General features: G+C 40.4%; 3 protein-coding genes and 1 long non-coding RNA gene across 11 annotated transcripts in view; 2 read left to right on the top strand and 2 right to left on the bottom strand.

Moving 5' to 3' along the window:
* SHROOM2 (shroom family member 2) overlaps positions 1–5,575 on the bottom strand; it is a 130,558-nt gene extending 124,983 nt beyond the window's left edge. The window contains exon 1 of one of the 2 annotated variants that reach the window (XM_054205545.1): positions 4,928–5,575. In XM_054205545.1, the coding sequence (XP_054061520.1) occupies positions 4,928–5,146 (219 nt within the window). In that variant the 5' untranslated portion in view covers positions 5,147–5,575. The remainder of the gene's footprint in view (positions 1–4,927) is intronic. The other variant, XM_054205535.1, reaches the window with a different exon arrangement.
* A 9,400-nt stretch (positions 5,576–14,975) lies between these two features.
* On the top strand, positions 14,976–35,745 carry GPR143 (G protein-coupled receptor 143). 3 transcript variants are annotated; one of them, XM_054189030.1, is made up of 11 exons: positions 14,976–14,999; positions 18,097–18,178; positions 19,610–19,746; positions 21,684–21,913; positions 23,596–23,705; positions 26,693–26,787; positions 27,673–27,765; positions 28,266–28,375; positions 29,741–29,849; positions 32,412–32,529; positions 35,138–35,745. In XM_054189030.1, exons 4-11 carry the CDS (start codon positions 21,733–21,735, stop codon positions 35,435–35,437), a joined length of 1,116 nt encoding a protein of 371 aa, XP_054045005.1. In that variant the 5' UTR covers positions 14,976–14,999; positions 18,097–18,178; positions 19,610–19,746; positions 21,684–21,732; the 3' UTR covers positions 35,438–35,745. The 3 variants fall into 3 exon arrangements, with proteins under 3 accessions (XP_054045005.1, XP_054045004.1, XP_054045002.1); XM_054189029.1 differs by lacking the exon at positions 14,976–14,999 and adding an exon at positions 15,729–16,208; XM_054189027.1 differs by lacking the exons at positions 14,976–14,999; positions 18,097–18,178; positions 19,610–19,746 and having other exon boundaries at positions 21,661–21,913.
* An 18,385-nt stretch (positions 35,746–54,130) lies between these two features.
* On the bottom strand, positions 54,131–255,659 carry TBL1X (transducin beta like 1 X-linked). 5 transcript variants are annotated; one of them, XM_054211006.1, is made up of 17 exons: positions 255,578–255,659; positions 194,452–194,525; positions 143,882–143,989; positions 109,950–110,057; positions 92,600–92,745; positions 89,619–89,868; positions 82,126–82,258; positions 72,764–72,905; positions 69,807–69,870; positions 69,606–69,703; positions 67,983–68,043; positions 63,667–63,788; positions 62,129–62,203; positions 59,276–59,403; positions 57,937–58,102; positions 57,313–57,414; positions 54,131–54,684 (listed from the first exon to the last, which is right to left on the bottom strand). In XM_054211006.1, exons 4-17 carry the CDS (start codon positions 110,005–110,007, stop codon positions 54,658–54,660), a joined length of 1,572 nt encoding a protein of 523 aa, XP_054066981.1. In that variant the 5' UTR covers positions 110,008–110,057; positions 143,882–143,989; positions 194,452–194,525; positions 255,578–255,659; the 3' UTR covers positions 54,131–54,657. The 5 variants fall into 5 exon arrangements, with proteins under 5 accessions (XP_054066981.1, XP_054066999.1, XP_054067009.1 ...); XM_054211024.1 differs by lacking the exon at positions 255,578–255,659 and adding an exon at positions 201,159–201,257; XM_054211034.1 differs by lacking the exon at positions 194,452–194,525 and having other exon boundaries at positions 255,578–255,596.
* On the top strand, positions 255,654–261,093 carry LOC128913450 (uncharacterized). The gene is made up of 2 exons (XR_008467956.1): positions 255,654–255,753; positions 257,818–261,093. It is a non-coding gene; the product is annotated as an uncharacterized LOC128913450 (long non-coding RNA).
* The last annotated feature ends 27,265 nt before the right edge of the window (positions 261,094–288,358 follow it).

Genomic DNA, 288,358 nt, shown 5'->3' with positions numbered 1-288,358 from the left:
ATTTAACGGCACAAAGAAAAGGTCCAACTCAGACCGATCAATCCCAAATAAACCCCTCTTATAAGTTAAGTTGAATAAAGGTTTCAAAAGAAATATAGAATATGATTTGATATATTCTTTTAAAACTGCTGGTTAAGGTACGTGTTCAAATTATGGCCCATACAGCTCAGTAATTTTGCTTGTTGTTTTTGATGACCAAGAGAACATGGACAGAAAACAAAATAGAACGAATACTCCTTCGTGTTATTATCTTTCTAGAACTCAAGGAAGTGAATTACATCTGTCAGAGACCTAGATTAGAACTGTCCTCGTCAGCCACAGTACAATGGCTCCTAATAATTTATAAATCAGCTGTTCACACAAATGATTGCATTTACATTGAAGTGATCAGTAATTTCCCAGGATTATCACGAAACACTGGGTTTCTGGACATTAAGCTTCACAGCCAAGTTTAAGAATTGTTAATGTCTATGAGCAATGCAGCTGACCTCAAACACCTACCTTGAGGGAGGCAACTGGTATTTATGTTTGAAAATGCCTTTGATTCATTCGTATACAGCACCATTAAAGCTTTTTTCCCCCCCCCCCTAAATATTGTTGCAGTATAGCAATGCAAGTAATTGCTTTTAGTTATATGTTTAAGGCCAAAAGATGAAGAATTACTTAAATGAAAACAGTAATCGCTTTGCTTACTACTGAAACAATGAATTGATACAAGTCTCACGGAGAAGTCCTATAGCCAATTAATAGAGAAGCCTTCCTCTATACAATTTGAATAATTGTTAGGTTAAACAAATTACAATTTACACCTAACCACAGACAAGAGCACGTTAGGAAAGCGCAATGGAATAAAGAGAAATAAACAAAGGTTTGGAGTCTGTCTGATACTGCTTCATGTTGAAAGACAGCACCTCCAGCTGGGGCAGGAATTCAGCACTGATTCAGGAGACAAGAACTCTATCTACTAAATCAACAACACAACTTCTTGCAACAGTCCAGGTTTCACTTGGAAATCTTGCCGAAATACCAGCCAAGCCCAGCCTTGATTAGCCTGCAATGAGATCATAGCTTGAGGAGGTATGGCTGTAGGCCCTTGTAAAGCTGATACTAAGGAGGAATTTATTTAAGTGATACATCAATCTTTCCTGAAATGCATGAACTAGAATGTTTTCATATTTATTACTGTACTAAAGATAACACTGACTGCAGAACAACTTCAGAGTTCCTAAGAATATTGTTAGCACAGGAAGTGAAATGATTTTCTATCCATCACTCACAATCAATGCTGTAACTGACACTACAAGTTGGGCATCTCAGATAAGAGTCATTTTAAAGTAAAAGTAATCAAGATAATGCAGCTATGGGAGATTTTCACAAGATTCACACTTGAGCACCTCAACTTTTTATTTTCATTAGTTCCAGTAAGATCTCCCTCTTCAGAGTTTGTTTCTTTAAAAACAGGAAAAAACGAACTGAGGCTTGCAAGACTTCTAATTAAAGTCCTCGAAGTTGTGTATTTCAACAGAAGGTGAAATGACATGTTCCTATAAAAAGCAAGTCCTTTCTTTCAAGATGTCAAATTAGGCAAGAACAAGCTGCCTTTGGGCCATTTTTTGGAATGTTATCATACACACATGCAGAGATCAGAAAAAAATGTGAAGCATTTTTTTAAAGGGACATTATAAAAACAATAGTAAGCAACACAACGACAACACTCAAAGACTTTTCTTAAATACTATCAACACCACTCGCATATGGGTGGGGCAAGGTTTAGAAGACCAGCTATGTTTAAAAGATTGAGCAAGCTGTATCATGCACCGTTTTTCTCCGTGCCTAGTGCAGCAACAAAAAGGGCAAGGCGAGGTGGGGGGTGGGGGAATAAATAAAAAGGCTTGCGCCTGGCAGGTGAACTTGATATTCTACCTACCTGGTTCAGGACTATTCCTCCAATTCTTATTTCAGTTACAGAAAGGAACGCTATGATGAAATGGGGAAGCCTGCTCGCCCCGCAATACCAGGGCCCACTACAAGGCATCAGCAGCTTGACTTCTCCCTGGGGAAAGCGCTTTCCCTCCTGACATTCCAGCCCGAGCACACACTTATCCCCCTGCTGAGGCTGGAAATGCTTTCTCCTCTTTGGCATGCCTTTCCCCTCCCTGATTACTAGTCGTCTGGTGGATCAGAGGGCACTCTTGTTTTAACTGACTAGATTTCCAGCTAATAAATTCCCAAATAGTGGTTGCAGCTCTTCTTGCCCTAGACTCCCCCTATGACATCTGTGATAAAAAAAAATTCCCTTCCTTTTAGCAAGGAAGAAAGGAAATAGCCACACAACTAGAGAAACTAACACCCAAGAGGTGCACTACATAGAGATGCAAAATTAACAACATACACTTGCTCACTATTTTTTCAATTATAGTATTTTCTGGTGCTGTTTTTCGGACAGTTATGGTAGTTGTCCCATATATGCTAAGGAAAGCAGGAAATACTTAGACCACAGACTTCCCAGCATTTACATAAAGGTGCAAGTTTCTTCAAAGGCTGATCTTGCTTTCAAGACAGCAGTAAGCAAGGAGACAGGCAGAACTTTAGAAATGCTCCTTAAGTAGCTGCTATCTGAGACTCCATTCACACCTTGTCACATTCCTCTCCTTAAAAAGCAGCACTTGGCGTCATCCATCCTCACTTCCCCAGAGCTGCCCTGGACTAGAGTGAGACAGAGCTCCATAGCCAGCTCACATTTAAGCATAGTTTGAATCCACAAAACCAGGTGTTTTTCCACAGGTATCCCGAAGGATTCGGTACAGCGGGTTTTCTTAGATCCCCCACTGACCAGCCACCAGCCTACTAGTGAAGGACCGGCTCATGGCACAGGGAGAGAAGAAGCACAGGTGAGGTGGTGTCCCCTTGACCGTGACAGCCTGGTGATCCCCACATGCACTCTGGAAGGGGGTAACTTGAGTTCAGGGCTCACTTCAGCTGAGAAGAGACAAACTTTACATCTCCCACTGCAAGGTGGGACTGTTTTAACTAGCCAGTACTAAATTATCCTTCCCAGAAGCTTTACACCACTAGAAGCAGTACAGAAAAAAAAACAAACCCCAACACCAAGATGGGTATGGTGTTGGGCCAAGAGGAAGATTTTGCAGCAAAAGAATTGGAGTCCTGGGGACATGGGGGACATGAGCTCCACTCCCTGGTTTCAAAACTAGTGCTTTGAACTTGCATCCAACAGCTGAGAAGGAAAATACACTCCAAAACCTAGACCCAAGGATCTAGGTCATCACTGATGGACCCAGATTTCTCTTCCACACAGCAGCACAGTTTCAGGAGGTATCAATGCCGCGGTTACACTTAATTATTCCTTTGCAACAGACCCAGTTTACAAGGTTCCCATTCCCAGACACTTTTCTCCACATACCACAGCCACATCCTCATGCCACAAATACTTAAGCCTGTTACCTAATACCTAGGTAATATTATGAATAAGTACCACCGATCAGTCTTTAGATGTAGCACTTATTAGCCATTACCAGAAAGGTGGAATTATTTGATTTGGCACTTGATAGCTAGGACATACATAGTAAGTAGCTCTTTTCTCCTTTCCTCAAACACTCCCAGGTTTGATATTCTGTAATTCAGGGCACTGGTAAGAGGCCAACAGATGCGCAGTCATTTTTCAGCATGTACATCTTCTGACACTGACTGTTGTTCCTTGAAAAACAGCAGTAGGGAAGAGATCTAGAGAGAGCTGGTTTCAAAAGTCATAACTTGGAAAGTCCATAATGCAGTCGTTTCAAGGGTGCGAGCAAGAAACCAACTGGGCAACTCACAATGAAACCAACTGAAAAATAAGATCAGAAGAATTTCTGCTGTGGATAAAACAGGACTTGTTGACCTCTGACACCCTCTGTGAACTTCTAAAATGGGAACAGGCAGAATCCACAGGACCTGTAGACAAAGCATATATATCTTTTCTACTGATCTTGAGAAAAATGTGCCTTGCTAATGTGGACTTTTTTTCCCTGAAGACATATGGATCTATTTTAATGTGTTTAATGTGCAACAAGAAAGCTGTCTTAACAGCTAAATCCAGCAACTATTGGGGATGGGGGTTCTCAAGTCAAAACACATCCAGATGAAAAACATTTTCTAGAAAGCATGATACATTTAACTCATGTCCAATACGCTGAGGTTAAAGCTGTGAGTATACAAAAACATACAAAAAAAGTAATGAGGGTGAAAATAAAAAAAAGGCAACCAGAAAATGCATATATACCCAGGAGCCTCCCCCTCCCCCCGTCTTGGGAGCAGGGATTTGGTCACTATCCGCCAAGACCTTTTGTTTAAAGGAGGAGAGAGATACAAAAGCTTACCCTAATTATTCTGAATTTGCAAGTGGGACAGCACCGGAGAAAACTCCTCAGCCTCAGAAGCCGGGAGCTTTAGCCTCCTGCCCTCCTGCGCCGGGAGCCCGCAGGGACGGAGGGAGGGAAGGGCCCGTCAGAGGGTCCCGGCCTGCGCTGGCAGCAGGGGGGGTCCCCCCGCCAGACCCCAGCGCCCCCCCGCAACCACCGCGCCGCCTTTTTAATGCGTTTAATACCAGAAGCAGCAGGTCGGAGCCGCCAGCCCGAGGGCGCCCAACAACCTGTTGCCCCACCCCGGACCTTCTGGGACGCGTCCCGGCACCCACAGGCGCCCCCTCCCCGGGCGCTAACGGCCGCCTTGTGGCCTCGTCGGCGACGCCGCCGGTCATGGAGCCGGCACCTGCGCCGGGAGCTGGGGCCGCCCAGCCCCGCGGTGCGCCCCGGGCTGCGGGCAGGCGGCCCGGCCGGGCCGGGCCCGCTGTCACCGCCGCGGGCACGACAACATGGAGCCGGCCGGACCACCCCCGCCCCCACCCCCCCCCTCCCCCGGCGCCTCTCACCTTGGTGATGATGAGGGGCTCCCCGTGCTCTCGTCCGCCCTTCAGGGTGAAGCCCCAGGGGGCCCCGCCGCTCAGCAGCACCTCCACCAGCTTGTAGCCCTCCGCTGCCCGCTGCTCCAACATCACCACCACCGGCCCCGGCTCCACCAGCACGGCGCCCAGCCGCGGGTCGCTGCCGGCCAGCCGCTCCCGCCCGCTCCGCAGCCCCACGTCCTCCATGGAGCCCGTCGCGGGGCTGGGGGAGCCGGGGCTCGCCTGCTTCTCGCCGGCCGCTCCCCGGTGCGCGCCAGCCGGCAGCAGCCCGTAGAGCCACCTACCCTCCCCGCCGCGCCGGCCAGCCCGGCCCCATCGGCGGCGAGCGAGGGCTGCTCCCGCCCGCCCCCTCCTCTTCCCTCCTCCTCCTCCTCCTCAGCCCGCGGTATTGTCTCACGCCGAGGCCAGAACCCGGCGGTGGCAGCGGGGAAGGGGAGGCGGGGGGACGGCACCAACTTGTGGCAACTTGGCGGCGGGGCAAACGCCGCCGAGCAACGCGGGACGCCGGGAGGAGCGCTGCGGGGCGACGCGCCCCCGCCTCCCTCTCGCCCCGAAAAGAAGGCGAAACCCGCTCATCCACCGCGGGCTTCCCCAGCGGGCAGCCGCTCGCCCCTCCCCAAACGCAGGCAGCCCCACAGCGCGATCGCCCCGGGCGAGGAGGAGAAGGAGGAGGAAGAGGAGGAGGGGAGGAGGAGAGCAGCCCCGGGCCGGCCGCCAGACAAAGGCGGCGGCGAGGGGGTCCGTGAGCCCGGAGCCACCCCGGGGCCGCACCCCCGAGTCACCACACGCAGGGACGGCCGCGCCCCTCCTTCACCCCCCCTTCCCTACAAACAAAAGCGGCGAGCAGGTGGAGGGCGGCCGCGCCGCTGCGGCCCCGTAGAAGGAGGGGCGGGGGGGGGAAGGGGGTAGCGGGCAGCCGTGGGCTGCGGCCTGTCCTCGGCCAGGGACGCCCCGCCTTCGCGGTGCCAGGCGGCGGGGGGCCGCGCCGCGCCGGCCGGGGAGCGGAGGAGAGAGGAGGGGCGGCTCTTCCCGCCCTGTCGCCCCCTCCAAACACGGCCGGCGAGGTGGGAGGAAGCCAGGCAACATGGAGGGCAGATCAGGGGGCAGCCGAGGGAGGCGCTTGCTCCCGGCCGTTCCCCCCGCCCCGACCGTCTCCACCACCTGTGGGGCGGGAGGGGCCCCGGCGTGTGCCGCGCCGGGCTCCACCGCCTCTCTCCCTCCCTCGGAGGACCCTCTAGCGGCGGCCGGGGGCGAGGCGGGGACGGGCTGAGGTGAGGCGAGGCCCCGGCCCCGGGAGGGCTCCTGCTGTCGGCCCCGGCGCCGGAGGATCGCGGGGATGGAGGCCTCAGGGGTCGGAAACATGGCGGGGCCGGTTCGGGCTGGGCGGCGGGACACAGCGGTGGTAAAGGCAGGTGAAGGTCACAGCAAAAAAAAAAAAACAACAAACACCTAAAAATGGGAAGCGGTTTCGTGGCACCGACAGTCCCAGACACAGGTTCAGCTGCAAAAAGACCGTCAAAAAAAGTTTGACGGAGGGTGAGGCCGGACTGGAAGTGCTGATCCTAAGGCAAGTCCTATTTTATGGATGGGAAATACTTGCAGGGTTTGGGGTTGCCCGATGTCTTCACTGATTTCAGTGGTGGCAGTGAAATCCTTGTTTCTTGCTGGACTTCAATCTCTCAGCTCAATTGCATCACTTTATAGGAGGTTTCAGTGGCTTAAATCAGGACCAGGTTTGGGCTGAGTACCCGAGTACCAGCACACAGTCCTCCTTTGCTTTTCACTGCTGCGCAGGTGAAATACTGCTTGAGCTAAGACGCAGGGAAATCTGTATTTTAGTTTCTGACAGACTAGTGAAGTTAAAGGTACTTCCACATGTGACGAACTGTCTCTTGGAGGTGCCTGGTATATGCAGTGGGATGTCGAAGTTTTGTATATAGGTGTGACAGTTCACATATTTTGCTTCTGAAAGTGGCCATTATGCCATTCTGATTACTTAGTCTGACCCTCTAACTCCTGCTTCAGCTGGTTTATTCCTCAGAAAACTCTCCTGCCTTGCACTAAAGCAATTTGTTTCTACAGTACTTTCAACATTACCTATGCTACTTTAGTGCCTAAAGAAAACTTTGGTTTCAGGATTGAGAGCATCTGAGGTCATCAGTCCCAGCAGCAGATTGGAGAACATGTAGAGGTAGGAGCAAAGTATTTGATGAGGGTGAGTATTGTTCCCTCATGATTAAGGGATAGATGAACCATGGAGGACGCACCCGAACTTACATATATTTCTATGAGAATCCTGCTAAATCCAAACCTTACACCATGCCTATGTATTGCATCAAGTTATTTAAAACCTCTAATGACTCGCAGATCCTCAGTCAGATTTCTTCTCTTTCTCTAATTATTTTCTATCATATAGACAAGTGCTAATTGTAGGACAAATAATTTAAAAAAAAAAAAAAAAAAGCACAGGTAAAGGGAAATACAAGTAGTTTTCTCCATATCCTGAGTCCAGTTGTTTTTGGAATCAGAGACAAAGTCTTCAATTATGTTTGTGTAACACATACCAGGTTGCCTACACAGCAATAACCTGTAGCTGGAAGTTTTAAAGAGCTGCAATATACAGGTTTGTTGTTTGCAAGCATGATAATAAAAGAAAGATCCAGAATAACAGTTTGAACTCTATTGTATCCCCAAGTATGCACATTGAAATGAAACAAATAAAACAGCTTACATCATTAATGAGTAAATTATGCTTCCAAAAATGTTTTCTTTGTATCCCCTCTTTTTTTCAACTGCCAAACATTCATTCTTCTTCATCTTGAACTTTTTGTTGTCCATAAGAAATTGAAGATTTACGTTACTGTTCTGGCTTTTTGATTTAGTGTTATAAATCCTGTATTGAAGAATGATGCAGAAATCTGAGCACAGATTTTAAAACTGGAATATCTAGAGGCAGGAACTGGCATCTGTGTTAAGGAAGCCAAGTGAAAACCATCAAACTGCTACTGTGATTACATCAGTGGAAGATGTGGCCAGGTAGCTCTCGGGAAAGCAGTTGCCTAAAGAAAGAATATCTGAAAGCTTTCATGCTCCTGATTAAGAGACCTCAGTAGAGAACAATTTCCTAGCTAACGCTTAGAGCCTGATGGTCTGACACAGTCATCAAGCAGATCCTCAACTTGTGTCTGACAGTTCAGAAGTCAGGCTTCTTTATTTTGAATTACACGTTTTTTGCCTTTTCTCCTTTAATGTTACCAAGAGAAACTAAGAGACCACTATGTATAGTTCCTCATACGTGTAAGTTTGACAAGCCAAAAAGAAAGACAGCAATTCTCTTTTGTCGTATCGGTCAAATGTCTCTTTGTATCTTTTATATCATCCCTCTCTGTGGGATTTGAAGCTTGTTCAGAACCCAGCTGGAGACTTGTACTCGTGCTCTTCTTAAAATATTGTGATAATTTTATCACTTGAATTTCTGCAGCTTCTGCCAGCCTTCATAACATTTCAGATAGTCGTAAAGAACAAAGGATTTAGTAAATGTATTCTAAAATACTACTTTTCTTTTGTGTGATAAGAAAACCAATGATTACTGTATTTGTCTAACAAAAGCTTCAGTGACCAAATCCTCAGTTTCCTCCCTTACACCTTATTTCACTTGCCAAATGTTGTCTGAGTATACAGAAGTTAGCAATTGAAGCTAGAAATGCAAGATAGATCAGGGTGCCATAATTTATCAAAGGAAGTAACAGACTTTTTCGCACTAAGGACAGAGAATGATGCAACTATGACCAATGTGGTATAAGAGGTGTTCCCTTCTGTAATAACATGTGCCATTAATATTACCAAAGATACTTTACAGTGATACACAGAAGTTACCCAAACGCTGCCTCCTGCCATGCAAAAGGAACCATCAAAAGTTATCAAGGGATTGTTCCCACAAATTCCGTTTGCGAGTCCCTGCCCTGTAACAAGAAGAGCTTTCTGGAGTAAACCAGGCTTCTTCCGCAGTACTTCATCCGTCTTCCTACCGTGGTACTTGAAGCTTAATTAACAATTTCAAGTGAAAATTTGTTCTACAGAATTTACTCGGCCTTCATTCTTTCTGTTGCACAGATTGCATATCTGTTCCCTACTTAGTCACTGAGACTACCAAAACTGAATAAATTCCTCTGTGGCAGGATTTTGTTCAAACAGTATCAGGCACAGTATGCTGTTAAGGCACAGCCTGTTTCACCTTTGTGGCTGTGCACCACATCTCTTTTCCTTGATACCCTGCATTGAGTTGCACAGGGCACCTGCAGGATTACCTTAGAACGGGGTGTTTTAGTCTCAGTTTTGAGAGCATTCATTGTGCTGGACCTTACAATGCCAGCAGGGCTTTTTTTTTTCAACGGTTGAGAAATTTGAAAGAAGTAAAATCTTCTGACTCATAGTCACAGAGTAAAGAACTGAGGTGAGTTAAACCTTTACAACCTCCCACTGTTTGTTACCACTCCTTTCCTGGAGGTAACCACCAAACATCACAGTTTGGTAAAGAAACAAAGTGCCTCTGCCTCAGCCATTTGAAATAAAAAATAGATGCCCTGGGGTGTGCATAGTTCATCGACAATTTAAGTTAAGATGCTGTGCTATGAAATGGAGCAGCTGATCTATGACACGTATCCTGCTCTGTCAGTTTAGTTACAGGGGTTGCAACCTCCGGCAAAGAGGCAGAGCAGACTCATACATGTTCTCAGGGGCATTTGCCAAAATGACCTAGGTATTTGACAGTTGTACCAACTCAGCTTCTTCTATGTAATCAGCTTCCATATTTGCTGAAGAAATATTATTTTAGTCACCAGTGGTGGAAGAAATGTTGATAGCTATAAATGTATTTAGAGTGTGATCTCTACAGTCAAGATAAAGAATTCAAAAAACCCTTTTCTGAAAGCTAGAGCTTTGTGAGAATACTGTGAATCCAGTGAGAATACTGCCAGAATTCAGGGTGAATATTAATTACAAGACAGGAGTTATGGACTTGCATATCTTATTCCTAGAGAGCTCTCTGTAGACCTCGGTGCCATTGGCACAGCAGCCTGTTGAAAATCTATAGGGCATGTACTGCATGTAGAGCAAAAGTTAATCCTATATAGTGTTTATGGCACGTTTAGTAAAACAAGTGAATCATAGAATCACAGAATGGTTTGGGTTTGAAGGCACCTTTAAAGAATTTAGTCCACACTCCCTGCAATGGGCAGGGACATCTTTCACTAGACCACATTGCTCAAAGCCTCGTCCAGCCTGACCTTGAGCACTTCCAATGATGCGGCATCCAAAACTTCTCTGTTCCAGTGTCCCACCACCATTATTGTAAATAATTTCATTCTTATGTCCAATCTATATCTACTCTCAGTTTAAAACACTTGCCCCTTCTCCTGTCACCACAGGCCTTGGTAAAAAGTCTCTTTCCATCATTCTTATAAGACCCCTTTCTATATTGAAAAGCCATAATAAGGTCCCCCCAGAGCCTTCTCTTCTCCCGGCTGAATAACCCCAACTCTCTCAGCCTTTCAGAGAAGAGATTTTCCAGCCTTCTGATCATTTTCACAACCCTCTTCTGGACCTGCTCTAACAGGTCTATGTCTTTTTCGTGCTGGAGGCCCCAGTGCTCCGGGTGAGGTCTCACAAGAGTGGAGTAGGTGGGGAGAATCACTTCCTTCCACCTGATGGCCACGCTTCTTTTTATGCAGCACAGGATACAATGGGCTTTTTGGGCTGCAGGTGCACATTGCCTGCTCATGTCCAATTTGTCATCCAACAGTACCCCCAAGTCTTTCTCCACAGGGCTGTTCTCAATCCATTCATCCCTCAGTCTGTATTGATAATTGGGCATTGCCCCAACCGAGGTGCAAGTTGTTCCAGTTGGCCTTGTTGAACTTCAGGAGGTTCACATGGGCCCATTCCTGAAGCCTCTCAAGGTCCGTCTGGATGGCATCCCTTCCCTCAAGCAAATCAACCACACCACTCAGCTTGGTGTCATCTGCAAACTTGCTGACCGTGCACTCAATCCCGCTGTGTATATCACTGGTGAAGGTACTAAGTAGCATTGATGCCAGTATGGACCTTTGAGGGACACTACTTATTACTGGTTTCCACTTGGACATTGAGCAATTGACTGTATGGCCACTGGATGTGGCCATACAGCCAATTACTTATCCATCTAACTGTCCACCCATCAAACCTATATCTCTCCAATTTAGAGGTAAGAATGTTGTGGAGTACCATGTCAAAGGCCTTACAGAATTCATAGAAGGCCACCAGGTTAGTCAGGCACAACTTGCCCTTGGTGAAGCTAAGTTGGCTGTCCCTAATCGCCTCCCTATCTTCTATATGTTTTGATATATCTTCCAGGAGTACTAGGCACGGAGGTGAGGCTGATTGGTCAGTAGTTCCCAGGGTCCTCATTTTTACCCTATTTAAAAATGGGCATCGTGTTTCCTTTCTTCCAGGCACTGGGAGCTTTGCCTGGCTGCTGTGACTTTTCAAATATGATTGAGATTGGCTTGGCAACTACATCAGCCAATTCCCTCAAGACCCTGGGATGCATCTCGTTGGGTCCCATGAACTTACATATGTTCAGGTTCCTCAGGTGGTCTCGAACCTGATCTTATTTTACAGTGGGAGGGCCTTCATTCTCCCGGTCCCTGCTCTGAGGTTGAGGGGCCTGAGAGATGTGGGAAGAAAGATTACCACTGAAAACTGAGGCAAAAAAACTTGAGTACCTCAGCCTTCTCCATGTTTGTTGTCACCACTTTTCCTGTCTCATTTATGGGGAAGGTACATTTTCTTTAATCTTCCTTTTCTGGCCAACGTACCTGTAGAAACCCTTTTTATTCATTGTATCCTTTGCCAAATTCAGCTCCAGCTGTGCATTAGCTTTCCTCATTCCATCCCTGCACATCCATGTGGTGTCCCTATGTTCTTTGCAGGATACATGTCCCTGATTCCACTACCTATGCATTTTCTTCTTACACTTTAGTTTGATCAGATGGTCCTTATTGAGCCCTGCCAGTGTCATGCCTTCTTTGCCTGATTTCTTAGACATGGGAATCAAGAGCTCATGCACTCTAAGAAAAATGTCCTTAAAGAGCTGCCAGCTCTGTTCAGCTCCCTTTTCCCCGAGGGCAGTTTCCCAGGGGATGCCATCCACTAATTCCTTAAACAATTGAAAGCTTGTGCTCCTAAAATTCAAGGTCCTGACTCTACTCTTCACCTGGCCCATATCCCTCAAGACTCTGAATTCCACCAGGGCATGATCACTGCGGCCCAGGCTGCCACTAATCTTGGCATCTCTAATTAGTTCATCCGTGTTGGTGAGCAACAGGTCCCATGATGCTTCTCCTCTGGTTGGGCTGTATATCACCTGGATTAAGAAATTATCCTCTATACTCTCCAAGAGACTCCTGGACTGCTTACAGCTTGCTGTGCTGCTTTTCCAGCAGATGTCTGAGTGATTGAAGTCCCCCAGCAGGATCAGAGCCTGGGACCATAATGCTTCCTGTGATTGAAGTAAGAAGGTTTCATCAACAGGCTGCCTTTGGTCGGGCAGCCTGTAGTAAACACCAACCGTGAGGTTTCCTTTGTTGTCTTGGCCCCTCATTTTTGCCCATAAGCTCTTAACGTGTTCATCACTATTTTTCAACTCCATTTTTTTACATAGAGGGCAACCCCCACTCCCCCACACACACTCTTCCTTCCTTGCCTGTCCCTTCTGAACAGTTTATAGCCATCGAGTGTAGTCCTCCTGTTGTGTGATTCGTTCCACCGTGTTTCAGTGAAGGTGATTATATTGTAGCCACTAGCTGCAGGTGGCTTCCAGCTCCTTCCTGTTTGAAACTCTTTTGTCTTTGAAAATAACCATCACAAAGACCAAAACAGTCTGAAATAGTGATAAGAAGTTCCTGTAGCAGAAGTGGATGGACTTTTTGATCCAGTAATTCAAGGGTTGGCAAACTGCTGACAGTTTATTGTGGAGTCTGAAAGTCCTGAGAACCTGGAGAAACAGGTTGGGTAGCAGCCCAAGAGACAGACATCCTGGCATGGCTGGGAACCAGGAGGGTTTACTTTGGAAACCTGCCATGTTTCTTCTGATGGATTCAGCATAATCATGCTCTTCTACAAAACACTTTGATTTCAACAAATTACCCATTTTCCCAGAATGAAAAATAACATGTTAAAAAATCTCCAGCTGGATGTCTGCTGTGTGATTTAGGCACTTTAAACACCTTTCCCAAGTGTGTCTTGTTTCTCCTGTGTTGCAAATAAAGCTTCGTCATCCCATAATTAGTGCTGGAAAAACCCTTAGAAGTTCTCAACCTTTCAGATAAACACTCAAATATATGTTGACTTCTTCAGTTCCTTAGGACCAAAAAAAGCTTCTGTGTTCTTTATCTAGGGCTCTTTATAAAGCTGAAATTTCTGAAAGAATAGCATTTCATGTGATACGCTGGTATTTCTAAGCCCATGAAGTTCTTGATTGAAACTTTGCTCAATTCTTACGTATTCTCACAATATCACATATGCTTTATGAGCAATTTTCTGAGGGTGAGAGCGCTCACTGTGGAACAAATTGTGTCTGCGAGTGACCAAGAGAAAAAAGCCCATGATTTGCTAACAATAATATTCTTGGCTTAGATCTTGAGACCTATTAGACCTGTAAACAGAGAAAAATGAGATGAGCCCAACACAGGGCTGTAATCCATAGCCCACTTCAGGATTTATAGTTTTCATTATTTTGGATGATAACAAGATTGTAAGTCAAAAAAAAGGGCGATAGCAACTGCTCATGCGGTTGCAGAGTCAGAAAACAACATAAAACCTAACAAGCGGAGGTGAACAGGTAACCAGCTTTCCCTGGGGATGGGTTTTTCAGCTGATAGTCAAATTCAAGCACAAGTCATGCCTTGGGTCATTGTCCCTCTGGTATCTGTATACCTGTTCTTTTTCCAGTTCCTGCATTAGGGTCCTTTGTCAAATTGTATTACAACATCTCAGACTACCACTTTACAAAGAAACCAAAAAGCAGAGTGAGTGCCCAGAGGTTGAGGCGCTGGCCCATGACAGTCCATACTGCTTCATTGTCAGCAGGCTAACTAGGCAGTGCTTGGGCACAGTTTGGGGGATAGCATGGGCCAGTGACTGTTACTACAAGGCAGTATGGATGAAGCCACCCTTTTTTGGTTGCGGAAGGGAGTTCAGCAGTATATGCATATATGTATATATATACACTATATAGCTGTATTTTGTCATATGTATGTGCATTGCAACTTCATTAACCTGGGATTTTTTTGGCTTCATGAAGTTCCATCATTTCAGTGAAGCATCATTTGTAATATTTATTCTGGCTGCTGCATTTCTGATTGTGGTACATTAGGGAGTATTTTTCGTTGTCCATCTTCTTTGATAACACACCTTACGTGGTGATAACATTCTCTATACAAACTGTGCTGTGCGACTTGCTCTTACGTGCCCAAACCCAGGTACTGTCCCCTTTTAATTACGTGGGGACTTAGCCTCAGAGTCTAACAACAGTCTTTAATGCATTTAAACTCTGATATCACAGCATCTAAACACATCTAAACACATCTAAATTCTGTACTTGACAAAGATGATCACTGGAGCAGGGGTGACCAGGGAAAATGCCAAAGGGCAGGTTTCAAATGCTCTTTTTGCAGATAATGCTGTGAAGGCTTTTAAAAGGGTAGATAAATAGCAAGAGACCAGAGTATGCATGAGAGTGGACAAAAGCCTAGTAATCTGGTATTTTTCACTTGGACTTTGTCTTCATTTGCTTGCTAACCCCAAACAGACCTTCCTTTTTCTGCCTATCAGCAATGTGTAAATAAATCTCTCAGTGCATTCTATAAATAGACACAATTCCTTCATTATAAATGACCTTTCTACTCTCAGCTTGGTTACACAGAACATGAACTGTGTCCAGGTGGAAGTCATAGGATGTAGCATCTTGTGAGAGTCCACCTAAGCATGCAGGCAGCATGAAGTAAGTGTTCTTTATTTTTATTTTTTTGTAGTGCTATAGCAGTTTGCCATAAAGTGTCAACTATAAACAGGAGACTATGGTCCAGCAGTGCCAGACCTGCGATATCACATGAATTTGGTGATATTAGGGGTGATATAAGGCTGGTTTGAACATGCCCAAGAGTCCAGGGGGCAGAAGTTCTTTCTGTGCATGCCACCTCCCCGAAGACTGCTATGCCCATTTATACTAAAGGTCTAGATGTGGTCTCCTCTCTCAAGAGACCAAGGCAGAACAGTTGGCAGTTGGTGGGACGTTTGAGGGAATCCTACCGAGTCATACAAATGAGAAGTGCCAACATTCAGATTAGCTTTTCCTGGCTTGTGCTGATTTTAGAAAGGGTAAAGCTGTGGGAGGTACTGCTTCGTTAGCCTGACTTTTGCGTTAAGCATACTCATGTCGGTTAGCAAGATCCTGACAAAACTGCTTCGGGGGCTGGGGAGGTTGATTGCCCATCTTCTGTGATAACATAGATGCCATTAACCCCAAAGGTTAATTTCTTTTGAAAGTCTGAATTCTGGAGTATTAAGGGTACACAGAGGATTTCTTTCAAAACACTGCATTTTCTGAAGCACTTTTAGGACCAACCAATTTCTTGGAGTCGTGCTCCCGGAAGTTGACTAAGGGGAGTAGCTGAGGTAGCCAAGCTATGATATAAATGTATAGTGTAACTGTATTGCTTTCCTGAAGGGTATATCCAGTAAACTACTTTGGATACTGAGGAGTTAGTCTCGTTACTTTGTCCACCCTGGACTGCAAAGTCCACTTCTGACAGTGAAGTCATGATCTTCAGTCCTGAAAACAGAAAAGTCAAAAGAGTGGATCTGAAGTGCTTCCTGTACTATAATGTTTCTGCTGTTTTACTGCATTTCCTCTTGATTCCATGAGTCAGCTAAGCCACGCTTTTGAGCTTTCTGCTCACTTCAGAAGCTACCAGGCAACAATTTGTGGAGCAGAAGGTTGCAACTTTCCCTCACCCAGTCCCAAGATTCCGCAGGACTGACTGCTGTCCATGCAGCCACTGGAGAGGAAAGAAACCCAGTGATGCTCATGGGATTTCAAAGGGGAGCATTGGCTGGTCTCTGTGGTCTGGACCTGGAGGACTGCACCCTTTGTCAGAATTCCCTTCGATACTTGGTTACAGAGTTCAACAAGACCATTTAACTGGCCATGGTACGCTGACATTTTTAGCAATTTAATTAGCAGAGCCTTGGAGAGTTTTTGCATTGTAAGAAAGAGTTGTGAAATTAGTGCTGTAATATGTTTTGATTTAGTTACGTAGATTGGCCTGGGAATAGAGGTTTTATGAGATAATTTTCTAGTGCTAATGGGCTTTGAAAATATAACATCTGAGTGGTGGGAGGTATAATCTAACAAGATCCCACAGTCTAACAATTGTAACAAGGATATAAGAGTATCCCACTGAATTTCTCCTGGGGGAACCAATTAACGTAACCTCTAAAAGAGAATGCAGTAGTGGGGCCTGGGATACCTTTGGAAGATACTGAGGACAGGATAGACATTCAACATGTTGTAGACCAAACAAAAAGATCCATTACAAACATTAAGATCCAATTTTCAGTATCACTGTGTGTGGAGAGGATAATATTCTTTCTTTTCACAGTCTTTTTCATCAGTCAGTTCCTATGCAAACTGTGTCTCAGGTAGTCTGTGTAGGTTTGGGACAAGATCTCTTTATTACATGTATGCTGAAAGGGAGGTATCCTTTTGTTCTGCGAACTAATATAACGATGACAATGATTAATGGTGGAATTTGTCCAGAAACGTGGCCACAAAATCAGTTTTGGTGCAGGTTCAAAGACTGCAATATTCTCAGCATTGACATAGAGAATCAGGGATTTTGTTCGTTCAATCCCTAAGCAAAAATTGTTTCCTCCAGTTTATGGATGCATTTTTCTACTCAGTTAATTTGTACTTCATCCATATAAATCTTGTTTACTAATTTAAATGTGTAATAGGCACAGTTTCGATAACCAATTTGTGTACGTTTCTTCACAAAAGTCAGGTAGGGTAACATTTCTCTGGAGAAGTTATATAAGAAGTCAATAAAATATGTGTAACACAGTTGCATCAGTTAAATACACACAATTACTGAGTTGTTCAAATGCACGCTCATTTCATGTATTGGTGTTTTCATTCTTAAAGAAAACAAAAAGAACTCAAACATTATTATTTTTATGCAAATGAGATACATTCATTTTCATCCTTTTGCATTAATGTTCACCATCCTTAAATGTGAATTAATAATTTACGACTCTATAATTATATTCAAATCACTGAGGGAAGGAAAGCAATACTTCTGTTTTCCTTCTGTTTCTTTTTAATGGAGTCTGTAGCTGTTATAAGGATGACAGCTGTTACACTCTTAATATCACTATTGTTCCAATATCCCTGCCTAAAGAAAACTTAAAATAGTGTGAATTTCCCCATTCATTTCAGTTATACATTAAGCAAAATGCCAGTTTAAAGTTAGCTTTAAAAACTAGTACTGATAATTATGGGAAGATCATATCTTACGGTTTCTTCCAAAGTAAATCTAATGCGGGAGGTCTGTGTGGATAAAATGAAGAACCATGCTAAGCATATAGGAGATTTGTATGTTAAGGCCTTGAAGAACATATTGCAGGATCTGTTTGGGAGATCATAACTGGTTTTATTGCATCCATTTAGTTTGAAGACAGACACAGCTTTCATCAGTTTGGGAAATGTTATATCAGGTAATGTGTAAAAGACTATGAGATCATGAATCATTGACAAGATATAGTTTTTACATTTGTAAGGTAGCAAAGATCTTCACTGGGAGCTGTAAATTGAGGTAGTGATGCATTGAACTGTACACAAAAACAAAAATAAGTTCTCCTCTGTCACTATATCCATAAATTTCCTTCTCCTTTGTAAACCAGTACTGTAGTCTCAGATTTAATTAAAACAGTGATTAAAGTATCTGTAACTGCACACTCAAACATAAGCTATAGCACACTCCTTAAGAGCAGAAATTCATGCCCGTCATATTTTTGTAAACCTGTTGCTTTCCCCTTAGAAGCAGGCAAGCTGGTGTTTCGTCTTAATGATGAACATGGACTGGACTGAAACATTATGTCCTGGGTCCAAGGAGAGCGTGAGTAAGTATTTCTAAAAGCTGTGTGTATGGAGTACATACCTGTTCTCCTTGCAAGGAACACAGTATTTTTCTCATTCTTGAGCACGCTGTTGCCAATGTACAAAACCAGGACTGGAATTTTCAGTGTTGTGCAATGTCGTACTTACACTGTGAGTTTGACTGATTGGTATTTGCAATTTGCAGGGGATTTTTTTTAATGTTTTTTGTATGCGTGCTAATGGTTGTCTCCAACCTACACCATTTGCTTAATTGAGATCCTGCCTTGGTGCAGAAATGAGACATGCTGTATTTGTGGGTCTGTTCCACACCACTGATGGCAGTGAGAACTGTGTCAATATTTTCAGAGGGAAGGGAGTTAGGACCTGTAGAACAATGTAAGTTTTATTGAATACTAAATAACATTCCTTAACAAGGAAAAATAACTCTTCCTTTACTTTCTTTCATTACTTTTCTGTTTCCTTTGCCTTTGTCCCTAGCTTTTATCCTCTTATTTTCATAATCATGAGAAGCCAAATTAATCTCAGGTATAACACTGCCAAACCAGCTTTGAATTTCTTTGACTGTTCTGACTCTTTATACTTCGAGTCCCACAACTCTGAGCCAGAGACTAGCTAGATCTTACCAGCTGAGATGTTGGGTGGCTCATTAGTTTGGCAGATCCATCTCCCGTTCAGCCTCAGATGTCCACATGTAAAGACGCATCTACTTGTATCATGGCAGGTATCCATTCACTCATGAGTCACTTTGTTTTCTTTTTGTATTAGGTATGCTACAGGTCACTCCTTCTGCAAGTAACTGTGTAATCAAATCCTGAGAGAATGGGAGGGAAGGAACCCAGAAGAAGAGGTTAAAAAGCAATCCTCCACTCTGAGAAGTAAAGCAGTAGAATAGGGTGCACAGCTGGCAAAACTGTGGAGAGAGAAACAGAGAAAGATAAAAAAATGAATCTTCAGATTTTAAGACTACAATTGAGGAATGAAAGTAGTTTCAAATTGGCTGAACAAAAGGGAGGGAAAAGTTAAAATAATGAAATAGTAAATCCCCATGGGCAAACTAGAAGATCACAGTCAAGATCAATGAAAACAAATGATAAGCAGAAAAAGCAAACCACACAAAACATTCCTATTTGTAAGCCAGAACAAATGATCAGGACAACAACTTGAGATGCTTTTCAAATTTTTGAAGGAAGGAAAATGGCTACAGAAATAGTGAGAGGAACAATTTTAGAAACTGATAGTGGAGATGAAAGGCTTCTCTTCAACAGTTTCTGTCTAGTAATCTAAAAGTTTTGCTGTTCTATGTTTACCTTCAAATGAGAGCAAACATCATTTATTTTGATTTATATGTATTTGCATTGTATACGTGGTATATGACGGCTTTATTTTAAATAATAATTTGTCTCTGTGGAATCGTAATTTTTGTTCATTGGTAGCCAGGTAGATTGCAATGCAGTATCTTGACAGAGAAGTGGCAACTCCATGCACCACTGCTCTAGCGGAGGTGGAATGAAGCCTAAGGAGTACCAACCTTGTACTGACAACAGAGCCATGTATTGACGACAGAGCACAGGTATTCTCCTTTACCTAACAAGAGTTTGTATTTCTGCAGCAGGGCAATCTGGTTCGCAACCTTACTGTCCCCAGTATATTTTTTGTATACACGGTAGTAACAAACATAGGACTGTGACATCCAGGTCACTCACCTGTCCTCATCCATGGAGCAGGAAAATCTCTTTATGCTGGAAAGCAGCAAAAACATCCAGCAAAGACATTCAGCTTCAAACTCAGCTGCCTGGATTTCCGAGTCTTTGACGATGTGTATGCCTAAGTTCCCATTATAGTCACTGGAGCCTACTCAGCTCACCATGTACATTTATTTTAGGAAGAGCTGAACAGCTCTCTAGACTGAGTCTAGACTCAAAGCTTAGCTGCTGAAGATCTCAATTAACTATAATGGGAGTTCAGACACCTTGCTGGTGTATGGACATCTGAGTGTAGGAGTCTGAATCTGCAAGCTAATGTCCCACTCTTGGGGTGGTGTAGCCTGGGCAGAGCACGGGGGAGTCCCTTGGGAGCGGGGTGGGTGGACACACGATGTTCTTGGCAGCTCGGGCTGCAGCTGCCACCCAAGCCCTGCTACCATCATCCTGCACCAGGAGGCTGCACGGCCCCCACCAACAGTCAGCAGGCTGGTGAGGTTTGTTCTTGCGCTGGGGTCAAGTGTCTTGCGTAATGAAGAACTCAGCAGGTACCATTTTACTTAGGATTGGCAGCGTTTTTTCTACTGAGGGTAGACATACTGATTGAAGCCTCTGTGTTTTATAGCCCCTGCATGCAAAAACATCTCGCTGTCATTCATCAGGCCTTCATAATTTCTGCTAAAAGAATAAACTGGGCCATTGGAAAAATTAGAAATAAAAGGTTAGGTCATTTTAAGGACTAATTATAAAACCCATGACCGTATTATTTAACATCCAGTTCACTTTAAGTCTTTTAGCAACGCTCCCTCCTGTACTTCCTGAACATGTTCCTACAAACAAGTTTTCTGGAGGAGTGAAGGCTGACTCAGGGAGTTTGAAGCTCAGCTGAGAGGGGAGAGTTACTTTTTGTGTTTATGATTGTGTTTGCTGCTGTGTCTAATAGGACCCCTGACTTAAAAGATACTGTCTAGCTTATAAAGTGAAAACAAATATTACAGGTCAAATTCCTGTCTTCATATTAAACCCTTACCAAATAAAAAAAAAAAAAAGAAGAAAAATATTATTGAGAAATCAAAAGTCCTGGAATTTTCCACATCAAGCTGATCCAACACAGACAGTACAGACTAAGGAGAAGATTTTGTGTTTGCGGTTTAAATAGGATGAGGTTAATATTGTCTTCCTAAACATAATCTCTTTCTATAGCGATAGGATATCATGTTTCTAATTTTAATTACAGGGATGGGTGGGTTGGATCACTACAGTTGAAATTTGGGTTAGGGTGTGGATTTATAGCCCTGCTCCTCCCTGTAAAGGCTGGGACTGCTTGTGTCTGAACCCATCTTTTCAATTAATTTGCAGTAATTAAAGGGTGCTGTGTGGGATGGGGCTAAAGAGAAACACAATTAAAATGTAAAGCTTCTCCTTTGGTATCTGCATCCTTATTTATTTTAAACCATCTTCAGTGCTCTGATGAGTTTAAGTCTTCCTGTATCACATACTGTGCAAGCAGAAATATGTGAGTGAACTGTTGCCAATGGCTCTGAGCAAGCATGGGGCATGTTTCAGATTACACTGTGTTTTCTTGTTCGGATCTGATCTCCTCGCTAGGCGAGGCTGAGAAAGGCAGCTCTAGGGGATTTACTTCCAGCAGCAGCAGCAGCACATGATCCATCAATCGCGTGATTCTCACCACCGAGGACTAATGGGGAGGGTGAAGAAAAAGCAAACGCTGGCTTGGGGAAACAGCAGCAGTTTCTTCTGCTCGCGGGGCCTCTCCGTCAGCTGGACGCTTCATGGCTTCTCCCAGGTTAGAAACCTACTGCTGCCCGAACCGGGATGCAGCTACACAGCTAGTGATGAGCTTCCAGCCTGACGTCTTCTGCGGAGTTTGCATTGGCAGCGCCTCCGTCAGTCTGCTACTGACCATCCTGCAGCTCCTGCCGAAGAAGGGACAGAGCCCACGGAAGATGCCAAAAGCCTCCTCCTCTTCCACCATCCTTCTCCTTATCTCTGTTTGTGACATCCTTGGTGGCTTAGGTAAGCACCAGCTTGATGTCCCTCACCCTTGCTCTTGTTGCTCTGAGGTACCATAGCCAAATGGAGCTGGTGAGTGGACAGCAGAGATTTCTGAGGGAATCATGCTGTATGTATTCATGGGAAAATTTGGGCTAAGTGGGACCAGAAAATGATGGTCCTTTGGTCTTTTTTAATAGTTATATTTTAGAAGTAAAAGCTCTTGACAAATCTACACCAAAATCTCTGCTTTAAAACAAATTAAAATCCGGAACAGTGGCTGGTTCTCAGAGGAAGGCATAAAAGTGGAGGTCAGGCAGCATATTTAAAACTAAAGCTGCCATCAAACACTTAGCTGATCCTTAAGACTACATTTGAAAAACACTTCCTGCATATCTTTAAATCCCCTCAGACCAAGTTTGCCATCATGTTCGTGTGCCAGACACTTCTCTCAGCACATCATGTCCACTGCAAATGAATTTGAATTGCAGCTGTACACACATCATGCTGGACGCAGGCTTTTGAAATGTGAGCAAAGCTTCCTTATCACGGACAACCTGCTGCCCAGCCCCTGGCTGATGGGCTGGAGGAATAAAACAACAGAGAATAAAAACAAAGCTCATGAGTCAAAATGAAACTAATGTATCTAAATCTGTCCCATGAGTCTATGGCATTTACTGCCAAATTAGGTATAAATTACCATGACACATGCCATGAAAATGCAGGATGAGGGTTTTTTCTACAATACCATTTTTTCCCTCACATTAGATAACAGAAGTAGTGCCAGTTTGTAAGTCTCTCTCGCTGCCTGGAGAGCGAGTGGGATTTCAGGTCTTTTCCCCTTTCATACCTAGCCAGGTTTTCTCTCACGGTGTGTAATAAGCACCAAGATTAAAACAAATTATAGAGGAGGAAATAAAAAAGGAGAGAGATGGAAAAAAACTGTGTGCATTCACCCTGGAAAAGGTCCTTTCAGACAAATGAGGCCAGCAGTAGATAAAGTTATTTTTCTCCCTTTCTCTTTCACTGGCAAACTCAAACTATTTATCCATCATTGTCTTGGAATTAGACTCACTTTGGTGTGTGGGAAACTATTCTTTCTTGGTGGGAAACCTGGTGGTTTTTTTCTGCTATATGTTGGTGCTTTAATGCCTATTTCAAGCAAACCCGGCAAATCTCACTAACAAACTTTAAGTTCATTTAAGAAAATGGGTATTTTTCTCACCTAATTCCAAAGCCGTGCTTTGTTCAGTCCTGTGACAGAGAGGAAAAGAGCTACTTGTAAAAATGAAGACCGCAAAAAGTGGGAAATAATTTTTTTCTGCAATGAGGGATTATAGAGAAATGAACATTAGTATATGAATATATGTGCATAAAATTGTAAATAGTTACTGTTTTATGTCAATCTGTTAAACACTACCCAATTTATTTTAGGGAAGTGCGTGACAATTCTGTAAGTGAGATTTTAATCTACATAACATTTTAAGTCCCAGCAGCTTCAGACTCTTGGGGCTTCTTTCCCTGGGCGATTATATTGATGTTTAAATAGCGCAGTTGTTCCTCCTCTGCTCCTCTGCAGCCGTAGCCTTCCCGCGGACGCAGAAAATCTGGGCTGCGATGTGAACTATGTGGCCGGGGAGAAGCATGTGACTCGAATCACGCCAGCAGGTTCAAAGCATTAATGCATTATTATTTTTTTTCTTTAGGTATGATCTTCAGGTCAAGCGTATGGTTAGGCTTCCCAGGCTTCATAGCTAACATCTCTGTGGTGAATGGGACTGACATGTGGCCATCTGCTTTCTGCGTGGGGAGCGCGGTAGGTACAGAGATGGTCTCCCCTTCCTCCCGCTCCTGGTTGACAGTCCCTCAACGTGGGGAGTATGAAAGGCAAACCGCTGTGTCCGGAAGGAAATTCGGCTGTGAGTCAGAGCCTGGATATTATGGTTTCAGCCTCTGCCGCACCCCTGCAAGTGCGTTCATGCCTCCTGCTGAGACCCCGTCTCAGAGCAGGCAGGGTGCTCGATGCCACTCGGCGTGTGGGAGGGCGCAGGGCAGCATGGGTCAGACTGGTCCCACACTTTTTTGTAGCACTTGCTCCTTGCAGGAGTGCTGGGGTAGTGGAGGGCAAGACATTTGCCGAAGTCAGGGGTACAGAGGTATAAGGGTACTACAGACATTCCCGAACCAGCATTGAAACCAGCAGCTTGGTTTGCATTGGCATCGCTGATCCCGCGCACCCACAGCACAGGGGGATCTGCCCACCTTCTCCAGTGGAAATTACAGCCTGGGTAGTGACATATTGTGGGGACTGACCGAAACCAGCAACTCAGGTAGCTTAAATTAGTTTTTGTGGTGTGAGAGTGTTTGTTTTAGACACACAGGAACTGCAGGATAAATATACCCAAAGACGCAAAGCTGCTGCAGAAGTTCTATCCCCGCCATGCAGGATTACAGCTCAGATCGCTGTTTATATGGGCATTCAGAAATGACCGCATCTGGCCTTGTCTAATTAAGTATCTTCTGGATTAAAACACATAGAATAAAAAAATGTAAATGCCTTACAAAAGTCCAGAATGAAACTTGGTTTCAAATATTCCAATCACAGTACTGGGTTTACTGTACAAGAAAAAGACATGTTTTTACCAAAACATGGAGAATGGCAAATAGGACAAATTACCACTTTACTCAAATTCAGTTGGAATGTAGGGTGTCCAATGAATTAATGTGTGAGCATTATTAGCTTTGCATTCAAAGTTTACAACATAGAAGAGGATATGCTGCACATAAACAGAATTATTCAACTCCGGCAGTTTTTAAATAAAACAATTTGTGCCAAAATGCAATTCACTGTACCTTATATGCCTACATAATGACAATTTCAGTCATGGTAGTTGTGTCCTAGAAGCAAATATCAGTTGTTTGCATCTATCGATTCTCAATCCCATCATACATGTTTAAGCTTTGCTTATTAGATGCAAATGTTGATTTTTTTTCTTTGAGGAAGGGGAAACCGGCAACATCAATATCTTGTAGCAAGAACGTCCTATTCAAAAAACCATGTTTCCCTTTGTCTTAAATTTCGCTTATTGGCCCTTGACACAAAAAATAATATTTTTAAACAGTGACAAAGATACTGTATGCAGATTGTTTGTTTTTCATCTGGATCTCAGGTTAGATGGGGAGCAGCATAGCGGTCTACCACTATTTTTATTTTCTCTCTCCTGGGCTCCAGCAAAGTGCTGTAGTTTGAGTCACTTGCCAAATTTAGATTTAATTATATTGGAATGAAAAATAATCCTCCTTCCACTCACTTCCCCCAATATATTCTCATGTGAGTTAATAAAATGTTTCTGGTTCTATTTTATTTTTCTTTTAGTAGTATTGTTTGATTTCACTTATCCACAAGCCAATACAAACTCCAAATAGTGAGGCCTTTAGGCAAGTCCTTTGAATAACACCCTGTGGTTTGCAGAGGGGTACCCTCTCAGGCTCTGTAGCAAAATGTGTCATTTTGCAAAAAAGTGAGGTAGCATATGAAGATTTTGGGTTTAGGTGCATCTGATTTATATCATTTTTGGAGACAGTCTTGTCTATGTTGGATTTTCTGGTGGAAAGACCCCACAGTTTATTTTTGTATGTATGTGTGTGTATAGTAAATAGTGCATTTTTTAACTGTAAATATATAAAAGTATAGATGAAGTTACATGCTAAGCGCTGTGGATAAAGTGCAATACAAGGAAGCCTGGAATTTTATTTTCTGACTCCTGTGCACTAGCAAAACGTTAGTGCACTCCTGTTCACTAGCAGAAAACGTGCACTAGCAATGTGTTTGAATTAAATACTGAATAAGTCATGTCGCATGACTAGAAGCAGGCTCTACACCCACTGTGGAAGGAAATATTTCCCAGCTTGATTTACCTTTTGGAAGAAGGAATAGTAGATCTCTATTCACTGACGTTTGGCTCAGTAACAAGTATGTTGGTTTCCAGCTGTAAAAGGATGCTACTATGGAGCTGTGACAAAAGATATTCAAATAAGAACTGAAAGAAGGCTCAGAGGGAAGGTAATATGAATATTAAAATAGTTCCAGACTATTACAAAGAGCCAGCTCCTGTGTGGGAGAAATTTGGAGTTTATAAACAGCGGCAAAGAAAAGTCACTTATCTTATATAGGCTCATGGGAAAAATGCATAGGGCCAGCTCACAAATGCTGTGGAATTTAACTTGACTTGAACCTGTTTCCTTTGGATTTTTATTGAAGAAATCAGACAGGGAGTTCAGTACAGATAATGTTTCCAGAGGGTGAGTGATACTTTTGTTAATGAACTTTTTTTTCTTAATAACCGTTCCCTGAATCGGGTTCTTGTGCATGGAGAAAAGGCCCGTCACATGCCGAACCCACGATGCATAGGCACACTGTGGTGATGACTGACTTCAGTTATATTTTCATGCCTCATCTACTGAGAAACTACTAAAATTTTAACCTAAAATTAAAACATCCTTGCTATAAATTTCTTCGGGTTTCACTCATGACATTGAGGGTTAGGACTGGAGAGGTAAATAACAGGTTTTCCAAACAACAGAATAAACTGTGAAAGCAAATGCTGCTCAGTTTACCTATGACTTGACCCATTGGCTACAGCAATGCTGTTCCTGTGATTTTGAGTAAGATTTCATACTTCATGATCTCAGCTGGAAAATACACGCATTTAAAGAACAAATCGCCTAAAGGTTTGAGTCCCTCCCCAGTCCCCAGTGGTACTTGAGAAGCAGCTGTGACATTTGGCATTTTTTTCCCCACAGATGTGGATCCAGCTATTGTATAGTGCTGGCTTCTGGTGGTTGTTTTGCTACGCCGTTGATTCTTACTTGGTGGTAAGAAGATCAGCCGGACTGAGGTACCGGAGTTAAAGCTCTGAATTTGTTATTTTTCCTTCCAACACTGTGTGTCCATGCTTGTCTGCAGCTATCTAAGTGTGTAAGTGAAGCTTGTACAAACATCTGATGTTTATGCAGTTACCAGGTAATGATATGGATGAGTGGTGTGCTAGGTGCTTAAATTGCCAGGGCACTATAAGATATTGGTTTGTTTACATCCAAATGGAATTTAAATGTAAGTGAATTCATTTAACCTTTGGAAAAATAGGGAGCAGATTGGGGTCTGTAAACTTTATTGCAGTGAAATACTATTTTTGTGCCTACTCTGTACCTGAAATTGATTCTTGCAGCAAAAAAAGTGTTATCCTGAAAATAATACCCTTCATCCCTGTTAACCAAAAAAAAAAAAAAAAAATCTTGTATTTTGGCCTGATTCTAAGATCAGAGTAAAGAATGAAAGACTTTTGACAGACAGATCTGAACCTCCCTAAGATGGGAGCAGTATGCGACGCTAAAGATAACCATAATTCTCTGCAAATTACAGAAGGTGGTTTATTTGACTGTTCAGCTCCATTCATATTCCCTAATTTGTTCTCTGCAGGAGAAATGAAGGATGCAGGGCTTTCTTCTGGAGATTTGGGCATAAGGGAAAAGCTTTCCACCCTACAGGTTGCAGGACACAGGACTTCTGTGTGCAAGCCTGAACGAATACTTTGGCTCATCGTTTTTCTGAAGGGCTCCCCTGCCCCACCTGCTTTCCTTAGTTTAATGTACTGCCATTGTTGTTCTGCACCATTTCATATCTGTAAAGCTCTTTTTCAGTGGAGATCCTATTTTTAAGTTGCACTGTGGAAAGTGTAAGGTTTAGTATTTTTAATTACACCTGTCCTCTTTGGTGCCTGCAGTACGATTGTGCTGTACCACATGATGACGTGGGGCCTCGCGGTGATGCTCTGCGTGGAGGGAATTGCACTGCTTTACTACCCTTCTCTCTCCAGGTAAGCAGGGCTCTGGGAACAGCCTGCAAAATCATGGAGCCATCTGGTCATTTGAATGTCCTTTGGTCAGCTTTAGAGACAGATGTCCAAATGTTGGGCTTTTTGATCCTTGACAAGTCTGTCCCACTGAGTCAGTGAATATTCCAGAAATACCTGCCTGGGTTTCATGGGGCCCTGAAGAAATATGCCCAGCAATACAGGCACTTGGGCATGCTGTAGCACTGATACAGCTTCTGCTGTGAACCACTGTTCTCCCACTCCTGGTTTTAGCATTGTAATTGTTCCTTTGAATTTGAGAAAAATGCACAGACACAGTGCATGTTGATAATCAACTTTGTGTCCCATGTGAACTGGTAGTGAAGGTCTGTGAATTAAAAGTTTATCATCAGTTTGCATCATTTGTTTTATTTTTTTATGTTAAAGGTGATATACATAGAATAGCCAGAACTGTCCGATATGGAAAAAAAAAATTGCATAAGCTATTAATGATTTCTTCTCAGCTGTGAAAATGGCTTGGAGCATGCAATCCCACATTACATCACAACCTATGCCCCGCTCCTGCTAGTGCTGGTGGTCAACCCCATCCTGTTTAGGAGGACCGTATCAGCAGGTACGTTCCTAAAGGCCAGTGTGAATCAGTATGTGTTATTTAGCAATGTAACAATACTGTAAATAGTCATGCCTGGTTATTCAGTGATGTGGGATAGCTCCTCATTAAATCATAAAGATACAGCAAAGGGTGGGAGGGAGTTCCCTATTGAAATGAAGATACCATCTTGATGGGAAATTTGCCCTAGAGACACACTCTGATGATGTGCTCAAGCTATGCTGTTATAAAACTCTGATGCAGATTGGCAAAGGTGTTTCTATGTTACTAAATTACCCTCGATTTAAAGTATTTGAGGCAGTGTATAATGGATGCTTAAATCCACTGTAGTATTGGTACCAACCTGGACTTTGGAATGTAATTTATTCTGGTTTAAAGATAATGTTGGTGAGATCTGATAGTTTATCTAACTTCTTGGCAGCCCTGGAGCTAAAGAAATAATAAAATATGATCAGAATTTTGTCACTCATGATTCTGAGATTATGAAACAAATGGGAATCATACACAACTCAGATGGGATCTTGAAGTTCCCATTTAATTTATTATCCAGTGCTTTGAAGAAATGAAACTGAAAAAAGCCACAGTTTCAATGCATACTTTGCATGTAATGTGATCAGTCCTAGATGTTTGCAGCACCTGAATTCATACTTATATTCTACACATTGAATATATAAAAACAGCAACAGAGGACCTTGTATTCTCAGTTCAGGCTTCATCTCATCTATCCTGTGTCCCTCAGTAATACTCATTTTCAAAGGAACAGTTGTTCCTTTAAAAAATTGTTCCTATAAAAAGTCACTCTTTTTATTGGAAAATACACACTGAGTATATTTGTGTTTGTGCACATGTATATTCCATGTGATGTCTGAACAGCATGTGGCATAACTCTCTATTCTTGCTGACATTACACCTTCAAGTTTTAGAGGTGTAGCCAATGCTGTATCAATTGCACAATGAAATATAATGTGCATAATGGGATAGAACGTATTCTATTTTAGTCTAGACATCACATAATAAATATATCATTATATCACACATTAGATTGAAGTTTTAAGCACTACCTTTTTGTTATAAAAGAGAAGTGTGTTGACCACACTATTTTCTATTTTCAGTGGGATCGAGAGAAGCAAAAATAGCTAGTGTGATATCACCCATGTTAGGAATCCATAATGGATGTACTTCTTTTCCTTTAGTATTAGGCTATATGTGAGATTCCTTGATGATGGTCCTCCCAGCTTCTGAATTGCTGCTGGAGACAAATCCATCTGTTCCTTTGTTCTCTCTTTAGAGACATCCATCTTCTGCATCCTTGTGCCTATCGCTAACAAGATACACGTATGTTAATGAACATAATTGTATACTTTCCAGTTGCCTCCTTACTGAAAGGGAGACAAGGGATTTACACAGAGAATGAGAGACGTCTAGGGACAGAGATCCAGATCCGCTTCTTCAAAATTATGCTGGTATTCGTTATTTGGTAAGAGGTGCATTATTTTGTTTTAAATTGCCTTTTTTCCCAGCTGGAGATGGTGTGGGACAAGAATAGAGTGTGATGGGTTGCTTTATTTGTTTGTCTTTATGCTTGGAAGGGGAGGTTTCTAAGGAAGAATTAGTTCTGAAGTAGTTCATAAAGTGGCTGAATCACTCATGTAGTATCACAAGGCTGCAAGGAAATGATAAAAATGTTTAACCAACAGGAAAACAGTAACCCCAAGAAACAATAGCAGAAAAAGCCCTGAACAACGTTGGGCATAAACTAAAGCAGTCTGGAGCAGCAGCTCCCCAGCACTGTGGGGTGATAGATGGCATTCTGTACCCAAGATTTCTCAGAGCCTCTTGTCACCAAACACATCACTGAAAAACTACAATAAATATGTTTCTAAGATGGGCTTCGTGGCTCTGACTATGATTTTATATGATTATTGCCACCTCTGTGGTTTGCAGATCCCAAGCGTGTGAAAAAAGCATGGATATCAACCGAAATACAGGGTTATATGCCAGAAAAAAACATCTCCATGTGACTGTGTGTGAAATTTCTAACAATTTAATCTTTTTCTTAATATTCCATCTTCCTCCATGCAAATAGTACTTTAGGAAGGGACAGGAAAGAGATAGGGAGGAGAGGAGGACGGGAACAAGGGAAATGGGGAAGGAGGGAGGGTACACATCACATCTCATCCCCAAATCCCTGCACCTCTGCTCCAGGAGCACCATCCAGTGTGAAAGATTCTGGAGTGGTACTGGATGCACACAGCAAAACTGAGCTGAAATAGGGCCTACTTTTGAAGGAAACGGTTTTTACTGTAATCTCTCAATTATCCCACAGCAATAAGGCACCAGAAAGAGTGGTGATCCACTCTACAAGAGTCTGTGCAATGACCTAGTAAGGAGAAGTCACTGCTATGAAGTGTTTACTACCTTCGTGGGTAACACAAACAACAGGGGAGGAAGGAAACGACCCTGGAGTAGTGAAATGACTTGGCCAAACTTGACAGTCTCTACTTAACTTTTTTATACACAGGTACATTAATGCACGTTACATTGCGTTAAAAGGCTGAACAGGGAGAAAGACTGCCTTTTTATCTTCTCCTGCCTGCTGTATGCTGGAGTGCTCTGAAGGGAAATGGTTATCTTTTCTTGGGGAACGACAGAGTCCGCTTGGCTCAGGAGACAGGTTTCTAGTGTGAAGGGTGAGGTAGCCAGCAGGAGAGGGAGTGTGAGACAGCAGCGAAGGATCGTGCAGCATGGCTTCCTGGAAACTGTTGAAAATAACAAGGAGCAGAGATTTAGCCAGGCTTCCAGGGCTGTGGAAAGAGCGAGCCCAGAGGCATTGCAGCGGTGTGTTGAAACCTAAGGAATGGTGGCCAGCTTGCTGGTCTGGGAGCAAGCATGAAAGAAAGGACCAGTTCCCCAAGGACACAGTGGGGACATTTGTTTATTTCCATTCTGTCTCATTCTGGGTTTTCCTACTAAAAAATATAATCTCAGCTCTAGTTTTGGATTTTGTTCTCCTAATAAAACAGAAGATTTAGAGTGTAAAAACTCTCTCAAAGGTTACTGTAGGGAAAGACTGAGGCAGGCCCATCTCAGAAGCTTAGGGCTTCCATCCCAGAAGTCAAATATGAGGTGAGTTAGTCAAAGACAGCAGGCGGGGGCAACATGGGGTAGAAGAGATGCCTGCAGATTTGGGAGGGGAGAGCAAGAGGATTTACACTGTGATAAAAATATAATTGCAGGAAGGACATGTATAAACTCCTTTAGGAAGTATGACATGGATGCTGATGGTTTCCTTTCTGAAGCTGCAGTAGGACTATAAAGAAATGCTGGTCTGACTGTTTAGAAGTCATAAGAAGTTACAGCCATTTACTATAAGCTTTATTTAGTGTAGAATATTCTCAGTTTCTTTCACAGAAAGAGATTTGATTATGCTTATCCTTTTGAAGACAGAAATTACCTTTATTCCAAAAAATTGATGGCATTTTCAAGGATTTTAAAGTACAAATTTGGTTTTGTTTTGTAGTTTTTTAAAGTACATTTTGAAAGCCTGCTGTAATCTAAGCCTGAAATTCTAACACCAGCTAGAGTTTCTGCAGCCTTTTACAACACCCAAGCATATATTAGGTTTCCTTATCTGTGAGCACTACCATGTTAAGACACAAGCAAAAGAATTCAGCATGCATGATGTTCCCATTATGGATCACAGTTGTTTATTGATTTTTGTCCTGCAATTTACTGTTCTATAGCAAGCTCAAATGATCAGATTTTTGCGCTTTTTTTGTTGTTTGTGGTTTTTTTTTGTTGTTGTTATTTTGTTGTTATATTGATTTCTTTGTCTAGGCCTGGGCTAGCAGGTTAAGTGTCTGGTGTTTGATCTCAGAGACCTACTGGTCCCTTCAGATTGAGACAACATTAAAAAAAAATCTCACTCTCCACATTAGTGATCCTAATCTCTATAATTTGAAAGTAAAGCATATCTTATGTATACATGCACATATACATAACTGTCTTGTTGTCTCCCTCTTCTTTATTCCTGCAATAGCTGGTCATCCAATATCATCAATGAGAGCCTTTTGTTCTACCTCGAAATGCAGCCAGATATCAATGAAATGCCCCTGAAGAACATTAGAAGTGCTGCACTGATTACATGGATTATAATGGTAGGTCAGCTGTGACATTTCTTAGTCTTAGAAATCACTTTTATAAGACTGGTAGAGCAGCACCAGCGTAGTGAGTCATTTTTGGTTTTGGGGGATATAAACACTCAGAAAATCAAGGAAGAAAAGCAGAAAGTAAGAGAGAGGAAGGAGCGGACACTGGGAGTGCTTTTCACATATAAACTTTGCCAAAAATGTATCAAAGGCCAACTTTTTTTTCCCATTTACAGGAGTAAGTGAGTGATTGCTACCCATTTTAAGGTCCAGAACAGACCACTACAGTGATTTCTAGTCTAGCCTGGCTAATCTCTGCCATAATGCAAGCTACAAAGTTTTAGCTCATTATTCCTGAAGGGTTAGACGATAAAATGGGCATTTTCTGGTAATTTCTGGTAATTCTTTATTATAAAGAATAATTGCATCTTATATCATGACATTTGGATAATTATTTGAGGACAAATACATAAAAAATCTTGAAAACAACACACCAAAAAGTAGCTGTAAGGTGCTAGCCTCTTACTGTACCCTACCCTCTTTTCTCCTATAGGAATATTTGACAAGGGATTTTTCACAGAATCACAGAATGGTTTAGGTTGGAAGGGACCTTAAAGATCACCTAGTTCCAACCCCCCTGCCATGGGCAGGGACACCTCCCACTAGACCAGGCTGCTCAAAGCCCCATCCAGCCTGGCCTTGAACTCTTCCAGGGATGGGGCATTGACAACTTCCCTGGGCAACCTGTTCCAGTGCCTCACCACCCTCACAGTAAAGAATTTCTTCCTGATATCCAATCTAAATCCACCCTCTTTCAGTTTGAGGCCGTTACCCCTTGTCCTATCATAACATTCCCTGATAAAGAGCCCCTCCCCATCCTTCCTGTAGGCCCCCTTTAGGTACTGGAAGGCTGCTATAACGTCTCCTCGGAGCCTTCTCTTCTCCAGGCTGAACAACCCCAACTCTCTCAGCCTGTCCTCATAGCATAGGTGCTCCAGCCCTCTGATCATCTTCGTGGCCCTCTGCTGGACCTGTTCCAACAGGTCTGTGTTCTTCTTGTGCTGAGGACTCCAGAGCTGGCCACAGTACTCCAGGTGGGGTCTCACCAGAACAGAGTAGAGGGGCAGAATCACCTCCCTCGACCTGCTGGCCACGGTTCTTTTGATGCAGCCCAGGATGCGGTTGGCTTTCTGGGCTGCAAGTGCACATTGCCTGCTCATGTTGAGCTTCTTGTCCACCAGCACCCCCAAGTCCTTCTCCTCAGGGCTGCTCTCAAGCCATTCTCCACCCAACCTGTATTTGTGCCTGGGATTGCCATGACCCAGGTGCAGGACCTTGCACTTGGCCTGGCTGAACTTCATGAGGTTCTCATGGGCCCACCTCTCAAGCCTGTCAAGGTCCCTCTGGATGGCATCCCTTCCCTCCAGCGTGTTGACTGTGCCACACAGCTTGGTGTTGTCGGCAAACTTGCTGAGGGTGCAGTCAATCCCACTGTCCATGTCACTGACAAAGACAGCACTGGTCCCAGTACTCACCCCTGAGGAACGCCACTTGTCACCGGTTTCCATGTGGACATTGAGCCATTGACTGCAACCCTTTGAGTGTGGCCGTCTAGCCAGTTCCTTATCCACCAAGTGGTCCATCCATCAAATCCATGCTTTTCCAGTTTAGATACCAGGATGTCGTGCAGGACAGTGTCAAACGCTTTGCATAAGTCCAGGTAGACGACGTCGGTTCAGAGGTGATATTGCAGGTTCCTTTTCCAAGAGAGTTTATTCTGGAGCTGTTAAATACCTGCAAGGCCTAAGCATGCTTTTTGTAGTTAAGCCCTTGAACGGTTTCGTATTGAAGGGTTAAGCAACGCAACTGATTTGATACAGCCTCCTTCTCTGACAAGGAGTGAACACATTCATGTGACAGGGACCTTGCTCTTGCTCACCTGGAGAGCAAGAGATCAGGTCTAGGAACTGAGCTACTTTTTAATTTGACCTTAAAAATAATTGCTCTTTTGTCATGAGGAAAATGGAAACCGCTAAAGCCATTTACTTGCCAAGCATCCCGCAGCACTGGGAACAGAGACAATATTTTTTTAAAAATCACTCGGGATTTCCTTTTTCAGTGTCCCTCCCCATTTTTCCATCCCACTTTGATGGACATTTTCACTGGCTCAGGAATATGCAGCAACTCCAGACAGATCAATTCCTGCTATTTTTAAAAACTTAACTGTGTGTGCTAGTGTCTACTCTCATATATTTGACTTGGCGTCTAGCGAAAAATATAATATTTGCTTTTGTGAATAAAACAGTCCAGAGCTTGTGGGAAAAGTTAAAAACACACCAAGGGAATGACCAGCTAAAATCCATGCTGGAAAACCATTTGGGGCTTACTGTTCACTGGGATGGCCTCAGCATATTGGAACAACAGGTCATGGTATTTCACTCCAATCTGTTTGTGTCTGCAATGAGAACAACGTACACTTCAATTTGCATGCATATCACATCTTTTAAAGACAGCAGTTTTTCAGTGAAAAGGAAGTTGTTAATGCATGCAAAACCTTTAACTGGAGTTCAACGTGAAGCCTTGCTGGTGTAACTCCTGTTGCACTTCTCTTTCCTAGGGTGTCCTTAATCCAATGCAAGGCTTCCTTTTCACATTAGCTTTCTATGGCTGGACAGGATGGAGAGTGGACTTCAAATGGAGAAAAAGAGAAATACCCTGGGAATCAATGTCCTCATCAACTGTGGGTGAAAATGCCTATCCCTCACCAGTGAACTACCAAAGTAACATCCATGATTCAAAGAAGATATCAGCAACTGACAGCCAGCAGACCGATGAAGCTATAAGCATGTTGTCTGAAGGTAACACTAGCGGTGATGACAGATTAACCAGGAGCTCTCCCATCTACCAGGGCTGGTAGTTTATAGGCACAGAGCTGGATCCCACTTCTCACATTCTCAGGACTCATAAAACCACATCACCATGTGAACTGTTGCGTACTCTGCAATTAGGTTTATGCCCAATGGCTTAATGGCATTTCCTATAACATGTGTGTGTGTGAGAGAGTGGGCATGTGAGACAGAGAAAAATTATGGTTTATGTCTTCATTCACCTTATAGGAGATGTGTTAAAAGGTATAAAAGCCTGATCCTTTTTCAGCAGGATTATATCTCTGCAAAGATCTATGTTACTTATGATTAATTTTCATCCATTTTGTTTTAATTTGTCTTGTAACCTCCATATGGTAGAAGAGTCTTTTCTTTAAATAAATGGACTATTACTATGTTGGGTTTTTAAATGTGTTGCCTGGCTCAACATAAAATTCCTTACCCAGAATTACAGCTCTAGGATTTCTGAGACACGATATCCAGCCTTGACACTCTGGTAAAACATTAGTGACAGCAACGTTTGACATAAGCACAAATATTTCCTGTTTGTGTAGAGTCTCACTGACATAGTCTTCTTTTAGTGTGTTTATGTGAATTTTCAGTTGGGTTTTATCTAGGGAGCTGAAAGGCTTTTTTGGAAAAAAAAAAAAAAGAAATCAAGCCCAGCCTAGGCTCCATAAACGCTTCAGAATAATGATTCCAGTTCACTCCTGGTTCAAGCAAAAATAACTTTTCAAACTATTCTTTAGTATGGATTCAGTTTGATCCTTATATGTACTTGTCTAACAGGATTATGACTATTAGGGGCAGGTGCATTAAGAGATAACCTTTGCAAAAAACACCTAGATGATCCGAGTACTGATCAAAAGGCAGAATAAGTAGAATCAGTAGTCTTTTCTCTGAGGTGTGCCCTATTTTATGTCTTCGTCTGCTGAACGAAGAGTTATTAAATCCATTCTCCTTATCTTCTCAGATACATACCCCTTTTGGTGCAGTGCCCTAAGTACCTAGATCCAAACAATTCCCTGGATTGGTTGAAAGTTAAGAAAAAATTGTGGTCCTGTCTGCCCCAGGCTTTTAACTTCATATCAGAAGTAGAAGTACTACGATTTAAGCCTGGTTGTGCTGGAAGCTGTTTACAACGCAGTTTGACTGATGGCACAGTGGGAGCCCCTTGAGCCCAGGGAACCTCCCTCCCTTCCTTCAGCCTGTGGCCAGGGCCGGGCATAAAACAAAACCTATTTTTCAAACCATGTTCACATCCGCTTTGGCTGAACTTCACTGGTTGTCCACACCTTTCTTTTCTAACCCAGTTCAGTCCCAGCTACTGTAAAAAAAATAGATATAGTATTAAGGACAGGTGAAAGGTTAGTGCAATAATAACATGAAGCTTAAGCTGCTGTATTACTCGGGGGAGTCCCAGGACGGTTAGAGATGGAGGATCAGCAATACAGAAAAATATTGATTTGCTATTTTAAATGAATCGCCTTCTTGAACTAATTGTTTGATGCAAAAACGTTAAGCAATGATCGGATAATTATTTAGGCAGACCATTACAGAGCTGTGGTTGGTTTGTAGCAAAACTTTTACATTGTGCCCTGTAGAAACCTTTGCAGTTTTACGGCTTTGTATTGCTGTTCTAGTTGTCAGAAATACTGGCAGATCACCAGATCCTTTCTTGTCATCACAGTCATTTGTTTCCTAACTAAGTATGAAGAGAAAGCACAGGGACCTGGGAGAAGATTATATTTATCCTTTTGAAACAGAGACCACATTTTCGGTGCAATACTCATCACAATTGGGTTCAAAAGAGCAGGAGAAATGTGGAGGTGGAATTGTTGGTAAACCTTTTCAGATGCTAGGGTGTGGGCCAAGCTGCAAAACCCTAAAATCAAATAAACAGCCTCTGGCTTCACAGGAATCATCATGAGGCATGAAAGCACTTGAGAGGTGACAGGCTGCAGCAAGAGGCCCTGCGAGAGGACTGAACAGCTAATCCTTCCTTCTTTTCCCTGCCCCAGGGCACAGGTGGGACAGGGACAGACATGGTGCCCCAGCCCCAGCTCCCCGAGGCTGTGAGCAGCCCCTGAGCAGTGCCAGGGGGCAGCTGGAGCACGCCTGCCCTGGGGCAGACTCCCGTGAGGGCCGTGCTGTGCTCCCCTCCTTTTCTTGTTCTTTCAATGTGGTCCTTGAGATGTGTGTGGTGTCTCCGCCTCAGGAGGTCATCATGAAAGATTAGGACCCATCTGAGAACTTAAAAGATAGCTAAGCTAATGCTGATGCACTGAGAACATGAAATGGGGCACAGTGGAGCAAACCAGCATCAATTTTTAACTTGCAATGCAGTAGGTGTGAAGAGAGTTTCCTTACCTGCTGTTCCCAGCCTCTGGTGAATGTACCTGAGACATCCCTCCATGGCTTAAAATGGGGTGGTGATTGGTTCTGCTCATGTGTAACCATGACCACATTTGATTTCACCCGACACAGACCTTTTTCTTGCCTCACCATTCAACAATCCAGGCACAGCGTTACCTTCTCCAAGCGTTGCTGGCTGTGCCCGTCTCTTCCCAGCAGGATCGTGCTCTTGAGGCGCATCTCCTGATTGCCCCCGCTGCCTGTGCTGGCTGCATGCAGGTCACGGGGCTTCATTTTGGGGCAAACTAAGTGTGTGCTCCAAGGGTCAGTGAGGGCACGCTATAGACACTGCGTCCTGGACAGTATAGCTGTAACACCAACATAAATGCTGCCTTTTTAAGTGTGCCATATGCTCTCCACTGAGAGGAACCTCATGCTTATCATCCTAGTTTTCATTTCGATGTCTGTTTGTACCTGCATAGCCATCACAGCGTGTTAATTCCTGCATCCAGATTTCCAGCCTATGATCTCTTCAAATACACTTTATCTTTAGGAGCGTGCTGGCAGGCTGTTCTGGTGAGTGTGGGAAGAGCTTATCTCGGGCCTAAATATTTGTTTTCTAAAGGTGGTGTGTTTCAAACATGGCTTGGGCTAACAGGGGAGAGATCTTGTCAACACTAGTCCATAGATGCAGTCAGAGTCTATGGTCTTCATCTTAGACTATCTGTGGGATAGTCGCACAGCTTCCCTTCCACAGTCGCACAGCTCTTCGGCTCTTCAGCAGGAAGGCAGCTGTTTCTCTGGAACAGCAAGGTGTGACTCAGAGCACAAGTAAATAGGGAACGAGATTGGATACTGTCTGATAAAATATATGTAGCTAATGTCCTGCTTTGAGAGTACAGCAGTTGTCAATTTTAGCTTATTTTGGGCATATTAGAGCACAACAAAGCCTTTCTGAAGTTATTGAAGGGGGAAAAAACGTAAATTTAAAAAAAAGGATTTGAAACCATGCACTGAAATAAAAATTCTATAGTGGAATCTCATAAAAAGGGTATCTATGCATACAGGGCAGTGCAGCTTAATTGCCTCTATTTAACACCCTCCTCGCCTCCCAGCCAGCTTATCAAATCCAACCATACGCAGTAAGTGTTCTCTGTATTCACCAAAACTTATTTTTAAGCCCCCAAAGATAAAATGAAATCTTCCAGGAAGAGTGTCCTCTCATGTCCTGTAATACTTTCTTAAAGACTCCTAGCTGTTCTCTGTTGGTGGAAGAGAACTGTATTTGACCTGCCAGCCTCATACATTGAATTACTATTTTATTTGGCCAGATGTTCAGGCTAATTGCAAAGCTGAAATATGAGCACTGGTAAAATCATAAACTACTTGAATAGGCAGACTTCTTGCATACCAAAGCCCTGCATTTGTGAAGTCCACCATATGTCTGAATACCGAAATCCTAACTACCCCTCTCATTAAGCCCTTCCTCTGGTTTTGTAGACCAAATACATCGAGAAAGCAAGAAAGTGAAAAAGTGAAATGCTAAATGTGATCCCTCTCCCCCTCCATATAACAGGACTTGACCTGTAATTCAGAAGCTGTCCTTGTGTATTCACGATGAAAAGTTATCTGATCTCCTAAAATTTTCTTAATTTTCATGGATTCTTCAAGTTTACAGAGATCCCACATGGAAATCACTAAACCACATGGTAACTAACATAATTTTAAGACAGGTCAGATGATGAGTGGGTCGTTCATCCTTTAAGGAGCAGGCATGCATCTGTGTGGACATTGAAGTTGGCAGCTGAAGAAGATACAGTCTTACTGAGAGAAAAATAGGGAGCACAGTTAAATCCAGGGATGCATTTGATACTGTTTCCCTGGGCACTTTATATTCCCTAGGGTATGCTGTGAGCTATATGGAAAGTTGGTTCTCCCACCGCACCTCTCTAAGCAAATTCTTGAACATTCAGAGCTAAACTCATTAGGTTTCTAGGTGAAGTTTTCAAAAGGCTGAGGAGATCCACTGAGTGATGGCAGCATTTGAGTTTACACCCAAAACAAAAGCCCAAAGCAAACTAAAGCACTTTCTTCCACACAGCTAACAAGAACAAGTGTCTTTCTAGCTCTCTCCAGCTTCTCTGTGCTCACACCATACAAGATTGAAAGAGTCCTAGGAAAGAAATCAGACCATCGTACCTGGAAAAAGAGCCACTGTAGCCACCCCTGGACCTTTGATAGCCCCATGGTTTAGAGTGTGTTTCCAGCTAGCCTGCCATTGCTCCTCCTGCTCGGTGTGTTTAAATGTGTGGTACAGCGAGGACCTGCTGGGCCATGAACTTGCATGGCTCGATCTACAGAAAGGATCAGCATAGGCAGGGATGGTTTTTTGAGTACAGTGTAACTGAAAGCCTTGAGAAGACATTTTGCTCTTCATGGCATCACTAGAGTGAGGGTTGTAAGGCCAAAGGGATGGTTGACTTTGCCGGAGCCAACAGGAGTGACACGGCTGTGTGAATAGGGTGAAACACAACATAATGGAAACATTGGTGAGACTCAAAGGTGGCATCCACATGTAGAAAACCCCATGTTTCTAATTACTATAGTAATGCGTATGTCTCAGATGTAGAAAGCTCAGCTCTAAATTTCAATTTGAATGTCTTCAGGATTAGGGAGTTTTTGGAGCCCTGGATATTAGTTCAGGCTTCTCTATGTTTTACAGGACTGATTATTTTGTGAAGCGGTTAGCTGATAACAAAAAATTAATTTGATAGGCTCCTTCAATGCGTCGTATGTCATATGTGTTTTAAAAAGTTATGGGATAAGGCAGGTTCAGGCCAATTGTATTTATTGCAGCATGAGTTAACATGATCGCTTGTAATGGTGCAGACTTGACTTTGGTATGTTGTTAGCTGTACTTGCTTTTACAGGACTGTGTGTCTGAGCCTACATTTACCTCATTTTTTTTCTTGCCAGTACCTTTTACAAGCAGAATGAGAGGTGGAAATGCAATACTGTGTTAAAGAACTGCTAGAAAAAGGTATCTGTCAGTTATCTGTATTACAGTAGGTCCCTTTTATGCCAAAGTGACTATCATGCCCTTAGCTTTAGAAAAAGTTATCATGTGTCTGGAACGTTGGACTAATATGAAGTCAATCCATGGAGTCAGAACTGGAATTTGGCTGTGTACAAGCCAGAAGGTGCATGGCACAGTGCAAGTAATATAAATGTGTAGGACGTGGGAATGCCAGCTCGTGTGGGTGCTCACACTGAGCATGCTTATTGATGTTAGGGATAACGAGGGAAAATTCCCGGCAGGGATTCATCTGTGTAGGGTGAGGAAACAAATACTTCAGAGTGGAAGTGTCCTAACTTTCCCTTTCCTCACTCCAAAAAGAATTACCTTCTGATGAAGGTGAAATGATCATTCCCGCTGAAATAAAAATATCCTATGATGCTGAGTGAGGGGTGTATTCTGGGCAACCTCCAGATAAGATAAGGATTTTGCAGACAGAAATTCTCAGCCTCAAGAAGCTACGAGAGTCCTTTTTGTCAGAATGATCGCCAAAATTTATTTCAGTCCATGTGAAGATCCCATTATGTGATCTGTTGCTGCTTGAGCATTTGGCGGGCAGTAGGAAGTATTTTGCAGTTAGTTAAGCGGAGATGTAGAGAAATAGTCTAAGTGATTGCTTTTCTCCCAGCAGACACTAGCTCTCCACCCAGCCTGGAGTTTCTCCTACTACTTTTTTATGGAAAACCTTCTGTGAGAAAAGTGCAGCTTTTACAGCGGAAGCTGTACGGGGCTGGTTTAAATTCACATTTTCATTTTGTTTGGTTGAACAGGTTAAAAACCTGGCGTCTAGACCAGGGGAAGGCTCTGTTGCAAAGGGCACTGGAGGGTTAAGAGCTTCAGTTCTCACAGTGCTGGTACGAATCCAGTTTTACCTTAGCGGGGAGTTGAAACCTGCTGTCATCCAGTGACACTGTGTTGGCTTCTCTGAAAACAGTTTGTAGGCCTAATTCAGCTCCCAAAATGCAGATGTCCATTTGTGGGAGCTGCCCCAGGGGGCAAGACCTGGAAGTGCCTGGGCCTGATGTGCAGTTCCTGTATCCCCATCCTGGGAAACCTGCTCCATGTGGCCCAGCTGGAGCAGGGGGTTGGACCAGGTGACCTCCGGAGGTCCCTTCCCACCTTAACCAGTCTGCAGTTCAAAGCCTCCTGTGATCTGAGCTCTCACCCTCACCCCGATAGGTCTTTTGGTCAGGTGTTGGGTACAGGCTAAGGGATGTTAAAGGAGTTTGCATTATTGTTTCTGAGCTGGGAGCACACATGGAGTGTTTTCTAGTCTGAGCCTTTCGAGGGATCTGGAGACTGAATTCACTCAGGAAAAGGAGGGAGCAGGTGGTTTTGCTGTGCGCCACACGATGGCTGTCATCTCCAAAAAGGAAGTGAATTCCAGCTGGAGACGTTAGTCTGCTGTGGTTAGAAACTATCATTTCTAACAGCCACGCATGTTAGTGTGTCTCTCTGTAAGGACTCTGAATGAAAATCATCCTGTCATTTATATTTACAAATATCACCTTAATCTGAGTAAAAGCTTGGAACAGATAAATTTGCCCTGTGAAGCTTGAATAGAAGAAATTGGGTACTCTTTGCTTGCCCAAAGGTAAAACCAGTATTTGTATAAAAACAACACAGTCAATTTAAGCAATAACACCAGTTAATTGGGGAAAAAAAACCCACCAATATGCCAAAAAAGCCCCCCAAGTAATTTATGTCACCTGAATGCAATAGGAAGACAGCCATGAAATTCACCTAAGCATCCATTTGGAAAAGACGTATGATGTCTAAAAGGACTCCTCATCGTCTGTTTATAAGCGAGAAGATCTACATTTAAAACAAGCCCAAGACAGCTTTCAAGACTCCACTTATCTTTGTGACATCATAAGGGGTGGGGGATGGATCTTACAGCACGTTTTTCACCAGGCTTCATTACTTTGCCACGGTTTATTGGCACCAGTATCGCTTTCCCATCCCCAGCAGTGGGGAGAAGTGTGGAGCGAGAACTCTGGCGTGGTGGAAACCATCCAGTGATGAAAGTGATGAGAAGACTTCATGCTGCTCCTTCATCTCTTGGATGCTGGGGCTTATTGTGTTTTGGGGTGGTAGGAAGCCTTTTAAGCTTTCAGGGGTCTCCGTAGGGGACATTTGTCTCTTTGCAAAGCCAGCGCCTTGAGCTGGGGAGGTTGGCAGCTCACTATCGCCTGTGGCTCCATCCTGTCGTGAGTGGCAGTACCGGAGGGGACCATGGGTTTCTCTTTATGCCCTGGTGTCATTTTGGGGTGAGATTCAGGCAGCCTCTGCCCTCACTTCTGTGGGAAGGAACCCGCGTCTTAAGGGGTGGAGAAGAGCCATGATGGATGGAGATGGGTTCCCTCCCTCTGGAGACCGGGACGGCGGCATGTCTGTTAATGAAGACAACCTTTGTTGGCGAAGCCTTGTCCTGACCCGATTTTTCACCAGCTTTCCTCTGCCTCCTGTGACCTACTGAATGCTTCCACACGGCATAGCCGAGAGGGATGCAGAGGGTAAATGGAGGCCTTGGATCCTTGCTCTTCAGCTGCCTTTGAGAGGTACCCACCTGCTTATGCATCTGTGAGCCTCCTGAAGAGTCTTGAAAACATGTAAATACAAACATGGCCTCTTTCATCATGCTTATTAAAAAGGTACATTTTAGACATGGGTTTAAAACAGTGCGGTGGGGTTCTTTGTGCAACGTCAGGAACCAGCTGTGTTGGCTGGTTTGTCCCTGCAGCATCCTCCCCGTTCCGAGGGCACCGAGGCTCAGGGCAGCGTGAGAACGCTGGCAGCCATTCGTCGCGGCTGATACCATCTGCTCCGGTTTTGCCTGCTACAGTAGATCTTCAGTGAATTTCCTTGAGGAAAAGAGGGAAAAAAGGAAAAAAAAAAAAAAAAGAAACAACGCAAGTGTTTCCTCTTAGGCTAAAGCTCTGGACCAAGCACCACATTTTATGTGGCGATGAAATGGCCTCCTCCCACCCTGCCCCTCATCATGTGCCTCCATGTGACAGGGAGCACGGCATTCTTCTCACCAGCCCTTGCCTCCAGGCACTGGCCAGGGCTTGCCAGGGAAGAGAGGCATTCCCCCAGCCCCGCTGAGTGCTCTGCGGAACATCCCGGCTCTGCTAAGGCGGTCAGCCGTCCCCTGGGAATGCAGTTACACCCAGAGCAATACTGGGGAGACTAGATAAGGAGGCTTTTCCCTTATTTCCCAGGGATTTTATAGCCTGAAAGCTGGTATACCCAGATTCCTTCAATATGAGGTTTGAACTGATGTTTGAATTTAAAATAATAACGCAAAAAATCGCATCTACATTAACAAAACACTTTTTGCTAAAGACAAAAGGCTTTTTAATGGATGTCTTTAAACATCATAGAGGCCTTTCCTCTTTGTTTGCTGGGGGCTCTATGGCTTAAATGGTTCCGAGGCCGATGTTGAATACCTGGAAACCTGTGAAAGGCACAAGCGGGTGAGCTGAAGACACAAAGGCAGCCACAAGGGTCTGAGGATGGTTCCTCCCTTCTAGATACATTTATCCTCCCACAGGGAGCGGGGTGATGGCACACGCAAATGCCTGTGTCCCGGCTGTCACACCATTCCCGCTCCCGCCTCTTGGAGCCCCTCCACTGCCTGGAGGAAATTAAATCTCTGGGCCAAAAGGAGCAGAGAAACACAAGTGATGCTGACCTTACAGCCCAGCAGTAGAAGACCTGTGTTCCACCTCCATGATCTGGTCTGGCAGCATTTATTTTTACCAGGAGAGCTCAGGGATCTGCAGCCCCGTGCTCAGGACTCCCAGCGGGGCTGCGAGGGACAGTCCCCGTGCTGCCTCCCCTGGCATCAGCGCCTGTCAGCAGAGCTGCCTCGCCACCCGCATGGGGGCTACGGGGCTGTAAAACCCTAAAAAGAGATATATATATATATATATGTGTATATTTTTTTTTTATGGCACCTCTTTTGAGTATTAGTTTTATTAGTACGTGACGGAGAGACAAAAATGCTATGTATTGTTTTAGTTTATTAGTAGATACCCAGTTAATGGATTCCTTCTGTTCCAGGTGAGATGTGGATCACACCTAGGAAACTGTGGGGTTGCCTCTTCTCCTGCTCCTGTAGGCCCTTGTGAAAGACACTGATACATGTACAGGCACAATTACACAAACAACCCCTGTGTCAGGGCACACATACATAGGAACACACACACACATATCATGGAATCATGGAATCACGGAATTTCGGAGTTGGAAGGGACCTCTGGAGATCATCTAGTCCAACTCCCCTACTAAAACAGGATTGCCTAGAGCACATCACTCAGGACGGCATCCAGGCGAGTCTTGAAAATCTCCAGAGAAGGGGACTCCACAACCTCCCTGGGCAGCCTGGTCCAGTGCTCTGTCACCCTCACCGTAAAGAAGTTTTTTCTCATGTTTGATCGGAACTTCCTGTGTTCCAGCTTGTGCCCATTGCCCCTCGTCCTGTCACTGGGAACCATTGAAAAGAGTCTGGCTCCATCCTCCTTCAACCCACCCTTTAGATACTTGTATGCCATAATAAGGTCTCCCCTCAGCCTTCTTTTCTCCAGGCTAGAGGGTCCCAGCTCTCTCAGCCTTTCCTCATAAGGGAAATGCTCCAATCCCTCAATCATCTTTGTTGCCCTACGCTGGACTCGCTCCAGTAGTTCCCTGTCCCTCTTGAACTGGGGAGCCCAAAACTGGACGCAGTATTCCAGTTGTGGCCTCACCAGTGCAAAGCAGAGGGGGAGAATGACCTCCTTTGACCTACTGGCCACACTCTTCCCTATGCAGCTCAGAATTCCATTGGCCTCCTTGGCGACAAGGGCACATTTCTTGCTCATGGATAGTTTACTGCTTACCAGGACCCCCAGATCCTTTTCTTCAGAGCTGCGTTCCAGCAGATCCACCCCTAACCTATACTTGTGCCTGACATTCTTCCTCCCCAGGTGCAGGACCCTACACTTGTCCTTGTTGAACCTCATTAGGTTCTTCTCTTCCCAGCTCTCCAGCCTGTCTAGGTCACGCTGGATGGCAGCACAGCCCTCTGGGGTGCCAGCCACCCCATATAAGTACTCCTTAGGTTTTAACATTATAACTTCATAGTTGCTGCTGATGAGTAAACTATAAAGCATTTTGGGGTTTGTTTTTTTTTTACAACTTTTTTGGTGTTTCTCCCCAAAATGTTAATGACTTTTATTAAAAAACAACAACAACAAGCTCCACAGAAGATACTACTGAAATGATAAACAAGTATTCCGTTTCAACCAGAGAATCACAGAATCCCAGAATCCCAGAACAGTAGGGGTTGGAAGGGACCTCTGGAGATCATCTAGTCCAACCTCCCTGCCAGAGCAGCGTCACCTAGAGCAGCTTGCACAGGAACACGTCCAGGCGGGTTTTGAATGTCTCCAGAGTTGGAGACTCCACCACCTCTCTGGGCCACCTGTTCCAGTGCTCTGCCACCCTCAAAGTAAAGAAGTTACCTCTTGTCCTGTCCCCAGGCACCACTGAAAAGAGCCTGGCCCCATCCTCCTGAAACCCACCCTTTAAGTATTTATAAGTGTTGATAAGGTCCCCCCTCAGTCGTCTTTTTTCCAGACTGAAGAGACCCAAATCCTTCAGTCTTTCTTCGTAAGAGAGGTGTTCCAGTCCCCTCATCATCTTGGTAGCCCTTCTGGAACCGGGGAGCCCAGAACTGGACACAGCACTCCAGGTGCAGCCTCACCAAGGCAGAGTAGAGGGGGAGGATGACCTCCCTTGAGCTGCTGGCCACACTCTTCTTGATGCACCCCAGGATGCCATTGGCCTTCTTGGCCACGAGGGCACATTGCCGGCTCATGGTCATCCCATTGTCCACCAGGACTCCCAGGTCTCTTTCCACCGAGCTGCTCTCCAGCAGGTCAGCCCCCAGCCTGTCCTGGTGCATGGGGTTATTCCTCCCCAGCTGCAGCACCCTACAGTTGCCCTTGTTGAATTTCATAAGGTTCCTCTCTGCCCAACTCTCCAGGCTGTCCAGGTCTCCCTGTGTGGCGGCACAGCCTTCCGGTGTGTCACCCACCCCCCCAGCTTTGTGTCATCAGCAAACTTGCTGAGGGTGCTCTCTGTCCCCTCATCCAGGTCACTGATGAATATATTGAAGAGGACTGGACCCAGTACTGACCCCTGGGGAACACCACTCGTCACTGACCTCCAACTAGACTCTGTGCCCCTAATCACGACCCTCTGAGCTCTGTCTTTCAACCAACTCAAGCGATAATCTATTACATGGGCCTCCAAGAGGCTACTGTGGGATATTTGCTTGGGAGAAGCAAGTCCAAAGAGGAGGTCCATCTTGGAAAAGAATCCAGATACACAGCTCTTGCTGGGCAATAATATCTCCCCCAGCCCAAGACATACAGGGAGAAAGAGAGTATTAATGAATTAGGTCAAAATAGTAGAGCCGAAAGCAAAATGTTCCTCATTCTCTTAAATTAATTTCATTTTAGGAACTGATCGGCTCATCTTCCCACCGAAGGAAGAATGAGCACCAAACCTTTTGCGGTTCAGAACTGGGAAAGGAGTGACCAAGTGGCAATATGTAATAAAATGAATCTTTTTTTGTTTCTGCTAGAGGTGCTGCTGTGACTTCAGGTCCTACCGGAATAGATTTGGCTCAAGAAATGGATCAGGGTTTGGATGGGTTTTTTTCAAGTAAATTTTATGTGAGGTTTGGCGGGGAAAACTGTGGGACAGGTTCTCACTTTAGAGCTGTGCGAAGGCTAATCCCTCTCTCCCCACCTGAGGGGTGATAATTTCTGCTTGTTTCTCTGATGCTGTAAAAACAAAAACCAGGCAGAAATGTGCTGTATTGATGGGAATGGGGTTTTTTTTGTTGGTAAGGGGTCTTCAGTGACGTATGCAGTTAATGTTCCGTTAGCTTCCCCAGTCTCAGGAGGGCTGGTGGAACTTCCGCAGTGATGAGAAATGCTGGGTTTTTTCCCATACCAACACCTTCATTTTCCAAATTTGCATTTGGAGAAATACACCTGAATCTGTCAATCTTTTACAGACTCTGGCACAGAATGCAGAGCATTTTTTTTTGTACTGACACTTTTTTTAACCACTTTTATCTAGGAACTAGGATTTTCTGTTAAAAGCTGCTGTTTCTTGTCTGTTAAATGATTTTTATAGAACTTCAGCAATGGCTCTGTACTGATGGCTCCTACCCAAGTGGGAATGCCATCCTCAAAGCTGGTAGATTAGAGAGGGTTTTTTTTGTTGTTTTTGTTTTTTCTAATGGCTTTGATCTGTATTCCTTGATCAAGTCATGAGACCTGGACCTTTAATGTGGATAAGAAGAAAATGGGTTTTTGTGCAGGCTGACCAAACCGCAGGCTCTCTGCCTGTGTCATCCTCCATCAAGGAAGGCAAGTGGGTGGATGATGAGACAAGGTTGTCGTATTACACAGAAATTTCTCACAAGTCTCTCCAAACTAAGCTCTGGGAAAGAAGTGGACAAGCACCCGTTGGCCAGGGCAACATCACACTGTGGATTCTTCCCATTAGATTTCTGCTCTTTTCAGGAGTCTGCAATGCCGTCCACCCCAAATGTCCTCACTGATGGTATTTTCTGCAGGGACTCAACACCTCTTCCAGTCCAGGCAGGACACGGTGGCTCTAAGGACTGCAGAAAGTCTCAAAAACCCTTCTAAGGGTATGACCTTTCTGTCTTGCTCTTGAAAATATTCAGAGTTTTTCAGGGACTGCAGCACAGCGTGTAGGGACACGACGCTCACTTGACACCACAGACTTTTCAGAAGCCTAGTGAGATAATTCTGAGTTTCGGAGCTGCAGAATGGCAGCGCTCTGCAACTAAATCCTGTCTCAACGTTATGCATTTCTTACTGTGCTGAATTAGTCTAGCGTAGGATGAGGATGCCAACTTTGTCCCAGTATTTAATGGGAAGGATTTGGAAAAAGATGAGCAGAATCTTTTCCTCATCTTCATATTGACATAGAGAGTAATGATTTACACGGTGGAGTCAAGGCTGTTTCTGTGAAGGTAGAAGATGTTAGACCTTGCAGCAGGAAAAGAGGATATAGCTGCTTTCCTGTGGTTATTAGGTTTTGTGTTGTTTTGGTTTTGTGAATATATTCAAAAGGAAATAGAAAATATCTCTAAGGAAGCAAAGATCTTCCTTCCTGTTGGGAAAGGAGTCAGCAAGGATGATAAATTCCTCGCCAAGTAAGTCATTTCTTCACTTAAGAGACTTCAAAGCTTTAAAAATTACTTTTTGGACCATGGAGCTTAGACATGAAATCGCACGTGCTCTTAATGGGTGAAGCTGATCTTTCCCTTGATGGGAAATGATAATAGAAGGATGGCAGGGAAATAAGGGGTTTTGAATGAGATGCTGCAATATTGCATCTTCCCAGGATAGCTCTAACGAATACCCTTCTATTGAATCGCACACTGACAGAAGCGAGAAAGCAAGAGTTTAGGGCTGCTCAGTGCTTGCAGTGATAGTTGTCAAATAGTTTACAGGCTAAGTAAATATTTATAGGATAAATAAAGGAAAACTAAACTGCAGTGTGAGTTTGGCAGTCATGCATTTTCCTGAAACATGTCTGGAAAGGATGTGATTTAAAATAGGACCATGGCATATAGCATTTACTGAAGCAGCGGGTAAAGTGAGAGTTTTTATCTAGCGCTACCTGTGATAGCCCTGGCCCCACCGCAGCAGCCTCCTCAGCTCTCACCTTCTTTATTTTGGGAACCTGTTACCAAGACTGCTGGTGGCTCCTGCTCTTGCGAGAGCTGAACAAACGTTATTTGTCCCGCTGCTTTCAACTCGTACAGCTCCAGGGAATTGATTGTACATTAATACTGTGCAAATTTCAGACCACGAACTGAGAGAAGTGGCATGAAAGGGCACTACTTTCTGTTTTTTGAGTATTTGATGAGTTAGTCAATCCCATCACCTCTGGGATGGCTGGGTCCCTTCCGTGATGTCTCTGATGTGCTTGGTGCCACGTATATACATGTAAGTAACCCACCGTAACTGTATCTGCTGTTACATCACTGATAAGTTTGCTTCACTAGTAATAACTTTATTGCAACCTGTAGTATTTTATATATGTCTACTTCATTGCTACTATTATTGGGTGCTGCCATAACTGATAGTTGCTATAATTAATTGCTGCTATATTATTGATTGTTGCTATATTATTGCGTGCGGATAATACTTTGTAATAGCTTGATACACATATATATCTTTGCTCTCTTAACCATAGGTATACTTGCTAGTGGTGATTTGTGTGTGGCGATCTGTAATAAAGTAAAGAAAATTCAAGGATAAAGCCTCAGTGCCCTCGTGTGTAACAAAATCCTACGAAGCCACGGTCACGACCCTTTAGGTCATGACACCATGTTACAACTGAAGTCACCAACGCCAGCTCTCAAGGGCAGGATGCAAAACGGGTAGAAAAGAATAAGGAACAACACGCACAGAATTCTCTAATATCAAAATATAGCAATTTATTCAAGACACTGAATATGATCTGTTGATTCTCTCCTTAAAACAAATGAGCTACAATACACAAGGTGAATTTGAAGAAAGTGTGGGTGGGGGAGAAACAAAATAAGGGTAGATGTTGTTTCAACAGAACCTGGGAAATGCTGAAATGAGAACCAAGTCTGGCTGCAAGTCTGACACAGACAATAAAAACTGCAGAAGCCAGAATTCAGAATTTCAGTGAGTGGCTGAAAGAACATTTCTGCAATTGACAAAGAACCACATCTTTTAAAAAGGCAAAAGGAGGAAAAAAAGGAGGAAAAATTAAAAAGGGAAAAAGAAAAAAGAAACCCAAAAACAAAGCAGACCCTTACATTTGACAAAGTGCACTTCACTTGGCTCTAAAATTAGCTATTTTTTTCTTTTTTTTTTTAAACAAATTAAAAGGAAATTTCTAAGATGTAGCATGGGGTTAATGTGTGTATAACCCTGTAAGTCAGGCCCTTTAGTGCCCCATAAGGGACCCAGTGTTTTCTACATAAAAGATTCAGTATCCTTCTAACCCACAGAGTCCAGTGGTATTTCAGAACTGTCTTTTTTTCACTTCAAGGCCAGTTCCAGGCAGCCAGCAATGATAAAAATCCAGTAAACCTCTCCGTGGTTTCACAACCCTGTTTGCTCGCTTGGGTTTTTCAATTTCTCTTCTGTTGCAAAGAACTGTGACCAAAATTATCAAAAAGCATTGTATGAGAAAACTGCTGAAGTCCACAGGCCTCTCGCTCCACGCCGTTCTGTCGCAGGGGAGCCGCAGAAAGGCAGCGCTGGCCGGGGGAGGAAAGCGAGAGCTCCCACCAGGGCGGTTCTGCAGGTCTTGGCCGAGACGTCCAGGTTGAACTCCAGCCTGGAAAAGCCTCTCTCTCCCCACTGCCCGTCTCCTGAAGCAACCAGTCTGCTAGGCTGGGATTAACCTTTGCAACTACATCTGCCTTCCCCAATAGCTGCCCTCATCTTAGCTGAAAACTCTCTACTACAGTATCTTTGAGGATTTTCCAGTCTTCAGGGTCTTGGGGAGGGGAAGAAGGGTGAATTTTTTAGCTTTTCACATATGCTGCTTTCAAATCTGACCGTCTGTATAAAAAACTCTCTGGATCAGCGCTCTCTCTCACGCGTAGGCTTTGCAAACCAGCTGATTTTCAAATTTGGTTTCTCTTGGCTTCTCACCTGCGTGTAGGTAAGGCAGAGGTAAGGTGGTGTCCTGACAACTTAAAAAAAGGAAAAAGGAGAAAGAAACAGGCATTGCGGGCACTGCCGAGTTATCTACAGTAGCTGCGCAGCCAGCCAGCCACGTGGCGTCGCTGAACTCGGGCTGAGCAACCTCATCTCTTTGAATCCTGAGCTCTGGCCTATCCAGGTGTCACTCAAGGGACAGAGGTACGGCCAGGGCCCCATCCGCGCCGCCTGCAGACACGGAGCTTCTGTGTGTTATTCTCAGAAACGCCACCCAAAAGCAGCTTAGGAAGTTAACCGTGTACACGCAATGATTGCAATCCAATCATCGACCCAACCGTGCTTTATAAAACCCCATTAAAGCTTTGTATTCAAATTCAAGTCTCTCATCAAACAAGTACTTTTTTTTTTTTTTTAAAGCAGTGACTTTAAATTAGTAGGCACACGTGGTCATTATAAACCAGTGCAAAACTGCCAGGTGATCACCTACAGCCCATGCTCTTGGAGCAGAAAACTGACCCCAACACATAAATGCACTTAACACCGAAAATAAGCCTTGACACCTTCCAGTGTCCTATTCTTTGATATAAACGAGCCTCACTGTCATTAATAACCAAAATCCACATAACTGTTTTCATCTCCAGACTAAGTAATCCTTTTAGCAGTTATTTCTTTTAATTCTTTTCCCCTTTCCAAATGTGTATCTAAGAAATGCAGCTGAAGCTGGCAGTGGCTGGCTCCACTGGAAGGACTAAGATACTGTGCAGATGCAAGCATAAAGAGAGGAAAACACAGGAGAAAAAATGAGGTACGATGCCATGATGATGCCATGATGCCTGGCAGGTCCCGCACCACCAGTAGGGCTCTGGTTTTGGTTTTGCTCAGATCAAATCACCACTTCAGCAGCTGCTGTCAAATCAAAGGGAAGATCCTGTTTTACAGAAATAGCGACATTGGGCAGGAAGGTACTACATGATGTTAAGGGGGTTCTCCGCTTGTTTGGTTTTCTCTCTCCTACAAATCCTAGCCCAGCCTGTGGGCTAGGGAGGACACCTGTTTGACTCAGCCAGTTCTCAGGATTTCTTTAAATAATGGCTGCCACCACCCCAAGGTTGCCTTATAGTTTACAGCACTTTCAGTAAACCCTGCCTGCGCATCCTTTGCATCCATCATTTGCTCTTAGAGTAATGTCGTCTTCAGTAGCGTCCCTGCAGATGCGTAGTTTGCAGAGGAAATCATGTCCAAAGTGGAGAGGTGGTGCGTTAGAAGTCTTTATTGTCATTCTTCCAATCGTTTCACCCACTGTAACTTTGTGGTATATATGTTGAGACATAATTTATATATCCTTTTTCACATCCTCACCTAATGGAGAGTTCTACGTGGTCTTCCGAGCACCGCAGTGAGGACACCCACAAGGCTAAACCTGTCTGGGCAGACCCAGAGCTTTCCTTGTAGCATGCAGAACACAGACGGCTGAGGGAGACAGCAGCACCACAGACTGCCCGATGCAGTGGAAGAGCTGCCTCCAGGTGTGTGCTGACCATGGATGGAGAGCAGCTTGGCAAGGGTCCGTTCTTCAACAATGACAGATGCAGCCAACAGATCTTGGTCCAAGTGGTCCCATTAAGTCTCTGGAAGAGAAACAGCTGAGTGGATTGGGTAATGGAGGACAGCACTGCTCAGCACGGCCATGGGCAACCAAACCCACATTCTGTATGACATTTGAGCTACTGCTAGAGGAAAGAAGATAAACAATCGTTTTCCCCTCGTTACGAAGGACAAACGAAAGTATGGACTCAAGAAAATGAATGCTGTATTTATAGTCTCAAATTTACGAATCCCTTTTAATACACGTGCATCGCCAAACAGCCTCAAAAATGAAATGAGACTGTATAAATGGCCGGCTGCTGGAAGAGGACTCTTAGTAAATGACTGGTATTTGTTGTATCAAATGGCATTTTTTTCTTACAACACTTTCTCAGAGAGAAGAGAAAAAGGATACTGCACCTTTCATGCTCCTTGGACTCTGTGTCATTCTTTTTGCTTGAATTACACAACCGGTCTACATTTGGTGGCCATTTTAGGCTTTTAAAACTGTTTAACATAAAAAATATTTTTTTTCCAAAAATACACTGGGTTCTTTCTGTTAAAAGTCATCTTTCTCCTGTAAAAATCTTCCCCAGCACTGCATTCTTATATAAAGCACTTATTACACAATTTGCTGAAAGTGCCCTTGAGACGCTAAGATCTGAAGCATGGAGGATTTTTTTTTCTTTTAAACGGAGAGAAAGAAAGGAAAGGGAAGAGAGAGAAGAGAGGAGAAGCAGTCTGTCAAAAATTTTCATTGTCATGTCCACCTGGCTGCATCTACTATGGGCATACAGGGAAAAAAGAAAAAAAAAAGGGCAAGAAGAAAGAGGAGAAAAACAAGGAAGGAGAAGTTGGGAGCGGAAGGGAGAAATAAAAGGAAAACAAAGGTTTCATCCTAAGCCTGGGATCCTCCAGGCTGTAATATTCCAGCTGATAGAAAAACCACTGAACAAAAAAAGTAGTCTAGAAAATAGAAAGTGTTGTGATTACAAAGTTGAGCATTTCATCAGTACAAACTGGTCTTTGAACGTCCTTTGGGAGAGCAACTGTAGTGTCCAAATTGGAAGGAAAAAATACAACACCGCATGGAGGAGGATTTTTTTTCCCTTTTGGTTTATCACAGCATTTTTCTTTTTTTTTTTATTAATTTTTTTTGGCACAGCTTTTTTTTCCCAGCCATCAGAGCAAGTTCTCAGACGCAAACCAAACAGTGCAATGCCTAGCTGGTGGCTTCATGCTTCCAAGGCTGAATGTTCCAGGTAGAAACCATTCCCTCCCCCTCTGAAGTGACTGTGTTTTTACTCCTTGATGAAGGTTACGGACAAAATACTAGACACCTGTGGCCAGGGAGAGTTGGTTTCACGGTACACTCTAACTTTGTTCAAGTTCGTACAGTTCTGGAGCTGTTAAGAATAGTTTTGAAGAGTGCTTCTCCCCACACATTCACTGCTGGTCCATTTGAAATTTCTTCTAAAACGTTTCACTTTTACTTCCGCAGATCTAGAACACAAACCTGGAGAGAAAAGACTCGGCATTAAGAACCATTTCTGAAGGTGATGTGGAAGCCCTATTCATATATGGCTCCGTACACAGGCCGCCCAGCCAGCTGTACGTTATACTCCCCGGCATCAGATCAGCCTGTCTCAACTACCTGTTTACATGCGCACAAGCAAGGGAGCAACCCGATGTGTGAGGAAACCCAAGTCAAAGCTGTACATTTAAAATTTAGCTGGGCTAAATTTAATTTATCCAATTTATCCAATAAATCCAATTTAATTGGATTACAAACAAACATTTTGGTGGCACATCCCAGATAAGACTATGGGCTCTATTTAGTTGTCTGAATACAGTGTCCAGCTCCACTTCTGAAATATATCCAAAATAGATGCATAGGCCCACTAGGCACGACACAGGACCTAGCGCGGACACGTGCCCATTTGGAGCAGCAGCTGGAAGCCAGGCACGGCACCATCTCAAATGCACAACTAAGCTCAAGCAACTGAATCATGTCGTAGGTGTACCCTTTGTTAAAACTAGTTAAAAAATACCACTCTAAAGTAGTTATGCCAGCCACCATGTAGAAAAGTCATTTTAAAAAGCTGTAGAACGCAGTCATAATGATGACTAGACATTATGTGACATAATTGATGACTGGAGGGCGGCTAATGTGACGCCCATCTACAAGAAGGGTCGGAAGGAGGATCCGGGGAACCACAGGCCTGTCAGCCTGACCTCGGTACCAGGAAAGATCATGGAGAGGATCATCTTGAGTGAGCTCTCACGGCAAGTGCAGGGCAGCCAAGGGATCAGGGCCAGCCAGCATGGGTTTAGGAAAGGGAGGTCCCGCTTAACCAACCTGATCTCTTTCTATGACCATGTGATCCGCCTTCTGGACGCAGGGAAGGCTGTGGACGTTGTCTATCTGGACTTTGGTAAGGCCTTTGACACTGTCCCCCACAGCATTCTCCTGGAGAAGCTGGCGAATCATGGCATAGACAAGTGTACTCTTCGCTGGGTTAAAAACTGGCTGGATGGCCGTGCCCAGAGAGTTGTGATTAATGGGGTGAAATCCTCTTGGCGGCCGGTCACCAGTGGTGTCCCTCAGGGCTCAGTTTTGGGGCCGGTTTTGTTTAATATCTTTATGAATGATCTGGATGAGGGGATTGAGTGGACCCTCAGTAAGTTTGCAGACAACACCAAACTAGGTGGGAGTGTTGATCTGCTTGAGGGTAGGAAGGCTCTACAGAGGGACCTGGACAGGCTGGCTGGATGGGCCAAGGGCAACTGTATGAGGTTTAATAAGGCCAAGTGCCGGGTCCTGCATTTCGGTCACAACAACCCCAAGCAACGCTACAGGCTTGGGGAAGAGTGGCTGGAAAGCTGGCCGGCAGAAAAGGACCTGGGGGTGCTGGTGGACGGCCAGCTTAACATGAGCCAGCAGTGTGCCCAGGTGGCCAAGAAGGCCAACAGCATCCTGGCTTGTATCAGGAATAGCATGGCCAGCAGGAGTAGGGAAGTCATCGTGCCTCTGTACTCGGCACTGGTGAGGCCTCACCTCGAGTCCTGTGTTCAGTTCTGGGCCCCTCTGTACAAGAGGGACAGTGAAGTGCTGGAGCGTGTCCAGAGGAGAGCTACCAGGCTGGTGAGGGGTCTGGAGACCAGGTCATATGAGGAGAGGCTGAGGGAGCTGGGCATGTTTAGCTTGGAGGAGAGGAGGCTGAGGGGAGACCTCATTGCCCTCTACAACTACCTGAAAGGAGGTTGGAGAGAGGTGGGTGTTGGCCTCTTCTCCCAGGTGAATAATGACAGGACCAGAGGAAATGGTCTGAAGCTGCAGCAGGGGAGGTTTAGATTAGATATTAGGAAGAATTACTTTCCTGAAAGAGTGGTCAGGCACTGGAACAGCCTGCCCAGGGAGGTGGTTGAGTCACCATCCCTAGAGATGTTTAAGAAACATCTAGATGTGGCACTTCAGGGCATGCTCTAGTGGCAGAGATTGTAGGTTGTTTGGTTGGACTCGATGATCTCAAAGGTCCCTTCCAACCATGAAGATTCTATGATTCTATAATATCTGTGTGTCCTTCACAAGCTGATCATGCTACAATTGCAATTTTTTTGAAGCAACATTAACGGTAAAAATAGTAATGAATAATCATGGTCTCTCCAGCAATATTTCTCCTTTACCATGCAATGAAATCTTTGGGCATTGTGCTGAAAACTTCCTCTTTTAGAACTATTCAACGGTAAACTTCTGTGGGATAAAACTTAGAAAGCCCCAGGACAACTGTTTATTAGTGAGTTGGTTGCTGTGACCTTCATTAAAAATTTGCAGACGAGTTAAATAATGATAGAAATAACACTACTGCTGTTATCAAATAGGTATTTAAAAGGCATTCCCATCTTTAGTAACATTCACCTATTCCACAAGCATACTTCATTTCCAATAGGAACACCACCTCCTAGTATTCAAAACCTTCCAAAGCAGGAGCATTTAAAATATACTCCATATACTTATTTCTGTCTTGAACTGTCTCCCCTTCAGCTCTGCCCAGAGAAGGCAGTATGGCACGTATGGTTTTTTGTTGACAGTCTCCAGAAGAGTAATCTCCACTCGACATTTACAATGTGTAAAGCTCCTTACCGATCCGTCTGATGCGCTTGCTCCCACTTTGTCTCCTCTAGCATTCCAGCAGACTTCAAAGATGCCCCCGGTGCCTCGGTAGCTATGTACTAGAGTTCCACTCTACAAAGCAAAACAGCATACAAATATTTGATACAGAAGTTCCCCTTCTTTTCCTTTGTCACATGGCACTACATTAAAAAGAAGAGAGTGGTGGCGAGGGGGGGTCTATTCACATCACCCAACTATGGTCAACTCCATAAGGTAAATGAATGAGAAACGGGCTCCTCCAGAAAGCAATCTACAAGAGGACTCTCGGACATCGGTTTTTGTCCTGGGGAGTTACGCTGAGGTGGTCTTTTCTAAAGTTTGCTGTTAATTCAGGCTGTGAATATCCAGAATAAATCTATTTCCATGCATGCTAGTGTTTTAGCATACAATGAAGCCTGAGCAGAAATGTTCTGGACAGTCACCTCACTTCACCTGAGTGACTCAACTGTTATGCCGGGATTTGTACCAGCCAATACAATCAGCTTCACCTTGGTTGGCAGGTCATATGCTAGAGGTACATACATTTTCCATTTAAGCTTTTCCTATTAATGTGTCATTTAAAACAGATGTGCTTCACATGAAGCAAAACAGTACCTGAGTATTCCATATATGGACACATTTGTCAAAGGACCCACTGGCTAGATATTTTCCGTCAGGACTAAAAGCTACACTGTAGACAGGCTCTTGATGTTTTGTTAACGTATGGATGCAGACTCCTCGGTCAACGTCCCACAGCCGAACAGTGGAATCAAACGACGCACTGCAAGAAGCATTCAATCACAAGCATGTCTTAATTTGAGTGTTAATCGATTTCTGGTTTGATAATGTAAAGGTTTTAAGAGAATAACACAAGGTTTTTTCCTTGGCTAAGCAAGAAATAATGCTCCGAACAGAAAAGCTAATATTCACTATAGCCCTGACAAGAACTGTATCTACCAAACTGAGTTCTTGTATGTGGAGCCTTTGAGTTTATCTCAGCAGCATCCTGCTGTACACAGGATCAGATCACTAGCTAGCCCTAGAAACACCAAGCTCCTGTTTTTTGAGATTCTACCTGATATTATTCAGGAAGGTAAAACACACAGTCATTAATAGGGTAAATGGTTCCAGAGAAATCTTATTCCTAATGGATTTGCATTATTTAATGAATTAGCATTCTGTAATTCTCTAGAACTGTGATTCTTTTCACTTTGTTTCCATCATGTTTTTTGTTACAATCCGTCTAAATCCCAAACTGTGGTCTTAGAAAAAGGCAAGGGAAATAACTGGTATTAAAAATAGTATCAAAAGAATAACTCCAAGAAAGGAAAGTTCTTCTTCCCTTTCCACTTCCAGACTAAGGACTAAAATAAATAAAACAGCTTTGATAAAACTCCTCCCCAAACTGAATACACCATGAACTGACTTGATAACCCCATGGTACTACCATCACTTGGCATTCTACAAGTAAACTTATTTTCTAAATGCAAAGAAGAATTTTGAACAGATTTTCAAGTGGAATTTCAAAGATTACCCAAGCTTTTGTCTGTTAGTTAATAGGGCTATAAAAATTGCCAGTATCTGCCCAGGTGAGTTGCATGACCCTGGTTAGAGCACATTACAACCAGCTGAGTGGGCTGCCATCTATCTCATTAAATACTTTCATTCATAACAAGCAGATGTCAGATGTGAAGGTGCAATGCCAAATTTACAATCCTTTTATCAATACAGCTGAAAAGTTAAATATCATATGACTCTGTTTTCCTTCTTTTTCTGCTTCCTTTTTCAAATATGATTCCTCTCCCTTTGTATCCATGCCCCTTATTTACAAACACAGATACTTTTTTTACTGGAACTGTCTGCAGGAAGACTAACGGCAAGGTGACAGTAGAGTTACATGTTAGAAAGATGATCCTTCTTCTCGGAAGGCAACAGAAAGAGGTATGTTTTTTACCTTGCTAACATGATGTTGGAGTTTGGGTTGCTGGTGCCTGGTCCTGTAGGACTCCATTTGATAGTATAAATCTCTTTGCTGTGAGCCTGAAGATCATGTACACAGGTATCTTGCTTCATACTCCAAATCTAAGTCAAAGTAATTATGAAGGGGAAAAATAGCAACATTACTAATCTCTTCTCAGCTGAATTCAGTTCTATGTTATTCTTAACCTTTACTTAAGATCTCGACACGCATGCATACATATAAACATAATTTAGTTTATTAATGCAGCAGTTTGGCACCTACAGTGCACACACGTTAGAATAACCCTATTAGGGGAAAGAGCTACACATTTAATAGTATTTATTCAATAGATAAGAAGAACTAAATAGTTGCTGTACTGCCCATGGCCTGAAACTGTATTTTCATACAGAAACTTAAGTTACTCCATTTAGAGAAATTTAACTTTGTCACCCATTGTAATAGCTGTCATTTAAAGAATGAAAATAAAGTTTCAATAACTGTTTAGAACCTAATAATTTTCTCTTATGCCAGTCAAGAGCCTCATCAAATTTTCCTTCTGCTCCTCACTCCATTTGTTTTCCTGATGCTTTTAACAGCACAGACAATGGAACAAGATCAGCTACTTATGCACTGTTACATGGCCAAATACTTCAGAATGAGACAAAGAATATGCTCAACATAGATGACAGGTAATTTACTAGACCTTTTCTTCAGCTAACTGAGAAAACAAGATGAAGCTAATTCACAGCAGGGAAAATAACACAAATTTAGTCAGTCAGTTTCAGAGAGATACCAAAAATGTAGCAATGATTTAACTCACTTGTTATAAGTCTGCACTTATGATGTTGGAAATGATGTGCTCTTATGCCAAATTTTCATCAGCGTACCCGAATCTGGTTTTGGAAATGTTACACAAAGCTTAGCCATGTTCTACAGCTAACAGGCAACATTTTCCAAGAAGTTTTAGGAAAATATCAAGAACTCCAAAAAAAGAGAAAAAAAAAAAAGAAGCCAGAGAGGACTGATCTCCAAAGGAAAAAGAATAATAATTGCCTGAAAAGGATTTGCAGTCTCCACCACTGAAAATTTTTAAAAACAGACAAGGCCGCAGATAGCGAAACATTACCTCTTGTGTCAAATTCAGTGGTCAGAAATTTGAACTGACACCAACAACACGAAGCCAGAGGGTTTTTTAAAACACTGCACGCAACCGGGTACCAGAAAAATGTGCTACCACTGGGTCACGATGTTTAAGCAAAGCAGTACTGGTTCCTATAATGCTGCTTTGTGGCAGCATAACAGACAAAGTGCTCTCTTTCAGTGTCTTCTACCCCTATTTTCTGTAAATTTTCAGTCTGTGAACAGTTTGAAATAATACATTTAGAATCCAGAGGGATGAAAAACTGAGTGGGTATGTGGCAAAGACAGAGGAGAACTGAGCAGAACTCAGGCTACCTACGAAGAGGAAACATTCATAAAGCTGATGTTCACTTAGCTATTAACTACAAGATTTGCTGCTCTCAGTTTCAGGTCTTATACATAGGCTGTGCGCACGCTAGAAACATCTCTTACTTTAGCTGTGTCAATCAGCAACGGAAAGAGGTATGAGCCTTAATTAATTAACACAACTATACTATAAGAAACCTGTATTACTGGTGCAATTCTATCCATGAAACCAAATCTTTACTGGGATGTTTGCTTTGCTCAAAGAACCAGTATAAATCAAAAGCTCAGCACGAGGGCTTTGCTGTTCTGACATACAGTTATTTCTATGTGGACATAGCCTTCATTCAGTGTGGCTGAGAAAGAAGAATAAGAGGGAGAGGAGTTTGGGCTGTTGGAATGGGTCCAGAGGAAGGTCACGAAAATGATCAGAGAGCTGGAGCATCTCTCCTCTGAGGACAGTCTGAGAGAGTCGGGGTTGTTCAGCCTGGAGAAGAGAAGGCTCCGAGGAGACCTTTTTGCGGCTTTTCATTACTTAAAGGGGGTTTATAAGAAAGATGGGGACAGACTTTTTAGCAGGATCTGTTGCGATAGGAAGAGGGGTAATGGCTTTAAACTAAAAGAGGGAAGATTTAGACACTGGCCCAGGTTGCCCAGAGAGGTGGCAGATGTCCCATCCCTGGAAACATTCAAGGTCAGGTTGGATGGGGCTCTGAGCAACCTGATCTAGTTGAAGAAGTCCCTGCTTATTGCAGGGGGGGTGGACTAGGTGACCTTTAAAGGTTCCTTCCAACCAAAACTAATCTATGATTCTACGACTCTAACTTCAGGCACCTAACAGAGGTACGTACATCAGCAGCACAGCTGCCTTAGGCTTCCTATACAGTGAAGAGATAAAGATAGGGATCTTCAGAGAGCAATTCAGATTTTTTTGTGGGCTCTGAATTTATATGTCGTGTCCCATTGCTTAGTCCAAGGCTATTAAAAAAAATAAAAACCAAATGGCTCCAATGAAATTATTTTCAGAAAAAAGACTCCAAAGGGAAAGAAAACTGTTTTTATATTCTTTCCAAAGTGTAACCGATAGACTGCTTCTAAGCATAGGGATTATGCTTCTGTTGACAGGCAAGCAGATGCATATACATACACATATTTAAACTAGGACTATTCTGTGACAGTGACATATCAGTCACTTAACGCTTATTTGGATGGGATGTCTCAGTTCCCAGTGGCTGCTTCTCTGTGTTCAATCTTTCAGATTACCTTTAAGAAATATGGAACAAAACGAAACTATTGTTCATGCAGAGTTTTAAGAGATACAGTACCATCATTCTGAAGAAGATTAAAAAATAGACATAATTTTTGCCTTTACTTTTTGAACAGCAGGAAGGGAAAGTATATTACCTTTAATGTCATATCATCGGAGCAAGATGCTAGTAGCATGCCAGATGGGTCCCATTTGATTGCATTAACCTCGTTCTGAAATAAAGAGTGATTTTATTAAGTAAATATCCCAGTTACCTGCATTGTATTGGGCACCCAGCAGAGGGCACTCAAGGTTTATGCATGCAACAAGTTCAACCACAAATTACAGCCCTGGTCGCTTTAGGGGTGAACAAAAGCAGTGCTGCTTTTGTAACATGCTATTGAAGAGTCATTTAGGAATGGGAACCATTTTGAGAACAATACACACAATCGGTCTTCTGATATGTGTTCTGGAACAAAATCTCTCTTACCCTTTCTTCATACGCTAGAATTTAAATAAACCACCAAACCAGACAGATTTGACAATACAGCATTAATATCTCTAAAATGGAGATATTTGTTTGGTTAATATTCTGCAGATCTCAGAGATACAAATTTTCAATATAAAATACCGGTGGGATGTAAAGTTTTGTGGAGTTTAATATTCTTAGTATTGCAGCTCTACAACAATGCCGGTCTCTCTAAAGAGAGGTGTATGTGCAAATAAAATCCATCATGGAATATTGAATAGTTTACGATGCTTTCTCTAACAATCTTTATAGCACTTTGTAATTAAGTAAGCCTTCTGTATCCCCTTGGTAATCAGTAAGTTTTCTGTGCTTTTTTGAAGGCCATACATATGGGGAAAAAAAGCATTTCATAAAAAGGGAAAGATTGTTTTTTAAAAACATAAATTGGCTCAGTGTCTCAGTGAAAATAATCCTGGAAAACATTTACATTTTGCTTTATCCATTTTACATGTTTCAGTCATAATTAAAAGGAACTGTACAGATATTTGAAATAAAAATTTAGATCATGTGCAAAATGGCACATTTCATATAATCATGAAAAACACCAGTCTGTTGGTAGGAATGTACAACCTATCATGAAACATCAGTTTAACCACAGACTAGCTAAAGGTCTCCAAATGCGCAACTTCTCCTCAGTGGGGAGACAGCAAGTTCTGGAAGTTAATATCTAAATTACAGGTCAGTATATGACAGCAGTTTTCTCATGAACGAAAACTAGAAAAACTAGCCTTTGACAGTCATTAAATACCACCAGGAAAAGAGAGGTGAAATACATCTTAAATAGATCTTATTAGATGAAATTGATTCTAAAACTGAACAATGACTGGAGGTAAATTGTTCTCTCCTTATTCATAGTTCTCATTTACTAAAGGAAATTAAGCCAGCGGAAAAAAAGTAATCGTATTTATTAACGTGCCCTGAGTCTGCAGCTCATGCTACTTATAAATAATCTCACTGTTTAAGCTGCAGGTTTTGCCTCCTACGGTGATGTAGAACAGTCTGTCCCTTCTCACAGGCAGTGAGTCACTCCCGAGGAATATGCTTTTAGGAAAGCAATGGGATGTAACAACTTTGGTGCTAGAACACACCCTGCAAACACATCTTCTGCTGTCATCTTAACATGCTGCTGTGACTTTATCACTAACATTTTGGACTTCTTAAACTTACTGTGTGTCCTTGGAAGGTTTTAACAGGACGATCACAGCCAAGTCTGCATACATGAATGCACATGTCAGTGCTGCAGGAGGCAAAAGTAGTGTTGTTCTGCCAGTCTACATCCAGAGCAGGAGCTGTGAAGTACAAACAATGGAAAGAACATCAAGGAACACAGCAAAGAAACAGTCATCCCAAATAATTTTCCTCCCGTCACACGTCTGGATCAAACAGACTAAAAACTAGTCACCTACAACCAGTTACCGGGATGACAGGGACAGCCACAAGGGCACAAATTATTTTTTCTCTTGGAGTGGGTAATCTGGATGCTCTGTATGGCACCTATTTATAAAAATCTTTTGGGTAAAGTTACATAAGAGGGGACAAAACAATCTGCCTCCACCCTCCCCGCTGGACACTTCTCTACCATTCATTCCTCTGTAAGCCAGCTCAGCAAGGAAACTAATCCAGAAAAAACATGGATAACTTCATCTGGGTTAGAAAAAAATGTTCCTGTGAATGCCAGGCACAACACACGGGAGGGAGAAGAAGCAGGTGACCACCATCCTTTGCACTATCTTTATGCAACCACCAACAAAAACCTACCGTTCTCTGCAGACACGTGAATTAATAATATCTACTTTCAGTTTAATTTAGCTGGGGATTGATTTAAGATAGAGACATTGATAAAGCTCATCTGAAATGAGAGGAAGAGTTTCTGTAGAGGGTTTGATATTAACTAGGACTGAAGTAATGGAACTTTGTACACAGACAGCACGTGAACATCTAACTAGTGCCTGTGTGCAACACACACGCTTTGCTAAAAGCGTGGAAAAACCAACAAAAAAACCCCTTTTACAGCATGTTACTGGAGACTGAAAGCATGTGCAGGAATAGGAGGGAACTCCTGACATAGAGCTTGCTTGTGTTTGTGTGACTGCTGCTTGGTTTTTTGCTCAAGAGAGAGTTCAGCTGCCCTCCAGAGGATGACATAAGACTTGCTAAAATACAGAAATCTTCATTCTCAGCACACTCCTGTGAGAAGCAAATGTGTCAGAAACAAGACCAGCATACAGGAAGCAAAGTTGAATCTCTTTGCTTGCAACAACACAATGCAAGTTTAGCATTTAAATGAAATCAAGAAATGCCTTATTCAAATACGTTCAGATAAATAATTTTGTAATACAGAGGTGAAAAGATATCCATGCTGCCAAGCCTATTATATTTAAGTATGTTTTTTCCTGCTATAATTTTAATGAACTGCAAGATGAGACTGAACCATGTCATGTTCCAAATCATCAGGTAGCTCCCTAAATGAGCATGGAGGGCTGAAATTGTTTAAAAAAAATAATTTTTTAGAATGTTAATGAAAAAGCTCAATAATTCTGAGTGATAGGCAAGAGATTTCTAAATTGCAGAAATACAAAGGAAAATTGTGTGAGGAAGGCTGATTACTTCTGAGATTTCCAATGAACATGAATAAGGATCATGAAACAGAAAACGATTTTGTTTCTCTAACTGCCTGTTTGTCTTTATTTTTATGCTGCAAGCTTCATATTACTGTTTCAGAGCAAACAAAAATCTATCTTCATTAATAGCAATATGCCTTGAGGGCTAATATCTAGTATGAAACGTATGAGTTGAAAAGTAATTTTCTGAGAGCTACTGGCACCTAAAGCAATGGATTTGCACTGCAGCATAATTTGAATCATAGAGTGTTGATAATTAATACTGATTCATTTATTGGTATATTTAATCATATGTTTATTGGATAAGTAACTACAGAAAATGGTCTGGAAAAAACAACCAAACATGGTTTTTGATGCAAGTAATCAAATTGCCAAAGTGTCTCCGAAACCACAGGATACTGGCCAATTGCATAAAAACAATTAGAATATCATCTAATAAAAGCCGCAACAAACCCCTAAGAAATACAGCTAAAATAAATACCAACAATAAAAGTGTTACAATAATTATCAGTTAATTTAAGCTTTTTCTGATCAAATTTAGGTGTGATTCAGAATTATGAGCTCAGAAGTGGAGAGAGTTAAGCCTCTGCAGGGAGTGATTCAGAGCACTTAGATGTCTAAAACTGGGTCATACAAATGCTTTTTATTGTATCACTTAACCAATTTGTTCCTGCATGCATAGACATCAGTCTGCATCTATCACTAGATGTGAAAACTGGATTATTCCACTCCGCCTTAAAGAAATAAGCTTCGTGAACACATATTTTGATCAAATGCCCTATGATGACTCATAATTTTGCAAAGAATAATGAAACCGTAGAAGCTACTTATCCACATAGTTACATATTTGGACCATAAAACCTTAAAGTTACATGGGAACATCAGTGCTAAAGAGGCCTTCAAGGCCTAGACGAAAGAATCTTCCTTTACTTCTTTATTTTAACATGACAGTTTTGTCCATATGGCTGTAAACTAAACAAGCTGTTGTAAAGCAGCCGAGAGTAAAAAATTTATGTTATTGTCAGGCTAACTATCTCTGGACTTCAAAGAAGTATGCAAAGAAGTACACCACACAACTATGTGTTAAAGGAACTGTAGTCTGTCTAGACTAGACTTTTAATTGTTAAAATGCCACCTTTCATCCTAGTGTAGACAAGATTTTCAGATTCCAGATACGGTAAGGAAACTGCTGTTACTTTGTTCTGGTGAGTGAGTGATGTAAGAAGGACACGGTCTTTGTAGCTTTAAACTTCTGTGAGGACAAAGGCTCCAACTGATTTTAAAGGGCTTATTGTTGTACATATGCTTTTGGCCTATCAACAGTTTCCTTAACAACGAATTGCTTTACTTCCCTGTGAAAACATATGTGAAATAATAATAAAAAAAAAAATAATTAGCCTCTCCACATCCCCAATTCAATCGTGTCTTATGGTCCAAAGACAAACAGCACATGTAAAAAAGAATTTTTAAAAAATGTATGAATGTAGATGGACACTGGCATACTGCACTGCAAGACATAGTTAAGTTTTCAACTAGCTAAAAGGGGAATGGAGTGATATGTCCTTGACGTACATCATTGCTAAGACAGCTACGCATCAGTGAACATGATTCTGAAAGTTCTGAATCTGCAACAACTTAGATCAATAGTTAGGGATTAAAAGGCTTAAGTGTTTCATTAACTACATCACTATACAGTGCATAGTTTGCTTTTGTGGAACAGTTACGATAGATAAATAAATGCCACAGTGAGAAAATCTGTCAGCAGACACTGGCTCCTTCAAACTGACAGCTGAATTAATAAGCAAGAAGATGAGTGACAAAATGCAGAGTATGGATCTGCTGTGTGCATGGACATACTTTTTGTCTTCTGTTCAATAACCACTTCAATTGCTCTTGCATACTTGTAACATATGTGAAAATGTGAGAATGAGAAAACTAGAAATTGAGGCGAAAAGCTTGTGCAACTTAACGTTTGAAAATGAGTAGTAAAATACATGTTTTTAAACACCATTAAGCACCTTGTGAAAGCCTGCTGTATTAAAAAAATTATTAGTTACAGTGAGCACACAGGAAGATGAACATTTCTAGCATCAGAATCTGGAATATTTTGGTGGTTTTAAACTCAGTTTGACTATGTCCCTTAAAAATACTTCACTGTGACAACTTATCCAGTTTGGATCATGAATTCAGTCATCATCTTACAAGTCTGGTCTCAAGTAAATTTAAGATTATGTCAATGATTGCCTGTTGCTCAAGATTACTTAGTATCTGTGACATCTGCTGTCTTCTTGAAGCAGATCAAGTCTATGAACAACCATCCACGTAAAGTTTTGGTGCAGCGAGATTTTGAAACTCAAGGTTGGCAATTGACTTCTGATAATCAGAGAAAAAAAAATACTGAAGAACTTCAAGTCAAAATTAAAAGTTAAGAAATTCCTGAGGATTTTCATGCTTTCAGTGGTGAATGCACATGGGAGATCCATTTGCTTCTGTCTCAAGTCAGCTTCATTGCAACAGGAGCAGAAAGAGTGGAAGACATTTCCACCAAAAAGTGTCTTCATAAATCACCACTTGGTACTATTCAAGCTCATAGATAGTGACAGAATCATTCAGCTAGGTAGACATGGCTGGTGTATAAATCCTTTCCTAGAATCAGTTTGACTTTCAAAGCTGATTCTCACAGAACCCAGTCTTTCTGCAAAAAGAATAAACCCATAAGCCATGATACACAGGATAGTTAAAGCACAAAAAAACTTGGTTCAAACTTCTCTCTGGCAGATAGGTTTTTACAAAAGGATAAATTACATTGACAAAATTACAAACTGCATTTCATTTTACCAACAGGTGTTATGCAGAAATTACCTGAATGGAAAGGAAACTGCTGTTTAGCTTCTCCTGTGTGAGCATCCCAGATTATTGTTGTCTGCATCCGAAAGAAGGGGGGAAAAAAAGATTAGTGACTGCTCAGCTCAGAGAAAACAAACAGAAAGCACCCTCACTGAGGAGCAATTCTAAAAGATGGACTGATAAAATTATTGACTGCAGAGAGCCTTGTGTGCTGAACAGCTGAAAAAACAGAAATCACTTCCAAACATTACAAAATAATAATCTAAGTGCAGATAAGGAAGTATCACCCCTACATGAAGTACTATAACTACTAAGGATGGGCATATTCTGTCTGAATGATGTTAGATGACAGCAGTACACATTTTTAATACACATTTTGTTACAGCTGTTTCAGTTACCTTCTTCAAAGAGGACTTTTTCCCCTTTTCAAAGATGCAAACTGAATTCTATTCCAAAACTACGCGATACTACATTTCTAACAATTAAACCACCAAGTGAAATGTTTATTTAGCAGCAGAGTACATATCATTTCTTGCCACTGTGGTGGGACAGACAGAAGTGTAATTTGCTTACTACAGGTTTAATCCATACTCACAGCACATGTCAGCAGCTACCCTGTGGAGTTCAATACCACCTTGTGAGTGAATTGTCAATGTATTGGGAGTATATGCTTCCAGAAAATAAATGAAGGATGCCTCATCTTGCTGGCAATGGATCATCTAAAGAATCACTGCTGTTATTGGGAACATGTTTGGCAGAAAAATGGAACTACGATTGGGAGACAAGCGTAGCTGAATATAAGCCAGTATTAAAACAAATAAAACTAAATTCCCATTTTCACAAGTATGTGAAAATATAGGGATTCATCTAGCATACAAAACAGATGTACAAGCCTGAGCTGGTTTCCCTAGACTCCCTCTGTCAGTTGCTGGAGAGGAGCACTATCAGGGCAGCTCACTGCAACACAGGCCATACAACTCATCTTGGCCATACAACCAACTTGGAAGCGCCATTTTTCTCTCCCAATTTTTCAAGGGAAGCCAAGGATGTCTAATTTTGTAGACATCAAAAGTTAGGCAAGATGAATGCTGTGTACTTTCCAGTTTCAGTTTTAATGGATTTGTGCTCATCATCATCAGTCATCTGTTCATTTTAATCTCTATTACGCATGCAGCTGAAACTACCATGTTTTGCTTGATTTGGAGTTCAGAACTACCATTTTTTTGCATATTTGCATAGGAAGTACTATCTATTTTATTCAAATACAAGTGTTTCAATAATTAGATAAACTAAAAGGTCAAGTATCGTTAAGATAATTTCCTTCCTGGAAATAGTCAATCGATGAAATTATAAACATAAGTAGTGGAAACAGTGCTTTCCTTAACTGAGAAACGTTTATGACCAATTTTACACAGGGGGCAAGTAGAGTTGTTTTTTTTTAAGTAAAATCTTTTACATAAAAATAGTACACATTTATGCAGCCTCAAAAATGTAATCAACATGCACTAAAACATATTAAAGAAAAGCAAACTCTCCAGGATGCCTGGAGGAGAAAAAAATAATCTTACAGAATTCAACAGCACAAGCTTACTGAGTCAGCACATTTATATGTTAGAATAATGTGTTTTTAAAACTCACTTTATCAACACCAGCACTTAAAATATAATTCCCCTTTTTGTTCCATTTCAGGGCAAATATTGGACCTTTATGTTGACCTAAGGTGCTTGCAAGGTTACCTGGAATAAAGAAAAGGTTAATATTACAATTTGTTTAGAAATCATCCAAATTATAGTTCATTCCTGTTCGATGCTTAAGAACAATAAATGTTGTTTGACTTACCATCTTCTGTCCATATTCTTGCAAAACCATCATACGAGCCTGTAGCCAATAGTGTTCCATCACTCTGTTGGGATATATATAAATGGCAAAGGTCGATACTAGATGAAATGTGTTTCAATGAACATTTTTCTTTTAATTTCTTTTTTTTTTAAGGTTTGTGCATTGTGATTTATGGGAAACCTGAGCCCATACATTCAGACAGCTTATACTATGATTTAAACTAAAGGTTATTACTGAAGTCAGCAAAGAGGAAATAAAACCCTCTAACATATTGTGAAATACTGGACTAAACCACCAGATAAGAGCAATTTAATCAAAAGGATTAGAAAAAGAAAATAAGATATAACAAATTCTATGGGATTCCTCCAGATAACAAACTGATACTACTTCTTAGACATAAAGAGCCTATAAAACATCAACTGGTCATCTAAATCCCGACTAAATCCCATTTCAGTGAAATTTAGGCACCTATACTTGAAAGAAGGACCTAAACACCTGAGCCACCTACATTCACGGTCAACACCTTGAATGCTATCTACCACAAACAAGCTGCTTCCTACTTGTCTACAGATAGACTTCCACACATGCTTAGAGGCCCAGTACCATGATGGACAGCCTGAGAAAAGCTGGATTCATGGGTTCCAATAAGGAGAAAAAAAAGCCCAGGAATCGCAGCAGCAAATTAGATCTATTCTGCTGGATGCAGTCCTTCACTGAAGGATACCTCCTCTGCAGCCAACAATGCTAGAGTTATTGGGCCAGAATGAGAATAATTAAAAAGGAACTCGACTCTGCAACCTGGTGAGATCAGTACTGTCAGAGCTGGGCGTCTAGTCTTGAAACATTTCAGCACCTGGATTAGCAGTGAGATTCATGCCATCTATCTCCAGACGTCCAGAAGTTATGACTTAGTTTAAGAGAGTGACCTAGTCTCCCTCTATAACTAACAGCATCACCCACCTGTGGAGTGTAATTCATGATCCCATTCACTTTAGACTCTGCCCAGACCAGCACAAAAGCTCACGTCTCTGCTTCCACTGACTTAAGAGGGAGTCTAGATGACTAGTTTAGACGGTCAAACCTAAGGGAGATGAATCCTACCCTTGGTACCCAAAGGACACGATCTAAATATGGCCTCTAGAAATAACCTTTCTTATTATAGCATAAATCACATAAACCAGAGAAGAGCCTATTTAATATCACCAGTGTTAAAATTTCACAGTGAAATATGATTAATATTATGGTTCTAAATAAACAATAATGGCAGATGGCATTTCTAGCATCATGAATAGAAAATTAGGAAAAGGCATAAAATAATCCTTTAGAACATATGTCCACTCCAACCCTCCAAAAACAGTGAGTCAGAGCAGCTGTAGATTTAACTCAAATGTCTAATGATGTAGGGGGAGAAATTCCAAAACCAAGCCAGCTTCTGTGTGATATATACTTATCTGGACCTCTGATCAGAACAAAGGTGACAAGAGCAAAAAGAGAAAAGGGAAAGAAAGCTAAGGGACTAGCTGTATAGTTTATTCAAATTTGTTGGTGGTAATTCACATTCTTTGGAAAACTCAAAGTAAGTTGGAAGCACTTCAAGTGTTCAAACTAGGAACATTTCTTTACATTCAGTACTAGGACAATGCAAATGAAGTATAAGTGATCAATGAAGTCTGGAAAGGTAAGGAACTACTACAGGAGAAGTACTACAGGAACTACTGGAGGATGCCCGATATGTTTGAAATGACAACATTTCTCATAACTGTTCTTCACCTTTACATATTTTCCTCTTTCAATTACTCTTTTCCTACTCATCAATTCAGTTCTTCCCAACTATTTTTCTTCACCGTGATATCCACAGGAAAGAATTAATGAACATTCTTGGGTTTCATCTTTATTTGCTTTGTTAACCTATCTCTGCTTTCTGTACTATTCACCAACTTATTTCATTGTGTCAAATACAAAATACATGGGGGAAGCTGATTTGTGCAGTGGCATTATCTTTTACTTTTGTGAAGCACCTAGCTCACCTGAAGGACAATAATATTGCACCAAAGATTAATTGAATCTTGGTCTCTGGCCAGCAACTGAGACTGTATGTAACTGCTAAGAATGCTTTCTGGTATTTAATTTTTAATCTGTATTCCTACGAAAACAAGACTAATGCGATCACGCTGTCTGTACCAATACCAGCAAAACAGACAGAATGCAAGTGATCTCAAAATTAATTAAGGTACCTGCAAGGTCTTATAAGTTCTTTTTACAATGCTTGGTGGCAGAAAGGAGGCATGAAGCAGCCTTAAAGCTGCTCAAAGACACTGCCCAGACACTGGGGATTCTTAGCAGGATCCTCTCTGCTCACTTCAGTCTTCTCTGTGCAGGACCATATTATCTAAGACAGAAGGTTTTGCAGGATGAAAGTAAAAAGGGCATCAGGCAGAACAGTTCCACCCAGAAGGTGGGTAGGTAAAAAGAGAATGACTACACATGCTCCGACCAAGATAAAGACAATAACGTGAACATGTTTTGCTACGGCCAGCATCATTCAAACGAGCGAGGGTCTTGATAGTCCAACCTCATAAAAAGTATAGCTGGTGCTTATATCTCCTTATGTGCCAAAATAAAGTAACTATGAGATGCAAATACATTATTAATCAGGCTTCGTTACTACATAGATTGCTTGTTCAATCTTAAAGTTAGCTGAGTTTATTTTTACCCATGCTCCTAAAACAGAGATAAAAATACATCATTAATTATCTTGAAGATGGCAACAGTCCTGGAAAATTAAAGCATATAGGGGAAAGTTCAGCTTAGTATGAGTATTTCAAACAAGAGGTCAGTAGGTTAGGACAGAGCTTCTGGTCACCTCAGATATAAAAGATACAGAGCAGCAGCTGTAATTGCCTCTGAATTAAATTTAGACACTTAAAAACTACGCACGGTCTTAGAAGTTAGCTTACATTCCAGTCCAATGAAGTCACATCCTTATTGCTGGGGACATCATGTCCTCCTTCTCTTATGCAGTGCCTCAAAACTAGTTGAGTGGAACCACTGTTGCTGTTTTCATTGAGATTCCATATTCTGGCTGTTGAGTCTCCAGATCTATAAAAGCAATTGAGCACAGATGAAAACTCCTCTTGGTGTCAGCCCAGCAAACAATGTAAAAACCTCTATTTCTGTTTTCATTGAGAGAACATCACAGCCTTTATAAAGTAATTTTTCTTTCCAACACTTCCTGCACTCCATATACCTTTTAAAAAAAGCTAACACATTTAAATTATACATATCATCTAACCCCACATTATTGTTTGCTTTATTCAGAAAACTTTTACCTAAAATACATTTGCTTGCTCTCTACATTTTGCATTTCATACCTAAAGTTGATATCACCATAACTGAGATAACTCAACATTACAAACGTAACACTGTGGAAACCCCAATAAAGACAGAAAAACAAAAGGTATGCCCACATGCCACACATAAAAAGTGCACACAGTCCCATTAGCTCCCAATGGCTCGTCAAATCCCTGATGTTCCCCTGGAGCTGCAGTATGCTCTCAACACAGCGTGATGGGACCTGCAGGGTCACCATCTGCAGAGGTGCCGGCTGTCACCTTGGCAGCAGATGGGGAGAAGGGGACCTCTAGCAGTGTGACAAAGGTGCTGCGGTGCCACCTCCCTGGTCCTGCCTGGGTTCCTCTGACAGCTAGGGCAGGAGCAGCAGGTGAACTTCAGGTTGCCTTGAATTTGGCCATGGCCCTTTCATAAGCTACTTCTGTTCAGGACAGACCAGAACACAGCCTCTGACAGAAGCTCTTTGCAAAACGGTCTCCCATTATTAAATCAAAACAGAGAATCTAAAGATTAGGGAAGCAGAAAGGTAATTTCAATTAATTTTTTAAAATTAATCCTACTTTCATTTTTAAAATTCATGTCTACAGGGTCCTTTGCTGTCTGTAGCTTGCCTGCTTAGCTCACATTGCCCAAAAAAGTGGCAAAATAACTACTGACTTAATAGAGCAAGACAGACACACCATCAGGATTTTAATCTATTTTATAGACCAAATATTTTCTAGGGAGATCTTTTTATTGCAGGCTGAAACCCTGATTTTGTCTAGAAAAATTTGTGAGGAGGAGGTGAAGAGGTTATCATAATCTGCTTGTAAATAACACATTTTATTTCACTCTGTATAAATCTTTCTTACAATGAAAAACGTCTCTGAGGTCAGAAATCAATTTGCAATGGTGTGGAAGATATTACGCTTTCTAGTTTATTGGGATTTGTCTCTCCTTCTCCCCTCCCCTCCCCTCCCCTCTTTCCACTTTTGTTTAAACAATCAATAACAACAACCAAAACAATCAAAGTACCCCAGATTGCTTGTTTTGTCCAGAGGGTAATTTTCATTTACATGCAGTAAGTACAATCTTGGAGGAGAATTAGGATCTCTCTTCTATTTTCAAGAATTCATACAGTCAAGATGAAATTTCACTGTTGATATACCTGATGTGTTAGCTTTTCCTTTTTTTAAAGTAATGACTAAAGCTTCCTTTCCTTTATGCTATCAAGGAGAAAAAGTCTTTCTTTGAAGACTAAAAACCTGACACCCATTTTTGCTTTGATAAGCCATGTTTTAGTCAAAAGGAAATCTATTACAAAAGAGTATTACATTTTATCTTGGTCTTCTAATAAAACATGTGAATTATTTATACTACAAGTCCTGGGCAAATTTTAAACACTTCACGCGTCTTTGAGTGCAAATATTGACCAATCAAGTAGCAAACTTGATTGATCTTTGTGTATTATTTTACCAATAATTTAACCAAACTTTACATGAACAACAGTTCAACTGTAAAAGCAAAAACATCTCTGCCTGTATCAGTGGCTCTGAGCTCCGCTGGGTCATGGCACGCCTAGGGAACATGCTCCCTGTCCTCTGAACCCTTTGGGTCGAGCTCAGATGTGATGGGCTGGCCAGGGCTTTGCCAGCCTAACCACAAGCTACTGCTGGTACAGCCACTCTTTAATTTTTGGAACAAATCTTTCACAAAACAATTCAAATCAGAATAATTTTTGCCACCATACAGAGCTGTGACTGTAATATAACTCCTTATTTTTCAGAGGTCTGGAAAACCGAACAACAATTTTGTATGTGTTGGCTAGAAAATTAACAAAGTTAATCACGAGGCTCAGAAGTTAAAGAACATTTTTCCTTGTGATAATTTACAGTAATGGGAACGGGAGTAAGTCTTTCATAGGTTTGGGTTACTGGTTAACATGCTAAGTAGGAAATTCCTTGAGTGCTGGCTTCTCCACTATATAGGACTCCAGGCCACTCCTGCCCTCATTGTAATAATCCAGTTTGTTATTGGACCCTGTGAATGAAGTACTCAGCCACTTGGCTATCAAACACAATATCCTATTTGCTAGTTCTAAAAGGGTTATGTTCTGTTTTTCAACAGTTTTATTTAGTCAGTTTTCTGGCGATGCCTGGGCAATCTTATTTTCCAGTATTTTAATATTGTTTTTCCATTTTCTTCTTCCTAAGGCTACATAAGCTATTATGTGTCCCTGCAGAGAGGCTTTATAAGCCTACCAGTGTGTGGCAGGGGTATTTGTGCGTCTTCCCTTTTGTTGCTGGGAGAGAAAAAAAAAAAAGAGTATTCTCTGCTCTGGAAAGTATTCTGATTTCTGTTGAATGATTCAGTGAACCCTGCCTTATTAGAGGACCATAGTTCAAGCACAATTCAGAAAGATATTTAATCTCCTTAGCCCACAGAAGCATTTCTATCTGCATGATAAAGCAGCTCATTCCAACATGCAAGTCATGAACACTTGAGTAATAGGTATACTGTTCTGCCCTAGGGTAGAGCACTGCCAAATATTAGGAAGGCCAGTTCTGAAAGAATTTTATTTCATGCTCTCCAGTCCCGGTATAATCATGAATCAAGGTGGATAAACGTTGGCAGAATTTTATTTGTGACATAGAAAATCCCCATTCCACAACTGTCAGCAGAGAGGTTAAAACAGCTGCAGTTGGGTAAAGAAATTTGCAAGACGGTTGTTGAACCTTGGTATTTCTAATCTTCAGCTGCAAGTCTTATAATCACTGTTATTTTGATAAGCAACATCGTTAATGTGTATTTAACACTTCTGGCTCAAACAAGTTAGACTTTTTATTATTTTATTTTAAAAGAGATTATTAAAAGCACAAAGGGGATGAAACTCCTCCTTATAATTTACACACCTAACTTTTCTTTAAAAGCAGTTCTCTAAAAGTAAGCGCTTACGTTTCCTAGGCAGTCAGTAGAGGGAAGTGCCTCGGAGGTATCCAAAGGGAGATCTCTGTCCCGCTAATTATACAACACTAATTCTATGGGTTATTCAAGTAGACTTCACCTCATAGCTGACTGCTTTACATTAACTGATTTGATGCAATGAGGAAGCCAGCCCCAGTAAAGTAATGCTGCTAATGAATAAGCACTTACAGTTAGCAAAATTATCACCTGGCACTGACTAGGGAGGTGGTGTGTGAAATCAACCCCCTCAATCTGGTAATTCAAAAGGATTATTCAGAAAGGTAATTCACAATGGATCCTAAACCGCTGATACGAGGAATACAGTAACTCAAAGCGTCATATAAAAACCAAAGATGATGACAGGTGATGGCCTAGATACATCCTTTCTTGCTTCTGAGAGACACTGCCATAACTGAAAGACCTTGGACAACAGCTTCTACCGCTAATTATTTTGCTGACTAGGGAGAGCGAAGGTGCGCAGAGCATTCTGCAAGAGACAAAGTTCCTCTGTGTGAAAGAGGCTGGTATAGATCAGCAAAGATAAGCAAAGAAACCTATTGTTGGCTTTTGGGAATGAGGCCAGGTCCCTCTGCTTCACGGCTATGTGAATTACTTGAAGGGCACGGCTGGATGTAAGAGAACAGAGCGCACTCTTGGAAGCAGTAGCTGAATGTGCGGAGAGAGGAGCCTAAATTCAACTAGCAAATCTTTTGGAGTTCAAGACTCTGGCAACCTTGACATTCACAGTCCATCCACTTCCATACTGGGAAATTCAAGCATGTTCAGGAACACTCCGGGTCACTGGACTATGATCACCTGCGCTAGCCGACTGATAGGTTATTCCCTAGCCTGTTTTAATTAGCACTCTTGCTCGGGGCCCTGACGTTCTCTCTGAATAACTCCTGGGCATGGCTTGGTGGTTACAACAGTTCAGGGACAATTCCCAATGTGCAATTTGTTTGGCAGCCAGGACAGTTTGCTAGCACAGATACTGGCCGTTCTGTGCCAGTTGGCCTCAGTGCCTAGGAATATTCCCAGGCATGGTTCGTTTACTAATGCGGACATAGCTGTAATGGGTTTCTGCACTACCCAGGGAACATAACCATCTGTAATGATTTACATGTGTCATAAAGTTAAGATATTGAAAAATACCTCATGGAAGAAATCAGTCTTTGAAGAAGAGGACAATTGGATTTTAAGAGCAAAATGGAATTATGGCTGGAAATGGCCAAACCTTCACATTTGGCCAAGCACCTGCTTTTTTTTTTTTTTTTAACCTGTCCAAACTTGTTTGGGAATGTTGATTTCCATCATAAAGGGTAATTAATCCTCTTACATGGCTGTATGTATGCACTTTACTGTACTATTATAATGTTTCCATTCCTAACATCTAAGCATTCTTGTCATAAGCATTTGGTGACAGTCATGCCTTTGATAGCCTTTACTGGTATCTCTAGTCTCCTCCATCCTCCACTTTAAAGGTTATGGGTGTGGTGGAAGAGGAAGAGCAGCTGCAGAATATATTTTTTCTGGCTATTTGATCAGAGAAATTCCTGTCTCCACTGTTTGTCTTTTTTTAAAATAGCCCTTTGCAAAATCCAGAGAGTCAATATTCCTGTGCTAGCCATCACACCCTAAAAAATCATAGCAATTGAGTAGATGGGACATCAAATATCAAAATCCCTTTCTATCAGTGGGATACTCACTAAATGTGGAAACCAATGCTCTAGTTTTGGCTAATTCATTCTACAAACAAATCCCCTACACAGCTTGCTTCAGATTAGATTGTGAACCTGCGTTATTCTTTTACTGCTTTGAAGATTACATCAGGTTACTGTCTAAACTGCTGCTAATTGTTAGAAAAAAATTATTGCTTGTATAACAAGGCTTGAAGAAAATACTTTGCCACAAATTGAGACTCAGTTGTGCTAGGCACTTTATAAACAGAACAAATGTCTTACTTCCTTTATTTAATAGTTAAGTTTTTATATGTATGTTTTAAGAAGACAACAGATGGGTACAATGAGGCAGATGGGAAAACAGAAGAAAACTACGGACCGGGCAGCACAATATGGCTATTATAGAATCTAACAATTCGGTGTTCTTACATCAAACTAACTACAGTTTTCTTTTTTGAAGTATTACTTTGTAAAAGGCAAACAGAACTGCAGATTACTGTGTATCTTGGGGAACTTCTTCCCCTTGCTTAATTGCTGCTGTAATACATAGTTTACCTGTAGATGAAAGGTTGCACTGTTACTATACCAGACATCTCAAATACTTCTTTGTGCAGGGGCATAATCAGACACTCAACTCTCTTCCTCTAGTTTTATTTTCTTCTATGCATTCCATGCCATTTCAATCATGTAAACTTCATCAGGTGCTTGCTGCTGTATTACGTGAAGGCTAACTGCATCACATACTTTGTTTCTTGCGAGCAGGCTAAAATCTGATCAAGCTGCATGGTTCTACATTATTTGCATTTTCATTGCATTGCCATTATTCTGCATGAGACACAGCACCTGACTGTACTTTCTAACCATGCATGTATTTATGTGCTTCCAGAATCAGTAGCAAAGCTTATTAAGAAAGACCTATTACACCGAAGGGTAAAGCTTAATTGAAGGGCTAGAGAGATGGTACTCCTCTCTCTCAGACATCTCAGTAATGGCTCTGATTATCATCCTCTGGGTGTACTCGAAACTGTGTAAGATACACCTGTCCCAGGGATCCATCTACCAGTGCTTAGCACCCTGCAGCAAAGTTAAACACCCACTGGTTCCTCCATCACTGGAGCACATACTCTGGTTTATTAAATGGTCCACAGTTTAAACTATGCACGCTAGGACTGTGAACCACAGATCCTAGGGAAGCAGTACAGTCCGGCAAGCACTGGCAGAGCGGTGAGTCACATACCGGGAAGTAGTTACCAATACTAAAGCCAACAGATGAGGTCTGAGCACCTATACGTAGGAGTCTTAACTCCCTACGTAATGAGTTGAGAGGTGTAGGTACCTGCCGAGGGACACAGCACTTGAGTACATGCCTAATTTCAGCTGTGCAGATATTCTCCAGAATAAAGCAGCATCTTCACTTCATCTCAGGCGCCACCAGGTGTCCCTAAAGAATAATTCTGTATGGTACCCTTTCTCCCCATCGATTTTCCTTTAGATAATGTGGGTGTGCTAGCTGATCACCTCCAGACTGTTCCCCATAGAATTCAAATAAATACCACAATGGATAAGTTTACTATTAACAAGTACATTGTTTAGGATGACAGGGCTAAAGGAGATCTATTGTATCTACAAATACAGTCCCTTCATTTGAATGATCCTAAATAAAGTATTTGTGAGCTGTGATCTCGGGACAGCCCATGAAATTCTAATTAAGTTTGCCCCTGCTATGGGAACACTCTGCCAGCTTTTATGAAACCTCTTCTAGATTTTCATCTTCAATAAGAAACAACCACAAAAACAATTTAACACGGTTAACTAAATTCTTTTTAGTTTTTGAGGTTTTCTTCACTATTAGGTCATGATTTAACATCGATGCATAGTCAAAGCATTTAGGCATATATTGAGACGTTAGAGAAGTACAGGAGCATGTTCGTTCAGGACCACTTGATGTTGATTTACAAATCATTATGTAGACAGTAACATTTCGTGAGCATCACAGATTCTTTGCCCTCCCTTGATTCGTTTTTTTTTCCTTGAAAACATCCTCTTAGATTTGGGCCAGGACAATTAAAGAACATCACATGCTACAGGCCTTCCACACTTGTCAATACTAATATTGACTTATTTATACATTAAACAAATCTCTTTTTATGGCTCACTCAACTGTATTCTGGGAAGAGGAAAGTCTTCGAGAAATAACTGTTTTATGCTTGCCTATTTTAATTGGAGACTGATCATAATGATCAGGTCTTCTCTTCTTAATAACAACCATTTGGATGGAGCTTTGCCATTTGGGTGGGATAAGTAATATTGCCAAGCAGTATTGCCCGAGACGCTAAAAAACTGAGTGGGTAGAGGAATACAGTTAGCAGAAAATACAGAAAATGCATGACATAGGAGTGTGGCTGCTATTACTGCTCTTGTCTATATCATGGCATCACCCAGGGACCCTACTGCAAACCAGAAGACACACTGAGCCTATGGAAAAAAAGAGCTGAATACCAAAGTTTTTAATCCAAAAATCCTATATATAGTTTTTGCAAATTCTAATGCTATATCCATTTAAAATTAATAAATGAAGACACTTACTGCTACAGATGCTAAAAGTACTATTGGGCCTGGACATTCCAGAAATAAAGCATATTCAAAAGGAATTGGTTTTCTAAAAATCAAATTTGTTGTTTGAAATCATTCTTCGGAAGCTGCTATCTTCACACTCTTAGAGATCTTGTCCTGTTTATCCAACCTGATATTGATTTTTCCTATTTGCACTCTAATTCCTTGTTTTCATGTATTAAGTCAACAAAGATAAGACGACTATTCTGATGACCTTGCAAAAAATTGGAAATAAAATAAGGGCTCTCCTCTTCCTTGTAAGAAATATGTTCTTGTCATGGTTTCAGCTGGGATGGAGTTGACTTCCTTACACCTTACAGCTGGTGTAATGCTGTGTTTTGGATTTGGGATGAGAGATAGCATTGATAGCACACTGATGTTTTCGGTTGTTGCTAAGCAGTCAAGGCCTTTTCTGCTCCTCGTACCACCCTGCCAGTGAGAAGGTGCACAAGAAGTAGGGAGGGGACACAGTCCAGACAACTGACCCCAACTGATCAAAGGGCTATTCCATACCATGTGATGTCATGCTCAGTATATAAAGCTGGGGGAAGAAGGAGGAAGGGGGGGGATGTCTGGAGTGATGGCATTTGTCTTCGCCGGTAACGGTTACGTGTGATGGAGCCCTGCTTTCCTGGGGATGACTGAACACCTGCCTGCCGATGGGAGGCAGTGAATGAGTTCCTTGGTTTGCTTCGCTTGCATGTGCGGCTTTAGCTCCACCTATTAAACTGTCTTTATCACAACCCATGAGTTTTTTCTCACTTTTACTCTTCTGATTCTCTTCCTCATTTCAACTAGGGAGAGTGAGCAAGTGGCTGCATGGTCCTAGCTGCTGTCTGGGGTTAAACCACAACAGTTCTGATATTGCTAAGTAACTTTAACCGATGAAGACCCACTTCCCTCTTCTAACTAATATCAGCTTTCCTCCATGTTCCCAGCCAGACTTCTTAAATTTAGCCTTCATTTTAAGGTTTAACTTTAAGCATGAACAAACATTGATTCCAACAGTGTCTGTATAGGGTATGTTTACATTAGCATTTTTGTTTGGCTGAAAAGCGCTTTTTGTAAGTCAGTCTCCTGATTGTCCCACCTACCGTGCTTTGGTTGTCATTGCTGAGCAGTCCTGCAGAACACAAACTAGACTCCTTTCCAATGATACTAAACCAAAACACGCCCTCAAAACACTCCTTTATGTTCAGCTCATTGGACAAAACGTAGTCCAGCCAGAAGCCCCCCCATCCCATACAAACATGGTGCCATAATGTCCTCGCACAACAGTTTTTGCTCTAGAGATCTACTCCTGTTTGTGCACCATGCTAATGCACACATAGCCAAAGAGAACTCTGGTTTAGAGTCACCACCCTTTTAAAAAGAAAACTTGGATGCTAAAGACTTTCTGAGATGCCAACGTGAACCATTAACTACGAGCAGTAGGAGTAGGTTACATGAACTTCAAATACTCTGAGAATTATACATAGTTATTTTAAAAACCTTTAAAAAAATTATGTGTATTCAGGGCCACAGAGTGCACATCTTAAACGTGCAAATGCTTCATATTCTGCGTCACCTTATAATTACTTAACTCCTACATAGATACAGTACTGCTGAAGAAAACAGTTGCAGGCTGAAAAAACAGCTGAGAGAACAGTCACTCATCTCTATTATACGCTCTCAAGTTCTTGCATCTCTAAATATACTCTAATTGCAGCGGCTGGTTTCAGTCATGGTCTTACCCAGATGCTAGCAGGTCACTGACAGGGTTCCAGGCACAGATGAACACCTCTGATTCATGGCCCCGAAGGACTGTTGCTTTGTTAGGAGGAATTTCAACATCCCCGTCAATTTCCATTGGCTTTGAATGATTATCTGTAAGGAGATATATCAGAATAAATAGTTTGCAAGATGCTGTTGGGTCTGCTTTAAAAAGAGTTGGATACCCATGGCCTAAAGCTTACAGCAATGCATACGCTATAAATAATATTCTGTGTTGTGTCACTGACCATATTACTCTATTTTTTCCCCATGAGGATTCAAAATTATTATATTTCCTCAAAATGTAGAGCTTTCCAAAATATTTTGTATAAATGGCACGTAGCTTTTCTTCAAAAAATAGTTAGCATTTATTTCAGTACAGGTTTTTTTGAAGCCAGCTTCATTAAAAATGACTGAAGAGATTTATTAAAAGAGCAGGTTGCCACATTTGAGAAAAGTTTTATGCTGTTCTTTTAAAAAAAGTTACATACAGCCCACACATTTTCTTACACAGTGTCCTGTAAGTAATATGCGTGCTACTCACAGATGAAGAATATACTGAGTAAGGGCCTCATTCTCTGAGCATGGCAGTGAAACAGTGAGAGGTCACCTTCTCGAGGATATCATAATATACCCAAAGGTACCAACTGAGGCATAGATATACTTAACCCACACGCTGTAATTCTGGGGTTCTTCAGACTGCAGTCTAAGTAACTTTGTTTTTGTAAAGCTCTTTTATTTCCTTAAGGAAAAAAAGTGAATTTAAAATGATGAATTTCTTTTAGTGGCAGCAATTCATGCCAATTTGCATCATGAACAATGTTTTCACTCCAGATTTTCATTGCTTCATTATAAATCTTCCTCATTCAGCTCAAACTACACTTCCTGGCAGCAGCACAAGACTATTATCCTCTGCGAGCAAGGCACCAATCAAGGACAGGTAACACGCTGAAACACCAGACAGCAGATGTTACACGCAGAAGTGTGGCCCATTTCGCAGAAAGCACATCCAAGAGTGCAGAGCTGGCAGGCTGGGGGAAAGGCAGCCTCGTGTCAGCTAATCAATGCCTTGGCCAGCTGATCTGCTCTGATTGATCAAAATCCAAGTTCTCATTCTGGGTTAAGTCTTTTAGTTAGTCATTCTTTGATCACATATGGAGATCCATAGGTTTGCAAGTGGAATAATTATGCTCCTTTATTGCCACATGTTTATGGCATTTAAAATCAGCCATCTGTCCTGATACTCAAGCTCTGCTGAGCTATTGCCTGTCAACTGGCAAAACAGACTATGACGTTGCACAACTGCCATTGGAAGGAAGATCTCCAGATTTCCACCCTTACCCAGGGCTTTCAAATATCCCGTTCTGCTCTGCCTAATTTATGCTGAGTCAAACAAGCAGCACTTCTCATTGCATATTTGGTTAGGAACCCTATTAACTATGTCTGTGCCATATCTATGCCACAGATGGAATGGAATTCACATGTAATTCAATGAGTTGCATAGCACTGAGTATCAAAATTAGAAAACAACTAACAGTAATTTCACAGCTCACATTTCTAATTCAAAATATCTGTATTTTAACTACACATATTACCTATGGACTTGTTGCATAAAACTAAACATATTACAAATGACTATGTGTAAAACCTACACCTGTGCTGAGTCCCTTTGTTAAGCATTTTCCTTGATAATTCCCTATGTGTATAACCACTACAATTAATACTGTCAAGATAGACTAGTACTCAAGATTTAGCCTGACACTAGCAGCTGGCAACTTTGGTATGATATTCTGAGCAATCAGGGCAATGAAGAACAAGGTGCTATTAAAACCCACCAGAAGATATGAGTCTAGAACTCGCAATCCTTTATTTCTCATCACAACACAGAATCACCAGGTTTAAAGCACATTTTTATGAGAAAAACACCAGCATGGTAACGGCTATGCATTCATCTGTGTCCTGTACACAGTGTGAGTTGGAAGCTGGGGGTAAATCAAGAAGTAAGATCTTGCAAGTGTTTTAATTTGAAAAATTTAAATGAGATGCTACTCTTACCACATAAGATCCTACTGTTACCTGCCTGGCTCTGACGGCAGAGCTGCTTTTCACTCTCAAACAAAACCAAATGACAGCTTGGAAGCAACATTGCTCCAAGGTCCCAGAGTCATGAGGTGCTATCAGAACAAGGCCGTCTCATACTTCGAAATATTTTTCGTTTGTACATGGCCAGATGGAGGAACCTAGATACACACTTTGAATGTTATTAACTGCTGTGAAAAAAACCCCAAATAGTCATGCTGTGAAAAAGAAACCTCGACAGGCTGATACCTGCATTAGTACATGGAAGACTGACTGGCCTCTGGCAGCAATGAAATACCTGCAGGATTATTTTCTGTTGTCTTCCAGTAAAGATTTTGACACTACAGCTTTGATGGTTCAGGAGAAAAGGGAGGGAAAGATGAGGAGTCTCTCAGAAATTGTTCGCAAATATTCATATTCTACGTGTTTCTTCTGGTTTTCATCAGTAGTCAGGAAGATTCGTACTTAGAGTGTTACTGTTAAGCACAAAACTTGAAATGCCTCATTGAACAAACAGGACAGATCATGCTTCTGTGAAACTGCTTCAGGCTCTTCTCAGATTCAGATAGTTGCTAGCAATATAAACCGGATATGATTATGATTAACAACAAAAAACTGCAGAAACCCCTGAGCACAAGGCGGCACCTCATTAAGAGTGCTGTGCTCCTCACACAGCACAAGCTCTTGTGAGCCCCGGTCCCATCTGAAAGTTTGGCTTTCCTATGGATGCAGACACAATGTGTGCACGGGGAACGAGGATAAGTAGATAAGTAAGATGCAGTAACCATGAAGAACAGGCTTCTTTTTTTTCAAAGTATCTTCAGAGCAGAAAGCTCTCAGTTAAGATCTCATTTGCACAAAGAACACCTCTGAGGGGTCTCTGAAAGAGAGGACAGTTTGCAACAGACCCTCACAGGTGAAAAACTAAGTCTGCAGGTCACATAGAGGAGGACACTGCTCAAATGTTAACACAAACCACTTTCTAAAGGCCAGAGGATCTTTGTTTAAGCCCATGCCATATTCTTCTATTTTTTTTTCCTCAAATGTATTAAAAAAGCAAAATAACTGGAGATTAAAAGTCATATTCCGCCCCCAAAGTATTAAGTTTTTAAAATTATATAATTCTAACACACCAGTGAGTAATATTAACTTTATTTCCTCCAAATTAAAAAAAGATATATTTTTAATCTTACCTAACCCTGTCTTTTCTCAGGAAATGTGGTTTTTTACTTAAATCTTTGACAGACCTTTCACTGAAGTTGTTCTTTACAACTGTAATTATAATAAAGGAACTGGGCTCAGCCTTTTTTCCAGAGCTTTATTTTTCTTAAAACCAAGCCAATCCTTGCAAATATAATGAAACAAACGACACTAAAAATATTTGAGTTGGAAAACAATCCAAAGTTTGGCTCCATTTCGACATGCCAATTTTTATTTTTTTTACTAATTTTTAAAGCTGAAAACATTACTCAGGAAGCAGTAATAGAAGGCAGCAATTTTATTTATTTAGTATTTGAATCTGCCCTCAAACTGCTGTTATTGCTAGATGTTTTTGTGTCTCTCCCTTTCTTAAATCAAATCACGCTATCATATTATATTAACAATAACTTATACAAAAATATATCATATTATATTAAATATATTAATGCTTTTTGGGAAGACTTATTGTCTCATGGAGAACTCCATGTCAGAATAAATGCAAACTAGATAACTTCCCAAAGATATCTCTTTTACTCACTCCCCCCACCACGCCTTTTCATGACAGGCTGATACACGGGTGACTTCCAGGTTATGACTAAGGACTAGCACACTAGTCACAACCATCCCTATATACGTCAGTTCTGTGCAATCCAACAAAAGTGAAAATAGAAGTTTGGGAAGTTTCTTACGTCTTATTTATCATCAATTTTCTCTACCCAGAAGGTCACCCAACCTTACCCATCCTACGTCCTATTCTCATCTTTTGTCCTATCCATCCTAAACCTTTTGTCCTTACCTAAGCCATTTTATGTCCTATCCTAAACTTTTGTCCCATCCTACCTTAAACCTTTTGTCGTAATCTAAGGTCTTGCCAGATCTTTCATCTTAGTCTATCCTAAACTAAACAGACTCTGAACACAGGGATAAGGGAAAAGGTAAGGCTGGATATACAGTTTGCCCTGCATAAGCAATGAAAGGAAAGCGTATGACCCTTTGGTTATTTCACTAACTTAACTATATTTTTCTAACTTTACCACAAGATAGGGAAATACAATTGTAAGAGTGTTAATCAGCCAGATCTGTTAGTCCTTAGAGAAGGATCTGGGGGTCCTGGTAAACAGTAAATTATCCATGAGCCAACAATGTGCCCTTGTTGCCAAAAAGGCCAATGGAATCCTGGGCTGCACAGGGAAGAGTGTGGCCAGTAGGTCAAGGGAGGTCATTCTCCCCCTCTACTCTGCACTGGTGAGGCCACAGCTGGAATACTGCATCCAGTTCTGGGCTCCCCAGTTCAAGAGGGACAGGGAACTGCTGGAGCGAGTCCAGCGAAGGGCAACAAAGATGATTGAGGGATTGGAGCATCTCCCTTATGAGGAAAGGCTGAGAGAGCTGGGACTCTTTAGCCTGGAGAAGGCTGAGGGGAGACCTTATTATGGCATACAAGTATCTAAAGGGTGGGTTGAAGGAGGATGGAGACAGACTCTTTTCAATGGTTCCCAGTGACAGGACGAGGGGCAATGGGCACAAGTTGGAACGTAGGAAGTTCCGTTCAAATACATGGAAAAACTTCTTTACGGTGAGGGTGACAGAGCACTGGACCAGGCTGCCCAGGGAGGTTGTGGAGTCCCCTTCTCTGGAGATTTTCAAGACTCGCCTGGATGCCGTCCTGAGTGATGTGCTCTAGGCAATCCTGTTTTAGTAGGGGAGTTGGACTAGATGATCTCCAGAGGTCCCTTCCAACTCTGAAGATTCTGTGGTTCTGTGATTCTTTATTTCTAGTGGTTTCAGACAATTACGGAGGCAGATGTCTTGGAGTTTATTTAAGCAGGTCTGTTCAAGGGTGAGAATGCCAGTTTTGCAGGTCTGTGTGCATCGCCCATGTATAATCCTCATCTGCAGTTGTGCTACACCACCTTGCTGATATCCTCCGAATGCCTCAGACAGAAAGTCACAAGGCGAGGGAGTCCCATAGATCGGAGAGTTGGCTGTTCCTGGATTTCTCAGCAGCTTCTCCCCAAAGCCTCTTTCTCCTTAAATTGCAGACCTCACCCATTCACCCAGGATGACCAAATGGCACAACCGCAGCTGCCAACAACACATGCCAGCTAACCAGCTTCTCCTCAAGGACTTTCTGTTTTCTCATTGCCACTGCTCAGTTAACTGGTCTGTCTGATAGGCTGCTTAGCCACACTAATGCTTTGAAATTTTGCTATCTGGTAGAGTATCTGACTAGTTGACACGTACCCTACCTCTGTGAAATTTTACTGGACAACACAGCGTCATGTTCTTGCGTCCTGCTCCAGACAGAGCTACTGTATGATATTAAGTCATACAGGACTTTTCCTCCTCAACACTCCAAGAAAGATCTGCAACTGCAACTGCTGTGAGAATTACTATTTTTCAATAATAAAATGGCAGATCTGAGAAACCAAGGCTTAGACTGTGGTCATACATGTGAACTGATCTGCAAGGCTTTCCTTTTATTAATACAATAGTTTGTGTGTTTCTTCAGATCAGAAGGAACCAAGTCTGAGCAGTTCTGTATTAGTGATGAACCAATAATCTGTTTTCTACCATAGGAATTTGGTATTTTTGGTTCTGACACAGGAAGACACTTCCCCAAAATTTTCACAAATCAGCTGAAGGAAAGCGTCAAACAAAATGTCAGAATTTGATACATTTAAAAGTGCTTTCACTTCTGTTTGCATCCCTTCATGTATGAAATAAGTTGAATTTCAAAAGAAAGAGTCAGTTGGAAGAAAAAACATATGCGATCTGTAGTCTAAAGACAGATTAATACTTTTAAATTTTCCAGAACTTTTTTACAATTGCCTTTCTCATATGAAAAATGTAATTTAAATCATTGCAGTTTTATTGGGGGAAACTATCCTGTCTAATTGGAGTTCTCTGAAGAAAAACCTGGTTTGAAAGCATTTTTCTCACTGACCCACAGAGGAATCCATTCAGATCAAAAAGAAGATGGAGACTGATAAAGGTATCTATACTGCAGAACAAATAAAATCTGCTACATGACAACAGTCCTGACCTGCAACTTGTCTAAGCCAAAGAGCTGCTGGGGCTTCCTACAAAACCTGCCACACACGTTCCTCTAGAATTTCCTCAGAAGGCAATCAGGCATTAAGGTCTCATTTCAGAAGTTAGAGAGTGCCCTAATACGGCTTGCACACAGAAACCAGAACCATTAATTATATCTGCCCGACAATGTTAGCACAGTCATCAAGATCCAGTTACACTAGCAGGTATGTCCCCTCCTTGTTCTACGTCTGACTTCAGATGTCTACGATATGAGTGCAATCTCCCGCTGTCACCAATAAACAAAAGTGCATTCAGAGCTCTTGAGAACCAACTGTTCCCACAGTCTAAGGAAACCTCAGGAAGGTAGGACCTTCACTTAGATATCTGCAGTGGACTGTATGACTAAGCATGTGCTATTAAATAAAGGCGAAGAACTCCTTCCTCTGTGCCTTCAAGACAGGTTGGCTGCATCCAAGCTGTCTGCTGGGAATGGTCCTTGGCACATGTGACCCTCTATCCTGTGCTTGGCAATGCTGTTCAAGGATGGATAGCTGGTATAGTCCAAACTGGGCCAAGGACCACGCCAATAAGGCTATGGATGATCCTGTGCTTGGCCATGCTGTACAAGAATGGACTGCTGGTATAGGCCAAACTGTGTCAAGGACCATGTCAAGGCTATGGAGGATCATAGGATAGTTAGTACTCAAGGCTATGCTCTGGCCATGTTTCATTTACACAGACAGGCCTTGTAGGTCCCAGCCTCTCAACCTACCTCCCTCTTAGCCTGGCCAAAATGACCAACATGGCTACAGCTTGTCCCAGCTTTTATCAACTATCTAAAAGCACCTATAAAGCTAATAATATTAATGAAGTCTGTGTCTCTTACATTAATGAAGAGCATACAGCTTCACTTCTTGATACTGTCTTCGACTCGCAATTCTGAAGATACCTGAAGTTTTTTGATTCTAAGAGGACACCAGTAAAACACAGTACTGTGATGTGAAACGTGATTTTTACTCAGCAGCCTTTGTAGAAATACCTCGCCCTCCTGGAATGATTCCCCTGAGTTCTACTGCATTGCAGGCACCAACTAAGTACAAGAATATTACTGAAACCCAAATTGCCCTGTAGTGGCAAGCAGCTGCAAGGGTCGGCTTACTTATTGCATGTGCCCCATTCTCCTCTCCATTCACAGTGGCTTCTCCGTTCTTTGGTGTGTTCTGCTGGGAAACAGCAGTCGTCGTTGCTCCCGCTGTTGCTGCCGTTGCTGCCGCTGCCGCCGCTGCACTGGCTTGTTGCTGTGCTAGTTTCTCTCTGAATGCTTGCTGCCGGGTCTGTACAACATCAGGCATCACCGCGTCTATCAGAGACAGTGACTCTATTGGCCTGCCGTCAAATACTGTACCATCCTGCAGGGAAAATGAGCAGAAGTGAAACTGCAAGTTTAGGATCTTCATCATTGAGGTCGGCAAAGAGGTAATGATATAAAGAAACAAAACTAGGTTGTGTGAAGATAGATAGTGCACTTTGACTTAACCAACAGTGCCACATTAGTACGTACTGTCTCTCTCTCAGACCCATGATGGTGGTACTTAAGTTGTGTTCAGTGGATAAGTCATTTATTGGAATTTCATAGAAAATTCCAGCATATGAACTCTTTACAGATGCAAAAAAAACTCATGCTGTGGAAAAAAAAAAGTCTGACTGATGACAGAAAGCTTCTCTTTGTTTTTTATTTGGAAAAAAAGAGTCATGGCTAAAGCCACGACAAAGGCAAATAGACTTTGGTTGAACTGTTTGTCTTCTTGCACTTGCAGAGGCACAGGAATGGAAGCAGCTGAATAATAATGAACCTCAGCCAAAACAAGATGTATGCATAAATTCAGTGGTTTCTTACATGGCATTCATCAGCCCAACACCACCAGTTGTAGCTGATTGTACAGGACTGCTTTATCATTATTTTTCCTTTATTCTGCCAGTTTTATCCCAAATAGTTATGGCTTTCATTTTGATTTCTGTAAATTAGGCTTCAGGTTTAACAACCAATTGAGTTAAGCTTTAAGGGCTGTTTTTTAAGACTTAATACAGACTCAGGTCAACAACTGCTATATCTAATTAGCTTTCCTTCACTTTCACTTTCCTGTTATCTTAAATACAGGAAAAAGGTTTTAGTAGCCTCCATGGAGTGCCATTTTACTGATCTTCTGCAAACTCCCTTTAATTCCTTGAAATAATCAAGACCTAGCAGTGAAAGATTTATGTTTGAGGAATACCAGATAAGACTAGGATACGGATAGATGAAGTAGCTGGGAAACAATATAATTTTCAATAGACAACAATAACTAATAAAGAAAAATAGTCGTTTGTCTGACTAGTATGCTTCTGTTGGACTATTCAATGAATTACCCCTTACAATTACAATATTAAGATAATACATATTTGTTTCCTTACAGTGAACAAAAAGGAGGAAAGAGTCATTAGAGAAGAAAAATATAAGTGCTCTTTCTCCTAAACATTTTTTATGTAAATGACTCTACTGACATTTATTTGAATGCTGGCTCATGTTCTTGCTACACAATGAAAAAAATGTTTGCCAATAGGTTTTGGCATCTTACATTTTTAACTTTAAAACTGCTCACTGGACTATTTCCGTGACTGTCCTTTCACAGATCACAAATAATACTTTAATTTTTATACACATTAGTTTATAGACTCACCGATTACTTGCTGCTCTTAAGTAATAAGCACACACACAGAAGCATGTACATAGCCATTACTGGTGTTCAGCCATCACAAAGGATGGTCTTTGCTTTGCTGTAATGTATGTATTTGAACAGAATCAAACGATGATGAGAGCAACATAAATCTTAATGGTGACAACATACATATTTTTGAATTATTCTCTCAATTGAGACCAATTCTGAAGCTGGATGCACAGAAGCAGACCCCTACAGCTGTCATACGACCTGAACTGATAGGTGCTGTTCATGGCTGGAAGTTTCTAACTGTGTAGATCCAATTTCAGGCACAGAGCAAAATGTTAAGTAGCAGCAAATTGGGACAGATTCCTAACACTGGTTTGTTATTACAACTGCATCAAAGTGCAGCTTGGCATGAATGTCAAAAGCCATTGCCCCAATTAAAAAATAACACATATACAACTCTTAAACACAGTATCAAGTCATAAAAAGAAAACCACACAGAACACTAGTGATAAAACCAAATGAGTTTCCAAACTACACATTGCAAACAACACAACCTTTTATCTATTTTATATTCCTTTGTTCTCACCCATGCTGTTCACATGCTACATTCAGCTACAGAGGAAAAAGCAGTAGCTTTTTATGCGTTAATATTTATTACAGATCTCCGTCAATTACAAATATCTATGGTAAATATTTCGTGATGCAGTACTCGCTTATCTGTCATGCTTCACTCCCTCTTGAAGCATCATGCCTTTAAGGCTGGCAGGGCAAAAATGCTAGCTTTTCCCACATCCCCTCTTTGTTTTCCCTGGCAGTTCAAGGAGAACAGAGACACTTTTGTGGCTGCTCATACAATCCCCACAGACAACCCGTGCCCCTGCCAGGGTCAGAATTTACACGCAACCGTTTCGCCCTGTACAGGAGAGGATGATGCCTGGCCTCAGATCATCTAAGCCAAAGTCACTGAAATCAAAGAGAATCTCTCCAGTGACCTCCGTGGATTTTTGATCAGGCTTCTCAAGGCTTGCAAGCAGTGCTGCCTGCTAGCAGGTGTCATGGAGTGAAGTTTTAACCTACACTGCAGACTCTTCCTGCCAAATTCTGCTGTGACCTTGAAAACACAAGACCGTAAACACAGACACGCTTCCTTGTCTGCTGCAAGAATCTGTGCACCCCAGATTTGTTGACGGGGGTAGTGGAAACACCATAAAATCTGTTTAAGCACAAAGAAGGCCTCAATGCCACAACTAAAAACTGAAATACGTTTTTACCTCAGAGCTTTTCAGCTCTGTGCTGGGGGTGAGGCAAAGTATGAGGAACCAAAAATAAACCAGATCAAGAGAAACTTGATGGCCTGCATCTCTGTTCGGGATGTTGGGATGCAAGCCCCGGCGTGGCGGTCAGCAGTGGCAGGGGTGGTGGCAGGGGTACTTACTTCATTGATGCTGATCTCAGCCTCCACATACTGGAGCCCCTTCTGGAGGATGGAGATGAGTGCGGCAGGTGGCACTAGTGTTCCGTTGATGTTGGACTGGCTGATGTGGCTCTCGATACCGAAGGTGAAGGCCGAGTGGGAGAAACCTGAGAGCAGGAAAAGGAAGCCATGACATGAAATCTAAATGCACCAGCCAGATACACCTTCACGGTCTAAAAATAATCCTGCTCCGAGATCTGAGAGACGCTGCCGCGTAAGCAGAAGGACGGGGGCTGGCTGCACAGAGCCAGGGAGGTTAACCAGAGCCATCCTCACCACCCTGCCATCGCCCGTCCCCAGCCCTGCACGTATAGGGGAAGCCGTATAGAAATGGAAATGCGCACAGAGAAAAATAGTAACTAGAGAACCGTACTAACTGAAAACAAAACCAAACACATAAAGAAATCGGAATTGCCACAAGGGCAAGTCCAGCTAGAAAAAAAATGCCTCAAATCTTCATTTCCCTTGCTGTATTTTAGAGTGGGTGTTTTCCAAAGACAAATACTTAAATCCCTATCAGGGCACAAGTTGTATAAAATCAAGCCATAGATGCAGCTGACACAGGGGAGCCATTCCCTCATACCAGGGAGGAGATTTAAAATCCTCTGCTCATTTATTGCTGAGTACAGTATGACGTGCAGAGCATTGCCATTAAAACGTGAAACAACAGAAAGGCTGCTCCCATAAACCTATTTTCTGAAAGTGAACAGTAATAGCAAAAGTAATTAAATGGGATCTGCCAAACAGCAGATGACAAGCCAGTGTGGCAGCCTGTCCTTTAACCAGAAGTCTTGCTCTGACCTGTCGCGTTTTTGTCATTGTCCTAGAAATAAGGGGTAATGAAGGTGATGGCACTGAAAATCAAAGAATTTTGCTGGACACATTTTAAGGAAGGAGCTGTGCTTTAAATGCTAGCTGAAGCTGCTGAAAACTGTTGCTGGGTATGAATGTGAGCGCTGCAGAGAGACTGTACGTAGGGACAGATGTGGGAGGGGGAAGGGGGAACAGGATGTAGATATAACTGTAGGAACCCATTTATCACCACACTGTCTCCAGAGCATTAATCTAACATTAAAAGCCTTGGGGAAACCACCCATGCACCGTCTCAAACAGGAAGAGCCCTTGCAGTCTCCACCGACTAGACAAGAAAGAAGAAAAAAAAAAAAACAGAAGAAAAAGAAAGCAGCTCTCAAATGAAAATGCTTCCGTTAAATATAGCAGTGCCTCTTCCCCTTGTCAACAGTAGTTTCATTTATAGTTTTGTCCGTTAAGGGATTTCCCCCATATCACTGCAATGTCCAATTGTGTGTGGGCTGGAGGATGGGATTTTGGGCTCGCTCCACAATAATGCTTTCTCTCTCTCACTCAAATTGTTTTCAAGATCCTTTTTGCAGCTAGCTCAATTATGAACGTAGATAGATAGCAAAAACAAGCCGAGAAACAGCATGCCTCCCACATTTGAAACCAAGGTATGTATTTCTCTGTGATTCTCCCTCCCTACACGTTTTATTTTGCCTTGTTTTTCTCCTCTTCCTGGTGACAGCCTCTATTCTCTCCTTTCCCGATCCTACCTTCCCTTCATGGCACTCCCCCCATTTTGGGGGATGCTTGGGATGCTTTGGATACTTTTTAGGAAGTGGCAGGTCCACCTATGAGCAGAATTACGTAGCATTAGAAGGCATAAAAACAAAGCCCAGCAAAAACCACCTGAAAAACTGTAGTATCATCTATCTAATCACTGGTCCAATTCTTATCCTGTATTGCTCTTTATGTCCTGGTCTAGTTTATGAGCTGCTGGACCTCCTGCTGCATCCAAAATAGACTGTTAAGATCTGCAGGGCAGTGCTTTTCCCTTTTTATTAGTTTTGTAGGACACCTAAGCACATTACTGGGCGCCACAATGAGGAAGAAATCAGGCACTGAGCATACACAGCCTGTGCCCGAGAGAGATCTAGGGCTTCATCACTGAACACTGAAATCTCTATGTATGTATAAATACGTCATGCAACTAACCAGAATTAGAGAGTCAGATCCCACTTAATTTGTATGTATTTAAATTCATCATCAACAACAACAATAAAAACACCTTCTTGAAACGGAATGGATGGATGGATGGGATGGATGGATGGATGGATGGATGGATGGATGGATGGATGGATGGAAAGAAAAGGATGAAAATGCATGATGGATAGACCAGCAAATCTACTTAAGAATGGAGAAGAATGAGATAGTTATGCTGTTGTCCAGAAGCACTGAAGTTGACTGCTAAAAAAGCCAGCAGCTGGTTTGTGAGTCCAGCTAGTTTGTCTTTGTCCAGTACTGAGTTGCCACATCCCCAAAGAGCAACACACCCCACCTGGCTGCGCATGAGAAGGAACTTCTCAGCACAAAACCCAGTTGTGTTATTCCAATGAATCTTGTTATTTTACTGTTTCTCTCGATGCTAAGAAACTATTACCAAAGCACCTGTTAGATGAGGAATCATAAAACTCCTGGCTACTCTGTCACTGAAGAGCAATGTCACTCACACGTCTCCAGCAGCTGTGACAAACTTTCCTACAATCTTATCCGATAAGATCCAAATACTGAAAATCAATGGAGCAAAACTGCATAAGCGTGTGCTGCTAGACACTGTGTTCCTCACCCCTCTTAGAAAAATCCTCCCACACAATTGTAATTAAAAGAAAAACAAACACAACAGAAACAACTCAACCAGACCACCGACCGATAGCTAATTACCTCCTGATTTCTTGTACTACCGTAGCATTTATGTAAGGCTCATATGAAAGTAGACCGGTTTTAAAAGTAACACACACAGTTAACAAAATCCTGAATGAAGCTGTACCCACATCAGGTCTCTGATAACACTGAAAAATCACTTGAGCTTTGCTTTTATAGTTACCAGATGTCATCAGTTCTCTTTGGGGCTCTGCGTGTGAGTACATTGAATTATATAGCAATGTTGCAGCTCTACAGTTCAGTCTTACAAAAAGGTGATTTCTGTTAAACAAAGGCAAATTTTTTTAAATGCTAGCTTGTGTTACAAATGTTAACTTGGCCCTCCTTCTGCAGTTCATGAAACTGCACTGGGGAACGCAAAGCCAAGACACGAGCGCCCCGTCCCCTCCTCCAGTGACTTGGTGGAGGCTGCCAAGGCAGCTGGGGAGCGAGAGCAGAGACAGAAGGTGCTCTGCAAGTGAGGAGCTGAAGAAAGGATGTGGTAGGGATGACATGAAATTACAGTAGACCCAAACTCAAAATGCTGTAGTAGCAGAGAAATGAATGAAAGTTGCAAATCTGTGTCCATATGCATTATTTTTCATAAATTCTGTCATTTTGGTAACTGTGCTAATCACTCTATAAAACAATAGCTTCTATTCAAATAGCACCAATAAATGAAATCTTAATGCAATAAACCCTTCGAGGACACATGCAATGAGACTATGAGCTTTTAAGGTTAAAGACATGAACACAAAGGGCAGGAGGGGAGAGACCACAGCCACGCACTGAACTGGTTTCATACCAGTGAACCGGATAGGCAGTCACTTGTGCCGTAACGTGACCAGTGCCCTAAATGGCGCCTTTTGGCAGGCTTGAGAGAATGGCTTTCAGGTTTTTTCTACCTCAAAAAAGATGGGAAAACATAAACCGTCAAACTATGTACAATCTATAAATACATTGTCATACATGAAAAAAAAAGCATCCAAATGAACAGTGCAGAACTTGGTATGATCACCTTAAAGAGAGGTGACCTATCCACTGTGAAATAGTTGGTCTTGAAAGATTTTACAGAGTATAAAAGCACGGAGTATGTAACAAATGCAGAAAAAAATGACTTAAATGACACCCCCCCCCAAAAAAAAGATTGTTATACAAGTGTTTTTGACTTGAAAATGGAGTGAAATTCCTCATTGAGAGATTCCTGCACTTTTTTGTATTGACAGTGATAACACGTCCCGGTTCTGTGCTGTAACTTTTCCCACACCGAGGTGTCTGTATATACTCTCAGTGGTACATACACAGCCATTTGGGAATTCTTGCCCTAGGCAGTGCCAAAAAATGCATATGTAGGGCTGTGTTTTGCAAAATTTCACTGATAGATTTTGCTGTAACTGCAAAAATGGAGATGATCGAGATTTCTTTTCCCTTGGCTGCTCCTTTTTCAGTTAAAAATGGCCTCCCCATAAAACAAGATGTGTCATCGATCTTAAAATGACTAAGTTTGATTTAACGCACTTAGTGCTGCTCTTTGTGTGCTTGTTTGATCCGCAGGCTACGTAGTTTCAATTGTTTTTAATACGCCTTTCAAACGTAGGCGTAGGAAAGGGCACCGGGCAGCCACACAGCCCGGGGAATGCCTTATGCTCTCCAGAGATGTGTCTCACCTCTTCTTGGAGTGAAGGATTCTTCCTTTTAGGCACACAACCGGGGTGCTGCCGAGTATTCCCCGTGCTAGCTCATCTGGCAATCACAGCTCCAGCTAACTGACATTCACTAAGTGCTCCTTTCATTTTCCGATCCCTTTAGCACCGTAAAAAGCAGTCTTGTTTAAACTGCACTCTTAAATTGTAACAGCTACAGCACCTACTGCTGCGTTTGTACAGGTGGAGGGAATGACAAAGAGGGGTCTGTGGAACCAAGGACTTTTGAAGCATTTCAGTCTTCGCAGGAGTTACCTCAGGGATGCCCTGATTAGCAACAGTTAAGTGATCTATTGAACACTGCAAATTTTCTGTTTGTGAACTAACTGGGCTTAGCTTTCTCTGGTAAATTTAACTAGCATACTGTTCAAATAGTTTTTAAAAAACCAGATGTCTCAAAGTTATTTGCAAATTATTCAGTTTAATTATTCATACTACGTGATTCTTCACTGAAACATTTGTTACTGTAGAATGAAACAGAGAATAAAGAATTATGAACATCGAATTGCCTTTCACACGCATCTCTGGCATCTTGATGATGAAGAGCCTCTATCTCAATGCTGAGTACAAGTAACAACCCATTCCTACAAATCTTTGTATAACTAATGCTCAGTGTGGCCCTCTGTCCTGGAAAATAGTGAGATGGAGGTCTGTGTCATTTCCTTTAATAAATTTTCCTATTTCTTTAACTCAAGCAGTCAAGATTGAGGTTTCCAAATCCAGGGATCTTAGGTTTGATTTCTGGAAATCACTAAATTAGTGGTGTTATTACTTCAGTAGAGAGAAAAAAAATAAAAATAATGAGGAGTCATAAACAATGTGACAACCCCTTCTTTTTTTCTGTAACAATTTAACACTCCAGGTGGAAATAATCAACATTTCTTATTTCATTGATTTCTCCGACATTGTATTGTCTTTCTTTTTGGAAATGCACAATACCAGCTCTTCCAATCCTCATCTCTGAAGTAACATGCTGTTCTCTTTGAAAGTATTTGGCAGGTACAGGATACAAAAATGAGCAAGGTTTTAGAAATGATTAAAACTTCTGGCTCAGTAGAACCAACCTGCAACTGCTCTAATGGGATCCACTGGCAATCTCAAGTTTTCTGGCTGCATGAGTGCCTGTTTTCTTAAGGTAGTCTTGTACCTGGCACTACTGCTGAGACTTTGACCGATGTAAAATTCGCGCAAGAATGGAAGGCACGCAAGAGCTGACTACAGCTGTACAGGCTGCAGGGAAAAAAAGACGGTTGTGAGGGGGTAAAGGAAAGCCATCTTTATGACCATAAATGAGTATATGGGCAAAAATCCTGAGAGATTTAGACACATCAAGTAGGAACATTCCACGATGTAATGAGTCAAAGAAACTCACGCGCAGGAGGAAAAGATGTCCCCACACAGTCCCATCGGCAACTTTACCAAGTTACCAAACGCAAGTAACTCCAAAGCTGCCCACACAGCTGCTTGCCAAAGAAACCAGATGCAACCAGTGGAAAAACATCCTCCCAAGTTTGACGTCTCGGTCTTGGGAGTGCCATCTAAGCAGGAAAGCAAGAAGGGAAGAATGGTGCAATGTGGTGATCTGAAATAAATTAGAGCCCCATCACTGCAGTTTAAAGAAATTCCAGTAAAGAACAGTGAATTATGACCATTAACAAAATCATTTCCTCCAAATACTAATGATGTACAAACAGCACATTTAACACTAAGTTAAGATTTCTGAAGGTCTAGATTAACCAGCGTAGAGAAGCAAGGGACATATATCACTAATTTGAATGCAATTTCTGTCTGCAAAACCAGAAGTAAACACTGTAACTTAGACCACCTGTATCTTCTTAATCCTGGGCCTAACATGCTAATCTAGTTCCTGAGGTAAATGACATAATTTCTTGCCCATTGCCCAAGAGAATACAATGATGTTCTTCACTGTACTTGACCGCAGCTGCCATTTTACAGTCTAGTATTTCCCCTTGTATATGATGCACCGAGTGAGAATTGAAAATGTAACATGGATCCCTATCCTTGCTTCTCCTTACATTTCTGTCTAAATGTAATTATGCATCCACAAAAATATGGACATAAAACCCTAGCGTACGTATGCAGAGGTTTCACAAAGAGGACACCGGTTTCTCCGAAATACGTTCAGTTGCAGTTAAGAAGAATCTAGTGCCTCAAGACACTGATAAGATTCTACAAACAGTTAAAAAAATAGGTGGGCAAAAATCCTACACCACATCTTGTTTATTATTCACAGCAGACTGAGATTCTTCTTCTAGCTGAGCTTTTTCTTTCTCAGTAATACATCCTAGAGTGCCTCTCTGGTTTTGGCAGTGTCTGCTTATTTTTGAAGACTTACCTTCACAATTACATAAAGGGCTTAACAAGGACACACATTAGCAATTTAAAATAGAGAACTGCAGTTGAAATATATTTTTAGAAAAATCAGCTGAACAACAGGGCTTGTACATTTGTTTCAAGATTAGGATTGCTGAACGATTAAAATTATTTCCAGAACCCTGGGAAATGTGTCCTGTGTTACAAGCTCTTTCACAGTCCCTCAGAAATATAAAGAAAGAATCCCTAGCTGTAGCTTGTGTCAGTTGACAAAATTACAGTGTGCCTGGTTACCTGAAGTTTTGTAGAAGCGATTATTCACTAATATTAAACGTTACACCCTTTTTCTTGGATATCTGACCTGTTCACCCTCTGCCAAGAATTCAGAGTAAATGTCTGCTACCCCAAATTATTTTATTATGTGCCAAAGAATTTTTTGGCAGGCTTTTTTTCTTTTTCATGCAGGAAAATATGTTGGAAAAGATTAATACAACTTGGAAATGATCTTTTGATGAGCAGTACTTGGCACTCACTGTTTAAGCCTTTTTGAGGGCTGCAAATTAACAAAAAGAGAAATATGATACAGACAGAAAACAGAACACGAGCAATGGAAAGAGGAACTTAACAAAAAATCTTTTGAAAACCAGGTCTGAAATAATCCCCTTTTTCACTCACTCTGTGTAAATTAGACTGACAATTGCGAATAAACGTCAACACCGATCTAGCAATTTAATGCAAATACGGGCAAGATTTGAAATAATTTACAAAGGCCACAAGAAAAAAAATATCTTTTTCTTCTAAATTAATGGGATGCTGTTCTCTTTTAGTCCTGTCTGTGGAACTAAACATCCAAAGAGATGCGGCTCGTTTTAAGGATCACATTTATAGGAGAGACTTTCATAGTCATACATACTTTGCGTTTTTTTCCCGTAAGCTATATTCTTCTATCAGTTCTAATACACACCTATAAGCGGTGGCAAATAGGACACCACAGCTGATACTCTGTGAGCATTCAGGAACTTCAACACCAGGATGGTGTCTGCCGATGGTGACTACAAATGGAGTCCTAATACAGCTAGGCCAGTTAGGTGTGAAGAGGGGCGATTTGTAACTGCCACAGCTGTGCAAGGCAGAAAGTCCCCAGCATGCAGGTTATTAGCAAAACTTGCAAAGCTGCAAGATACAGCTTTTTTCACTGGCCTGGAGAATCATAAGGAAAAGCAGTAAATTGACAAATGTGTAGCACTTCACTGGCTTTACTAGCAAAGCCATCTTGACCTACAGCTATCTGCCTTCCACTCAATGCCCTATTTTCTTAATACCCCTATAATACTGCATTTACACAAGCTTTAAAAAACAGGACATGAAGTGATCAGAACCAAAATCCGTGCCATGGAATACATTTGCAAAGGTGTAATTGTTTATGTTTGTGTAGCTTAAAAATCACTGTGTTTGCTCAGTCTGAGTTCCAACACTGTACGGCAACTTTCAGGCCAAAGAAAAATTAGAATAGCCAAGTTCAGAAAACTGTGAAGAGACCCAGAAGGAAATACCAAGTAAGGAGGGTTTTGTAAATGGCAAAAGAACAAGATACTCAATCTATTTTTTTTTCTTTCGCAGGAACTTAGAAAATTCTGCACCAAGTATTGCTTTTCTTACATGGCATTTATATTGCTGTTGTTATGCAACAGGGGTAAAAGACACAGAAAAAGAAGTTTTCAAAAGGACTTCTTGAACTGCACCACAAAATATTCAAAACTATTGTTTATACATATGTATATAAAGAAGATATCTGGTCACAAAACTCTAAGTTTGTGAATATAAACACATTTAAAAGTGTCCCTCATACAGCTTATTACATTCTTTTGCAAATATAACCAGAACAAAGTATGACAAAACCAGCAGCTCCTGTAGCTGTAAAGATATTTTTTCCTCTCCATTGTAGAATTTGGATTTTTGGAAGACAACCATCAAATACTGCTAGTAGGTATTCACTGCTCTAAAAAAAAAAAAAAAAAAAAAAAGTGCACAGTGTGGTTTTGACTCACACATTGTTTCACACAATACAGAGGTGCTGTCGGCTTAGAAACCAATTTGCTTATCTTTAAAGGAAGCTGGGAAAAGTATTTACCTTTAACCTATCAGCTTCATTCTTCCCAAGATCTACAGCTTTGATAAGTTTAAAAAAAATGGTTTTGGAACTGCAGCCCGATAAAGCTTGTTGTCTTCTAATACTAACCCTGATTTTCCTAAAATGTACATAGTATTTGCAAAGAGACTAAATGATTACTAGCAGAGAGAGAAACTGTGGACAATAATACAGTTCTTATTTGACAAATGGATTTGTCTTTTCAGCAGTCATCCATCTTTCAACTATGAAGTATAATTTCAAATAAAGAGTCAGTTTCACTGCTTCTGGAATTATTCAGCCACTTCCTCCCTACTTTAAAAGAAATACAGAAAGTAGGGAGAGATTAAAAAAAAAAAAAGAGCAGTAGCTTATTAAAACCTCTCATAAACTCTTTCGATAGTACACTCTATTTTTACTACATACGTATTATGTTGGGGGGAGTTATATATATATTATGTTTCGTTATATGCAATAGATATAGTTACAGATGGTTTCTCATTAGATAGGAATGCTCATTCTGGGATGACTTTTAGGAAACACTCTTCTTTAAACCAAATCCATTTTTGACAAATTTCTCAAGCACTCTTATCCAGGAATCACTAACACACTATATTCCACTCCTGAAACAACACCGTGGCTTTTATTTATCTCAAATAACTCATGAAAGGTCACAAATGTTGGTTCTATATCCAACTTCCAGTATATCGGAGATTTGGATCATAAGCTTAAGCCATTTTATTTCAATTGAGTAGGCTGCCCCTAAAGAGGATAACACATCATATAAACAGGGCTGTATGCTCACAAATCAGATCTGTGCTAAACCATGAGAATTAAAAGTGGAGTTTGTCTTGCTCCAAAGCCTCGCCACTCTACAGCTGAAAAGGTGAAAGAAACCCTGCCTTTAGTCTTAACACCAGTTCCTGAATACTATAGTTAGCATCTTGTTCATACTGCATTTAGATATATATATTCACCTATACATATTAACCTATAAAATCACAAATAGTACTTTGAAATACTAGGAAAAAAAAGCTAAATAGCATCTCAGCACACCTGTAATAGTCTTTCCTCAGAGGATTTGAATACATTTTAGGACCAAAACCTTTCACCATATGCTGTGAGGTACTGTACATAGTATTAACCTCACTCTCAAACAGGAATATTGAGGCACAAAAATGTTAAAGCCAAGTTTAAACACCCAGTTTTTACATATTTCCTTAAAAAGTGTATTGTTTTATTTACTCAGAAATACCTGTTCAGCATCCAGTTACACTAGCACAAAAGTACCTGTGCAAATAGTTGCTAAGCAAGTACAAAAGCATCTTTATATCAGTGCAGCTGAGTTTTGTCTATGAACTACAGTCACTCTACACCGCAGGCAGACTACATGCGGCCCAAGAGCCAGTGATAACACGTCTGTAGACACAAAGAATGCAGCCATAGATTGTTACTGAAACAACACTAAAATGTGTGTTTTATCTTTGCCTGGCAGGATGTCATTTCAAGGATGTATTTTTCCCTCAGCTAACAAAAGGTCTCCATCCTTACTATTAGAGCACAGCTATGTACACAGCTTCAAGAGCATTCCAGTGACTATCATGTTCAACAGCACCTTTATGTATAGGTTCTTTAAAAGATCTTTGGGGCTCCTCAGTTTTCAGCGGGAGGCTGGACTAGTGTAACGTAAGCCAGCAATGTGCCCTTGCAGCAAGGAAAGGCGACAGCATCCTGAGCTGTGCTACAAAAAGCCTTGCCGGCAGAACAATAGAGGGGATCCTTGCCCTCTACTCAGACCATGTGAGACAACATGAGTACTGTGTGAAGTTCTGGGCTTCCCAGTACAAGAGAGATAGGGACATACTGGAGTGAGTTCAGTGAAAACACCACGAAGATGATCACTGGACTGGAGCATCTGTCACACATGGAGAGGCTGCGAGAGCTGGGACTGCTCAGCTTGAAGAAGGAGAAGGCTCATGGGGGACCTTATCCATGTGTGTAAGCACCTGAGGGGGGTGCAAAGAGGATGGAGCCAGGCTCTTCTCAGTGGTGCCCAGTGACAGGACCAGAGGGAATGGGCACAAACTGAAATATACATTAATTCCATTGAAAAAAAATGAAACACTTCTTTAATGTGAGGGTGACCAAGTATTGGAACAGGCTGTCCAGGGAGGTCGTGGGCTCTCCATCCTTGGAGATATTCAAAACCCAACTGGACACAGCCCCGAGCAACCTGCTGCAGTTGACTCTGCTGTGAGCAGGGGCATTGGGCTAGATGATTTCCAAAGGTCCCTGCCAATCTGAACTATTCTTTGGGTTCTGTCATCTCCTGAGATATCATCCAGCCTGAACTTTCCTAAAATCCTAATCCACTGACTCTACTATCAGTGCACACTGTTGTTTTTACTGTCATGCTGGAAAAGTGCTTTTATTGACCAAGTGCTTCATTCTTCCAATGAATTATTCCTCAGGGTTTAGATTTTAGTAATTTAAGCAAAACTCATGCACTGTACATTCCCCTTCTACCTAGCAGCAGCCTTCCTACGCAAAGAAAGCAGTTAGCTTTGAAGCAAATCTAGCTGACCTATATATGCCAATATTTTATGCTATGCTTAATCTGAATTATTTTCAACATGCGCTTTTCTCATCTGTGACTCAGGAACTCTGTGCCAATACGCGGTTGTTCAAAATACTCTAAACGTACCTCACATGCAGAAAAAAAATGGACTTCAGAGAAAAATTAAATAGGCTTATGTAAGTAACGACTATTGCATAAGGTACAAATTCAAAAGAACAGAATATTGATCTTCAGTCATTCTCCACTGCCTGAGAATTTACCCAAGCAAATTGCAATATTTACATTTTGCATAAAATTTCTTAGTCAAAAAAGAGAACGAGTCATAAAGAAGATATTTTCCTTCAAAATTTGTTGCTTCCTTTTCAAAAAAATTGCAAATAGCATTGAAAAAATTGTAAACTAGTACTACTCCAACTATTAGTACCTAGTTGGACAACATCAAAATGATGAAATCCTAGAAGCTTCAGAATATCCATACTTTGCATTCTCTCACAATTTCCAACGGCAGAATGAGAGTAAGATGCCCTGGATGCAGTTAACAGGAAAGGCCCATGTTTGCACATGCCTAACTCTACAAAGGATTTTGTGCTATGATTCACAGAAACGCCTCATGCTATATGTGCCCTTGAGCCTATGCTTAAAACCTGTGAGAAAATCTTATCTTTTAGGAAAAAAAAGGAAAATTTGTCAACTATAAACCAAACAGACCAATGCACTGCTCTTATCCCGAATCTGCAAATGCAAAACAACTACGTTATTAGCTGCCTTAATTTGTATGGTTGGGAAGAAAACAAATCACAATTCTAGAGTATGAAGGTAAATTGGTAAATTGTTCCAAGTCCCAGCTAAACATTTCATTGACATCTTTTTAGCAAAAGCATTCAGTTAGTGTTTTTATTGTCTTGGACATGGTACAGATTGTACACTGAGGAATAGTTTATCAAGTGTATGTCATAAAACATGGAAAAATTCAAACTGAACAGTAAAAGTATGAGCGAAAATGGAAACTGTTACACAACCTTAACTCTAACAAGTCATTGCCAGACATCCACTACAATAAATGCCCTACTAGAGTGCAGTATAAGCCGCAGACAGCTGGGGAGCTGATTTTCAAATAAGGATTCTATATTGCAACGTGCGTGTAAGTGCTAGAAAAGGAACACAATTAAGTCGATCAATGCATCAAAAATACCAAATCTGAAAAAGCTTTAATAACTGAATTGACATGTTGGGCTGTGTAGGGAAGGTAATTTAGTGTAGTATTTGGACCTATGATAGGATTTGTCACTCAGAACAGATGCCAGCACATTTTAGATTAACAGGTATGTGAGACACTTGATTTCCCTTGGTTTTGCCATACTCCCCTCACCCCTTTTCAAATTTTCCTTGGAATCCTTATTACTCCCATTGCATTGTACTGCTCTGACCATCATCATTACAAAAGACAAATAATTATTTGTTTCTCTTTTAGGGAGACAAAGCAGAACGGGAAAACTCAATATACTGAATTCTGTGTGGTTTTGTAGAAACAGTTCTTCACTCTGAAGAAAACCAATAGAAGGACTGTGTCAGCAGTGAAGACTGCTGCTAGCAAAAGTATGCTTCTCAGGAGTTTGAAGAGGTGCAAACCTGAACAAATCTAATTTGGATGCCAGAACCGTGACTTCTTTGGTATAGCTCGTCTCACTTACATCAATGCATCTGCTTTTTTAGTACAATTACGTCCACCACAGGAGTATTTGGTATGCTTTTATCTCCACACCAGTACTAGACTCATAGCTTAGACATAGCCTAAGCCTGATTTTAGTAATTGAGGCCAGCATTTTAACTTAAAGGTAGTCTTTAAACGGAGACACCTACAAATAAATATAACCTGACTTTTAGAAGTTTGAGATAAACAATGCTTGGAAGTCCTCAGCACTTTTACGAACTGGGCCGCTTTAAACTGTGCACCAAAAAGCTCATATTCAAAAAGGTGCAAACTGAACATTGCAGGACTTCACTTTTGGATAGGAAGTTAACAATATTAAACTGAAATTAAACACATTACTTTATTCCTCAAGATGGGGGACATTCATGGTCCTACAGTGGAAGTGACACCACCTAGCCACCTTAGTGGTGGAATTCCTACGTCATCAACCCATGGAGGCTAAATGGAAATTACGCCTGACTGCTTTGTTTTCTTTGTTTTTCTGGGCATAGATAAGCCCTGAGACAATCGCCTATGTGAAGACGCAATTATTTACTTACTTATTATAACACAGCTAAGCAATTAACTTCTCCAAGTTCTGTCTTGTGCTGGGGGGATTTAAGTGTACTGCCCCTGGACCAGGCATCTTCTCCAGCTTGCTTCTCCACTAGCAGGCAACTCAAAGCAGTCTCGCTGGTTGTATTTTTTTCTGCTAAATCACGTGATCAGTCAGTGTAACTCAGTGAGTGCCGCAACTTACCATTTCATTCCATCTGCAAATGTACTCAAGAATAATTTTTTATTTCCTTCCAGGTAACTGATAAAGCTATTGAGCAGTATCATGCCAAGAACAGATTCCTGTGAGTTCCCACTAGAAGCAACCTGTGAGATGAATATTCCCCAACTCAAATCACTTTTCAAGATGTTTCCATTATCCCATTTTTAATCCATTTAGTAGCCCTCGATTAGCCTGATTTTACACACTGTTCTTTTGTTTTGTTTTTAACCGCAGCGTCAACAAGGCTAAGTAAATGTCACAAAGTAGTCTAAGTGTATTATTGTCAGCACAGTTACCTTTGTCAACTTCATTTGTGATCTTGGAAAAAGCAGTACCAAGTTTGTTTGACAAGATCTATTATCCATAAAAACTTGCTGGCTGGCATCAGGCATGCTGTCATCTCTTCGTTTTTTGTTGGAGGTATCTAATTTCAAACTTCCAATGACTTTGCTTGACCTATAGTTACCTGGATCATCTTGTTTAACCTTTAAAAATTCTGGCACAACATTTGCTTTTTCCAGTTCACTGGAACTCCCCTTGGTATGCCAAGATTTGTTAAAAAGCAACAATAATGGTTTAGACAGTTCATCTGTCCTATGCAAGTTTTCTAGTCTGACATAGAATTAAGGAGGAAATATAATTATTGGATTTCACTTCTAACTTCAATTTTAGAAAAGCTGAACTTCTACTAGAATGACCTGCCAGCGTTTTCATAATGAAGTGTAAAGCATCCATCAGTATCTTTGCTATAATGTTTCCAATAATCTCAAGTGCTTCTGTGCCTTGCAGGTGCAAAATACTTGAAATATTATACGGACAGTTTGCTTTTTACATAGTTGTTCTACCATATGTATTTCCTTTTGTCGTTTCTCTCTTTCTCCCACCATTTGCCTAGATTTTAGGGGAAAGCCTGCAAGTTTTACAGGGTAAGATTAAATGACAGATACCTGAAAAAAAGTCTGAACTTTTGTACAGTCATGTAAGTATCCTTGATGGCTGTGTTTGATCTAATTTTTAGAAGCTTTGTGTCCAGCTAATGTTAATAAACAATCAATGTAATAACCTTGTTTTCGGCAAACTCCTTAAACTGTAGGGGTTTGACCTCAAACTGTATTTAAACACTAGCCCTCTAAATTTGGCATGTATTATTTCTGAAGCTATTGATTAAACATCGTTCATCTGCCATCACATCTTATGACATTTATACTAGCAGGTGGAAAGGCAAGATGCTGTATAACAATTTCTGTCTTAATACCCTACTTTATCTGTCAATACAGATACAAAAATTTCTTTGGAAAAAACAATGACAGTATGAAAGAAGATTCAAACTGAATATAAGAAGCTTTTAAAATAGATCAGTGGATACATCATTGCTTATAGCTCTTATTTGCTGAATGCTATTACTAGCAAACTGTCGGGTATAGCTACTAAGTCAATACCTAGCATCTAGATTTCAATATGCTCAGTTTGAAGCATATTTGAATATTTCTTCTTCAAATATTTAACCTCAACTCCTACTCTCTTATATGGGAAAAATCCCACAGAACCAGTGGAAATACAATGTTTTTGTGAATGCCTTTAGTATGTGTGGATTAAGTAAGAAAAACATTTGGCCCTTTACATAAGAAGAGAAGAGCAGTACAACTTGCAATTAATATGAAAATTTGTATGTGAAGTTCTCCTTAAAACGGAAAAAGTGATTGCTTGCTTGTGGGAGAGGAGTTACCTAGAAGAACTTTTTCCTGACATTTGGCTGGCACCACCATTCTTGATTGACTTTGTAAAGCCTTCTTCTGAATCATTACACAACACTAACCCACCTACAGATCTATCAGGAGGAATAAAAAAGGCTGGCTCTATTTTTCCACATCAGGAAAAGTTACTGTATTAATACGCTGTTATGTAGGATCTCCTACAATACAAATATATCAATGTAAAACAAATTCAGGATCTTTCAGCTTCAATTATCTCCATCTGTGCACGGCTCTAATGTTCAAAAGCCCTTTCCAGTGTAGTACCCAATAGCTTATTTTTAAAAATAAACTTTGTCTGGACGTAATTTTAGTTTTGTTAGTTCCTATCTTTCTTTTACATAATTGCATGCCAGAACTAGACTGTTTTTTTATAAGCCCCGTTATTAGAGAGAAGAATACATTCTGAGAAAACAGCTACTAACATAGGCCACAGCTGGACTCTCAAAATGCTGCTTCAAAAGACCAAACCCTGAAAAAGTATTATAAATCTTCTCAATTTCAGTGGAGATTCCTTGCATAGGTTTGGGTTCTTGGGATTGAAATAGTCTTGGAAATAGAAGAAACAAATCAAAATAACATATCTAATGAATGCTAATCATAATAACCAACAGAAGCAGGCTAACCCACTATCTTCTACCTGCTGGGATTTTGGTTCCCTGTCCAAGACATCTCTCAAGTCTGGAGCGCTTATTCTAAAATTGCTCTCAAGACTTCTGACAGGAAAACATGTATTTTTCACAGAATTGTTGTTGTTGTTGTTTCAGCATAGGAAACAACAAATATTTTTAGTCAATTCTACTTTTACCAACTCAGAACATAGGGCCAGTACCAAGTAAACTGGGATCCTGGATATAAATCCTTTGTCAATGTTTCTCACCTTCCCCATCATTTCTGCACTAACAGAACATTTTCCATTAGTGAAGAGAACTTCTACTACTTAAAATCAAAGAGTGGAATCAAGACTACAAAAATAAAACAGACCCTAAACAGACCCTAAATTTAGGTTTCAATTTCAATTTTTTTTCTTTTTAAGGAAAGATGAAGCTTTCCTTCTAAAAGGAAAAGTCCTGTAAAGACATTATTTTCCGATATGAAAACATAGAGGTGGAAGTAATACTAAGGCAGAACCACACTGAGGCTTGTGCAGCTCAGTTTATATACGTAATTACCCTAATGAAATTCTAAAACATCAGAGGCTTGCATGCAAATTTCCATTTACAGCCAATATAAAAACTATTTAGATAATCCCTCTTTACTTAATAAGTGTCTGACAGAACTATTTCAAGTAGCTAAGAAAAAAGATACGAAACCCATGTGCTTTGTGCCTGTGCTGCCAAAAACGACTTTGGCTGAGATGATATAACTCTACAAAATCATTTGTTAACATAATGTTATTTATTTCCTTGTTTTGCTTAACTGCAATGTTTAATTTGTACCTGCATATGTTTGCACTTTTATTATGCTCAAGACCAAGATTTCAAAGAAACACAGGTTTGTGCAAGAAATATTGGTCTGAGTTCATCAGACTGAAATACTCAGTGCAACATTCCTAAAGCAACACCATGCAAAAAGCCAATTTTCCCATTGCATCTGTAAGCTGAAGTTGTGAGGAAAGACAGGAAACTTACCCGATTCCTGGAGATAGCGATACACCAAGAAATTCACTTCGTCACTGGTTATGCTCATCTTAGCCCAACCTCAATATAATGAGGTTTACGAGAAGTGTGATCCACGCTCTGTTCAAAGGGAAAGAAAAGAACAGGTTTTGTTTTATCTTGATTTAGTATGAAATTTATTATCAAAATAGAGGTGGGAATTGTTAAGATGTTTAAAGGTCTCATATAGTTATTAGAGCTGTTACATCCCAATGTTAGGCACTCATTACATGTTGTAAACCAAGTATTCAAGCGGTACTGTACCTTTTATTATAATTCAAATGTGGTATTTAACATATATGAGAGAGTCAGAGGGAGCATTTTAAAAACTTGGAAGCCTTTGCAAATGTCAACTCTTTTACTTCTGTGGCTTTACTACAGGTCCTTCAGACACTCCTTTTTACTGTGTGAGCATTTTCTTTTCAGAACTTCTGTCAATTATGGTCACGTATAACACACCAAATCATAACCTTTTTGCAGCCCCAAATTTGTAATCTTGTTTTCTGTCCAGTAGTTCATACACTGAAAAGACAGATTCTTTTCATACAAAACATGTTACTCAGAGAACTTAAATAAATTTCCCATAAAATAGAAACAAGTCAAAATTTAAGATGAGATTACAAATTTTATTACTGGGGGGGAGGGAGAGAGAGGGAAAAAAAAAAAAGAGAGAACACCATATACCTTGTGCCAACAAGGAATACAAATATCTTGGCATTATATAAAGTTACAATGTTATAATGTCTCTGTGGATGAATGGTGAGCAAGAATTAAACTTCAATTATTCACGTAAGCAATCATAACCTTTAGGATGACAGTTTTACATTACTATTTTGGGCATATAGTCTGATAATACAAACATTGGTTTTTAAATGATAAATTTGTTTTGAACATTTTCCATTAAATCCTGATGATTCATTTCTGTTTGGGAATCTGCCTTAAGTAGTTTGGTTTGAAAAGCTGTAAGTACTTCTCAGACATAAACTTTGTCAGCCACACCATACCTACAACTAATCATGTAACGATTTGGACGCAGAAGCACACACTATGCTCTTGTCGCGTATTACAAATGAAAGACCGTAGGCGTGTGCTGTTTGTTTCAATTTCCCGTATGTCTCTTCTTGGCAAGCGGAAAGGTCTTTGTTCATCGAAAACCTCTTCAGTAATTCCTGTTGCCTAAAGTAGCACCTGCTACTGCAGGCAATGCTGATCAACTACAAGTTTCCCCTGCTGATGATTTAAACCAGCAGGTCACTCATGACCGTAACAGATGTCTCTGCATATTTATGTAAATGGAGGTCTTTCAAATCCTGGTAAGCCTTTTATTCTCCTGGGCTGCTATATTTCATCAATGGCTCGGATGCAGGTTTTCCATAAGAAACCATGGCTTGCTAATTTGGGAGACATCTTCCTCAAGTATTCCAGTCTTTATTACTACAGTTTTTCACTTCACAGAGAACAAGAAGAAACATAATATTGAAAATCGTGCAGTCTCGGTGGGAAAAATTTCATCCACTTTGGAAAGGATGATCACTTTCTGCTAAGATTCTGGATGAGGACAACACCAGCTGTATCCAACATCCAGTTCTGTCACACATGCCACGTATCGCCCTGGGAAGTCGTTTGGTCTCGTTTGTCCTCAACCCCTCATCTGTAAAATGGGCTCAAATTTCTCTGCCACTGGATCAGGAGACTGGAAGTGCTGGTAACCGTTAAGGGCTTTAGTTACCAAGATTGGCAACTGCAGGCAGTGAAAGCACTACTTTCAGTATAACTTTATATGTCCTTCTTCCAGATAAACAGACTTGTTTCTGAATAATTAATAAATTCCTGTGCCCCTTTTTGCACAATCATCACCATACAATGAAGAACAAGACAGACATTCACGGCAACAGTTAAGGCCATTTTCATCCCTGTCTGAGTACTTAAAATAAACCCGTATTGCTGCTATCGCCATGATAACAATAAATCAAGAAACTTTGATAGTTGTGGGTTTAAAAAAAACACCCGACATAACATTCTAAAAGCATTTTAAAAATAGCAGTTTCAGTATTTGGTGGTAGGAAAGTTGGTAAAGCTGAAACCTCTTACAAAAATTCAGTTTCAGCAATGACGTACTTTGTGGTAAAATGAACTTTATTAAATAAAAAAAAAAAATCAAGAAACTACAAATGCTGTTTCTGGATGCATCCTGCTAATTTAAGACAATAACATGATATTTCCCACATACTGAGGGTTGCTTTGGGAAAGGGAAGGGAAGGGAAAGGAGGAGTGTTGTTTTTTGTTTGTTTTTCTAAAGAAGACTTTTCTTAAATGAATTAAAACCAGAGAAAATCAGCCTGACTGCAAAATAAATAGTCTGACAGCCCCAGAAAAACCTCCCCAGCAGCTACCTTTGTATCAGAACCCCAAGCACACCGAGTGGCTGGATTTACAATGCATTTTCCCTGAAGTCAGTCAACAGGAATTACTTTGACATATGTGTCGGATCATATCTTTATACACATTGTTACCATGACATAAATAACCAGATGATCCCCACTCATACATTTAAGGTTTCTTCCCTCCCACAGATGCCAGTGCAGCAATCAGATACACAACGGTAAAGCTTTCACCCGTCCAAACTATACACAGATCTTGGCTTTGACCCAGAGAAATCTATTCATTAGAAATTTGGCTGAGCTATGAAAGACCATACTCAATTTCATTAACGCTCTTCTTGATTTCCTTCTTCTCCACAGATAAACACCTCAAATAAAAGAGATTACAGAAGACATGCTGGGGAGGAGAGGAACGTACTTATCTTTTGTGTATCTCCAAGTCTGATTCATAAAGGACAAACAACTAGCCTCCCCCTCAATAAAATTTATTTTAATGCAGAAATGCATACTTTGTAGAAAATCACAGAAACCTTTAGTTAGCATTGTGATAGATTTATTTCTGCTAACTGATGGTCTCCTTTTGTTACTGGAGATGGGTATTACCTAGATTAATAGTTTTTTTAAAGAAATAAATTATAGCTTATAAACAATACTGATGTGCCTTTGGAGACATTTCACATTTAAACCAGCAACAGCATCTTAATTCTTCACAATGTCAAGAGGATTTACTAAAAGCATTCAAACATGTGCTTGAGCTTTCTTTACTTGCAACACTTTTTCCTGTACCCAATTACACATAACAGAAAGTTCTATTTACTTCAATCTTCCCTTAAGAATTTGGGTTGTGATCCTGCAGATATTTGAGAACGTTCAAACATATGAGCAGAGCGCACTAAGCCTTCCCAAAGTACGTTGGAATCTAAACATTCAACCCTCCCCAGGTGGATGGGTTGTCAAGATCACGCAAAATTAAATTTAACACTCATTTTAAATAAACACTTGGCTCTCAGTTCTGCTGGGATAGGCTAGCAGAAATGCTTCCCATACAGAGGTAAAAAGCTGGGTTATTAGCTCAGATACGCTACCGTTGTGCTTGTAGGGCTGCTTAGCTTTTGCTGAACTAAGTTGTTCAGCTGGAGTTGAGCTTGCCTCCAGCAAAGCTAACCCTGCAGTACCTCCCGTGTGCTCTGGGCAACCAGGACAGCTTATTTCCTGGAGTACACCACCAGACCTGATTTGGCTCTGTGCACCGACATACCAGAGGATGTTCTCAAATTAAACCTTCCTGACGCACTGGGAATCTGGCTAATGGGCCATGCAAGTAACTCTGGAGAAGGCAGCCTCCCGTCTAGCTATGGTTCAGCACAGCGCTAGTCAGGTTGACCAAGAACAGTTTATTTACATGCCATCCCCTTACTCAAGGATTGTTCTTCGCTCTTATTCCGGCTTATTTTAGCACTGTTGCCATAAATAAGGCAGATCTGGCTGAAGAATCAAGGGAAAGTACATTTTCCAACTTTGAAATAGCATCTAAAGGCACAGCTCCTCTGCCTCTCTTCTAAATCATGCTCACAGGGTCCTCCAGGGCTGTGTCCTGACCTCCAGGCTAACCCCATGGCAGGGGACGGCTGAGGCTATTTCAGGAAAGGAATTTACATTTGCTACTTGAAGCAGCATTGCCATCCACAGGGACTGTGAGTTACCAGTCCAATCTTCCCCTCAGGAAGGCGGAAACAGGCCAGACATTTAGGGAAAACACCTAAACTAAACCTGAAACTTAAATAGGAAGCCGGGCACTTCCCATTTCTGCATCCAGCCCTGCTGACAGAAATTCATCAGCTGGCTAGGCTGGCCCTCGTCTTACCCCCTGAAGAAAGCTGGAAGCTCCAGTCTGCTTTACCTGAGTGCTGAGCAGTTGTCAGCATCTTGGGAGGACTTTTTGAGGGTCATTATTGTTAAATAAACACCCTCCCCCTCAAAAATAACCCCAAACCCACAAATTTTAATTTATCTCCTGGAGGGGTTGCACCATTTACCTACTTATTTGACAAGGCTAGGCAAAAATGTCTTCTCGCAACCAAAGTTTTAATGACAACAAGATTGTCATTAAAATGATGAGGGGTGAAGAGAAATTGTGTATTTGTTTTGGGGAAAAAAAAAGGAATAAATGAGAGGTTTCACAAAAATGAAGACATTCCATAAAGTTCAAATATTTAATGTTACCAAATTGATGCCCTGCCGCACGCAACTTGAGGTCACGTACTTATGCTCCCATTTTCTCCTCCAAGATGGCTCCATGCACCAAGCTGCGTCTCTCAGGACCCACTACAGTGTCCCCAACACAGAGAAGAGAATGCGAACATAAGAACTAAAATAGACTTGAGGAAGGCACCGTGACAGCATAGCTACATCACTGTTTTGCATATGCTCTGTAGTTTAATGAAAAACAACATTTCCCAAAGCTAGAAGCTACTTCTCACAAAACGAGTCACTTAGTCAATCTCAGTATTTTCTGTTGAAAAACACTTTCATCAGAAGCTTTCAACGAGCCCTACATTTCTGTATTTCTAGGCTGTGTCTTACCATAGAGCCAGAACAGAGTGAGCAGCCAGCAGCTCTTCCCCAAAGGCTAACGAGCTCTGCTTGGCCCACACCATTGCATTCCTCAGTCTTGGCTTTTAGCGCAGCTGCCTCTTCTTGAGGAGGAATTCCAGTATGCTTCTTTCCCAAAATGCCAAAACTGAACTTTTGTAGAGGAAAAGAGCACGCTCGGACCCCTCTCCCCTTGCAGTCTCTCCTGCCATTTCACGAAGCTAAAGAGTAAAACATCTCTTCTTTACAAGCATCCTGACAAAGGAATGAGACCATTGCATTCCTCCTGATTACAAGGTACGGAATATGCAGGATGGCTGTTTCCAAACTCCACCTTTGCCAGTCACACAAAATAACAGCTATCCTTGTTGAAAATGCAGCTTGTGCACGCATGACTTCTAGAGTCCTCCTTCTAAGGCTTGAACTTGACACCTTGCTCTAAAACAACCAAACCTAAAATACGAACAGTTGCTCCTTCTAGAGATCATACACTTAAGAAAGCAAATCAAGATATGCTCACAGTAAGAGCTGTACCGTATCTCCCTGGCTTTTCTTAGCAGGCAAATGGTTAACTACCCTCATTCTCTAAATGATCAGCATATGTCAACCGAACTATTTAATAACAAAACCGAGACAACTGAAACCTCTCAGAGTTACTGTCCTAGCCTCTTTACAGATGCTCACAGATGTCTTTGCGTCACTTACACTGTTAATATTTTGAGGTTTTCTTCACAAACACAGTAACAAATTTGTTGTTTTGGGAAAATGGAAGCTGAGATTCAGCAGAAGAGAGCAATCTCCTTTGAGAATGGTTATTGTGCTGTACAGTATGTGCTGTCTCACTTAAAGCTCTGTCACTAACATTTATAGCAGCTCAATAAGGACAGGGACCTCAAAGAGAAAAAGCAACAGGCTTGTCAGAAAACTTGCACTACCAAATGTTAAGGCGGTCTCTTCTTTTGGTTTTGGTTTTAAGTCTATTTATTTACACTGACCTTCTGCTGATTTTTAAAAGGCCACACTAAACCAAAACAAAGCCAGGGAGCCTCAGCTCACCCCCATTCTCACTGCTGCCTGTAAGGCCACAGTTTGACGAAAAGAAGTAACAACTGCATCTGTATCCGAGCTCTTCAGGAAAAATGGCACAGATATAAAAAAGGTCTAGCTTGGATCCTGACAAGTTAGGGTATCTCATACAAATAATCACTGAACTCAGCCTTATCAGCATTCAAAATCTGGTGCCAACTGAAGAAAGAGGAAGCAGAAGGAATGACAACTATAGACATGTGGCAGTGGTCAATGGACCTGCAATTCTGTCTTGAAGAGGTCACTCTTGGATGAATCAAATGCTCTGTAGGTAAATCTGACAAAAATGGAGTTTTTATTTAAATAAAATAAAAACTTTGTTCAGGAAGAAGGTCAGTTTACCAAGCAGTACCTCTAAAAACATGCTTTTGGACAGATGAATCTCTCTTTTTTTAAAGCATAACTGTGGCTACTGTATTTATCCTTTTAAAAATCTGCAATAAATTATCAAAATGGTTGTCCTTCCTGGAAAAAATGTTAACAAAATAATACATCATCCAGTAAAATATCAAAACATTTAAAAAAATAAAACAAACCTAATATAAAAATATTAATAAAAATAACTTGGCCAACTAAACACTTTGGTGGACATCATTGCAGAAAGTTCTATTTCTGCATGAATACTACTTTTCTTTAAATTATAAATTACATTTCAAACTGAAAAGCCATTTGGAAACAAACCCACATCTATTTATCTAAAAAAAAAGGGCAACAAAAGATACTCCAGCAATTTCTAAGGGCTATTCAAACATTTTTCAACTAATCTACAATTTCCAGTGCAAAATAACTAATTGTCAATAAAAGACAAGTGTTTCATCACTACATTCCCAGCATATTCTACTTCTTCTATCAAAAGATGTAGAACTGTGCATCAGCTCTTTCATTTTTATAATCTCTTAGTTTGATCAGGTTATTTTTCAGTTCTCAGCTGGTTTACTTAATTACATCAGCCCCCAGCATTTCACTTCTAAGAGTTCAAGTGGATCTTTTCCAACTCCCTTTGCTGAAGAGTGAAGAGTGTATTGATCTTTCCTTTTTGGCACTTTGCTAAGGGAAAAAAAAAAAGCAAACAAAACCAATCGCTCTTCTTAATTAGTGCAATTGTGTTATACCTCTTTTATAGCTTAGTTCTAAGGAGAGGCAACTTCAATTAATTTTTTTCTTTTTTTTAAATAAACAAAAATAATGTTTACACTAATATATTGTATGGAAAGCCCCAGGAAGCCAAAAATACGATTGATGGGAGAGTAATGGTTGACGGTAGTTATCAAGCTTACAAATGAAAATGAAATCAATTGTTTTAAAATAAAAAAGGAAGGAATTACAGAAGCTTGAGAAATCAAAACATACAATTTGATTTAGTTTGAGAATCAAGATACCTCATCACTCTTGGAACAACTGAAGTCAACTGGGAATGCTGCCATTAAACAGAACCAGAATTTTCTTCCTTACATGAGCACAAAATGGCAATTAGGACAAACTGGGGGACAATAGCATGTGTCCACTCATTTCAAACCAATTAGGCCAAAATACATGATCGTCTGATTGTGCAGTTACTTCTCTGTGCGTGCGTGCATTTCCATGTACGTAATGCAACAAGAAATGTGTTTTAAATCTTACGAGTAGTGCTACATGCTAAAAAAAGCTAAGAAAGATTGCAACTTTAAAAAGATGGCACAATTACTCTATCGATATTTGCTTTTCTTGATTTTTGGCAAGAGGAACAGCATATTAACGCTGCCTCAAATTTCACTTTTTGCTTAATTTACCTGGATTTTTACTAAAACCTCAACAAAACCAAAAGAAACAAACATTAGCATTTACATTTTTCATCCGTGTTTCACATTCACAGAGTAGTGAGGTGAAATGAACATCATGGGATGAATTCCTACCAGAACTGGTTGTACCTGTTTCATTTTCTTCCTGCGACCACAGACATGAGTAAAGTAACACAGCTGAACTTTTAGAATTAACATTCCCCCAAATATTTAGAATAAAGCACAGTTTCTTTTTCACCTGTGGACAATTTCTCTGACACCTAGCAGTAAAGATCCACTAAAACATCAACGCGAGGTATCTGAGTCCCAAGCTTGCCCGTAAAAATGGACATAGGCAGACACCCAACTGCGATGAGACAGGCCAAGGTCCAGTAGATAAAACATTTGCCTTTGAGGTGAAACTATGCGGCTGGGACAGAAAAGAAGCTTCCAGAATCCTCCGTAAGGCCCTGAGCCACCCACTGCATGGGCCGCAGGATTAGCAGGCATGATGTCCATTTCAAATGACATAGCAAGGAACACAAGAGCAATGGGCCTGGAAGGACAGGTGAGAAACAGCCTGAAGGCCTTGCCTGAAAGATGGAATATCTGAACAAGGATTTTTTTATTATTTCCTGCAACTTCGCTGTTTAAAACGGTGCAACTTTGGTAGTAGGGGCCAAAATCCTGACTTTTCCCAACACATCTGAGTGCTTTAATTAGACTGCAGAATCAGGTTGTGACTTGCTTGTACGCCTTACTTTTGAAGAGAGAGATAAGGATAAAACATCCACGCGTGGCTTTTACCATGTTCCTTACATAAACTACTTCCTATACCACCCTGAGGGTGAACCCTCATTTTAAAAACCACACTACTATCACCTTACTGGTTGCAATGGTATTTGTGCCAGCTACAGTGGTAGGTAACTCCACTACCCAACACGTTATGGACAGGCATGGCAGGCATGTCGCACAAATACTGTGAGACCAGCGAGGTGACCGGCAGGAAGCATGAAGGGGTTTGAGGTCTTTTCAAACCCATAATCTAATACTTTGTTCCTTTGTCCCAGAGCTGTGGGGCGCAGGAAATGCTCTCCAGGCAAGGGGCAGCAACACAAACACAGCACCCATGCCATGCAGAAGGACCTGTTTGTCCACATACCTGTAGATTTCTGTGTTACTTCTCTCCCACAAGGCCCAGATATTCAGTAAAACCTGCATTTCAATTACATGTGCATTTGGACTTCATGTTATTTTTTAGGACGGCATGACACAGGTGCAGTTAGAGAAAGATAAAATGTGAAATCCATTCTGGTACTGCTGTCTCATGACAACACCTATAACTTGTGTGACAAAACCAACCCTTGGACTTAGCAAAGGTCTACGTATAATGATGATACAAAACAACAGGAATCTGCTCTGGGCTAAAAAACTACATTTTTTAAGCTGTGCAGACTGGCCCCATGCAGCCAGCAGTGGACACGAGAAGCACCAGCGTTGCTCACCACGCACGGGAAGAGGACAGGCACATCCCTGTTCCCTCACAAGTTGGAGCAGCATGGCTTCCCAGTGAGCAAGAGTCATGCTAAGGATCTGTGAAGGTCTGGAGACCAGCCGGGCGCCGCAGCAGCCCAGCTAGTTCATGTTTGGATGGCCTCAGGCAAAGGGAATGTGCAGCGACGTCATTAAGGGGGTGGGTTTTTATTAGTTTCTGCTAATAAGCTTAGCAGATGTTACTGGGAACAGTTTGATGTTATTTTTCCATCATTTATGACTTTATTTTTAATTTTTCCCTCAGAGCAAGCAAAGGCAGTAGATCTTACCACATATTTCAACCTTAACTTGTTTTCCCTGTAGTATTGTTAAAAGTGTAGCTGAGGATTTTCTTTATTTTTATTATTATTATTATTATTGTACAAAGGGAAAAAGTATTTTTCCCATTTGCCTATAATTCCAAAATAGTTGAATGGATTACACTGTGTGTTAAGGAGGAAAAAATACTCTTCAGACTCACAACATGGAAAATTTCACCCCCGAAAATGAGTATTTTGTAAATTTTAGAATATGTGAAAACAAAGAATTATAATGGAAACTATTTCAAACTTTTATTATGGCAGATCCTATTATAAACTAATTATAAATATATTAACTATGGCTATAAATACTTAATGTTTTGTCTGGAATAATCCTAAGAGAATGTCAATGTTAAATCCTGTAAGGACAAAGATTATATAGGATAGCACAACGTAACAACAGAAAAATAAATACACAAATTCAGGGTATTTCACTGCTTTGTGTTTCTACCTTCAACATTTAGCTCTTAGCCATATAGAGGGGAACAATCCCTTCCCTTGACTGACTGGCTGCACTCCCACTCACACAACACAGACTATTTGTTTTTTCTAGTTCATACAAAAAGAAATTACACTAGTGTTATAAAGACGTAAAATCTCCATATGGCTTTAAAATGAACATCAGTATCGGCGTTAATTGAAAGGAAGTAATTTTTCCAAATTCGAACAGTCTCCCTCATTGTCCTCTTTACTATTTTTATTTGGAAAATACGTGCAGGAAGGTAGATGGGGTAACACTCCATACTGTCATGCCTACTGAATCTTCTAAGGATACTGTAACCAAGCGAGTATTTTAGTCATCCAGCTCCTGGAACATAATTCTCAAAGGCTAGTTAGCTATGAAATTCCCTCTACAAGGAATGGGGAAAGTTATGTGCCTGTTTCAAAGATTTATGTGTTTTCCTGCAGCCATGGATTAGACACTTGTCTGAGACTGGGATTCATTGCTTCAAATTTCCCCTCCAAATCTAGGCTCCAATTTATATCTTTGGCTGTAGAGAACTGACTCAGTATTTTTATTTAAAAAAAAATAGGAGAAAGGTGGCAGTGAAAGTGGTATAAGAGATTTAAGAGACTGAAGATTAAAGTATTCACTTAAGAATTAGCAAGTTCAAACTTGCATTTTCCAGCTCCCAGGAGAGCACACTTCACACCTGGTTACAGGTTGCTGAAACAAAAACTCTGTAGAGCAAAGAATGTGATACTTGGAAGCCAGAAGGACGGGGGAAAGAAACAGAGATCTGTAACCCCAATTAATGATCCCTTGCTACTGCAGGTATCTTGCAGCTGAATCATGAACCACATATGTTACAATTTTTTCAACGTCAATGAAAAATATGCATAGTAAGTATGAGCATTTGTGTATTGTTTACTCAAAGATGAATTGTCATTATTTTTTTCACCCTTCACCACTATTTTTTACATATGTTTTACATTTTCTTATTAACAGAAGATAATTTTGGTCTCTTCTTATTTCTACAGAAATTCAAGAGTCTTTGTAGTATTACGCAAGGAGCAGACATCAACACCTATATTTAAGTATGACACATTATAAGCTTATATTATCACTTATAATTTGACCCCATTTTAACTATTTGGACTGTAAAGCTCCACGGTGAGTGTTTGCCTCAGGCGAAATTCTTTCTGGAAGGCATAAGCAAAAATAGTTCAGTTGTTTCAGAGTGAAGGTGGGGAAAACACAGTTTTGCAGATATTTATACAGCTGTTTCGGTGAGAATCTCTAGTGCTTCCACACTTTGGAGCAGGTACTTGACATTTGGCAGAGAGGTTGCTCTCATGGCAAAGTACCTTTTCTGTCACAGTGAAAATCCACACAAATTTGACTAAAATAAAACTTCCTGAAAATACTACTTGTGTATGCTCTGCACAGGTTTGTTAGAGGGCTACAACTGAATTATCAAAATATTTTCCTTGCATTAACTTTACTTCACTCTCAGGTGATAGGAGCTCAGAGCCTTTTACACAAGGGCAAGCAGACGCGTGCCGATGCAGCAAAAAGGGAAAGGGATGGGACAGGGAAAGGCTGATGGACCACTGGGTTGGTTTCACTTATGCAAGCAGCTATGCTCATCCACTCTCTCCAGAAAGCAGAGAATACTCTTTCTTCCCAACAGGCATTTCAGAGGAAAAACAATTACAGTCAAAATATAACACTGATTTTGAAATCTCTCTGTAGTCCTTCATACTATTTTTTTATCAGTAGTTTATTCCTGCACATTTAGACCATGTGATACTTAATGCCCTGTAGCTGTATTTATTAACAATCTTATTTTTATTATTTTTACAAGTTAATGATTTTCCCCCAAGCATTCATTTATAAGGCTTGACTAGTTCATGCAATTATTAAAAAATATTTTTAAAAGTATCATATTTTTCAACATAAAGAGATGATTTTTTTTCCTCTCCCACTTGTTTTTTCTCATTTAAGAAGCTTAAATAGCCTATTTGTGTGTTTATAAGGAACCATATTTAAATTTGGTCAAATTTAATTTGAAAATTACAGACATTTTCAGCTCTTAGTAAATATTTAACCAACTCCTTTGAACATCAGAAATGCATACAAACACACACTGTTCAATGCACGCTCATTCTTGGGGATTGGATACAAAGACAGAAAAGCAACAAAACTTTTTCTTATCAATGCCACTTTTAAAATGTTGGCGTTTAAGGAGGTACATTTTTAAGTCTTTTTGGCTGTCACTGAGCAATATTTTGGTACTATAAACTAGACAAAACGTGATCAAATATAATGCGTCAGTGAAGAGCCATCACATAGATTTTTATTCACTACCAACTTGTACAGAGCTGCTCTGGAGCTGGAGAAAAGAAATATTCTAAACCATACTGTCTCCAAAGGAAGGAAAGATTTACTCATAAGACTTTCACAATGATGCAAAAAATTATTCCTTTCTCTCCTTTATTAACAGATGTCTGAAAATTTAACCTGATGTCTAAGAATGCTTACAACCCCCCAGGTCCAAAACATTTTTTCTACCACAAAATGGATGATTCCCCTTCCCATCAAAGCTTGGAAGGAAGCTTAAAGAGAGGAAAACAACTGACCAATTTTGTATTTCATACTAATGCATCACTGTTACCCGATACAATAATATTGTTTTGTTCTCTTTAAAAGGAAAAAAATACTATCAAAGATATTTTGTAAAGAAATTTTACTTTTTAGCTGCTATACTTACGTCCAGACCTGTGTGCAAATCTGCCACAATTTCTAACATTTGTAAAGCATTCTGTAAGAAATGTAGTCACTAAGATGCAATGGCTATCTATTAATACTAAATGAAAACCTTGAAATTGTTTTACTTTATCTGAGCTAACCAGTGAGAGAATAACAGCACGTCTCAATACATTAATTCTTATAATCACTTTTCTAAATAAATACTCTGTTGCAGCAGCTTTATTTTAAAATTGAGGCAATTGGTTTATCTACAGTGAAATGCACAACTTTTATTTAAAATTTTTTATAAGGATCTTTTTTGATTACTTTTATTAAAATTTTTTGCTCATAGTAATTTAAAACCAAGTTACTACGATGCCTGTGAGGTGAAGCTGAAGCTGTAAATCATTTACACATGATGTCTATAATCACCAATCCATAGGACACAGAACCATATAACACACAAATTACCACAGAGACATAGCACCTCACCAAGTCACCTTAAAATGGATGATTGTTAAAACAAAAATTGCAAAGGCAACTAAGAGAGATGGCCTCTCCTGCCACCAGTTGCTAGAGCAGTCAGTCACCTTTTCTTCTGCAAAGGCAAACTCATTCCCCGAACTTCTCTCTGGAACAAGCCAGCTGAGCCAGAGAAGAGGAATCATGAACTTTCACATATTGCAAGGTCTGAGCAGAGTTTGAACCACAGGGCTTAAATTCAGGAGACTGGTAGCAGATTGCGTGGTGAGAGAGCTGATGAGTAGGACCACATGCATATATCACGGAACCATAGAATACCAGGTTGGGAGGGACCTCAAGGATCATCTGGTCCAAACTTTCTTGGCAAAACCACAGCCTAGACAAGATGGCCCAGCACCCTGTCCAGATGAATCTTGGAAGGGTCCAATGATGGGAAATCTGCTGCTTCCCTCGGGAGATTATTCCAATGGCTGATTGCTCTCATTGTGAAAAGTATTCCTCTTGCGTCCAACTGAAATCTCCCCAGGAGTAACTGGTACCCACCACCCCTCATCTTTTCCATGTCACTCCTTGTAAAAAGGGCGTCTCCATCTTCTTTGTAGCCACCCTTTAAATACTGAAACATATTATCTGAAGACGTGGAAGAAAAGCTTCAATGGAAGGGCAACAACACACACACAGTGAAGAAGAAGGAGGCTGCCAAGTTCTGGGAAGCAGCCGAGTGAGAGCCATGATGGGCAAGAGTGCTAGCTGAAGCGAAGCTGCATTCTGAGAGCAAAGAAATGGTTTCCTTTTAATTCCTGCTGTTTAATTTCACACTCTAATGGCGTTTAGGAAACACCATTTACTTTGATTACAGGTGAGGCTGTAAAACAGAAAAGTTGCACAACTACTTCTCCCTCAAGTCTATATTCCAAAGATTTCACAACTCCTGAAACACCTACACCACATGCTCCACTGAAATCACTCAATGGTGGTGAAAAATCCTGGAAAACCCCCAACCTTAATTTCCCTCTCCCCACAAGATCACACATGAAAAAAGACTTGTATTCAGCAAGTGGAATAAATGGGTTTCATACTAGTGAAATTGGCGCCTGTAACTATACCTCTAAAGTAAAATGGCATTTTCATCATTTCAAGAAATCATAGAATCACAGAATCATAGAATGGTTCGGGTTGGAAGAGACCTTAAAGATCACCTAGTTCCAACCCCCCTGCCCTGGGCAGGGACACCTCCCACCAGACCAGACTGCTCAAAGCCCCATCCAGCCTGGCCTTGAACACTTCCAGGGATGGGGCATCCACAACCTCCCTGGGCAACCTGTTCCAGTGCCTCACCACCCTCGCAGGAAAGAATTTCTTCCAAATATGTAAATCTACGCTCTTTTAGTTTAAAACTGTTATCCCTTGTCCTATCACTACACTCCCTGATAAAGAGTCCCTCCCCATCTCTCCTGTAGGCCCCCTTTAGGTACTGGAAGGCTGCTATAACGTCTCCTCGGAGCCTTCTCTTCTCCCGGCTGAACAACCCCAACTCTCTCAGCCTGTATTCATAGGAGAGGTGCTCCATTCCTCTCATCATCTTCGTGGTTCCTCCTCTGGACTCGCTACAACAAATAACCCATATTCTTTAGGTATAAGCAGGATACTCCCTCACGCCACTTTCAGAAGTAAGGGATTACATACAGAAGAACGGAAAACTATATTGTAAGTAGATATTCCCAAGACAGGATCGGAAATATTACTAATATTAGACGTGAATACACTATTCTGAAGGCTGTGTCTTCATACAGATATAAGTTCAAACTATTTGCATGAAGAAAAAACACACTCTTGCACCTCTGGAAAAACAGGAAAGAAGTTCCTCATGGTACCGATTAGATATCCCCTATGTTCTTCTTCCACATTTGAAAGAAGTGTATCATTCCTCTTTATACAACTAGAATATAAAAAAGCACACAGGAGACCAAAGTGTGAGAATACATCTCTAATCTTGTGTTAATTCAGAAACCAAACTCCTTTTAAAGTCCAAACTCCCCATCTGTTCCTATTTCCCATCTATCAGCTGAAATTTTGGCTGAATCTGGGGTAAGCTAACTGGCTGACCATGGCTTGAGTGTCCATGGCAGGGAACAGTTTACAGACAAAATTTGCTACTGCAGGCACACAACGGCGTGGACCTGTTGAATCTCCAATTTCAGCTCAAATTCAGCCACAAGTGTGAAAGATAACACAGATGTAGTTAGCTTTCATTCAATGTGGCACATCAGACTTTCTTACCTGCACTACTCTTCTGGTAGGTAATATAAATAAGAGGCAGAATGAGCCATTAGAGGATTCACTATTTAACAGAATAGCATCCAGGTCCTTCACATGAATATAAAATGGCAGTTTTGAAGTCACAAATGTATTGAGATAATTAGATGCTCAGTGTTAAACAAACCAGATCAGGGAGGCGGTCTACAATTATTCTCTTAATAGCATCTCTTAGGCTTCCTGACAGCATCTAAAGCAATGCCTGGACTGCCTGACGTGGCTGGAGAACCTCAATAGTGTTATCTAGCATATACATTAACAATAAAAACTGGGAGACAGACTTGTCACAGGTTACAGTGTTCAGGTTAAGATCTTCAACAGAAGTCATTCAGGTACAATACCTCATTAAAATTGTGCTCAAAAGCTGCTAGTGTGTCACAGAAACGTTTGTTAGAAAACTAGTCATTAATATCTCTATTTTTTCTCCTGCATGGAGTCTGCAACTGAGTTTCACTGCTTATGGCTATTTCTGTTGGTTTAGAATCATTCTTTCTAGACTGGGCTTTTAAAAAAAAAAAAAAAAAAGAAAAAAAGAGTTACCTAGATTTAAGTTGTATGTCCTGCACGCCTGTAGGTCAATTAAAAAAATTCAGTCTTGCTTTATAAACCACCTTCACACGAGATCATAACAGAAATCATTTAAAAGATGGATGAATACAGTTGACTGGCACGTGGCAGAATGTGGTAACTTGTATGCCAAATTTGATATAACTTAATTTGAAAACTTTAAAAACTAGAAGTTTAAAAACTTTCTTTAAATTCTATAGATGTGAGTTAAGTTTACTATCGCTTTCAACCTGTTTCAGAAATACCAAACCTGAAATCTTAAAATATTAAGAAGAATCTTAACATTTCCATTGCCTGCACTGGAACACTTCAGTTCACACAGACTCCTTCAAGGCATTCAAAAACTGTGTGGTCCAAAGTCTCCTTGTGGATTTCATTCCATGAGATACCAGGCCATTCCCAAGGATGAAAAGGAGCTTGGTTATTTCCCAACAAGCTTGACATTGTTTTGCCATTTCCTGAATGAGCATATCAGTCCTTGGCCACCACACAAATCATCTACTCAGGACAGGCTATTTTCACAGTTCCCAGATGGTCTTTATGTACTTTCATGCATGACATGAACTTCACAGGATACAAACACTCTGGCGACCTTGGTACATGTGAAAACTGTTCTCTCCAAGCAAAGAAAGGTAGGAGCTGTGTCGTGCACACGGGTACATCTATTCATAGTTATGTCATGCACTTCAGCTAGCACTGCATCATTTTATTTTCACAATGTACTTTAGCATTTGTCATTGGCAGGAGTTCAATTGGTGTCATGGAAAATATACTGTCTGCAGTTTCAATTCGTTCTAGTTACCTGCTGCTTCCAAAGGGAAATCTGACGAACCATTTGCATTCAGAAGTCGATTGGTACTTTTGACCCCAGCTCCATATTTTGACAGCAAACACTCAGCAATATTACCCATTTCTGAAATTATATTGGAGATACTATTGATATTCAGTATTGCTGAATAAACTCTTCCAAAAGATTCCCTTGAGGCTGTCTTCACATAGTCTTGGAACTAGTAAGAAAAAAAGTCCAGATGCAAATATTTTGACCTCACCATTACTAAAACTATATGACTGAAGCATAACAACCAACTACCTCTAGGAGACCCAACAGACAACTTGCCACAAATTACATTCCTTTCTGGGGATAATCAGTTATCCATATAGTTTGCTGCTTAACAAATTCGGTAATTTACCGCCTATACAGCGATTCATGTAAATGGATATAAATGGTGATAGTCCATGCAATAAACCAACAATTTTAATGTGTCCAATATGCTTACAGCCTCTGAAGGCTCCTTCCACACTACTGAGACCCTAAAAGCATAGCAAAGCTATGCTCTGGAGAGCAAAGCTAGTTCTGGAGACCACAGAGAAGGTGAAGCCTATTGTACAAAAGCAGAGATGGCTGATTATTTGCCCAAAAATAGTTACAGCAGAAGAATTTGAAGTGTCCCTGGTGTTTCAACTGCCCTTTTTGGCTCATTACTTTGTAGCTCCGGGCCATAACCGAAACCAAACTACACGTCAATGAAGGGTACTGACACATGACAGAGAAGGCTTGCGGACTTGGATTTGCAACTAAGACAGCATATAACAACTTTTGTGTGACAGCTATTCCAGGCACTTGCTAGACTGGTCTTCCTATTCAGGTCCAGTTCTGGGCACGTCAACTTAAAGAAAGGCTGTTGATGATGATGATAATGAATGGCATGTTGGTTTCAAATAGGTTTATATATAGAAGATGAGAAGCATTTCATGTAGCTGCAAATATAATGACAAAGTGACAGTATGCATAAGGCCACAGGACACACAACATAAAGGACACAATAAGCCTTTTTCCTCACACTTGGAACAACTTCATAATTTTAGCACAGTGTTACAGCAAAATTCACCAAAGAACTTTGTTTTCTCTCTCCATTAAGGTCTTCTGGGAAAACTCTGCTCTGGGTGCCTGAAGTTCAAACTACACCTTCTAATACTGAAGTCCTTCATCTGTACTTTGACAGAGAATTGATATTTTCCTTCTTTGCGTTCAAAACTCTATACAGTTTTAAAAGCAAGTCTGGTACTCAATACAGTCACAAAGAGATTAATCTCTCTGACCTCAAAACTAAGGAAAATGAATGCCTGTGAACAAAATAAACAAGAAATGCCTCTCTCAGATAGCTGAGTTGTGCCTGTAAAGATGGCAATAGACTATTATTGGAACTGTAGCCACATTTTTGTTTGGTTGGCTTAGCTAGAGACAAGGGATAAAGAGAGAATGAAGTATGTGCCCCAGATATGTGCTCTAGACATTCCCAACTTGCAGCATGGCAGGAGACATGAGTCTCACTCCAGAGTTTTGCTCTTTCTCCTGAGCTCTTACCTGCTTTGGACTTCTAGAAGTCTGCAGGTGAGGACCCTGGTGTGCAGCCCCGGCAGGGCCCCCCCAATCCCAGTTCGCTACCTGCGAGAGCAGGCTGTGCTAGAGCTACACCTGCCCTGTGCTCAGGACTAGGTGCTGTGACAAGCCTCTGGTCCATAGCAGCAGGGGATCCAGCATCCCAGGTCCCCTGGTCCCACCCCTCAGCTGGTATGTCTGAGCTACCTTCATTAGATGCTACCTTAATATGAACAGCAACAACTGATAAAAACGTACGGATTAAAGAAAGGAAGTCTGGCTCTGAAGTCTGGCTCCATCACAGATTTGTTTTCTGACCTTGATTTACACCTGAAAGCGCGTGTTTTGTCAGCTGCAGTCAGCGAGAGGTAAGGTGGCTTTGGTAGGCGAATGACAAAATGGAGGTATCATCTGGCAGCAGCAGAGACTCCTGCCATGGCACTCTCCACTGCAGCACCAGTCCTGCCGCTGGAAATGTCTCTGCACAAGTGTGAATGCGATGCAGAGGCAGCAATGCAGGTGGAAGTTGTATCTTTCAATTAAAACAAAAAATTGTGTGATATATTAAGAGGCCTATGCACACACTGAACTATTTTTCTTTACTAAAGAGAAAAATCCCTTTTAGAAAGAATTTCACTAGCCTTTTACAATGTCTCCTTAGCTATCAGCTTAAATAACATAATTTGACCACCCTTACGAGTGAGTCGGATGGTAAATGGAGTTCATGGTAAATCCAGAGATTAATTAGAAATTGTTAGCCTGTTTATATTAGCTTAAAAACATGTGTTAAAAAGACACATATTTGTTTTCATATCCAGCACAATCCCCTTCGCCTTAAAAGCTCAGAACTATCCCAAAATTTAGTAACAGCCACCTGCATCCATAGAGAAAAACAGTATTACCCAGGGATTAAATCCTTTGCCACAAAATCTTATGTTTTGTCTTGTATAATCCCTAAGCCATTTTTTGGGCCAGAGAAAGAAAAACACCTATAGTACTAAAAATCACTCCGTTTATTTGGAACCACAACGTGCTTGTGAATAAAATCATCATTTGAACACTGAAATTAAGACAAAATATTTCAAGCTTGCTTCATATTGCCCTAATAAAGTATGTTTTATAATTCAAAATAATGGGAGAAACTAAGCAGTTTAGGCTGAAGACTGATTCCCCAAGATTACATTTGTTTCTCAATTCTAACTCCCCAACCTTGGGAAATACAACTTCATCTTTTCCTTTCAGCCCACTGTAAGTGGGCTTTATAATAGTTCACCCAGGATTCATCCACCTCATCAGTGTTCAGTGGTAATTAGCTGGGCAAAATTTATAGAAAAAAATCAAACAAAACCCAAGATGATAATGCATACCTTATCCAAGGACATAAACCTCCACATATCTTCATTTTAAAAATTCCCTTCAAGATACACCATCATCACAATAATAAAAAAAACCCCAACCCTGACTTTGAATTCAAGGTTGATTGAATTTCATCACACTCCCAACCTTCCAGCTTCCTGTTAATTCAAATTATTAATTGGCAGATACCCAGAAAAAGCAGGGGAGGGGAAATCTAATTTGTGCATGTACTTAGACAACTAAAAACTCCCTTTACAATTGCTTATCTCCATACTCCCTCTGTTCATCTTCCAAAAAGCCACAAAATAAAAGCAGAGGCACTTTCTTAGTGGAAGAGAATGAAGTGCTAAAAGTATAACCCATTTTTCAGCAACTGCAGAAACACACACCCTTGCCTTTTTTGCTCCCCTTGTTTTCATCACTGGTATTAGTAGTTATTTTTTAACCCCTGCACAATACGGCAAGTCCCTCTGACAGGAGATGCAAAGGCAACGCCTCTTTCCCAAAGAACTTGCAGTTAAAGCTCTCCACTAAACCCACCAGAGTTATTAAAGTAAAGGACGAGACTTTATGGCTCTCAAGTGAAGTAGGGGCATGACAGTGATCCTGCGGTACTTACAGAACCTCATCGCTTGCAGCTGTAAGGGAGGCACAGTTTACAAGGAAGAAGAGGAGGGATGCTGGGGTCTACATGTAAGTGCGCAAAAAAATGGATCTCTCCACTTTCGCAGCTCGCTCTTTCTTACATCACCTCCCACAATTATTTTTGTCTTTTGTCGTTTCTTTGTTATGCTTTTAGAATTTCCCTATTTCCCCTCAGGGTTTGGGGTATTCGGAACGAAGGTTATCTTTACGCTAGAGTGGCTGAAACCTTGTAGTGTTCTATTTCCAAGACACAGTTGACTAAACTTGGCAACATTTACAGTATCTGCTGAAATCAACACCTGACTTCCTCTATACCAAGTAGCATTAATTAGATAACTGACAAAAAAAAGAAAGAAGATGATCACTCTCATCTGTCTTGTTTTGATATCAGTCACTTTTTAGTGCTACCAGTAAAAGAGTGAATGGTTAAATCTGGAAATATTTGTAGCATAAAAAATATGTGAAAATTCAAACTCAATTGTGCCAGGTTATGTAGGCAGTAGAAGGGCTGGAGCTAAAAGTAGTCCATAGAATCATAGGAATCATTTAGGTTGGACAAGACCTTTAAGACCACTGAGTCCAACTGTACAATAACTTATCCACATGCACTGCAATCTGTTCCTTATTCAAACCCCTATGAACGCCTGATGGCCAAAAGCAGAAATCCTGGGGTGTTCTGGCTGCCACTGGCGGGTGACCCCAGGAGGCTGCAGGCCACTTATGGAAAGGGAGAACTCCACCGTGGGGAGCTCAGTCACGGTTGGGCAGGTTGAATACAGCACCGTGGCCCCTCTGGCGAGGTTTTGTGCTTCTTCCTGTATGGCCTGCAAAGCCATTGGAACAAATGGCATTACGGATTTGGGATTTTATGTTGCTTTTCATGATACTATTCCCATAGCCAATGGGAATAAAATTGACTTTGGGAAACCAAAAGTCAATCTGCAGAATTTTTTTTGTTGCACATCACTGCTAATAAGAAGACGTCTCAAAGTGAAATTAGCTCAGATCTAGGGTCAATACTCCAATACCTCTTTTTGCAGTGTTGTTGCCATAGATTGATATACAGCTGTATCTGACCAAAACTTATTCAACCATTCGGCTGTTGCACAAGGAGGGTAAGTTACACCTGACCGTCTTTCATCAGTATGGACTCTGGCTAATAGTCAAACATGCAGTAAACACTCGTTACCATGTGCAACAGCACCGTTCTCAGTATTTGGTGAAGATATTCGTATATGAAAGACATCTGAGCTACAAGCTACACGGTTACTTTCCGGAATCTGCATGCAAATTAGAAGGCATAGTTTAGCCTTTAACATAATCAAATACCCTTTAAACATGAGGGGACTAAGTTTATTTCAGTAGGTTCAACACTCAATTCCAACATTCCAAAAGATGGTGCACCATTAAGCACAGCACACAGAAACTCATTTTTCAATTGCTTCCCCCTCCCAAATCTTTACGCATTTGGAAATACTTCAACTGTTCTGCCAGTTCCAAGGGGAAAATTTTCAGTTGTCGTTTAACCTGACTTGGAAAAAAGATGCACCCTGTCATCCCTTCCTCAAGCCCTGGGGTGCTGCAAAATCCAGTCACATCTGCACTGCACACAGTAAGTAACCACATCTTGTTTTTAAGTCTTGACCACATCCTTTTACCTCCATTTCAGCTTGGTGGGCCTAATTTAAGTAGTGGTTTACTCATTAGATGAAAAAGCATTAAAACTGGCTGCAAAACCAATCAGGAATCGAGTCCCAGTGGCTATTTTGCCTTCAATGGGGTGATTTCCTTAGCTGCCAGATCAAAGGTATTGCAGATGGCACACACACAAACAGCAGAATTCAAACTTGAGGATTATAGACAATCAAATGCCGCTGATGAGCAAACCAAAACTAATAATTATAGGTTTTATAAAATGCATTGAAGTAAGGGGTTCATAAGAATTCTACTGATAGCCCAGTTCCTTTTTGCCCCCAGGTCTGTTTACTTAACATTTACTGTACCGATTGGGTAAAATACAAATGGGGATGGGGGGAGCATACCATTGACTGGTTTTATTCCTATACTGGACCGAAAAGCCTATTAATTATGTGAGATTACACACCATCCACAAGGAAATCACTGTTGTTTTCAACTGTTAAATTGAAACTACTAGCGGAAAAAAGTCACTGTGCTTTCAAAGCAATGACCAAATAATTTCATATATATTGCCTATGATCCAGAAGGAAAGGAGGTAATTTCAAAGGGCAAAATGTTAATTTTTATGTGCTATATTAGTTAAATACTCTACATGGTAATGAAAAGCTCTTCTGCATTGTTCAAAACAAAACTAAGAGCGGCTGAATTAATAGTATTAATATTACTATTAATATTACAGACACAGTATACAATACACAGTATACAATAACTTGTCATTGGTTTTAGGGGTTTTTATGCCCTAAAAAATGCATCAGATAGGCTCAGGTAACACAAAATACAACAGTAGGAAAATGTGATCACAGATGCATGAATTTATCTGTTTTATCAGTTCAGTTCTAGTTTAAAGCAGTTTAAATGAGCTTTGATAATGAAAGGCGACAGGACCAGATCAAATGGTGCAAGTGATTTGATTAGCTCCATGCTAACCATCACGGGAAGATTTAATTTAGAACGGAGCGATCACGTCTGTTGTAAACAGCTCAGCATCTGCCTTCCAAGGTATAACACCTTCATAAGGGAGAGACTGAGATCTGCTGTCTTTGCACAGTTTTTAGCTAAATCCCCCGTTTCCAGCTTCTGGTATCTTCTCAAGACAAACAACTACAATAAAGAGAATGATGCAAGCTTCTAGAACACCAAGAAACCATTTGATGAATAAAATCTGCTGTGTAAACTCTCTCTAAATCTACTGAAAAGTATAATTAAAATTATGTAAACAGCCCCTGGGGCTGAGTTTAGTGGTCAACTAGAACAACTGGGACAAAGCCACAGCAAAACCCATATACCTAAAATATTTCGTCAACACATCAACTCCGGTAGTAATGAACATGCTGCAGCCCCAGAAATTTTTTTTTCCTCCATCCCTGTAATAACAAGGCCACTCCTATTTTCTCTCTTGTTCAAAGGGACGTGCGATTCTTCCACTGCATAGCAACAACAGTTTAAATCCATACAAATGCAATCTCATTTGTCTCCCAATATATTTGTGCCAAAATTTTAGGATGCAAAACATAATATAATGATGCAGATCATCACCTAGCAATAAGTCCTCAATATTCGCTCTACTGTGAAATCCTAACCCAAAACAGACTTCAGAGTCAAGAGAAGAACATATGCAAAGAGGCTAACTTTCAAAAAACCTCCAGCAATGTTAAGATACTCTTTACTCACAAAGCTGTATGCAAGGTGAGAACACACACTGATTACAGGACAGGCAACCACGTAAGAGGAGAGAGCTCTCAGAGATATGGCACCATGAAAGCTTTGGGGAATGACTGAAATAAGTACTGCAAGAGAAATGGCAATTCTATGTAAGGACATTTTGTAAATTTTCAAAATATTGACATGGGTGGAGAAGTTAATATAAAGGAAAGAAAGATGGTTAGTTTCTAGGGCAAAAAAAAAAGGAAAACAGTTGGCAAATTTGTATTTATACCTACCACAAACCTGGTAATAGGCAATAACAACAGGCTTAATCTACCTCAGAGATATACCAAGTTTTTCCGTCATTTTTTAGATTTTGGTTGCACTAGCCAACCAAGCAACTATGGAGTGGAGTAACTCAAAGGATTCCTAGGCTCCAGCCTCCCCACTGGGATTATCAGACCATTCTTTCCTACTCCCAACCTCCTTGACCCAACTGCTTCTACTGATCCCCTTCCCCATGCCCTGGAGCACAGACTTCAGATCCATGTCACCACAGATAGCTTTGCTGTCTTGACTTTTGCTGCTCTGGCCTTGGGTTATTTTATTTAAAACAGATACTGTATTTGTTACTTTTTTTTTTAATGATCTTTGCATAATTTTAGACATCTACTTATGGGGAGAATTTTCACTCTTTGAGCTTGCAAGGACTGTATATATTAACGGGCTTCGAAAACATTATCTAATTAGGATGAATTAAAAATATTTGGGCTTACTCTTGAGCAGATAATTTGCAAAGATCTATCAGTATCTAAAGAGAAATCAAATGCATACATAAAAAAGGAAAACAGCCGCTCCAGTTTACTATTAAATAGAGATTTATCAACTCAAATTGTTTAAAACAGAATCATCCCACTATGATAAATGGTTTGACATAAAGCTAGAGTTGTTTAAAAGAAGGAAACGAACAAAAATATTGGAATGATACCGTATAATCTGGAAAGGTTTGAAGCAATGTTTTGGGAAAACATGGCTGGAAAGACCTCCTGGCATATCAGATACCAAGTTTAGCCTTAGTCATATTTTATCACAGCTGAACTTCTGGCTCAAAAAATAAAGAATGTGCAAAAAACCCATGAAACTGGCAGTGTAAAATGAGGTTATTGTGCTAAAACCTAAAGTAATATGTTTTTAAAACATGGGATTAATTTACGTTTGAGGTCAAATTTTGAAGCAAATTACCAAAGATTTTTAATATCTGTATTCATGGAATGGAATCACGTAAGGAACAAGGAGATATGGTTTCATTTAAGGCCAAATTACAATGTTTATTCAAAAAGGTGCACTACACCCTTCTTTTGTGCCAGTAAAAGGACCATTGTTTTTGCATGATGATGTTCAATTTTTAATATAGAGGAAAAGACTCATCTCAATGTCAAAACTTATTCATGTCAAAATTTTTTTGGAACAAAGTTCATAACTTGAAAGCTCAAAGGACAAATAAGCATATTTTCTGCATTTAATTTCTCTAAAGGCATAAGAAGATATTCTAATATTAAGCAAGTTTTTAACATTGAACTTACTAATAATAAAACCCAAGAAAAGACAAGTGATGCAAATGAAAAACAATTGCTCACCAACAACCAACCGATGCCCAGCCACTCCGCGAGCAGCAGCTGGTGCCCTCGGATCAACTCTCCCCAGGTTATACACTGAGCATGACACCATATGGTATGGAATGTCCCTTTGGTTGGTTGGGGTCAGCTGTCCCAGCTGTGTCCCCTCCCAGCTTCTTGTGCACCCCCAGCCTCCTCACTAGTGGGGCGGTGTGAGGAGCAGAAAAGTCCTTCATTCAGCATAAGCACTGCTCAGCAATGACAAAAACATCAGTGTGTTATCAACATTATTCTCATCCTAAATTCAAAACACAGCACTCTACCAGCTACTAGGAAGAAAATTACCTCTACCCCAGCTGAAACCAGGACAAGTATAAATAGTTCAGCATAAAAATAAAAGTATAATTTAATTTACAGGCCAGTTCCAGTTCCATATGGGAATAAGGTACGTGATGTAGCTAATCTGTTAAGGAGGCTCTCGACCAGTAACCTACAGGGAAGCTTTAATTGTTGGGTTTTTACCTAGTATCTTTCACTAAGCTAACCTCAGGTTTTGCTTGGCACTTCATATTTCAATCAAGAAAGAAAATGCCTAGCCAGTCTCAGACTCACTGGAATCAGTAAGAAAGGCGCAAGTGGCCTCAGACCAGCTATTACTAATAAGGATAAGTATAGATAACCATACTCTTCAAAACATGGTATTGTTGCCTTTTTTTTTTATGAACAATTCTCTGAGTCAGACTGGCATCTTTTCTGTGTTGTGGAGGATGAAAATATCTTATGCTTTTAAATTTAGTTTTACAATGTTGAATGTAATCATTCTTCAAACATAGAAACTAAAAAAAAATTTTTTTCTTTTTTTTCCGTTTTCTATCAAAGAATGTAAAAATGATTGAGGTGAATCATTATATCCAGAGTCCTTGATTATGGGAGGAACCAAGCAGGGACTAGAGAGAAATTATTGTACATTTCTTCGATCAGAGATACACAATCATGCTATAGAAGGCGGCTCATATGATTGATCATTCTGTTTATTAGGACTGGAAGCAGGCTAGATAAAAGGGAAATTCATTTGTGCATGCATCAGTTGAACTAAGCTTATTTAAACTGATTTAAGTTGATGATAAACACAGTTCATGTTACAAGAGATTTGGGATGCTTGCTAATGTATGTTGCAGCTCACAGAGTAACCGATAAAAAAAAACATTAACCATCTCAGATATAACAAAAATTACAAAAACACTTTGTTTTATTACAACGGATACGTTGTTTGAAAGAGTGCCTTTCCTCTTCCCCATATATTTTCTGAGTAGGTAACAACCACATTAGCCCAGTCTCCCGAACCATTTATTAAGAGATGATACAGCACTTTACAACCCTGGGAAGCCATCTCACGTGTGAAGGTCTGAACGCATTATGGATTATTCAAAGGGAATGGGCTTTGCCCGAGTCAATACAAAGACTATTTTGAGACATACTGCACAAATGGTTGCACTGATGTAAAACTGGGTGCGCTGCAGTTGTTTGCCTCTGCTCCTTAACTGGAGTTTACTGTCCTTCACAGCTGAACCAGAGCAAGAGACTCCCCGGTCTCTCTTTGCCTGTTTTAAAGCTAGAGCATCCCAGTACGTTTTAACAGACTTCAGCAAGAGCTGGCTGGAAACAGACTTTGCACTGAGAAAGTCAGGGACACTCAGGTGCATTGCTCTTTCAGTTCAGGTGCAGGCTCTGTAACAGCTTAAATCATCGCAGCTTTTTCTGCGGCAATTCTTCACTCTCCAACTTTACTATTGCAACAACTTTACTATGTCGGTGTAATCACATTTATGAAAGAGAAGCTTGGGCCAAGGTACTCCATTACAAAGCCAACTGTGAACCTGTTACGTTGGTGTATAAGTGAAAATGTAGTATCAGTGATGACGTGCTTGTAATTCCACTTTGATTAATTATACCTGAAATCTCACCAGTTCACACTGAAGAACTACATCTTTACTCTCACTGCTATAGGTAAGTAAACTTCTGAGAAAAAATAATTTAATTTCTTTTCACTTCCAGCATTCAGAGTGAAGATTAGACAGTAAGATACCATGTGAAAATGCTCACAGCCTGCCTGAAGAGGGAAATTCTTCTGAAATTAACTGATGTTAATCTGTATATTGGGCACAAATCTTTATCATGTACTATCTACATAATAGTATGATTACTCATAAATTGTATTTGTGTTCCATTAAATCAAAGCCGTTCAGGAAGGAACAGCTCTTACAAATACGTAAATAGTGATACAGATCCTATATATATCTCCAAAGCTTAATTTATAGAGAAACAACTTACTGAAAGAATAATTACATTACGTGTCATGTTTCTGTGTGGGACGACTGCATGAGATGTTCAGGTACCTAGGAGTATGTTTAACTAGTCTGCCTGTAGTAATTCCATTTCTATAGAAAAATATGACAAAATAACTCAGTTAAAACAAAAGCTTCAAGTGACCCAACCTTTAAAAAACAGAAAATCCTGTTCTTCAGAGGAAAACTGTCTTAATTCTGTTTGGGAAGCAGCAGATTTACTGCACATACACAGTCCCTTGTTATAGGTAGTTTGCAGAAGACACGATGTCTCTGGAATGTGCTACACACACAGTGTTTGTATGGTACACATAGAAGGACATACCTGAGTTTTCCAAGAGTGCCACAGCCTATGCTGAATTCACTGACCTGGGCAAATTTCCACAGTTCTGCCCAGACAGGTTAAGCAGACTTCAGACAGATGAAGAAGAACCATTTGCCCACGTGAAGTCTCTGCTGAGCAAACTCATAGGAGCAGTTTCAGGCAACTCAGAGCTCCACTCTCACCCACTCTGTGGCGGGGTGGCATGCTCATAGAGTATGTACCTTTTGCTTAATCTGGCACTCCAGCTAAGATAAATATACACTTACTAACAATTACAAAAAAAAAATTGTCTTTCTCCACCCTGCGTATCTATTACTAGTGCTTTCAAGTGACTGGCACAGCGAATGTGATATCCTAATGTGCTCTACAAATCAAAGGACACAGAGTACAGGATTGTCACAGCCCAGCCCAAAAAGGTCCAAATTATGCCTTAAATAATCACCAGCTTAGTTTAAAAATCAAAGGACAATGCATTTTACCATCTTATTTTGGAATGCTAGCATCCTCAAGCCTCTCTTCACTATCACTGAAAACCTTCCTTGTAACCTAAGCTGTGTTAAAGAAAAAAGATTTTTTAAAAAGAAAACAAACAAAAAAGAGCAGTAATCTTATTCTACTAGCAGCAGTTTAAAATGCTACCATATAACAGGAAGGCTCAAAGCAAGTATCTCAGAAGTTGGCCATGACTGGAATAGTAGTTTCCTCATCTCTCCAGCGCAATGCAAAGGCATAAAAATTGTTACCTAATAAACAAGTTCATGCTCTAGCTAGATATATTGTCTTCCGACTTGGCTCAAAGGTCAAAAAGTACTGATTAAGTAATATTTCATGAATAAAGCCAGAGTTCAGTTAACTATGATTCACCAAGTTGTAAGAGAAGTATAAGGGAATGCATAAATAAAACTCTGCTTTAGCCTTGAAACAGCTGCAAATTTAAAGAATGTTTATTTTTATGTTATTTTAAAATACGCCTATTTTAAAAAATATTATGCCAACAGTTCACTATTTTTCAGTGAATAAACACAATGCCATGTGACTTTTAAGAATAACCACACACTATGAATAATGAATGCTGAGCAGTCAAAGGGAATAGTTCATGTATAGGCCCACAGGTGCCGTATTATTTGTTGACAATACTTGAAAAACAATTTTAGAAATCAAAATCAATACAGTTTAGTAACTAAAACCAAGAATTATATATTAGAGAACATTGTTTAAAAGTACTTTGGTTTTTCTAGTTCATAAATCTAACTGACTAACAAAATGATTCGGTGGGATCCAGTGCCAACAGCATCTGTTGTTACCATAAAGCTTCTCTCCCTGCCTGTGCAATACCATTGATAAAGTTCTAAATAAATGAAACCAAACCATTAAAAATCACTAATTGTAAAAAAAGTATAAAAGTTGTAAAGGACCGAGTATGCACGGGTATATTCTAATACTTTTCAAGCTCATGCACTTGCAAGCCAACTCTTTGATGACAGTTTCTTTTACTTTCCTTGTATAAAATGCAATGTTGTTCTTATGTAAAAAGATGACACGCATTTCATCAAAATCAACCATCTTAATGCTGACCCATATACAATGAAACATTCTTCTCAATCACACCAAAAGAATGCTTCTGCAATGTTTTTGAAAAATACTGTTCTGGAAATATTTTTCAAAAAGAATATTGAATATTTTCTTATGCCAATCTGTGCCTGTGCACTTGCACCAAAAATAGTCACAACTTGCACCATCACATTTCATTTGTGACATTCTCAAACTACACCCAATTCCAAGCTCCTTGAACAACAGAAACCTGTTCAGTGTATCAGCTGATACGTTTGAAATATCTTCAACTTACATCCTATCCATCTTGTTCTTAAATTCAAAGTAACTAATTCATACAATAAACATCAATGTAATAAAGGGTGATCTGTTTCTTCCTAGGTATCATGTGCATACTCCTACTGTTTCTAACGAACTCCCGCAGTTCTCCATGTTCTCGCATCTAATTTTGCCTCATTTCTCTGTCTCATCTTGCTTTTTACACTCTAAGGTTTTCTAGACAAGATATTACTATTCTCTATGCATTCATACAACATACCACACATGATGTTGATGCAGTCCGCCTCTTCTCATTGTCACCTCCATCATATCAATAATAAACAATGATAACAGCAAGAATCCATGGGATGAAATGAACATGCTCATATTTTGTGAAAACTTATTTTTATTAGTCTTGATAGTAATTTTGACCATGACTTTCAAAAGCCACTACTAACTCAGGAAATTATTTTGGTGCCTACCTAGTAGAAAGTACTAAAGTGGTCTGACACTCATCATGCAAAAATTGTTGCCCGAGCTTGGGCAACTAAACTAGTAAAAAACAGGACGGAAGAAACTTCTGTGGTCCATTCCCAGGCACAAGGGAAGATCCACTAAAAATGACTTCTAACTTTGTAAAATCTTAATGTTTTTCTCTGTTTTTGGGTTTCCTCATAATGGTTCAGATAAGCAATCGTTAACAGAACCATCCAAGCAGATCTGCACTGCTGATCCTAATAACTCCAAAATCAGAATTTCTAGCAAGTTATATGAAATTTTCCTAGAGCTTCTTTATTCGAAACATGACATTTTCTCCTGTATTGGCTCTGTCCTCACTATAGAATGGTGATAAACATTCCCTAGTGGAAAAGTCCCAGTGTTACTATGAGATGGAAAAGTGCTAAAGCATGTACCATCATTCCTCCTTACAAAATCTCTGGCTAGCCTAAGACCAGCTGCACATTTCAGAAGGAAGAACGTGAAAGAGATCCTGGAGATCTACCTGATCTTTAGAGCGACAGAAAGTAAAAAGACTGATGATCAATAACTGGCTATGTATCTGGTGAAAAGTTGAGAGGTTCTGGCCTTTGGGACAGCAACTCACATCCATGGCAAAAACAAGCTGTATTTAGGGAATAAGCTTCATCTCACTGGCATGCGGTTACTCTCTTTGGATAAGGGTGAACTAGGGCTGGCAAAAAGCTTCTAAAGTAAACTGGGAGGTTACAGAAACAGAGGTGGTACAAACTCAACTTTCCATATGGACACCAGAGTGGAGGCAGGAATCAGAGACTAAGGAAGCAGTTAAGAGTAGCTGTAAACTCTTGTTTACAAGGAAGTAATTTGTATAGTTGCTATTGATTTAAACTGTTTGGGAGGTCTCCACAATTAAAACATTAAAATCGTAATTTCTGACTTTTCAGGGAAACCTGTTATTAAACACAGTAAGGGAAATAGAAGATGATACTCAACATTATTGGCACTGTTATCTCTCAGAAGTATTGATAAGCCAGGGGCACAGGATCTTGAATGCATAGAGATAATATGCTAGCAGATCCCAGGAGGATATACTGTTGGTAATGTGAGATAAAGCAAACCACCAAACCGTATCAGAGCGCGAGGTGATCTGCTCCTTAAGTTGTAAAACATGAAAAGTACTATGAGGGACGTCCATCTGAAAGAAGTAAGATAGAAATACCGTGCAGACAGTAGTAACACATAAGGCACTCCTAAATTTTTCTTTTTCTAATACCAAAAGAATAACTATACTTTGGACCTGCGTATTCAATATGTAAAGTTTAGTTAATCACCAGAATGGAAGTTCATTGGCCCACTCAACCAAAGGAAAATTATGGACTTGGGAGAAACCAAAGATGAAAGTGTGGAAGGACTCTCTCTACCCTACTGCCACCAGGGACCACAGGCCACTATTAAAAAGGCCAAAAAAGGCAACCTGTGACAAAAAAAACCCACACTAATTCTGGGTTAAGGCTGTAATTAGATTGAAATATACATTTCACATAAAAAACCCAACCCTCAGCTAGAAATTAATTTAAATAGGAAATTTTGGGCTAAAGAAAACAGACAAGAAAGCAGAGGGCCTCCAACTTCTGATTCATGCTTAAAAGAATACAAATACGCTATGCACAAAAACCTCAAACCAACAAAAACGTTCTTGCCTGTAAGTAGAAAAAAAGCAATTTTACAGATAAGGAGGCCATTAATAACCAAAATGAATGTTAAAAGACAACTTTAAATTAGCACACCCAGATAATTTGTGCCTTAGAGTCCTGAAAGTGTTTGCGAGAGTATCATTTCAATGATGCTAATTTTCAATACATTCTGTAACACCAAAGAAATTCAGTGAGACTGCTAGCATTTTCTGCTAATATTTGAAGATGGTAAGCGGTATGATCTCAGTAATTATAGAGCTCTAAGCCACTATTAATCCCAGGCAAAATAACCAGCCAATTGATAAAGGATAAATTCACTGGCAAGTGACATGAATAAAACTGATGCCAGTCAACACCATTTTATAGAAACTTGGTCAGTAAAACACAAACCTTTGATTTAGTCATCTTATAAAAGTTACAAATTGTGGTCAATATAAGTTACTCCATAGATGAAGTACACAGACTTCTGAATGACATTTAGCTTACAGCCACACAACATTCAGAGTAAGAAATTATTATCAGTATCATCAAATGTGATTAAGATGGAGATATAAAATAGTAGTTGTTAACAGGAAATAATAATTGAAGAAGAGTGCTCTACCTTACCCCAATAAAATCATTTGGTACTATCTCAACATTATCTAGGCATACCATCAATGATACAGAAGTAAATATTGTTGATAGCTGCTATGGCACAAAAGTTTTCAGATTGGTTAACAAAAGTAGCAGAGTGGTTATTGAGAGTCATATGGATTGCTTTGTACAATGGCGACAGTGTATTACGGCCAATTAGACCCATGTAGCAAGAAAGAACATGTAGGTAATACCCAGACAACGGTGCATGGAAACCGAGGACTTAAAAAAAAACCAACCAACGAACCAATCTTCATGGCACAGAAACAATTCAATGCAAATGCCAGTGAAACCTTATGACAAAAAGGAGTAATGACCCCCTCCCCACTTATAAATGCATAAGACCAGAGATACTATTTTCATTCACAGCATTAGTGATACCAGAATAATGACTACAGCTGTATAACCCCTGTATTGTTTTCCCAAGATGGCAATGATCTTGGTTGTTCTTGATGTTTTCTCCATAATTCACCAAAAAAAGGGGGAAGAATTCTGTACCTCCTTAAGATGTTAACCAGAATGCCCCACATGCTGTTATTAGCACAGGAGGAATTTTGAAGGCCCTTGTGTGAAAAGAGCGCAGCGTCAATTTGAAAAGACTGCAGAGTACCAATGAATGTTACATGAACGCAGAAACAGTCTCTGGTCCTTTCCAGGTAGGAGAGCTCAAGCCTAATGTTAGTGACCAGGCAGTACTGACAGTGATAAGACAGATCTTACTACTGATGTGTTTTAGGGTTATTTCCTACCATAGCAATTACTTCACACCAAAGCCACTTAAAGAATCATACAGTACTATTTTGCTTTGGGGCTCTTCAATCCGTAGCTCAAAAGACTACCCTGAATAAATGTAGATTTTTTGTCAAAGGTCTCTATTTGAGAGAGCTCGACTGCCATAGCCTTCAATGACAGCACCGGTAGAAGTACATCATCATGTATATGCCTAGGAACTAACTGTATGATGGCTTCACCAGGGAAAAACCTGAAAGGCAGTTGGATACAAAACTGCGTACCCGAGGTAAGCTCTTGTTTGGTGGTTAATTTTGGCTTACCTGGTCGTGAGACCCTTGAGCTGCTGAATGCTGCTCCTCGCAGGCTGCTGTCGAGAGTCTGGGGGTTTGAGTTACCATGGAGATCACCGCATCTGACAGCTGAGAGGGCTGCAAGGAGAGACAGAGGGACCCGTCAAGCCACTTTCCATCACCTCATCAAGACACAAGCATTTGACTCCTTTTGCTTTTGGCGTTTGCCAACGTACGAGCTCCCAAGTTAGGAGCTTTGGCAGAACCGCAAGGTGGAAAAATCCCAGCACCCATCACAGCAAGAATGAGAGAGGCAAGGGCAAGCCCCAGCGACTCACAGCATTCAAGTGCTTTGTAAAGCCGTGCACTTTTTCAGGAACCTGGAAGAATCCTAATGCACCCTGAGCTTGGCTCAACTATTTTCAGCCTCTTTGGTCGAGTATAACATCAGCAAGCAATTCATCCAGAACCGCCGCTGAGCGTGGGACTGAAATACCAGCGCACTGCCCCACAACAGCAGCGGGACACAAAAGTGCTCCCTGAGAAAGCTTCCAGTGGGAATTGATTGAGCATCACTTCTGTGCAGAAAGAAGGAAGTAAGCCAAAGAAATTACCTTCCTGTATGTTTTTGGAGGAAAGTCTAAAGGAAAGCATTTATGAAAATCAAACATGAAAGATAGCCTGGCATTCTTCTGCAACAGTAAACCTATTCGCAGGCTTTTCCATGCCTGCCATCGAGCACGATGAGTAAAGCCTTATTTTATATTTACCTCTGCCATTCAACCGCCAAGTATCTTGACTAGTTTCCTACCCCTGCATTTCAAGCCTTAAGTCTTATGCTCCGTTTTTGTCTATATAATCTTATAATTAAATGCTGTAAAGTGAAATGAGATATTCATTGGAGACTTTTAAAATTAATTATACTCTTCCACGCAAATGTCTTACAGCTTTTAAAGCTATACATTAAAGATCATTTTATGATACAATTAATTTAATAAATAACATATTTAAACACACCATGAGAAGCTTTCGTAAATCCAGTTCTAATTCTCAGTCTGCAGTACTACTACATGTTCTCATTTAGAACACTGTGAGACAAGTACACCATCCAACCAAGTGCAACTACTCACCTGAGAAAGTTACACCTATTCTAATCAGTGGTGAATGACTATACAAGGGTCAAGAAATGACTATTTAAGCATCGTGAAGTATCAACAATATATCAGCTAGAAGTCCAAAGTTTTTCTGGCTTTGTCTACTGAATGCATATGAACCTCCATCTACCTGGGTACCTACATAATTACCTATCTAATTCTCAGATGTCATTTTGGAGATGACTGTTGTCATCTCTCCATCTTATTTTCGAATTGCCTCCCATCTCGTTTTCCTGTGGACCATGTTATGTTTATGCAAAATATAATATACTCAAGCATCGTAACTCTGTGTAAACATAAAATCTGAAATCCAAGTAACAATTAGAGGATTTTTTTATTACAACTTCTCCATGTCTTATGGGAAAATCCAAATTAAAATTATCACTATTCAATACTCTGACATTATGCTACGCAACAATAACTAACACACACTGAGGCTGCTCTGATGACAAATACCAGGAAAATAACTGGCTCATCTGTGCTGAAGGCTTCTGCAAGACTCATGGGTTTTAAAGAGCAACGTAGAATACCAGATACTCATATTGTAGCACTGTAGATGTAAGTATTGTTATTGAAGAAATTGTGTTAATTCTTTCTGTCATAATTATACTCATAAATTGGTTGGGCCATCTTTTCATTTGTTCTGTTTACAAATTTTATATACTGAATCACTTTTATCGGTGATGGGATCACTTAAAGGCCATTCATCTTCCCACGTTGCTACAGAGCAGGCAGAAGGTATCAGTACAGGCAGCACTGGTAACACAGCCTGGAAGAGCTAATTGAATCCTATAATAAGACCAGCTTTGGTGACCTTGCCAGACAACCTTTTGGTAAAAACATTCATTCTGCTTCTCTACTGAAAAAGTTCTTTGTGTGAAGTTTAGAGCCAAGTAAATAAATGATTTTCAAGAATGAAGCAAGGAGAAAGAGACAAATTAGAGATTAAAAGATATAATTTATTTTTTATTATTATTATTATTCTATTACCCATAAGTGTCAGTGACACCTAAAAGTTATATACAGTTCCCTTACAATTGTGTGAAAGCATACATGTGGATGGTTGTAATAATTTACCATGCTAGCAGATGCCCCTACCCATAAGGCTTTACTCAACAATAAAAGAGTTTCTGAAAATCTAATTTCGTACAGAAATAACTGCTAATATAAGCTTTGAAATAAACAGTATGCAAAGACAGAATTTTTTTAAACTTTAACATTTAAACTTTCATTGGTAATACCAACATTACAACCTATCACTACTTACAATAGGATTAAGGTCTCCACAATTTAGAAAGAAATTGAAAAAACCCCACCAGAGATCACAGGATACAGCTGCAAAAGTGATTACAGTGCTGCAGAAAATACATTAATATGAAATATTTGTATAGTTCAACTTGTATAGTTTATGTAAATAAAAAAAAGAAAGATGACCCTATTACAGCACCTAAGTATTTTCATGGGGTGAAAATACTGAGTACCAACTTGCTTGTTAATCTAGCAAAGAAGGGTAGACATAAACCAAATCAGCACCTGGAAGCTGACGCCAAATTCAAATGAGAAATAAACCACATGCTTTTCATCACCTGTGACTAACCGTTAGCGCAGCGATCAAAAGGAGAATGCGGAGATTCTCCATTTGTTGATATTAAGGTTTACTGGGACTTTTCTAGAAGACTTTTTGTGAAAATCCATGTTATCGTATAGTCATATACAGGTTACTGGGTTTCATACAGATAGGCAAAGTTTGCAATAAGGAGAAAGGGAGACCAAGTGATGTAGTCCTCCCTTCCTGGTCATAAATTAAGTATATTATGATCCAAAACAATTGTCTAGCTTTGTAACTAAAGCACTGGACGGTGATGAGCACTGTGCATACTAAGCACACACAGTGACACATATGCACATATACACACATATGTAGTGAGAGAGTGGGTGTGTGTTCAGGCCATATGTGGAGTCAGAGAATTACAACCATCCTTCCAGAGACAGGTGGACTAAATTCTGCTGAGAATAATATTACGGCCTCTAATTTAGGAAGCCTATTCTTTCCTCCTTGACCTGAAAGGACTTGGTCACAGGAGAGCAGCAGCAGGACCTCTCTTTACAAGGGTCACTCGGGCCATCAGTAAGGTGATTGAAGGCAGGCAATACCAACGCTGCTCTCTGAATCTGTGCCTCCATTCCACAGGCACAGAGCAACGAATAGCAGTGCTTTGTGTTACTAACAGCTTGCCAGTCTCGTCCCTGCGGGCAGCAAGGCTCTCTGGGCAGAAAACACTTCCAACCAGGGTATTTCAGTTGGTCACACAAGCGGTTCCCCACTTCAGCTGAAATCCAGGTGCCGCCGTGGCCCCGCAGCACCACCCTTCCAGCCCTCCCCCTGCAGCCACAGCCTTACTCTGGGCACACAAGTAGCACAGGCTTCTCACAAAAGGGGGAATGGGAGGAGAGAAGGAAATGAGAACAAGAAATGTCCCAAACGTTACACCGAACTGCTCTCCTGGTTAGCAACCTTAAAAATTTTGTCCCTTAAGCAAAGATAAGGAAAGATATAGGAAGTGTCAATCAATTTAGCTAGCGTTAGTGCTGTGGCTGTGCCTTGGGGTGCTAAGCTGCCAGGAAATTTAACCATGTTGAAATATCAACCAAAAATAAAAGTTAAAAAATTTCACTAATTTTCACTGAGTGTAAATGTAGTACATATGGTTTGACTTTGGATGTTGCCCTGCTTTTGAAAACACAAAAGCCAGCCAAACAACGCAAATACATCCATCGATCTCTTTATCTCTCAGCTGCTCCATTGGATGCAACCTCCATGAAGCAAAACCATGGAAAACCCTGACACCAACTCACACACAGCCAGTCGATATGAAAACCCTTGCTTATATCAGAAGTGCAAATTTAACTGAAGAATACTAACGTTGCCTTTCACTCGTGTCCCCACAGTGCTGGTCGGAGAGCCGCTGCCACAGTACAAGCCCAGTGTCAGTGCCAAGCCGCACAGCATCTTTACATTGAGAAGTCAATAAAGTGACAGTCACTTAAAGGAGGCCTGGATCTGGTAGGTCATAGATGAAGTACTGCTTTTACCCACTGCTTCATATGTAGATTTCCTTTTACGGGCACCTGCATGACTTCAGGAAACTGAAATTAGGGGCCAGATTTATAGGAGGCACTTGAAATTATCAACTGTGCAGGTGGCTAGGGGTGAGAGCACCTAAATAGTATAGCAGATTTACTCTTGATTTAAATTAGTCACGTAATTTAGGAAGACGTTTTTGTGAATCCTAATAAATTGATAATCCTCTAAATATAAATAAATAAATAAATAGAATCCTCTAAATAGATTCAAATACTTATTTTTCCCATCTATGTTTAAATACTATTTCTGCATGGTTTCAGCTAAATCATTGTATTTCTTTCTACTAAACAACATAGATGAGCAGAAACCAAACCAGTGATGCTGCTATTCTGTTTCATCACATTTCTCTTAACACTGTTCCATAATAAAAAAACATGAATTGGGTGACTAATTTATTATCCTCCTCCTATCTGGCTTTTAAAGGCACAGGAGAGTTTAAACAACAAACAGGCCATCTTCAACAGACACTGAACTACAAAAGCATTTTTGAGAGATTTCACTGTATCTCTGGGAAAGAAATACACAATGTGAATATTTTGCTTTCTTCAAATTGATAAACAGCTTTAATATGTTCAAATAGCCCCTGGGGGATTATACTTGTATACCAGGACTATATGAAAGATTCCAATAGGACATCAATAATTGTGCCATCCTTCTGCAAAAAATGACCTAAAATGTATTTTGTAAAGCAATTCCTAAAAAGTGTATGAATCAGGGAAGAGAACATTCCATTTGCAAAACTTCTGCTGATATGTTGGGGTTTTTAGTTTCTTTATGGATTAACACCACACATAAAAATAATCACAGCAGTATAACCACAGCTGTGGCTACCCCCGGGCATGACCAGCAATTAGTCTGTATAAGGATCATGGAAAACACTGCAGTCACATGGAGCCAAAACCAGGACCACCATTTTCAACGCAACGCAACGTGCTAGGTTTCTCTATCTTGTTTCCACAGAGAACCTATGCACTGGAACTGCAATCTCTCTTCAGAAAAGGCCACACAATGCCAAAGGCACGTGAGTGTATTTGCCCTAAGGTCAAATAGAGTAAATAAATATTCTTTAATGGCTTGCTATGATAAAAAAAAAAAAAAAATCCTCTCAAGACACTTATGTGTCTATTTTTCCCCCATAGCTGCCTCCTTTAAATGAAGTAAGTTAGGAGAGTTTTTTCATTTTAAATCCACCATAGACGAATGCTCAGATTTGACAAAGGAAACAAAGTTATGAGTCAGTCAGAAATCAGAAAGCCAACTTTGAAATAAATATTCATTATAGTACTAACGCAAAAAGTTTTCCCATGGTAAAATCTGAGCCAAAGCAACAAAAAAACCCTCAGAAATAACCCCTGTCTTCCCAGAAAAACTTAAAATACTTAGACTTGAGAGCCTCTCCCCAGAATACAGCGGTCTTTTAGGTGCAGCTCACAGACCCTGGGCTGCCACTTTGAAGCGTCTCGAGGGAACACAAAACTTCATGTGGATATTCTTTTCATGTTTCATCTTAACTAACTCTCTCAAAGTTAGTGGACATCATGAAATGAAGAATTTCGAAAGCATGGTCTCCTTGATTTGGCTATATTCTGCCACCCCTTATATGGAGGCTCCCCCAGAGATAAATTAACTTTTAGCATCCTGAACAATAACTCAATACACTCAGTCTTAGAGGCAGACTGGAAGCCACAGTTACAGCATCGACTCTCCAAATCATTTACAACAGTCAACGCTTTGCCTGCACAGACGCTTCAACAGCTTTAGCTTTTTTCTGCTTCAGCTGTTTATTTCAGTGTAGTAGATATTCTATCACGCATAATAGTTTCAGAGACGGGAGATACATGAGCTATCTAGCATTATTTGATAGGGCAGTACTTTCAGCAATAATAATGAATTTATGGAAAGCTTAGCTGTTGGTAACCAAGGCAGGTACCACTACTGAAAATGCTTAGTACTGTAAGAGGATTTTCTACAGTACACGGATTCATGGATGCTGTGGCCTACAATCCAGCAATTCTGATGATATTTTATCAGAAAGATGTAGATGTATCAAATAGCACATTTATTTTACCAACCCTCAGGCAAACTGAATGCTATTTTTCTAATTAACAAGTCCAGATTAAAAAAAATACTTCTCTCTTGACAGTAACTCAGGAGATTTCTGCTGAACTTTCTAAAACATGAAACAAAAAGCACACACTTAATGAATAAATCTGCGATACTGCAGGTAGGTGGGAAAGAATTACCCCTTCAGAAGCATTGAACTGTAATCCTCGTTTGTCTTTTTAGCTCTACCTCAGGCAAAAGCATGGAAGAAGAAACAGAAACGAAGAAATGTAGTCTCTTCTACACTGCCCTAACAACCGCCATTAACTGATTTAAAAGTAGAGTGCAAGCTTAAAAGAAAACCACACAATTTAGTTTAATTCATGTAACTTTTGCCTCGCGTAGATCTGTCATTCTAACCTAAGAAATGAACTTTACCGTCTTTGAGCCCCGGTTATGCAAATACTGCATTGCTTTCAGCATGCACATCTTGGAGGTATCCAACTGCAGAGCAGCACCTGGAAGGATTTGTTATTTCCCACATTTGGACAATGCAAACTGTGTACAGTTTTCTCGAGGTGCATCAGTAACGTGAATTGCAGCCCGTGGCAAAGACAGAGCTGGTACAATTTTCTTAAACAAGGTTTAATATGTGTAGCCAATATCATCAGTTTTGGTTTGGATTAGCTGTAGTTTCCAAGAAATTTTGAAGGTGGGATACAATGGGCACTGCGGTAATATAATCTTGATGTTGTGGAGGCATAAATAACCGTTGCAAGGTCACGCTTTAGGAGAAATGGCTACAATCAGCTTACTAAGAACAGAGATGGCAGGCACTCTGGACATGCCACAGGGGATTTGGGGAGCGGCTTGTCCCCAAAGGACCTTTAGTAACTTCATCTTGGGTGGAACTTCAACTACACATCACTGTAACCAGATGCATATATATAGGGTAATTAATATATTTAAGTCGCATTTTCCCCTTACATTACAGCAATTGTATGAAACACTCTAGGCTAGAAGCTGCTGAATCAGGAAATGGATCAGAAGCTAACTAAAATGCCTTTCTAGTTATTGATTCCTGCTCTCTGTTTCATGTCAGCTTCCTAGAATCCATCCAACGCAAGCACGAAAGGGTAATGAGTTTCTGAACGCACACTCTAATAGTGCATACTGCATCAAAGCTTTCAGTAATTGCCTGGATGCTGCTTCCCAGCAGTGCTAAACAACTTAAATATAATTAGCTGGAAACCCTATGGGCTGCGTTTCCCCACTGGAACACCTCTTACACTAATCCATTTATTAGGCTGACAGATGACTGAATCACTGGTACTGTGGACCCATTCTACTAATCATACTTCTCAAGCCAACATTTTGGTCCGTTCCTTACCTGGTACATTTTTTGCAAAGAAAAAACCTGCACTATTTACAGGAGGGAGAGAACCAGACATATAACACATTCATGTCTTCCCAGTACTGAACAATGTTATTTGCTTGATTAGCCCACTAAGTATAAAATGCTGGAGCTATCAGTCAGAAAATGGAAACAAAATATATGCATTATGGAACTGTACGATGCCAAAAATAACAGGGAAACAAACAAACACTGAAAGGACTTTTGGAAGTTTTCCAGCTGTTCAAAAGGTTTTGGAAGTTTGGATAAGAGGATAGTTTTCAGGGTCTCCTTCCTGAAGATGGCCTGACTATAGCTGTCAAGCAAAAATTTCTCCATACTGTTTACTTCTTGTATATCCTTCTGAATGATAGGTGACAAAAGAAATTTTAAAGCTGCTTGAATTATATGCAAATAGACATGAATTGAACATCATGTTGCTACAGAAATATGCACTTTGCAAACTGCTAGAGAATTCTCATGAAAGTACAAAAAAATGTTTAATTCCTTGGGCAGACTTTTCTAATATTGTGAAGAAAACTATTTTATCATTGTACCCCTGTGGCTTTTATTTCCAGACAGGTTCCAATAAGTGAACCTCTGCAGGGAAGTTCTGGGGACTGCAGGCAAGGTCTTCTCAAATGCGTCACACTGTTGAAATGAAGTCATTGTAAAAATGCTAAATTCTCACCAAACTCTTTTAAACGATGATACAAATTACTCTAAGATGTTATACTCTTACATTTGCTGTCAAACAAGTTGTGGGACAGGAAATAAAGTGGGACAAAGCTGGTAATGGCCAGTAAGAAGATCTAGAAAAGGGGGCTTTAGAAAAGGTGCCCTTGTAGACCCATTATACTGTGGTCAGTAATCCATATCGGCTTGGAATCACCAGGACCCAGCTAGAGTGGTAGTGTTGTTTCACCTGGTTACTGGATGTTTTCATCATGGACATAGAAAATCTTGATGTCACAAAACAATAAAGCAAGAAATAACTCCTTGTACTACTTCTACGTGAACCTAACCAATATGCTTGTCGTAAAGCTGACAGCCAACATTCATGAATTGTCTTAAAAATAGTACTGCAAGTTAAAGTTAACCACGGCCTCATCCTTTTACCTGGAAAGATGGCCATCAGTATGAATTCAATTCCAAAGAATGACTACAAAATATATACTTAAATATTGAACAATCAAAGAGATAATTAAAATATATTCAGCGATCAGAAACTTATTCAGCTTGTGCATCAAGCACCAGCAAAATGAGGTACAGCCAGCACTTCCCTGGATCAAGACCAACCATCCACCTCAGAACAGGGCCAAGGAACAAGCAGCTACTTGGACATTACCAGACTTGATTTTTGAAAATGCAATCACAGGTGTTTACACTGCCTGGTAAAGTACCTAGCAGGTTATTAAATACTGAGCTGTTTGAGATTTCTTCATGTGAACCCAGGAGCAGAAATCTCAGTTTCACATGCACTCTCCACCCACTCCTTCCCTCCGGCCTGAAACTGGAAAACTCATCCCAGAGACATCGACACTTGAATATCAGCCAGCCAAATTCCCTGTCATTCAAAGCAGCCTCTTCCTTCCCAGCTTCACCTCCTCTGTTTAGTGTGTTTTCTACTTCTACAAAAGAGCAGACAGTATCCTGAGGAAGGGCTGCCCCAAACCATATGAACCTCAACACTTGTCAGTCATACTTTCACATGAAATGCAGAATTTCACACTCTTGTTTCCACAGACCCCTTTGAAAGGCAGTGGTACTGAGCAGAACAAACATCAGATCTAATCAAAAGAACATTCTGAAATAAAAAATGTTGAAAAACCTTCCCCTGTTTTTAGCCATTTTTAAAAAAAAAACATATCATGGTCATGAATTTCCTAAGTATAAACTGTCTTTGCTAGGCAGGGAATGTAACATTACCTTAATTTGTATGCTGTATGAAAAAGCTTGCTATATCGTCAGTGAAGCTGAATCTCCTGGGTATTATTTCTCATTTAAGACAATTCTTTAATTCTTGAGATAAATAATATCTCTTTAAAGCACTTCCAAAATTATTACATAAGCAGATTCTTCCCTTTGTTTTAAGCCAGGGGCAAATATACAGCAGCTTTATAGTTAAATAGTTGCTCTAAATTCTTGGTGTTTTTTAATAGAAGCAGAAAAAAGAGTTTGAGGAGAAGACAGAGATCATCCAAGAATAAAACTTATAGCTGCAGTCATGCTCCACTAACTTCGTATGGAAGGTAGCGCACACTTGGAAGGACATGGCATGCTAAGCAGTTAAGATATTGCAAAAATGCAGACGGCTTTATGACTGCATATAAATGGCTGTTCTAAAAAGCATGGCAGAAATGACCTAATACATTGATCTGCAAACAGAATACTTATGTGCAATACCTATTTGAAAATCTGATTTTTATATTCAGTAAGTACTATCTTCAGCATTAGAAAGATACTGAATTTTCTTGCAAGATGACTTCTGCACAGTCTCCATCTTTGGACTCCTGACTGGACCAAACCCAGGACAGACCGGTCTAACCCCAAAGCTGGCCCTGCTTTGAGTCAGGTGTTGGACTGGAGACCTCCTGAAGTCCCTTCCAACCTGAATTATTTTATGATCCTATAATAATAATCTTTCTGTATTAAAAATCTTTCCATATTAAAATTACCTATGCTTGTTGTGCTATTTACATAGAAAATAAGGAGCTTCATAAGAAAAGTAAGGGCACAAACTTGCATATCGAATCCGGACAGATCCAAGGTCTTAAAGGTATCAAACATGGGATATTCCTTCTGATTATAGAAAGTTTATGGTGGTTAAGCAACTATAACAAAGCTGAAGACCGATGACTAAAGACACAGAATTTTTTTGTTATACTGCAGATTACCTTCCAGCATTACCTTTTCCTTTTACCTAAATCACTTGCAGAGCTACAGGAGTAAAAACTACTTATATTAAATTAAATTACAGTTTAACTATGTGAATTGTAATCTTCCCCCAATTAAAATGCACGACCCACGGTAATAGGTTACACTGTCTGTATATGAAAAATACAGCTGAGAATATTGGCTAGAGAAATACACTAAATGAAAAAAAGAGCAAGAACATGAATTTATCTGTTGCGAATGGGGCTGAGAAAAACCTCAGTATTTCAAAACATACAGACAAAAAAAACCCCTCCAACAAATGTCACACAGACTCAGTGGTAAAGAGCACTGGTCTGGCATCTTTTCGGTCTGAGGAACCCCATTCTTTGAGCTTGCCAGTAACTTAGGTATTTCACCACATTTGAACCTTTTAGTAACATATTGTAAGAGTCAGCAGAAGAAGTAAAATTCCAGGAAAAAAGCTTCAAAATTATCATCTGCAAGTTACAGGAAATAACGTCTCTAAATTTTGGCCCAGTTGATTGGTTAATCTCATTAATCTGGTCGTTGATACTAGCTGCCTCATGATCATATACCCTATATGAGTAAATCGGTACCTATACCTCCATACTGAGACCAAATTCATCTCTTTTGACTAGCATATACGCGAATTTTGACTAGTATATATGAGAAAAGTCTGCTTGTATAACGAGATTGGGATAGTTGTTTAATAAATTTCAATAAAGTATTCTCTCTCAATGTATGTGATGTTCTAAGCTTTAATGCAATTCTGATACCATAAATAACATGATCTAACCTTCTTTAGTTTCTTCTATTTTATTTTTCCATGTACTTTAAGAGGTATTTTAGCTAATAAAGCTCACAGATTTTTAATGACTCCCTAGTCTGTACTTAATTGGAGGGACACAGAGAAAGAGTAGTCAAGATCTTAGTATCAGTAATTGGTTATCTAAATGATTTAGCCAATACATTGTTTATATTCCCTATCTCATGGTATGTTCAGGCATACTAAAGTTCATAAAGTATGTTCCAAAGCTATTATGAAAAATCTTAATCAAATGTCAAAACCTGACTTAAAAAAACCCAACAAACCAAACGCAAAACCACACCAAAGCTTGAAAATTCAACTAATTAGTTAAACTTGTTGAGTAGGGAGAAGGACTTTTGAAATGTGGAAAACTGTAAATTTAAGTTGCTTTCCTTTTTTCTGAAGCCTCCTCAGCCTCGCTACTCCAGCATGAAAGCCCACAGGTCATGATTCTGTTGCTCCAAACATCATTTCTTGAAAGGCTGCAAGGACCAAAGAGCTTAAGAGTGGAAAGGGGAAAATGCTTCTCTTACTTCCAGCACTGTGAAGTGTGTCACAGAGCTAGGTGCTTACCTGTGCCATCAGTTTTATTTAATAAATTCTTCCTGCTCTGTTCAATAAATAGTAGGTCTATTTTTTAAAATGCTAAAGTAAGAAATTAAGAACATCTGAAAGCCATACAGATCAGGGCAATAACCTGAATTACAATGCAGACTGTTTAAATTCATATATATACATGTATGTCCTAACATAACACTGCACCTTCATGTACATTTTACAGCACTGAATTTTATGCAGACAGTATGCGATGTTACTTTAAGTTAGCATTAAAAGGTGATTTTTCCCAGGGCCTCAGAAGTGTAATTACCATTGACTTCAAAACAAAAGGGAAGGGGCCTGCAGTACTGGAAACCATGTCAGTCTTTTCATCTTGGAAAATAAACTCTCCTTCTGCAAATTGAGAAAACTATGAAAAGTCAGAGCAAGTATTTGCACAAAAAGATACCTGCTTTTATTGTGCTGTATTAAATGAAACAGAACCTTTTTATTTCATGACGGAACATGTCAGGGATGTTCACGCCATTTAACTTTGACTCCAATTTAAGTATATGTATATGGATGCTGATGCCTAAAGCTGGGTTCTATGAATATTCAGTCTTCATTATAATGAGTGGTTTTCTTATATTACGTTATGCTAAAAGAAGGACCTAATAGCAAAAGATTCACTCAAGTCAAAGAAGAATTATAGCAATGATAGCAGCAACTAAAAAAGGATCATTAAGAGTTTTTTGCATCTCAGCTTACAGAGATTGTTTACTTTACATGCAAGTATTTTAGTCAGATGCAAGATTTTACAGCCATTTTTTGCCCAAGCCTTTGAAATTATTTAGGAAAATTCTGAGGCGTAGGCTAAGAAGCTTAGAGGCTCTGCTTAGAAATTTTGGAGGACAGGTATTAAAAAGTCCAATTTCATCAGGGTAGCAGTAAGTCTAGCCGTATTCCCTATTCTATCCACTGCAGTGTGCAATTTCAGGCTGCAGTTGTGCTTCTTGTTCTGAGTGAAGCTTCACTGGTGTAGCCTTATTCCCTTGCTTCTCGTAATCACTCTTCCCTTACATTCCTGACGAACACTGCTACCTCTCAGTATCTGTGGAATAACTGCTTATGTCAAAATGATTCTGATTAAAAGAGTTTGGAGAGTTTGTGTTAAAAAGTGTTTAAACTAACCTAGATTATAGTGAACAAATCAGGTTAGGGAGTGACTACATGATCAGCTAAATCTCATGGGAGCAATACTGAACAGTTGTGAAGAGCAGGGGACAGGAGCCTATTCAGCCAATTCAGCTGCTGCCAGAATAAAATGTGGGAGACAGAGAACTGCCCTCGTTCTTAGGTTTTGTTCCTCCCTTTTCCCAATATCTAAAATTCTAAAGTTCTTATTCCTGATTCAGGCTGCCAAGTTTCCTCAAAACAATTACCTCTCCAGAAGTACTCGTATTCAGACTTGTAAAGCACATCGAGATGGTAGCTAAAAAAACCCACCCAAACTAAACACCCCCACCCCCTCAGTAAACCAGCAAGGAGTTTAAACACAGTCATCTTGGTGTCCTCAGTTCACCTTGTTATTGCACCTCCAGTTGCTGCAGCACAGACGGGATGCAACATCTCCCACTGTTTAGGGACTGCCCCTAAAGGTGAGCCATATGTTTTGCAATACCTAGAAACAGCAGGATAAGATAAGGAAATCTCTGCAGCCTTAAGGCAGAGTTGCTTTGATTTCACTGCTTTGTGTACTGCCCTTATTTATTTATTTAATTCATTATTAATTTTATCGAGAGCTTTTGCAATTTAATTTATCTGGGTTAAGCCTACAGAAAAAAAAATAATACAAATACTCTGTTTGCGTGTGTGTGTGTAATGCCTAGGAAATCTCCTGTGTTCTCTGTCTGTGTAACATTTTACCTTCCACTAGACAAATATATTTTTAAACAGTCTGGAATCAAAACAACATTCTCAGCATTCAAGACATTCTGTCATCACTGCCCATTTGTTGCCCTCTAGGTTTCTCTCAGCTGGCAAATTTCCCATTTAGGGAATTATCAGATTCATCTGCTTAGACAAGGCTGCAAAATAAAATGAAAAGCTGGATTATTCTAGAGAACTCATATTTTTCTTTCAGGGCAGAAAACCCAGTGCATAAGAGCTGAACATTAACAGCAAATGGAACCAATCTCTCAGACTTCACAATTCTACCTCACTATACTCTGCGAAATCTAATTTTGACTGAGATGCCACAACATTTATTTTACATTTATACTTTATTTCTTTAAATATTTTTGTTGCAACTTATTATGTTAACCTGTTTTGGAGCTCTAAATATTATCCGCACAGGCGATGGGTTTTTTTTTTAGTGCAGTTTGAGTAAGCATGCTGCTTGTGCATACTGCTGCTTCTATGCATTTTTTCATAAAGAATTACCAATTGCTTTGCTACCATTTTCCCTACACCATATTTTTTTGCAGAGAGAAAGTGTAAGAAAGTGTAAGAAAACAAAGAAAACATGTAAAAATGAATAAATCACCAGTTTTGCACAGCAAGATGGTTCAGGATTTACTTGCGTGATGGAGTAGCTTTCATGTCAGAAGCTGTACTGCAAAACCACGCTTGTGTTTCTGGAGGCATATGCCATGGTTCTTAGTACTGTAATTCACTAAAACTTTAAATCAAACCAACTTTCATGTCAAAGTGTGGGAACGCTACTTTCTCCCCCAAGGTAGAAAGAAAACTGTAGGAAGGTCTGGAGAAATGTCTCAACATCAATTTTTCCTCACTAAACAGCTAAAGCAGGTTTCACTTTCTTGCCACGGATGAGGGAACTAACAAAAACTCCATGAAATTTGGGGTAGGATTTCACACACTGAGTGCATACACACATGCATGTGCACCAAGTTAAGCAGAAGGTGAACATAAGAGAAATCCTATGTGATCCTAAAGCGATTCACGAAACAGCAAACCCATTACTGAGAGAGAACTGCTCTATGGAGACTACTGCCTTCTGGTATTGATATTAAACCACTATCTTATACTGTTCACCCAAGTAAAAGTCTATTTCAAGGTGTTATATTGTTATAACACAGTGATTAATCAATTTCTCTTTAGAGTCTCCTCTGAGAGCTTAAAAATTCGTTATTTGCTTTATTAGTATTCTGTATAGCTTTCCATGTTTTTTGAGTGGTATGATTAAATTTATCTGTGGCTGCTAATGGTCACGCTATGGAAAATGCTCCACATGACACTCACCATTCCACGTATAGCCAACTATCTCCTTAAAACACACCACGAATCCCAAACAAAAAGGGCTGTAAATGACAAATCCTTTTATTTATTCTCAAACAGGCTAACCTGAATACACTGTTTTGGCAAAAGGTGGACAGGACGGACTTGTGAACAAATACTGCAAATGGAACAAATGAAGTAGTGCATTATATTTGCCACATTTTAAGGTTGGAAATTAGTCCATAAACTCATTTGGGTTCAGGCCCTACAGACTCACATTTCACAAGATAAAAACTCATCCAAGATTTGATGCTATGAAATGATGACTACCAAAAAGCAAGATGAATTTGGCAATTTGATGTGTGCCAGTTCATCACTAAATCTAAAAGATTTTCTACTAGGTTTCAAGGGTCTTCACACCATCTGATTTACTTAGACTGCACGTTCTAATAGTCCAGGCTTGGGCACCAAAAGTTACTAAGTACTACATTTTGCCATTCTGGGAAAAAAGTATTAAAAATTTGTTAAAGAAATCAAACCAACTGTTTAATAAGATTGCATCCATCATCCACAGAAATTGCCAGAGATACAGGCCTACAAATACATTTTGGTTTTATTGAATGTAGCAAGATACAATAGCATACAATCTCATTAAAGAGCCAACAGATAAATAAATTTTGTGCCATCCAAAATGATACTTCATTCTACCCGAAGTCATGCACCAAAGAAGGGTAAGATATACCGAAATTTAATAAAAAACAATGTAAGAAGAGCAATGTATCAAGGTATCTATCATTAAGTAATACTGTTATGAGGTTCTAGCAACATAAACCACGGTTGATATCTGATTGATTTCCCTGTTGCGTACATTGCAATGTATCTCTGGAAGAACAAAAGTTTGTTATGGAGAAGTTAAATGCTATTTGATACTGTGTAACTGAAGGGGGTTTTAAGATGGAAAAAGTACCTTGATTCCAAAAGAGGCACTGGTACGCAGAAACATCACGATAAAAATAAACCATCATAAAAATTGCATTGTATTGACTCTGTGACACTAGAAACGCACTCCAGACTGTCATTACCATTAAAGGTGATGAATATATTCTAATTCACTGGTGATTTTTCGAGTACAGGCATTCCTCCACCAACACACTTCACTTCTTCCTCCCCATGAAAAGGGGGCTCAAATATTGTCATCAGATGGCAACGCAGACCCACCACAGGGCTTGTGAAGGGGCACTTCATTAGGAGTCTGCTGACAGATGCAAACATTTTGCAAAATTCTTTAAAGCAGAAACATGCCATTAATTTCGATATTTATTACTTTCTATGAAAGATAAGTGACTCAATGTTCGGAAGGGCTTTACAACGCTAATATTTCGTCCCTGTCTAATGTTTTTTTGCTTCGTGATGTGCCTGCCTATAATGAGACTAAACTTATTCCAAAGAATAAATTAAGCAGTAAGACATGACAAGCATCGTATTTGTAGGCAGTTTACTTACCACCTGAGGCACGCTACCACAGCTGAAGGCCAAAGGCTGAGTAACTTTAACCATTCAATAAATGCAATAATAATCGAACTGAAATGCATAGCATTGGGAGACTTACTTCTATCATGATATGGAATTTATACATAGAATCAAGCGCTTCTGTGCATTCAGTGACAGTTATTAAATGAATTACATTGTTGAGAAACTTCTTCTAACTGTTGTTCTGAAAATGCTATCCAATACAAATTAAATACAGAGGTTTATATACATTGTTCTATGACCAGACACTGCTTGTGAAATGACACAACTACCACCTGGTCTGTATGTCCAGTATCAGTTTAAAAAAATCCATGCAGACATGTATAAATATTAAAGGCCTGGGTAGCACAGGGCAGGACAGATAGCTGCCACTCTAGAGATTTGGCAACTGGCCTGCACTATCCTGATCACATAGCAATTAATTAAGGTCTAGTTGTGGAAGCAACAAAGATTTAATTTAAAATAATTTGTTTTTTCTAACAGCACTACCTCATCTCATTCTGAAGAGACCATGCACAGACATGCGGCTGTGCTACCGTAACATTGTTCACTTCGTTGTTCCAGCTTTAATGAGTAAAGCAATGACATTATTTAGGTTTGTGATCTCTTCGCCAGTCACAGTAAAGTTCACCTCTTAAATAAACAGTGCAACAAGCTGGCTTTAATTTGTACTCGGCATACCAACAATTGATTTTCCCCATAAACTCACTCTCTTTCTGCTCTGCTTTGTAACTACACGGTCTGATCCAGTGTAACCCTGGTGTGGAGAGCTGCCTTCCATCCACATGCCTAAAAACTCCAAAAAATTAACACGACTAAGAATAAAAGATGTGAAGATCTACTCATGAGGTGGAGAGACTGGGCAGATAAACTGTTTTACAAGAAAGCACAGCACCTGCTTGTTCTGTCATCTTCATTCTGCTTTGATGAGTCTTAATCTGCAAGGAGGGCTATTTTTAAAGACGAAGATAAGAATAATAATTTCAAAAACTGAGAACTAGCTATTGTATCCTCTTTTCCTGTCTCTTCTACCCTACTCCCCCCGAACGAGGGAAAATAATCCATCCATAGTTGAATACTGAATATGAACACATGCAAATAAAACCAAACCCCTTTAAACATCAGCACACTGGTGTTTTCTATGTTAATTAATAAATTAATGATATCACATCCAAGCTCTAGGATGTTAAAGACAGAAACATACAGCTCTGGGACAGGCTGCCTGCTAGCAAAAATCCAAACATGACTATTGTTATTGTCTGATTTAAGGAATTATCTACTATAAAGATGTTTCTTACAGTTCAGTCCAGACAAAATGTAATTTACAGTCTTATAATAAAAGAAGTGTATTTGTGTTCCAATTTATGTAAGTCATTCTTCTCAAGCATTTTAATTTTTTAATGTATTTTCCACAAAACAATTCTGCATAATATACACAATACTTAAAATTATTTTAAATACAAATTTAAAATTAAAATACCATAAAAACAGACTTACTACATCAAGTCAAACATCCACTTTAGCCAGTATCTCTTCTTTAATCATGGCAAAAGTAGATATCTAATGAAGAATGTATGAACAAAGCAAGGGCACAGTGGTACTATCCCAGCCCCCAACAGCCTACAGCTCTGGGACCTCCTGATGGTTCCAGTATCAAGACACACCAGGATGTGTTTTAGTGGAACATGAATGCATATTCCTTGCAATTTATGACTACAGAAAAAAATCCCGCTGTAGATTTGTGGCAGGTATCATTGAAATGTTATGGGACAAAATACCTAACTGTGATTTTAGTTATCTTAACTCTATTAGTTGAACACAACCCCATCCTTAATTTTTCTTAATTCCTTTCTTTCCTGTTCTAAGTATGAAAAAGATTCTAGCATTCAACTCCTTCTTTTGAACTCAGCCCAAATCCAAAACCAGACAAATATGCAAATACTTCTACAATAAATTTCCACATTGAAGCTATGTATGAGAACTGGGGATTTTCACAAACATTTTTTCAACCAATGTGAAATCTTCATCTACATTTACAAAAGAACGATTTGTAGAGGTGATGGACTTATCAAAAAATTAACCAGAGAAACGTTCTTGCATGTTTTTTCCTTTTTGAAAACCTGACTTTAGGAATATTGTGCCTCTGGTAAAATGGTATTCTTTCCATGCGAATGTAATCACTTGGCACTGCGCCTAAGAACATACCCGAAGCATGCAGTGGTCTTGAGACAAGCTCATTGCTCGCTCACATTCTCCAAACATTCACTCTTTGGACTTCTATGAATTTCCTTCACATCAGGGAGACAGGATTGCTGGGTTATTAACTGAACCAGTCTTGTATTTTGGAGATGAAGTGCCAATGTTTTATGTTGCAGCTGCTGCTGCTGCACTGTCTTCTACTTTATTCTAGATGAATAAATTAAATACCCTTTAGTCCTTCTGACAGTCTTAGACTCAGCACGGCTGTTAATCAATATCACATAAAAGGGAATTAGGCTTGGGCAACTGTTGCACGAGGCAGAATGGATAAGGCAAGAGAGAAAGAGATCTCTTTAGAACAGAAGACTCATTTTCTGTATTTTACAACATGCCCTACCAAACGTGCACACAGACTCGTGAACACACGATACTTACACAGATGTGCAGGGGAATCCAAATTAACCTCAGAGATTTGTTACACAATAACGGCAAGCAACAGTCACTTTTCCTTCCATTCTTTCCTAAATTCCCTGTCTTCACATGTTTTGGGGATCAAAAAAATCTCAGCACCAACATAATAATTCAGTTTACAGAGAAAATTAATTTGACTGCCTTAAACCACTTCTGAAACTTTTACCATATGATTGCAAAAGGGAAAGAGAAACAAAAGAAGAGACTTAATAAGTACATCTAAATTCTGCTCAGTGCAAAATATTTAGGAAGACTTATGCATCCAATAATTTGAGGAATGTTTCTAGAATCTCTAAACTAGCCACAAGTTATGTATTTTTTCATTCTTTTCTTGTCCTGCAATGAATCAATAGGGTATTAAGAGCAATCCTAGGCTGAGAGCCCCAATAAATGAAAGATTCACATGAAAGGGTGTAAATTTTCCCCACGCTGCTCTGCCACCATGCTTACGCTCAGATCTACCCAGAGAAAAGGAGACACAGTTCCCAAGTCTCCTCAACAACTCTTCCTTTCTAATGAAATACTCCAGTATTGAATTTAGAAACACTTCAAACTTCCTACCAGGTCAAGAAATGAACTCGCAAGTCAAACAGCAGCAATGCCAGGTGGTTAAATAAATAAGTTAAGAGCAATGATGACACCATCAAGCCACTGACACAGAAGTGGAAGATTCCATATACTCTTTACACTCCTCTGTTCTGGGTGGCCTCTTATATTTCATATTTAAAGACCTGGTATTTATAAAACACACGAACTCAACTTTAACCTTTGTACATTGTAAAAATAACAACCCTGAGTAATGAGGAATAGACAGCATTTCAAATGAAAAACACTTACTAAGTAACTGATTATTTTTGATAGTATACTTTCTGAAGCATTTAGCTGAAATTCAATTTTGCAAGAAGCTAGAACAGGATTTTCCCCCCAAGCTTATTGTCAATGTGAACAGACCTGTATGTTCTATTTCTAATTTATAACATATTTCTATTTTTTTTGCCTCACCAAGATTTGCTTCAAGCTGTAGGAAGTGTGCTCCAGCTAGCACCTCCCTCAAAACGATCCATAAAACATACTCCATCCAGCACGCAGTCCACACTCATGAATCACAGAAAGAACAGCAAAACAACTTCAAACAAACCTGGGCTTTTTTAGTTTCTCCAGCCCCTTCCCTGGAACTGCTTAGCGTCAAGGAAGACTGGCCAACGTCTGGCTCCCAAGCCAGAGAAGCGATGGTGGTGTGCCAGAGCTACGCTGTTGAACAGGCTGGGGATGGCACCAGCAGGAGGAACCGGCCACCTCTGGGTGTGAAAGCAGGCAAGGTAGAAGGGTTGGCCACGACCAGAACGGCCATGGTCTGTCTACACGCGCTGAGCCTTAGCTGTATGCCCAACCTAACTTCCTTCTGAAGAGGTGCAAACGGTGCCTTGCTGCTGTTATCTCCCCCTCCCAGAGCTCACCCGCTTCACTTCAGCCAACACCCTACGTGTTTGGTGGACCTTGGCCAAAAAGATTCTGGTGCTGCACAACCATTTACAACACTGATATTTGAGTTATTTTTTTCAAATTTTCTTAGTACACACTGATTAGTGTACAATGTAGTACAATCTTTGCACCAACTCAATACTGCAACTTGCTTACCATGAAGCCGTGTTACATACACACCTATGGAATAATTTGTTCTAACCCATATCTACTGTTTTTACACACCAGTTAGCTAGAAAGTAATGAATGATCCCTCCTTATATACGGCGTCATAATTTTTTTTTAAATGGAAATTAAACTTCAATTAAAATGTAAAAAAAAAAATAATAAAATCCATCTTTTAAACACAATAAGATCTTTTGAAACAAAGTTTTACCAGTTAATAAAATGTATGGAAAATGTGCATGACATTTAATAAAACAGTTCTGCATTTTGAACCAATTCAATACATACAAGAGGAATTATCTATAAATAGCGAAATTAATTGAATATTTCTGGTCCCTATGTCCTCCAAGATTTTAAAACCAACAGATCTCAGCCTCTCTTTGTTGGTTTTCTAATGAAAATACTAATCGGAGAAAATAGGGGCTTTCCTGCCTAGTAATCTCCCAAGCAGGTTCTCATCTTTAAGCTATTCCCTAAATCGATAAGCAGAAATGAAGAGAAGCCCTTCACCTGCTGGAAAGCCTACAGTTGCCAAATGTGGTTTGACTACCTTCGCCAGGTCCAGGTGCATAGTTAGAGTCTTCTCACAGTTGAGTTGATAACTGTTTTTAAAACTCCAGCCGCAAATATTGCCCACATATTATTTTCATTAGATCAATGAAAATAATAAATTCAAGACTTAATATGTCCCAGTTTTGCATAGGACTTAACACAACTTACAGGTCATGAGTTTGTATTTCAGATTAAATTGCAAAGAAAAATCTGTTCCATTTCTAGTAAAAATTCAAATACTTTATTTTTAAGAGATTAATATTGACTTGCAATTCAGCAGAATCTCCTCATGACGGAGCAATTATCTGGAGTGGATGCACTGTGTAAGGGAATACTGCTGGACTTGCAGAACGTTGCTTAAAAAGCGTGTCTTACAAAATGGAAGTGGAAGTGGTACAACTATAATGAAAGCACCCAGAGAAATCCAAGCAAGGGACTAAAGACAAAGACACAGAAATCAATGCACAGCTCAGTTCCCAAAATAGTTTACATTACCAAACTAATCTCTCTTTCTGTAGGGTCACAGACAAGTGTCATTGTATTTGTAATCTAAACCAAAGCCAAAAATAAATATATACAGAAATAATATTTAAAGAACACAAGTATTCCACCTTCAAAACTTGATTTTCTATCAATACTTTAGGAGATGTCTAAATGCAAAGTAATTTAAAAAAAAACTATGTTTGACAGAAATACTAATTATTGCTTAAAGTTAGACCTCCCCTAAATGTCTTTGTTTAACCCAAATGACCATAATGTCTAACAATTTAGCTCAGTGTACCTTATTTCTCTCCTCCATCAAAATGGACTGTCACACAGACCAGTCTGTTAAATGGGCACCTTCGTCCCTCCTCCAGACGGTTTTCCTCTGACACTTTCCTCTTCTCTGTATCACAGAGGCTCTGGCTGGGATGGGAAACTGCATGAGGCAAACCTTCCTTTAATTAGTGTAGACTGCTATGCCATGAACCAACAAATACACACCACCAGTGCTACCGCTATAGTTGTCTTTGTCTCGAAGGCCTATTTGTTTGCCTCCAGTTTCCACTAGAACTCAGCTGCCTTAATCCCCCATATGCCACTCACCTTCTTATTTCGCTGTGTGCCAATTCTTCACGCTAAAAGGCAGTCTGTACATGTATGGAATTTTTTTTTAATTATGTCTCCAACCTACCAGCTGTCAAACTCTACTTGACATTTACAATAGTGTCTGCAAAGTAATCTGTATCTATTCCAGTTTTTTCCACTGTGAACTACTCTTGCTCTTACTTCATGAATTCACTTTCATTGTATACTCGTCATATAAAGTTTATCCTTTTTTGCATGCATCTATATTATGGTTGAATACAACATTTAAAATAGAAAAACAGTACGTTATGATGAGGATGAATTGCATAATACGTATTGAACAACTCCTCTTTGGTTTGGCAGGCAGAACGCATATTCTCCTCTCTGTTCAGGCATTCAACCACCACTTTGGACTCTGGTAAAAAAAGCTAAATTAGGTTTTCAGTGAAGCTTTGCTATAGACCTCTGCTATAAAGTAAAAGCTATATCAAGCAACCAACAGTCACTTAAATCCCAAATGTTTTCATGTTTTGCATTTAAGGCTGGATGATAACTTTGCTCTTTCCTTTTATTGCAGCTCTCAAAAACAATGAGCAGTCTCAAGAGATGAAAATAGTTTCTTAGTCTGAAAATCATATGGAAAAAATCAACTGCCCTTTAAAAAAAGTTATAAATGTCTGGACAAACTTTTCCCAGATATTCCTTCTTCAGTTATTTAATGAACATATGGTTATTTATAATGTGAGCTACACTTGTAGTATTTCAAAAATTAGTTATAAACATGCGTAGAGCTACTCAGCTCCTCCCAGGACTACACTGACCTCACTCAATACCTTTCCAGTATTGTTTGCTTTGGGATCTCTTCGACAGTGAACCCATGTTCTTACTTCAGTCTCTTCTCTCTGTCTTAAAACTTAACTTAGTTTTCTTCTCTTAGCGAGTACCTTATAGCAGGTTACTTTAATTTCAGAAAGATCATAACATCAGATACCAATTATGACTAATAAAAACCTTGGCCAGCAGGCATAGCTGATTAAAAATACATATAAAATGAATGCAAGCTCAGCTATATTTTAAACTAAGTATTTAAGGGACAATAAGGAGTCAATCATTTAGGTCAGTGAAATGTAGCAGAAGCTAATAGCTGGGCTGATGTCTTTTTGTCAGGTACAATATAGACATGTGTCCGAGCGAGGCTCTTCTCAAATTCAGGACACAGGCACTTCCGGAGTGTGATACACCTGATGGTGAGACTCTGCCCCAGAAGGAGAGGCGTGTGCTGAGAGCACCCAGGCCTGGGTCAGGGATGGCTCCCGAGGTAGACAGACACTTCCGTTGCCTGACATCTATGTAACCCAAGAAGTTAGGTGAGATGATCCCACCCAAAAGACCCTATGTTAGTAAGTGACAGGGATACAGCTAAGAGACTAGAAATCATGTCTTCCACTTTTCTTTCTCATGTATATGTGTGTATTTCTATTTTTTTTTCCAAACAAGAAGAGACAGGTGGCATCATCCTGAAAATCCAAATGAATCTGCTTCCATGTTTATACAGGTTTTTTTCCTCACTGTTAGTATCTATGGGGTTTAATGGAAAATCTCATGTAAATGTACTGGTTTGCTCATTTAACTCAATAAATGGTAATACGACAGTTTTTTCCTTTGCAATCAACATAAACTGCAGATGTAAAGTGTGTATCAGAAGATGGTGGGTTTTTTTCCTCCAACTTCTATCATTTCCTCAAGTACTCTAGTATACTGGTTTTTCTACTTTTGAAATTCGATCCTACTGTGGAAAAAAAATCAAACCCAAAACACTGAAACATGAATGTTACATATAACCATGACTTCAATTGAAAGAGAAACTGCTCATTTCTTAAATTTCTTCTTAAAGTATATGGAATTACTCTTTGTTTTAAATGTTTCTATTCACAGTTAATTGTATTTTATACTTCACGTGGGGATTCCACAGAGCTCTGTCCTTGACTCCCTTATTCTCCACTCACAAGGAAATTTCATTCAAAAATTATTTTAATTATCACTTATGAATAGATATTCTGTGTTCCAGGCTTGCCTCTTCTCCTCCGAAGATCAGAATCCTTATCCATTTCTGATGTGATCAGGACTTTTGGCTGTCAACTCCAGAATTATTTTGAACACTCACTACTCCTTCTCCCCTTGCTCTGCAGCCCTTCTTGCTACCCTACTACTTTCCTTAAGTACTGTCAACATCACAGTCATCTTGTTTTGTTACACAGACTTGTAACCTTTGATAACATGATCTTTAACCTAGACATTATTCCAGACTTCCATCTGGAAATATCTCCAAATTTATGTAAAGATCTCTGTTTTTCTATAGAATCACAGAACGGTTTGAGTTGGATGGGACTTTTAAAGACCATCTAGTTCCACACCCCTGCCACGGGGAGATACATCCTTCACTAGATCAGGTTGCTCACCGTCCCATCCAACCTGACTCTGAACACTTCAAATGATGGGGCATTCAAAACAACTCTGGGCAACCTGTTCCAGTGTCTATGTAACACCTGAATGCAACTCTCATCAATAACAAAATTATGCATAACATAACATATGCATAACATAAATCTACCACTAAATCACACTATCACCTCAAATGCAAGCATTATTTTTTTTTTTCTCATTTTTAAGGCCTTTCATAGTCCTTCTGTAACCTCCTTTATCTTACTTGCCTGTTAGTGCCCTTGTCTACTACTACATTTTCAAACAGTAATCTTCATGTTTCTTTTCATGCTGGAAATGCTTTTCATTATGAAAATGTTTCCTACAAACATCCATTGAGCTACTTCACTAAGGTCCTTCATATTCTTCTTCCAAACTTTAGAAAAGACGAACATTTTCTATGAAAAACATTGCTTTGGTAAGAAATCTAAACATGCTACTCTAATGAGAAAAAAATAACTTCTTAAATACAAATAGAGTTTTAAGCCATTTTACTCCTTCAAACATGCCTTCAAAAATGAGTGGGAAGAATGGCTACAGTTAAGGGACTCCAGTGACTTGTCTCTGAATCTGTTCAGCCTAGCTGCCTATCTGAATTCCAGATTCACATCCTGCAAATTCATTCTGGACTTGAAAGTTAAACAGATTTTCTCTGTTATGACTAACCAAAGTAATCAAGATTTTACACGTAAAAAAATTTTGCCACCACACCTGTTGTAATTCCATTAACATTACGGAGGCAGCCAGGATAAAGTTTGGCTCTACATTTGGAATTCAGTTAACGATCTAGTTGATGTCTGAGCCAGAAAATAATTTAATTTACAATTCCATAAGCATTTTTGCATGAATAAAAAAGCAATACACAGGAACTCAGCACATTAAAATACAAAGAACGTGAAGATCTGATCCACAGAATAAGAGCCGAACAAATTAATCTAGAGTACAGGCTTTCAGTTTTGTAAATTAAAATTTTAAGTTTTAATTTTTTTGTACTGTATGCTCTCCTGAACACAACGTGATTCCTTGCTTGTTCATGTTCTTATTGTGTCTGATTTTACTATATTTTGTTAAAAAAACCCAAAACCTGTAATTATTTCAGAGTGTATTCAGACAATGTTTTACAGCACAATGAAACCCTTTGAAAGCACAGTCTCTCGAACACCTCCACAACCCCCTCAGATGCTGAACCCAGGTGACACTGCTCCTGGTTATTTCATGTTTACCGCACAAACCCACTACCACCAAGGAAGGAAATTCCAAGGTGTGCTTTCAAGAAGCTTTCCAAACAAAGAGCTCTTCTGACAGATGTTTTAACATGTTTTCCTAAGAAAAGCTACACAGTCTTGAAAGCTTTCTAACTTGGGCAGCTATGAGCCCTGGGTGGAATTTCTACGAACCCATGTGTGGCTTTGTGAGAAAGGCTTTTGATCACGGACATCGGAAATCCTAGAGCAAAGACAATAGCCTGCTAACTTTTTATTCGCTGCTGTACCACAGCAACTAACAAAATCAAGATTAGTGAACCCCTCCAAAAAAAAAAAAAAAAAAAAAGTGAGATGGGTCACAGTCAGAGAGTTTACTTGGGTAAACCTCTGCAATGCTTATATTGGGTTACAAGGAAAACATCAAAGCAAGCTCTGAACATATGCACCATGCTTCTAAAACCTCTTTTGCCTCACTCTCAAATTTACAGCTTATCTGAAAGACACTGAAGAAAAGGCATAGGAGCAAGACTGGAATGACACATAAGACTGATAAAACACTTAAAATAAAGATGAAATATCCCAAGAAATCACAATTGATTAAGCAGACCTTCCTAATGTGATTACTTAGTCTTCTCTTTCCTCATAGAAGTTAGGGGGTTTTCCCACCCCCTATTTGTGTAGTTATTCAAATTCAGGCAGAACCGACTAAGCATTACAAGGGTTCATTGTTTCTTCTACTCTTTCCTCTCCAAACACATGGATTTATTTGTAAGGAAAGTGTAGTACTCAACTGGCTTATGTCGTCCTAAAATACAGCGGCCAAGATGAAGAAATAAATCCTTTGAGAAGACTATTTCCTTTGAGAAGAATCGAGTATTTCATAAGTGGTGTGGACATTATTAAGTACAAGTGCACAAAATGAGATTATCATATTCTCATAATTGTAACCTAGACACTTGGTCTGCTACAGGTTATCAGAAGATGTGCATGTGCGCAGGAGCCATTGGACTAGGGGGAGATTTTGTTTTACAGGGGGTCAGTTATGGGGGATTCCACAGTGAGGAGAAGCACTGGGATGAAAACAATTACAGTTACCCCCATACAACTACCCACCCCACCTCTGCCTTCTCCATGGATGTTTGTTCCGGGTTTTAGACAGATCACTCAGAACTTACACATATGAAAATGCAATAATTTGATGTGGGAAGTCCTACTTTAATTTTAATTAGCTCTCTGTTAAATTAGAGAACATTATTTCTAATGTGAGTTTAAACTTTTCTCTTACAACCAAGCTGTTTCTTGTTTTCAGTTGAAAAACAAACTTTATCCCGTAAATTTACTTAAAAGAATTTTTATTTCTCCTTCTAAAAAACTGGGTGCCGTATTTTCAGTTCATGTATAAGGCTTTAGTTAACTGAATTGTAACAGCTTTTAGCATATGAAAATCAAAGCTTTTTATGCACTGCAGTGTATTTCACTATATGATATATGACATACATTGACAAAGCGAAAGAAAAATTAACAAGTTATGCCCTTTATTGCCAACAAATGGTTTCTTAATGGCATTAGAGAAAAGAGAAAAGTAAAAGAAAGTGAAGGTTTTAATGTTAAACTATGCATCAAAACCACTGAACAGCAACTGCTATGGCCGTATTGGGAACGGGGAACACCAAGAGCTGATGACATTCCTTTTTTTCCTGCTCTGCCACTAGCCCCCAGTGAGACCTGCACATGCATGTCAGATTCCTTTATCCTGGAAAGATAAGGGCAGAAATGACGTGGTATCTCCTCTGCATGTGCTAAGAATTCACTAAATAAAGACTATCAGGTTCTTTCTGAAAAACTGAGGGAAAAGTGTTTTCCCAGAACACAAACGTGTTCTAGATACAAACTTTCCCAGGTTCAAATGGGGTTGGTACCTTGTTCTGCTAATTCCTCACTGGACACTAACATTTTCTCCAAGTGAGAGATGAACACGGTCTAGGAATAGCACCCAAAACAATGTCATTTAATCCTGGTACTAATGGACTACAACAGCACCGCTGGTCAACATTTCACAACAGTTTGGGGCCACATTGTTTTGTTTATTTTGATACACAGAAGCACACGCACACAGAGCTTCCCCAGCCCAGCACCACTTCAAAAAAACAACAGCAAAAAAACCCAACACCACACCCACCCAAGAAAAAAAACAAAGACTACAAAAAGTCAAGCACTGTAAGAAAGTACCAATCAGTCTTCTCCCTTGACAAAACAATACCTTAATCAAATAATAAATAAGTAACCTAATATCCCCTTCTGCCTTAAATCCTTCCCCATTCCTCGCCGACCCCCACTTCCCTTGAAAACCAGATGGCCCCAGCAATATGCCCTGAAGGTCAACAGATGCACCATGTCTTTGGATGAAGAAAAGGTATATAATATCTTTAATAATATTTCCAGATGATAGAACTGGAAAACACATAGTGAAAAAAAGCACAAAAACATCTACAGCAAGGAAACAAACCGAGCACAGTTATTGTATTAAAATATCCAAGACACCAATGAAAATAAAAGCCAAGTAGTGAACTCTTATTAATACTATGAATAATAAATAACAAGTGAAAAGAAGACTCATTTAAAAAAAATAATTACTGTAAGAAATTACATAAAGAAAGGATACTAGATAACTCTCTGGACTAGTAAAGGATATGGCTGCTTATTTGTCATGGCTGTCAGAAGTTATGAACTTCAAGATTTCCATGTTTTTATAAAAAGTGACCCTGTCTTTTGGCTTCATAGGAAATTGTGTCAGTGGGTGAGTAGATGAACGCATGCATAGGTGAATAAACAGGTGAACAATTTAGCCTGGAGTGGGTTGGCTGAGGCTGCACTCAGTTCCAGCAAAGTATGTCTGGAGAGAATCAAATGAATTACAGATTAAGCTATTCCAGATTTTCACTGGTGAATTTGAGGTCCAAATCCAGGTCTGTGAATCTTAATGTGAAAACTGATTCTAGTGACAACATTATTGTGTTCCACACTTTCTGTGTTCTGCTACTTCCAGATTAAATTTGTCCAATTTACTGATAAAAACAACTTTTTAACTGCTGACTCTATCAGATAGTCAGGTAGATACCTTCCCTTTGAACATTCATGATAAAATATTTTATTTTGCTCCCTGTCACAACTGGGAAATTGTAAATTCTTTACCATTTGTGCATGGGGGACAGCTGTGATCATTGCTGACTGCAGTATGGCTCCTTAAGCTGGATCTCATGACAGAATTGCATTTAAGGCTTAGTAACTGAAGTTCTGGTGACATCCTATAACTTACAACTTGTAGGAATAGAGAGGTGTATCTATGCAGATATTCTAAGCTCATGGCACATAAAAAGTAGTGCAAAATAACTTAGCACTCTTTTCTCAACATGAAATAACTTGTTAGCCCATGGTAATTTGCTTAAATGTCCTTAGTTTAAAACTCTATGGTCCAGAAAAAATACAATTCAGTTTTATTTCCTCACAGGTTCAGGGCTATACAGAAGTACCAACAAACAAACAAACCCTCTCCCAAACGTATGCATCAATAAAGTACCCTGAGCAGCTACATCACAATAAAAGTGGGCTCTTTTTACTTAGATTTATGCCGCCTTTTGAAATAAAACTTGTTGTACTTGTACACAAAAAATATAATAGAGCGTAATCCTGCCTGAAACTGCAACCATATGAGTCAAAAAAGCCTTCAGCTACCTGCTGCTAATAGCACAATGCTAATGTGGATATGCCGCTGGGGCCAAAAGGTGTTAATAACCTTTAGCTTTGGACTGATACCAGCAGTGCAAAGTAGCTCCCACTAAAGCAAATGATGAAAGCCAGACGGTACTTCACTGGCAAAACAGAGTAACTTTAGCTTAAAATCTGGTGGCCAGACTTTCTAAAGTAGGCCTGACCTTTAGATCTGAGGACCCGTCTCCACTAGAAAGCCTCTTCTGGCCTAGTGGAGATGCCATATATACGAGTAGGTAGTGTTTCTTCACCGTCAAGGACCCACCATCTTCCCCAACGACACTAGGTACAATGACAGAAGCACCCACAATTTGGCAGGATAGGGCCTCTGCCGGCATTTTTCCTGGCCCTGAGGAGGGCCCTTTCCCCTTTTTCCTCTCCACTCCTTGTCAGCAGAGCCCTACGGCGTAGACCAAGCCAGAAAGGGCAGCCACGCTTTCAGGGGACAGCAAACTGAACTGCAAAACAAGGCAGCCAAACAAGGCTGGGGATGTGCTGTCTGTCTCAAAAGCTAGACTGAAGAATGCAACACATGGGCATACAAAATGCAGAGCAACTGAAAATCCCATAACCAAAAAAGAGAGAAAAACAGAACAAAACAAACCACACGTGCTTTATAATTTTGCTGGGTTATTTTCCCATCAGTTTAAAGAGAGTAGAGTTCAAATTTGAAAGCAAGCTCTGTCTCTGGGGTTCTCAATCTAGAACTGCCATTTGAAAGAAAAGAAAATGCGTTTGCGGACTGCTTAGGCCTCACACGTGAGCATCACTATGGAATTTGCTTGGTAATATTAGTGGGAAAATCCATTTGTGTAAGAATATTAGTTAAAACAAGTTCTATTCTGTGTTGGAGCTGTCAACATCCTCGTGACTTTTAGTCCTCTGCATGCGCTTCAGACTCCCTCATTTAAACACGCGCTGCCGATCCCCAGAAGCGGTGCCAAATACAGGCAAGAGGACAGTGAAATGCAAAGAGAGAGGACAGTGAAATTTCCTTCCCTATGAGGGGCTTCAACATTGTGCTCACAGGCACATTTTTCAACAAATCCTTGCAATTTATATAATTTGTTTTGCATTTAAGTGGGCATGCAAAGGCATCCTGACTTTCAGTATTATTGAAGATACAGTAATACTATGCTCTTGAAGAGGGTTTAAAAGTCCTGAAGAGAATTTTATTTTTCTCTTACACCCCCTATGGAAGCTAGATTGCGTGCAGTATACTGTCGCTTCAAAGCCAAGCTAACACAGAAGCCAGAGGGGGTATATATCAGATGGGGAGACTCAATACATTCTAAAGTAATATTGTAAATGTATATTCTATTTCAAGAAAACCTAGAATAAAGTGCTGAGAAATTAAAGCTAATAACCTGAATAATTTTATTTATTTCCATAATCCCATTGTAAAGACTGTGGAATCTATAGAGAGACTTCACTAGATTTTTGGTGTGAATAAGGAGTAACATCATCATGTCAATGGAGCACCATTACAATCTGGGAAAAGCCTATTACTGACGAAATTGTAAAATAAAGCAGTGTGCACGTCAACCCAGTAAAGCAAGCAGCTGATTTCTGGGTTTGACTGTGTGGAAAGGGAGAAGTTATATGAGAATAAAAGACTGTGAAAGCTGCTCCATTTTTAGAACACAGAGAATGCAAAATTGTAAACATTTTACAGTAGGTCAGGTTCAGGGCCTAACATCAGCAGCCTAGCATTCACATTGTAAAACAAAAATGCCAGCAGAGATGTCTCCAAAGCAGCTCCACATTATTAGCCCATTGAAATATTTACTTGGCAAGACAGAACATCAATAACATTATCTCCTAAGTTTTCTATTTTTAAAATATTTGGAATTGCATTAGATGGACCTAATGCCAAACCACTTTGTTGCAACGTTTTTTTTAAGAGATAAACAAAAACTCCTAGCCTCATCTGAATTATTTGTTCTTCTCTTCAGAATTACAAGCCAGTGAATATTAGTATAAAGAAGCTCAGAAGCATCCAATGCAGCCAGCCATTTTCAAGATATAACAGGAGACAGGAAGCCTTGATCAATAATAATGTATTGTTTTTTGTATTAAGCTGCTGCCTAGGAATACTAACCATGAGTCTTATATGCAAGATGACATTAAAATCTAGAAAAATCCAGATGAAAAAAAGAGACAATATAATCCTTGTCCCCAGAAGTTAAAATGTAAGAATAAAATCAGAGATACCGGATGGACATAATCTGGTAGATAAAAAGTGTAATAAAAAAAATGCATGTCTCCAGGCCACAGTGCAAAGGAGATACTCATGCTAGCTTGAGTACAGCAAGACATGCTACATTCTGCGTTATTTATTTTTTCCTGTAGTAAAGTATAACTGGCCCAGGTAAAGCACTGCCCTAAAGAAGTTGCACTGTTTTGCTAACCATGCTAATTTGGGCTTCTGTACAAAACCCCACACTGTGCAGTGCTGTTACAGCCAATAAACAAACATTGCTCAGCATTTTCAATGCAATAATTTGTTCTTCTTTGTTTTAAAACGGACACCTCTTAAGAGTCACCTGATCAGACTGCCGCACTCTGCCCGAATTCATGTTGTTGCAGACCTTGTGGGACCCACCCAAGACAAGGGACATAATGAAAGCAGGCAGCCGGGTAATAAGCCTGCTAAAGCACTGCAGTGGAGCCTTGCTCAGAGGGAAGGAGCAGCTCTGCCAGCTTCCATGCTGGCACAGCAGTATGAAACAGGTATTCTTTCCAAAGGGCTTTTCACAACAAAACCTGCAGTTTTCTTTCCAGTTCCATTTTCAGACTCCTCTGCTCCAGTTGTTAAAAAAGAAATGACAGTGGCAGAAGAATCAATGTGAAGCAAACTGTAGTACCTCCTACAAATAGCATCGCTCCTATTCCTTTGATACACACACAATTTGAATGTGCAGTTCCTTGAAAAAAGCCTTTCCGCCCCACCCCCCAAGTACAAAACAAGGTTATATGGACAGCTCTAGAAAATACGAAGGAAACACAGTGAGGGTTTGAGTCACAAGAACACATCTTCTGTTTGATACTGGTACAGCTGCAGTGATCTCTCTGAAGCGTTCTCCCTGGGCTTGCAGCAACACTGAAGCAGCGCAGCCGACCTCTGAAAGAGGGAATCAACTACATTGGCACCCTCGTGTTTCCAACTGATGTGCTGCGTAGCATTCACAGAATCAGAGGTGTTCTAGCATAGGTTTCACAGTGCTATATTTAACTGAGAAAAAGGGAGCCAAAACATCTCCCTCTCTCTACAGCTCTTCATTACAAAATGGAGTACACCACCCTTTTGCCTTCAACTGATTCGGACTGCATAGGTTGTGATTACGCTCAAAAGCAACACTGGCCCTGCAGAAAGGGCTTATTGCACTATTGTGTTAAAGAGATGAGAGAGAAGAAGAGGAAAAGCCTATTCAAGGGAAGAAATGGGCCCTCAGAAACCAATGTACATCTGTACATCAGTGCCACAATATTGATATTGCTAGTAATTACCTGAAAACAACACTTCTGAAGCACCTCTTGGAAGCTGGTAGGGAAGCCCACACTTAAAGGCAACATGCCTGGCTCTGTTTGGGTTTCTTGTTTGTTTGTTGGCGGGGTTTTTTCCTACTGTTTTCTTTTTTCCTTTCCCTTATAAACAGATATAAACACATGTGGATGATTAGGAGTGTGGCTGTTAAGAGCTCTGGTAGTCTTGGACCAGAGAGTCCCCCTGCACGACCTACCAGGCAGAAGGGGTTCCATGAGCCCAGGGCCACAGTGCTTCCACGGGAGCTCACAGGGTAGCTCGCATTTGCTTCAGCAGTTGAAGGATTAAGCCCAGCAGATGAGTACGACAGATAACTGTCACATCTTAAACCACCACAGCTAAATCTACCAGAGTTTATGAGACAGTCGTTTACATTAAAGGTCCAAACGCCAAAAGAGCTAATCACCCTTTTTAAATTACTTCCCTGTGGTATTCCAAGTAAGTTACTTTCTTGCTCTCCTAGAGTTTAGAATTCCTTATACAATTTCTGCCTTTTTCAACTGAGAGAATTAATTCATTAAAGCACTGAGATCATTTGAAGAATGGAAGGAAACAAACCGCTGCAAAAAGCTAGTACAATTTGCTAAAAATTGCTTTTATTATCGCACTTAATAATAGGATAATGCACTCGAACAGCAGAAAATTTTGTAGTGGGTTTTTCAGTGGGTTATTGTTTTGTGCAGATCATTTCTGCATTAATATTAAAACCTTCTTGGCCTAGAGACACTTCAATGTAATGGTTATATGCATTTCTATTTCACGTCACGTAATGTCTGTTTATAATGCAATGCAATGGTCACTCAAAAGATGCGAAAATGAAGAAAGGAATTTTTGGAAGCAGTAAATACTTTAGAAAACAACTCTTCATTAATATAATCACTAAAAAGCGAGTGATTACAGTACAGGCACCTTAGAAGATAAACTTCAAGCCTAAAATCTCACCCTGTAGATATATATGTGTATATAGCACAGAGACACACACACAGGCGCACACTCCTATTTCGGAAGGGTTCCCAAGGAGCACTGATGTGGGCTGGGAGTTGCTCCCCAGACCAGCCAGAATGACAGTGCTGAATGGCAAATCTGCAAGGACTCAAGTCAGGCAGCTACCTGGAAAGAAAAAGGATCCTTCACAGTGTATTTATAAATGCTAAATGGGCCGGGAAACTGCTGAGAGATTTCTCATGCTCAGATCCTCATTTTCTCTTGCATGGTCATCCCTGGGACAGCTCTGGAAAACAAGGCAGCCATTTTCTCATAAGCTGTTACACTCAGCAAACCAGATTGAAGCGCTTGATAAGCTGCTGTTCTCTTCCGTGCCTGCAGCGATCGGAGGGGAAAAACAACCCATCACCCACAAGCAGGTACAACCACAGCCATTTCTGTACGCGCCCGCCATGAGTCAGGGCGCAGATGGGGCCGGGGGAGGCGGGGATGGGGGGGCCAAGATGCAAACACATCCATACGCATGGCCAGCAGCGCCTGCCCGACCCCAGCTGCCCGATCCCACTGTTCATCCCTGCCAAACCTTACAGACCCGCCAAATAATGCTGCTTCCTCGTGGTTCTGCGTTTCCAAAAATTAACTGCCGCTGTTAGAAAATACTTCGCTTTGGCAGAACCTGTGGGTCTAAGATACTGCCTCATGTATAGTGTGAAAAATGCCTCCAAACCTTGGGGTCAGTACGGGAAGAAAGTGATTTTAATGAGCAGTCAGCAGACACAAGCACAGTCTATGTGCACCTGCATACACACACATACATGACATAGTTGTCGTAAGCAACATGGCTGTAAGTAACCTCTCTCACATATAAGTAACCTATCTCAAATAATTTGTTAGGGGAACAAACTGTCAGAACCATTGAGCAACACAACTCTTTACAGTGTACAAATATGGATATTCAAAATCGCTAATCGCTTGAGAATACAGAAGTCTGTCCCCACACGTAAAGCAAGAAGCCATGACACTTACACTTATGTTTACTTCTGTCTGCTACTATAAACCTCTTTTTTTGTCATTTTCGAAAACCTCCCTATTTCGCAGCAGTGTTTTGAAATTTGGCAGCAAGAAGCCCTGGGCGCAGGGGGCTGCCTTTTCAGTCCCATGCATAACATGTTCAGACGTAGCTACGCTCAAAGCTGCTGGGGAAAAAAATTCCCACTTTGGTTTCGTCAGCAGAGACTAAAAACCAGATGCTGAAGTCTCCCACTACCCCTTGCCTGCTGCCCGCCCAGCCCTGGTTCTCCGTTTCAAAATGAAGTTGGGCTCCAGCCAGCCCCCAGCCAGCAGGCAGCTCTGCCGGCTCACCCAGCCAGGCCTAAAGGAAGCCCAACTGGTGGGGGACACGTGCCCCCATTTGTCTACCGCTGATGGCTTCTGCGTGGCTGGCGTGAGCGTGCTGCACCGGTCTCCTTCTCCACCTGGAGGCTGCACAAACTGAAGGTGATTCCCTGAAGCCACCGAAGTCCCCAGTGCCTCAGGCTCCATTCAACCCATAGAGGGTCCAGCAGACCAAGACCAAGCCTGGCTTGGCTCTGCTGGTGCAAAGGTTCCTTACATCCAGCTCATTCATCTCTTTCCAGTGGCTGGTCCACAAGAGACAGCAGTACAATCCTGCAACCTAAAGTACTCGTTTAGGTCAGCTTTAAGGATTTTGTCACCTAGTGCCAACGGCCAGGAATCCCAAAACTAGGGCTGCTGTCAATACGATCTGGTCTTAGCACTACACCTAGTAAGTTTCCTTTCTCTACAGAGAACAGTAAAGCCAAGGAGATGACACACAAACGAAAATGCTATTAAGACTGTGGAGACACTAAATATGAGAAAAGCACACCCTGAGATGTCAAAACTGAAGCCATCTCCTCTCCCTTGCTTCCTCCAGCCAGAGGCACAATTCTGCTCCAACCCCTCCCCTCCTGACTGCCTCCCTGGGCTCCGGGCAGCTCCCGCCTCCACTCACCACTGCTCCCACACCACTGCTCCCACGCTGGGCACACGGCAGCAGCAGCTGTGCAACACCAACAAGGACATTTCTTGCCCTAGTGCCTGCTGCAGCTCTTGAGCACAAGCATTACGTTTGCCCCTGCAACCTTTGCATTTGCACTTTCACATACGCGTGCTTAAAGCTGTTGTTAAATCAAGATGGTACCCAACCCAGCACTCCTAATGCTGTAAACTCTGCAACCGTTTCCCAAAGTTACTACGTTACTTTACACCATACTTTGCAGTGGGGCTAATGTAAAGCAGTAGACTCCCGCTAGCTTTGCAGAACCCCAGTAAGACAAAAAGTCCAAATAAACACAAGTAGAGCACCCATACTTCAAACACGTGATGCCCTCATCAGTCACCAAAACTACTGAAACGTAGCCATGTTCTACATGACTAGCTGGTGAAGAACACTTTTGTTCTGTGACCACTGGTTCTTACTGGGTGAAGTATTAAGTCATGTTTTTCTGCCAAGTATACATGCACCAAGGCATTTTTAAATATCTTTTATTTTGGAATGCAGGACAGTGTAAGTTTAAGACTAGAAAGTCTCCTCACTCCACTAAAATTCAAAGTATGTAAAACCACAGCTCTCTCAATCATGCCATCTGTGCTAGAAATGCCATTCTTTTCTCTTTTTTTTCTTTTTTTTTTTTTTTTTTTTTTTGCCACAGGACTATTATATCATGTGCAGGTGGTAATGTCTAAAAATATATCACAGAAGATGTACGTAAAACCAAACAGCTCCTTTACTTGATCAAAACAGTAAGTGGGAATGAACCCATGCTAGTCTAGCTCGTACCCCTTAGCGCTGGAGGTTTTCTCACTAGACCTGCAACCCTCGTGCTGAAACACAGTTTCTAGAAGGGAAGCGCACAGTTCCTCGCACCTGTTTCATACTGCCAAAGCAGATAAAATGACTTGATCTCTTCCAGGAAGGAAGGAGTTCAGCGGTGGAGCAAGGAGTCAGACGAGCACCATATGGTCAGAAGAGAGGGAAGACAAAAGTGAGGGCTGAAAAACCTCTCTCGGCGACAGCAAGAGTTACGTTGGCTCAGCTGTGTTGTCTAATCAAGTATTCTAAATCAATTAAGACTGAAGCCAATTTGTACACACGAATCTTTGTATTTATAAATGAACCTAAATATTCCACAGTAATATTCCATACGGTTTAATTCCTGTAGTACATGGACAGAAACCAAGGACTGGCTGAGCTCATTAGCCATGAAAATAAGTAGTTTTATCAGGCAAGCTTTTGTCCAGCAATACAAAAAAATGAGCAGTGAATGAAAGAACCCCTTCCCACCCTATAAAACAACAGTCCCCAACATAGGAATGTCGGTTAATGTCAGTTAACAGGAGAGATGCTCTCTTAGTTGTTTGGAACTGTCACCGAGTCCGAGCTCCAGCCTGCTGAGGTATTTCTATAACAACAACATCACGAGGGAGTTTATTGACATCAGTCGTCTGGTGATAAGACCACCAGTGTTTGTAAATAATTCTCACACATCTTCCCAGAATACTAAATTTCTCACAGGTTTTAAAGAAAACAGAAAGCGTCTCTCCCTGCCTGGAGAGCATTTCCCCAGGTTTTTATTTGGGCAGTGATGCTTGGGCAGAGGCAGGGCCGGGTGGCTGCAAACACCCGCTGAGGTAATTCTCCACGCGTGCCTACCTCGCCTCTCCGCACAAACGGCCAAGCTGCTCATCATTCAGTAGCCCAGGACAGCGATTTATAGCCCATTCGAGGCAGTCTGAATCTAGCAATGGTTTGCTTTGAAAAGGTGCACTGCAAAGTAAAGTGTTTTCAGCAGTGACTCAGCATTGTGTATTAATAGCCAGCCTAAGCTTATTTAAGACCCTACTGTTGCCATGTGTCAGGGACAGGGGCTGGATCAGACTGTTGATCTGACCGGAAGCTCACCTCACAAATAACGCCATTTTTTAGCACCGCGTGGTGGCACAACAACAGAGCTGACAGTGCCCAGGGAGAGAGAGCACGGGGCAAGGAGAAGGGGAGAGCGGGCAGGACGGGCCCTTACATAGCCCCTGAGTTTGGATTGGCTCAGGTCAGCTGTGAAGAGCAGGATGAGGGGTCTGGAGCACAAGCCTTATGAGGAGCGGCTGAGGGAGCTGGGGTTGTTTGCCTGGAGAAAAGGAGGCTGAGGGGAGACCTTCTCGCTCTCTACAACTACCTGAAAGGACGCTGTAGCGAGGTGGGGGTCGGTCTCTTCTCCCAAGAAACAGGTGATAGGACAAGAGGAAACGGCCTCAAGTTGTGCCAGGGAGGTTTAGACTAGATATTAGGAAAAATTTCTTCACTGAAAGGCTTATCAGGCATTGGAATAGGCTGCCCGGGGAAGTGGTTGAGTCACCATCCCTGGAGGTATTTAAAAGACATGTAGATGTGGTGTTTAGGGACTAGGTTAGTGCTAGGTTAATGGTTGGACTTGATGATCTTTAAAGGTCTCTTCCAACCAAAATGAATCGATGATTCTATTCTAGGATTCCCTTGGCCCACAAGAGGAAGCAGAGGCCGAGAGGCTCCTGAAGGTGTGAAGAATTGGGCCCCACAGAAGTGTTTATACACACCACGCAAAGCGAATGGAACAGAAAACAGCACTTAGAAGAATCTTGTATACCCATCCTGCATGCACATAAATACCTGTGTGCAGAAAGGAAGAGAATCTGCTCTAGTATATGCCTTTGGTCAAATTGGAAAGCACATGGAGGGGAGAAATAGAAAAAGTCACCATAATCTGATTAACTGTGTAATTAAGACTAAACTGAGAGATCAATACGGGAAACTAAAAGCAGGGTTTTTTCAGCACAGTATGCTGGAGAGAAAATGGTAAATCTGGTGGAAATCTAATGGGATAAAGTAACAGATGGTAGGTAGACACCCAGGGGACATGGAATATGTTTAAAGATGATACTGGCTAACAGTGTGATTAAGAGTATATGCAATATTACAATGCACTGAATTGAACTAGAATGTAAGTAGGTAAGGCCGTAAAAACCTTAATGTTCTAGGTTAGACTTACATACTTTTATAGACAAGACAAATAGGAAGAACGCTTACAAAAAGGCTCTATGTAACACAAGTATCTGGGCTACTTAAGGGAATGGCTCTTGACCTTGTTTTGAGAAACATGTCAAACAACTGTCTACAAATATGACTCAGGATATCAAAAAGAGGACAAGCAATTAGATTAGTCAGCAAAGATATAACAAGAAATAATGAAATCAATGTACAGAAAATAAAACTTCAGTTATGTTTCTGGAAACATAACTTGGAGAGCAGAACAAGCTACCAGTGGAGCTGTGCAAGCCACTGTCATCTGGGTGACCTGAAGCCTACCTGACAGTACATCATTCTACCAGGCCTGTAAGGACTCCAGAGAAAAAAACTAGATCAATTCCCTTCCATTTTTTCAAACACAAATACATCAGTAGCTTCCATCAAAATCTTCCACATAACCCACTGTTCTTCCAGTTGGTACACGCGTAGGAGTGCGGATTGCAGTCTATAAGCTGAATACACAAGAAGGTCAATTCAAAGTGGCCTCAGGCAACACTTTCAATTTTCCCTTGGGTACGATCCAATTTGCTATACCAGTCTCATGAAACTATGGTGGTCCCACGCCTTCCAAATATTTGCCAACAGTTAAATAATACCTATAAACAGTACAGTCCAGCTGTAGAACTGCTTATGTCTCCATAAAATAAATAAACATTATATATATAAACTCCAGATACATACAGATGGATACATACGTACATACAAGAGAGAGAGCATTAAGTGGAGTAGATGTAAACAAATGATATAAAAAGATATAAACCAATGCTGCATTATTATAAGCCAGTTATTTATGTAGATTTATTTTAAAATATGTCTGATTGCATTCATAGCACTGATGAAGAGAACAGTAATGCACTAAACACCATTAGACACTTAAACTAAAATTCCTCCTTGATCGTCCCTTCACAACCACTTTGATTCCACTTTGCCACCCAGGACAAGAATAACCACATGACCTGAAGGACAGAAAATTCTTACTCCATTGTGAGAGCAAACTAAATAATTACCAAAAGCAGAGACCTCTCCCATGCACAATCCTGCTTCTGGCTCTCCCATTTCCGACTGGCACTAATTTAAATTAGGGGACTGGTAGCTTCAGCACTTCAGCTGATATCAATTACCATTATATCATGCAAAACACTCCCTGAAGTAATCAGGAACCAAGCTGCTTATGGAAATAGTGTAAAAACCACACCAGAAATGAAATAGAAGCCAGTACACAGCAGAGACATAACCAGCCCCTCTGTAAGAAAAAGAGATTTAAATGGGCAGCTGCTTTCCGCATCAGCAGAATAACAGCCATTTCTGTGAATGGTTTTAAGGTGCATAGAGAGGTCACTGTCTTCCATAAATTGGGTTACTGCAAAGCCAATGGATAGTAACTATAGCAAGGAAGCAACTGGGTACCGGACTGCCTTAAAACAGCTGAGGAGAAACAGAATAAGCCAGAATGATGCTGACTCTGATGCAGCTTCAGAGCAGACATCGTCCTCTATTTAACTCACAGCTAGCTCATGAAAACTTTGCAGTGTTTTTACAACCATAAAATCCAATAAACCAAGCCCTAAACCACAGATTTTTTTATCCTAGTCCAGGAAAATGGTGAGAGGTAATGAGCTCGGGCCCAATTAAATGTGATGTAAGGAACCAACAAGAAATACTCGCTTCAGAAGCGTAAGTTGCAACAGCCATCTTGCATTGCTGTGCTTGTGTCTTGTTCTTGGTAACCCACCTAAATGGCTTTTGCCCAGGTACAAAGTATTTTGTTTTAAGGATGCTTAAACGAGTACTTGTCATATAGGGCAAGCTTGCTCAACTAAGGAGCCAGCTAAAGTCATTCAGGGCCCACCTTACGCATACTGAAAGGGCAGATATAGATAGGCTTCCTGGCACCCTTCCATCCTACAATTTCCTACCGCTATTACACTGATGATTCAAATCTAATTTTAACAAGCAAGCAAGCCTTCTGCTGTCAGCAACCATTGTTCCAAGACAGAAGGAAAATACTTTAAACACATTTTCGTGCCTTTCAACATCTGCATTTTTGTATTGCTTTTGTTCCTGGAGAGGGCACGGAAAAGGAAAATAAGGGAAGCACTTCCCAAGGTAGGGAGCTAAGATACCAGTGCTGTCACTTATCATTTCCTGAACAAGCCTAATTTTTCCAAACAATACATGGGTAGAAGGGTATTATTAATATAAGAACTAATCCTTTGAAAGCCTAAAAAACTTGCTATGGAAACAAAGCAAGCTTCAAAACCACATTTCCCTAAGATCACATAATAATAATGGGTTTTGTTTCAATAACACAAATCATTTTCCACGTCCTTTGGTAAAATTGAGTCCTACACAGCCACAATATTTATTTTTTTAACTAATTAACTATATGCATCTCTTTACAGCTAAGTTTGTGTGTAAATGAAACTTCTCTACCAGTTTACAAATAATCTAAAAATTTCCTTGATTGTATACTATCTCACAAGAGGAGACCACTCACCCTGTTTCTAAGTGTTGCATAAGAGATCAGAAAAAGCAAATGAACTTGAACGTTCTTTTACCTATTTTCAGATGGCCTTCAAAAGCAAAGTCAACACACAGTAATGAAGAGCCGAATTCATTTGTTGTACAGCAAAAGAAGTCATCCCATATAATGTGCACTGGTAGTGAACTGAACATAATTAGTTCTGAAGATTATTGTAGAAGAAGGACATAAACACAGTTCCAATAACCAAGGGTAAGATAACAACAAGCACAGAAAGTCTTCCTGACAAGGAAGAAACAGCCCAGTTTGTTCTGAGTTACAGCACAATCAAGTTAGCTACATGGCACATCCTGCTGTTTATATCATGTGATTTTTAATAACTTAAAATAGAAGATTAAAGCCATCTGCAGGTCTCCTAAACAAAACAAATGCTATGCTGTGGTGCTGAAATATATAAGATGCTTGCATTACCTAGAATTCATACCACAGAAGGTTATTTATACATTGGAATGGGAAATATTTAATAGCATTTAACACTCTAACAGGTATGGAAAATATTACCTGTGTAACATGCTGCCTTGTTTTTACAGCCTGTGTAAAATACACTGCTATACTGTTGACTGAATGGCAGTAGTCAAAACATGAGGGATCAAGTGTTGCAGTCCTCTTAGACAGGCATTATGGAACCCGTGCAAGGTATTTAATTTGATCTCTTTGTTCAAGACAGTAGCATTTGCATTCGTTCACATTCAGTAAGTTATTCATCTAAAAAAGCTAAGATTCTTTAATTTCTTTCGTCTTCTCCCAAACTCCACTTGTTCTATATATTGCCATAAATAAAATGTTGTATTTAGACCGGCTATGACACTGCGAGCCAATTTCACTGCAGATAAAGGTCAAGGAAAAAAATTATTAAAAAGAAAATAACATTTTTTTCTAAGTTCTCTCTATAAAAAACATCACTGCCAAGCTCCTAAGTGGGCTGTATGTTTTATCCGCCAGAAGAGCAGCACTGGGCAGAAGGCATCATAAAGGTAACTTTTGGAGCAGGACAAATAACTGAACTATTTCTTCAGTTTCTTGCACAGTGACTGCTGTGTTGCAACTGCACTCCAGAAACATACGGCCATCATCTCAGCTAAGTAATCTGTGTGTATGAGAGCCCTAACCTTAACTGAAGACCTTCATAAGAATGAAGACAAAAAGAGACCAGTACATTATCTAACTGGGCTTCTTCAATAACACAAGTTTTGAAACTCAAACATGCAAATCTTGCATTACATGTTAACTTTGAAACATTGAAAGAAATACGTATTTTAGAAACGCATCGGAACAGGATGTAAAAATTTCAGCTAATGGACAATTCCTCATCTCAATTTCAGCAATTTTCCAGTTTTAAAATAGCTATGAATACTGGGGGAAAAACCAATTCTGTTTCCTGTTTGAATTCTTCTACCTTTAGCTTATTTCCAGCATCTTTTTATTTCCATAACTACCAAGAAAAAGATCCTTCTGATATCATAAATCTTCAGACGCTTATTACCAGATGATGACCAACTCACAATTTCAGTCTCTGTTTGACAAAACAGATTGGATTTTATCAGTTTCCTACCAGGAAGATGAGCTCCTCCAGAACTCTCAAACTCTCTCCCCAGTACGTCCAGACACTCTGAGCTTGAGGTGTGAGTATTGCGCCTCCACTGCACCTCCATACTAGTTAAATATCATCCATTCCATATGGATAATAAATACACCTTTTTTTTTGTTAGTTTTTCAATCCTACATCAAAACGTTGTATCACTGAATGGTAGACTTACGTGCAAGTTGTACAGCACAATAAGACAACTAACATCTAAAATCGCCTGGAGATGTGGAGTAGGGAAGCAGGAGAAAAATGCTGGTGTTTAGTTCAAAACGAGGATGTTCAGAAACAGCTCAACATAGCTTTTTCCACTGACTACAACCGGGGCCAATAACTGCTGGATTTGCTTACAAGTTCAGCCAGTGTTCTAGGGACGGGACACAGGACAGGCTTCTGCAAAAGTAGGCAAATACTTAAGCATGTGTTATTATCGTATAGTATTAGCAGAGACACAGCCCTGTACATCTGGCTTCAAAGCACAGGAGATACTGCATCCGCTGCGTTCTTCATCGCAGATGTGCACACAAACCACTAGGCTATTTTGGACTGATGCTTAACATCAACTAACTAGATTAGAACTTGCAGAGACAAGAACTTGGGATTTAATGCAATGAAAAGGAAACACAGAAGCACAAATGGAAAGTAACAGAGATATTACCTGGGAAAATGCAAGATATAACAAGTTTGGTACCAAAAAAAAAAAAAAAATAATAAGGAAGGAAGGGAAGGAAGGGAAAAAGTGCACTGAGCCATAAATGAAGTATGAGATAGTATGGGCAGGCAAGCTACACAGTAGAATTTTAAAAAAGCAACAGAAATCGTGCTAACAGAAAAAACATATCCTCTATAAATTTAGGAGGACCCGGACTCCTGAATCTCCTGGTTAAATGAAGAGGGGTCTCTAAAAAGCAAAAATTTGAAGAACTGACTTTTGAGTAAAGATTGAGAGATAAATTTGTACAGATGAGAAATGGCAAAGTGGGGCAAAGAGAAAGTGGGGTAATAGTTTACAAATATCTAAAGGAGGAATCTGCATAGCAGAAAAAGACGACATTTTCTATCAGATGTGGAAACTGAAGGAGGAGTAAATGGAAAGCTTTATTTTTTTTTTTAATGGGAAATACTGAGTGACTATCAGGGAAGGCTTTTTGGAGGGGAACAACTGTTGGCCCTGTGCAAAAAACTGCCAGAGGGAATACTGCAAACATACTGCTGGACAAGGTAACAGAAAATGCATTGATGAGAACAGTCCTGTATCAGCAAGGAGGAATGCCTCGGATGATGTAAAAGACCACTTCCCAGCCTGCCTATCTATACACTGTGCATACTGCAACTAAGATATATTACCTGAAAATTTGTGCTCCCTTTTTAATATAAGGCTAATGTACTTTATTACTGATTTTAACAGGCTTTAATAGGAGGAAGCATATATTCAATTATTTTATTACATGCTTTGAATATAAATGGCGAGCATCTGCACTCTAGTTTACTCCTTCCGTCCTCGCCCTCTCATAAAAAAATGCTGGCACGTTTTAGAATTCAGAGCAGCCCTCCCCAGCCTAGCCGCTTTCTTGGCTGGTTTGCTAGGATCTATATATCCAATCTAATTATTTTGATTCCCATTTCCAACCCTATCAGTGGTGCAGTGGTGCAAGAAATCAAAATGCCAGTCTCCTGAATGTGTTAGAACCTAAAAGCTAACAGCTACTCATTTGCAGAGGCATCACTGTGTGGCCCAAAGCCCCTGTCATCATGCAATTTGTGTTCAGCGCTCTGGATGTGACTGGAGAGGGGTTTCCCAGTGTACCAATACTGAGCATTTCTTGTAACATTTCAGATACGCTACAGGTTGTTGCATCATCTTGTTCTGTCACAGTGTAACTGACTAACAAAACCCAGCAACGCTTCAGTTTAGATTTTGCCTCTTTTTAAAGACTTCCTTAAGTCCTTCTCCTTTGTTATTTTCCCCTTTATTTTCTTAAGAGGGAAAAAATAGGATCATACAAGCTTATCTTCCCTTAAGTGATCAGAAGAGAGAGTCAGCAATACTCCTGCCAAAACACCTACTATCCTCTCAAGTCAGGGGGATCATATGTTGCTCACTAGCTGAATTCCCTTGGGGGTCTCTTCCCTGACTATAAGCTTTCCCCCTCTTGAATTACAGTCTTACTTAGATTACTAATGCCTCAGCGCCACCAAAAATATTTCCCATTCATTTCCACAGCTTTTACAAACATGCTAACATGATTTGTGTTTAAATGTAAGCGTCACCGTTTTACTTTTTATTATGAATATCATATGTTTGGCAAGCTGTCTGACCTTCCTTATGATGATGAATGCCGCGGCAAACAATTTGCTGTATCTTTAAAGAAATGGCCAATTCAATTACATTATGCCAGAAGCTTTCAAATCCCTCTCTGCCAAACGTCTTTGCTATATCCTGCCACAGACAGCCCATTTGTATTCCAGCACAGTAGGACACTTGTTTTATTGAAGCATACAGTTCTAGTTAGGTACTATCAACAGAGCACTATTTCAGTTCTCCAGCTCTGTGTTCCTTCCCACCCCCTCTAGCCTTGGTTATTAGGATTTTCAATTTTACTGACCAAACGTGTATGCATTACTAATTACATGCATGAAATCCAGTGGTTATCGACTGCTACAACAAAATACATTAGTGACCAATTACAGGAGTTCTTGGCAGCAATGGTTATCATTTTAGTGGATTTAATCACTGCACTTAAAGTGAAGCTTGAGATTCCCTTTGAGATTACACCACTAATTGCTTCTGTTTTGCCAGTTACTGCATGAGCTGGTTTGCAAAAAGGATCACTAAAGATGCTTTCTAAATATCGAAGTGCAGCAAACAGATGAAGCCTCCTGTAATGAGTCTGCCCCACCCCCAATAAAACCACAGCATCAATTCATTCATACCACAACGCTGATCTCTGATACACATCCCCCTCGTCATCCCCTCTTTCCTTCTCATTTCTTGTTGTTTGGGTAGACAACAGCAATACAGCTGCACTGCTGTTCACGTGAATTGTGTGGCACACTAACATTTATTTATATAGTGAGAATATTACACTTCAAAAAAAATAACAATCATTTCTCCCCCCTCTGTGTTTGCAGAGAGGATACTACTTGTTATTATGACAGAATGTTGGAATGGTCTTAGACCTTTAAGAAAAAAAAACAAAAACAAAAAAAAACCCCAAACAACAAACAACCTAGGCAAAGTATATGATTTACTACATGCACAATACCACCATAATAGGCTTCCACTCTGCAGGAATCCCTAAAAACAACATTCCCGCTCCAGAAGGAATTTGTAATATAACTTATTGTTTTTTAAAAGCCCACGTCTACCTCCAGGTCCCCACTAGTGACGAATTATCTGGTTTACAGCCTCATAAAGCAGAAGTGTCTATATATTTTAATGCTGAGGCCAACCACAGGACTTTGGTACCTTTCAAATTTAGTGATATACAACTTTCCAAACACCAACGAAAGGCTGTGTCATTTCGCTTCAGGCAAAACAAGGAGATACAATTTCATCAACTTTTTCGGCCTGATCAAAAGAAGTTGTCTTTCAAAGACAGAAAGCATGGGAGAGGGTTGGAACTACAGTTCTCTTAGCAGTCTGAGAACAAGATATTTTAGCAAATAAAATTGTTTAAATAACTTTGTTTGGTTCCATTTTTATTAAAATTTCAGCTACTGAAGCTTTCCATTACTCAAACGCCACTTTCCGAACAAGAAAGAACCCCTCTCAAAAATATACTACAAAAATAAATCCTCAACTAAAAATTTATCGTAAGATTAAAAAGCCTTCTAGAATTGTCCCATCGAACATCAGCTTTTTTAGGATTTCGGTAGATGCTAAGTTGATACAACTCTAATTAGGAACTTAATTGATCTTTGTGAGAGAGATACTGTAGAAAGGAGTTTTAAATCCCCAGAGACTTCTAGACTATGAACAGCAGAGCATATGATATCTTTAAAAACTGTCAGAAACCATACAATATGATTTAAAAAAAAGTAATAACCATCTCCCTGAAATAACTGCCAAAAGAAGTTGAAGATCTTCATCCTACAGTATCAACAGGATGCAGCAACAGTACCAGTTGGCTTCACTTCAGCCTCTAAATACAGCACAGACTATTACCTACCGATCCCTGAAAAGTAACGTAATACAGTACACAGAGGGTTGAGTCACAGATACGTTTTATCTTGTTTCAAACCCAGATGCAGATTTGCAAAACCCATCGATCTTTCCAGAACACCAGGCACAAGAGCTGCTACATGCAAGATGGTCTCAAAAACATGGCCAGTTCATTTCCATGCTTAACTTGAGAAAATCTTGCCCCAGGGCACTCAATTTCAAGTCTGAACGAGAAAATCTGTAGGTGATGCAGGAAATACAATAACTGGCAAATAAGAAACTGGATAAAACACCTAAATTAGAGATCAATCCTTTATTCATAAAGATATAGATTACACAATTTAATTGGTTTATCCCGAGCTCTTAGTTCAATAGTTCTTGACTCCTGCCTTCCTCTAACACCAATTAAGGACAATTTTCAAGTAAAAAGTAACATTACTTTGACATGATATCTTTGTCAAGGCAGAAGTCACTATACCTACAAATCCTCAAGCCTAGCAGAATGACTACCTTTCTTTTGTATGAGTAAGGTCTTGTCTTATGTACACAAGCACAAAACTTAAACGACAATTAAAAAAAAAAATAAAATGCAATTGCACCTAGAATTTCTTGTGCTGCCTTCCAAAAGAGGAAAAGGGAACAAGACAGGAGAAGAAAATATTCTTAAAGCAAACAGCTGAGCTTATGTAGCACCCAAAATACAAAAGGTCAGGAAATACCTGTCTTTCATCACTGTCAAAAGCAATAGACTAAAATAATGCAGAGTAGAACTGATAACACAGGAAATAAATGAAAACATTTGCTGCATGTTAGTATAGAAGTTAAAAGAAACAACGCGAAAATCTCTCTCAAAGGTCCCTGCTGGATTTAAAATAGAGCTGTTGAGCCAATTTTGATTTCAAAACATGCCATTATCATTTAAGAATACTGAACTTTTCTCCTTTAATAAACCTTACACCTCTTTGCTAGTCCATAGACCTAATTCCTAAAACGACGCATGACTGCAAGTATGACAAGGCACAAAATTTGCAGGAACCAGAACTTCAATGAGAACTACAAATGCATAGGAAAGCAACCAGTTACTTATAATACAGTCTCAGGCATTATTTGTGATTCACTACCTAACTTACAAATCAAAAAGTGATAATGGTAAATGCTGCCACGGTGCATTTCTGAACGAATTAAAACCTTATGTGAGTATAGCTCAAAGTCTTGCATATTTTTAAGTTACATATTTAATTTTCTTTAATATCAAAAGCAATGAGAGACTTTTTGGTCTACTACTCTAGCACAAAGAGATAAAGACAGTAAACACTATGGCAAAATTAAATATACTTTTTTATGCAGTGACGTGACAGATATCAATTTATAAATTCATGTATTCAGTACAAGAATATGATTAAACCACAGCACAGATTTGAAATAAAATGCACTGATAACAAGTTTAGACCAGATTAAATTGAGAGACTCTCAGCTGATAAAGTAGTGTTTGTAAAATTTAATGTAGATAGCAGCGAGGATATTCAACTTACTGAAGCCTTCCAAAACTCAACATAATTCTTTTAGCATGATAAATCCTAGCAGGAAGAAAGGCTCCAGCTCTAGCAATTGTTTCAGAAAACTCAATTAACTTGCTCATTATTAAAAATACGTCACCAGCAGAAAGAAGTTTCATGCAATACTATACTTATCTGCTCATTAATATTACATGCTTTTCATATATGAATATGCATGAATATATAAATACATTAAATAATACAACAAAATACCTTTTGGACATGTAAAATAATTTGTTGTAACCAGAATAATGCTTGGATTGCCAGGAAAGGAAGCTAGACGGGTAACTGAAAAATATTCTTCCTGCCTTTTCAGAAACCTGTGTAGGCTGGGTTTGGAACTGGTTGGGGACCTTCAGACGCCTAGGAATGTCTGCCACATGCCCTGTCAAAGCTGATGAAGAAAAGCTGTCCTTGTCCTGTTTTAATGGAAGTAAATCCAACTATTTTAATGGAAGCAAACCAAACCGAGACAATAGCTTTTGTCTCAAACAACGTGAAATGAGCATTTACCCCTTTCCAAGACAACCATATAAGGCCACTACGAGGCTGACGTCTGAGATTTCGTCCTCTGATGACCTCATACTTAACCTGACCTCTTCTTGTGACTTCAGTCCTTCTGAATCGCAGTGCCTTATTATGCTCACAAACCAGCAAGATCAAGTTTAACTTCAAGAAACAGAGGTCTTTCAAACTCAGAAATTAGCCTCAAGATAAATAACTGAAAAGGCAAAACACCAAAATAGCAAGAAATCCTGCATATAATCTACGTTTAATTTTATAAAGGCTTCAAGAGTAGCAATAAAAAGCAAACCTATGGCAAAGCACAGAAGGCTCTATAGAACATTCCCTTTAGCTAGCCCTAGTATTTCTAATCTTCTTCAATTCAAAAGCCAAAGTACTGTCTCAAGTTACAGATTGCAATTAGGAACAGAGATGCTGAAAAACATTTAACAGTTTTAACGTTTTGCAGAGCTTACTTCCCGCTAAGCATTCACTTACTCAGGTGGCAAGAACAGTCAAGCTCCCCAGTTTCCCCCAGATTTTCCCTTCAGGCCAGTTTTATCCTTGAGTACCTGTGTACAATAAAAAGCAAAGGAAAGAAAATCAGTTTACATAACTCCTTATAAGTTCACCTCTTGATTATATCAATTCTTAAGGCCCCTAATTGTTAGCAAGTCAAAAATTCAGATATCCAGCTTTTATAAAAGGATTATTTCCCATCAATTTGCTTAACCAGAAGCAAACGCAAAGCTTTTTTTCCCTGCAAAAAGACTGGGTTTTATTTGACCAATTCTACATATATATGTGTGTATATATATATGTTTTTTTAGACTCAGCACAACCTTAAATGAAAGAGTTTTCTGTGAGAAGCCTCATGTAAATGCAACCTAGCAGAAGGTGGGATTGCATGATTTAGGTATATTTCATCACTTGTTTTTAAGAGTACAAACAGACAGCAACACAGTTAAGGCTTTGTTTGCATCAGATTAAAGATACCTTAAAACAAGAAAATCCTACATATTCAGTTACCACTTTAAAAAGTGAAAGAAGGCTTGTGTACAGGTGCAATGTCACTTAGTTAAGGAGGAGCTCAAAACATAAAGTTATTCTACTTTCTTCTGGCACTAGTATGAATTAAAGAACACATTCAACCATATGGAATAAATTTTTGCAGGCATATGGAGCTCCAATTAAATAAGCGTGGCTTTGCCGCACAAAAGTCCACCTGCACATATTCAAATTTTTCCAAATTAGACCATCTCATTTAGAGCAGCCCATCTAACAATAACACAGTAGAAAAGCAATGCACTTGATACGACACAACAACTGAACCTAGTCTCCCTAAATAGTAATTGCAGTCTTACTTTTGTCCACGGTCATAATATAACCAGATTAGAAAGAAAACAAAGATGGAATTAGTTCCCCTAAAATATAATTACAGTTACATCAGAACACAAGAAAATTATTTTTCATCTTCTCCATCATCCAATTAAATACATATTTGGAAAAGTAAGCAAGGTAGAATTTTTAAAAAGAAAAATTTTACCAGAAGTCAATGGAAATTAAAAAACTGACTGGAACTATGCTTCCTAGTTTTTAGGTTTTCTTTGCACACCGTGCATCCAGACTTTCCCAGGATAAATATATGGAAAGCATGCCATTTAAAAAAACAAAAGTCAACAAGTCTATATAAACATCAACATCCTCAATAACTCTAAAATCTTAAAATAAGAAAGGTGTCCGATGAGGTGGAAACTAACAAATTTTTAAAGGTAAGCACTTCAGAAGTCCCTATTTTTATTTTTTAAGGATATGGAGTTAATTGGCCCCCCTTGTTCATACCTAGTCTGACAGACTTTGTGTTAGGTGATGACATCCCATTTTTTTCCACAGGACCCTAACCTCATTCAGTGAATACAGTAGCAAGAAGAAAAGAGAGTACGGAAAATCAACACATCAACTGTGTATGGTCACATATGGTCACGTATGGTCACAGCACAGTTCTACGCTTGCATCCACTCCAGGTTATTCTGTGCCATTTTAGAACAGCACTCTGAGGACAGAAACGCTAGTTCTCACACAGAGCTCCTCTTTGGTGCTGTCAGGATAACCACAGACCGCACTGCAGTCCCCTGCAAGGGACGTCGTATCATCCCCATAGACCATGAACTTAAAGAATGAAACTTTGGAATTAGGAGCATTATGAACTATAGCATTCAACCAGAGAGTCCTCAAACTCATTCATGAGAGTATCTAGCCTTATACGATACTTTAACTTTCTGGGGAAGCTGTGTTCATCTGCCTTAAACTAGGCAACGCATCTTTCCTTTCTTGTAGTGCGTTGCCCCATTCACTACCTCTCTTAAAGTTTCTACAACAATTTTTTTTTTTTTTTGAAAACAACAAGTTTTCAAAGATGTGTCTCCTTTGCTGCACAGTCTTTGTACACTTCTGGTCCAGATGAAAAGACCATACAATTCCGAGATCACATAATTTAAAGCTATATCATAACATGTATGTCTGAGGGAGCTCAGTTAACACGTTCTAGACAACCTTCGGTCTTCACCTTCCCAGCTGTGCAGTGCTTGTTCTCCATAACTCAAACGACATGCTTCAAGACAGCTTTCTGAGCTTGGTTTAATTTCCAGCTCCTTTAAAGGCAGTAACCATTGTAAAGAAGCTCCATCTTGTTCAATACAGATGCCCAGCAGTCTTCCTCAAAACTTGGCCACCTATCCTTCTCACCCAAGCTGTACTATTGCCAATACCGGGGACATGTGCCACCACCCCCATCACATTCCTTGTTATCAGGCTCGGTCTCCTGTTTCTGATCTCAGCCCTGTCTCCCTGCCTCTTTAGAGTAACTGCTTCATTCTCATCAGCTTCATTACACAATATATTGCTCCCTCCCCACAACCAGAATCCCATTTCCCATGAGCTCCCAGCTCTCATATACCAGCTTTCCTTTTAATCTCATCTCTCAGCTTTCTGTCTCCTTCATGGATTTGTTAGCTCTTCCGCACTGCTTTTTACTTTCCAATGCTTTTTCCCCTGCTTTACTCTCCCAAGTCCTCTGCTTGCCTCTTGCCCTGGCAATTTTCAGATTTATTCTCAACAATCAACTCCCTATCTTTTCCGTACTTCCTTTCTGGTTCCTACAGAGCCTTTGTGATTAGTGTGCCATAGCCATGGCTGCTGCGTTTTGTGCTGAACTCATTTTCCAATGATAAGCGTTAAAGAAACCTGTACGAGGGCTAATGAGCAGAAATACTTAATTTCAGAATCCCAGATGGACTTCGGCGGAAGACAAGCCAAACCAGCATTGCTGTCTGTACAGAAGTAGAATTTTAGGCACTTAAATCCTTTGCTACTGAAAAACATAGACACCTACGTATTTAGATGTCAAGGCAGCTATATGAAGGCTTTGTGGACTGTAGGTTCTTCAGTCTTGATGCTAGATTAACACCACTTACTCTTTTATTTATTTTTTTTAATAATTCTACAAAGAACCCAAATAAAGTTAGACAGAGTCTAAATCTCAATCTAAACTCATTCTACATTTCGCTTAATACAGAGTTAGTAGTACTTTTTTAAAACGTTCTTTCTGAAGAAAAAACAGCCCTTGATTCAATCAAACATATGAAGTATTGGGGGGAGGAAGGAGGAATGGTTTTTAATTAAGAACAGGGTTTTCTTGGCACTGTTTACCAAGGATAAATGTGCTTATCTTTATTCCACTGGAAGAAAGTAAATGATAGCATACCCTCACCTATTTTTGCCAGGAAGTATGAACCAAGCAAAGACATCTTCCTGTCTTGTCTCAAACAGCCCTCCTTTTTGTGGGGGAGAGGCTTAAGGCTGAATTTAAGATAATTTTACACAGTTGGGAGAGGTTGATTCCTCCGAGATGTAAAATAATAAAGCAAATTAAAAGACCTTTCATTTATTGCGTAAGTCCTATTTTTAGAATAGTTTCAATATTTGGTTTGGTAACAATAGAGTGTATCAACAGAATGTGAACTAAATCAACACAAAGAGAAGTCAGAATTATGCAATACATTCAAATATGATGAGAATTTAATTAAGAAGATTCTTCTCACTTACGTACACAAAAATAGTTCTTTGGATTACCTCATGACATCAACCTTACTTGTAACAGGCATCTTTCAAAAAGAAGAGGTAACACAAACCTTAATATAGACTAGGTGATCTCAGCTTCTTGGTATCAATGAAAACTAACAGCTAGCCACAGGATTGTTCCTAACATGGATTTACATATCAGTACCCTAAACCTATCAACTCTCCTAGCTGTTGGGAGATTGTAATCTGCCCTTCTACCTGATTTTTCCTTTTCCCTTATTTTATACATCCTCCCATCTCACACAACTCCTCCTTATCCCTTCATCTCTCTACTTTTGCTCATTTCTCTTCCCTATAATTTCCTCACTGAAATACAATCCAAGTTTCAAATAACAAAGAATGCAGTTGCCTTTCTGCACAGTATAATCAGCACTTTAGGGGCATAACCCATATGTGCTGCAAATGCTGCAGGAGCTTTTCCTTATCTTTAATACAATTCATCACTGGTGTATCAGAGAGGTGAATGTAAAGCAAAATACTAAACTGTTTTAAGTGAAAACTTTAATCTTTCCCATTACTTCTGCAATTAGCTTCCTAAGATTTATGGCCTTGTTTGGTGTAGCTTATATGTTGATTGCCTAGAAGACATAAGTTCTGAAAAAATAAAAGTCTACATGGGTCACACTGGATTTAAAACCAGATCTGTTGTGAATTTTTTCCTCAGCTTATTCCCAGTATTATTCCCTTTTCTTCCAGCCCCACTTCGTTCAAAAACACATAGTGCCACATTTTCATGGCACACTTAACATGCCATTTTGCTTCACGTGCTGGTAAATTTCTCTGTGTTTAAGCCTTGCATTTCTTTCCCATGGATAGCATTTGCACTATTTCTAAATAGTGCGAAAAGTCACATAGCTTTTCTTCATTTTTTCTTCTGAGCCACTATACTTTCCCTTCTCATGATAATAAAACAGTAGTCAGTCACATCGCTCCTTTTCTCTAACAGGGCAGCAGATCCTGGCTTCTCTCCCATCAAATGCAACCCCATCCCTTCAGGGTGACAACAGTGGTCTCAGCTCTCTCTCGTCTACCTTTGTGCTCTGCTGCCGTCCAAAATCCTGCTCCTCCCAAACAACAAATGGGGTCTGATCCTGAATCCCTCAGTGTGCCACCCACTGAAATACTCAGGAGGCTGATTAGTGCTTGCATGTGTTTGCAAGCACGTGTGAGAGAGCAGGAGCAAGTGCTCACTCAGGAGGGGTAGGGAGGCAGCCTCTCTTCAAGGTGAAATTTTCACATACAGCCTGGGAGGTTAAGCTCTAGGATTCTCACAGCCTGTAATAAAACCTGTGCAACTGAATCCCCTTATTGATTTAAAAATCTCAATCTCTGCTGAAATTATGTAGATTCAGTGAAGAAAGCACGTATCCCTCCTATGCTGCTACTGTATTACTGAGCGGCCATTTAATAACAGCATACTTTACTTAATGAGTACAGATGAATGACTCAGTGCTAGAAGGTGTCTGCTAACGAGGAATTTCTATTACATCTTGATTCTTCCAATATTGAAACTAAAAAGAAAAAGTAACTCTCTGATTTATCCAAAATAAAGACAGTAGACTGAAGTTGCATTTTATATTTAGATAACAAACGGTGGATAATATTTCTGTACAGTAAAAGGCAGCCTTTCAGCAAATGTTTTGTGTGCCCAATATATAAAAATTAAGTATAAATGCAATATTATCAATGAATGCATTATTTACAAATAAATAACTCATTCCTCTGTTGAGCCACACTGCATTAAGTACACTTTAATGCTGAAATTGGTATCTAATTATCTTTATTTGACCCCAAATCCAACAGGGAAATAAAAACGTTCAAAATACTTGGATCTTGTTGATAAGCACTCAACATTAAAAGGTACCTGTCAGGATAATGTAAGATGGTATTTAATCTTATTTCTTCTGAAGAGGTCTCAAACAGTCACACCAATATATTTAACGTTGTACTATCTCTTTCTCTTCAATTTGGTATACTGCCTGCTGGTGTTGAAGGTAGAATGAGATTCAGTCATCAGTATGGCCTGACCCTGCAAATCCACCACTGTCACATCCCACGGAGGAAGTGGGGCTGTTAATATGAATCATGCCCTTGGAACTAGGCTAAAAAAATCCAATGGCTGTAACTCATACAGAAGACAATTATCACTGGTGATCCTAGACATTTCTCAAAAGTTGGCACTCTCAGTGTCTCCTATTCATCAGCATATTCGTATTTGTTTGCTAGTTAAGGTACCAGTAAGTATCTGTAACGATTAGTAGTAGATTGATGTTGAATTAAAAAATAAATTTAAAAAACAAACCAACAAACAAAACAAAACAAAAAACATAAGCTGACCAAAAAGACATAAAAAGAATTTCAGAATTTGCCTCCATTCACTTCAGGGAACCCTTCTCCTCTGTTTATTTTCTCTTCTGGCTCATGGACTCCTGGCATCCCTCCTACCATGGTGTTTACATTCTAGTTTCCATCACCAGTGACACGAAAAAGCTGCTTTGTTCACCCACACATACTTCCTTGCCAGAAAGGTCAAGAGACTCACTTACAAATGACAGTCCATCATTTTTCCCCACAAACTACCCATATGAAGCCAAGAATTGCCCCATCCTCTGCTACTGGCTGCATTCAACAGCCGCACCTCATCATGTCAACAAGTGCCTGTGCCTCCCCAGGATCCACATGACTGAAGGAAAAAACCCAATTCTTACCATCCAATAGTTTCCTGACATGGAAAATTTACCAGTATAATGGTGACAGAATCATACACGACACTAGTTAAAATCTTCCATGAAGGTGTCTAGGGTGGGGGTTTTTTTGGTAATAATTTTTTTTTTTTTTATTAATAACCTTCATCCAAAAGAAGCCCAGCTCAGTTCAAAACATCTTTCTTACAGAATGAGAGGATTTTAGTGTTATGGCTATAGCAATTATAGTCTGGTTATGCTAGTTAACTTGCTCACACAGAGAAGTCCTAGAACTTTTCAGCGAACAAGTGATCCGGGTTTATACTTTGTACAGCCTAAAGCCAATATAGTTAACATTTCTTTGATCCTTGAGCTTCACACCTCAGAGAGCTGCAAGAGAGAGGAAGTGCTGGAGGCCTGGTAGTTTCAGGAACCATTAATTATAGGAACTCATCATGAAGGGCATTGCTAGAAGTTTGCTTCAGACCATCTGAAAGTATTAGAGATAATCCAATGGTTTAAATATAAACAGCATAGTTGCTGTCAAACAGTTGGTCCATGAAAGACAAAGTCTCAGTACTTTTATTTTTCCTCAAATTGACAATCTGTAAGGTGTTGAACGGGAAAGAAATCTACCACAGGATAAGCTCCTTCCATTAAAATGTATTCCCTAGCATGTTTTTCATGTTTGATCTCGAAGTAAATTATAAATCACACCCATTTTTTTAACTGTCTACTATTGTATAAATATTATTGTTAAAATTTTCAAAAGACTGGCTATTATGTTTAGACAGCAAAGTTACAAGTACACGCTTGTGAACTCATTTTTGAAACAGAATTCATCCTAAATGGGACTTACAATCTTTTTATGGGAAAAAACCAAAAATGACATTCGACTGGCCCCAATTATAAAATTAATGAGCTATTCAAAATTATTTGTGTCCTTTTCAAATAATACATACAAAAACTCATGGCAAGTTATTGGTAAAAGCAGGAATAATATCGTACTTAACTAGTTCACTTTCTTAAGAGTTCTCCACTGCCTAACAATGTATTTTATAAAAATTCAGGTTTATATTATAGTGGTTCCCTGTAAGAATGAATCTTTATTATGACAATAGTCACCTGAAGCGTAGAGGCCTTTTCACAGTCAACTGAAAATCTGGTGATATGGCCTGAGCCTAAAAACACCAGCAATATAAGAAGTTGGATTTTACTTTTTAATCCAAGCCTCCACTGAAACGTTGAAAAGAATCTTTCTCTTTAAATCCTGTCCAGAATTAAATCTAGAAAGCTGTAGCCCATCCTTTACCAGCTGCTTTTTCACTTACTAATTTAAGAACAACACTTCTTCCTGTTGCACACTTACCAGGAAGCAGCTATGCCATGAATGTGTTATAAACACTACCCATCTCACAGGCTGCACAGCTTTCTGAAAAACAAGACAACCTAATGGAAGTGCTGCTCTTTATCATCCTCTACTTCCTGCCCACATTCTGGTTACTTAATTCAATACCAAAGTTAGAGCCTGTGAAAGAATTTCACATCTCATTTTCCTTCCATACTTCCCCTTTCAATCTGAGGTCTTTAACGATATGCTGATTTCCCTGGAAGTCCACTTTCTCACAGAAATGCTGCAAATGCAAAGGCAGAGGGATAACCAAAATGCAAGGCAGCGCTTACTAAGAACAAACCTTCTGGCGCACAAAGAAGACAAACACATCTATTTTTCAAACAACACAACAGAAAAACTTCTCCGCACCAAACAGCAAAGCCTGAGTAGCAGAAAGAATGCAATACCTCGTCTGGATCACCAACACGGTATTTCAATGTGTGCCTCAGCATAGTTCAGACACACAGGATGGTCCCTTCGGGATAGACGTGCAACCGCAGGTAACCATGTGATGTGATGAATATTCAGTTGTGAAGTTTCCATAGTATATCCACTCAGTGTGCCCTAAACACCACAAAATGCTTCTCAATACCCTTCAAAAGGCCAAATAGCTATAGGAAAGGCTATAATTAGAGAGAGAGAGATGGAGCTTGAGGGCACTGTCTATATCCTATGGCTTTGCAATAGCTGCATATTTTTTTTAACAATTGCCAAGTAACAACTTCTCATAAACAATCACAGGAAGCGGACCATGCACAACACAATAAAAAGGGATTAAAATATCTATTTTATCCCGTATTTCCCAAGGGGGAACGATTCATTCCTGATCCCAGATCTTGCAATGGTTCCATGGTGAACATGAGAAGATGGCGGGGAGAACACAGGACAAGTAAAATAAGTTGTTATTAAAGGGTCTGGGAGAAGAGCAGAAAAAATATACTTCTTATCCACAAGCAACCACTGGAAACGCTGAAGCACATTGTTAGTGCCAAATAAATATAATGAAAACAAACAGTTTCAGTCTCCCTTCAGGCCCCTTGGAGACCTCAATACTTCAAATCCAAAGACTTGTCTCGCAACTTAACTTTCTACAGTCATTCCAGAATTAAATCTGCCGTGCAGCTTACTAAACTCGGGCTTAAAACTGTTCAGGTTCTTTGCCCCAGTGTCCTGTTCAGAAGAAATGGTGAGGAAAGTTCTTATAGTTTGTATAAATTCATTCAGAACCAATTTATAATATCAATACAGCAAAATTGGTTATACGTCAACTGAAACAGTTCTTTGTTGGTGACGTTTATCCATAATTTATTTACAAAGAATAACTTTATCCCTTCTAACTGGCACTGACTACACTAAATGACAAAAGCTTTCTAATTCGCTCTTTGAAAGATAAATACTTTGCAACTCTGATCAGCCTAGTAGTCTGTCTTTGCACCTGTTCCAATTTAAGTCCATCTTCCTGTTCACTGCAAGGGAAGAGCATCAGACACAATACTCCAAATGAGGTCTCAGGAAGGCTTTGTGAAATGCTATTAGCATTTCTCCCTCTCTCTACAAAAATATGTCTAATGCATCGTAGAAGCACATTAGCCTTTTTCACAGCTGCATCATACTGGTGGCTTAGAGCCATCTTAGTGGCATTATCACAGCACTTTACCTAATTCAGACTGCTACAACCATTAAATCATCTACACAACATCCTATGATGTTAACAGATGTTCTTCTCATTTTAAATATTTGCATATTGAGATAAAGACTAGCGTGACCTGCCTGAGACCAGACACTGGGGGCTCTCAGAGCTGAATTAGCAACTGAGACTTTCTGATTCTTAACCCTAAATATACACCTCCAAACACTAGCAGCAAACAAATGAACTAGTGCACAGTAACAAGGGTACTCCTGTTACTCTATGCCAAATGCCTGTGCCTGCACCCAAAAGCCATTTCTAAATGGATGGTTATAGGTGGCCGATTCTCTCCTCTACCACATAATTGCATTAGCCTGATGAGGAGCCGCGCAGAAGATACCCAGAAAGGCCAAACCTCCACCCACTTTGACATGGGGGTGGCCTCCCCACTGATTGCTCTCATCGTCATGTCCTCAGCTGGCACTGAAAGTGCCTTTTTGTGGTCATCCCATCTAGACAAGCCTCTAGGTGTTCAGCCACCTCCTCCCACACGTACTTGCTCGTTGTTGCCAGAGCAAACGCTGCTGAACTATAATCACTTCTACCAAAGCTTGTGTCTACACTGATATATTCTGCTGAAAAAGATTTTCAGGATTCTGAATTTGTAATTTGAATGCTGCTCTTGTTCTGAAATTCAGAGTATAATAAAAGTGACAGCTCACAATACAAAGACAAAAGAATTAAAGATGCAGGAGCACAAATTCAAGGAATAATGATGGACAAAGGAGCTGACTGGTACCAAGCAAACAGCTTGGCAGTTCCTGCACAAGGTAGCGTGTTGTAGCTACTCATATCATAGTATTAATTTCACAACCACAATCAAGTACTCCTAATGCTACTAATAAAAACCTATCTTTGTGAAATGTTCGCCCAGAACACGAACATTACTAGAACTAGACAGAACATGAATTACTTTCCCTTAAAGCTCAGGATCTCTTAATTGCCTCAGAAATGCCATGCATGTTTTGCAGTCGCATTCCAAAAAAGTACTTTTTCTTCCAAGCAACTAGCAGAACCAGCACTGTCCTCTTTTCTGTAAATACAACAAGCATTCTAGTTAAGCAACACGCTACTACTTCTTCTCAGAAAATAAATATCCTAGTTATACTTGAACTTGGTTTCTCTTTTTCGCCCATTATCATGTGTATACCTTAACCATTTCCCATTTAGATCTGTAGTGTGAGCTATGCTCCACAGATGAACGTATTACTGCTAAGAGAAAAAGCTCACAAATATCTAAGGCAGATGGGATGACTTCTGCTAGTACCTTGTGGTGTAAAAGTCAATGTTAGTAACAGTGCTGCACTAAAATGAAAAAGTGTATCTGTGCAAAGTCTCCAGCACTACCTCATAGCAATTGTAGACTAATATAACTCACTACATCAATTCTACAGATGAAATATATATACACCACCTAGATGTTTATGTTTTCAGAGCACTTTCATGCATCACAGAGGGAAGGTATGGACCAGAAACCACTGAATTGACGTGACTTGGCATGTTACCGCTGGTCAGCTGAGCTGAGTCAGTTACGAGGGGTAGATATTCTTCACAGTTAGCTAACTGCCCAGCGGCGGGGAAAAAATAACTCCACGGTGGCTTAAGCGCACGTCTTTTACTTTACAACTGAAGGGATGCAGAAGCCATCATAGAGCCAGTTATGACAAACGTGATGACGACCCATCTCACATGAAGCTGCAGTAAGTAACACCCATCATTTTATTAATCGGCAGTAGCACAATTTGCCTCAGGCTGTAAAGATGGTTTTCTGTCCTCTGTGCCACATGCGCTCATTGGCTAGATGGGAATATATCAATTTGGCCCTTTTGTTTTTGGTAATGGAAAGGTTATGCTTCACTGAAATTGCAGATAAGTATCAGGCACAATTCTGGTTAGGTTCTTGGTCTATGACACACAGAATATAAAATACACACAGTCTTGACTGAGTCCACATTTGACTTATTCTGACAAAAAGTAAGTAATCTGAAAACCAGGACAACTATCTCCTGATGGGATCTACATAAATAGTATTTACATATTAAAATTTCTGAGTCCATAAATCTGGTAAAACAGAAGTGTGTTTTTTATTTCTAATATGAAATCTCCATGCAGAAACCCAGCATGATTTCAGAAAGTTTTCAAAAATTACTTTTATTTGAATACAAATGTATGTACCTCTCGTAAAGTCCTACCAATAAAATCCACTCACATTCCTAGTTGGAAAATACATATGCCAAGATACATTTGCAAATAAGGCATACAGTTTGCATGTATACAAATGCATACTTAAATATTTGTATGTATAGTTGGTAAAAGAAACATTGCAGTTTGCAAGCAAAAATGAGCAGGCAATGTTTCAAATTGAAAATGTGGTACGGTGTTATCAGGAAGGACAAGAATTAAAGTAATTTACAGTAAACTACACTTACTGGCCAGAGATGACACACAGTTACGAGACTAAATCAAGGAAGTTTTGCATTGCTGCCTTATGGTGCTTGATCTTTCAATTAATGTCTCAAGAATACTGAATTATCTGTATCTGAGCACTGTTTGTTTTTGATGTTAGCATGAAAGAAACAGGGTTTTTTTTAAGTCACAACACACTTGAACAGATTCAGTTATCCAATTATCACCAGTGCTTCCACTTCTAGACACCAAGTCCCACTCATACCTTCTGACCGACCTCACAACTTTACCTTTTAATCTTTATAATCTTATATATCAAAATTATGAGAGTAAGAAAAAAAATAAAGCATAGGCCCATCACAGAGCCTGCGCCTATGTTAAAGAGCCTAACTCCCTTCAAATTCAGGGAATCTAAAGCTCCTAAATGTGTGTTTATCTACAGCACGCTCCTTTCTAATGAACAGTGAAGAGTATCTTTCAACTAATGTATTTTCTGAACACAGCATGCATGTATGTGTATGATGTGAAAGAAAGTATAGGTATGACACAGGATAAGGACTTAACATATGCAAATGTCAGGTAGGATAATAACCTGCAACCAGAAACAATACAGTGTAGTTAGTTAATGGCCATAAAAAGGAAGCAAGAAACTACAGGAGGAGCACTCAAAAATTTTACAAGTGTTATTTTACTAGGTTTGCTACAGGCATCACTTCAATGATAATTTTGGCTTCAGTTTCCTAACTTTGATCAATTTACAGTAAATTTAGATTTGTTCAGAAGATCAAAAGCAAAACACACAAAACCAGAATTACTTCCTTCGGTCTCCTGTCTTGCATTTTGCATCAAAGCAACAGCATACGCAATTAAGATTTCCTAAAACTACTCATGCCACACATACCCACTGAAGTTCTCCATACAGAGTAATCAGCTGGCCACTCAGTCCACACTGAGCAGTGGACTATAAACTAGGTCTCCCATCCTTTTTAGGACATTCATGACATCCCAGCGAAAATATTCAGTATTAGCAATTAAATTAATATGACAGATGACATTTGGCAACGTTGCCCATATTCAGAGTTTGAACCCAAACCATGGCGAACCTCTACATCTAGCCTCTTTGGAACACATTACAGCTGAGTATAGGGAAACAGACTGAAAGTACAGGGAAGTTTCCACAGATTTGAGTACCTGCTATTTAACACACAGAGTTGGATGCTGAGATACAAAGTTACAGCTTTGTTGAAAGATCAGTAGAAATATTTGCATTACTTAGAAACTAAGTAACTCTTAAAATGAATTGGTTGGACCTAAATACCTGCTGATACAGTTCCAGCCAAATGGTGCAGTATTTTTTGAGAGACAGAGTATTAAACTAAGCTAATCTAATGAAAATCAGAAAGTATCAGTGAGGAAGAATAAACATTTTTAAAATACAGTTTTATATTACTCATGTAGGAACTACTGATGAAGAAATAAAATTAAAAAAAAGGATAATTTCATAGGAATTTTAGTATATTTTATTTAATAGACTCCTGTGGTGCATGTCAGACTAAACAGCCCAGTCAAGACCTCTGAAAATTAGTCCAGACACAAGAAGAGGCATACTCTGCATAGTAAGACTTCTGAAAGGCTTTGAAAAGAAACACACTGGAGAATTCTTATTGTTTCTGATAAGGCACATGGGAGTGCCTTCTCATGAAGTATTTCTTTATATAAAGATAAAACATATTTTAAAGCATAATTGTCAGACAGCTTCATACTTCTGAGAGCCAGTGATTCCACACTCATAGATTTCTTACTACATGCAAATGAGTCCCTATTCATTTTAGCAATCTCCATGTCAGTAAAAATGCTTATCTGAGCAAGTTTCACACATGCTTTGGTGTTTGCAGGATTAGGTTTTTGGTTTGCGGTCACCTGACATACGGGTCAAACATCTATTCAAAAAAATACTGTCCAGAAAGAGTTACGTTATCTAGTTAGAGCAACAGAATAAGGATGCAAGATACCAATTATTTACTTCAGGACCTCTATGCCTTCCTGATGGTCCAAGCATGCTTACAGCAGTCCACACGCATCACAACTATCTTAAACATCAATATAACAATAAAACAACCCATGCCATCTGAAAGAGCTACAATTCAGTGCAATTAACATCAAAGCCCCTCTTACAGGTACTAAGTTCACTGAAAACATTGGTAAATAGCTTAAGATACCTACACACAGAAGACCTTTAAAAAGGAGAGATTTCCAATTTCCCTCAAGCATCTCCTGCAGTAGTGACTACTGGCTAGATGCTCCTCTCAGTCAATTCCACCCAATCTCAGATATTGAGTCTGTTAGAATACTAATGTAGTAGCAACAACCAGTAAAAAAAACAAGTCAGTGTATTGTTTGTGGGTAAATTATGTTGAGATCAGGAAAGGCAAATTAGGAAAAAGAGAAAGCAGAAAGACACTACTCCAAATTGCTTCACTGCAGGATACCCACACTCATTTCAACACACGAAGAACACTGAAATTTTTCAAGGGAAACTTATTGAAGAAAAAGCAATTACCAATGATACGATGTTTTTTCCATTAAAATTACTTCTTTATAAACATTTTACTATTTTTAGTGCATTATTTATAATAGATTTTTTTCAGCTTTGGATTCCCATCTTTTAAGTTTCCTGCTCTCAAAGACACAGAGAAAAGAGGAAGTAAGCAAGATGCTTAGAAACAGACCAAGATAGAGATTTTAATTAAGGGTTTAAAATTTCTATCCTATTAAGTCCCAAGGAAATTAGGGGGGTTTTTTTCTACCTTCAGCTATTTTATCCTTTGCAGAAAGTATTTTTGCATCTTGTCAAAACAGCTCTCATCAAAATATCTGCAGTCTAACAGTCATGTTGACCCTCTCCAGTTTGAAGGAAAAAACGGGTGCGTTGACTTGTGTGCAACACACAAGCAGTGACCCTAACTGCGCCTGCAAAAAGCAAACCAAAGAAACACCCTTATTAAAGTGATGGTATTACCATGTGACATTATAGTTGCAACTATAATCACTTTCAAAGTAACAAAGGGATCTCCTTCACCTCAAAGAGTGCAGGGATTGTGGTTAAAGTCTTACTGGGCAAGTACAAATGGAGAACTGCCCGTGACCTCCGATGATCAGCTTTCCACATGTTTTCATCAGTATTGCATCAAGCCTATGTCAGCTAAATCCCTCTCTAGACCTGCTGCAGAACTCCACTGACTTCAGGTTTCACCTTTTCCTACTGTGGCCCCCATTTAAAGAGGATACTCTTCGCAAAGAGCCACATTTTCTCCAGTGACCTACTCTGACAGCAAGTGGTAGAGCCCTGCAAGACACTGTTTGCCACTCATTACTTATTAGAACAACAGAAGTACAGCCCGGGAGAGTATTTGGAGAGAAAATGCAGATTCAGTCATTGGTCATGAATTAAGAATCAACAGTTTACTAAATGTCGTGGTTTAACGCCAGCTGACAACTAAATACCACACAGCCGCTCACTCACTTTCCCCGAGCAGGATCGGGGGGAAGAGAATCGGGAGGGTAAAAGTGAGAAAACTCATAGGTTGAGATAAGAACAGTTTAATAATTGAAATACATTGTAATGGAAAGGAAAATAACAAAAAGAGAGAGAAATAAAACCCAAGAAAGGCAAGTAATGCAAACAAAAAACAACTGCTCATCACCAACCAATCAATGTCCAGGCACTCCCTGAGCAGCAGCACCTCGTCCAACTTTCCCCCCAGCTTTATATGCTGAGCATGATGTCACATGGTATGGAATAGCCCTTTGGTCAGTTGGGGTCAGCTGTATCAGTTGTTGCCTTCGACTCCAATTCATATTGGAGTTCAAACGTGCCTGGAACAGCAGCACTCAGTGATTGTGTGACTTCGTTCAAGCCTCGATAGTCCACTGTTAGCCTCCACTCTCCATTAGATTTTTGCTACAAGGGACTATTAAACGGTGAACGAATCTTACTGATCACTCCTTGACTCTTCAGTCACTGGATCAACTTATGGATGGGAACCAGGGAGTCTCGACTGGAGCGATACTGTCATCAGTGCACTGTCATTGGAATTGGAACCTGCTGTTCTTTAACCCACAGCAACCCTGCCATAGACAGATCCTCTGAGAGACCAAGCAAGCTAGTCAGCTGTTTAATATTCCCTGTACTCAAGGCAGCTATACCAAAAGCCCTCCGGTACCCTTTTGGGTCTTTGAAGTACCTTCTCCTAAGGTAGTCTATGCCAAGGATATATGGAGCCTCTGGACCAGTCACAATAAGATGCTTTTGCTGCTCATTCCCAGTTAGGCTTACCTCAGCCTCCAACACAGATGGTTCTTGGGATCCTCCCATCACTCCAGAAATAGTGACGGATTCTGCCCCTTTGTAAACTGATGGTATTAGAGTATACTGTGCACTGGTGCCTGATAGGACTTTATACTCCCATGGGCTGATGTGCCAGGCCATTGAATCCACATAGTCCAGAAAACCCGGTTGTCCCGCTGAAGGCAGGACCCCCTTATTCCTGATCAGAGTCTTCATTACTTGGTTTTTCTAACTGCAAAACAGAATTCCCTTCATCAGGGTCAAAAGTACGATCAGCCCTTCTACTCTGCCCAACAGACACTGGAGCAGTAATTTTACTGGATGGATGTTTTTTGTTGTTGTGTTTGTTTGTTTGTTCTTGTTGTTTGGGGGTTTTTTGTTTGTTTTGTTGTTTTTCCTTTAAGTTCCTGGACCCAAGCTCCTAGTCTCTAGGTAGGTTCACCATCCCACTTCCTCATGTCCTCCCCCTGGTCACACAGGAACAACCACAGGGTTGCACATGGTGTGTGCCACTGGTACCCTTTCCCTTGATCAAAAAAGGCTGACCCTTAATAGCTGAGGTGTTGGTTGGAGTGCATGAGAAAGACATACCTTTCTTGGCTTGCTCGAACATTTTTTGGGTCAGTCTGTCCACAGCTGAGGCACAGGCTCACATGGAGGGAGAGAGATTATCTTTGTATTTTCAGAGTTACCTGTCCCGTTCATCTATAGTTGGTGTGTCCGTGTCTGCCCAGCTCCTTATTGCTGTCCAGTTCATCTATAGTTGGCGCGACCGTGTCTGTTGAGTTCCTTATTGCCAGGGTGTGGGTGTATGACATCAGTGCATTTCATACAAACTTCTGCCACATGGACCACGTGCACTGGATTTCATCTAGGTCTTTGGATGCCTGGTTGTTAGATCACCTCTAACATGGCTAATTCCCTCAGATACTGGATATCTCCCTGAACGTTGGTCCATTTGCTTCAGGAATTTGCAAGTTCTTCCTCGAAGGGATACCTGTCCTTCGCACTTGAAAGGAGTCGCCGCCAAAGACTAAGGACTCCTGCCTTTTCCCAATCCCTTTGTCAATGGCCTTATCCTTAGCAAGGGATCCTAGCTGCTGGGCTTCCTTACCCTCTAAGTCCTGACTGCCGGCTCCAATATCCCAGCATCAGAGTAACCAGCTGAGAAATAACTCACCTGGTTGACAGCTAAAATCTTTTCACATATCTCGCAACTCACTTTGGGATAGGGATCGGGTGGTTTCTGTCTCATTTACGATTTCAGTCTCTTCCTCCTGTTCTTGTGATTGGTCTGCTGCAAAATAAGGTGCCCCATCTGATTCTTTCTCCTGCTCTCTCTTAGGAGAAGCTTCTTCATCCCTTAATAAATGAGCTGACTTCCGTTTTCATTGTTCCCTTTTAGTTATAGGGGCGACTGATACAGTGTCTGGTTGAGCCACGGTGTCTGTTGGTTTGTTTTCCCTCTCTTCTCCCTGAGGGTGCTGCATAATATCAAGCAGTGTTTGGCAGATACTGGCCAAGGCCCACCACAGTGTGGTAAGTTGTGCCTCTTTGGAATAGCCACAGCATTATTTTTTTTTTTTCAAACATTCTATCACTTAATCAGGATCCTGTCGTTGTTCAGGAGTGAAATTCCAGACCATTGGAGGTGAGAAGTTGTCTAGATACCTGCGCATATTCTCCCACATACCATGCTACCCATTACCACAGTCTCGCAGAGCCCAGGTTCTATTCCTAAATTGCTTGTTAACCTCAGACAAAACCAAAGCAATGTTTCTAAGAAATACCAATAGAATTATTTTAACTACTCAAGGATGTTCAAGATGCTGATAAGTTATTATAACAAAGGAGAAAACATCACAGAAGAATGTAGTGAAGGTGCCATTCTGTATTTCCTCCATAAAAAACCTTTCAGAGGAAGAAGTATAACTGTTAATTGTATCCATGAGATGGTACCCAAAGTATAGCAATAGCTTCAGTACAGAGCACAAATACCAGATTAAGTTCAAGGTCAGTGTTTTAATAAGAAATCTCCCAGGTAAAACATCACTAATCACTACGGAGCACAGCAAACTGAAAAAGCCAACACCAATCTTTATCAGATACAGACAAAAAAAAAAAAAAAAGAATATGGGAATATGGTGCAGATCAGATAAACTAATATAGAGAACAGATGAATCAATATCGTGACTTGCAACTGTTAACAGATATAAATCCCTTCTAATATGCTCTGGTCAATCTGTTGTTATCTCAAAACCTTCAAACCCCATGTTGCATGCCAAAAAAGACTGTCATAGTTTAAGCCCAGCCAGCAACCAAACCCCACACAGCCACTTGCTCACACCCCCCCCAAGCAGGATGGGGGGGAAAGAATTGGAAGAGTAAAAGTGAGAAAACTCGTGTGTTGAGATATGAACAGCTTAATAATTGAAATAATAATAACGAAAAGGAAAATTAAAAAAAAAAGAGAGAGAAATAATAACACAAAAGACAAGTAATGCAAACAAAAAACAACTGCTCATCACCAACCAACCAATGTCCAGGCACTCCCTGAGCAGCAGCCCCTCGGCCAACTTTCCACCCAGCTTTATATGCTGAGCATGATGTCATATGGTATGGAATAGCCCTTTGGTCAGTTGGGGTCAGCTGTCCCAGCTGTGTCCCGTCCCAACTTCTTGTGCACCCCCAGCCTAGGCCTTGAGGCTGTGTAAGCACTGCTCAGCAATAACTAAAACATCCCTGAATGATCAACAGTGTTTCCAGCACAAATAAAAAACACAGCCCCCTACTAGCTACTATGAAGAAAATTAACTCTACCCCAGACAAAACCAGCACACTAAGAAAGGCAACCTCACAGAAAAAGGAGTGAGATTTTGAACATTATATATGCAATGAGCACTGGTTTATATATTTCAGCACCATTGCTTATCAAAACACAGCATGTGTTTATATGGGACAAGTTCAATCCCAAATCGAAAGGGAAACAATGGGGTACCTGTAAACATCGTTAATACTATGGCTGCAGCATAATGACTACAGACTTTAAAAAAGCAATAGTGATTCTGACCAAAAGAGCTATTCTGTCACTGAAGCTTTTATTTTCAGATCAGGCTGAGTTAAGAGCATATCTCTGTCTCACAGCAACATAAATATTGCATGTGCATTCCTATATTTAGCCATCCCATGCGCTATAGATTACAAGAAGCAGCTAGGTATTGTCTATAAAAGAGTAATTTTCTTGACCTTAACATAAAAATAAACCACAACAAGCCATGGTGGAGAAAGAGAGGAGATAAGTTTTCCTCTTCCAGTCATTTAATCCTTTGCTTCCTCTTTTCCTAGTACGAGCTAGGCAGTATAGTATTATCCCATCATTTTGAGTGCAGGCTCTCAATTGTTTCGGTAATAAATTATATGCCAGGGGTTCAGAGAATCTTGGAAATTGAAACACACACATGAGGTTTTTCCACCAATCTTCTCTAATTAGCAACTCTTGATGGACCAACAGCACAAAATTTCAGAATGGCGAGAGCCTACAATATATACACATGATACTAAAGTGAAGCAGGGATACGGAAATTGCTCGCCCTTCAGGGCAGAAACTAAAATATAACCTGATCCCGACATGGAGTTCAAATAATAGATAATGGACAGATTTCTAAGGCAAGTAGGGAGCTGAAAACTCCTCTATCTGCAAGAGAACTCTGTTAAAGCCTGGGAACGCTCACCTTGACCAAAACTGACAAGGCAGCCTTCTTCTACCATGGCTATTCCGCAGCAGCACGGACAGGAATATGTGGAAGCCAGGGCAGAGCTCCCCTGGGCCACCAATCTTTCACTATGTTGCGCTACCTAAGAAACATATCCTAGAGGTATAAATTAGAGTAAACCTTTGGCTGCTATGAGTTACGGTTACTAAAGAAACTACACAAGAGTTTGCAGCCCAGAGTCCCAGCTCTCCATGTGGTACATCTGCTGCTCCAGCTAGGAGCAGATCCTGCCTCAGAGGCAAGAAAGCACCTTACATCAATCACACTCATTTTAAAGGGGAGATTAGAGACAAAGGAATACTTTAAAAAAAATATGCACATTATGAACTACTATTAATTTGGAAATCTGTATTCAAAATACTGAATTTTACATTAAAAAATAAAGGTAATAAAGCCACATTTCTTTTTAGGAAGCTGAACAAGTGAAGAAATAGCATGTCTCCCAACTTTAATCTCCACTTTCATTACATGACACTGAGAAGTTCTGATTTAATTGTAAAAAATACTGCTGTCAAATCTGTTTTCAGTAACTGCTGGAAGTTTGCTTGTGTACAGAGGCTCCCTCAGTGGAGCAAAAATAATTCTCCATTTACTTGTTGCTTTGTACTTCTCTGATTTTCACTTTGCTAGTGCTGGCCCAGCATGGGGATGTTTTGTTTATTCTGAAGTGATGACACTGTTCCTACATCACAAGTAACTCCCGCTTTGAGCCGACAACCCATAGCATCGACCGCAAGCAGCTAAACAGCAATTGCTGTGCCAAAGCCTGCCCTAGCTCATGATCTCTCTACAGCTCCGGAGGGAGAAGTTAGGTTAAGTATTCCCATACCTCTGTCAGCGAGCAGCAGAAGGTGCTTGTCATCAACACTGGGCGACAACTGTGCTCACAAAAGCTCCAGCACTTTCACTAGAATTTCCTTGCTGTGGTAATCAAGGTGAAAGAGCTGGTGCCTGCTTAGTTCCCGTCTAATACAGGTCAGGAGATAGCTGGCTACCACCTCATGGCTTGGAAATACTCCTGGGTCCATTGTCTTATTGCAGGAATTTCTTTCCTTTATAGTCCATGCTTGCGTGCTCTGTTTACTCACATTTTCACTCCTGTTTCCTCCCTAAATACATACCTTTTGGGGGGTCTAACTTCTTAATCATCTCTTTTAGTTCATCACCTTGATTTCCTGTTCCTTGCCAACAGGAATGATTACTCCTGCCCAGAGTTTTTAGCTTCTGACACAAACCTAAATTTCAAGTAAGCATCACTAAAGTACATTTGATTTGCTCGAGAAATGGTCCTCTTTGGTCACTGAATTCAATTTCTCCTGTCAGAGGCAACCGCATCATATACTTTCCTAAACTGATTAGTTGCATCATTACTAATGATAAGAAGCCAAAATCTGAAACTGGGGTTGGGTGGGGCAGGGTGGGTTTTTTGGGGGGAAAAAAACCCAAACAACAACAACCCCACCACCACCACCTTATTTTCAAGGTTTTCATTAGAGATGACTGAAAATGGATTCTGTCCAAAAGCATCTAATATTAGGTCAATGAGCTCTCTGCACTGTCTCCACTTCAGTGTCTCACTGTCAGTAGCAGCAAGAGCTTCACCGGAGAAAAATATTCATCGAATCACAGAATTGTTAGGGTTGGAAGGAACCTTAAAGATCATCTCGTTCCAACCCCCCTGCCATGGGCAGGGACACCTCCCGCTAGATCAGGCTGCTCAAAGCCCCAACAAGCCTGGCCTTAAAAACTTCCAGGGATGGGGCATCCACCACCTCTCTGGGCAACCTGTTCCAGTGCCTCACCACCCTCATGATGAAGAACTTCTTCCTCACATCCAGCTTGTATCGTCCCATCTCTAGTTTTAATCCATTCCCTCTAGTCCTACCATTACCTGACATCCTAAGAAGTCCCTCACCAGCTTTCTTGTAGGCCCCCTGAAGATACTGGTAGGCCACTATAAGGTCTCCTCGGAGCCTTCTTTTCTCCAGACTGAACAACCCCAACTCTCTCAGCCTGTCCTCATAGGAGAGGTGCTCCAGCTCTCTGATCATCCTCGTGGCCCTTCTCTGGACACGTTCCAGCATGTCCATATCTCTCTTGTAGTAGGGGCTAGTACACATTGAGAAATGTCAAGAAACATCTCTTAGCAGAGACTGTCAAAAGAACTCTTTATTAATGAAGGCTGCTCACATGAGTAAAGCTGTTTTGTATTCAGAAGCCAGGACAGGAGGAGAAAGCATACGTACAGGCTCTGAACACTTCCCAGTCAGAAAAAAACAATTAAAATTTCATAAATGCATATTGATCTATACCATAAACTCTTAGAAGCAACTATTACTGGCAAAACTCTAATCCAATTACCAGCAGTAAAAAAATATATGTTTATGCTGCACATTTTCAATGTATCAAACACAAAAGTGAATTGTATAGCCCATCAAATAAAAAATAGGTATCAGCCATATAGCTGAAAACACAAGATAAACAGAGGCTTAACAGATACGGATTTTAATTTGTCTAGAAAGTATTTTCCTTGCTTTTCCACAACTGTTTGTTTTTTGAGAGATGATAAATATTTAAATAACATTAATAAAAAGCCATTATTTAACTGACAGTTATGAAATCATACTCTGAATGTAAAGTCTTTGAGACAAAATATTTCTGTCCTAGCATGGCAAATGCTTAGTTCTAGTGAACATACAAAGCAACAGCAGAACACTTCACACTCAGCAAAGTTTGGAATAATACCACTCTGCTTCAGTAAGAATCTAGAAGTAAAAAATGGGATATTTAACAAACTATGCAGGATTTATTACCTTCAAGATGATACTCTAATTTGCAAGATAGAATCAGGTTTCCAAGGAACAATGTTAAAATGTAATAAAGGATCCCGATCTGATTCCTTAGCAACTCCTTCCATTTAATCATAAAAACAAGATAAATCCTTTTTACCAAAAATGAAAAGATGGGCTAGGCAGATAGGAAACAAATCAGTTAAATACAGACATCAGAAACTCAAGTATGAGATGGCATACAAATTCTGTGGTTGAGAGAGGTAAATCTGTCAGATAAATTCAGAAGAATTAGAACTGACACTAAAACTAAGGCTTGAGCAGAAGCTAGTACCAGTGCACAACAGGAAGGCTGAAGAAGAGATGTTTCAGACTTGTCTCCGCTTTGAAAATCCCCTAGCTTTATTGATTTGTGTCACCACTTCATCATCATTTTTAAAATAGGGTATTTCAGAAAATACTATGTTCCTATAAACTGAGATTTTGAGAACTGATATTATTTGCATTGCCAGATAGTGCATTCTGAAAAATAACAATATTCCAGTGAAATATCACACATATCAAGTTCAAAGGAGACCTTACGTAACATACAATGAGCAAATGCAGTATTTGCTGTGAACATAAACTTACTTTCTAGCAAGGAATGACAGTATAGTTTTCCTATAGCTCAAAATAAGGTACTCCTGCCTTATCAAATAAGGGCAATATTTTCTGTGTCAGAAGCGCTAAGTCAATCAGGAGTAATACACAAACTGATTGTTAATTAAATGATTTGTGAGCCTGTTGCACTTTCTTTCTTTCTTCTCAGGAGAGCAACAAGTTCAGAGAATCTTGGACAGTTGCTGCTGCTAGTGGTTGCCAAAGAGGCATTTCTCCAGTCTCTGAAGACCACTGAAATCAACCATTCTCCAGCCACCACTTTTCTCCCTAAGCCTTCACAGATTGTAGCGCACACATTGGCCAGTCCTCACTGCCTCTCACACATGAAGTATAACTAATTATTCCTCTATGACTTGGAGAGCAAGAAGGCAAAAATTAACAAAGCAAGGAAGTTACCAACAAATTATGCTAATTCAAAAAAGGTCTCTCTTGTAGTATGCTTAACCATCACAAGGAATACAACACCGTGGCTACCAGCTTGTAAGTCACTTTGTCATTCAATAATGCCCTATAATGCCTAAGGACGAAGACATAAAAGATTAAACATCTAAAACAGTCTCTCTCAATACCGTCTGATGATCAAGGAAGATGACGAGAAGGCAATTTAAGAAAGGCCCGTTAACAATTAGTCCGCAAAAGGGGAAAACAATCAACGCATGCAAAAAAAACGTAAAAATCCAACGCTTATGTTGATACACCTGATGTGATTAAAAAAGAAGAGTATACATTCATCATTTTCTACTTCCTCCTAAACACCACAATTTTGTCTAAAGCAATGAGGTACCACAAACTCTGCATTTCAGCATACCAGAGGGACTAATTAAGACAGCACTATGTAATCTGTGCGATCCGCCAGACCAAAACAAGTACCTCTATATTGGACAGTTTCTTCAACTATCCTTCAGGTGGAAGACCCATTTATTAATTTCTTTGCACACAGCTGGCTGCAGTATGATCAGGTGATGTAAAGCAGCACTGAACATAAGTATTATTTATCAAATATTTAAAAGGCCAAACACTGTGCAATAGCATTAGCAGATATATGGAAACATGAATGTGTCACATAAAGAGTTAATGCACTCCTCCCCAACTACCTCAACTTATTATTTGAAGCAACAGCCTTCTGATTATTGCAATATTTCATTCAGTCTCAGAACAAAAAAAACAACCCACCGTGTGCTAAGATTTTTATGTGGTGAAATTCCTCCCTATACCAGAGATAATGTTTAATTCAGTTTGACATACTGCTTTCATTACAACAAGCTACAAATTACTTCCAGAATAATCATAACAGGTAGGGATTACGTTAAACTGTATTCTCAGCTGATGGCCTATCCTTTCTTTAAGTAATATCATGACTTTCTCCAAATAAATTAACCCATCCAGTATACATGCTGACATTCTATCTCAAAAGAGAGAACCACACCGTAAATAAAGCGTTATAGAAAAATGGGTCAGCAGTGACTTGGCAAAGTTTTAATACTGATGCAAATATTTCTGGTATGAAAAACAGAAGAACGCTGTAGGTGTGAAGAACACTTCTGTGAAGAGGAAATGGGGCAGGCTGATACCTTAACACTCAGGCAAATACTGTATTTTATGAGAACGCAGAAAATTGATACAATTGCATTAAAACCTTTGAGGCTACTACTTTTTAGAAAGTGAATCAGGAAGAGAATACAGAAGAAAACCAATTTCTTAAAGAGTTTGGTCTAGGGTGCTTATATATATTTGTTTGTATGTGTGTGTATGCATGCATGTACACGTATCTGCACATAAATGTATATGTGTGCATTTGTGCGTGTGTATGTGTACACAAACAACTACTGGCTAATCATTTAAAATAGCTTGCAGAAAAAATAAAGTACTTTTCATTCTCTCAGATACATACTTCAAAGAACAAGAAATAAAAGCTGCTTAAAAACATTATGTAGAATTATGAGCTTGCGTCTTCCCACCCTCCCTAACACACTGAAACGCAAAAGGAATAAACAAAGTTTTAAGTATTCACAGCACGTTCGGCAACAATACAGAACTTCCATATTAGACAAAATTCAGGCTAATACAGTATACCAAATACTCAAGAGCCGACTTTACTTAAAAGTTCCTAGAAAAATAAATAATAGATTTGAAGCATCATTACTAGTGAGACCTATTAGACATGTAGCCCAGCCTTTTGCCTTGGGAGCTCGGAGGGAGAGTGACTGGGCCTTTCCATCGTCCTGTCTTGTGGCTTTCTGCAAGAGAAAGGGATCCAACCAAGGGAGCCGAGGAGCTGCCGGTGAGGTCACCCAGAGAGCTGTGGGCAGACACCTATGTCACCACCCTACAGTTCCCAGGGAAAGTCCACTGTGTAGGACAGAGACGAAGGCTGAGGAGCAGAAGAGGAAGGCTGCCTAACCTAAAATGAGTCACTCAGGTGAAAATATTTGGAAATACACTGGAGAGTACGTTTCCAGCTAACAGCCCAAACCCAAACTATTACAAAATCCCAAAGCTGGAGCTGAACAAATGCTTTAAAATCCAGACTGTTCTGGGTACCTCAAATCTATTTCAGTAAGTTAACTGACTACCTCAAACATAAAGGAAAATACAGAGCAAACAGAGAAAAGATGCAGCTATGGGGTTTAAGAACTGAAAAGCAAGAGATTTTCACTCTGCATCTAATTCAGTTAACCAGAGATTTCCATCACTGACTCAACCCCAGTTGCTCTCCTGGTTGCTCGGCTCTTCCTCACTTGCCTCAGAGCCCATGACCCCATGGCTGCAGTGCAGGGGAGCGGGGAAGGAGAGAAGTGCGAGGCAGATCAATCAGTCTAACAGAAAACTACTCCCTCTCACGCACACACTGAATAACTTTCTGTTGTAACAGCTCTTTTAATCCAACTCTCCATAGTTCTGCATGATCACCAGGGCTTGCATGTTAAAGTCATCAAGAAGACATCTAGAAGGACGCTCCTTTCGGTACCAGCCTACAGTGACAGCAGGTAATGTGAAATCACAAACTGAGGACAGACCACCTCTTGCCCCTCTCCTATAGCTAAGCCAAATTGCTAAGGACTGTAGAGCTAACTGAGAATTAGCAACTGCAGAATGGGCTCCAGTTATTCCCCCTCTCACCCAGAATGGCTGGCAATTCCCAATTATCCCAACCAAAGGAGGGAGGCACTCACACACAACTCCCCAGCCTTTTAGAGTAATCAGTTATGTTTCTAAAATCCACTAGCTTACAAGCAGGGCAGGACTGGAGGGATGAAAACACCGCGATCACTATCTGTGTTTCTTCCATTCCCTTACCTAGTCCTGGGTTAGCTGGGGTTAGGCTTCCTTCTCTCCTTAAATACACAGGGGAAGAAGATCCACAGGAGCACATAAAATAGTATTAGACTGGATTATAGCTACCCAACCCTCAACCCCAAGAAAGCAACCTGGATTACCCAAACTCCAGCTACTTAATCTCAGGCATGTCTTCCTCTTCAGTCTATAAATTCTGCCTGTACTTTCACGGCATGCCTAAACATGCACTGATAGGGCTGAGGAGGCTAGTTCCCCTTCCATCCAAGACCAGAGACCAAACCTTCTGTGGTTCAGTGATTCCCATTGCCTGGTCCTAGGTGGCTTCTTCCACAGTAGGTGAGCTTTTCATGGATCATTCTTTGGAGACACTTAATGCTTCTCCGCAACAGCAAAAATAGCCTTGCCATGTACAAGAGATATGTTGAACAAATTTGTGAGGGACAAGCAACTAAATTTTTAGATGATGCAACACCTACAAGGGAAGGGAGCTGACTATATTATCTGGATAGAAGGAAATACTTTAATTAACCTTCTAATTGGAATAAAACAGTGCAAGTGACTGAATTATACTCTGAACTTTATCTCTGAAAAAAAAAAAAGAAGGGGCTACTAATTTAATTTTTAAAAGTCACTTGCACATCTTTGATCACTGATTTGATATCCCTTGACAACATAATCATATAAAAATTTAATTAATTCTTTACACTAGGTGTAGATCAATTAATTGCTGAGTTTGGTCAGGCAGCTTCTGCTATGGGAGGTCTCCTCTGGGATTTATTTATCATTGGTCAATAAAAGTACTATTTCTAAATTCATCTAAAACATCTATTATTAGTGACTTGCGTCAGAAACTTTCTCAGATTCACTTCAAAGCACAGAACTGCAACTGGGCTTATTTCTGTTTGATCTTCTGGGAAACTGATCGGGCGTTTTTTCCTGGATAAAAAGTCCTTAACTATGGAAGTGACAGACATTACATTTCAGAGTAGCAAGGGGAAAAAATATATACTTTCCATATATTCCTCCACACCTGCAAAACTGTTCTATTAACAGCATGAGGAAAACCTTACATAACGAGCTCTGAAACAAAACTGCATTACCAGTTGAGAGACACTGCCTGGTGTCATACAGCACTTCCTACTGAAGGAGAGCATTAAAAAAAAAAACCCTTTGCAGTCTTAACAATAGTTGAGACCATTGTAATATTTGGGAAGTGTCTTCATTCCTGTTTTCACTAAGAATTTTTTTGTCTTATTTTCACTGAAATATCTTGTTGCTAAATTATCCACCAAGAAAAAGGAAAATGAAGTTAAACAGGTAACATAAGCGGCACATAACTAAAGCTTAGCATCAGTAAATGGCCTCCCCAAAGGACGTAGGAAAATAGTTTATGCGAATCATCCTGCTATTTTTTTATTAAAATGTAATCCATATCTTTTCTAGAGATAGGAGGAAGGTGTGTTGCCTCCAATTTTACTGTAGCTGGGAAGCTCCATACTGCCTCCCTAGTAAAACACAGCTCCAGATTCAGTAGAGATTGTTGAAAGTTTTAGCTACAGAAAGAAGCTGAAGCTAGTGTGTGTTTCCAGAGCCCCAGTCTTCCCAGTGGCAATGATGTTTCTTTTGGTTTTTTTTTTTTTTTTTATTTTTAAAGATAGTTAGTTATCATTTGGTTGTGGTAACATTGTGCCATAAAACTCTGTAGACTCACTTCTGTAGAGGTTTAAATAGGATCTACAAAACACACTGATGAATATTCTAAAAAAGCCTGTAAATTCCAAGGTCATGGACGTGGTTCCTGCCATTCCAGATACAGGCGTGCGAATTTCCCAACGGCCACCTCACTGCCAGTGTGAAAGTTACGGCACGTGTTGTACCAGCCTGGTCTCTGGCAACACACTTCTCCACGCACGGCTATCTCAGGCAGTACACAGGCATGCATTACAAATTACAAAAAACACAAATTACACAGGGCTAGGGCCGCAGTTGGTAGATTGCTCATAAGCAGGACTGATTAAATGTAAGTCTTGCTGGTTTTACTTGGGGGAAAAAAAAAACCTCTGTGATAATTTTTGGTTTTGTCTTTCACACCTGCATTTGCATAACAAGATTACAGAACAGCACAATGGGTTGCAAAACTTATTCTCATATAAACATTTTTTTAAGTGGTTTAATCATGAACATTATTTTGACACATATTAAGATATCACCACTGCTGCATTGTCACTACTGTGAAAATCCTTTCCATCACTATACAGGTTTTTATTGTTACTGTGTAGGCCCTAAATATATTCTTTTTCCGTTGAGTTTCACATATGTGGTCTCTCACAAAATGATATTTATTTTTCATAATGAAGTACTAACTGGGAGAAACTGGGGGGGGGGTGTGCTCAAAATTTTGTAAGATCAGGTTGGTCTAGAAACAAGAGATTTGTTTTATCAAATGATCTTAGTTTTTGGTCCAACGGATAAGATAAATGAGAGGTTTCTACCAGACTGACAGATTTTACAAATTTCAGCAGCTTGTATGAATTTAAATGTATTTGGCTAAAACAGTCAACACAGATCCAAATGCTAGAAATTTTAGGTTGCATTGTTACAGAGTGGTAATTTCAGAAAACGTGTGTAACATTTTCTATAAAAGTTTTGAGTATCCTGCTTCTGAAAGGCTTTTCTTCTTAAAAAAAATAAAAAAATAAAAACAACAAACCAAACCAACAACCCACAAAAGATAACTGGACTTTCAAAGACCAAGGCACAAACATTATTAGTTGGTTTCTTCCAGGGTTTTTTAAGTCATATCTGTTTCTATCTTGATTTGTCTGGAGACAAAAACCTCACTGTGAAGCATACCTGTCTAAATCAAAAAAGTAACTGACTGATCATTCTAAAGGTAGGAGCAGGTGGTAACAGCATGATGTTACCAAAATGGATCAGGTATCTTTTCTATCTTAACCGAAGTGAAATGCAGTTCTCATCAGCAGCAAACAAGCCAACCGTATGTAAAAAAAAATCAGGTTTGTGAAAACACTTAAAGATGTGCTTACCATTAAGCACATGCACAAGTCTTTCCCTGCAGTGCTAACCCTATTAAAAAAAGTAGTAACATTGGACTTAAAAATTAACCTCTTTTTTCTAAGAATACACTTCAGTTTTCTTCTGGCCCTCTCTGATTTTTGAACTCTTCCTGCCCACCTATAACACACACAGTAGTCACAGGGCTGCCATTTTGCAAAGCGCAGTAACCTTGCTTCCCGCTGCAGTTGTACGCTCTGGCTACGCAGGAGTGCAGCAAAGCTCCCCGTTATCCCCCAGATTTCTCACTAGGTATCTGTTTTGCCAACCATATGTTTGCCTGTAGCTCAGAGGAGCAGCTAACTGCACCCGCGTGCATCTCCTGCCTATCAAACCATTTCTGCTCCTCCTGCTATGGCAAAGTCTACTCAAGCCCCTTTTTTTTCAAAAGAAAGAAGGATGAAAAAAGGTCAACTTCTCCCTCTTTCTAGACTTGGAAAATGGAGGTGAGGCATAACGCAGGTCCAAGGCTTGTTTATCTCCCCTCCTTTGCCTGCAATGAGTCATGAGGAGGTAAGGATTGGATGGGGAGAGAAGAATGGAGCCAAAATAAACTTATATTTCATAAGAAAGGAGTAAGAACTCAATTTTCACAAGTGGCTTAGAATGTTGCTCTCCCTCTAGTCACTGGACAAATAGGACATAATCGCTAAATCAGAGAGGTGCCTTCACCCTTTTTTCTGTCTGTACGGATGGCTGAAATCCACGGGAAGCCTGTAGCATCCTGTACCATGGCAATACTGCTGGCTTCTGCAAAGAAGCAACAGTGGATACATCACCAAGAGAGCAAGACTGATTTCCACACACAATGTTTTAGTGTGCTTCGCATTTTACTCAACTCATTTCTGCCTTCATGGATTGAAAACAACTTAATATAAGCATACTTCTTTTTTTCTTGTGGTAGTGCATCTTCATTCAAAAACCCATTTGTGACAAGATTGTAGAAAGATCGCAACAAGATCCCCCAGACAGCTGCACGTGACCACATACAGTAGCCTTTTTACAGGTAAATTGAAAGATTGGAAAGATCAAGTTCTTCTTGAGCACTTAAGCCTGTTCTGCCAGTGACACTTCTCCTCTACGCTCAGAGGATGCCATAGTGCTGAAAATGCAGTTCTTCAGTTCAGCCTTTTTTATTATCACTATGCAAGGATGCATGTACAGCATGCTATTCCCCATTTTGGGATGAATGGATCTAGAGTATGGGAAGCTTCAGGCTTCTGTAATAGACAGTCTCTGATGGCCTGTGTTATGTAATACTTACACAATAATACTTTCAAATTTTAAAGTGAGCTTTACATGTTGTAACTATGGAAATTTTACATGTTGCTATAATCATATAGATTTTTATGATATTAAGTCAAATGACTTCCTACAGAAGCAGCCAGTGCATTACAGGATATGACTTTATATTCAACTGTACATCATGGATATATTCTGGAGTAAGGATACATTTGAGAGACTTTATTTTGAGATTATTAAGGAAACAGACAAAACTGCAGCAAGCGGCAGTTTGCAATGCTTTGCTGTTGCCACATTATCTTATTTTTTAGGAAGTTCTCGTTATACTAGGTCTCTGTGCTTTAAAAGGACCACCTGCTAGAAGGAGCTGAGGAACTTGTGAACAAGCTGGAATAATTTTCTTAGTGATTTCTGATAACTGAACTGCACCTATACAACCAGTAAGGATGAATGGCCTAAAGCCACTTCCAGAATTGATACGGTTCACTGTTCAATCCACTGGGCACAGATAATAGCGTGCATGAGACCAGACAAACAAAATTAGAAGTCAGATTTTTTTTTTTTTTTTTTTTTTTAAAGTCCTGCCTACAGCAATACCAACCACGGCTGTGTGAAAGCCAAGCATGTAATGCAAAACAATCTATTTTTCTCTGTAACGCATTTTAACATGAGGGAGACATAGAAATCACAGAACAGCTTTATTTGCTGTGAACACTTATCTATAGCACTCATAAACATACCAAGAGGCTCCATGATATCTCAGTCCATAATGGAAGCAGACAGATTTTAGGAAATGGTATAAAGATAGATAGTGTATGGTACCACCTTTTGCTGCCAGGAATATTTTTTTTTAATTAGTTTATTTTTGGTATAAATACGAAGTACTTACTCAATTCCCATAAAATAAGAAATCATTTTGCTGGTAAAACAATTTTAAGTACATCTGGTTAGGAATTCTGACAGAAGAATGTTTCCCATCAGTACATGGGAAAATAAATGTTTTTGGAACATATCCTGCAGAAATTTGACGGACGAAATGCAAAAAGAATTACAAAGAGGTATGATGCAAATTAAGTTGAAATATATGTATTATAAAATATTGTATTATTAAAAACTTTATTTAAATTAGTATCATACATGCTTAATATTGTATAAATGGTCAAAGCAAAGTAATCAGTATGATAATTCAGCCTGATAACTTGCATGAAAATGAAGCATTCTGGTTGTCTCATTTTTAGCATTGAATTTTAGAACATCGTCTTTTCATTTCAGTTCATAATAATAAAAAAAGAAAACAAAATAAAATGTTAGCATTACCCATGATTGGTGTCTCACAGAGTTTGAGTTAGAACCACTGGAATTTTGAAGTAAAGGCCAAGGGAGGAGAGGGCATTACTGTCTGTGGTCCCATTCCTGCTCCTCTAAAAAAGTAACAATGGGAAGCAATTCACTGGATAACACTCTGTGTGATAAATCATGATTTTATCTACAAGCATCTTGAAATTTAGGATATAGATACTCAAGAAAAGTACGTGGCTGAAAATGATACTAATTTCATCTGTGAGGCTAGCCAGCTGACAGGGGCAAAATTAACACCTAAATTTTGACCCAGAAAACATCAAGAGGAAAAATGAAAGAGAAAGTATACCAAAAGGAAAGATGACAACAATTATGTGTGATGCAGTATCATTGGGTCCTGCCATTTTCTTCATATACTGCTATAAATCACGGGAGAGTTGAGAAGGTAAGTCGCCCTCCCTTCCCCCAGGCACACAACTCACAGAGGGATGCAGACAGAAAGAGACAGGTTAGTGCTGAACAGAAGTCGGATAGAAGCATTGCTGTCAACATTAAAATATATCTGCATGTGAGAAGTTTTATTTCAAAATACATACAATGTCAAATGAATTATTTACACCCGAAACTCTGCTGTGGTCTGAGAACATAAAAAAGGGTGAGAAAAAACAGATTCCTTTCTGTGGGGGTTTCTTTTTTTGCCCCCTTCCCTGCAAATAATGATACAGACTCTATGGAACCTCCCTGGTATCACTCAATTTAAAAATCCAGGGGGTTTTGCATATTTTGTTCCAGTGTAAAAGAAGTACTTCTGCGTGAAAAAAAAAATACACGTATTAATTCAGAAGTATTACGCAACTGAATATGGCATTTTAGAACAGACTTGTGCAACGACAACCATAAATGTATTTACGTGTTCCACCTCCATTACCTGTAATACTAATGAACACTGATTGTTGTGGCAGGCACACAACACACAGAGCAAAATTCAGTCAAGTCCTAAAGAACTTCTACACAACCTACCATTCACCATCTATAGATGTGTGAGAAAATTTTCCCTGTTGATCACATCAGACAACAACATTACTGTAGAGTGCATATTTTGGGTTTGTTCTTTAAAGTAACAACAGCTAGGAAAGCAAAAAGGATCCTTGTTTTACCTGGAACAAGTCAGAAAGGCTCTGAGCAATGACATAATTCTGACACGGTAGCTAAGTTAGTTCAGGTTAAATCAGCCACAACTTCTATGTCAGGCTGCAGGGCTGAACCCACAAACTTCAGCACTAAATTGGATCATCGGCCAAACATTTTTTTATAAACATGTGATCTCAATACTCTTATCATTTGAAAGACTATTTATTGCCACTCCTAATTTGCTTGGAACTTTTTTGCTTGGTTATTAAGAGATCAGAAGAAGGCAGGACCTGGTGTTATTTGTTTGTTGGTATCATAAACAGTTCTGGTTTTACAGCTCTCCCAACACTGAAGTTCCAAGAGTTCATGTATACACACACAGCACTGGGATTAGTGGGTTTAATTTCTTGTCATGCATCTGCTGGGACAGTGGAAGGCTTGAGGGTTTTGGCATTAAAAGACTGACCTAATTAAAGTTGATTCACTCTTCCCAGGTATAGAGTAGCCAAGTTTTGAAGCACCACACCCCATCATATCATGAGGGTGGAAGCAGACTGGATGCTTGGAACATCTGCTGACAAGTTTATACCTGAAAAATAATTCATTTGACATAGGATACCAAGTACTCAGATATCCTTGAGAAAATTCAAATTGAGAAGGATTAGTCAAACTCTGTTTAGATAAATATATATATATTTATGCACTAATACAAAAATTGCTTACGCATGAAGTTTCAGATCTCATTTCCATGCCTTGTTCCTTTGGTTCCAGTCATACTTCCCACCGCCCCTTTTTTTTTTTGTGTTTCCCTTATATTTTTCCCGCTCTATGTAACCACAAGCACTTTACTTAAAAACACTATATTCTGTACAGCATTAATTATTTAGTTTATTATTTGCCTCCTGCTACTTATATAGGAAAAGTCACTGCATAATGAACATTTATGCAAAATCTACAATAACAATTTTGGGGTTATATTACTTTTTCTTTAATATATATTTGAATGGTAAGAAACCGCAATAAAACTTTTCTCCAATATCAGCATATGGCAATTCTTAATACAGAAAAAATATCTTTTTATTTCCACAGAAATAACATATATATTTATTTATACATCTATATACACACACACACTGGGTGATATACTGATTCCATTATACGTAAGAGTATGCATTTTTAAAAGTTAAGAGCAGAGCTACTTGTTCTTCCTTCAGTATATTTCCAACAATGTTTCACTCTGTTATGCATTTCTTGACTTCAAAGTCTTTCTCTATAATCTGCTATAGTCCATAGCAGTCTCACCTGTTTTGATTTTTCTGAGTAACCTGTACATGGATATCTTTGTGTGTCACTGGACACACAATTTAATATATACAAATTTAATATATTTTTCACTATGCATGCTACCATCCACTTTTTGCAGTTATCTGATAATTGTCAGCCCCCCAAACTTTCACTTTCATCTTCGTTTACACTGAATTTCACTGTAATTCCTCAAGATCAGAGCTCATATAACAAGTGTAAATTCTCTTTAAAAAAAACCCAGGACTTCACAGAACCATTTCAATGGTTAGAGCAACAATTAGAAAATACCCTTACCGTGAGATTTCTGTAAATGTACTCCATAAAAAAAAAAATCTAGAGGCAGAACCAAAGTATGTGACTTTATCCCAGTTTCTGCATCTATAGAATCAGGTAATTACATTTAACTACTTCACAGAATACTCTTAAGCCATTATTATATATAAAAATTGTGAAGCTTTTAAAACTGTCAAGACATGACAGAACTGGAAGCGGAATAGAGGGACTCCATTATTCTCCTAGTTAGAATTAAACACAAGAAGTTCAGAGATTTATACATTACGAAGGCTCAAAGAGAATACCTTTTAGCTTTTTGTTAAGCTCAATACCTTAAACACAAAGAACCTTTTTCCTTTTTCCTTAAGGCTTGTTTCCACCCTTTAATCATTCTCGTGACTCTTCTTTGAGCCTTCATTTATTTTCTTCTTTACTTATGGACAACAGAACTAGAGAAAACAATCCAGCCTCAGTCCTCTCAGTGCCAGACAGAGTATCATCTCCCTTCCCAAATCTTCTAGCTTATGTACACAGAGATCATGCCAGCCCTTCAGCCGATGATGTTTTACACAGGATGGAGTCTACTGCTCTAAAAAGAAGTACTATGTCATTGTCTCTTGGTGCATAATGTTACACTTGCTGCCTTAAAGCAATGATCCCGTTTTGTCCAGTTTGACAAGTATAATCACTCAGCAATTTGCTCCATTCATTATTATATTATCAATCTTCGAATCACCTACAAACTTTGTAAGTGATTATTTTTACAAGGGCACAGATAAAAAAAAGTTGAAGTGTGGAGGACTGGGAACCCATGAGTACACACAGAAACTCAAAGACCTCAAACAACTGTAAATAGAATCAACTTCCTTTGGGCCTAATTCAGCTACTGTCGGTCCTCCTCACTGTACATTATTCTTGTTTCTTCACAAAAATGCCAAGTAGCACCAAGGAACTCACAGAAGCCTAAATGCGTATTTTCCCACTACATCTTCATCAATGTATAAGCACCTCGAAAACATGGCAAGGTGTAACAAGATCTATTTTTAATAAACTCATGCCAACAAGCATTAGCTCTATCCTGTGTTTCTCCTTTGTCCTTTATTAATGAAGTCCTACACCAGTTATTCCATCATTTTACCTGGATCAGTATCCGCGCTTATAATTACCTTGGTTACCTGGCCTGCAACACTGGCGCTCATCAAGGTTTCTACTACCTTCCTGGTATGCCAAGACTGTTGTAAATCAACAGTGAGAGTACAACGGTAACGCCTTTCTCTGCTCTTTTTGGATTAAGCTAACCACAGATTTTAAAATAGCTAAGCTGAAAACTGGACTTCCACCTATGTACCTGATGTCCCAGTCTATAGGCTTCTGGAGAGGCAATAATACCCTCATTTCCTGTCATTCTGTGTTTTAAACAAAACATACCCTTCATATACCAGCCTTCAAGACACTCTCAAGCAGGAAAATCAAATAAAACCAACAATACGTGCTATTCCTTCTCACTCAAATGTTTTAGTCTATATAAGCAAAGGTACCTCAACAGAAAGTCCTACCAGTGCGTGAAAGAAAATAACTGCAACACCGATATTATTCCCACTGCAGGCTTGGTTTATTCCTTTTATACACATGTGATCGCAACACAGGCCAATAAAAATGTTAACTGGGCAAACGGAAGAAGGGGCTGCTTTAATTTGTTTGTAAAACTATGAAAACCTAGAAGTGTTTCTCATTGGGGAATACATATGCCAAAATCTAGATAGAAGACTTTGTTTAAAATACGTATAAGGAAGTGTAAGAGAGGAATAGGCTGTTACTTTTTAATTTGAATAACTGGAGGTACCATAAATAACCAGGCAGAAAATTCATCTCCCCTTCTCTGTGATGTTCAGCTTATCTGAGAAATAAAGGTTCAAGCGGGTCAGCTTTGGTATCTAAAGTAGCCAATCTTTCATGCCGGCAAGCATCAACATTTTAAAAATGAGGAAAAAAAAAAATCTCAGAACAAATATTGATTGATCACTCTGTCAAGATGATGCTGAACCAATTATCTATTTGGTCTCCAAAACACATACGTTGAAATGCTCTCCTTCTTGGATATTTATTTTCCAGATAATGAGTAGTTCTGTTTTATAGTGAGTGGGTACAGTTGCTGGGGACTGGGATAGGTGTTGAGGGAAGAGAGGGGAGAAGGAGGGAGATTTCATGCCTATAAAAGAGCGATTGAAGATCAGACTAAAGCTCATTTAAAGACTTCCAGTAAGAAACTGTGACCAAGGCTTAAAACACACTAAAGAAGCAGCTCCATCTTGAACTTCAGGAGCAGCTGTGCTCTCATTCCCCTTCCCCCAACACAGGAAACAGACCTAGAAACAAAAATAAGACAGGAATGCTCCTGTGCAAGCTAATGTTGTTGGCTTCTTAAACATCCACTACTCTTGTGCCAAAAAAAATGAAACCTAGGAGGATTTAACACTTCAAAGGGTAGTGGGAGTCTGCTTTAAACATAGAATTTTCTACCAGAGACAGATATTCTTTCATTTTGTAAACAAGCTGGAAAAATGTTATCATGAGTGCATGTCAAGACAGATTTCATTTATATTCCTGTACTACTTATGCATAAATACACTCTTGCATATTGCACTTTTACCTATTTTAGACTACAATTAACTCTGTAGCAATGTTATCTCCCATCAGGAAAAAAAAAGGAGCAGTTGAATCTTCTGATACCTTCCGAAGCATTCTATCACAATGTGCAATTTGAAAGCTTAACACTACAGAGAAATGTCTGACAAAGAAGTTCTCTCCTTATTAAGCAATGATACATAATTATATGTTCAAGGAGAATGTGAATAACATCTTGCCAAAGGAATGTACGGCCACATATGCTACTCACAGTATTCCCAACTACAAATTATAGTTATGCTTTCACTTGTGTTATTAAGAACTTGGCCTTTGTTCAGTGTATTTCATTGTCTGAACAAAGGTAAAGAAAAGGGAAGGAAAGTGAGTGGTAGGCAAAGTTCCCTGTCTAACTTTAAAAAAAAAAACCTTTATCTAATTTTGACGAGTACAAATCATCTCAGTGGCTTGCTCTGCTTCACTCACCAAAAACAACTCATGTTTTCAACACTTAATTTAATATTTTGCACGCTAATGGAAACTTTACATAATGTATTCTCCCTCATAAAGCTAAAATGTCAACGCAGATGGGATTGTGATCTTGATATGGAGAGAAAGGAAATGTTATCTTTTAAAAATCTCCAGCCTAACAAACATGATGTGGAGGATGGGATGAACACTGATGTGAAGAAAAAAAAGGAGGGGAAAATAATCTTACTTATTTTAGAAGAGTGTCTGTATCTCTCTCTGAGCGCAGAACCCCCAGCCATACCTCTCTCAAGAGTGCTTAACGTTTGATTAAAATAGTTTCTTGGTCCCTCCTCATTCTGCTAGTGTCCTCCCTGTGGTAGGACATGAAAAACAGATTGAAAAACAACAGTTGATGCGATTGTAAACAGTTATATGTCTCTCTCACTTAAAACCTAGCAAGTATTGTCAGATCAGTCCTCAGTTACGATGAATTCCAACTCCAGTGATTTCCCTTTTTTCTAAAAAAAAAAGAAAAAAAAATGTATCTTTTAACTTCTTGTGCACTGAGATTTCATGGCCGTGCAGCACTTGTGTTTCAGCACCTGTTAATAATTCCTCACAGAACCATTAACCATTCCACCCATGGATCACATCCCATCAAACCACACAATGCGATCACTTAAAGCACCATTTCTTCACTGCTGTAATCTAGAAAGAAAGAAATAACTTGTAGCATTTCAAAAAGGGTGCAAAGTAATGTAAATGATTTTTCAATTTTAAGGGATTTCAGTCTAAATACAGATAATTAAATCTAAGCATGATGAAGAAACAAAAGCAAGCACTGGTCACACTCTGGATATGTCAGTCCAGGAAAGATCATCGTCACAGATGATGAGCTTCATCCTGGACAACCAATTTTCGTCTTGAGTTCTCTTCCAGTTACCAGTATAATCTCTTGTCTCTAGAATAAAAATTGGGAAAATTTTTTGCAGGAAGACCTGCTTGCTTTCAGAATGCACTGCTTGTTATACTTGCAATGGAACAAAAACAGCTGCTCAACTGTCCACTATATATTGTAATTTCACAAACCCTTTTTTCCCCATTCTGTGTAAAGTCATATATTTATGCCTATCACATTTTCTGTAATCACTGCTAAGAATAAGCACCTCCTTACTAGAGCAGTGTTTTATAATCCAATATAACACCATTCAAACAACTTGATATTTGCTGACTTACAGCAAGGGGACAGGTAAATAGACCAAGCTTTAAACAGATTACAACTGAACTAAAAAAAAACCAAACAAACCACCAAACCAAACCCAAACACTCCAGCGCCTCTAGCAGAACAGTCCCATCTACACAGGTGGTACTAGTCTATCACACTGGTTTTTACACTGTAATCATAAGTGAAGCATAAAGCTTCTTATGCCTGGAAAACAATATCGAGAACAGACTGTAACAAACTCTTTGACTTGACTGACAAGAGTGGATGTTCCAAAATGCCTGAACTTCACATCCCTGCACTCAAAGCAGGCTTTCTATCAAATCCTGGTCTAAAAGAATGCCTGGGTATTATTTTTTTTTTTTAATTTTCTTCTGTGTTTTGCATGGTTATAGGAGTTATGTTCAGTATATCTAGAAGATACTAAGCTCTGCAGATCTAGTAACAAAATTAACAGGAGTTCCACAGTGAAAGGATCAACCTGGATGAGAACCATATCACAATTAATTTAAAAAAAAAATTATGTACTGATGGAGGTAGGCATTTCATTATATACAAGCTATATTTGGAAATGCCAGCTGGGCCACAATACAAAGGAAACAAAATAAAAGCATAAAGAAAATCCACATTCCTATTGTAGGTTAGGGTGAAAACGTGGTCTACAAACCAAGCAGTCTTTACATATTGCCTCAAAGGAATTTATCTATGTTTTTGTACATAGCTTAGTAACAAAAAGTCCTCATGCAAGTGTTACAGAAATTAACTAATTAAGAACTCTTCATTATCATTATAAATTTTCTGGTTGCTTGGTAAACAATAAATTTATCTGATGATTCTTCACTTCAACACAGCAAAGGATTATTCTGCAACACATTTAGAACTGTGTTACATTTCTGTAATGATATATGACATGACAAATACTGTACACCATTAGATTTCAAAACATCATATTGTAAACAGAAGGCTCCAAACTTACAACTTCTAAAGCTGCTTCATACCTCTAGCATGTGGTATATGCTCATTTCATCCATTTAAAAATATCTCATTTGTAAAAATCTGATCTCTGGAAACATGACTAGATGGGCTTAAAATAGTCAGTTTGCTGACGGATTTATAACTTTTTCTGCATTTCACAATTACAGTCAAAAGCAGATTTTAAAAAGAGTAAGTTCATACCCTTCTGCAAATAGGCATTTGCAACAGCCTTTGAATTGAGTTCATACCAGACTGCAGCCCACATAACGAATAAATACGTTGTTCTATAAGCAGCTGAACTAAAGGAATCTGCTTTTTTACACTTGCATACCCCATGTCTGCTGAAGAGCCTCACAAACTTCTGCTATAACCCAGACGGTGATGTTACGTACTGCCTGGCCAGCCAGTATGCATGACTGCTAAGTTGGCTGCTGCCCCACAGAGCGAATCCAGAGCTGCGTTCTTCCTACCTTGGGAGGGAGAGGCATGACTTTGGTCTCCTTCACCTCCTCAACCACTACATCATACAACATCTTAGGAATCTCCTATCTTTGAGCACATTAGCATTCTTGTCAAACATGGCTGATGTTGTTTAACAGAGCCGAGTTTTCTATCATGGGAGGGATGGACAGAGACAATGCAAACAACACAAACTTTGTTTCTTAGGAAAACTTCAGTAACACTTAAAACAGTTGATGCATACCAACTCAACACTCCCAAGCTCGTTGGTACTGCCCAAGGAAAGCTTCCGGATTGACCTACCATTTAGTTTGCACCATACAAACTGGCTTCTGCTAGTAAGTGCTGAAATCGGGCAGAAATCACTCTAGCTGTACACATCAATATGCCCCGGGCACACAAATCGAAGATTTCAGTTTCTTTTTGCTCTCAACCTTTTCGTACTCTTACATTCAGGCCGTCCAAGTTAAGAATCCAGTGAAATTGCTACACTTGTCAGCTGAGCAAAACCCCTAAATAAAATAACATTTCACACCACTGTAGCCAGTCAGGCCACTTCATGAGGGAAAAGCACAGTGCTTTATATATGCTTCCTCACTGAGCAGTAAGAAATAGTCATTGTCCTCTAGACTTCATCTTTGGCTATTCGGTTTCTACCACTGGTTAACTGGTTACTGGTTGCGCGGAAATAGTAAATTCAAACCAATGGGGAATAAATAAGCTTCAGCGAAGTCCCTACCAGTATTCCACTCTAAACAGCTCTATTTTTAATAAACAATTGGATTTTTAATTTTAAAGGCCTTAATACTGAGTTTTTAATCAATGCCTAAATAGGATGAATCCATAAAAAGATGAGTTATTTGAACTGAACACCACATTGTGCTGGTGACCTTAATATGCCTGTTCTTCGATCTATTGCAATTTTGAAGTTACAAAAATATACAGTAAATGAAGCTCTGGACGTTGATATTTAGCTGCCTTGAAATTTCCTTTATGTTCTGCCAACTTCAATTCTGATTTGGACTAGAATGGTAACTGGTAAATGATAATCTGGCATGCACTCATTAGCAAAAAAACCCAAACAATATCTTTTTAAAAGTACAATAAACCAGATAAATTTTCATCTCACACCAGAAGAGTTTAGCCCCTAGTCCAATGTCCAGTATTTATTCTTTTGTTGCTGATTGCACAAATGGCAGAAAAATATTCTATCACACATTAGGTTTTTAGCTATAAGGTCTTCCATTTAGCAATTGCTGTTTCTTCTCTCTCCCTTTCCCCCCATTTTAAGAGATGCCACCAGTGTGAAATCTGCTCAATTTCAAACAAATGAGGTAGAATAGTTTCACAGGGTGAATCAGTCCCAGTTCTTAAGTTTGCTTTTAAGGACTTGAAAATGCATTTCCTGTTATTTTTACTATTTTAAAAAATATCCTCACTATTGGGTAAAACATACAATAGACTAGATGGGAAAAAGCGACCTTGGAGGACTGCAATGAAACTGACTGTGACAACGGTGTCTCAAATATGCAAAGTAAACAAAAAGGCAAGGAAAAAAAAAATTACATAGATTTCTTTTTTATAGTAACCTCAGCTATCACTTGTCAAAACACTTTAGCTGTTGTACAACACCAAGACTGAAGGTGTAGTTTTAAATACGTACATGTATTAAAAGATGAAAAAAAGAAAATAAAGTATTGTTTTAAAGTTCACGTTCCTTTTAGCTTCTAATTAATAGTATCTTTGTTATTTTAGGAGCCTCCTGGGTATTTAGAGGGCTAAATTGCAATAAAACCAAGGTACATAAATGAAACCTATTACGGTCATCTTAGTCAATAAAAACTAATTGCATCACACAATAGCCGCAGCTGAGGGACTGCCCTTGCCGGTGAGCAGCAGAAGCGGAGGAGGACACCTCGTGCAGTCCCTAGCACACAGAGAAGTGTGACACCTCTAACCCCCCCGCTACCCTCCCACACCCAGCCCTCCTCACCCACCAACAGGAAGCCATTTGACAGTAACATTTCAACAGCCGTATGGCTCTGCCACACAAATCTGGCCTTGCTGCCTCATATTGTTGCTGTGAACCTTCTCCCCTGCTTCCCAAAACATCTCCTGACAGATGCATTTTGCCACAGTAAACACCCGTGGTAATGTTTTCTTCCTCATGCTCTTCAGGGAGAGGCACAGAGCCTCCATCCAACGTGTCACACTGCCCCAGAAGATGCTTCATCTGAGTCAGAAGGGATTTGCATGTGCTGACATGTATAAGCAGCGAGGAGTCAGTGACACCGAGAGGTGGCCTGCAACGTCCCACATCTTGAGAACGCGGCTCCTGTCCGGCCTGGCCTGCTGGACCTCACTGCGGGGGGGAGACTGCCCTGAGAGACAGAGCCCAACACACTGACCACAGAGCCAGTTTGGAAAATATGGTAAACAAGGTATCTTAACAATATGAAAAACATCTACATTGTTTCTAAAAACAGGGTGGTAAACGAAGTCTAGTCCCTACCTTATACAGAAAGCATTTGAAAAATCTTATGTTCGGTGCATGAGGGAAGAAGTACCCCAAATACTTGTAAACCACTCAAACTCTGTCTATACACTGTCTGGGGACTACATGAGTTCCCTTTTTTCCTACAGTATGACCTAGACTGCATATTTACAACTGTTGCCTTCATCTGACTAAAGTTTCATCTGGGATCTCCACACCTGTCTCTTCATTTTATCCTTTGAATACCACTCTAATTTATTTCATTCCTTTGGTGACAGACCTCCTTCATCTCAGAAGGGGAGCATTAACTTCATACTAAAGACTAAACCAGGAGGAACTAACTGTGACTAGACAATGTTTGGAATATGCATTTTTTGCTTTTCGTTGCAGAACGAGTTTGCATTGCTAGTGGATATGTAGAATTCAGACTCCTAGATATGGAGATAACTTGAATGACACTTTCAAAGCACAATTCTACATAGGTATTTTTCATGAGCAATTAACAGAGTTGCTAACCTTCTCATTACTAAATGCCATGTTATTTACACAGAAGCCTCACAGACTTCCTTAAGCGCCCTGCAGACAGCAGTCACACATCCCTTCACCCAGCCTTCCTCGAGAAGGGACTGAAGATACATGAACAAAGATCGAACATGAACCACAAAGACGAACCAGAAGGCCCAGCAACTAGCTGTTCACTGCCCACTGAAAGCTTTCAGTTACTGGGTATTGTATTTAAAATCTACAAAGTAGAAGTAGGATGGACATTAAAACATTTCTACTCCAGACAGGAAATTCTTAGAGATTATAAACTAGCAATTAAAGCCAAGTCCTAAATACACACACACACTAAACTTTCTGCATGTGACTACTGCTGTTTACTTCCATGAAACTACTGTGTGTGCAATTAAGCACAGGCATAAATATTTAATAGCTATGGCCATATCCTATGTGAAGGAAATGCCTGACCTACAATAAAGACACACATTTCACAAAAATATTCTTTAAGCATATAAATACATTTGGAAGGGAAGCAGCCTTTTTTTTTTTTTTTTTTTTTAAAAGTCAAGCTCTCTAAGATTCAACTGAAACACCAAAACCAAAGTGCTGTTAGCTGCATTTTGATTAATAAGTTTAAGAACTGGAAAGCTAGATGTTAGGGGAGAGATGGCTTGATTAAGTTTACGTCTATGCTGAGGTAAGTTCAAGGAAGAGACATTGGTCACTGGTAATAAGATCAGTTCTTGGCTCTAAACATAGCTCCTTTTTAGATCAGTGTCAACCTGTACAGTACTGGCAATCATACAACACCTAAAATGGTCTGCAAACTATTACAGAAACAACTGGAATAAAGGCTTACATGCCTATGTAAGGAAGCATGATGGAGAACATCAAAATTTTGGCCTAATTTTGATCTTGTATCAGCAGGCATCATCAACTCCTTTATCTAAATACTCTTTTTATCATCAGCATTTTAATTAAAGTTCTTGCAATTATAATGACAAAATTACAGTCTTGTAAAATAAGAAAACCATATTTGACGGAAAATGAAGTCTATCTTTCCAGCAGCCAAACAACTGGATACGATCTTGTTGTAGTTTAACCCGGCAGGCAGCTGAACACCACACAGCCATTTGCTCACTGCTCCCCAGTGGGATGGGGGAGAGAATCAGTAGAAGAAGGTAAAAAATCGTGGGTTGAGATAAAGACATTTTAATAGGACAAAAAAGGAAGGGGGAACAACAACCATAATAATAAAAGAATATACAAAACAAGCGATGCTCAATGCAATTGCTCACCAACTACCAACCGATGCCCAGCTAGTCCTCAAGCAGCGGCCGCTGCCCCCTGGCCAACTCCCCCCCAGGTTATACACTGAGCATGACACCATATGGTATGGAATAGACCTTTGGTTGGTTGGGGTCAGCTGTCCTGGCTGTGTCCCCTCACAGCTTCTTGTGCACCCCCAGCCTCCTCGCTGGCAGGATGGTGCGAGTAGCTGAGAAGTCCTGGACTTAGTGTAAACACTGCTCAGCAATGACAAAAACACCAGTGTGTTACCAACATTATTCTCATCCGAAATCCAAAACACAGCACTCTACCAGCTACTAGGAAGAAAATTAACTTTATCGCAGCTGAAACCAGGATGCATCTAAAGACGAATTGCTTCAAAAACGTGAGGCAATTCTTTGATTTGGAAGACTTGAAAACACCAATATGTAATTTCCCTTCTCCACAAACACACACGTAAATATACAAAGAACTATGCAAGCATTCTTATGAGAATGTTTTTCATGAAAAGTTCACTTTACCTCCCACACACATCAAGTTGACAATTGCGAATCAATTCAAAATGTAAGCACTTGCCCTCGGCGCTCAGTTAAGAAGTCTGTCATCTGCTTAATTCTGGTTTGGTGAGTGATGTTGAGGGTGTTTTGGGTTTGTTGGGGTTTTTTTTGCTTTGGTTTACTTTCATTTGTTAGTTGTTTTTTTTTTAAGATTCATTACCATGACAATTTATAGCCATTCATTAACACTTGCAGAACCAATTTCCTCTTTCAGAAAGGCCACTTCTCAATGAAAGGCTGAAAACCAGCGCTGTGTGAACGCTCACCTTCCAAGAGATCACAGCCTCTTTAAACTACTGCTACCAGTCGCAAGGAAACCTACCACTGATAAGAATGTCCAAGAAAATCAAACCTGGGGAAAGCTGGTGTGCGTGTCTCTCTCTCCAATAAGACCACTATCAGCACTGTTGTTTGCTTCTCTCTCTCTTGCTCCCTCCCCCTCTCAAAGGAACATATAATCTAATAAGTGAAGTAAGATCTGCAGGATCAAAACACAGTTTATTTCTCGCCAGCGTGATGTGGCATACACCTCACTAAACATCACTCTTCACAGGAAGCAGGCTAGCCTAGAATAGGCTTTGAAACTATCAGGTTCAAAAACTGTGAAACCAATCGTCAGAGAAACCTTTTTGAAACAGCAACTGCAAAAAACCAACAAAAAACCTGTCAGTTGAGTGAGGTGTTCCTCCTGCAAGGACCAAGTTATACTCCTTTTCTCTAGCTTACTTTTAACTGTGAAAGGTCTCTTGAGACAGTAGCTTGCTGGTATACTACAAACTGTCTTCATGTTTTCACATATTCTGGGGAGGTGGGGTTCCCTCCTCATTTGAGCAGAGACTCAAAGATACAAAGTTAGATGCTGTACAACTACATAAATGCACACATTACTTGTTGATTGGCTTGGGTTGAAGAAATAAATGAAGTACAAAAATGGCCTCTTTCCATCAGAAGCTGCATGCTCCTGTGACAGGGCCCTACTGTTCACTTTTTTTTTTGTTTGTTTACTGCAGCAGCCAGATTAATAACTAAGATTTCCAGGAAACAAAAAATAATAAATACTAATTAACAATTCTAAAGAAAGTAATTAAGCTGTGTATGCAGTGTTGAACAATTAACACGAGACTGTTTTGCTAGGTCAACAATGCGAACTTGTTATATTGTGATTGGTTGTCAAAAACTGCTGTCAACTTGCAAAAGAGATGATAATCAAAACTTTAAGCGTATATCTAAAATTTCATTTCATAGTTTCTGTGGCTTGAAATTAATTGTTGATATTTAAACAGCCTAGAGCATGCCTCACACAGGTTCACATTCTCAACCTAAACAAAAAGAGAAAGAAATAAGAAGGAAGTCTAAGTTACTGTTTTACGGGTCCATCACATTTTGGTTTTCACATCAAATTTCTCTTAATAAATATCTTTCACTAAACTGTCCTCAACCAGCATTCAGATAACTCTAAAGTACTGGAAAGAAAAATAAACAACCAAAAAACAATCTCCAAGTCTGTACTTTATGAGAATCACATACAAATTGCAAAGTTCATCATTTGATACTACTTATTTCTAGATATTCATATGCATAATTAATATGTAAATATGTTTAATTTTGAGAAGCATTTGGTTGGTTTTTTTTTTGTTTTTAAATTAGGTCACTATACCTCATATTTTTGTTCCTTTAGGGTTTTTGTTTGCTTAAAAAAGAACAAGGTTCCCAGGTGCTACTATTTCAACCACAAAACATGTTTTCGTGATTTTCAAGGTAGGAAATATTTGTAATAAATACTAAATCAAACCACTACTACATAATAGTACATCTTTCCACTACATCAAATGTTACATTAAATAAAACTAAACACATATGGGAAGCAATCTTACTACAAATTTACAGTAAAGATCCCCTAACTTCAATACCAGCCACCTTCACAGAGTCACACGTATTTTAAATACAGAGCTGCTTCCGAAGATAGGGACCAAATTTTGCCCTTTCAAGAAACATACGAAGACAGAAAAAGAGAACCATCTATACACAGACTGGGGTAGTCATTTGGAAGGATCTTTTTAAAGTACTTTTTAAAAGTATTACTTCATTTAACTTCGGGGTGGGGGCGGGGGGGGGGAGAGGGAGGCGATCTGTTGTCAGAATGTTATGATGCACCCTTGTATTGAGACTCCAGAGGAAGAGTAATTACTTATCCAGGTACTAAGCAGCCACTAATTCCTCTGATTTCAATTGGAGCTGCACATACTCAATGCTTCTGAAAACCAAGCCACTTATTTAGGTATCTATATTTGAAAATGTTTGGCCTCTAAGCGCACAGGGCTAGTACACAGACACACAAATTATTAACAATGTAATCAGCATGAGCCATAGCCAGTATACAAACAGTCTTGAGTGTCTGTCATAAAAGCACAGAAATAATGAGGTGCAGGTAACCTTAGTGTTTACTTCCAATTAGGTTAAACTCAACAGTCTGATCTTGCCTGACAGCAACCCCAAACAACCTCTGGCTTTAGATCCAGGTCGCTACATGATGAGAGCAGTACTTTGCTCCTAAAAATGTAGTCAAGAGAGGGAATATTACCATGTGTTTATCCAAGTTGCTGGTGGCCTAGCTGAAGTAGCCTACTGCTTTTCAGAAAAAGGCTTAATGCTTCTAAATGCTGATTAGATGACAGTCACAGCTATGCAAGAAAGTTTTAAGCAGTTAACTGCCTTTGGAAAAAAATTGTATAGTCTGAATTACCTTTTGCACTGCATGTGCTAGGATGGTCTTAAGACTAAAGGTAACTGCTGTTATCTCAGTGGGACTGTCTTGGTTTTTGGTGTAATCAATATACGCTAGTATTTCTGGAGGGCAACAAATTTTGTTTAGAAAGCAGAAACAATAACAAGTTGAGCCACATCAAGTCCCAGTGACAAAGCAAGTTGCTGGAGTGACTAAGCGGCATGACTGCACCACTTGGGAAAAAAAACCAATAATGGCACACATAGAATATAGCTTTAAGATGCCCAAGATAGCAAGCTTCAGGGAGGAAAATCACATGTATACAAACATTGGTAATAAATAATAATAAACACAAGGTCTGTTCATTACATTATGCAGAACCTGGAAGAAATCATTATCCATCTGTCTGCCTGCTCAGTCTGTATTTTAGTGCAGTCTGCAGGAAATAATTTCCAATATTCAAAAAAAAAAAAAAATGCAGGTGGATGGCTTTGTGTATCCAATTTCATCAGAACTCTGAAACGTAAGTGCTGAAAACCAGAATAATCAAATGAAGGACTACAAAGCAGACTACATCCGCGTCAAAATAAATGAAATAAATGCACGTACATACATGCATTACATAAAAATCAGAAAGAGGAATCAGAAGTCGTTAGCTCCTTGGGCCAAAGGTTATCATGGTGAAAACAGAAAATGTAGTTAGCAAAAATATTTTAATTGTGTGACTTTCCCTTTGAAACAAACTATCAAGAAGGAAGGAGTCAAATTTACTTTTTCCTTTTATAGGCAATTCTTGAGGAAAGTATAGCAATAGTCGTAATTTTCAGGACTTCTAAAAATTACAAAGTGCTGTTTATCTTTCTTCTTATGCACACGCACATAAAGGTAGAATACAGTTTATTACATTTCAATCTAAGGGATTAACATATTACTATTTATTTTTATTGGCAGTAAGCCCAAATACCCCAGATCTGCAAGACTGATAGTGAAAAGGAAAATATTTCAGGCCTCAAAGAGAACAGATCTATGGTCGCCTGGAATGTGTAAACAGCCAGAGCCTGTTTTACTTCCCACCCCCACTCTCACCATAGACACCTCCTCTACCTAACCCCTCCTAACACTAACTTGGAGTGCTGCTCTCAAGCAGAGGAGAGAACAGAAATGCAGTAACATCAAATAACAAAATTCTTGACATTTTGAGATGCAAGGATTTGGATTTACTGAAATGTGATGGTACCATATAAATGGCTGGAGTCTAAAACAAAACCAGTACTGCCTAAGACCACAAAAAAAGAAAAGAAAAATCAGTTGAGCAGGCTTGCTATGTGACAGACCTGATAAACACAAACTAAGGGAATCCAAATGGTCCTCTCTAGATTATTCTTTGTGCAACTAAATATCAGCCAAATCTGTGTTCTATCAGAGAATACCAATCACAGCCCTACATAAAATAAGGGATATTTTCATAAAAATTTACACAGTATTACAAAACTGATGCCAAAATTTAATGTTGCTATAAATTACCTTCGGTAAAAACAAAGATTATTACTAGGATAATGATATATACACCCACAAAGCAGTAAGCCATAAAAATAGATATCATCACATCCTTAAGTAGTTTACAATATAATTAGATCAGTGGCTTTTAATCCCTTTAAATTTGTGGACCTATAAAGATACCTTGTACAGTGAATTTGAAGAGAATGACAATAGACTTCCTTCCCCCTCCTCTAAAAAACAATTTGTGTGTTCCCTAGCAGCTTGCAAGCCATGGTTTGAAACTACAGAATTAGAGAACTGGTAAATAGTGCTGCTTTTATTTACCTAGTAGCTTTAGTCTTCAAAAACAAATCAAACGAGAACACACAAAAAAAGAAAACAGCAATTAAAACTTATGAGCAAATAGCTGTGTATAGTGAGAAACTCAGAAAACCTGAGAGAATAAAAAGGAAAAACTTGAAAAAAATATATAGCATAATATAAAGTCAAACACTGAAAGGCAGTTTTGTAATGTTGTTTACAAATAATAGGTCACACAGCTCTCATACTTTTTCTTTCTTTTAATTTTGCTGGTTTTATGAATGCATTTGGCTAACATTCAAAAGAACACATCCATAGACTAATGAGGGTAAAATGCTTAAAATGCTGGCTCAAAGGAGACACAAGCAAACGGTCTGTCAGTAGAATATTTGCAAACAGTTGAAATCAATAATAAATTCAACCTAACCAAATGCAATGCATACAAACAAAAATTAAAAGACTGAGGCAACTGGCAATACATAAATGATGTTTCAGGCCACAGGGCATACTTTCTCACATACGTTAGCACATTAAATAGGCTGGCAAGACATTCGCTCCACTTGAGACACCAGAGAAATAACCATATGTATTTCCAAAGACAAAAATAACAATCAAGACAATGCTAACAGCATAAATAATTATATATTTATGTAAAACAACTATTTGTAGAACATCTGAGTCATCAAATGACAAAAAGTTTGTGTCACAAAATTTATTTTTAAGGTTAGAAAAATAAACTTAATGCTACTTCTGCATAATTTTCCACTGCATAATATCCTCTGTTGACATACACAGAGCAACAACCCCAGAGAAAAACAGTAAATTAAATACATACACTGCATCACCAGCACACAGACATTCCCATTCTGGGTTGGGGTGTTTTTTTGCATTTAGGAGCAGTGAAACCTTAGTATTTATTTCTATGACCAGCATCTAATACGATGAAGCATTGCACTACGCATTGTCAGGCCGCCTTCCAACTAAGCCTCCCTGGTGTCAACCAAGCGAGCTGCGGGACTCATATCTGCAGAAGGCTTTGCTTAGCTGGCATTAACCAGTCGGCTGAGGTAGGCTTGGTGCTGCGGTCTATACAAAGCAGTGAGAGCCAGACTGCAGAGATTCATCGCAGAACAGATTAGAAAAAGTATAGCTCCAGCCTCTGGCCAATGTAAAACACGTGGGGTATACCCATCGCTGTGTGGGAAGGCTGGCATGTGGTCTCAACAGAGGGCACAGCATTTGTAACCAACCCTTACGCAAAAGACAAGGATCAGGTGCCAGACCTGACGTGTTGGGCTTCTTATATGGTAGGTCACAGATGGAATAGGTTTGAGACTATACATGATCTAGACAGACAGAGACGAGAGCATCCAGCCACTGCTTGCCAGTTGCTTTATGGGTGGCTGCTGCTAGAGTTTCTTAGACCTTTTGATGTGTGCTGGCCTAAAAAACTAAGGGCACTTGACTGAAAAAAGTCACAGGTTCCAACCATCCATCTAAGCTGCTAACTCCTCAGTGAACGTGTTCGCAACCTCAAATTGCTAAGTCTTAGCCTTTATACTGCAAAATATTGAGCCTAAGTAAATTTCAACACACCTCCTGCATATTTTAAGGAAATGGCTCTAAATCTTGACTTCATCTTTGCCAGCTACAGAAACTTCAAAGAACATTGGGAGGATTCAGATAAGAACGGTATTCAAAATAGATTGCGGAAGTTACACCATACAAAAAACTTCTTATGTGGGCTATGGGAAAGGAGAGGCCACCACAATCTCTTTCATTACAAGAACACTGACTGTCCAGACTAAAGCTAAAATCATGCACGTCATCCGTCGCTTTAAAAAAGACTCAGAAATTTTTACTTATCAGTCAAGAATCTGCGCTGCCATCATATAAGGCCTGATCCTAGAAATCTCCTGCACATGCCAAATACATTTTTGCAATATCAGGTCATAGCTATAACAGGATCTGTTGAATGTTCAGAACACAAATGTATCACCAACTCTGTCCTTGCTGGTGTTACCTGCGTATCCTGGAGCTGACAGAAAGAAAAAATTATGAAACACAGAAAATATCCATTAAAATGAAACCTCTTAAATTTCAGTGGAAACTCCAATAGTTTTCACTGGGGATGGGGGTGGTAAAAAAAAAAAAAAAAAAGTTTAAAACCAATTACAAAACTTCAGACTAGGAGACAATCTAATACCCTAAACCCCACTCCATTAGTCAAGAAACCAATTTACAGATTAACATAAGATTAACAAATTAAAGCAATCATTACTTCTAACTCTAAACTGACCACTGAAAGGGAGATAAAAACTTTTTTTCATAATTTTCTTTTGATACCTTGCTATCCTAATTTATAATTTGATGGAAAATGGGATTGTACTTTAGTAAGTAGAATTTTACATTCAAATTTTTTAATAAACTAGTGAAAAAATAAATTGACAATGTGTTTTGATTTTTAAAATTCTTCAAACTAGTCATTAATAAAATCTTCATAGTAGTTCTGTAGGATCATAGGCAGATATTCCACTATAAGCATAATGTAAATGATTTATTTATCCAGCTGCAGAAAGGAGTGCCCTATCAACTGTCTTGTAAAGATGTTAAAGAACAGATTTCTCCTTCTTCTAATAGATATATATTCAAATTTACTTCAAAAAAAAAAAAGGAAAAATGCGTACTTTGAAAAAAAAAATCTCCTAGCAATACAAATACAGAAGCAAACAACTACAAAAGTATTCAAACTACAAAAGTATTCACTATAATTATCTGAACACTTTTTAAATATGTACAGGATACAGGTCACTATATATTTTTAGTAAGAAGAAATCAAATTTATTTCTTTCATACTGGACTGCATGTACCTAAACACCTGCTGTGCACAACAAACCTTATCTACAAAGCCACCATTCACTGAGTATGACCAAACTGACAAAGTATAATTGCATTTAACATGTTGCCAATAGAGAACACAGAACTCTTCCATGATTCAAGTGGGTTTTTTTAACCCAAAATATATGCTGTTGGTAATGTAATAGATACCATGAAGAATATATTGTTTACCCTAAGCAAAATTTAAAATAAAACATTTAATCCAGCAGTGAGCACATATGCAAACATGCAAAACAAAAAACAGACGCACCTAAAAAGCCATTGCTGTAACCACAAAATAACACTAACATATTAGAAAATACCCACATACCATGTACACTGCCATCATAACACTGAAGAAATACACAGGAGTGAGTGTTTTGAAGGCATGCCATCTTAGCCAAGAAAAAAAAATACAGTTCCCAAAATTCCTAAAAAATTTTCGTTGGCTACTTGACAGTCAGCAGGTTAAAACCACTGGAGTCTAGCTTTTGAGGTAACCTACTCCCACTCTTCCTCCTTTTTGTAAACTGCCCATCATGGCCTAAGCTACGTTCTATTTTTTACCTAACCTCTACCCTGCATTACCAGACTAGGTAGTAAAGACATGATGGTAGTCTCCCAGATTTCATTCATCAGCCGTGACAGTCATCATTATATTAACACCTTAGTAAATTTGAGCTGTATGTAATAAATAGGGTGTTTCCTTCCATTCTAATATTGTATTTAAGGCAATCCTTTCAGCTTGCCTTATGTTTTTTTCCAAGCACATAAAATCCTGTGAGAACGAAGCTGGATGAATTTTTATGATAGACTGTCATGCACTACTTTTAAACTAATTGATTCATTTAAATTAACTGGTTTTGTAAGATACTTATTGATAGAAGCAAATACAAGTATCAGAGCCAAACGTGTTTGGGTTTTTTAATATAAAAACAGATTCCTACAAGTGCAAATGAGCATTGTTAATAACTCCATCAACCCAAAAAAAAAAAAAAGAACCAGTAACAGTCAAAATGGAAATAAAGAAACCTTGAATACCTTTCACAGAATGACACAAAATCTCTTTTATGAACATCATGCAATGTTATCAAAAAAATGTACCTGCCTGTTCTTTACTTTCATTTTTGAGAACTGGGATAGGAAGGAAGATGTGTTCCTCATTAGAACAATCCTCAAACCTGCCTTTTATTTGTGCCTTCCAGATTACATTATTTTAGTTTAAAATTCAACAAATTAAAAAGTAAATTACATTAACTACATAAAATTACAGAAGCTCTTATATTGAAAAGGACAAAACTCAACCCAAAAAGTAAAAAAAAAAAACCAAAACAACAGCAAAGTTAAGCTACAATGAAAGAGAGCTGAATGCATACAATTGGTAGCATTAACAATACCTTCTGAAAAAAAATCAGAAAATATTTGGTGTGTTTCAATCAATTCTATAATCATATTCCTAGGGGTCTAATTCATGTGTGTATATAAAAGGGCACAAGAAGAGTTAAGCTTGTTTTGTGACTGTAAAAAGCACCAGATAGATATCCTTGGAAACTAATCCCCACAATATGAACAGGCACTGCCTGTGCTTGGATTCTCTGTCCTACCCAGTCAGCAAAGCTCAACCCTGTCTGTGGAGAACGCTCAGGAAGAGGATAATTTTGCCTTGATCTCTCTGTTGAGACCGTGGTTTAAATTTTACTTCTAAAAGCAACCAAAAACTGAACAGAATAGATTAAAAAAAAGACAAAAAAATGAAGATTATATCATTTTTGAAGTCTGAATGCATCCCTCAGCCACATATGGTACCTCCTCAGTTGGTCTCACCACGCTCAGTCAGATGTACAAGCACAGTATTCATCCACTCCTGACTTTGCCTCATTTCAGCAAGCACATCGTTAAAGGGTGCTGCAACTCTGTCTTCTCCCAAAACCTGACATCCAGCCTGGCACAGTCCTACATATATTTTGCTGGCTTTGCATCACCTCGGATGCTGCTGACTGAAGCCTGAAACCTGAGCATATCCTAGTTCAGGGTTTAAGAGCATATTCAACACACTCCAGCACCCTTCTCCAACCTCAGAGTGACTCCTTTTTTCTGCAAAGCTACTTTTCAGACTACCTTAAGACTAGCTACGTACCTGTATGTACCTGTGCATGCATGCACATAGGGCAATTAGCGTAGTTCATTTTAAACAATACCTGTGAAATTTAACACTGGTCAACAATCCCAACTGAGCCTATGTGCTAACAAAAGTCTTAATACTAATGGGTCTCTGGACACGCGCGTATCCTCTGCCAGTAGCAACTAGACTAAAACCACTGGCGTAGACAACACTGAAACAATCATATGGTTATAACAATTCCTAATTCTAAGTTACCAATATACATGGATTTGCAAAAAATCTGTATTTTTACTTCACTTAATGTCTCCTGTATGTATTTACCGTATGCTGTGAAGGTCAATTCTTTTGGAAGAACATCTTTCCAATGATTTTGCTGTAGGCTACAGGGTTGTGTTCAACTGGCACAAACTCATCAGTGGACACTTCTAAGCACGAAACACAACAGCAGCTATATACATGTTAATCATAACAATGCAACAGCTTCCTTTCAGTGGTGCTATTATAACATGATTATTCTGTTCAGAAACATACATCATAAATAGTTGGTTCACTTTTGAACTATGGAGAATATTCTGCAGAGTGTCCATTCAATGGCAGAGGATTAATAAAGAGCTGATAGTGCTACCCAGTAAAATATAGCAGAAGCGAAAGTTGTGCATCCAGTGCAGTTTGCCGTCTTCAAATAGGAGCACAACAAATGTGTTACTCTGCAGAATGACAAAGGGAATCTATCCACCAAAAGAAAATCCTCTTTGTTTTCTTAAAGATACTGTCAAAGGATATTTCCAAGTATTTTTAACGCCTAAGGGAAAAACATTGCTTCTTTGCTGTATCAATAATTTATTGCCAGTATGGGAAAGTTGTGTTTCAATCAGAAAAAAAAATAAAATCACATTTGATGTTACCACAGCTTTCCACCTAACAAAATTATGATTTTATGTGAGAAAATGCATTCTAAACCCACTACATAGCAGTAAGAGGTTAAACTGTAACTAAGACTTGGGAGATCAAATGAAATTTAGGTCAGTAAATGCAATCGCATTTTGAATGGCAGTGGAGCAATGTATAGAGTGACTGCTACACATTAATGGAGAACACTGCTTTTTAAAAAGCCTTGTTTCACCCTCCAATGGCAAAGAGAGTCAAGAAAACTCAGCACTTAATTAGACAAAAGTATTTTGACTAGTGTGCGCATATATATATATATCGTTATTAGTACTACTCCTCTGTTCACAAATAGGCCACAAGTCATGTCATCTAAACACCAAGAGGCACCATTTTGTCCATGTGTTTAGCTTACTGTGTAACTTCTCATAGCCAATAAGACTCAACACATAAGCCAAACTGTATTTATGCAATGGGCTTAGCTAAAACATTAAAAAAATTGCTTCTTCATGCTACAGTACTATTGCCATTATTTTGTATTGCATAGGGTTTGTCATAGGGTTCTTGGCATAAAATTCCGTTGTAACTTTGTATAAAATTACGACTCTTTACATGCACTCCAATTTAAATAGGACAAGCAGACATGTATTGATTGTCCATACTACAAATAGAGAAGGTCAAGAAATTGGCTTAAACACTGTGATGCCCCTTTTATTGCATAAAGTCAACAAGATAAAAGTGGAAGCCAAACGATCAGATGCGCCTAACCGCAAGCCTCTTTTGCTACCACAGTAATACCCGCAACCCAGAATAAAGAAAGGGACTGGTGGCTGGGACCTGGACAGAGGATTACAGAGGCAATGTACAGACTGCATGTACACCTACCTACTCTTCTCTCCACAAACAGCAAATGAAGAAATCCAATACCTGCTGCTAGAGTCCAATATTTTTACAGCATCAATATCTCTTAAACTAAATACAAATGTGCGCAAGAAAAGCGATACAAGATGCCTGTGCTCCCTAACCTTTAAAAACTGGCGTGTATCCATAGTTAAACTTGCTTTCAGTTAAGCTAGCAGAAGGTATTTTTTTATTTCTATGGAATTACTGGATATCAGTAGCTATCATTTATAAATCTCTATCTAGGATAAGATCTCTACACAAAAACAAAACTGGTAAGAAACGATAACCTTTTCTGATGAGATTGAACACTCCTTATTTGATTCCCCCTAGCTTTTACACTGCCCTAACTTTGGGGGTATTCTTGTGTTTGTAAAACAAAATAGTGTCAGTTATTCTCAAATGAAATTCCATTATATTAATGACCAGACTGCCACAAAAAAAAAAAAGCCTTTAAATAAAGAAAAGAAAAATAACTTAAACCCTGTTTTTCACCTTTGGACGTTTGTTTCAGTATCATTAAAATGACAGATTTCATATTGACAGGAAGGCTGCTATTCCTATGTAAAGTCATAGTTCCAGTGTTTTTGTTTAATTTCAACCAACTTGTCCAAGTAGGCCATTTGGTAGAAACCTATAAATGGCACCCAGGGGGTCTGGGTTTTTGCTGTAAAGAGGTCAGCTATTTCCTCCTAACTAAAAATAGGCAAGAGGCAGGAGGGGAAGAGGGAATGGAGTTTAATTTAGCAGCTGAAAAAGAGTTTACAAAATTACTTCCATCTTGCCTCATAATGAAGATTATGAAAAAAAGGAATCTGCCCTCAAGAGTTATAAAACCTTGATCGTTTTATAGGCAGGCTGGTGTACATAATCTAAAATAATACCAGGCATTAAAAGAGTATATAGTAAAGAGAATGCAGGGTACAGTTCACATGTCGCCAAGGTGAAGGGATACCCACACCCTCTTTGCACAGATTTATGGGCAGCAGCACCGCCAGGTGTTAACAACTCTCCTCCTACCAGCTGAGGTCACACTGTTGTCCCGCTGATAAGCCACTACAATCAGCTGCTGTTCCCCTGAGTCAGTTTTTTCCACCATTTACCCTCTTGGCTTTTTGTCTCCCTCACTTACTTACTCACAACCTTTTCAGGGCAAGAACCGTTGTCTACAATATTCCCCAAATGGCCCCAATTTGAATGGGGGCCCCTTGGCACTACTAAAATATAAACATCGGTTCAATACCAACTACATCATGAATTCTAGCACTGGACTCTAAAAGAAGCCAACAGAAAATAGCAAGAGCTAATGGCACTGAAGCACTCACCCACCCGCCATCTACAGCGATCGCCAGGCTAAAGGCCTGGGATGGTTTTTCCAGCCTCCACAACAAGCCGAATTCAGCATATAGCTAGATCTGAAGCGTATCACACTGCTGACTTATCTCAGCTACCGAGAAACAACATCCCTTCCATGCTGAAGGACATTCTCTACTCCTTCCAAGTTTACGGATGTAGGCCTTTAATGACTGCTACTGCCAGAGGAATATCCATTCAGGAACCTCTTCCAGGAAGCACAGCGCATTAGACACGTCAAGTGGACAACACGTCAACTTCTGGTCCCACTGCTGTGGAAATGGGAAAAGTCCGTCTGTAAATCAACGGGAAGACCAAAACCAGACAAACTAGCAGAGCAGAAGCCTGACAATGCCAGGCGCAGACATCCTTCCCTATCAAGGATTTAATTTATTTTTGCCCTTTCGACACTCTTATTGTGGAGCACAGAGGATACTTGCCACCCGCTAAGGGAAGAGCAAGCAGCATAACTTGCAGCAGTGGCATGGCAGAGGACATTGGAGTTATCTTACTTAATCGGGTGGGGGAAGGGCAGAGGATGTATTCAGATGACAACTTATCTGCACAGGGTTGGGGGTCTTTTTTTTGTCCTATGAGACCTGGACAGCTGTGTCGTTGCCAGTGTTTACACGTACGTGTAATTTTTAACTCTCTTTGCTTCTGAAAAAAACAACCTTGGTTGTTTGCTTAGCTCACGGAAGGTGTTAAACTGAGATGACTTCAGCAACTCTGCTCAAACCTCCACCGTTTTTAGTGTTATTGCATGTAGTCCAAGAAAGATTTAATGTATTTTTAATGTGATAGCATCCTCCCCCTCTCGCTTTCCTTTTTCCTCCCACCCCCTCTACAAACGCTCTGTGGGAAAGCTTCCCTTTTTTACTATCACTGTCGTTGAGATGTTGCAATTATTATCTGTAATTGTTTTGCTGGGTTTTTTTAAAGAAAAAAAAAAACAAACAAAAAAACCCCAAACCAACACCGAAACACACTAGGACAATCCTGCTCTCTTGCCAACAACATCTGCTATCACAGAATGAATATATTTGCTTCAAAACCTGCCCGGTGTCTCTGTGTTTGACAGTACCCTAACTGTAGGATGAGAAGAGGCCTAAATTCAGCATGTGCAGCCACATGGTGAGCAAGGTATATTATGTTAAATCTTGTACACGCCACACAAGCGGTGTCAGTTAAAGGATGGCTAATAAGTGGGCTAAGAAAGAAAGATCTGACATTGTATTTGTCACGAGGAAAGACCTTGTATTTATTACCTACAATCAGATTTCCCTCTGGCACAATATATTTGTTTTCATACTATTAGCCTAAAACACCAGTCTTGAAATTTTAATTTTACACTCCATTTTATTCAAATCATCACTTGAGGAGCGCTCTTTTCAATGGATTATTTCAGTTTTCTACAACATTATGCTTCAATATTTTCCTTTTTTTCGTGAAACACTCAATGAGCTCCACCAAACAGACCACTTCCCCTCCCCCACCCACACACACATATACACTTCGAGACTTGTGCGTCGAGAAAGGAAAAACGCCGTACAAGTCCTCGTGGAGAACCGCAAGAGACATGTTAAGACAACATAAAGGAAAGCCTTTATTCAGCCTAAACACCGACTTTGAGAAATTAACATGCAAGCCTAACTTTCAGGGTGTGGCTTTGTGTTTTTTCCCCTTTTTGTGCCGCGCAGGATGTCTATTCGAGAACCCAACAACATATAATTAAATAGGTCAAGGGTCACTCGCTTTACATCACACCACACCGACCCTGAGCCGCGCACCGCACCATCACACCGACCCCCGAGATCTCACCGGACTCCCCCAAAACGGGGCACTGATGACAGCGGTGGAGGGAAAGGTGTCCTCCACCGGTCGTGTGTGTATGTCCCCACCACCACCCCGTTCCCCCGCAGGGACTGCACCGGGGCTTGGGCACACCGTCCTGCAACAAACTGCTGTGCAACAGGTCTGCAGCCCCGCTGCAGCCCCGCACCGCCCGACCGCCAGCCCCCCACCTCCGGCACCCAGCACCCCCCTCCAGCCCACCTCCTCCACCCCCCAGCCCCCTCCCCCCGCCGGGGGCTCCACCGGCGGCACCATCAGCAACGGAGCTAGCAGCAGCATAGGGCAGCGGTGGGGAGGGGGGTATGGGGGGCGAGGGGGGGACACGCACACACCACTAACTTGTTTACCTACTTGGAAGTAAACTTCGCTGTGCGGGAGCGACCGGCCCCTCCGCCCGCTGCTGATTCAAGCCCTGGCGATGAATGGGCTCCCCTCCCCCACCCGGGCTCTGCAAACTCCACACTCCAGCGTGAATACCTCGCATTTCCCACCCCCCCAACCCAAGCATTTCTCTTTTTTTTTTTTTTTAAAAAATACATTAAAACACTATCTGAGAAGTAGGGAGCCGCTCCAGAAACTGCTCCCCCCTCTCCCCTCCCTGCCCCCCCCCGGGGGGTCGGTCTGCTCAGGGCCAGAGGAAAGCACACCCACCACCCAGACGGCAGCCCTGCACACATCTCCCCCTCCTTCCCCCCCCCCCCAAAAAAAAAAAAAATTAAATAAGAAACAGACACTAAAAACGCACAGGTTCAAAAAAAAAACTTCGTCATAACAGGCAGCGCCTGAGCGACCCCCACCACCCCCGGGTGGGTCAGGGGAGGCTGCGAGGGGACGTGGGTAGCGGCGGGCCCCGGCCGCCGGCTCCGGAGGTGGTGGGGGGGGGTGTGGGGGGAAGGGAAGGACGTTTGTCACCCCGGCGCAAGTGAGGAAAAAAAAAAAATAAAAAAAAAAGAGGAAAAAAAAAATCCCAAAACAGTAAGGTCCCCAGGATGAATAATCCGCCTCGGAAACTCACCTCACGCAGCGGGCGTCCAAGGCGCAGCTCCCGCTCCGGCGGATGGGGGGGGGGGGGGGGAAAGGGGGGGGAAGCCTCAACTTCGGCGGGTGGCGCTGGCGGAGACTTTCCCCTCACTTGCCGCGCATGGTGCAACTCCGCTTCCCCCGGGGTCCCGGCCAGCCTGCGCCCAGACGGTAAATCCCCCCTCGCCGCCGCCGCACACGCCTCCTCCCCCCCACCCCCCCCCCCGCCCCGCTCCCCGCGTACGGGCGGCACAAGGAAGTCCCGGAGAGTGGGAAGGGGAAAGCGTAAAGTTTTGGGGGCAGAATGGCGGTCGGGGGGTGCCGCCGCTCGGCCCCGGCTCTGTGAGAACTCGGGGGGGGGGGAGGGGGGAGAGGGGGGTTGGGGACGGGACGTCGGTTGAAGCGGGGCCGTTGCGGGCGCGCGGCGGCGGCGGTTAGCGGCGCGCTGAGGGGAGCGGGCCGCGCCCGGGGCCCGGCCGCCGCCGCCGCCGCCACCACCACCAGCGCCGGGCGGGAGGGGAGGGCGGGGAACGGACGGGGAGGGGGTGGACAGCGGGGGGCGAGCGAGGAGGGCGTGGGGGGCGAAGCTTGTCCCGCCGCGCCCTCCCCTCACCCCCGCGCGGCTCCCACGCACACGGGGCGGGTGTCCCCGCCACCGCCCCGCGGGTGCCCTCGGGTGACTCCCGGCCCACTCGCCTCCGCGCGTCGTTATGGGTCTTGTTGCGCTTCAACACACACACCACCCCCCCACACACACCCCCGAGCGCCACCCGTGACAGAAACACGGTGACGAGCCCAGCGCGCGCACATACACATGCGCCCTCCCCCACGCACGCAGGGGACAGCCTCGCCCTCGCGCCGGCCCGGGGGCACGCGCTGCCCACCCCCCACCCACCCACGCGCGGCGCCCGCCGCGGGCCCGGCCGTTGGCGGCGGTTATTGCCGCCTTCGTTATTATTATTACTATTATTATTATTGTCATCATCATCATGACGTTCGGGGCCGGTGGGGGTGCAGCAGGCCCGGCCCTGCAGAGGCCGCATTGTCTGAGGCCCGGCGCGGAGGAACGCGTCGCTATCGCGATTATTATCATTGTCATTATTATTAATTATTATCATCGTTTTTATTATGACGTGTGGTCCCGACACACCGAAGCGGGCAGGGCGCCACGGCCCGCGCTCCGCTGGCGGGGCTGGGGGGGGGGGGGGAGGGGTGGTGTGGGGGAGGGGCAGCACCCGCCGGCGCTCGCGCTCCCCCTACCCCCACCCCCCCACGCTCCGCCGGTGACGCCGCGGCCGCGCGCGGGGTGACGGCGGGCTGACGCGGCCCCCGCCGCCGTGAATCAGCAGGAACGGGGCGTTATTGCCTGCCGGCCGGCCGGGAGCGTTGCGGCTCCTCAGCCTCCCGCTGTGTCCCCGTGTACCCAACCCCCACCCCCCTCCCCCTCCACGGGCGGCGGCAGCGCGCGCGGCCCCGCGCCGGGCGGATGATGCAACGCGTCCCGGCCCCACGTGCTGCCTTCCCCTCCCCCCGCCCCGGCGGCGGGCTCCCGGGCGTGGGGGGTTTGGTGGTGGTGGTGGTGGTGGTGGGGCTGGGGGAGGGGGGGGGGGGGGGGCGGGTGTTGGGTTGGTTGGTTGGTTGGTTGGTTGGGTTTTTTTTTTCCGCCTGGAGGGTCACCCGGCGGCTGATTGATTCTCCTTTCGCCCTGCCCCGTCACTCGGCGCTTGGAAAGTAAATAACAAGCTGACATCATTACCGCGCTCCCGCGGCGCCCCGCCGCGCCGCTACCGCACACCCGCCAGTAGCCGCGCACGCCGAAAAATAGATAAAAGTCTCCCGCCGCGCCGGCACCCACACGAAACACACGGTGCCCCCCTTCCCCCCTCCACGTCCCCGTCCCCCCCCCCCCCCCGGCTCGTACCCCCCCCCCCCGGCTCGTACCTCCGCCACGCCGGAGCGGGGCCCGGCCCGTCGCAGGGGGGACCGCCGAGCTTTTTTATGGCGACCTCCCCCCCCCGGCCCCACGGCTAATGTCACGAAAATAATAAGATTATCTGGATGTTGCCTGGGTGTCTGCCTCGGGGGGGGGGGGGGGAGGGGGGCGTTGTATGGGGGGGATGTGTCTCATCTTGGTGACAGCCACACTCACGAGGCCCCGAAACTCAGGTTTATTTATTAATTAATTAAATTATTCCAAATGACCTTTCCACTTTTTTTTTTTTTTTCCTTTTTCAGTCTTTTTTTGACATTACAGGGAATTTTGTGCTCGTTATACGTTTAAGCCCAAAGCCTAGGGGTGGATGCGCTGTCACCGAGGGCTCTTACAGAGACTTATGACGTCACCCAAGGCAGCCCGACCAAGATGATGGCTGCACGCATCCGTCTAACTGTTGAAAGGGGAACTCTCGAAACGTTGGGAAACGGTTTTTGCAGGCTCGTGTGATGTGTCCTCGTGTTCAGAGCCTAGAGATCGCGGTGAGCAAGGCCATCAGCGCTTGGACAGACGTACAAGCGAACGTCTCCCCTGCTAAGTAAGCTCCCATTCGACTTACTGTTTTTTTTTCAGAAGCAGAACCTACATTAGATTTTTATTACTTAATGACGTAAACAAATAAAACTCCCTCCAGATTTATAGTGAGGCGGCATTGAATTTTTTTTTTTAGTTCCTGCGCTTTTCGTTTGTTTGCTTTTTTAAAAAAAAGTCCCGTGGGCTTACAAATGAGGCAAACCCATCAGAAAATGGTCCCACGTCAAGACTTGGGTAGCTTCCCAGGCTCGGTTGCCCGGCAAGGAGGCTTGGACCATTCCCACTCCTTCTGTCTTCTGCAGGGAGGGATGAAGCTTTGGTAAAACCAAGTGAAGCTTTCACCCCCTCCATTCGCCCTGGTCTTTGCCGCTCAGCCTGGCGAGGCTTGCTCCGTGCTGATAGCCATGTGGTTGCCACACGTGAGGTCTGCCTGGCCAGGAAGCAGCGGAGCAGGGGGATGTCCTCAGCAGCAGGTGAGGGGCGGCAGGACAGGCCTGTCCTGGCGCAGACATCCAAGCCCTGTCTTTGGTTTGTCATGCTCATCTGGCACTGCCTGGACGCTCTGGCCGTATTCCTACTACAGCGCCCGAACCTCTGGCTCGGGAAGCCACCACGGTCCCTGCTGGGCCACCACCCGGCCAGCTTGTCCCAGCCAGAACCCGGCCATGCATTCTTCTGCCAAGCAGGCTGGGAGACGGAGCTGGGCAAGGAAAGATGGGGTGGTGGGGAACGGAAGGTATTGTGATGGTGGGGAAATTACATTGCAACCGCACACGGACACAGTGAAGTGACTTTCACTCTTTTTAAACCGGGCACAACCTGCACAGTGTAAGCCCTGCAGGACAAGCGGAAGAGGGCAGTTCGGAACGGCCACAGCTGCCTACCTCTCCTCGCTTTCTGGACCTACGGCCAGTCCGACCGTCTGTCGGTAGCCCTGTCTGAGCAGTGGCAACAGCAGGCACGGTCTCAGCTATGCCGGGAGGCCAGGCAGGCTGTGGCTAGCCCCCAGGGAGACGAGGTTAAATATTGATGTAATGCTTGCCGAGAACTTAAAATGAAGTCTATCAAGGAAGGCGTTTTTTCAAGCTGTGCTTGGCTAAGGGGAGCAGCACAGAAACCATGAGAAAGAGTTGGGGGTTTTCCAATTAAAAATAAAAAATACCCCAACTATAAAGTGATGGTAGAGTAAAAGACAGAAGAATGAATCGCTGCTCCGGCTATTACAATAATTTTGGCCTTTGCGTAATGGAAGACCCCAAAGCGACCACGTATAAAAGAAATCACCAGGTTTTCAAGAGTCTTGTTTTTTTCGGTTTCATAACTCATGACGCAGCGACGGTGATCAGTGTCAGTGCTGTGACCCTGCAGCTCCAAACGAAGGAAGCCAGAGCTGTGGTTTCTTACCCTCATTAAAATGGAAACCCAAACCTGAAACAATCAAAGTCAAGGGCTAGCAGGGCTGGCCTACTGTGGAGATAATGGGATCATAAGACAAAATATTTTGCATTTTAAAAGATGAAAGCTTTTGTTATTTTTCTAGTGCTTCATCATCGTCTATTGTGTTGGTAACTGTTTCTAACTGTGTTTTTCCCCCACACAGTGTTTTTCTGTTCTCCGACTATGCAGATAAAAGTAAGTTCTCTTGAATAAATGAAACATACAAAAATAAATAATCGGTTCTGCTTTTGTGTAGCTGCGGTTAAATAATTCTCCTCACAAAAAAAAGTCTGAAATACGGATTAATTATTTACTCCTGTTATGAACTATAAAAAATGTGGATCTGCTAATCTGCCAAGTTTTTAAGAGAATTAATTTACAAACTTTTCATACAATAGTGAAAACCGAACTGGTGTTTTAACTCGACTGGGTGCCTCAAGACTATTTGGATACAGCTGCAGTACGCAATTCTTATGTTGAAATATGTAGATAGTCTATAAACTGAAATGTGACATGGTTCTGCAACACTTAGAAATACGCCTAGCTTTCCTATTATGAGTTGTCTCACCAGACAATTTGTGGTAGGAAAGTAAAGAATTTTAGCACATTGTTGTTGTTGTTGTTGTTGTTGTTATTTAGCACATCTATGGCAGCAAACTTTGGTTTCTGTTTTGCGAGCGTCTTTACAGTATTTGATATTTTTCAGAGAAATGTTCTCATAGACTCAATCATGTGAGCAACGGCTCCGCAGCATCAAAAAAAGGTTTCTCATTTAGCCACTTGTTAATACAAGGAAATTCTGGTTGACTAAGATATTTTCAGGAATTGAGACCATCACTGGTATTTTTTTTCTTCAAATATTACTTCATTGATATCTTTGGACCTGACTGAAAGCTTTTGCTTAATTCACGAGCACTTGTGCCAGCAGACCTCTTGAGTAAAACAAGATTATCAAAAATCAATAACCAGAGTGGGAGACCTCGTCTCGAAGTTTTTGGAAAGCAAAACTGTAAAAAATGTTTTGATTTTGCAAAGCGAGCATGGTCTCATCCTTTTTCTATCCTCTCTACCCTTTTTCTCTCCATAGTTTGCTTCATGTGACTTGTAATACCTGCGCTTTCTAGTGATGTTTTTTCATCCACCTTTTTGAGATGAGAAGATCTAGATTCCTTGGGCCCTAATAGGCATTCAGTCTAATCTAATAGGAATCCAGTAATTTCTGATAAGCATTTTGATGCTACTACACTGTTGCAGAGGTTGCAAACTGGGATGTACTATTCATAGTTTCTTCCCTGAGCCATTATACAATCAATGCAGATCTCCCGCTGCTTGGGGACACTGTGTTTTAGGTAAGCGTTAATGCCAAGTGTATTTTTGCTTCTTTATATAAGATGATAAGAATGTATTCAGTGATTCTTCCAAAGTGCAGTTGCAAAAATCTAAATAACTTAGGGAAAGACTCCGATTTACTGTATGGAAGATATTGTGTAGTATGTGGAACATGTGTAATTGTTATTACTTAAGGTAAAATAAATCAGAAACTTTGATGTATGTAATCTACACTCCTCTGATCTATTTAGTGGGCTGACACGAAGGGCTGAGCTAGCTATATGGGTCCCTTAGGATCTTCAGATGGAACAGAGATTTTTTTATGTTGCTCTAATTTACTCTTAGAGACAGATTGGCCTCCTGCCAGTCTGGGATAGAAAGAAGAGGGAGGTGATCATCTCTTTCCTTGTCTTCCCTCATCCATGCAATGTTGCATCTCCCCAGCTGTGCTGAATTAGTGCCTGGTACAGCTTATGATTTCAAGCCTTTTTTTCCTCCCATGAAAGATTTTAGAAGATAAAATGGTTCTACCTAAGAGCTTGCTGCAGAGAGTGAAACACCTAGAGAATTAGAGGGATCGGATCTCCTGCGGAGAAGCCAGACTTACACTGAGGTTGTGCTATGTATGTGAGACATGTTAGCCGGGCATCATCTCCCTTAGGTGCTCAGGTATTCTGGAGGTATACGAGTCCTGAGTGTTGTGACAGTGCTGTCGGATGTCTCCCCTTGTCCTCTGAGGGTAACCTTACCTTCTGAGGTGAGGCCAGCAGCAGGAGCAGCCTCGCTAGTACACTTCTCAAAGTGGCTAAAGTGAGGTGGGAACCGGGAGCCTTCCCTTGGAGAAGACCTAATCATGGAATCACAGAATGGTTTGGGTTGGAAGGGACCTTAAAGATCACCTACTTCCAACCCCCCTGCCATGGGCAGGGACACCTCCCACCAGACCAGGCTGCTCAAAGCCCCATCCAGCCTGGCCTTGAACACTTCCAGGGACGGGGCATCCACAACTGCCCTGGGCAACCTGTTCCAATGCCTCACCACCATCACAGTAAAGAGTTTCTTCCTCATACCTAAATCTAAACCTATCCTCTTTCAGTTTAAAACTGTTACCCCCCTGTCCTATTGCTACACTCCCTCATAAAGAGTCCCTCCTCATCTTTCCTGTAGGCCCCAAATCTTCCTGAAGAGTTCTTGTCAATACAGACTATAGGAAGAGCCCAGTGGGAACTTTGCCAGGACAGCCTCAAGGAGATCCCAGTCCCTCGCACAAGGAGCACACACGCAGAGCAAGCCAACAAGAATTTCATGGAACAAGACGTGTCTCTGTCTAGATAAGCAAGTAGCTCAGCACAGGTGGGTAGGATGAAACAGTGGTTATAGGGACCAAACATCTGCATCGCACCAACAGCAGCCTCCAGATGCCTCTTGGGGCTGGGGGTGCCCAGCCCCAGGCTGGTCCCACAGACTGCCTGGCCGTGGTTGGCTGGAGCACCTTGGACACGCTCCTGGGGTGCACCATCTGGGTTAGTGTCAGCCAAAGGCAATGCAGTTCTCAAGCTCCGAAGCTGCTCTGCTCTGTGTACCAAAGCACAGCGCCGGGGGAGAGTCAGGAGATTCATTTCAGAAGTGCACTCCTGATTCAGACTAAGGCTGGTGTAGAGGCAGCCTGTGATAGTTCCCTGTCTCCATCGACATTGCGTAGTATAATATTTCACACTTTTAAAGGTTCCTCTTAATTCAGTGGGATTACTCAGGATTTAAAGCATGATTCACTGTTGGAAAATGCAAGACATATGGATTGCTTCCCTTGCCAAATGCAAAATTTTTGGTTCAAGAATTCTAAAATGGCTTTACACAATCTCCGGGGCTACTGAAGCGCGCAAGGTATGCTGTATCATTTCTAGATGCGAGCTGCCGTTTGGGGGAACAATGAATAGAGGGGTGAAGGTTTCTAAAGAAACTCATACACGTGGTGCTAATGCTGGCAGAAAACTGCCCTGACTGGGAGCGCCTCGTGTGGTGCCACGGCCAAAAGAGCTGCTGTGATTACTGGCAATGCAAAAAGGGACGCGTAAGGAAGGAGAACAGGGGTTAAGCTACCTCTCTGCTTGGCATTGGTGGTGTGGCTACTACTAAAGCGGTCCCATTCAATTATCTGCACTTCAAGAAGGACGATAATAAATTGGAGGGACTACAGAGAAGGTACTGATAGCAACGAAAGGACTGGAAAATGGCTTACTTTTAAAGATAGCGATCTCTTTAACTTATCAGTGAAGAAGTAACTCAACCCTCTAGAAGAGCCATCCTGTGGGAAAAGAGCTAGCAGAGGACTCATCAATTTATCACGCAAATGTAGGGAGATCTACACCTCGAAGTCAGAGACAAAGCAGCAGGTTTTTAAGGACAGAGAAAATTAACTGGTGAAAAAAACGGTGTGGATAGTCTTTAACTGGAATCTTAAATCGAGCACTGCTACTGAATTTCAAAAGGCACCAAGAAGTCCCATGGCCCATGTTATGATATTATATGTTCAGAGTAAACTATTGCAATGGTGCTTTCTAGACTTAAAATTTTCAAATACAGACTTCTGAGAAGAGGCGTTTTTGAGAAGGCAAAATTCTTGGCTAACTATTTACCTATTGGGCTCCTGAATACAAATTTCCCTTAAAACTGTTGTTGATATCCTGACAAGAGAGAAGTTTTACTTTGCTTTCCCAATTGTGTGCAAAGTGACTGTCTGTCTAATTTTAGCAGGACTAGAAATTGTTTGTAGAAAACAAAATAATCGTATAAAACAAAAATTTTCCCTGAAGTTTGGGGACTTTTTTTTCATGCTCCAAAAATTTTCTCTAAGACCTCATCCAAGAAACAGAAGAAACAAAGAAAAGTGTAATATCCAAACCCTTCTCTGTAGCAGTAAACCAAACTATTACAAGGGCAATGAGTCAGACCTGCTTTTCAGTCGTCATTTCCATGTGGCTGTAGTTGACTTCGTACAGTTTACAGCCTCTGTTCACAGCATTCACAGTGCTCTACGTGGACATGAATAAAAATGCATGAGAGGGAGAAGAAACTCAGCTCATTTGCTACGATTAAATTTAAAACACAGTACTAGCAAATGTTTACAAGGCAGTATTATGGTATTCAAAATGCAGTAAGAATGAATATTTTAAAAATTCAAAATAAACTTCCTAATTCCACGCTTTGGCCATCTGTATTTAAAAACTGGGTGTTTAAATTAAGACATTCAGGTACCAAATCTATTTTTAGTCTCTGTCTCGTTCCCCTTGAAATCAACAGTGGTTTTGCCACTATTTCAATGGGAGTATAATAAGGCCTTTCACTTTCAATACCTTACAACTACTGGAAAAAACAGTGGACGCAACGGAGATGAATGCACCTCTAGTAAGTTGGGGTTTTTTGTACTTCTGCAGTTCCTAAATAACACAGTAGGGCATTTGAAAGACTGAGCAACGGGTTCAATAAATCAGTACAAATCTCCATTACAACCAAAATAATTCCTTATTTCTTTACTGTCTTTACTCTCAAATCAAGTAGTACTAGTTTGTCTGTCAGTGCTAAGTGAGAAGTTCCTCCCTCCCTCCCTCCCTTCCTTCCTTCCTTCCTTCCTTCCTTCCTTCCTTCCTTCCTTCCTTCCTTCCTTCCTTCCTTCCTTCCTTCCTTCCTCCCTCCCTCCCTCCCTCCTTCCTTCCCTCCTTCCCTCCTTCCTTCCCTCCTTCCCTCCTATGGTTCCTCCCTTTCATTGAACCCCACAGTGCTGCTTTTCTCTCACTAGTTTCAGGATTTCCTTTAACGTTGGTGTTAGAAACACAAGTTAGGCAAGATAATAGGAATGTGGTAGTTCCCGTATGCCCCTTAGCCATCTCCCTTGAATATCTCCCTGGTGTGGCTGAGTTTAACTGCGCGTTTTCAGGCTTCCGGAATCAGACTTGACAGCTTGGGCTTCAAACTATAGCTTCCTCTGCATTGTGTCATGGTAAATTTGTGACTGGCAATATTTTCACAGGCTGCAGTTGCTTTCGATTCCTCTGTGTAATTGGCTCTGTGTAGGCTGCTGGCTTTTTTCTTTTTTTTTTTGTTTTCTTGATAAAGAGGGGTAATAGTAAGAGGACATAACAGATTACATTGTTTTGTATTTTCTGTACCAAGTTCTTTTGTTCTTTTATTTTCAATACTTTAAACATATCACTTAAATTAAATTAAGATTTTGTAAAGAAGGATGCAGATCTGTGAGTCAACTTGAAATATTTTGGAACATTTACAAAAAATTACTCATTATAAAATTATTTCTTTAGTTGCCTGTAGAATAGAATTAGCTCATCAGCCCTAAGTTTTTCTTTTTTTTCTTTTTTTTTTTAAAGGGATGCTAACCATCTAATGCTCACTAACTTAACTAAGTTACATCTCTAACTCTGTCAACCATGAAAGACTGGAGAAAACACAACTGAGATATGCAAGATAAGCCCAGAATTTTCATAAATATATCAAAAGTGGAACTGAAAGTACCCTTGGGTATATAGTGATTAAACTTACTATGGTTCTTTTTTTTTTAAAAAAAAAAAAACAAACCCAACAACTTTTAATTGAAAATAACAATTCTATACATTATCAAAAATTAAATGCTTTTGAAAGAAAGGTTAGATGGAAAATCAACATTTTTATACAAGTTCTAGTGTAACACTGATTGCAGTGTTTTCCATTTCTATATGTTAACAAATTTAGATCGAGCCCGCTGTGATAAGAATAGAGGCAGTGTCTTTGCATACTTATTGTCCATATTTGTACGTTTATTCACTTGCTTCCCTATTAGGACTTGAAGGGGCCTGATACTGAAATTACCCTGAGGCAAAAATACTTAAACCAATATGCAATATACAAAGGATTCTTTGCAGCTATCAGGTTAAAAAGATATCAATTAAAATGGCGTCTAATTTCAGCGCTGAGCGTTCACAGAATCAGCTTCAAGATCAGGGTGAGACCATGTTAATCATTCAAGCCGATTGCTCTGTAACTTTCCAGACAGAGAAAAGACTGTTGGGTTTGGGTTTTGGTTTTTTTTAAAGTCGTACGGATTCTCAGTTCTATAAATCCCAGTCCCTCCAGATGAATTTGGACTTAATTGGGAGTAAGAGCAGCTGCAAGATTTTCAGATATCACACAATTCTGTAACAGTCTACATTTGCACTCATCGATGTTTATATTTACTGTTGTGAGAGTAATGAGTAGCCCAGCTAGAAAGATTTATCTGCAAGCTAGAGCCGTGTGAGCCTTTGCAACTGGAGTGTGGTCACTAAAGAGAATATAATTACTTTTTATCTCTTTCCTTCACGCAGTGCCAGGAGAAGGTAACCAGCTTGCCTTCCATGAGGGTGAGCTTCCATGGCAGCTTCCCGATGGCTTGCAAAGGCACGGATTGCCTGAATCTTTCTGGTCGTATATATGTTAACTTTGTTACCTTCTTTTACTAAGTCTACAACTTGCTGTAAATCAAAGCAATCATCAGATTTATCAACCAAAACAAAGTCATGAAATTACTTATTTTTCAGTATTATTTGAGGACTCACAACCGTAAATGAGTAATTATGTATATGTGTTTGCACACATCAATAAACACACAGACACAATGTACAAACATGCTTCCTTTCATACCTTGGGACCTACCACATTAGCCTTTGCCCTCACAGGGTCCAGCTGAAATCAGTGGGACCAATGTGCCAACAGTCCTTTGCTCCAGCCTAAGGGTTGGGAGAGAAGGGCTCTGTTGTTCCGGTTGCATTGCGAGATTTCTATTGTTTAGTGAGATGCCGAGACCCTTGTTAACATCATCCAATTATCACCACGTACACTTTACTTCTCAGTAGTAATCAGAGCTTGAAGCTTGGGATTAATCTGCGTTCAGTCCCCGATCTACCCAAACCCAGGAGCAGAGCAACAATCACTCCTTTATGCTTTTCCTTCATTTGGAGGGTAGCAGATAAATTTTATCTTGAGGATTTCTTTTTTCTCGGAAGATGCTGTAGTGATAGAATTGTAGAGAAGCTATTTCCCCTTTTAATTTCTAAAACTATAGAAAAAACCCTTCACATCATTGTCATCACCTTACTGTGCTTTAAAAACCCCCACAGTGATCAGCTAACTTTATTTGAAAAAAAACCAAACCCCAAACCAAAAAAAACCCCACAAACTTGAAATGTAGCTACACCCCCCAATCTGTATTTTAGCATTGCCGGTTGTACCATTTTGTTGCCAAACCCAGAGAAGACCATGGAGGGGGTGGTGTGGAGGAGATGTACATACACATTTGCCTCAGAGAAAGAAGTGTTTCCGCAAGGATCCTCTCATGGAGGATCAAATAGTAGAACGAACCCTCTAGCTTGGCAGACGTGCCGGAGTGAGTGAGACAGGACGAGTTTCCTGAAGGCCTGGGTCACCACGCTGCACCCATGCCCCCCTCGGTGGGTCGGCGTGAGGTCCCGTGCAGGTACTTGCGAACAGCAGTTGCAGAAGAGCTGAGTTCATCCAACAGCACAACATCCCTCTCAGGTGAAATACTACCCTGCTCGTCCCTCAAAGGTACGCTGAAGAAAAGACAAACAAGGGGCTTGCCCGCACTAGAGTGGTTTAGTTTTAAGAGGAACTTCCACTGTGTAGAGGCTGTTGCAGCAGTATGCCTTCCCTTCAACTACAGAGCAAAATAAACCATATTTTGGTAAAGAACAAGAATTTATGGTGGTTACTACTAAAATATCACATTCTTATGACTGTAATTAAAGCAATGTTGGGTTTTTTTCTGATGTGGATCAATTTGAAGTGACTGCTCAGCAGCGGCGAAGAGACGAGGTACCCAAGAGTTCTCCCAGACCCTCTTCTCCAGCTACTGGGAAATAGCCCCCTCCCTTTTCCTCTGCGTCAGAAATGTTTCAACATGCAGATGCCCACAAGAAGTGCGATGCGGCAGAGCTCCATTAAAGCCAATGGAGTTCTTTCCATTTACAGGAGCCAAGGGGCTCATCCCTGATTTCTTTCTGCAGAAGAATGTGCAAAGCAGATTTTAGAGATTTATTATGCAGTGGCGGGCAGGCTGCAGGCTTGATGTACCGACTAGAGATGGTCCCAGAGTACGAAAGAGTAACTAAGAGGCGTCTTGTAGGTGATACCTAATTTATTTTTTTTTCTCCCTTAAACTGAATTTTGCACTTTTTTTTTTGCAGTGAATGTAAGCATCTCGTTGGCACAATTGTATTCTTCCTAAAATGGGTTGCTAATACTTGAGAAATGCTGTCAACAAAAAAAATGGAGTCATGTAAAATGCTTGTAATTATCTCTAAAATTAGTACCCCTTTAAAGAGTGTATTTACATGACCCATCAACAGATCACTTAAGTACTTTCAGTACTTTTACTTGTATTTAGCAGAACAATTTCCTTGCCTAAGTACACCAATGAGTGGGAGAGATTGCAGTTAACAAAGTAAATTAGGAAGAAATGTTTTGAGAACTATTTTTTTTCCCTACACTTTGTGTAGGATTTGGAAAGAAAAAAAAATATCTTTGACTCCAAGTTCAGAAAGACCTCACTTACCCTGCTCACACTAGCTGCCTTTCTGGTTTAAACCAAAAGCCTTTACAGCTGTGAAAGTGTGGGAGCTTGAAAAGGAAAACAATATAAAATCCAGTGGGTTCCAAATACTCTCTACAGACATTTCCCTAGTTTCTGAAAGTTTTAGGGTGGAGTTCTGGCTTTATTAAAATCCATGGTAAAATTACCATAGGCAAAATTGCCATAGGCATAACAATACACTTTTAATCTTACAGGGTTGTTTGTTTAATTTTTGTGTTTGTTTGTTGTTTTTTTTTTTTTAATTAATGAAAGTTGACACATTAGGGAATGTATGAGATTTCAATCCACCAAAAAATGCAATAAACAGAGAAAACAGATTAATAAATGAGCTTACCGAAGTAAAACTAGAGTTGCATGCGCATATATCACAAGAAATAATCCCTTTTTTTCCTAAAATGGTGGACAAAGTGACTGTTAAAGTAAAATGTGACATGTGGGCAAACTTTGTCCATGAGATATTTAAAAGTATTTTAATTTGTATTTACATTTTTGCTTACATTTACGCTTTAGGATTTAATTTTTTCCCTCTCTCTAGTTAGGAATCTGTAAGCTCAGTAGGACCAAACCCTATGATTTCCTTTGTCAGAAGGACGCATAGTTGCTGAATAATTTATATTATATTCATAAGATAATTTGTAAGTGCTGGTGCTTCTTCCCATGCCCCCCCCGCCAAATCTGAATGCTTTCCACATTAATAATGCATTGATCCTACTGATCCCCTGTGAAATAAGGTGAGGGTATTATCTTACAGAGAAAGTGGCAAATGCATAAAGCAATAGGGGTTTTGACTGTAGTTACAACAATACGATCTCGGTCAGGACATTTTGACGGCAAACCATTAAGTTGAAAGCAGGGCACACGTGGTGTGGATCTGTAGGCAGTCACTGTGGATGCAGATGGCACGAGCAACCATTTGGGAGCAAGTTATAGAAGCAGAGACTCTTCTCAGTCATGTGGATGAGATCTTTCACCCCTCGGCAAAGATAATTTGGATTTTAGTGGCATTTCCTACCTACCTGCATGTGGAACGGGCAAAGAAGTTGAGCTGGTGCGGGATGCAGTGGGTAGGATGGGGGTGATGGTTGCTACGCCGGTGGGCAGGGCTGGGGCTCAGGGGGACCTGGGCAGGTTGGAGAAATGGGCCAATGGGAGGAACGTGGAGTTCAGCGGAGGCAAAAGCAAAGCCCTGGCCCCAGGGCTGGAGTAAGCCCCGGCAGCAGAAACCAAAGGGGCTGGGACAGGTGACCCTCTTTCCACCCAAATTTGTGTGAGTCCGTGATTCCAAGGTCACAGGCTGACTCTGCCGGAGCGCGGGGACTGGGGCGAGAGCAGCAGCTCTGTTACAACCGGTTATCCTCAGGAGCCTAATTTCCGAGGCTCTTATGCAATGGCAAAGTGTTTGTTTTACTTCACCCTAAGAGTCCGCTGAAAGGCAAAACCATCCTACACATGCCATAGGGGAAGGCAGGAGTTCAGCACTTCCAACAACAATAAAAAAGGAGAATGTTTGTTTAGAAATCTGAGCATGATTTTAATGGCCTAATATTAATCAGCCAGGTTTGAAAATGATGGTCAAATTATAAATAGAGCCGAGAGGCACGGCATACAAAAATACATTTGTATTTGCATTATAAATTTTATATAAATAGAGGGGGGAAAAAAGACGTGAAATTTTTCAGGCTTGAATTTCAGCCGCTCTGTTTATGTGAAACCTGTTCTTGCCCTTGTTATTTTTCATTCCTGCGCCCGTGAAACCTGGGCTGGGACCGACCACCTCTCTCTCCTCCCTCTCCAGCCTTTACAGCCCTGTAACTGCTAATTACAGTGAGAGAGAGATCGAGAACAGGTTCAATGTTTCTAACTGCAATCTGCCCCCTTCCATGCTAAAACCTAGGGCGGGATCATCAACAGGTGGATTCCCGTGGAGGTTATTTGGCTCTAGCATGGCCGCAGCAGCCTGGACGAATATACTGTTTTGGTTAAACTTTTTAAGTGTCCCTTTTCCAGCCTGTGCTCGCTTGTGTGCAAATTGCAACCGCTCAGATCCCCCGGCGGTTTGGAGGCGGCTGCCATGGCTGGCAGCGAGACCCTCATGTTGCTCTCTGTTGCTGCTCTGTGCAACCCTTTGCAGCAGCTGAATTCGTAGCCTGCGTACTACTTAATCAGCTTCTGAAGAATCAAGCATGGAAAACATTTTTTTTTTCTTCTGGATTTTTTTTCATTGAGTTTTAGACACTATCTGTTAATGAAAATGTATCAGGCATGGTATGAGCTACACTGACTATTTATCCCTTCCTATCCATCCTCCAGCTTGCATTTTCCTTCTTCTCTCTCTCTGCTAATACACTGTTTTCTGCTCCTGTGTTCTTCCTAAAGTGCCTTGACATTTGTGTATTTATTCCCTAAATTGTACCAGCATGTTCCCATTAAAAATAAAGTACCATGTCATAGTGTTCCTGATATCACTTAGAGTTTACTTAGATTAATGTTGTGGCTGTGAGAGTCAGTAGCGCTGCCATAGGTGCCCAGAACAGCAGGATCCTCCCGGGTGCCGGGTGGCTCTGGGGGAAGCCCTGGGGGCACCCTGGTGTTGGGCACACAGGGGCTCGGCTGTGGCCAGCAGCTGGGACTGGGCTTCTCACTTCTGGGTGAAACATTTGACTGCTGACACCAGTGGTCGTCATTGCTTTGACTTCAATAAGAGCCAGTCTGGATCTGCACAGGCCTTGGTGACAATGTAATTCAGCTGACAGAAAGCTTTCCTTCCTTCTGGGAGGTTTCCCACTCCAACAGGTTGTGAAGGAAATGGCCTGAATTGCGAATTTATTTCTCAGCCCTAAGTAAGAATATTCTGACTTGAAATTCCTGACTTGGGCAAGAGGGAAATGTGCTATACAGCGGGTCATAATAAAACATAGCACCTTTTCCCTGAGTTTCGCATCCATTCAGCCACTCTTAAGGGTACAGTTATAGATTGGATTGCTCCTTGCTCTTCCTACCACTATCATCACCCTTTCCTGCCCTAATTTGCTCACAGTGGGGGCATCAGATCCTGTTTTCCTACATACTTAAACATATGGATTCAAGATGTGGTCTGGTCTTGAAGAAGGATATTGTATTTTCTTTCTCTGAAACTGAATAAGCAATTGTCACAATACAAGCTATTGTGCTGAATTTAAAAAAAAAAACAAACCAAAAAAACCCCAAAAAACCCCAACAATCAAAAAGGGTTATAAAATGGGAGACTGTGTATGGGTGGCAAAACCGGGCACTAGGTAAATGCGCAGAGCAAGAAAATGCTTATTAAATAGGCAACAGAGAACTAGAGGAAACTATTTCAGTTTACATTCAAGTATATTACGGGACTGTTTATAGGGCCCAAAAGAACTTTCCAAGCATTAACACATGCAGCATGAGACACAGAGGTGGTAGAATCTATATAAAGGTGAACAGACATGTAAAACCAGAATAACTTGTTAGCATTTACATTGTTGCTGCCTTGAGGCTATGGCAACTATTTCACCCACCTTTTAGAAATCCATTCATCCTTTTTTTTTTTTTTTTTCCTGTGGGATGGATTAAAAGACAGCCTTTTTTTTAAGGTCAGGGAACAATGTCAATGATAAATCAAGCTAATCTTATGCTATTCTTTCAGAATAATGAAGGACACATGTGAGAACCCTATAGAAAAAGGTACTGTCACTAATAATGCATTATGAGAGGAGGAGGGGAAGGTTGGGTTTATGTTCTTTTTCCTTCTCTTTAATTATAAAGATCAGATGATGTATCTATCTCTGGATCTATACATTAGTGTCGTGGTAGAAATTAATCTTTTATCACCCTTTCCTAGGCGACTCCTCGGAGTCTCCAGACTTCTGGACAAAGAAGAAGAGGAGAAAATTATGACAGCAGAAAAATCTATGCAAATAAATCCTGAGTAATGAGAGGGAAGGTGAGCTTTATTCACACTGTTTGGCTTTGACTTTTAACTCAAGCACTGAAAAACACTCAGGAGAAAATTCATCTCTCTGTCTTTCTTCGGGGCAGAAAAAGTTCAAAGCGAACATGTGAGGTCTCAGATGACTCCTGGAGCAAAGTTATAAGAGAATTAGCCGTCCTGGTAGCTTAAAGGTGAAATCTCAAGAAGAAAACCTCTTCCTCTTACACATTTTATCGTGCATTTAACCTTCTTCATAAATTGAGAAACATGCCAATTAACAGTTTATCTTTTAAAACATTCTTATCTAGATTTTTTGAACAAACAGAGAATTGGATGGCATTCATCCATCTTTTTATTAGTTTTTTCCCACATTAGGGAGTGCTATACATTTCCACAACCCATAACAAATGGACCCATTTGCTGTGGGATTTGTTCTCAGCTGGGACGCAGACTGTGGCACATCTTTACTACCAAAAAGATGTCTGTTTTAAGGCAGGGGAATCAGTATGCATCACTATGCTGCTCTAAAATCCCTGTAGCATCAAATACAGTTTTTACTACATTGTATCTCAGCGAGGCCAGCACTGAATTTTACAAGAAAATGTGATTTACCCAAGTGTTTCAGGATAAAACCAGGAATGATTTTTTTCCTTGAGGGTTTCACTGGGGCGGGGGGGAGAAAAAAAAAGAAAAAAACCAACAACAAAATAACCCTCTTTTGTGGGGCGTGGTGGGATCTAAGGTAGATCAGAAGCAGAGGGAGTCTGTTGACTTCTGCTGTGCACCACTGCCTCTTGACTCTCATGATGTGCCCCTTGAATGGGTTCTGTAATTTTAAGATGAGGCCAGCTTTTCAACAAGCGTGCGTTGCTATGAATCCCCTGAAGTCCATGGAGCTACGCTACTTATAGCAGTCGAAACCTTGAGCTTTTAAACTTTTGCCGTTGTCTGTCTATGTCACTGCTTTTCCCATTTAAGCTCTCTATGGAAACATAATAAAATGATATTTTTATAGCATTTAATTACTGCGTCCCTTGACATCCTCCAAGAAAGCTCGAACACTCGGGATTTATTCACATATAGGATTTATTCAATATTTAGAGTTTATTAACTTAATCATTAAACCTTAATGGCTACTAGAACTTAGTCTATACCTGAAGGGACACGCCCATGAAATATAAATGGCAAACCGTGTTGCTGGCGGTGTTCCTTGTGCCACAGGAAGGGTTCTGTTTCCAGTCTATTCAAACCAGCTCTCCAAACCCAGATGTGTTGATAAAGGGCACACGTTTTGCTTGAACAACTGCATCTATATTTGGGTTTTGCTAGCTGTATCAGTTGAAGGTAAACTAACAAAATGCTTTCATAGATCAGCTTCTTGCTTCAATCTTAAAGCAAAGCCTCCGTAAAACTTTTAAACTTAAATAAAAAAAAAGAAAAGAAAGGAGATATTAGCGATACCTGAGTTCAGCTGCTGTCATGTAAAACAAGTAAAAAGAAATTACACCTACTCGGGGTGGAACGGTGATTCAGATTGCTCACCTTTAAGTTAAAGAGCCTCTAAAAGGAAATTTGGTTCTGATTCTAAGTGGATATGTGTGGGAGACTGACATTAACACCTTGCACTGAAGAAACTATTCTCTCGGTCCCTTTTCACCGCTGACTAAACACAAACAGCACAGGTTTAACAAAGAACCACAGACGGCAGGACTGATTACAGCCCACGCTGAATGAGGAGCTTGATTCAACAAGGTAAATGAAGGTCAGATTAATCACGGATCACATTTCCCCGACCCACCGAAGCCCTTACATTACGTTATACATGTCATTCATTGTGCTACATTTCTAGAACGTGAGCCCAGAGCCTGGATTCTCCACCAGCCTCGTTAGCCCTTGGAGCAGACTCTGCTGACTTTGAGGTCCATGCCCGTGCCACCTCTACTGCCTGAGCGGTCAGTGTAAAAATACATTAAAAGAGCAAGAGAGCAGCACAATTTTAAAGGTGTCGGTATCTCTTTCTTAGCTACATTGCCGAGCCATATTAACCACGACATGAAAGATTCCTTTATTTAACAGGGCAGGTGTGCACTTTAAAAGATCACTTGACAGTTACCTTTGATAGATGTTCTAGTAGCTCAGGTCACCTGATTTGGGCTCCAAGTCGGAGGTAACGGCTAGCGTAAATCTCTAATTTCCCTGCTCTGGTATTGCTTTAAGATAACGCTATCTGCTCCCTTACATTTTTTCCCAATTACTCTATGAGGTTTGACTGCATTTAAGGAGATAAGGGCCTCAGGAAAGGCCCTTGACATTCAAGACTTCAAGCCAAATACTTTTATTAAGGTCTTTCTCACACCATGAATATTAAGTATTTATAGCCGTACTGGGCCCAGAAGAAGGCAGCGCTCAGGTACTTCAGCTGGATCGTTTCTATAAAGTTGTCAGACCACCTGACCGTTTTAATGACAGCATAACTCCCTTCGCTTAACATGATTCGGAGAAAATATTACGAGTGGCCATTTAAGCTCTATTTCTCTGTTTCCCAAATCTGCCTGAAAACTCTGGGAAATCACAGTAATGTACCTGAAAGTGTGCCACGACGGGGTGCCCTGCAGAATCGGCTACAGACGGCAACTGCTGCGGAGGGGGGGACGCCGGCTGCTTCTACTTCCAGCAGTCAAAGTGCCTTTGATATCTTTGTCTGAATCTGCACTGCTCAGGGTAGATACATCTAGATGGTCTCTTGGCAGGCAGCACTTTGCGTACATTGCCCATTTAAATCAGAAATGGAAATTTAACTTCCGGCTAACAAATGCAGGGCAGATCTGAGGAAGAAGGCTGGAAGCCTCTAACGTGACCATTATAAAGGCTTTTAAAATACTTACTGAAGTTCCTTTGGTTTGGCCTAAAATCATCGTAGATTTGAGCGTATCACAAAGAGTCCAGGGATGACCACAATGATGATTTATTTTTTATGAAAAAAAAACCCAAAACCAAAAAAACCTCAGGATTTCCAGTGTGCATTTTGGAGCTGGTCTTTTGGAAGTGCTTGCCTAGGAGTAGAGGAAGGGAAGAGAAAGAGGCCAGAGAAAATGAAACATAAGCAGAAGGTTGAGCATAGCTAGCTTTCAAATCAGGATGGTTTAAGGTGCGCGAAGAGACAGGAGTCAGGTTTGTAGCCAGGATATGAATGACTTAAAAATATAAGATGAAGTGCAGAATTTAATAGCTCTCTCCAACAGTGATCTGACAAAAAAAATACGAGGAAGATAAGTGGGACGTGTCACAGGCAAAAACAATAATTATGAGAAGGCTGGGAGACTATTGTCAGAGTTTTCTAGGACAATTTTGATTTGCAGACATCCTTTCAGTGGCTGTAGGCATTTCCTGCTTTGGTTGCAGTTTACTCAGATGTGTAATGGAAACAGGAAAAGATAATGAAGTTAAATGCAGACTTTTGAAAAGCATGAATATAAGTATGTATAAACCATGGTCTGCTTTTAAAGTCCAATGGAAAATGCATACGTTCAGGAAAAGGTATAAATTGGCATAACTATATTTGATGGGAATATAGCAATTTACCTTAGGTGAGTATTTGGCTCTTTTTTGCTCATGTTGTGCCAAGACTTCCACACTCTCAGGGTGACTTTTTTAATCCACTGCTAGCTATTTAGTGAACCCCACCTGACAGGGTTCAAGTACTTCTTCAGAGATGCTGGAAGTCCTGAGTTGACACCGCAAACAACCTACCTTGGAGGCTTTCAGAATTGGCCAGAGCATGTTTTGCACTGTAGAAGACCAAACCCTTTGTGTTCATCTTACATAAAATTGATGTCTTGCATTTTGGTTGATAGTTTCAAGTGTAATGACCTTGAAAGCGCAAGATTACTAATGAGAAATATTATGAAGAGCTGAGAGTACTAGGAAGAATATGTGGAACAAAAGAACAGACACCTAGGCTTTGGGGATACATAAGTCCCTTTGGACAGGACTACTACTTCTGTTTTTATTCGATTAACACCTAGCATGCTTAGGCCCGGCTCTGTGGCTGCCGTATTTATCAGTTCTCACCACTCAAATAATATAATACAAGGTGTGTGCATATATGAAACTTCTAGCCACATCTTGTATCTAATTTAGAGCATAAAAGTAAATCCTAGTAAACGAATGGAACTAGCTCTGTGCTTTAGAGCACTGCCAGCACACAACGGCTGAGGAAGGAGGTACTGACAGCCCTCTGAACTCACTAATTCTCAGGCTGGTCCCTGCAGACAGGGCACATACTGTGGCATGAAGGGAAGAATACGGGAAACTTGACCCGCTGTTGAGCCAGGACACACTTCCTGGACCTCCCCCTCCCTAGCACAGAGGAAAGGAGGAAGCTGAATAAGGTGATATCAATCCCCATCAGTCCCCACCTGCACAGCAGTTATAGGAAAGCTTATTTCCCAGAAGACAGGGTTTTATCCGAGATTACGATACTAACTTAGAACCACATCATGACTTCATTAAAAAGCTCATACTACATGCAGTTAATATGGAAAGGATTGAAACCTCTGTCACTTATAGATACAAAATGGAGTTATGATTAGGAACGTATAAAAAAAAGCCTGGCCTTTTTAGTGGGCTCACCAGAGAGTGGCTCCATCTGATGAAAGATCATTCTAGACACGGGCATCACATCTGTGCTAATAATGTGTGCAGATGACAGAGAAATTGGCAGGGTAGTGAGTAAGGAAATAAAGTCACCGATGCTGTGCAAGCTGAATGGCTTAATTAGGTTGTCACCACGTGCAGGATGTATTTTAATAAAACCAAATAGAAAATAATACGCATGGAGCAAGATTGCAAGTTCTGGTTTGAGGGTGGGAGACTGTCTCCGCAAGCAGTCACACAGGGACGTATTTAGTAATCTCGGGTAGTTGCCTGGAGGTGAATGCTCAGAGGAACTCCACGGACAAGAAAGCAAATGTCCTGCAGGCATCTGCAGGTATCTTGGGTCTTGGAGGTACAAAACAGGGCACCAGGCAGAGAACTGGCTGTGCCCGTACATGTAATGCTGAGCGGAAAATGTTACGTCCAAGCGGTATAGTTGCATTTCAGGAGTAAATGGAAAATTTGAGAAAAAGGTAAAAATACAATAAAATGAAGTAAAAACTACTAGACAAGTCTCATTATATGTGAGGAATTAAACTTGCAAGTTTAGAAGAGAAGATCACTATGGATAGCCATTTAAACACTGAACAGCTATTTGGTGGTGTGAGCTTTTTGACCTTTCCATAAAGGCATAATAAAATCTAATCACTGGGAAGTGGAGTTTGAGAAATGGAACTTCAGAATAGGATGTAATTAAGATGATTAACTCCCGATATTATCTTTCTACTGGATGCTCCATTCTGCCATCATGGTTTTGCACCTCAAGATATTATGAGAAATTTATGTCCACCCACAATTTCAAATGTGACTTTAATTTATGGAAGAAAATCTTGCATGTTCTGATTAAACAAAGAAGCCAAAAAAACTAGCTAAGAACTACCTCTATATTAATTAAACAGCATTGGTTCTTATCTGTTTGTTGATTTTATGTGAATGATCATGCCAAGCAATTAATGCAAAGGATCACACACTTGCAAGAATCAAAGCATTACTCTTTAAATCATAAAAAAACCCTAAAAGTAAACATATCAAGAAACGTCTAGATTTGGCACTTCAGGGCATGCTCTAGTGGCTGAGATTGTAGGTTGTTTGTTTGTGGGTGTTTTTTTTGGTGTGTGTATGGTTGGACTCGATGATCTCAAAGGTCCTTTCCAACCATGAAGATTCTATGATTCTATAAACAAAGCCTACAATAATATTCTATTACAAATCCATTACTGGTCTAAACTAAAATACTCATTTAATGAACAGCAATATCTAAACACATTAACTGTTTGGATGTATTTTGGCTTTCTTTGTATTAGAGCATATTTCACACCTCAAATGTATCCATCAACTGTTTACTTCAGAATGCCAGGCTTATTATGTCCACTGTTTTTTTACCAGCCTATAAAATCTGTTTGTCTTTTACATTGTAAGGAAATAGAGAGAGTTTCATAAACACCATATGCAGTACCGAAGACAAAACTTTCCACGTTGTTAGGAATCTTTGTGTCTTGCTGCTGAAATAGATCTTGGGTCAAAATTCCTTAAAAAAACAAAAATCCCTCTCTGGAAATACATTAAGGATGGATTAACCTTTGCAGATAACAAATAATAACAATAGTAAGCAAATTACTAATTTAAATTATTTGGGTGTTAACCTGTCTTATAAGATGAAAATGACTTGAGTCAGCACCGTGACATCTGTTCTATACTTGTTCATGGGGACAAAAAAGCTAAAAGACAATTTTCAAATAAAAGTACTCCTGTGTGATTGCTGTGTGTGCCGTTATTGTGGTTTGATAGTCTGTATTATTGTTAATGATAAAATATGAAGTCTGACGTAGTAAAATACATAAAATTCTGTCCTTGGAAGTTATAAATCATAAGATTAATTTAGCTTGTTAAGGAGGGTTAAAGAAAAACTAAATGCCTCTCTGTGTGTGTGTGTGTGTGAGTGTATGCACGTGCATGCACACGTGTGCGTGTGTGATTGTAGGGGACGTGTGTGTTAACGTTTCTGATAGAGGGGTATTTATCTAACAAAGAGCAATCAGACAAATCTCAGCTTTAAATAGGACTGTGACCATAAGATAAGGCACGTAAAAAGCTATCTTGCTATCTCGGACTATCAGGGCAGAAACATGAAATTCTTATGGTGAATTGCTCCAGCAAACACGTTCTTAGCAAAACGCTGTGTCAGAGAGCTAGAGCCAGAAGAATTTAGAATAAAAATAAGAGGCATGTTTTGTGTAGTGAGGTTTATTAGCAACTGAAGCTACTTAACATAAGTGTAGCTGAGTCTTCAGAACTTGAAATTTCTAATCAGGATGTACGGTGTTCTCCACAATCTATCCTAGTTTGGCTCAGGATTATGAGCTTATGGTAAGAATCTATGAGAAGAGTCTGATCTCAACATAAGGAGGACATGGACCTGTTGGAATGAATCCAGAGGAGGGCCACGAAGATGATCAAAGGGCTGGAGCACCTCTCCCACGAAAGACAGGCTGAGAGAGTTGGGATTGTTCAGCCTGGAGAAGAAAAGGCTCCGAGGAGACGTTATAGTGGCCTTCCAGTACCTAAAGGGGGCCTACAGGAAAGATGAGGAGGGGCTCTTTATGAGGGATTGTGGTGATAGGACACAGGGTAACGGCCTCAAACTGAAGGAGGGTAGATTTAGATTGGATATCAGGAAGAAATTCTTTACTGTGAGGGTGGTGAGGCACTGGAACAGGTTGCCCAGGGAAGTTGTGGATGCCCCATCCCTGGAAGTGTTCAAGGCCAGGCTGGATGGGGCTTTGAGCAGCCTGGTCTAGCGGGAGGTGTCCCTGCCCATGGCAGTGGGGTTGCAACTAGATGATCTTTAAGGTCCCTTCCAACTTTAATCATTCTACAATTCTATGATCTTTCTATGGGATGATCTTTTGGCCTTAAAAATGTCCAAAATAATTCTTTGAAATACTACTGACAAATGGACAGACTGTGGCCAGTGTCTGAGCACTGCAATCAGTGTACGCCCTGAGTCTGGCTTGGTGGAACCTCATTTCATGTCCTGGTTAGTGATGCCTTGCTGAACTCACACAAAGGGGCTGATCTCAGCTTGTGATGTGGAGAAGCAACACAACCAAAACTTCATATGTTCCAGTTCACATTTTTTTTTTTAGAGGAAGTGCTGTATTATCGTCATCAAACATAGGCGTCAATAAGGAAGAAACTTGCTGGCTCTGAGTGGGAGGGAGAACTCGATGACCTCCAGAGATCTCTTCCAACCAATATTTTTATGCATCTGTGAGTTTGCTTGCTCAGTATTACTTAAAATATATACATAAAATATATACATTCTCAGGCCAGTCACTAAATCTGAGTACGGTCACTGAAGTGTTTTTTTGCTGCTTATAACCTCCGTGAGTAGAAATTAGTTTCACATACTTCGTACTTTACACAACATTCCCAAGTAAGATAATTCAGACTTTGGTGACAAAAGGTTGGCAGTCTCCTCCACACTTATGTGGAGCTTCCTCATACAGTCTTGGAAAATTTCAGACATACGTGATATGAATGGTGGATACAGGCTTTTATAAACTCTGGAAATGGAGATTAAAAAAAAAAAATCAGTAATGTGTTTAATTCTGGACATGAAAACTATAAAAAAGTTTACTTTGAAGTGCCATACTTGACAGTGGTTTTAAGTTTTTCTTATTAAAGTTATTTTTAATGTTTTGTCAAAAACAACAACTGACTTTTCCTGCCTATAAAAACAGTTATGAAAATATTTAAAAAGAAATTTTGCAGTCCAAATAGCTGGCGCAGCATAGTACTTTCAGCATCTGTATTTCCATTTTTGCTTTGTGTATCCTTCTACTCACAGAGTAGACGAAAAACAACGCAATGCAGTCATTCTTTGATGAGCAGATCTTCCAAGAAGCACAATCAAATTCAGGCTTTTTGTATCATTGTTTAAAAAAACACTAGTTGTAGAATGGATTAAGTAGGAAATCAAAGGCAAAACAGGACACATTCTTGCATGAGGAAACACACAGGATATTAAGCTAACTCCATACTAAAATAAAAGATGGTGAATCATACGTAAGAATGAAATACAAATAGTAAGACTTTTCTGTAACTGTTAAAAAAATATTTTCTTTTTTTATATATGTGTATGTATTTAAAACTCTCGTTCTTTTAATATCCATGAGAGAACGAAAGGTGCCTGGGAAAATAAATCATGTGAGAATTTCAGTACTGGCTGCTGCAGAGCCCAGAGGAGGTTTGGACAATGCTTTGGAAAAGTGAAGTGTTGTGGAAAATATTACAGTGTTGTGGAAGAAGTAATAGTTTATTAACCATAAGGCCCGCAAAAATGAAATGATGTGTGGTCTGGCAAATGTTTTCTTTTTAAAGTTATGCATCCTGCTCATCCAAAAATATGCTAGAAGAACCCAGAGCTAGTTGAGGACCAGCAGCTGTACGTGCCTGCTGAGCACAACAGTCAGAGGGAGTTAACGCAGATCTGCCCTTAGCGCTTCGCTGATGCAGATTACAGCCTTTTTTTTTCCTACAAGCAGAATAATAGTGTTAAAGAAACCATTTTCAGAGAAATACTGTATGACTTTTAGGATTTATTTTAGAAAGAATTACCAGTATTTACTGCTCTGTGAAAAAATTGAAATGATGTTCTTAAATTACCTGTAGTCACACCACCAATGCTTTGCGTTACTACCTTGTTTCAGGATAATAATCTGCGTCCCAAAGCAGGCATATCCTGCTGCTGTTGTCCACTCGCCTCCTGCATGTATCACTGGGGCTAGGACTAAAGACCCCCTGAAATAAAACCAGAAACTGGGGCCACTATGAGCACCCGTCTCCTAAATCGCACACCCCCAGGAGGAGTATGTAAAACAAATCCATAGCTGTGGCACCGCAGAGTTATCACGTGGTTATTTTGTATAGTTGGCAGCTGATAGTGTTATGGCAGAAGAGCAGGAAACATTCTTGATTCCTGTAGCTCTTAATGAATCAACCAGTGTCACCAGAGTCCTTTGCAAAAGCTGCTCTTACTTAAATACCAGTTGCAATGGATGCGTGTTGGTTTGTTAAGTTGAAACATTTCATGTAACGTCATTTTCAATTTATAATTGGAAGAGTTTCCCCCTAAAATTCCATGAAGAAAAAAGACGTGGTCCTTGTTTTGTTTTGAACAAACTTGTCAAAAGTAGTTTTAGATGTCCTTGTTGCAGGGTTTTGTAGGTCTTCACAATGATTATACTATGGCAAAGCCAGTTGGTGTGCTGGTGCAAATGAATCCTGAACACTTCATTAAACAAATAGGAACATGTGATGAAATGAAAGGAATGACGCATTTCCAGAGCCTGAATTCCAGCGCTAGAGCTCCCTGGGGCATCTCACCAGCACAGAAAGCAGTCTGTTCCTTATTTCTTGACCTCTCCAGCACAATCGGCTGCAGTAGGAGTCTGAGATGAGAATCCGATAAAAACTGAATGAGGGCAGAAGGGGATTCTGAAGTGGAAAATCTGCTCTTCAAAGCCTAAAGGGGAACCCTAAATAATTGACATAAATGGCTGGTGTGTCTGAAGACAGCAGGTGCTGAGTGGGCTAGATATATATCATTCCCTAAATAAAATGCATGTCAAGAAATAAAATTAGACTGTCATCCTGAAAGTATATTCTTCTAGTATTGTCATTAAAAGCCAGCTATATCTTTTCTGTCATCCAGTGTTAATAAAAAATTATTACATTCATGAGCAAAACAATAAAAAATATCCAAAACTTTTAGACAAGTGTCAGTTCTTTATCTCTGCTTTACAAAAGCCAATTGTTTCAAAGCTGCAATTGTAAATGCAGCACCTCTGACTTCCGCTAAGTCACTCAGTCAGATGAAGTAATGTCGCAGCTGAATTGCAAATCTTAAATCTTTTGCCAGAAGTGAAGACTTTGTAAAGGAAATACGAGAGGTTTTTGGGATGGCTGTTGTCGTCTGCTGTTGACACCCGCTTAGGCCTGGCACTGCAAAACAGTCTAATCTAGCACAGCAATCCTTTATGTATTGCGTTGGAAAAGGGGTTTCCTTGGTAGGAAGACAAAGAAAGAATTCAGCAATTCCCTTCTAGACTTACTTGCCCTCTTTATCATTGAATAATTGATGAAGACAGTTGAACTAAATCATCTCCAGCTGAAGCTTCAAGAGACAAGAAAAAATGGCAACATATTCTTTAAACTAAGGAATAGCTGCTTTTTCATTAAGCAATGCTTAAACAGCATCAGTGGGATCCTAGAGGGTGCTTTTGTCCCCGTTAGAAAGTGTGATGCTTTGGGGTCTTTGCAGGCAGCTCTGGCTGCCGGCGCTGGCTGCCGGCGCTTTGCTCGCTCAAGAGGGACAGCCAAGATGCAGCCAGCGTTGACGATGCTGCACCCCCAGGTAGAGTTGAAAATGAACAAGGGTAACGGTAACCCACCCCTGTGTACAAAATTACAGGCACCGCTTGATCCTAATACAATCACAGATGTCTATACAGAAACGGCATCGCTCCAAACATTTCGGTGACAGCCCCAGTGGCAAAGGCCTCATGCTTTTGGTAGCCTGGATGCACCCTGACACTTGGGATTGCCCTGTCTTCTTCGGCATTGTGCATGTTCGTTGTGTAAGCTGTGTAAGTTTGGGGCCGTCTCACCACAGATCTAAAGCTTGAGCGCCTGAGATGAAAGAAAACTTTCTTTTGCCCTTTAGTTTGGAGACATTTAAAACTACACAGAACAAAACATTCAAGATGTTGCAATCAACAATTTTGTAATCATCAATCATTATGGCAATGGGCTTCAAGACACAGTGAGCGGCATTTTTTCAACACCAAATTATCACAACTTAGGCAAGGAAAAAGAGTGATTATGCCATGTTTCCCTCAATCCCCAGTCCCAGTGGTTTGGGTTACGGCCAGTCAATTCATTTAAGCATACTGTGAGAATCTGAATAGAGTTGCAGGCCCATCTTAGGAAGAATTTTTTGTTTCTTCAAGTAAAAGTTTGCTTAGAAAGACACATTGATGTGGCAAATTGTTAAGTCTCCTTCGTTTGCCTGTTTTTCAGATAGCTATAATGCCGCACGCAGGGTGTTACATCTAGCTATTCTCCCCCCCCTTGTATGATTCACTATTTCCTGCACTGCTTTCTTCTTGCAAGCCCATATGTTTTACAGATAGTAACTAGCTAGATTTCATATCATTTCTTTGTATTTATTTCAAGCCTTTCTTTCCATTTTCTGTACGGTGAAACTGTAAACATCTTTCATTTTATACCAATTTTGGATCTAATAAAAACATGGAGCAATAAGGCTATTGTTATAAAATTAATGAAAAGAGATCCCCCTGTAGATAGCAATGAAGTGGAAGAAATTAACATAAAACTCCCATGAAAAGAATTATTTTACTGCATAAAACATCTATTTTGCAGCACCTACAATTGTAATAGCACTTCAGAGTACAAGCCCGAAGAGTTTACTATTTAATTTCTGATGCACTGCAATTTAGAGCTGGCTTCCAAGAGGAAAAGGCTTTTGAGGGATGCAGTTAGGTGACATGTTACTCTCTGATGCCAGGGGGTCAGGTTGCAGGCTGGAGTTCAGCTGTCCATCAGCTTGCTGCAGATAAGCTCTGTTAGAAAAAAATGAATTTTAGGTTGCCGATCTCTGCATTGCTCTGCCACAGCAGTAGTAATGTAGCACACCTGGATAACTTTTGGAGAGATGAAGAATAACGGAGAAGCAGAAATGAAGGGTGAATTTTTCTGAGGTGGGGACAGATCTGATATCAAACAGAAAATTTCTCGGCCCTGTAGGGGAGGTGTGGGATGGTGAAATAGCAAGCACTGGCCTATCGAGCACTTCTGGTCTTGAAAATTACTTTAATAATCTCCAGTGTCTACATCTTCAGTCCTGGTTGCCACAGTCTCCAAAAAGAGTGATGAGCTGATGCAGGGAGTTGTTAGGAGTGCATGGCTAAGCTATGAAAACAAAAAGACATTAAAGGGCAACCTAGGGCTGTTTGCTCAGTCAGAATTTCTGCTGACGACAAACAGGAGTTTTTGCCCATGCGAGGCCATCAGGATTTGGCCCAGTACTTTACAGAAAGAATGAAGTGGATGAGATCAGAATCCTCTCCCAGTTACACAGCAGTAAATTCAGAGTAACTTTATTCACTGACACCATTGGAGGCTACTCTGGATTCACACCAACTTCAGTGAGAGCTTATAATGGTCTATTGAGAATTTAAACTTCACGCCTGAATGTGCAAGAGTGAGAATTGGCTGAGTTATGCAGAGCTCGGCACAGACAATTGTGTCCAAAGATAACACTGAAGAGGCGCTTTTTGCCGCTGTTCTTATTGTGCTTCTTGCACTATTAAATTCTGCTCCTGTTCCAAATGTATCTGTAAGAACGAAAGACTTGCAACTACAAATGGACTATAAATTATTTATTGTTCCTGAGCTTATTCTCAGGATAATATCCAAGGGCCCGTAGTTATTAATTCTGCATATTCTACAGATGGGTTAGATGACCCACTAGGCTCTTCAAATGTCAATTTGTTCATTCCTAGAAACCATTATAGCAAAGTTGTTCTTAATATATTATCATAACACTTTGTATTGGTGTGTTAAATACTTCTTTAATAATGACTGGGCATGCTACCTCTGCTTCCCAAGCTTGAAGATAAACCCTCCATAAATCTTTGAAAATCAAGCTCTCCAAAGAAGAGGAGCAATGAAGAACCTCTTTGGATTCACCTGTATTCTTCAGCTCGATGCCAGCTGAGGATGCGAGGAATTAAAAATCAAGACCATTATGGCTAGATGTTCACATGCATGTGTGTCATATGAGATGTGAGCCACGAAAGGACCATGTAGCGAGGTAGCCTTGTGACATAAGATAGCTCTGTCTCTATAATGTCCCTGATTTCCATACATCTACTTTTTCCTCCTGTTATCTCTAATATGTAAAGGCAGCTGTAATCTGTCAAACTAGGAATCCGAACAGAGAAGGCTTTATTTAGACAATGCTATTTGTGCCTTAGAAATTATTATCCTGCATTGAAAACCTGATTTATGTGGGGTTTTTTTATTAGCTGATGACCGTCAGAATATTACTGCAACCACATGCCGAATTTGCATGTGTATTTAGGTATGTATTTTTGACAGGCAGGGCGCCTAGTAAGATGATACGGTGAAAAGAAGTTAGGCACAGCACCTATTTAGATTTTTTTCTGAATTTCACTAAGCACGTATGTACCTTAGGCAACACTGTAAATCCTTTCCCTGACCTGTTCTTAACCGTGAAGAGAAAGTATGTTTCCCCTAAGGAACTTAAAGTCTGTATTAATGGACATTCCTGAAGAGGTAGAAAACTGTTGAGATTTCTTCCTACAAAGTCGCTAAAATGCAGGATGGGCTGCTGGGGGCAGGGAGGGAACTCAAAGAAGCATCTTCTTTGTTTTCTTGTTCCAGCGTGGCTGAGCAAATGACTTGGTTTTCTTAACCAGCCCTGCTTCAATTTCCATGCTTGCATGATATGGTGAAAGTTTGCTTTTATTTTAATAAATATTTTCTTTGAGAAAAATGACTCTTGGCTCAAGTTCCAGTCCTTTGCATTCTGAAGCAGCAATTAAGCAATTAAATTAAAGCCTGTAAATAGCAAATGTTTCCATTATAAAACCACTAGCAGCTCCACCTCTTTAAAAAGTAGTGCGATAAAAATGCCTCAGAAATTCTTTGAAATCAGATCTCTGACAAGTATCTAATCTTCATCTTTAAGATAGTGGGAAGAACAGAAGTTATGTAAAATCCGTGTATTCCTTCCAAGCCAGAAAGTGCTCCGGTTTCCCAGCTACCTAAATTACCTTTGCAAAGTTTTATTTAGTATTACTGCACTTAAGGCAGCATGGGGCTTCAGGTGCTTCAGTGCCATCGACTGTGGTTTTGATCACTCAAAGAAGATACATATTAATTTTTTCTTGTTTCATCCCACCTACTTTGTGGTCTTCACCATCTCTTTCATTGCACTCCAGATGTAAACAGATTCTCGCTGCACAGCTTCTCTTTTTTTGCTTCTGCTTTTTTAAAACAGCAGCATTTTTGGCTTTGGCATCGACATGAGGATAATTACCATGTGGTCTCCATTTGCTTGTAGGTTGAAGACCCCCACCCTAGATCAAAAACAATTTCAGTTGCCTGAAACAGCATTTCCCAGCAAATGGAAATGATGCGTATCTGGCAAATTCTCAGCGTAAAATGAGTCATCAAAACACACTGAGTGTAAGCATCTTCACCCTTCCTTCCCCCAGCTCTTAATCCAATAATGGCTAGGCACGGAATAAGGCTTCATCTCCAGTATGTATACAAAATACATCGGGGTACAGAGATAAGCACTTGGTTGCGAGGCTGTCATATAATGAAAAAGCATATAATTTGAATCAGATTGGGCTGAAATTAAAGTTGCAACAAACTATTTGCCAGAGATTCAAACTGTGGAGAGAAAACTCACCCTTTTCCTAAATTCTTTTCCATCCTCCCTCCCCCCTCCTCCCTCCTCTCAGTGTAGGAGTTCTGCATTGCTGTTTGTTTATTCGGCTTCTGATTTAAAAAAAAAAGGATTGAAGAAATCCACTGCCACTCATACTTCAAGTGAAAAGAAAAATTTAAAAAAGAAAATGCTGTCAATGTTTCTTTAAAAATCTTAGTGATTAAATATAATCTGCTCTAGGAACAGAAGTCAGAGGTGGTTCTGCAACTGCAAAGTAACATTCAGGGCAATACATAGAATAATTGTATGGAAAAGGGGAAGGGAAGAGTGCAAAAAGCAGAAAGAGAAATCAGGAATGTACATGTGTCACTTAAAAAATCCGAAATTTATTAAAAAAGAATTCTTGGCATGGGTGCCTTAGCATCTGGGCAAGCATGTGACTACTACTACCATGTTAGTGTCACAAAGGGGTTCATTAGCGAAAGCCAGCAGAGCCGTGCCATACCTGTAGATGACTCTCAGTTCCTAAGGAAGGACTGGGTGGGTATCAGCTAGTGGTAAAAAAAGTGATCAATAGAGCCATACGCGACAAACAAGCCACGGCAATGGATGGTGGTCCTAGCTAACCCCTGTTTCTAGCTTCCAGCTTTGGATGAGTTCATTATCCAGTTTGTGACGAATCAGTCCTGTAGCTCTTCAGATTTCTGAAAGCTCTGATAGTAACTCGGGCAGAGAGGAGTG

This window comes from Rissa tridactyla, chromosome 1 (assembly GCF_028500815.1).
Source record: "Rissa tridactyla isolate bRisTri1 chromosome 1, bRisTri1.patW.cur.20221130, whole genome shotgun sequence".
Classification (NCBI taxonomy): domain Eukaryota; kingdom Metazoa; phylum Chordata; class Aves; order Charadriiformes; family Laridae; genus Rissa; species Rissa tridactyla.
Note: the sequence above shows the minus strand (reverse complement) of the source record. Positions and strands in the feature narration are given on the sequence as shown.

Bases quoted from the DNA above. Each gene is read 5' to 3' on its own strand.
- GPR143 (XM_054189027.1), top strand. From the start codon at position 21,670: ATGGCTTCTCCCAGGTTAGAAACCTACTGCTGCCCGAACCGGGATGCA. The intron at 26,788-27,672 runs GTACCGGAGTTA...TGGTGCCTGCAG, and splicing joins AGAAGATCAGCCGGACTGAG to TACGATTGTGCTGTACCACA. The intron at 29,850-32,411 runs GTAAGAGGTGCA...TTCCTGCAATAG, and splicing joins ATGCTGGTATTCGTTATTTG to CTGGTCATCCAATATCATCA.
- TBL1X (XM_054211006.1), bottom strand. From the start codon at position 110,007: ATGAGCATAACCAGTGACGAAGTGAATTTCTTGGTGTATCGCTATCTC. The intron at 69,704-69,806 runs GTAAGTCAAACA...TCTTTATTCCAG, and splicing joins AAGAATATGGACAGAAGATG to GTAACCTTGCAAGCACCTTA. The intron at 62,204-63,666 runs GTAAGTTTAAGA...TCTTTATTTCAG, and splicing joins AAACCTTCCAAGGACACACA to AACGAGGTTAATGCAATCAA.